The sequence below is a fragment of the Ursus americanus genome, chromosome 1 (genome assembly GCF_024610735.1).
Source record: "Ursus americanus isolate L20-20 chromosome 1, mUrsAme1.1.p, whole genome shotgun sequence".
Classification (NCBI taxonomy): Eukaryota; Metazoa; Chordata; class Mammalia; order Carnivora; family Ursidae; genus Ursus; species Ursus americanus.
In genome coordinates, this window is record NC_142127.1 from 40,903,357 (window position 1) to 41,191,714 (window position 288,358).

The 288,358-nt window shown below is 38.0% G+C and overlaps 3 protein-coding genes and 2 pseudogenes across 3 annotated transcripts; 3 read left to right on the top strand and 2 right to left on the bottom strand.

Moving 5' to 3' along the window:
* Positions 1-1,027: 1,027 nt before the first annotated feature.
* LOC148110745 (sodium-driven chloride bicarbonate exchanger-like) lies at positions 1,028-52,502 on the top strand (the record flags this gene model as incomplete). Its single annotated transcript, XM_087860741.1, has 5 exons — positions 1,028-1,115; positions 26,724-26,870; positions 41,300-41,438; positions 49,259-49,419; positions 52,432-52,502. Coding segments are annotated over 5 exons (606 nt in total), but the record flags the coding sequence as incomplete, so codon positions are not given.
* An 11,792-nt stretch (positions 52,503-64,294) lies between these two features.
* On the top strand, positions 64,295-183,155 carry SLC4A10 (solute carrier family 4 member 10). Its single transcript, XM_045780822.2, has 20 exons — positions 64,295-64,483; positions 74,168-74,259; positions 80,138-80,295; positions 83,571-83,658; positions 91,341-91,487; positions 101,292-101,392; positions 104,609-104,783; positions 105,372-105,505; positions 105,904-106,149; positions 139,253-139,358; positions 144,626-144,787; positions 146,403-146,516; positions 147,550-147,711; positions 155,843-156,094; positions 157,291-157,359; positions 162,745-162,918; positions 163,690-163,812; positions 172,829-172,896; positions 175,324-175,440; positions 181,045-183,155. The coding sequence occupies exons 1-20, from the start codon at positions 64,297-64,299 to the stop codon at positions 181,109-181,111; spliced, it is 2,742 nt and encodes a 913-aa protein (XP_045636778.1). The 5' UTR covers positions 64,295-64,296; the 3' UTR covers positions 181,112-183,155.
* Positions 92,643-93,679, top strand: LOC123781350 (UBX domain-containing protein 8-like; annotated as a pseudogene).
* Positions 125,560-126,346, bottom strand: LOC123783118 (ribulose-phosphate 3-epimerase-like; annotated as a pseudogene).
* Positions 183,156-188,607: 5,452 nt separating the features above from the next.
* DPP4 (dipeptidyl peptidase 4) lies at positions 188,608-266,418 on the bottom strand. Its single transcript, XM_045780805.2, has 26 exons — positions 266,161-266,418; positions 265,557-265,644; positions 244,214-244,309; positions 243,727-243,818; positions 242,299-242,379; positions 235,987-236,039; positions 235,798-235,870; positions 234,613-234,733; positions 230,481-230,641; positions 228,902-229,014; positions 220,770-220,905; positions 218,717-218,761; positions 216,395-216,502; positions 216,063-216,130; positions 215,081-215,134; positions 214,590-214,711; positions 212,720-212,767; positions 212,376-212,474; positions 209,894-209,963; positions 207,287-207,481; positions 204,698-204,752; positions 204,046-204,145; positions 200,939-201,003; positions 191,863-191,935; positions 191,527-191,600; positions 188,608-189,733 (listed from the first exon to the last, which is right to left on the bottom strand). Exons 1-26 carry the CDS (start codon positions 266,164-266,166, stop codon positions 189,632-189,634), a joined length of 2,298 nt encoding a protein of 765 aa, XP_045636761.2. The 5' UTR covers positions 266,167-266,418; the 3' UTR covers positions 188,608-189,631.
* Positions 266,419-288,358: the final 21,940 nt, after the last annotated feature.

Below are 288,358 nucleotides of genomic sequence, written 5' to 3' on the forward strand. Positions count from 1 at the left end.
GTCATCTTGTTAACAAGAATTCTTTATCCGAGATAAAAATGCATGTTACTAAATTGTCAGGATAACCGTATTTTGTTTTTCATCTCACTAACAAATGATGGCAACTGGAATATGTGACTATCTTTGATTTCATGGAAAATCAAATGACATTCCTTCTCTGAATATGTGGTCATTTTAATTTTAGTCTCTTTCTTTTTAAACTAACACTTGGTAATCAAATAAATTGTTGTGTCCAAGTAGGCTTAAATGATTGAATTAAACCCCTAAAAGATTAGATTATATTATAATTTATTCTCCAAAATTAGGGGAAAAAATATATATAGTGGTCCACTCTTATCTGTGGTTTTGCTCTCCATGGTTTCATTGACTTGAGGTTAATCATGCCCAGGAAGCAGATGATCTTCCTTCTGACGTACCATCAGAAGGTCCATAGTAGCCTAATGCTACATCACAGTGCCTATTTTATTCACCTCACTTCATCTCATCACACAGGCATTTTACATCTCATATCATTATAGAAAGGGTGAGTATAGGGTCCCCTGGGTTGCTCAGTCATTAAGCATCTGCCTTCGGCTCGTATCATGAACCCAGGGTCCTGGGTTGGAACCCCGTATCAGGCTCCCTGCTCAGTGAGGAGCCTGCTAACCCCTCTCCCTCTGCCCCTCGCCCTACTTGTGTGCTTTCTCTCTGTCTCTCTCTCTGTCAAATAAATAATCTTTTTTAAAAAAAAGGGTAAGTATAGTACATAAGATATTTTGAGAGAGAGAGAGAGAGAGACCATGTTCACATAACTTTTATTATAGCATATTGTTATAATTGTTCTATTTCATTATTATTATTGTTAACCTCTTACTGTGCCTAATTTAAAAATTATACTTTATCATAGGTATGTATGTATAGCAAAAAACAGTTTATATAGGGTTTGGTACTATCTGTGATTTCAGGCATCCCTGGGGGGGTCTTGGAAAGTATCCCCATGGATAAAGAGGAACTACTGTAAAATCATTTAATCTTCTTTCTTTCCATTCTACAGAGAAATGATGAAGAGGCAGTTGTGGATAGAGGTGGAACTCGTTCCATTCTCAAAACACACTTTGAGAAGGAAGATTTAGAAGGTAAGACCTTTTTTCCCCCTTGGGATAGTTTTTGTTATGCTTTCCTAAATTATTTCAAAGAGAAATATGAAGTTTGTCACAAACTGGAGAATTGGAAAAGTTGATATCAGAGTAATGGTGGTGGTGGTTTGTGAATATGATTGCTTTGATGCGGCCTGAAATGCCAACAGGAAGACCTACAAATAAGAAGTATCCGTTCATCCGAGGCATTATGTTGTGTGCCAGTCTTTCAGTAATTATTGCTTTAGGAATGACCATCAATTGGGGAAAGTTATGACAGACCAGCATACTAGGTGCTACGTGAGAGGGGAGAATAGGACAGGAAGGGCATCCAATCCAGCCTATGTTGTCAGACTAGGCTGTCACTGGAGGAGCTAAAGACAACTGGAATTTGAGTTTTACTCAGATATGTATGAGAGAGAGGTGGAGGCACCATCTGTGTGTGTTTTTTTCAATAGAAAGAAGGTCAGATAAGTCAACCGGGAGGTGGTATGATCCAGTAGTTACGTGTAAGGGATCTGAAACCAAACTGCACTGCTGGAAACTTGAGTCAGTTTATTTCTCTGCACCTCAGTTTTCTCAATTGTTAAGATAAAGATAACAATGGCCAAGATATGGAAGCAACCTAACCGTCCGTTGATACACGAATGGATAAGGAAAATATGACACACACACACGAATATTACACAGCCATGAAAAAAGAATGGGATCATTCCATTTGTGACATCATGGATGGACCTAGCGGGTATTATGCTAAGTGAAATGAGTCAGATTAAAAAAGATGTATTTTCACTCATCTGTGTAATCTAAAAAAACAAATGAATAAACAAGCAAACGAAAAGAATCAGAACAATTAAGTACAGAGAACAAACTGATGTTTGTGGAGGGAGAAAATGGGTAAAGGGGAGTGGTAGATATAGGTTTCCAATTATGGAATGAGTAAGTCACAGGAATAAAAGGCACAGAATGGGAAATATAGTCATTGATATCATAATAGCGTTGTATGGTGACAGATGGTAGCTATACTTGTGAGCATAGCATAATGCCTACATAAATTTGTCCAATCATTGTGTTATAATTACTGAAACTAATGTAATACTGTGTGTCAACTATATTCAAATAAAAATTTTTAAATTTAAAAAGTAAAATAAGGGTAACTGGAATATATTTCATAAAGCTTTTATGAGAATTAAAGGAAAAATACTTAGAATAGTACCTGGCATAAGACTTACTAAGTCTTAACAGTTATTACTGAACCACAATTTAACATATACATGTTATTACTTGATTTTAGTTTTTAACCAGAAATTATTATTAGTGCGATTCAAGGCATATGATATTTTTTATCTTTTGGTTAAAAAGTGAAACCCGGGTAATTTTAAGTAAAAATATTCAGAGATATCTCTTAATAATCCACCACAGCTGAAAAGTAAGGAGTATTCCCCTCAAGAATTGTCAGGTAACTAATTAAATTACAGTGAAATTCATAGTTCTTAGATTTATCTTTAGCTACAACAATTAAATAGCAGGAGAATTGATACAATATTTAGAGTAAACTTTCAACAACGATCCCTGCTCAGCACCTGACGTTTTGTTTGATGCACAGAAAATGAGCAGGTCCAGGAGGGTTGTACTTACTGGGTGGGTATAGTGATTGCTATGCTATCCATAATCATTACACAAATTGAAGGGAGCAGAAACTTGAAAAATCTAAACTGATACTGGAGACTAAAAAGATAATTTCTCCTTGGATTTGAAATGCCATTATATTACATTATTTCCCCAGCAGCATATTTACCTTTTTACTTAGGTCCTGTCATGGCTTAAGCTTGTATTCAGTAAGCACGTGTAAGAAAACCCAATAAAGCAAGAAGTGAGTCAAAAAACATAATTGCAGGAAAAAGCCATCTTGGGTTTAAAGATTGTGATGGATAATCTACACACAGATAATTGAAAGTTAACATTGATAATTTATAAATAATTACAATAAAATACTGAATTCCCTTTGGATGGAAAACACATAGTACAAAAATAGGATTTAATATGTTTATTTTAATTGTTATATCAATGTGTATTATGTACATTTTCTCTTACTGGGCATGGTATTCAGGTGAGGGTGTACGATGCTTATTAAAAGAGATTTCTGATTGGCAAACACAACTGGGTAAGTCAGATTTTGTTCTGTTCATTGATGTCTATAGTCGTTAATAGTGGCTAAGTGCTAAGTCACTGGTGATTAAAATTAACGTCATAGAATGCAAATGTAACATTACATTTTAGAATTTTGAACTAAAATAGGAAAAACTTACTTATTTTGACTTTCTCAGTATTTGTTCTGCTCCCAGACCATACTAAGTAGATAAACATCCCAGCATCTGCGGATGGTGTACAAGATTCTGCTGTGATGCACACGATCTGTTAGTGGTTCCTGGACTGATTACTCTGAATCAGAAAATAATGCAGGGACAATGTGTTGAATGTCATGATTCAGGAAAAATCAACTGGCAGCCTAATATAAAATGGGTAAAGGGGAGGGTGCCAGTTAGAATGATAGCGTTGCTGAGGGTAATGTGGGCAGTAGTTTCTCCTTTTTTTGTAATTAAGGAAAAAGACCAGAGCTCCACATTTTAAGAACTCTTTAGTAATGTAGATAAAACATACAGATAGATATTTATTTTAAATAAAATAGAGTTAGGAATTGCTGTTGAAGAAAGACATACACTTTATAAACTCTTCCTTCGATTAAGATTTTAAATTTGAAAATTAGTGTTTATAGGACTTATGGATATATAAGAATTATTCACAGCTAATAGAACTACTTGTATAATTTAACATCCTGTGCACAGCTTGTAGAAATGCTAGGTGGTTAAAAATATCTACAAAGTCTCAGGTAAAATATGTTTAATGGAAAATGATCACTTGACCAATATCAGCAGCGTGGTATAGTATATTAGCTAATGCATTCCCATATATCATCCATTTGGATGAATAGTTATGTCAAACGTATAATTTCTCCCTTCAAAGCTATTTATGTTTTTGTTTTACATGTAACTTTACCATTTCCTCTCTTTTTTTCCTATTACCTAAAATGGAGAACATACAATTTTGTTAGCTTCTGTTCACCTCCTGTATTTCTGTATCATACAGTTAGTAAAGTCTTTGAATTTATCTCAGGTGCGTCCCTTCTCATTTCTTCCCCTTCATTCCCACTGCCACTGCTCTAGTTCTTTCCCTGTGTACTGTGTGCTCTCTTTCCTACAGTCCGCCCTCCTTAAAACTGCTGGTGTTCTTTCTGAGCCTATTTCTGCTTCCTATGGTAAAATCTAGTGAGCAGCATTGAATCCCTATAATTAGACCAAATCAGGATTGTGAGTGGAGCAAACATTGTTGAGGTTAACCAATGTTTATTTTTGGTTTCTTACATCCATGCGGGATTAGTACTGTACAAAATACAAGATTACAAAAGGAGAAATGCACTAATACCCTCGAAATTCTTTCTTCAACTTGCCCTTTAATACATGTGTAGTGGACAGAGTGGCCAGATAAAATAGACAATGCTTAGTTATATTTGAATTTTAGGTAAGTAAGGAGTATCTTTTTAGTATAGGTATACCATGCAATATTTTATTTATTGCTTTTCACTTGCCAGATTTGGCAACCTTAGTAGTGGTTGTTACCAGGAACCATCCAAATCCCCTCTTAAGGATTGTGGTGCTTATTTCCCCTGTTGCCATGGGTGTTGCCTGCTGTTGCCCCACTGCTGAGCTCTTCCCCAGAAATTACCTTCTGCTGAAAGGAGCTGTCTCTTGCTATGGGAGCTGCCTGCCCTGTGGCACATTGAATTCAATGAAGGAGGAGAATAAGGGCCTGGCCCCTTTGCCTCAATTTGTTATAACTCTGAAGGGTGATCTCAGCTTCACAGCCCCCCCCCCCCCCCCGTGGAATCAGCAGAGGCTTTTACTGCAACCATACCATAATTAAATTTCTTCCTCTACCAAATGCTGCTGCACATATTTCTGCACAGGTGTTATTGCTGACAGCTTTCTTCAATGAACTCTTTGAACACAAATCTGTACTTCAGGGTTTGTTTGCTGAGGAACCTGACTCACTCATTCATCATTTTACTGCCCCCTGAACAGTACCGCTAGACATATACACTTGGTAACTGGCAGGACCTTCATGGTGGTGTCTTAGCCTGTGAGGCTAAGAACTATCGTAGTGGGAGAGAAGGCTCCCAAACTACTTGCCTTGGCCATGAGAGTATATGAAAATCAGTATTGCATGTGACAGAAAATGGCAGAGATTGGTATCATTTGTATTTATTTGTTAATTTATTTATTAGAGCAAGAAAGAGAGAGCATGAGTGGGGAGGGGGCAGAGGGAGAGAAAGAATCTCAAGCAGACTCCCTGCTGAGCAGGAAGCCTGATGCAGGGCTCAATCCCATGACTCTGAGGTCATGACCTGAGCTGAAATCAAGTCCAACCAACCATAGTTGGTTGGTCCAACCAACTGTGCCACTCAAGTGCGCCTAGTGTCATCTTTAAAGACCTAATGTATATACTAGTTTGGCCATTGCAGATATTGTCAAATTGTAGAGGATTGTAGCGGATGACTGCAAACTTGGCCGAGTGGAAGCATCAGATGCAACTGCTAGATCAGAAATGGAATCTTCTTAGAGCAGGTTAACATGGCCTCAGGTATGTGGTATGCAGCTCTTGATCTGGCAAATGCACCTTTTTCTATTACTATCAAGAAGGACTACCAGAAGTATAACGATATACATGTATGGTCTTGCTCCAGGGCTGTGTTAAATCTCCTACCTTTTGTCATAATAGAGTCCAAAAAGACTTGAACTGAGTGGATACTTTGCAGAACATTACATTGCTTCATTGTATTGACAAAATGAACAAGAAATGGCAAGTAAGTTGGAGGCCTTGATAAGATAGATGGGTTCCAGGGTCTGTTTCCCCTCGAACCTGTTGTAAGGACAATATGAGAGTGTCAACACTCTACTGAGTCTGAAACTCCACGATGGGTGCATGGATAGCCGGGGTCAGTTTCCACAGGCACAGTGAAAATAACCAAGTGCCCCTTCAGTTACTCTTTCTCATCTCAATCCTCTCTTCATGGTCCACCCTGGTCCCACTTTTTTTCACAATTGATGCCAGCAGTTTTTAAAGATTTAATAATTTTTTTTTCAGATAGGACCATTGCTATATCTTCTGCAAGTGTAAGAATAAATTAATGGCAAACCTCTAAAAGTAGTATGTCGTATTAATAACTAGATGATAATAAAGAGAAGAGTTTAGTAGCAAAAGATGACATGCTGTTATTTTAGTAATTTTGACTGACTGATCAAGTTTCAGTCAAGGTAATACTACAAACAACTGGATTGTTTTTTGCTAAAATTTTTTAAAATACTTTTTTCTTAGTTTTTGATGTAATGAAAAACTAAGGATATACTGTATGGTTACTAACATAACATAATAAAAAATATTTAAAAAACCAAAAAAGTACTTTTTTCTTGCTAAAAAAAATAACACAGTATTTACCATTTTAGCCATTTCTAAGTATACAGTATAGCAGTGTTAAGTATATTCATATTGTTATGTAACCAATCTTCAAAACTTTTTCATCTTGGAAAACGGAAGTTTATACACATTAAGCAACTCTCCCGTTTGCTCCCCACCCTATCCTGTAGTAAGCACCATTCTATCTTCTGTTCCTGTGAATATGACTACTCTAGAGACTGCATGTAAGTGAGGTCATGCAGTATTTGTCTTTTTGTGACTGGTTTATTTCATAGCATAATGTCTTCAAGGTTCACCCATGTTGTAGCATGTTGGACTTTCCTTCCTTTTTAAGGTTAAATAATACTCCATTATAGGTGTGTACTGCATTTTGTTTATCCATTCATCTGTTGATGGGCATGGTTGCTTTTATCTCTTGGCTATGGTGAATGGTGCTGTTATGAACATGGGTATGCAAATATTTCTTTGGAATCCTGGCCATAAGTGGATTGCTGGATCATGAAGTAATTCCATTTTTAATTTTTAGAAGAACTGCCGTACTGTTTTCCATAGCAATTCACAATTTTACATTTCCATCAAGAGTGCACAAGAGTTCCAGTTTCTCCACATGTTTGCTAAAACATGATTTTCTGTTTGCTTATTTATTTGCTTTTGATAGAGAGCCATCCTAATGGGTATGAAGTGATATTTCATTGTGATTTTGACTTGCATTTTCCTAATAACTAGTAATATTGAGCATCTTCTCATATGCTTGCTGGCCATTTATTCATCATTTTTGAGAAATGTCTGTTCAAGTCCTTTGCCTGTTGTTTAATTGGGTGTTTTGTTGTTGTGGTTGAGTTGTATGAATTCTTTATATATTCTAGATATTAACCCCATATCAGATATATGATTTAGAAATTTTTTCTCCCATTACATTGGTTGCCTTTTCACTCTGTTGATTTTGTCCTTTGATATACAGAAAATTTTATTTTTATGTAGTCCAGTTTGTCTAGTTTTACTTTTGTTACCTGTGCTTTTGGTGTCATACCCAGGAAATGCTCGTCAAATCTAATGTCATAAAGCTTTTCCTATGTTTATTTTTAATTTATAGTTTTGGGTCTTATGTTTAGGTCTGTGATCCATTTTGAGATAATTTTGTATATGGTGTAGAATGCTTGCTCCCCCCCACCCCCACGACTCATGTGCTTGCTCTCTCCCCCAAAATATATATATATACATAATAATAATATTAAAAAAGATGTAAACTCAGAAATAAATGTGTGAAGGAAGAAAATAATTATTCTGCTGGGAGGGATCAGTTAACACTAATGGATGGGAGGAGTGGGCATTCTATTTCTGTGTGGAAGGAAATCACTGGCAAATGGTGGAGATGGGAAGGCTCCAATTTGGGGCAATCTAAAAGGCCTTAAACAAACATAATATAATAAAAAATAAAAAAAAAGGCCTTAAACAGAAGAACAGAATGATATTCCTGAGATTTTACTGTGTCTTCTGTGTTCTCAGACTATAGAAAAATAGAAATACTTGCTAAAACTATGGAAAACAATAGTCTCTCACTAAATAGATTCTTTATGTGTCAATGATTTAGGGAAATATTTAACCTGTGAGGAGCAATGTGAACTATAATAGGTATAATGTTAGGCAACAAAGTAATATGAAAAGGGCAGAAGGAGAAGGAGAGGGAGAGAGAGAATCTTAAGCAGGCTCCATGCTTAGTGCTAGCCCAGGGCGGGACTCAATCTCATGACCCTGAGATCATGACCTGACCTGAAATCAAGAGTCAGCCGCTTAACCAACTGAGCCACTCAGGTGCTCCTATGTATATATTTCTTATCTTTTTTATTATAAGCTTGTTGAAGGACAAATTGTCATCCTACACATATTTGTGTTCTCCCATGTTATCTAGCACTTTTTTTTTTGAATTAGATAGGAACTAAAAATGTTCTTGCATTGAATCTCACTTATATGTCATTCAATAATATATCGCTAATCATGTAAGAAGTTAAATTTAGGTAATGAAATTAGGTGCATAATTAATGCTCATCAAATATTTAATTACCTTTGAATTTCATGTAAATACAGAAATTTCTAATTATGTTGCACTGCACTAAGGTAAATCAATCTAGTTATATTTCAATGATTTTCAGGAATTACTAAGCTTAAAACTTTAATAGAAAAGTTAAACTCATCTTTAAGTCTTGGCCTACAAATTAAATCAAGGAGACATTTTCTTTATCCTGTATTGCTTTTAGCAGACAGTAAAATACTTTTCAGTCAAGGATTTAATAAAGAAAATTATGCCCCTATCTTGATATTCTTTTCTTCATTCCATTTGAGGAAAAAAAAATGGTTTACTAGTTGATTTCCTTTGGGGACCACTTAATAGATGGTGGACCCAAAATGTAAGTAAGCACCTTACACAAAGCGATCATATAACATAGTTCTATCAATGGTAGTACCCTCCCACTTTCTTGCTTTCACCCCATTCCTGAGCTCTGATGATAACAGAGATGGTTTTCTGACTATAATCATTATAATGTCAAAAGTGGTTTCCCCTAAAAAACTAAAGATAATGAGTACCGGTCCTATATTTATGACACAGTATTTTGCCACCAAAGTAAAAAATTATTGAAAAAATGAAGACAAGAAAAAGCCAAAAATTAGGCCTATACCTTTTCTTTCTAAACTTTCGTCTCTAAAAATTGCCAAGAGAAGGAAAAATTGCATTCTGCTGGGAGAAATCCAAGTTGTCTTCACAGAGACAGAGGTGGGTTTTGAAGGATGAATGGGGTTTCTGAAGGCAAAGAAGGAAGGGTCTTTTATATTGTGGAATAGTTATTATGGTGTGGCTAATGTGCTGGGATTGTGTGCATGGGGGCAAAGAGTGACTGCAGATGATGTTTAAATATTTGCATGAGATATTGGAGAATGAATTAATGCTTAAAATTATCAAATGAGGTAAGTACTATAAAAATCTCCATTTTACAGTTAAAGAAACTAAAGCACAGAAGATTAACCTGCCCAGTCCTAAGGACTAGCAAGTGGTAGAGCAGGGATTTGAAACCACCAGGGTCTGGGCTTTTAACAACTATATTGTAGAATTAAGGATGATGCTCAGTTTTATGTTTTAGGGGATGGAATGGGGCAAAGTGATTATTAATTGAAAGACTTGGGCGTATTTCCTCACTTGATCAAGACTATATAAAAAAGTGAAGACTTTTATTTCCTATTATGAAGCAATACTAAATTCAAAAATTAGTACCCATGTCACAATGGTTTTCCAAATGATTTTGCAAAAATTTGAGAAGCTTTGTAGTTAGTAAATTCCCATTAGAGAAATTCATTCCCGCAAATAGAAGAGCCTTTCTCCCACTGGAAGCCTGTTTTATTATAGCCTCACGTTCTCCTGTTTTAAATTCTCATCTCTCTGCACCATGAAATGAGTAATCTTATTGTTTCCTTATTCCAAATGTCTTTTCTTTGAAAAAGATTCATTTTTTTTTCCTGTCATTATTGGTTGATCAGCTTCTGTGCAATTTTGTGTTGATACAAGCTCAATGTCAATTGATGGGGGCAATTCTAAGTGGTATTTGGTCCGTTGGTAATGAGTAGTGAAATTAGTTAATTACACAGAATCCATCTGAAATTGTACATTTTGCCTGCCAAATACTTTGGATATTTGAGGCTGGGAATTAGGCACATAGACTAATACTGAAGATTCCAGAAAAAAAATTGTCAATACTAAATTTCATTTCCTTATTGAGCAATCTTTGTCACCTGAGCACATTTCATAATGAGCTGTTGTATTTTTTCCCTGGGTATCCTAAGAATAAGAAACAAATAAGAAAATATTGTTTTAAATACTTTTATTTCTAAAATTAACTCTCAGGTGAGCTATACATCATGTTCCATATTTCTTCATTTTAGGCATTTCACATAATTTATGTATGTGACCCATATGAATATATTTTAATATATAATTTGTTTATGATATTTTGTTTATTTGGAGTGGTAACTTGATAGTTATTTATAATCTGTTTTTATAATATATTGTAATTCCAAGCAAATTCAAAAGATCTTAAAGTATTCTTAAAAATTTGGTTGTGGTTTATTAGACCATTTGTAAACAGTTATAGACATGTGTTTGCATGAGGGCAGTAACATATATTCCAGTGTGTATATGTGACTATGAAATCCTGTAAATTTATGGTTTCATAGTTTAGGGGTCCTGGTTATACATTTTGCATCCCTAGTTTAGGATGTCAGTTTTTAGGTAACTGATTTTAGAATAAAAGACCTTGTTGTTAATCTCCCTTCATTACTCCTTGTAAGTCAAGCTCTATTTAATACGATTTTCTACCTATCAAAGATATGGTATAGCATTTAGGGTATTTGCTTTCTTTTTATAGGGGGAAGGGGGAGTATTTGCTTTCTAATGTGACTTAAATATATCATCAATGAATGAGTAGAACTGTGTGTTTGTGTGTGTGTATGTAACATTTTCAATCAATTACTATTTCAGAGATACAATAGATGAAAAGAAATTCCTTTTCATTACATTAAATATAATCCTATAAATATTAAAAGAAGGAATTTTACAGCAAAGAAAGTATTCCTTTAATCCTTAAATATTTGAATCCTTAAATATTGAAAACTTTGAAGACAGACCACAAATGACCAAAGCTTCTTAATATATACTACATAGGTTTATATTAATATTATGCTTTCGCTCTGCATTTTCTTGACATCTGAGACTTAAGGGTGTTCATTATTTAGTTACACAGTGTAATAGTGTGGGAGTAGTACTGTGAAGGTGACATTGTGAAGTAGATGAACTTAGTCTACTTCCTGATTAAATTCTTAAATCTCTATTTCAGCTGCTAATCTTTCCCCCAGAATGATCTAGCTTTATTTATTTATTTTTTAAATATTTATTTATTTATTTTAGAGAGGGAGAGAGTGTGTGAACTGGGGGAGCGGCAAAGGGAGAGGGAGAGGAAGAGAAATCCTCAAGTGGACTTCCCGCTGAGTGTGGAGTCCCACCCCTGGCTCAGTCCCAGGACCCTGAGATCATGACCTGAGCCAAAATCAGGAGCCGCTTACCTGACTGAGCCACCCAGGTGCTCCATAGAGCGATCCTACTTTAAAGTTCCTCAGCTGCATATGATTGCAGCCTCCTCAAGTTGTCGCCTTTCTTTCTTCCTTTCTTCCTTCCTTTCTTCCTTCCTTCCTTCCTTCCTTCCTTCCTTCCTTCCTTCCTTCCTTCCTTCCTTCCTTCCTCCCTCCCTCCCTCCCTCCCTCCCTCTCTCTCTCTCTCTCTCTCTTTCTTTCTTTCTTCTTTCTAAAGATTTTATTTATTTAGTTGACAGAGAGGGAGACCGCAGGGAGGGAACACAAGCAGGGGGAGTGTGAGAGGGAGAAGCAGGCTTCCCGCTGAGCAGGGAGCCCGATGCGGGGCTCGATCCCAGAACGCTGGGAGACACTTAATGGCTGAGCCACCCAGGCGCCCCAAGGTTGTCGCCTTTCTACAGAATTGTCTCACAGTAGTACATGCAGGGATAGGCTACGGGTCAGTTAGGATCTTTCTAGGGAAGTTGTCATCATTCACCAATATTTAATTAAGTACTCAGGCATACAAACACTGAGCCATTTTCTGTTTTATGCTCTTCATTCTCTAAGGGAGGTTCAGATACTGGTGCCACCAATAGGGCACTTCAGTCCTATATTCCTTTGGAAAAAAATATCAGTGGCCACTTTGCACATTAATGTTTACATTAAAATATAAATTGATATAAATAGGGGTAATAATTATTAAATAATAATTGAAAGAGGTGATGTTCTTAATTTTCTGGATCATGCACACCTATAATTTAGCAGTACTGGTATCATTGGTACCCTAATAGAACTAATTCCATTTGGGTACCAGGATGCTGGTATTTTTTTGAATGCACTCTTACATTTTCTCCCAGTAGCCTTGTTTATTTCCGCATTTTGTCTTCCCACTTTTCTGGCTGCCTAGTCATTCCTATTGCCTTTAGTGTATCAGAACTGCTGAAAGCACAACGAAAGAAATCGGATTCTCTTTCCTTCCTTTCTCCATCATTTCTACCCTTTAATGAGCTTCAGGTGGGGTGATAATAAAGGAAACAAAATAATTGAAATTGTGATTAGAAGAAAGTAAAATTTTAATTTTCTACTGGTAAATTAAGCTTTTGTCTCTGTGGCAGGCAGATTATGAATATTCCTTTTGACTACTTTCAAAACTGCTTCTAAATTACCTTAGGAGCATTTGTAATAAAAGTATTGCAGTCCTATTAGCAAAAGGATTTCTAATTTATAGCTAAATTATTTAAAATTATGCGTATTTTTTCCTTTGCATAACTCCGTTTTTTTCTGGTGAAGACAATTGCCATGATTTAATTAGATGAGAATATAGCACAAAAGCATTTTATGACATCACAGTGATTAATACAAAATTATAGTGTCAGCAACACCAATACAGTTAATAACAGTGATCATGAAAACAAAAGTCTTGTTCAGTAAGCTGAGATACCGACTGTTTATGTGAATGGCTTATTTCTCTCATGCTAAGATTTATTAATATGTATCCTATCTAACTATTAAAAAGTGCTCTTAATTGCCAACTACAGGGGCTCTCTATCCTCATTACTTTTGAATTCTCTGTTGTTTTTAGAACTACGACTATGCCTTAGTTTTTAGACCTCTCTTCTCTCATTTCTCTTCCCTTGGCTGATGATTTTCTCAGATCATGCCTTCCTTGGTATTTTTTCTGTTTTACCCAGTGGCCTCTCTTCCTCTGCCTGACATTTCTATACTTTTTTTTTTTCAAAATTACATTAGTTTTATTGTTTTAAAAATTATTAAAATATGGGCACCTGGGTGGCTCAGTCAGTTAAGCATCTGTCTCTTGATTTTGGCTCAGGTCATGATCTCAGGGTCATGAGATTGAGTCCTGCATTGGACTCCATGCTGGGCATGGAACCTGCTTAGGATTCTCTCTCTCTCTCTTTCCCTGCTCCTCCCCTCCCCCAAATAAATTAAAAAATAAAAATTATTAAAATAATATGTATTCTATTAGAAAAATCCATATATAAAGAAATATAAAAAGCATAAAGAAGGCAAACAAACAAAACAACAACCCTGAAAACCCACTACCTAAAAGTAATACTATTAATTAGTCTGAGCAGAATAATAATGGAATTAATACTATGAACAGAAAATTAATTTAATTATGTGTCATAAACAGATACATGATTATAACTAAATTATATACAGATGGAATTATGGTACCTTTTTAACTTTTAAATTACTCTCATTTCATGAAAAAACATCAAGATCTTTCCATGTTATATAGATACTACTCATTTAAATTGCTACTTAGCATTTTATTGCATGGTTGTACCATGCTTTATTTAACTAATTCTTTATCAGTGGAAATTTTGATTATTTCTCATTTTTCTCCTTTAAACAAAGTGGCTATGAACATTATTGTATAGGTATTCTGTATGTTTGACCTTCCTGATGTAATTCACAGAAGCAGAATCACTACCTCAAAAGGTTATTAAATTAAGATTTTGATCCATGTTTTTATATTGGCTTCCAGCATGATTGTACTGAAATAAACTCCCATTAACAAAATGTGAGAGGTTCCTCTATTTCTTCAAACCTTTGACAATTACAATTCTCATCTATCTTCGAAATGTTGGTTTCCTTCAACATCTATTCTTGGTTATTTTTTCCTTCTTATTCTTCCTACTTTCCCTGGATAATTCACTTCCTGGAATATCATTTCCACCTATAGGTGCTGTAGGCGTCTATATGGGCAAAACCAAAATGCTCAAGATGTGTCCTGTGGACCTTCATACATTGACTACATCTAAGGTAGACCCACTGGAGAAGATGGATATGACTTCAGGAGAGGTCGTCTCATACAAATATTAGTTGAGAAAAATGCTAACTTACAAGGAACATGACTGCTAAATTAAAGTATTTGAAAGATTGTTATATGGAAGATGAAATATCATTTTGTATTATATGGAAATAGTAGAGTTTCATATAAGGAGAAATGTTTAAAGTTGTTAAAATTAGGACATGGTCACTTAATATAAAGTTCAGAAATGTTGAATTAATTTCTTCAGCTCCTATTTATTTCACATGTTAAAATGAAAGATTTTAATCAGATGATCTCTGAAGAATTTTCCAGCTCTAAAATCTGTGATCTTTAAAGTGAAATTTTAGAGTATGCTTTAAAATATAAATTTCTTGTTAACTTTGCTTAGTATTTAAATACCTTGAAGTTTTTAAGTTTTCTGACTGACAAGGAAAGTTTGTTAGTTTTAAATTTGAAAAGGAATCCTAATTCTGTATAAATGAAGTAGTTAGAAATGTCCTAAAAATTATTTAAAACCACAGAAACTTATTTTATACCTTTCTTGAGGAAATTTTAAGTAGAATAATATAACATTATATACCTGATTATACAATTAGTTGCTTGACTTGAACTTTTGAAAAGTTTTATAAGGAAGTATAAGGTGCTAAGAGAGTATACGCTGGCAGTTCTGTGTGATGAAACTAGGCAGGTTTGATAAATCTGATTACATGGTAGCATAGGAGTTCCCAGAAGCAACAGCAGGACAAGCCAGAGTAGGAGTACTCTGCAAGCCTTTGTATCACATTTGCGTATGTACCAGAGGTCAAAATAAGTCACACAGCAAAGCCGAGATTCAAGGGTTTGGAGGAATAGATTTCACCTCAGATGGGAGAAACTGCTAAAATATTTGTGGCCACTAAAAAAAAAAATCTACCGTATTGTCTCTTACTTGTAAATATCTACACAGAAATGCCAGGTTTTTTCATCTTTGCTTTCCGATGTTTTGTTTTATTCCTTCAGTTCTGCAGTTGAAACCCACCAACTTTCTTCATGGAAATCTCCTCTTTGTCTTCTCAACAGCTCTTTGTTTTCCCAAGCAAGCCTCTTTGTCGTTAATTACCATAATTCCCAGAATGAGCCACTTTCTACATGTCCACATGTCTTTTGGATTAACACAATACAAAACTAAATCTGGAATAATTTACAGTTTTCCATTTTTGCTCATTTCCTAAGCTGTTTCCCTAGAGCAAAGTGGCAGGGCTGTTCAGAAATCGTGAATTAATTAAAATGGGGAGTACCACCACCTTCTCTTTTGCATTCATTTTTTAAAGTATCTCAGAACATATGTTGATCTATTTTCTCTCTCTTCCTTGCAAAATAAAACAGCAAACATAAATATTTTAAGATAATAGTAAAATTGATGGGGCGTCTGGGTGGCTGAGTCAGTTGAGCGACCGACTCTTGATTTCGGCTCAGGCCATGATCTCAGGGTCATGAGATCGAGCCCCAAGTCAGGCTTGTGCTGAACACTGAGCACTGAGCATAGACCGAGCCTGCTTAAGATTTCATCTTCCCTCTCCCTTTGCTGCATCCTTCCCCCCTTCTTGTTCGCACGCACTCTCTCGAAAATAAATAAATAAATAAACGAAGTAATAGTCAAATTACAAGCTTTTGTGATCATAAAAGTATTCTGTCCTACCTTATTTTTTCCCCTGCCTTAGCGTGTACCTCACATTATCCCCCCAAATTGCTCCTCTGCTTTTTGCACACATTATCCCACTCCTCTGCTAATGTAAAACCTACTTATTGTTTTAGACTCAAGTCAAGCTCTACCTTCTCCATGAAACTTTCCTTGATTGTTCACATCAGGATTGATTTCACTGTAATAGAAATTCCTACAGCATTTAATGGCTGGCACCACATTGGTATTGTTTACTGCTTATTATTTGTATTCTAATTTGTATATTTGCTGCTGTTTTCTTTGTTGGCCTTGAGTCCTCAACAATTGGATAGTTAATCTTTTAAGTGCAGGGATCATGTCCTGTAAGCATTCCTTATTATCCCGTTTTTTGATTGATTTAAATTCTAGCCTCTCTGAGCACTGTAAACATCCAATATCAAGCTGTTTTACAACCTAACAGCACTGGGCATTCTCCTGGCTTTTTTTTTTTTCTTAGAAAATACATATTATTAGGATTCATTCATTTATTCGAGAAATGCTGAAGCTTACATGTTGAGGCTTTTCATGTTCCAAGATGAAAAATAACACTGCTATCTCAAGAGACAAAGTAATTTAGTTGCTATATTTTGCTCAAGACAGTGTTATAAATTTATAAAAAGAAGTTTTTTTGTTGTTTTTTTTAAATGTCACAGTAGTAAACTAGTGAATCTCAGAGTATGGCTTTTTTGATGAGTAGCATTAGCACTTGCAAGATTTCAATTTTTTTTGATAGAATAGTTACAATCATGTGACCCTTTGTTTTGTAATGATTACAAATATAGCGCTGAGGTGCCGTGACTGTGACCAGTGCTGGTTTGACACTCTTTTTTCTTTCAGTGAAGCAGTCCAAGAAACAACAGTGCAATAGCCTATACACACACACTCACACCTCTTGGTCTCTTTCTTTCTATTGCCCTCCCTCAGCAAAGAATTTCTGTTGGAATTAGAATTCTTTGATATATTATGATAAATGATGGCTTGTTGTGTTTCCTGACTCTAATGTTAGAGTCTCCATGGAATTAAAGATCACATGCTTATTCAGCTTAATATACTTGACCTTTTCCCATGATTGACATATCTAAATGGCTGTAGCAACTCAGTAATTATGCACCAGCTGTGTTATATTCATTTCACGGAAACAAAACAAAACAAACCCACAGTTCTCTTCAAGAGTAGGTAGCTTGGCCCCTTCCTTCCTAGGTAAATAAAGAATAGCTTAATAGTATTATTATTAATTATAGCAGGAGTCCTTTCCATCCCCAAATACACATATAATCTCACTGCATTTGGTAAACACTCAGAATGCTATCACCACAGCCACATTGAGTTGTTTCAGTACTTGTACCTCTTACATAATGAAAATACCTGCAATAATTCTGTATCTGCTTAGCAAGATTGTGTCCACACAATTTAAGTGTCAAAAATCCAGGATTTGTTAACAAAATTTTACTCAGAAAGCAATGTTACCTTTAATGAACCTTTGTTTTTCTAATGGGGAACTGTATTTTCTCTCAGGTGACATAAAAGTAAATTCTGAATAAATGCTAGTGTTCTGTGCTTATCTCAAAAAAATCTTTTAGTAGCATTGTCCCATTCTTACTAATATTTTTGAAATATACTTGTATCTAAATGATTTTGCATTTTTATTAATTTTGGGGTTTTGACATGATATGAAATTAATTATTGACTATTTTGATTAATTAAGAAATGTTCATTTGAGGAGATTCCCTCCTTTAACTAAATTTTTGGACTTTGTCTATCATAAAATAAAATTGTTCCCTATATAATCTTAAAAATAGTTTAGGTTTAATAATATTCAAGTGATTTTTGAACAATGACATTTATCATTAAGTTATTTGAATTCTTTGTCTTAAGTGATGTCTACTAGGATGGAAAATTTAATTTTGGATATAATGTTTTTGGAAAAATTTATGGAAATGTTAATCTAGAAATTTTATTTGTATACTGTTTTCCACAGGATCTAATGTGATTCTCTTGTTGCTTAAGCCAGGGTTATTATAGTTGGGATTAGGAAAGCTGGCAACATAGAAGGAAACAGGAAGATAATGAGATAGGACAAGAAAATTTTATTCTGTCTTCTTGTTCCTTTGAGCCACTGAGGGGTGAGCAGTATGAAGGGGAAAGGGAACTAGCAAGTATGAGTGTCTGCTATGTAATAGGTCTCATATTTAATATTTTATATCTATTCTATTCTCATATAATCTTTGTAGAGTGTCTTAAATTCATTGAGGTTTTTAATATCTACATTTATTAATTTTGTTCTAAAACCAAACATGAGGTGGTTTCTGGATTGGAGGCTGATTCTTTCTACTTATAGCAATAAGCACATTAGTTCTCCGTGCCCCCTTCCTCCCCTTTAAGGTGATGTGATGAGAACCAGATGTTTATATGCACAGGAGGGGAGCCCTAAAGTTATGAATCTGGGAGTTTATATAGGAATTTCTCTACAGCTGCCTTTCCCGCTCCTGAGAGAGAGAGAGAGAGAGAGAGAGAGAGAGAGAGAATCTTATCTACCTTATATAATCAAATCTCAAGGTAGAAGAGAAGACATTCCCTAATTTAAACCCTTTGGAATATAAACCAGTAGGTATGGGGATTTATTATTTTTTGCAATGTAAAGACATAAATCTGGAAGATAAATGTCTACATCTCTTTGAAAGTCTCTTTTAGTCAATCTTGAACTTCCAAAGCTTGTCCTTTAATCCAGAATCCAGTTTTCTTTGCTTTAGAAGTCTCTAACCATGCAGAAACAGGAAATATTTTCTCTGTGGTTTCATAGCCATAAATTGTGGCCTTTTCATTACTGTTGCTTTGAAATTTGTGGTCATACCCCTTTTTCCATTCTTAAGTTTTTTAGTGTGTTTTGTAGTCAATGCATTATTATGTCTGTTATCTATATATTTTACTTAAAAATATCATCTCTATTTATGCAAAAGATTTATATACTCAAAAATTTGTTGAGCATTAAGAAGTATCAAGCACTGTTCTAGGTACTTTTGGGATACATTAGTGTCAAAAAACTTTGGAGGGAAACTAGAAAGTAAACACTAAATATAATAAGTTAATTACATGGTATGTAAGTGCTATAGAAAAAATAAAAATAGAAGAGTCTGAGAAGTATAAAGGGTCAGAAAGGGTAGGGTGTAATAATAAGTAGGTGTTTAGTGTAGGCTTCATCGAGAAGGTGAAATATGAGCAAAGTCTTGAAAGAAGTGAGGAATTTATCCAAGTAGGAAGAATATTTCAGGCAGTGAAAAAGACAGAGGCAAGTTCCCAGGGTGGCAGTGAGAACAGCAAGGAGTCCAGTGTGGCTGAAGTGAAGTGGGGTGAGGAGGAGATAGCAGGAGATCAGAGACCTAATAGAAGTGGGGTGTGCAGATCACAGAAGTCCTTCGAAAGCCCTAGAAAAATCTTGTCCTTTTCTCTAAGTAAAATAGGGTAACATTAGAAGGATAAATGTATGACATGATCTAATCTGAATTTTAAGAGGAGTACACTGGCTATTGTGTTTGGTGCAGACCATGGGGCTAAAGGTAGACTCATGAAGGCCTGTCAGGAGACTGTTGCAGTCACCCAGGTTGGGTATGATGTGGCCCTGACCAGGGTGGTGAAGTAAAATGATAAGTGGACAAATTCTGGATATATTTTGCAGGTTGCTCCAATAGGTTTCCTATTGGATTGGTTGTAGGCTTAAGAAAAAAAGAGGAGTCTACAATGACTCCAAGATATTTGTTCTGAGCAAGTAGAAAATTGTTTTATCATCAACTGAGATGGACAAGATTGTGGGGGAGCACAATCTTATAAGACAGAGTTGGAATGGAGAAGACTAGGAGTTTAGTTGTTTTTTTTTAAATTTTATTTATTTATTTGACACAGAAGGAGACAGCCAGCAAGAGAGGGACCACAAGCAGAGGGAGTGGGAGAGGAAGAAGCAGGCTCCCAGCAGGGAGCCTGATGTGGGGCTCGATCCCAGGACCCTGGGATCATGCCCTGAGCTGAAGGCAGATGCTTAACGACTGAGCCACCCAGGCGCCCCAGGAGTTTAGTCTTGTACGTGTTGATCTTCAGCTGTATTTTAGACATGCAGTGGAGGTGTCAGGTGAGTGCTTGGATATGCCAGTTTGGAGTCTGGGAAAGAGGTTTGAGATGGAGACACAAAATTGGTGGCCTTAGGACAGATGTAAGTTTTGTGGGACCTGAAACTTATGCATTTTTGAGGGTTTTCTAGGGGAAAAAAATCAACATTTAAATATAAATTAGGTACAAAGGTGGATATTTATTTAGAATGAGAAAAATATCAACAAATATTTATTTGGAAAGTGATAAATAGCATAAAATTGTAACATTTGGAGAAATAGCATACTTTAAAAAATGAACTGACATAGCTCTGTAATAATTTTCCCTCTAAATTTTTGACCCCTAATGTCAAGGATTTTTAAATATCGTTTTCTGTTGAGGATATGGAAAACTAACTCTAACCTTATCATTATTCACTAATTTTTTTTTTTTTTACTAATGTAGTCTAGAAAGGTTTCTTTCAACCTCACAACTTATTTATAATTTCACAAAAATTTTTGGAGTTGTCTTAAAATTTAAGAAAACTTCTGTCAAGCTTCTTGTGTATATAACCTGTAAGATTTAGAGAAATTTCCTGAAGGTGAACTCCAGTTTTATACAATTGAAATTTTGCTTCTTTTCTACTACCCACATACTTCCAATGTGAGGCAGATTGTGATGCTCTGCATGTTGTGATACTTCAGCCCCGAACCTTGGTGTCACAATGTCAGGTGAATTTAGCACAGTGAGTATTCCTGGAAGCTATTCCAATTCCAGGATAGCTAACAGTAACTTACTCATATATGGACGTGCCTGCAAATCACGTAACTATAGTCCATTAAATCCAAGCTAAATGTATCTACACCTCTGTTTCCTCTTAGTTTCTCAACATGTCCACAGACACTCAAGTGCCTCCCATCATGAAAGTATTTTACATTAATAAATTTTTACAAAATATATAACCATAAGAACATGGTGTTTGTCCTCTCCCCCTGAAGTGTAATCTACTATGAGCTATGAGTCTTGATTTTTTTTTTAATTAAAAGACTTTATTTTTTAGAGCTGTTTTAGGTTTGCAGAGATAGCGCAGAAAGTACAGAAAGTTCCCATGTACCCCTCTCCTCCCTGCACACAGTTTCCCCTATTACTAACATTTTTATTAGTGAAATACGTTTGTTACAATTGATGAACCAGTATTAGAAGATAATTTTTAACTGCATTTCATAGTTTACATTAGGGTTCACTCTTTGGTTTTTTTTTTATATTTCTAGGGGTTTTGACAAATGTGTAATATTACATATCCACCATTGCAGTATCATACAAGATAGTGTCACTTCTCTAAAAATGCCCTGTGCTTTACTTAAACATCCTTACCACCTATCCCTGAACCCCTGGAAACATTTGGTAGTTTTACTGTCTCTATAGCTTCACCTTTTCCAGAATTTCATATAGTTGGAATCCTGCAGCACATAGGTTTTTCACTGACTTCTTCAATTAGCAATATGAATTTTAGGTTTCTCCATGTCTTTTCATAGTCAATAGCTCATTTCTTTTTTATTGTTTAATAATACGCCATTGTATGGTCATACCACACTTTGTTTATTCATTTACAGGACATCTTAGTTGTTTCCCATTTTTTGACAATTATTAATAAAGCTGCAATAAACATTCGTATGCAGGTTTTTATGTGGACATTAGCTTTCAACTCATTGGGACAAATACCTAATGAGTGAATTCAGTATTTAATTAAAATCTAAACACAGGTCTTACACCTTTCACAAAAATTAACTCAAAATGGATCATAGACCTAAATGTAAAACAGGAACTTGTGCAACTTACAGAAAATAACACAGGAGAAAATCTAGGTGACTTTGAGTCTGATGATGACTTTTAAGATACAACATCAAAAACACAATTGATGACAGAAAAATTGATAAATTGAACTTCTTTAAAATTAGAAAATATACTCTATGAAAGACTGTTACAAGAATGAAAAGACAAGCTAAAGAGAAAATTCTTGCTAAAGACATATCCGATAAAGGACTTATATCCAAAATATACAAAGAACCCTTAAAACTGAACAATAAGGAAGCAAAAATCCGATTACAAAACAGGAAAAAATCTGAACAGACACCCCACCAAAGAAGAAATACAGATAGTAAATAAGCATATAAAAAGATGCTCAATATTGTGTGTCATTAGGGAATTGCAAATTAAAAGTGAGATATCACTACACACCCATTAGAATAGCTAAAATCCAAAACACTAACAACATCAAATGTTGGCAAGATTATGGAGCAACAGGAACTTTCATTCATTGCTGGTTGGAATGCAAATGGTACAGCCACTTTGGAAGACAGTCTGGCAGTTTCTCATATAGGTAAACATAAGCTTACCATGTGATCCAGCAATTCAATCATAGTTATTTACCCAAGTGAGTTTTGATATTTTAACCAGCCTTACAAGATTCTGCCTCAGGAAACTTTCAGTTTGATCTTCCGTGCATTTAATGTCCTCAAGACATCAGTTAGCTGTGTGTCTTGGCATCCTTTTATCTGATTATGCTTGGATGTGGTTTCAGATGGTTTATTTTAGCCTTGACTTGGCAACTTTTTAGGATGTTACTTTTGGCACATGCCCATCAAATCTACATTTCATAAACAAAGACAATATTCACTATCCCAGCCAGGCCCTCTGGACTTGGACCTAAGGTGCCTGGTGCCCCTTATCTTTGTCCATCTGGAGAATGGTTATCTTAATCAGTGGTTATTAGAAACCTTTGCAATCTTAAGATTTAGTTCAAGTACCACCCTCTGTAAAGCCTTTATTTTCAAGTCTAAGAAATATTCATTGCCTAAACTTCCTCAGTTTTACTCATTTTCTCATTCACTAAAGTTGCTTTTCTGAAGGTAACAGATAAACACTAATTTACAACTGTAATGGCTAATTTTTAGTCTGAATCTTGTTTGACTCCTTTGTAGCATATGAATTGTAACTGTCCCCTTCTTGAAGCTCTCCCTCTTTGGTTTCTTTAATTTTTTAAAATTTGAAATGAAACATATGTACTAAAAGTTACAGAAAGCTTATGTATAAATTTTAAATATTATTGAAGCAAAAACTTGTATCAAGAAACAGAACATTTCTAACATGCCAGAAGCTCCTCATGTGCCTCTGCCCAGTCACAGCTCCTATTCACCTTTATGCCAGAAATAACACGTTTTCTGACTGTTGTATTGATCTTTTCCTGTGTATGCATCTCTGAACAATGTATTTTAGTTTTCCTATTTTTAAAGCCTTATAAAAGAAATTCTATTATATATATATTTTTTGCTGGATTTGTGTTTATGAGATTCATGTATGTTGTTATGCGTATCTATGATTTGTTCATTATTGTTGTATATATCCCATTGTGTGAGTATCTCCTACTTTATACATTCTGTTAATGGATTTTTGGGTTGTTTCCAGCCCTTTGTCTTTATAAGCAGTGCAGCTGTAGAGATTCTTAAACATGTCTCTTATATTTTTAAACATCTTCATGCAGTTCTCTAAGGTCAAAGGAAATTGCTGGGTTATAAAGTATGCATATTTTCAATTTCAATAAAGAATGTTATACTGTTTCAAAGTAGTTTTGTATAATACTACTGGTACTATATGAGAAACTGGTCTGCACCACACCAAGACATAGAATTGTCAACCATTTCAATTTTTGCCAAGATGGTGGGAGTATAGAGATATCTCTTTATGGTTTGAATTTCCATCCCTGAGAACTAGTGGAGTTGAGCACCTTTTCCCACATTTATTAGCAATTTGTATTTTCCTTTTTATTAAGTGCCTATTTAAGTTTTTTGTCTATGTTCCCATTGGGTTTTCATCTTTTTCTTAGGATTTGTAGGATTTCTTTTTATATCTTTCTTATTAGTCCTTTATCAGTTATATGTGTTAGAAATATACTTTTATGCCTTGTGGCCCTCCCAACTCTTATAATGAAGAGAAGTTCCTGACTTAAATGTAATGTAACTTATTAATCATTTCTTTTATGATTAGTGTTCTTTAAGGAATTGTTCCCTAACTTGGCATTAAGAAGACAGTGTGCAGACACAATAGAGGTAAAGAGCGGGTGTCTAATCTCCCACATTTAATTGAAAGTCTGTGACTTCCTTCTTCTTTTAACTTTTAAGCATTTAATTTTTTTCTGACTCTTAAATGCTAGTGTCACACAAGGATCCATCTGAGTTCTCTTTCTTGCTGCACACATTCCCTCTGATTAACAACCTTCAACATATTAGAAAGTAACAATGTAATGATTATCTAAGTAATTTGAAATTAGGAAAATTTAAGATACCAAATTTGTGAATTATTTTAAGTATACAACTTTGTGGTATATCTTGATATTTCATAAGGTAAATTCTCCCTCCTTAAACTTCATCAGGATGTTATTGGTTATTTCTCTTGTGGTTTTTCCTTATAAATTTTAGATTATTTGTTCTAGTTATGTTGAAACAATAATGTCAGAAATTTGTGATTGTATTGAATGCATAAATTAACGTATGTCTGTTTTGGGGTTCATGTCTTCTCTTCATTTATTCTGATATGTTTGTTCAGGGAAGGGATACCCAGGGCAATATATCACACTTGTGAGTTCCACTTTTTACATAAGTCGGGGGGAGGGGGCAAAGACCTGCTGATTTATAAAAATAAAATAATATCTTGTTTATGTTTGTATTCTTGATACCTAGCACAATACCACTCGATAAAATGTTTGTTATTTCGGTAAACATTTGTTAGGCATCTACTGTTTGCCAGGCAGTGTGTCAGATGCTAAAGATACAAATTGACTAACATTAAGTCCTTCTCAGAGAAGATTTATAAGAAGAAAACTACTTTTAGGTAAATAAATACAGTCAAGAGTTACTAAGTATTTAGAGGGTCCTTAAGGAAGAAAGTGGTCAACTGTATTTAGAGTGAGCGTGTATAGAAAATTTTATAGGTGGCATAATCCTTGAACTGAGAGTTGAAAGGTGAGTAGGTATTCATCAGATAGGAGAGACATAGACATTTCCTACAGTTGGAAGAAGAAGAATAGTATTCAGTACAAACAGAGACTTGAGAACATCTGGACAAGGGATGAAGGGGCTCACACTGGCTTATAGTATTTGAGGCAGAGTGTATTTAGAAGCCTGGCCAGAGATATAGGCAGATGTCGGATATTATTTGGCCTTAAAGAGCACTAAAAACTTTATTGTATAGGCAACAGAGAATAATCAATGAGTTTAAAGCAGGGAAGTAATGTAATCAGACTTGCATTTTTTTGGGAAAAAAAAAAAGCCGTCAGCAATTCAGGATGGATAAAAGGTGGGACAAGAGTGTAGCTAGGAAAGAAAAAAAAAAGCAGGAAAAAGAATGTTCTAATAGTCCTGGTAGAAAATGATCAGAGTCTAACTAAGATAGTAGCACTAGGGATACTGAAGAGGGAATGGATTCTAGAGATATAAAGGAGGACCTGGTGATAAATTAGATGGACTTTGAGATGATTGGATAGATGGCACACTTATTAAGATAGATGATAGATGGCTGATACTTGGGAGACAGAGAAAAGAATGAGTCCATGGACATGTTGAGTTTGACATATCTGTGGGAAGGATATGCAAGTAATATGTTTAATAGGTGGATGGATACATACGCCTGCAGTCCAGGAGAGCAATTTGGCATCAAATATTAGGTCCCAGAGCCTGTAATAAATATGTATCCGCTGATCAAAAGGTCAAAGATAGAGCCTGCGGATCTCCAACCTTGAGTGGGTAAATAGAAGAAGAACTGGCAAAGGAAACTAATATGAACAAAACAAAGGAGAAGAAGGAGGAGTACCAAAAGAAAGTGGCCATAGAGAAGGGAGTGGTCAAGTATCAAGTGCCACAGATAGAAATAATAGAACCAAAAAAATTCCATGGGATTTGGCATTACTGTGGACATTGGTGAAATCTGTTTTATGAGACAGTGATTGTTCCACATACTTAAATGTGAAGGGAAGGGAAATGGTGAGATAACACATTGAGGGAGGGAGAAAATAGAATAAATTTTCTTAATGAGAAGAGTATAATTATAAACTTTGAGGAGTAGACACAGAGAGATTAAGACAATAAATTAATGGTGATTATAAGATATATAACCAAACAATTAGTATTGTAAATGTTTGTGATAGATCTGTGGTATATTTCAATAGGTCTAAGTGCCAAAACACATGCCAAGTCGCAAGCTTTACATACCATAAACATTAAAAAATGGTTTGCTAGATTGAATTGAATTGAGTTCCATTGATAAGTAAATCATCATCTTCTGTGCTTTGGAATAATTCAGAGTTTAATTTATGCATTTGCTTCTGATGAAGGTCATCGGACACTATTTATTGGAGTTCATGTGCCCCTGGGAGGAAGAAAAAGCCATCGACGTCACAGGCATCGTGGTCATAAACACAGAAAGAGAGACAGAGAAAGAGATTCGGGATTAGAGGATGGGAGGGAGTCACCTTCCTTTGGTAAGAATCTTTCTTGTTGTTTTTTATTAAATTTACAATGGTAATAACATTATACTTGCTTAAATCCATAATTAGCAGTCATACCTCATACTAATAAAATTGTTCATACTTTACGAGAGACATCGGTTGGTCAGATGGGGAGAAGTGAGAGAGAAAAACCTTGATCTTTATTTTTCTTGGGTTGGGCTTTGTAAAGGTAAGAATTGGCTTAGATTTGTGATTGAGGAAATACACATAAGTTGTAAAACTTAGTTGTATAAACTCTCTCTCTCTCTTTTTTTTTTTTAAGATTCTATTTATTTATTTGACAGAGACAGTGAGAGAGGGAACACAAGCAAGGGGAGTGGGAAAGGGAGAAACAGACTTCTCGCCAAGCAGGGAGCCTGATGCAGGGCTGGATCCCAGGACCCTGGGATCATGACCTGAGTCGAAGGCAGATGCTTAACAGCTGAGCCACCCAGGAACCCCAGTTGTATAAACTCTTGATAATACATACAAATAATAGTCTTTGCTCTACGTAGTTAAAAACCCTGGGGAGGGGGCGCCTGGGTGGCTCAGTCATTAAGCGTCTTCCTTCGGCTCAGGACGTGATCCTGGAGTTCTGGGATCCAGCCCCACATTAGGCTTTTCCACTGGGAGCCTGCTTCTTCCTCTCCCACTCCCCCTGCTGTGTTCCCTCTTTCCCTGGCTGTCTCTCTCTCTCTGTCAAATAAATAAAATAAAATCTTAAAAAAAACCAAACAAACCCGGGGGGGGGGATGCCTATATTAAGTTCCCATATACTATTGCTGATACTGGCCAAATTTCCCTCTTAGGACATGGACATTCTACTATTTTAAATGTTCTTCATCTGGAAATAGATAAAGAACATCAAAATATAGTGATATGGTAGTTGTTAACAATTTCTAAGTGCTATGAGAGCCTGTGTACATGATATAACCAAGAACCTGGCTTTGCATTTCTTGACATTCCCATCTCCTATGACCTTCTCCTTCACTGCACCTAGCTCGCCCACTCATCTGGAATTACTCTGCCTCTGAGGTCATCAGTACATTCACTTTGCTTTCTGACCATGCATCTCTCCTGCTTGCCTGCCTGTGCAAATGCTTGACATCTCCACTTTTTTTTCTGTCCATGCTATCGTCTTTCTTTATTTTCTTATCCTATTCTGATTTCGTAGCCTATAATTTTAGTAATACTTTTGCTAATATTCTCAATAGCATAGGTTCCCTGTTTTAATTTTATTCATACCTTCACTCCCACTTAACCGTACTCATGTTGGGATCCCTCTGTGTTCCTGCTTTCTCAATGTGGCCCCAATGAGCACGCTGTGCTGGATGTAATCATTCAACAGGGCGGATTGTAACTATTTAAATTCATGATGTAATTGACCTTCGACAGCGCCTATTCAGTTCTATTGCATTTCTTTGATTTTTAAACTAACTTTTTTTCAAACCTTTTCATCATTCTCCACCATCTCTTTTTTCACTATCATTTAGCAGATGCTTTCTACTTTGGAGGGAAAGTATGTCATCAGAATGAACTCATTCAGCTTCTGTCCTATTAAACATACCTATGTGCCTACATCTGCAACTTTCTCTTGATGCAATAAGGGAGTTTTCTTTTCAATTATGTTTATTTCCTGTTCCTTCCCACCTGGAAATGCACACAATTTATAATCTAGTTGACCTTTTCCTCTCAACTGGATTATTCTCACTATCTCTTTTTTTTTTTTTTTTTAAAGATTTTATTTATTTATTTGACAGAGATAGAGACAGCCAGCGAGAGAGGGAACACAAGCAGGGGGAGCGGGAGAGGAAGAAGCAGGCTCATAGCGGAGGGGCCTGATGTGGGGCTCGATCCCGTAACGCTGGGATCACGCCCTGAGCCGAAGGCAGGCGCCTAACCGCTGTGCCACCCAGGCGCCCCTATTCTCACTATCTCTTAAACATGATTGAGTCTCTTGTCATTTTGAACAGTCCCTGACCTCTCGCAAACCCACAGTACCCCTTTAGTCATCCCCTTGTATTCAGATATGAAGTTAGTGGCATATCAAGTTTGAGGTATCAATTTTACTCTTAATATTCTATATATATTGTGTTATTCAATATCTGTTTTCAGTAAGTGTTACAGAGAAGTCTTTTGTGTTTTTTTTTCTTCGTTTTTTAAGGTTGTATCTTTTAAGCCTGAATGCTTATATAGACGTTTTTCTGGGTCCCTTTAATTAAGAGAATTGCTAAGACAGACCTACTGGTGGGTGTATTAAAAAGCCTTTCCAATGTGCATACACTGATATTTTTCCACTTACAACACATTTTTCTATTTTATGATTCTTTGTGAATATTAATTATCTGAATGTTGGGTTAGTGATATCTTTTCTTTGTCTTTTTCCTTTACAGTTTAAAGTTAGTTTCTCATATTATCCATTTGATTCTCCGCAATATCAGTTTTGCATTTTGCTATTTCTCTTTTTGGTTTTGATTTTTGTGGTTGCATTTTTAGTTTTCTGTAAGTTCTTTCTTATCTAATACTATTCCCATTATATTTCTTTTTTTTTTAATTTTGTTTATTTATTTGAGAGAGAGAGCGAGAGCGAGCGAGAGAGATTGAGAGAATGAGTGGGGGCGGGGGCAGAGGGAGAAGCCGACTCCCCGCTGAGCATGAGCACATTGTGGGACTTGATCCCAGGGCCCTGGGATCATGACCTGAGTTGAAGGCAGATGCTTAACTGACTGAGCCACCCAGGCGCCCCTTTCTTTATATTTCTTCCTGTCCTTTCCTAATTAGTTTTTCTTGTTCTGCTTGATAGAGTCTCTGTTTTAATAGTCTATTGATGATTTCCAGCTATTTCTGGACATTTTCTTTCATTCCTGAAGTAGATAATTATCAGAGGTGTGATCTTCCTTTGGGCTATTGAGATTATTTTGATTCTCCATTGATTTGTACTATTTGTACAATTTCCCAATTATTTTTCTCAGAGAGGCACTACCATCAATATCTCCTTGTTTCAATCACTGTGTATAGTTAGGGCATTAAAATCCTCCAAATGCCATGTACTTCAGCCAGAGGTAGAATGACTATTGTCGGGACTGTGTAAAGAAAATACTCTTGGGTATCCTCATGTGTGTGATATAGGATGGTTGTCTCTGCATCAGTGGACAGAGAGTGGAGGTGTAAAAGTGTCCTCGACATTTTAAGGTTGGTTTTTTTTTTTTTTTCCCCATGAGGTGGAGTCTAGGAATGTAATAAAGAGACAATTAGGTAGATTTTTCTCATTCGGTCCTTCATCTGCTTATAGTTGGTCCAGATTCCCTCTTAGATTCTGAGAATGGATTACATATGTTGGACTTTAATCGTTACTTTGAATTTTCGTTATCTTCTAGTATTTGAGAAAATATGTTCATATCAACCTACAAATGCTTAGTAAACAAACATAAATAAACTTGTTCCATTTGCTTCGGACATCCCCTCCCCCCCCCCCATTGCTGTATGCAGTGTGTCAGCTTTTCAGAACAGTGGTTCTCAACATTGACAACACCTAGGAGTTTTAAGACCATATTAATGACCAAGCTCCATACCAATCAGAATCTCTGGGGGTGAGGCTAAATGTAGGTATTTTTTTAAGTACCACTAGGTAATTCTAATATGCAGCCAAGCTTGAGATCCATTGTTCTAGAAACTTTGCTATTTAAAGTGTGGTCCGGGGTGCCTGGGTGGTTCAATCAGTTAAGCGTCTGACTCTTGATCTCAGCTCAGGTCTCGATCCCAGGATTGTGAGCCTGCATTGGGCTCCACACTGCACATGGAACCTACTTTAAATATTTTTAAAAATTAAAAAAAAAATAGTGTGGTCCATGAGCCAGCATTATTAGCATCACATTTCAGCTTGTTAGAAATGCAGGATCTCAGGCCCTACCCCAGACATTTCGAATCAGAATCTGTACTTCAATAATATACTTAGGTAATTTACATATACACTAAAACTTGATAAGTGAAGCTCTAGAACATTCCTTGTCAAACCCTGTTATACATTAGAATCATCTGAGGAGCTTTAAAAAATATTGATCCTTGGAGGCACCTGGGTGGCTCAGTCAGTTAAACGTATGGCTCTTAGTTTCAGCTTGGGTCATGATCTCGGGGTCACGAGATGGAGCTTCATATCGGGCACTGTGTTCAGCATTGAATCTGCTTGAGATTCTCTCCGTCTCCCTTCCCCTTCCCCTTTGCCCCTCCCTCCCACTTTCTCTCTCTCTCTCAGATAAATAAATAAATAAAATCTTTAAAAAATATTTATGCTGGACCCCACCCTCAAAGACTTTAATTAATATTGGGTATTTCCTTAGACAATGGTATTTTTTTTAAAGTATCCCAGGTGATTTAATATCCAGCTAGGATCAAGAACCATTGATCTTTTTTTTTTCTTTAAGATTTTATTTATTTATTTGACAGAGAGAGAGACAGCCAGAGAGAGAGGGAACACAGGCAGGGGGAGTGGGAGAGGAAGAAGCGGGCTCCCAGTGGAGAAGCCTGATACGGGGCTCGATCCCAGGACTCGGGGATCATGCCCTGAGCCGAAGGCAGACGCTTAATGACTGAGCCACCCGGGTGCCCCTATTAACTTTCTAAAAAAGAAATAACACCTGAAGCAAATATGCTATATAAATGTAATTTCTTTTTTCTCCTTCTTGAATATATATAGTCATGTATAAGATAAAGACTGCATATTAGTGTGAACAATAGCATTTAAAAACTGAGGCATCCTATTTTTTAAAAGACTTTATCTTTTAGAGCAGTTTTAGGTTTAGAACAAAGTTGAGAGGAACGTATAGAGATTTCTTATATACCTCCTGCCTCCACATATGCAGAGCTTCCCTCAGTATCGGCATCACCCACCAGAATGGTATATTTTTTTTTTACCAAGGATGGGCCTACATGAACACATCATAATCACCCAAAGTTCAGTGGTTTACTTTAGGGCTCACTCTTGGTGTTGTAAATTCTGTGGGTTTGGACAAATGTGTAATGGCATATATCATTGTTATAATATCATACAGAGTATTTTCAATGCCCTAAAAATCCTCTGTTCTCAGCCTATTCATTCCGCCTCACACCCCCTGCCAAACACTGAACATTTTACTCTTTCCCTGGTTTTCCTTTTTCCAGAATGTCATGTAGTTGGAATTATACACTCATGTAGTCTTTTCAGATTGGCTTATTTCACTTAAGAATATGCATTTGAGGTTCCTTCATGTCTTTTCCTATCTTGATAGATTATTTTTTCTTAGCTCTGAGTTGCATTTCATTGTTTGAATGTACCACAGTTTATTTATCCTCACCTACTGAGCAACTTGGTGGTTTCTTCCCAGTTTGGGCACTTATGAATAGAGCTGCTAAAAACATCTGTGCACAGGTTTTCTGCAGACATAGTTTCTAATTTCTTTGAGTAAATACTACGGAGTGTGATTGCTGGGTAATATGGTAAAAATGTTATTTAGTTTTGTAAGAAACCACTTCTAAGTGCCAGTACCATTTTGCATTGCCACCAACAATGTATGAGAGTTCCTCTTGTTCCACACCGTTGCCAGCATTTGGTGTGGTCAGTATTTTGGCCATTTTAATAGGTGCACAATGGTATCTTGTTTTACTTTGCACTTCCCTGATGACATACGATGTGGAGAGTTTCTTCATAGGATTATTTGCAATCTGTTTATCTTATTTAGTGAGGTGTCTATTAAGGTCTTTGGCTCATGTTTATTTGTTTATTCATTTGTTCATTTATTATATTCTTCTTTCTTTGTTTTTATTTTATTTCCAATACAGTTAATACACAGTGTGTTATATTAGTTTCAGGTGTACGATATAGTGATTGAACACTTCCATACATCAGCCGGTGCTCATCACAACAAGTGCACTCCTTCATCCCCATCACCTATTTCACCCATCCCACCACCCACCACCCCTCTGGTAACCATCAGTTTGTTCTCTATAGTTAAAAGTGTTTCTTGTTTTGTCCCTCTCTCGCTTTTTTCCTTTGCTCGTTTGTTTTGTTTCTTAAATTCCACATATGAATGAAATCATATGATATTTGTCTTTCTCTGACTTATGTAGCTTAACATTATACTCTCTACCTCCATCCATGTCATTGCAAATGGCAAGATTTCATTCTTTTTTATCAATGAATAACATTCCATTGCATATATATACCACTTCTTTATCCATTCACCTATCATTGGACACTTGGGTTTCTTCCATAATTTGGTATTATAAATAATGCTGCTATAAACATAGGGGTGCATGTACCCATTTGAATTAGTGTTCTTGTATTTTTTGAGTAAATACCCAGTAGTGCAATTGCTAGATCATAAGGTAGTTCTGTTATTAACTTTTGAGGAAACTCCGTACTGTTTTCCACAGTGGCTGCACCAGTTTGCATTCCCACCAACAGTGCAAGAAGATTCCTTTTTTCTCCACATCCTTGCCAGTACCTGTTTTTTCTTGTATTTTTTATTTTAGCCATTTTGACAGATGTGAGGTGATATCTCATTATAGTTTTGATTTGATTTGATCCTCCTGATGATGAGTGATGTTGAGCATCTTTCCATGTGTCCATTGGCCATCTGAATGTCTCTTCAGAGAAATGTCTGTTTGTGTCTTCTGTCTTTGGCCCATCTTTTAAATTGGGCTGTTTGTTTTCTTATTGTTGAGTTTTAAATGTTCTTTGTGTATTTTGGATCACAGCCCTTTATCAGATATGTCTTTTGCAAATACTTTCTCCTACTCTGTAGCTTGTATTCTTATTCTCTAGACATTATCTTTCACAGAGCAGAAATTTTTAATTTACTTTAATTTTTAAATAATTTTTAAGTAATTTTTAATTTTAATGAATTCCAGCTTATCAATTCTTTATTTCATAGATAGTGTCTTTGATGTTGTATCTAAAAAGGCACCACCATACTGAATATCATCTAGGTTTTCTCCTATGTTAAATTCTAGGAATTTTACAGATTTGTATTTTACATTTAGGAATATGATCCATTTTCAGTTATTTTTTATGAAGGGCATAAAGTCTGTGTATAGATTCATTTTTTTTTTTTTGCATGTGGATATCCAGTTGTTCTAGCACCATTTGTTAAAAAGACTATCTTTGCTCCATTGTATTGCTTTGCTTCTTTATCAAAGATTAGTTGACTATATTTATGGGGTTTATTTCTGGAGTCTCTGTTCTATTGATCTATTTGTCTATTCTTTTACCAATATCACATTGTCTGGATTACTGTCACTTTATAGTAAGCATTGAAGTCAGGTAGTACCAGTTCTCTAACTGTTCTTCTTTTTCAGTATTATGTTGGCTATTCTGGATCATTTTCCTCTCCATACAAACTCTAGAATCAGTTTGTTGATGTCCATAAAATAACTTTCTGGGATTTTAATTAGATTGCACAGAATCCCAATCACATTGGGAAGAACTGACATCTTCACAATATGAGTCACCCTATGCATGAACATACATGTACTGTTTTTTCAGCTCCTTCATTATTTGCACTGCATTTTAAGATTAATACCCCTGCCCTTTCAGCTAGGTTACTGTAAGACATACAAGAGAGAGTATATGAAAATAACTGACCTATAGAAGATATTAATAAATTAAAAATCTGTTTTGTCTTTTTTCTCTCTTTTTATAATCTCACCATAGTCAACTACTATTTCAATAAAACAGAGTTTAAAGGTTAATGACCCATTTCTGGGGGCGCCTGGGTGGCTCAGTCGTTAAGCGTCTGCCTTCGGCTCAGGGCGTGATCCCAGAGTCCTGGGATCGAGCCCCACATCAGGCTCCTCCCCTGGGAGCCTGCTTCTTCTTCTCCCACTCCCCCTGCTGTGTTCCCTCTCTTGCTGGCTGTCTCTCTCTCTGTCAAATAAATAAATAAAATCTTTTAAAAAATGACCCATTTCTGAATATAAAAGAATTATGATCATTTGTAAGATTCTTTAACTGTTACATTGAATGAATATTCCTTGTGGGACTTAATCATAAGTATCGTAACTATTTCTGTCTTACACCATCTCTTTGAATTTATTCAGTGGGTCTAATTGTTATCCTGCTCCCGAATGAGAACACTGGTAGGCTGCTCCCCAGCTTTTCTAGTCACTTTTAGGTAACTCAAAGTCCTCTAATCAGTAACTAAAATATTTAGTCTCGTGTAATAGTGAAAGTTTCAACTTGGCTTTAACCATAAGGCTTTTTCCTCTTTTCTTGCCCAGGCCTGCTGCAGTTGAGGAAAGAGGATGTAGTTGTCTTTTTTTTCCCTCCTACCTTCAACTTCTTTTTCCAGATGCTCCATCATTGTCCTAACTCTGGTTTCTGATCCCGTCAGATTTGGAGCATAGGAAATGAAAAGAGCTAAAGGGGGTAGGGCAGGAAAGTTTTGATTTAACTAGTACTATTGCAAGCTGATATCACACTCTCTAGGCTTAATAAGAATTTGAATTTACTCATTCTTCCCTAGAGGGTCTCTCACCAACACTCTCTTCTGCCTTATTATTTACTCCTCCTCATCCCCTCCTCCCCATAGGCATTCAGCTATAGTGACAGATTCTTTCTGCTGAGTCTTGTCTCTGCTGCTTGGCAGCCTCTTGGACAGGATCAAAGATAAGCCTACATTCCACATTCTTTTTCTCTCTGGGTCTCTGTCTGTCTCTCTCTCCTGTGGCCCATATATGATTCACAGAAAATACACATACTCTCCCTGCCTTCATAAATACTAGAAGAGTATGTTACCTAAGCAGCAATCTCAGCCATCAGCAGCTGGGCAGACTTTGTGTTTCTCAGGCAGAAATCATACCCCAGTCCATTTCAGGAAGCATATCAAGCCCTTCTGATGCCCTTGGAGCTCTGCTTGCTTGACTTGAGGGAGGGGCAGACACCCCTCTTCCCTGCCTTTGTAGGGGAGCAAGGAGACTTGGGACTCACATTATAGCTTTCTCTGAAAAAATCTTGTCCAAAATATGTTTGTGTTTTCAACTTATGACTCTTTTATAGCCTTAGTATGGATGAAGAATTAGATAACTAGGTTTTTAGGGACATGGTTTGTAAATTCTGTTTGTAGTCTTACGTCCTCTTTGTAGATAAATACCTATTGGTTCTTGGTGCTTCGGCTGAAATATTTATTTTATTAATCTTCCACCTTATAAAAGAATGAGCTAATTAGCATTAATAGCAGTAAATATATTATTTCAATTATGTAAATGAATGAAATGTAGGACTCTAAACGTAGGACTCTAAATGAACAGACTATATATAACTTCAAAAAATATGAGCAAAATTTTAAAGTTCAAATGAAGATGGAAGATATTATTGATCTGCAAAGACTGAAGACATGAATTTGAAACAGAACCATTAAAATAGTCACTATTTAACAATTTCATAAGATTATCTGAATATTGATTTACCTAAAGTACAGCAAAGATAAAGAGGAAGAAACAAGGATACAGTAATTCAGAAATGCATAATGGTAAACATGTCATTTTGTGAATTTACTCTCTTGAGCTAAATGTCATAGAGCATAGAGCAAAAATGTCTTCATGACAGTAAGATCACATATGTAAAATGTAAATTTCCTGATTCACTTCTGCCATTGTACTTGTTATGTTGTTATGAAAAATATATTTCTCAACTTATTTATTGACTATTCTCCAGAAAGTGCCTAAAAAATAGAGAACTTTGGAACAGGGCCGACAGAAAGAATATTTTCATTCATGGTTAGGAAAAATGTACTTAAGAACATGGTATTAATATGTAATTATAACAATATAAGTAACATATCTAATAATGAAAAGATGAACTTTAATAGGGAATTTGCTTATTTGCAATTATGATTCTATTAGGGATTTTCTTCCAGTATTGTAACTCTGTAAGTTTGATTTTCTTAACTAACCATTTATTGAAAATATAGTCTATATTCCAAATGGAAACAGCTTATTTATTTCTTTCTGATAGTAAAGTAATACATGTTCCCTGGGATTCTGGTACTATTGAACATTAGACGAGCCAAATCCTGTAGTCTTATTCAGTTCTTATCGATTCTATAACATCTGGCATTATTTACCTCTTGCTCTTTTGAAATCCTTTTCAAACATGGCCCCTGTTATATTACTTTCTCCATCAGCTCTACAATCTACAAGGGCAGAGATTTTTTTCTGTTTACATCAGTCTAATTCACTGCCTAGAATAGAACCTGACATATGGAATGTACTCATTAATTAATATTTAATGTATTGATCCTTTTACGTATCTGTCTATTCCTTTTCTGATTCTTTTGTTAACCCCTCTTCCTTCTCCCAAATCTGAAAGCTGATTATTTCCCCAATGTTGACTCTTTTTCTCTCCCTATTCTTTCATTTTCGAGTCCTCATTCATTATAATCATATGACTTCTCTAAATGCCACCCACGTCTCTATCACTGACCCTGTCCTCTTTTCCAGAATCAAATCTCCAGCTTCCCTGTGACTATCTTTATATGTTTGTCCCAAAGTCACCTCAAATAAAGCATATCTAAAAGTTGTTTTTTGAGCTCTCAGTCTGTAATAGTGCTTCTCATTCTGACAACCCTTCTTTTTCTCTAGTTTTTTTTTTTTTGAGAAATAATTGACACACATCCCATTTAAGGTGTACAGCATGATGGTTTGATTTACATATATTGTGAAATAATTACCAGAGTAGCTTAATCAACATCCACCCTCCATTATCTCATATAAACACAATAAAAAGAAGAGACGGAAAAAAATTTTCCTTGTGATAAGAACTCTTTTTTTTTTTTAAGATTTTATTTATATATTTGACAGAGAGAGACAGCGAGAGAGGGAACACAGGCAAGGTGAGTGGGAGAGGGAGAAGCAGGCTTCCTGCCAAGCAGGGAGCCCGATGCGGGACTCGATCCCAGGACCCTGGGATCACGACCTGAGCAGAAGGCAGACACTTAACGGCTGAGCCACCCAGGCGCCCCCCTTGTGATAAGAACTCTTAAGATCTACTCTCTTCACAACTTTCCTAAATATCATACAGCAGTGTCAACCATAGCCATCATGTTTACATTACATGCCTGGTATTTATTCATCTTATAACTGAAAGTTTATACCTTTCAACCACCTTCTTCCAATTCTCCCAGTAGCCCCCCTCACCTGCCTGTTGCCCCTGGTAACCACAAATCTCTTTTTCTATGAGTTTAGTAGGTGCTCTTTTGTGTGTGTGTGTGTGTGTGTGTGTGTGTGTGTGTGTGTTTCTGTGTGTGTGTGTGTGTGTTTGTTTCTTTTTTTGTTTGTTTTGATTTCACAGATAAGTGAGATCATACAGTATTTATCTTTCTCTGTCTGACTTAATTTCACTTAGCATAATGCTTTCAAGGTCCACCCATGTTACAACTCTCTTTTAATCAATGGCACTATTATTTTCTCATTCTCCCTACTTCAAGTTCTAAATCTATTTTGGCAGACCTATATTATTATTTTAACCATCACCAGTACCACTAGCATTAACATCAATCATCATCAGTAATATTTATATAATGCTTTATAATCTGAAAAGCATTTTTGCATGCATAATTTTCTCTCTCGGGACTTGTCCCTACCTTTTTCCAAGAGACTAATTTTGACTATTTAAAATATTTAATTTACTATTGTACAATCAATTTAAAATTACTATCAAGATAAATGTAACTAGGAGAAGTACAGAGTGCTGTGAATTGGGATAACAGATGCCTAACTTAATTGTTTGCATATGAATGTGCTTACATGTGTGTTTGTGTGTGTATTTTGTAAGGCTGTTTGGATAGGCTTGCTGAAGTATATTACATTGAAGTAGATGCTGAAAGATATACAGGAGAGCTAGAGAAAACAGTGTGTGCAATGGCCCTGACATGGACAGGAGCATGGTATTTTTAAGAATCCAGAAGAAAGCTAATGTACCCTGAATGGAATAACAAGGGAAAGAGTGCCAGAAGATAATGCTCATGAGATAGGCAGGGTCTAGGGCCTCACCACAAACATCTATTTATACAGAAAGTATTATGCTCTATTTTATTTTATATTATTTGTCTATTTTTCACTTTTGACTTCTTTTTTTTTTTTTTTAAAGATTTTATTTATTCATTTGACAGAGAGAGAGACAGACAGCGAGAGAGGGAACACAAGCAGGGGGAGTGGGAGAGGAAGAAGCAGGCTCATAGCGGAAGAGCCTGATGTGGGGCTCGATCCCACAACGCCAGGATCACGCCCTGAGCCGAAGGCAGACGATTAACGACTGCGCCACCCAGGCGCCCCTCACTTTTGACTTCTGAAATCCTCAGTTGTGATTATTATAACCTAATCTTGTAAATAACATTAATTGGTTTATTTTCACAAAAAAATTTAATATAAAATTCAATAATCACTATATGTTCGTTATTGATGTACTCATTCTTTTGTGTTTTTTAAAATTAATTAATTTTAAAATATTTTATTTATTTATTTGATAGGGAGAATGAGAAAGAGCACTATAAGCAGGGAGAGAGGCAGAGGGAGAGGGACAAGCAGACTTCCTGCTGAGCAGGGAGCCTGACAGGGCCCCGGGCATCATGATCTGACGCTTAACTGACTGAGCCATCCAGACACCCCTCTGTTGTATTTTTAAAAAATTCGAGAATACTAAATGTCTTGTTGGAATAACATTGAATTTATGAATTTTTCCACTATTGAACCTTTCCATATTTATACATTCATTCATTTATTTAGGTTTACTTTTATATCATTTAATAAAGTTTTATAATTTTCATCACAAATGTATTACATAATTTTAAAAATTTGTTCCTAGATAACCTTATATTTTTGCTTCTAAAATAAATGGAATTTTTTTTCCTACTAGATTTTTAAATAATTTTTACTACAGCATAGGGATAGAATGGCTTTTGTATTTTGTGTCCAGCAACCTAGTAAAGATATCTAGGTAAACAATCAGATAATCTTTTAAAAATACAAACCAAAGAGGAAATAATGAAGGCAAAATCCCCATGAATTCTTTTTTTTTTTTTAATCCTCAGAGAGTGAAAGAATGGACAAATAAAGTTGGGAATATTTAGAGTAGGGGATAATCGGAAAGGAGGTGAAGTTATAGCTACTGGAATGGAACACACTTGATGAGGAGAATGGAAGGGAATTTAATGATCTTTCAGAACTTCCCCTGGAGTATTCCTCATAAAGGAAAAATACCTTGATGTGCCTCTCAAGCTGTGACAAGTGCCTTAAATTTAATTGACCACTGTCTTGCCATTCTCTGCTAGGTGACTTCTACCACCAATGCTTTTAACCTTAAGAAGTTTATCAGAAACGCAGGATGTCTTCAGTGCCTTCATCTCCTACACACAAAAAAACCTATTAACACCTTTGGATGTCTTCCCTACCCTCTTTTCTGTAGCCATCACACAGTGGAATGAGTGAATGCCACCTCACGGGTAGCATGGGCAAATAGGTCAGAATGGACTAACTGTCCTCGAGTAGTCCCTGTAAAAACAGGAACCCAGTTAACTGAACTGAACTGGAAACTCTAAGGCCAACTAGCTGGACTGGAAGCCTTGTAGGAAACACTGTCAATCTATGTCCCCAAATTATATAGGTCTCCACTCCAGAGCCCCCCAAATTGTGAAAACATGTTCTTTCCAGGAACATCATGTGCACCCTTGAGATTGTGTGTGTTGTGTCCAAACCACACATTATTTTGCTCCCCTACCAAGAACATAGTGACTTGTGCCATAGTCATGGTCGTAAGAGATCTTTGAATGTTTAAGCAAACACCACCGGTAGATGATGTAGCATGCAGATGATTTTGGGTTTGGTTTCCATGTTTATAGCATTCTGGGAAAGGCAAAACTATAGGAGTGGTTGTCAGGCGTTGGGGAAGGGGCAAAGGTGTGACTATAAAAAAAGCATCACAAAGGAGTTCATGGTGAATTACATCCGGTGTAGTTTTAGTATAAGTGAGTTTTATCGTAGTCTGTTCTTCTGAATATTACTGTAAAGTATAGCATTTATGATGAGAGAAAATGTGTGTATGTGTGTGAGGGAGATACAGAAATAGTTTCTATGATAAGTATAAATAAGCCAAAAATAATCATAACATTTAATATTATTTTTGATAATATATATACTCTTATATTTGCATATTACATAATTATGCTCCCAAATTGTACTAGACTTCATGTAATGCTAAATTTAGTTTGTCTTTTTTCTAAATTTAGTTTTAATTTCCCAAGTCTGCTCTAGATGACTGTTGTAGTTGGGGGGGGTGGCAGGGAGTGATGTCGGGTGGCAGGGGGGGTGGCAGGGAGTGATGTCGAAGTTGGTGACCAGGAAATTTTAAGCTTGAAGTCATGGTAATGCATGTTCATGTCTCTCACTTTCTATAGACACCCCGTCACAGCGAGTACAGTTTATTCTTGGAACTGAGGATGATGATGAGGAACACATTCCTCATGACCTTTTCACAGAACTGGATGAGATTTGCTGGCGTGAAGGTGAGGATGCTGAATGGCGAGAAACAGCCAGGTGAGGATTTTTGTTGAAGGGTGAAGGTATACTAAACAATGTTCATGCTATCGGAAAAGAGATTTGTAAAGCCATGATTTTGCAAACATCCATGCGTGCTGTGGATTTCTGAAATTGCTCATCTGGCCTGGGCATATCCTATAATGGGATATGGGTCAGAATGAAATCTGAAGGCAGCAATTATAGTAAACAGTGACACAGAGCCAGCAACAGCTGCAGCCTGAAAGATAAACTGTAGCATAATTTGTGTGTCATCAGGAAAACAATAGGTATCTAAAAGTAATTTATTTCTATCTTTTCAACTGTTGGCCTGTGCCCAAACTAGTGATAGTATATGATAATTGGAGTGTGCGACTTTTTTAAAGAAAGGGAAAACATTATAAGAGGCTTTAGGTATAGTCCTGGATTTATTTATGTACTATTTGGTGAAGGTAAAAATATTTTGTAATGTGTTTGTAGGCTATGTATACATTTAAACACAGTGTTTTTTCAAAATAACTTCAAAAATTACTTTTCTGTCAACTGTAATTAATATTTCTATATTGCCATATAATTGATGAATTACTATAAAACAATCATAAGCTAAATTTTGCATTTACTTTTCATTCATTCATTCATTCTTAACTTTTTGCTCATTCATTTAACAAATATTTATGGAATATCTATTATGTGCCAGGTATAAGGGATAGAGAACAACAAAAATCTTAGACCCTGCCTTTAACAATCTCACAGTTTAATGAGGGATTTAGACAAGTAAAGTTGTAAATACTGTATAATGAATGCATGAATGAATGTCCACAAGGAATTGTGGGCACACCAAGGGTTGTCCTTTAACCACTGCTTCCCAAATTTTAATGTGAATACAAATCACCTGGGGTCTTGCTGAAATGTAGACTCAGTACTCCTCAGGCATGGAATCTCAGATCCTGCATTTCTAATAAGCTTCCCAGCTGATGTCGCACCAATGTTTTTGGTTTGAGGATCCCATTTTGAGTAGCAAGGATCTAAATCAAAGGGTGAAGGAGAGGGATCAAGATAGCTTACCTGGAGGGGCACCTGGGTGGCTCAGTCAGTTAAGTGTCTGCCTTCAGGCTCCCTGCTCAGCGGGGAGTCTGCTTCTCCCTCTGCCCCTCACCCCGCTCATGTGCCTTCTCTCGCACGCTCTCTCAAATAAATAAACAAAATCTTTAAAAAAAAAAAAAGCTTTCCTAGAGGAGGTGATCTCTGAGCTGGCTCTTGAAGAGTGAGTTGGACTTAGCTAGGAAGAAAAGCAAAAAGGGCGGTATAGGAAGAGGAGGCAGGATATGCTTGAACGCGTTTGACTTTTTTGTTAGGTTCTCCCTTCCATGGTCATACAGCTCTTGTTAGAAATCCTTTCTGTTGGCCATAGTTGTTAGTGGCCGGGGGATTGAATGGCCCTCTGAAAACCACGGTACACCCCTGGGTCATATGAAACTTGTAGTTGCATTTAATCGTTGCCTTAACTCTACCCAGAGTTAGTGTGAAATTAAATGTTCAGTCATGATAGTATAAATAATACTGGGTTAGTTAATTCTTGTTTGATATATTTTAAATGGTCTTTACAGGTCCCTTTTACTTAAAAAATACTAGAAATAAATAGAAGAAAATTAAAATGGCTATTACCTAGTTCACCTCTGTTAACATTTAAAAAAATAAAATGAACTGCTAGAATTTAAAATTCCAAAAGTATAGAAAGATAAAAAAGCAAAAGTATCCTCTACTCTTGTTCACATTACCTCTCTTCAAAGGTAATCACTATTCTTGTATCTCTTCTCATAAAAATTTTAATACCTAGATCTGCATGAAAATGTATGCCCTTTTAAAATTTATACTATAGGGATTATATACAATGTTCGTGCCTCACTTTTTCATTTAATGATATATTTGGAGCATTTTCCATATTATCAATACAGATTACTCAATCTTTTTAATGATTGCATTACCTTTTACAATATGAATGAACTTTATTTAGCCACTCTTGATAGGGATTTAGGTTGTTTTACACTTTTGCTACAAACTTTGCTGCAGTGATCATTCACATGTATGTTTTGGTGTTATTTTGTAGGCATTAGGTAAGGTGAGTTTCTAACAGTGGAACTTATGTACCAATGACAGCAGGCTTTTAAATTTTGATAGATATTGCAAAATCGCCTTTATAAAATGTTTTGGTAATTCATACTTCTCTGAACAGTGTATGAGAGTGCTTATTTTCCTCAAACCCCTGCAAGACTAAATCATCAAACTTTTACGTTTTTTTTTTTTTTGCTAATTTTATAGATGAAAAATAATCTCGTTGTAATTTACATTTTTAAAATTATTGGTGAGATTGAACATCTTTTCAAAAATATGCTTTAATTTTTTTCCCTGTAAACTAAGTTGTTCATTTCCTTTACCTATTTTATGTCAAATCATTTTCTTTATTTGCCTTTTTTAGTACTTTAGTGGTATGTTATTCTGTCTGGATTCCCCTTTTTAGAAAAAAAAATCATGTAAGTCAATCACTTTCTTTCTGAAGCTATTATAATATATTAAATATAGAACCAAAGTTGAAGTAGTTTTTATATGACTTGGTAGATTTTAAGATTAAGAACCATCTATCCTGTTTTTTTCTTCCAACTGCATCAAAAACTAAATGCTTTGGACTTCTTCATGTATATAATATGATGCTCATCCTTTTTATTTGATGACAGAAAAACAATATATGGTAATCTTCTCCACCAATTAGCATTATGACTTTTGCTCTCCCATGATTAGAGTTGTTGATAGGAATTTAAAGTGCAAACCTCCCTGTTTAAGGCTGGAAGCATCTGTCTTCAACTGGTTAGAGAAGTACTAGGTATTCCTGGATGGCAGGAAGAAGGGATATCTGTTAGGTATGATGAAGTACTGGTTAGTTTGAGTCTCTATATTGCTGAAAGGTATTTTTTGGAAGCATTTCTTTTATATTCCTTTCTTCACTGTCATCCTACATGATAGAGCTGAGAAGTAAGATTGGAATGTGTATTTTGTCAGGAGTAACTCCTTTATTCTTAAAATGGCTGGTGATTTTTCATCTTCCAGATCAAATAGTGATCTGTTCCTTTTATGCAGTAACTTCCTTGTGACTTGCTCACTCTCATGAAGCTCTGTTATGGCAGAACAAGACTAGACTCTAGCCCTTCCACTTCATCAAAGTTGAGCAGGTAGGATTTTATCATGCTCTCATGGATTCACCTGAAAAACATGTTTATCCTGAACCACCGAAATGTATTGCTGTTTATTTATAAAGAAAAGTTGATCCAGTTAATTATTAGTATTCTCTAATGTTATTAAATAGGACCTGTGTTCTTAGCCATGCTTCTGGAACCCTATGCATGGTACAGCTATTTGAGGTTCAAGGAGACATCTGATGAGCAATCAAAATAGTAACAGACATTGAAGAGGAGGGTAACTGAATTTTGGCTGAGACACAATACGTCAGGGAAGAACAGAGCGTATTTATTGAGGATTTAGAAATGTAGTGAGTTTTAAGGTGGCAGAAGTAATTTGTTCTGGTTACCCTAGTTCATCTAAAAAGACTAATTTTAGTTAATTTAGGACTCCATCTGATTTTCCAAATGCAATTTGATTCTAATAAATCATTAGCATAACTATTTGAAGCATTTCTTTCTTTTGATTAGTATTCCAGGGGAGATTAATAATTTTCTACCCTAATAGTAGAAATAAAAAGGATATTTTATCAGCACATTGCACCTGTCACATATCACATCTTGAATAATTCATGCCCACTGTTGTTGCCAAGTAAAACTTAAGCAAAGTTTTAGAATTTGAAGCTAAATTTTTGAATCATAATTATTTAATAAATGTTTGTGAAAACCAGCTGTTCACTTTTAAAAACCCTAAAAGAAGCCATATGACAAGGGCTAATGAAATCAACACAATTACAATGTCCTGCTTATAAATAACATATAATGTTATTAATAGAAAAGCATGCAAAGATACCACAGCTGTGCAGTTACGAAGACAACATGTTTGACTCGCTGTGGTTGCCCTTTAAAAGTGCTTCCCACAAATGAGCTCAGGAGAGGCAAAGCAGGGGGTAGCAGTTGGCCTCTGGTACATACATGGTAGTGTCAAAAAGGATTATTGCATCAAAACAATTTTATTGATGCTGTGAAGGCATTTGATATTCAAAATTAAGAAAGGTTAAGTCATCATCAAGATTTTTGCATGAGATGTGAGATGTGAAGATAATATGGATTAAGAACAGCCAGGGGCACCTGGGTGGCTCAGTGGGTTAAGCACCTGACTTTGGCTCAGGTCATGATCTCAGGATGGAGCCCTGTGTCAGGCTCCCCTCTCAGTGGGGAGTCTGCTTGTCCCTCTGCCCCTCCCCCTGCTCCTGTGCTCACTCTCTAGCTCATAAATAAATAAATAAATAAATAAATAAATAAATAAATAAAATCTTTTTAAAAAATCTCTTTAAGAACAGCTAATATTTCTAGGTTTGGATATATTTCACTTTCCCTTTCCCCTTAAAATAGGCATTTTATGATTACATATGTTATTGTCTAGCCTCCACCCTAACCATGTCCCTCCTCCACCATCTGTAGCCTCAACTCTACCCAAAAGAGATTGTTTTCTCTTAAGAATCCATAACTTCTCCCAAGGCTATAATTTTGGATGATATTTTACTTTCTATTTGGGTGGAACTAGAGAATAAAAATTCCTAGAAAAGTTAAAAGAAATTAGTAGTAATAGAATAAACAGAAGGAGTTAATTTCTAAGGAGAACATCTATTTCTAATTTACAGAAGAATTTTATTTTGTAGATTTTTAATATGAGTATTGTAGAAGAGATTATCATCTCTTAATCCTCAAAGAATTCATGAAACACCTATTTTATGTTGTTGCTGTTTAATAGAAAGAGATTCCAATGTGTTAATCATGGATGAAAACAGATCCAGACACACTGTAGGAAAATCAAATAATCTCAGAGTTTAAATCTGCCCATTCCCCCCCCGCCAGAAAATGTCATACAATTGGCCTATAGTTTTGATTTTTTTCATTGTTCATTACATCTCATTTATGCCTGTGAGACTCTTGTTTGCTATTCGAACAAATGTCAGCTGAGTTTATTTGAAAACTGGAATAAATTACAGTACTTTAGGTCATTAACTGCAATCAGGCATTTTGCAACTGTCTATTCAGTGACTACAAATCTTTAAACAGGATTTGGTGTGTTCCCAGACCTCTTTATTTCTGTCTTTGAAATATGAAATGTAATAAAGAAGCAGAAAAGAGAGATACTTATGTATTTGTGTGTGTGTGTGTGTGTGTGTGTGTGTGTGTGTGTGTGTAGAGAGAGAGAGAGAAAGAGAGAGAGAATACATGTATAGGATAGATATATAATTTTTAATATAGTCTTTTAAAAATAATTATTTAAACAGCTCTTAATGTTTTTGGCATCATTCTGGAGTTGGCCTAAAGCACTGAATCTTGAAATGTTTAGAAACTTGGTATTTGTAACTTGTGAGTTTCTTTTTGTGGAAAGTATCTTATGCTTCTTCCTATAATATTCATAAAATCTATGGCTAAATCAAACTAACATCCATATATTTGGTTATCTTAACTACCAAACCGGAATTCCCAGAGATTCCATTCTTTTCTGAAAGACCAAGCTTCCAATCTGAAGGAAATTATGCTAAAGGAAGGAAGATACATTTAGATTTGTTTCTAAAATTTCTTTTCAGAGACATATATAGATCAATGGAGTAGAACAGAGAACTGAGAAAGACCAACCCAAGTACAGCTACCTGATTTTTGACAAAGGGCAAAAGCTATTTAGTGGAAAAAGGATTGTCTTTTCATCAATGGTACTGGAATAATTAGAGATCTATAGGTAGAAAAAATATTAATACCTCATAGTGTATACAAAATTAATTCAAAATAAGTCATAAATCTAAATGTAAAACATAAAGTCATACAAATTTGAGAGAAAAATATAGGTGAAAATCCTAGGAGGACCCAGGACCTAGATGATGAATTTTTAGACATTATATCCAAAGCACAAACCATAAAAGAAAATATTCATAAATTGGACTTCACCAAAATTAAAACCTTTGTGCTGTGAAAGACCCTGTTAAGAGGATAAGGACAAGCTATAGACAAGGAGAAAATATTTGCAAACCATATATTTGACAAAAATATTATATATAAAAGATGCAAAGAACTCCCAAATTTCAACAGTATGAAAACAAATCAATTAGAAAAATGGACAGAAGCACAGTCTGGAAGTGACACATGTAATTTCTGCTCACAATTCATTGTCCAGAACTAGTCAATAGTCATATGGTCTCACCCAGTCAAAAGGGAGCCAGGCAGTGATATCCTATTCTCTACTAGATAGAGAGGGACAACTAGCTGATGAACAGTACTAACGACAATCACATGATTTATGAAGTATTATGGCCCTATCAAGGCCTGAAAATCATTAAAAGTCACTAATGTGAAATATTCCCAACTGTATACACAAAAATATTGTATAAAATTGCCACCATTGAAAAAATGCTGTCAGTGATTTGGGGCTTAAATATGTTTTTTCAACCTTCAAGTATCTTACAAACTTATGAGAGGTATAGGTATTCCCTGTCTGTCAACTGTTGGCAGGCATAGCTGTTCTTCCCTATTGGTTTCCTTTTCATTTCCTCACAACTTTTTGCTTCCTGAACAGTGAGGATGGATACATAGCTTTCTTTATCTTTCTTGGAACTTTGCACATTAATCATTCTGATTAACCCTTTTGGTTAGTTATTTTTGGCTGATCCACTGATTCCCTAACTAGTTTCTGTTGGAGTTAGATCATTTGATTACATACAACAATAATATAGTATTTTAGAGAGAATTTGAGTGATATTGCATGGAGAGAGGAAGTTAGAGCAAAAATGACTAAGGAGAGGAGAAATGAGGAAAATGGCAGAGGGAAAGGGAAGGGAAGCAATTTAGGCTTTATTTAAGATTCATTAAAAATGGAGGAATTAAACTGGTCATCTATTAGGATTAGAGAACAAGTCCCTAAAAGAATAAGAGATATAGTGCTTGTGCCAGACCAGTGGAATTGCTGGTTTCTCTTTATTCTTTCCATTTATCTTAGTTAAACAAACTCCGATATTATTATTCATTTCACTCTAAGAAGGCAGTGTCTGTCATTTGGCGTCTTGACATCAAGGCTCTTCTGTTCTCCATCCAGGCAAAAAGGCTCAGGGATTGGAGCCTAAGCTCCATTCTTATAGGTTTCTGTAGTCTCTAGGAAATGACTGCAATCACTAGATTTCATCCAAGCAGACCTAATAAGTATTTTTCTTATAGAATAGGCCCAAAATTATACTAGCCTTCCTAAAAATCGATATTCCATTTTAAGACTTCCCACTGAAGAAAAATGACTATTCTTTCATTTTCTTTTGCATCTTTTTGAATTGCCATTTTCCTTCTATGAAGTATATTCTGTTAATTCTACAGCAGATTTGTTGTGGCCACTGAATAAACATTTATATTAAGATATTTTCTCAGAGATCAACAAACTAATAAAAATAACATTTGAGTTTTTCTTTGTCTTTACACAACTTCCAATGACAAAAAGAATGCTTGTTAAATGGAATTAAAATGAAATAAACCAAATGACTTGAGCTAGTTTTTACTTCCAAACCCATAAAACCATGAAGCAATGTGAATATCTTTCTGTTACTACTTTTTATTCTTGGGACAAAGAATCATTCATCTACAATAGAATATTCAGTGTGCTGATAATATTTATTTGTGTAGGTGGTTGAAGTTTGAAGAAGATGTGGAAGATGGAGGAGAAAGGTGGAGCAAACCCTATGTGGCTACTCTTTCATTGCACAGCTTGTTTGAGCTGAGAAGTTGTATTCTGAATGGAACTGTGTTGCTGGACATGCATGCCAACACTTTAGAAGAAATTGCAGGTATATATTTTTTTCCCTTAGTCTATTTTACTTGTATGGGTATAGCTGATTTTTGTTATTCCTTTTTCCTTATAATTCTCTGTATGTGTACCTTTGGAAAATTAATTCTTATGATCAGCATATGAGAGCTTAAAATTAACTTTCTCCTACTCCCTCGTTTAAGATAAAAGAAGTTGAAACTCAGAGAAATGTGGTCCAACTTGTCACTGGCACATCTAGAACAAGAACCTAGGTATTCTGACTCCCATTTAATATATATTGTTTTTCACTATTGTGCTTAATTAAGCTGTCACCATAAAGAAATTGAAGGAAAAACCCATAAAGCTAGAGATGGAATTTTTTAATATTCAAATGCACGAAATAATCAAATAAAAAAAATCAGTTCATAGGGAAAATGTTAATTTAGAATAAAACAGAAAGGTATGGCCATTTATTTTAAACTGAATTAAAACTCATGAGTTCCAGAGGATGCCAAGTGATGCAGTTGAGATTATCTTGTAATTTAATATTATGACTAACCCCTGAGATGAAAGATTTGTATTAGAAGTCTGTTATGTCCGTATAACACAAGGAGCTATGCTTAGGAAGCATCTTACTGTTACTCTGAAAATAGAGGAAAGAACTCCAGTATCTTTTGATCTGGAAGACAAACACATTTTAGTAAAAGCAAAATAATAGAAAAAAGAGTTTTGAAAGAGTATAAATGAAATAGTTAATGGAGATTTTAAAAATAAAAATAAAGCAACGACACAGGCGGTTTTCAAAAATTTCTAGTTTGGAAAAAAGAAAAGCAGTTCCATGTAGAATTTATTTGTAAAGTAGAAAGACTTAAGGGAAACTTTAATGTCTAAATTATATTGTAGTAATGGAAAAAAAAACCCTCCAAAACTCTGTGAATGTTTTTTTGATTCCAGAAGTGAAAGAATATTATACAAAAAAATAGACATAATTTAATCTTCCAAATAGTCTCATGAATTAAGTGTCATTCCCATTTTTCAGTAAGAAAATAGAAATTCTCCAACTTTCGGGGCCCTTGTTCCATCTAAAGGCCTCTGACTATAAGCTATGTGCTCCTTATATTACACTACAACCACTGTCTGAAGAAAGAGAATGGCTTGAAGTGGATGTTGCCCACATTTTAATGATAGTTTAATTACTTTAAAAATTATTTATTTGGTCATTGGAGCTGATAGGCATGCATACATTGCAATATGCATGAAAAGAAAAGTAAATATGGAAAGATATCTTGGCCTACAATATTAAGCAAAAACAAAATCAAAACAGAAAAAATGGGTTAGACAGACCTTCTTTTCCTTCTTTCCCAGAATTTCATACTACCCCTGTAAAGAGCTTTCCCTTTAAAATACATAACTAGAAAAAATAAAATACATAAATACATAAATAGAGCCAAAAAGACTATATGAAGTTAAATACAGTATATTTTTCAGAAAAACACAGATACAGTGATGGATAACACTAAATCAAGACTTAGAGAAAATGGTTAACTTAGGAATTAGCAAACTTCTTGTGAATGCTGGCATAGTAACTATCCAACTTAATTTCCTAGCTTTACATTATGGGGTCCTGCTGATAGCCCATAAACTTTTTTATGTTTTAATTAGGAACCAAATGACATTTTCATGGTACTTTGCAGTTTAGGAAGCTCTTTTTAGTAATTCTCTGCTATCTTTTTGATATTCAAAACAAAATTGAGGGTTAGTATTATGATTGTTTATCCTTACTTCATAAATGAAGAAATGAGATTCAGAAGGTTAAAGGTCTTGCCCAAAATAAGAAGTTTATTTATGTCAGTGATGGCATTACCTTTGAAAATGGATTAATCCAAATAACTTTTGGACTGGCTGTATCTAATGAAACTGTCAGATTCCTCAACCTGGCAAAATTAACCTCAGAAAAACCCTTCATAGTTTTACCAGGTTTTAAATGTCTTAAAGTATGTAATTTCTAATGCTTTCTTTAGAAATTTACTTCTACCAGGAAATCCTCCCATGAATTTGACAGAAACTCTGTTCATCTTATCACCTTAGTTCAGTTTTATTGTCTAAATTTATGTTTCCTTTCCCTACTGCTGCCCCCTTCCCTAAGCTCAGTTCTGTAGAATATGGGAGGGTTGTTAGCTGTGTTAATTCTTGCTCTTGAAAGCAAATTACATTTTCTGAGTCTATCCTTACAAAGGAAAGTAGTTCAATGGAAGTTTTGATACCCCAAATAGCTTTTATTCTTTCTGCTCGTCTAATTAGTCTGTATCTTTATGTCTCCAAAGTAGCTCAACTTGAATGTCCCATTTTCAGTGTAGAGCAGTCTATAAAATGCCATTCAGAAGATGTCAGTAGTTTAGAGCTAGTACCACATTAAAAATATGATTAAAAATATTTGTTGATCATTATTACCTTAAATTTCTTTTCACTCATTAATGAGATTTCCTGTCTTTGAGTAATTGTAATTTGACTCATTTAATACAAAGGTATTTATTTCTGCCCTCAATAAAATCTTATTAAGACATTTTCTCCCTAGAGTTTGTAATTATTTTCTTATTGTTTACTTATTGCTATTTTTACTTTGTGACAATTGAGCTGTATTACTAAGTGTGTAATAAGTATACTTTACATTTTCAAGGCTTCTAACTTTGTATTTTCACATTCATTATATTTTATTAGCACAGTTAACCTTATGAGATAGGGAGGAGGATATACCCCCTGTTCTATAAACACGTAAACAGAAAGTGATATGTCATAGGTGATACTTGCAGCGATGGGAATAATTTCTTTTATTAATCTATAATCGTAAGTTTTGTTTTATTCTATTTCATGATAACTTGTGACCATAGTGATTAACAAGAGGATCTGGAACTCTTCTTCACCTCATATTTTTCATGTTTTTCTATATGTTAGGCAGTTACTAGCATATTAGTCACTAGTTTCAGTTTTCCAAAAGCTGAATATAGTATTTATCTTTAAGGGCTCTAAACTCTTAAACTTTGTGAATACACAGGCTCTGCAGCATTAATATTTTCTAGACATTTTCTAACAGAGAAATATGACCCAGATATTGTTTTAGAATAATCAAGGATTTTTATATCAGTGTTCTGATATGTTTTTAATAGAGTCTGAGATAATTCTTTAAAGAGATTTTTGTAGACTTAGCAGGAGAAAATCCCATTTGTATCTGGCAGGTCTGTCAAGAATGTCTGGTATAATTAAAGTAGGATTTTCTTTTGGACAAAGTTAATTTAAAAATGTCTATTTCTCAATGTTTCAGGGAACTCAGAATAAATTTAAACTTCCTCCTTCAAAATATTATTTAACCTTTTCAAAACCAAATTTCTTCAGATATATTTTGTTACTGTGATTTATTCTGATGGAGATTAATTGTATTTAAAATGCTTCTTAATTATATTTATATAAATTACAGGCGATTTTATGGTCTTTGTCAATCTCTTTGAAATTCAGCACTGTAAAGATTAGTAATGGAAATATTCTCTTTGAAGTTTTATGCTTTAACCTAATTCTGTCAATGGGAATAAGAAATGAAAACCAAACCAAAGTTAGGACCATGGACAGATTATCAATCATAGCTCTCCACTCATTAAAACAACTTTTGTTGTGTAAAATATTCTACTGAAAGAAAAGATTGAAGTTTGCTTCACTGAGTGTAATCTGCAGATTTGGGAGTATGGGAATAGTCACATATTGTTTAACATGTCCATACTATTACATCCTTGTTCTGGAAAGTAAGAATTCTTAGGGTAGTTCACAATTTTAGTATATACATTCCTGTTAATGCTGTCAAGCAAATTGCTGAATTTAGACCCTTCTTATTTCTCACTCCCCCCCCCCCAACCCCAGCATCTTTCAAAGTTAAGGCAATGGGTTTTTAAGACAAAGAATTTATATGATTATCTTTTAAGAGGCAGAGATTTCTAAAGAATCTGTAAATCTCATGTTCTCTGGAGGTTTTCATTCAGTGGTCAAGATTGATTGATCATGATAAATAATTGCCTGATTAGATGAAAAATAATTTTTCATTTTCTGAGGCCTTTTTACAGAAATGCTACTAGTGTTCCTAGAGCCTGCTTAGTGCTAGAAGAGTCTGACCTATTTATCCTTTTCGTTCTTGCTTCTCCTGATACCACCCAGATCCTGACATTATGCTTTGGCAGGCTAGACTGTGTTATTTAGACATCATAGCCGGCTGAGAGTGTAGGACTTGATTTTGAGCCCAAAACCATTATGGTTCATTATCCTTTCCTACTTTTCAAGGTTAATACTAGTATATATTATAGTGGTGAAGAGAACAATGAAAGTGATTAGTGAATCAGGCTCCCATTGGTACTTAAAATCTCACCTCAGTATAAGTTATATTCTTAAGCAAGATGATTAACTTTTCTAGTTCATTAAGATATATTTGATGCAGTTATACCTCAGAGGAGTTTACTGTGTATTTCTGTGTGGCTAATGAGCAGATGAGCATTTTTTTTTTCTATTTACTTTCTCTTATGTAACTGTTTCAAATAAAGACCTTATTTCTGAAAGACTGTGAAGCTAGTGGCTTATGGGTTTTTGTAGTGCTTAAGCCTGGAAAGACTGCACTTTGGTAAGAACTAAAAATCATAACCATGTACATGGGGTTTTATATGAGTCATTTGATTTTGATTAGAATATTGAACTGGGGATACACATTATGGCTTACAGATGAAGCTGTGGTACCGTGGTACCCTTCTGGTGTTTTAATAACCTACTTTACAACTCGCATTATGAAGTGTATGCAGCATATTTTGTGTACATTTTTCCCTCTTAGCAAAGTTTCAGTGTAAAGTCCCATATGTTGGCAATTTATCATTTCTTTTATTTCAAATTAATTCCAGGATATTATAACTACTCATCTCCAAAGAAGTGAGGTATAGATTTAAATATTCTATACTATCATAGTTTCAGAATTGAAAGGGATGTTAGAGGTAATTATAGTGAATATTATGGCTGATTTCTGAACATAAATTCTACCTCTTTTCATTGTAAACAGCAAAGTTACAGAGCAAAGGTTGGCAAATTATACTCAAACACTGTCTGATTTTGTCAGGCCAATGAGCTAAGAATGGTTATTACATTTTACACAATTAAAAAATAATAAAGAGAAATTTAATATTTTGCAAAATTAATATTTTGATTAAATTTTAAAATTTAATATTTAATGAAAATTATATGAAATTCTGCGAATACCTGTGGTTTAGAGAACCAGTTCGAGTGAAGGGTAGTTCTTGATCAGCCTCGTCCAGTCATAGGGGCACTGTTTCCTTAGCTAGGGATTGTCTCAGCATGGGCAGGGCTATGTCAGTTGGATTTAAGAGAATTTTTCCTGGGTAGAAGAAAAAGAACCTCCTTTTAAGAGAAAGTCACAAAAAATCAAAGAATATATGGATATCAACAAAGATATGTATTTCTTTGTTGCTATTGGCACTTACTTTATGACCATAAGGAAAATCAACCTTAGGTTAAACTCACACACGACAGAGTCAGAGGACTAGAATTAAATCCAGCCTAACTTTGATTTTCTGTTATGTGAGCCAATGAAATTCATTGTTTTATAGTTTGATTGGGGTTTATGGTTTTTTAAATTGAAGTATAATTGGCACACATATTATATTAGTTTCAGGTGTACAACATAGCAATTTGACATTTATATACATTTTGAAATGACCACCATGTAAGGCTAGTTAACATCTGTCTCTATATAAAGTTAATACAATATTATCTGTGTTCCTTGTGCTATATATTACATCTCCATGACTTATTTATTGTATAACTGGAAGTTTATATCTCTTGATCTTTTTCACCAATTCTGCCCTCCCCCAACTTGCCTTCTCCTAGGGAACTATCAGTCTCTTCTCTATATCTGTGAGTCTGGTTTGTTTTGTTTTTTATGTTCATCTGTTTCACTTTTTAAGTAACACATATAAATGAAATCTTACAGTATTTGTCTTTCTCTGTCTGACTTATTTCACTTAACATAATACCCTCCAAGTTCATCCACGTTGTCACAAATAGCAAGAGTTTATTCTTTTTTATGGCTGAATAATATTCCATTATTCTAGCTGCATAGGTAGATCGATAGATTGATAGATCGATAGATAGACAGACATGTAGGTTGCTTCTATATCTTGGCTGTTGTAAATTATGTTGCAGTAAACATAGGGCTGCATATACCTTTCTGAGTTGGTGTTTTCATTTTCTTTAGATACATACTCAGAAGAGGAATTGCTGGATCAAATGGTAGTTGTTTTTAAATTTTTTGAAAAATACTGTTTTCCATTGTGGCTGCACCAATTTGCATTCCTACCAACAGTGCACAAGGGTTCCCTTTTCTTCACATCCTTACCAACACTTGTTATTACTTGTCTTTTTGATATTAGTCATTCTAACAGATGTGAGGTGATATCTCAGTGTGGTTGTATTTCCTGATGATTAGTGATGAGCATCTTTTCATTTCCCTCTTAGCCATCCATATGTCTTTGGGAAAATGTCTATTCAGGTCTTTTTTCCATTTTTTAATTGATTTTTTTGCCTTTTGCTATTGAGTTGTAGGAGTTCCTTATATATTGTGGATATGAGCCCTTTATCAGATATTTGGTTTGCAAATATTTTCTCTTATTCAGTAGGTTGCCTTTTTGTTTTGTTGATAGTTTCCTTTGCTGTGCAAAAGCTTTTTAGTTTGATGTAGTCCCATTTGTTTATTTTTACTTTTGTTGCCCTTGCCTGAGGAGACATATCTAGAAGAATGTTGCTACATCTAATGTCAAAGAAATGACTGCCTAAGTTGCCTAAGCTTTCTTCTAGGAATTTTAAGGTTTTAGGTCTTACAGTCAAGTCCTTAATCCATTTTTAGTTAATTTTTTTTAAAGATTTTCTTTTATTTATTTGACAGAGATAGAGACAGCCAGCGAGAGAGGGAACACAAGCAGGGGGAGTGGGAAAGGAAGAAGCAGGCTCATAGCGGAGGAGCCTGATGTGGGGCTTGATCCCATAACGCCGGGATCACGCCCTGAGCCGAAGGCAGATGCCTAGTGACTGTGCCACCCAGGCGCCCCGCATTTTTAGTTAATTTTTATGTATGGTGTAAGATAGTTATCCAGCTTCATTCTTCTGCATGTAGTTTTCTCAACATAATTTATTGAAGAGATTATTTTTCCCTATTGTATGTTTTTGCCTCATTTGTTGTAGATTGACCATCTATGCATTGGTTTATTTCTGGGCTCTATTCTGTTTCACTGATCTATGTGTCTATTTTTGTGCCAGTGCCATGCTGTTTTGAATACTATGGCTTTGTAGTGTCATTTGAAATCAGGGATGATGACACCTTCAGCTTTATTCTTCTCAAGATTGCTTTTTGGCTTTTGGGGTCTTTTGTGGTTCCATACAAATTTTATTTTATTTATTTTTTTTTCCATACAAATTTTAAGACTATTTGTTTTAGTTCTGTGAGGCCATTTTATTTTGATAGAGATTACATTGAATCTGTAGATTGCTGTGAGTAGAATGGAAATTTTAACAATATTAATTCTTTCAATGTGTGAGCATGGTATAACTTCCCATTTGTTTGTGTCTTCTGTTTTTGTTTTTGTTTTTCATTAATGTTGTATAGTTTTCAGTGTATAGGTATGTACCTCCTTGGTTAAATTTATTCCTAGGCATTTTATTCTTTTGGATGTAATTGTGAATGGGATTTTTAAAAATTTCTTTTTCTGATAGTTTATTATTAGTTTATAGAAATGCAATAGACTTCTGTATCTTTCAACTTTATTGAATTAATTTATTAGTTATAATATTTTTTGGTGGCATCTTTAGGGTTTTCTACATATAGTATCATGTCATTCACAAATAGTGATAGTTTTACTTCTTTCTTACCAATTTGAATGCTTTTTATTTCTTTTTCTTGCTTAATTGTTATGGCTAGAACTTCCAATACTATGTTGACTAAGAGTGATGAGAATGAGCCTCCTTGTCCTGTTCCTGATCTTGGAGGAAAAGCTTTCAGCTTTTCACCATTGAGTATGTGGAATTGTCCTATATGGTCTTTATTATGTCAAAATACATTTGCCTATACCTACTTTGTTGAGGATTTTTATCATAAATGGTGTTGTATTTTGTCAAATACTTTTTCTGCATCTATTGAGATGATCATATGATTTTTATCTCTCATTTTGCTAATGTATATCATGTTGATTGATTTTCAGATGTTTAACCATTCTTTCATTCCTGGAATAAATACCAATTCATCTTTTAAAGTTATTGGTGTGCCTTCTTATCACATTCCTTGCCTGCCCTATTTTGTAATTATTCTCTGTTTCTTTTCTCTTCTCTTATTTTTTTCCCTTGTGATTTGATGGCTTGCTTTAGTCTTATGTTTATATTCCTTTCTCATTATTTTTTGTGTATCTAGTATAGGTTTTTGGTTTGTGGTCATGGTGAGATTCAATATAATAACATATATATGGCAATCTATTTTAAGTTGATAGTCACTTGAGTTTGGCCACCTTCTAAAGGTACTCTGTTTATGCTCTCCCCAATCTGTTTTATCATTTTTAGATCATATTTTATGTCTTTTTTGTGTGTATTTCTAACCTAACTATTGTAGATAATAGTTGATTTTACTACTTTTGGTTTTTAATCTTCATACTAGCTTTATAAGTACTTTATCTGCTGCCTTTAATATATATTTGTCTTTAGTAGTGAGATTTTATCTTATATATTATTTCTGGTTATGGCCTTTACTCTTTAGCTTAAAGAAGTCCCTTTAACAAATGCTTCTCAGTCCAGTTTAGTGGTGATGAACTTCCTTAGCTTTTGCTTGTATGAGAAACTCTTTTTTGTTTTCCTTTCAATTCTGAATTATAACCTTGACAGGCAGAGCATTCTTGGTTGAAAGTTTTCTCCTTTCTGCATTTTGAATATATCATGCCACTATCTTCTGGCCTGCAAAGTTTCTGCTGAAAATTCAGCAGGTAGTCTTATGGGGTTTCCCTTGAATGTAACTAGTTGTTTTTCTCTTGTTTTAGGATTCCCTTTTTATCTTTAGCTTTTGGCATTTTAATTACAATGCATCTTTGTGTGGATCTTTTTGGATTAATCTTATTTGGGACTTTTTGTGTTCCTGGACTTAGATGTTTGTTTCCTCTCCCAGGTTAGGGAACTCTTCAACCATTGTCTTTTCAAATAAGTTTTGTTTGATCCTTCTTTTCTCTCTTCTCTTCTGGGACCCCTGTAATATGACTGTTAGTATGCTTGCTGTTGTCTCACAGGTCCCTTAAGCTATCGTCATATTTTTAAATTTCCTTTTTTTTCTTTTTGCTGTTTTGTTTTAATGGTTTCCACTATCCTGTCTTCTAGGTCACAGTCTGTTTTTCTGTGTCATCTAGTCTGCTTTTGATTCCCTCTAGTATATTTTTCACTTCAGTTATTATATTCTTCAGCTCTGTGAGTTCTATTTCGTACTTTCTTATATTTCCTATCTCTTTGTTGAAGTTCTAGGTGTGTTCACTCATTCTTCTTCTGATTTTAGTGAATATCTTTATGGCCATTAATTTGAACTCTTTATTCAGTAAATTAATTATCTCTGTTTCATTAAGGTTTTTTCTGGGGTTTTATCTTATTACTTTATGAAACATGTGTTTCTCTGTTTTCTCATTTTGCTTGATTTTCTGTATTTGTTTCTGGTGTTATGTGGAACAGTTATCTAGAGCTGTCTTGAAGGAACGGCTCTGTGTAGGAGTTGAACCTTGTCATTTAACCTTACCCTAGTTCTCGGTTGACTCTCAGGCTGTCTCTTGGATTGTTTTAGAACTTTGTGGTTCAGAAATTCAGTCCCCCTGGGCACCTGAGCCTGCCACTCAGAGGGTATCCCTTGTGTAGGCTGGGTGTGCCCCTTGACTCTGGTGGTGCTGGATGAGCAGCCGGGGGATAGCGGGGGCCAGGGTTGCTTACCTCTGCTGTTAGGTCACTAGAGTGAGGGTACCAAAATGGCACCTACCAGTGTTGGTGTCAGTAAAGTAGAAGGAGCCAATAACAGTGGCATCTGCCGGCATGCCATCCCTGGAGAGAGTCCCAACAGACTTCTGCCTCTCTGGTAGCTTTAAGTTTAGCAAGTAAATCTCCTTCACTTATAATCTAGTCTCTTTTCAAAATGCTGCTTTTTATTCTGGGTCCCAAAGAGTGTTGTTCTGCACATAAGCCCTTTAAGAGCAGAATCTTCATTCCCTATGTCCTGTGTTTCCCCTGAACATAATCCCCATTGGTTTTCAAAGCTGGGCATTTTGGAGCTTCTTTCTCTGGTGCAGGACCTGAGGGTAGGGGTGTCTTGCATGGGGTTCAAACTTCTTTCCCTTAGTGAGAAGTGATCTATATCTATATCTATATCTAAATTTTTTAATGTCTATCATGTTTTATACATATGTGTGCATGTGTGTGTACACACACATGTTTTTTGAGCTCCCTCCGGATTGTGGGTTGCCCCTTTAGGGGTGTGGTTTTTGGTGAGAGCATGTCTCTGCCTCTCCTACCAGTCTTGATGTGGTCCTTTTATCCTTTGTTGTGGAGCAGGTGTTCAGCTAGTTCTCAGGTTCTTTTAGGGGCTATTTTTTTTCCATATGTAGTTGTATATTTGTTTTGTCCATGGGAAGAGGTGAATTCATATCTTCCTACATCACCATCTTGAACTACCTCCTCTGAGTTTTCTATTATTGATAAACCCTACTTTGCGTCTACTTGATATACTATTATAAAATAAATATGAATGCATTAAAACCACCACAAAATCCAAACCAGGGACCCATAACCTACTTAATGGAAATTGCAAAGAAAATCTTATACTGGGAAATATTTACTGAAGGTCTCAATATTCTAATCATTCCATTAGGTGCTTTATGTCCTTAGGCCTACAGCATAAGAGATAGATATTATCTCCATTTTATAAGTAAGAACCCTCAGGTTATCCAACTTTACAAGATCACACAGCTAGAATCTGATACAGTGACCCAAGTCTGTTTCCCTAGTTCTTCCCTTTTACACTGAAGTAAACATTGTATGGGAGAATTCTGCTAATATTCAATCTTTTGTTGCACTCAGTAGGACTGTGGAAGGCAATTCATTGTGATACGATTGCTTTATATAAGGAGTTAGTGCCTCAAAAAATTAAATAGAGTAATATTTGATCATCTAAGAGAAGTTTAATTATACTGAGGTTGTTTTTAAATTATGAATTTAGTTTTTAGAGAAGCTTCAGAGTCACCGAAAAGCTGAGGGGAAGATAGAGAGATTTCCTATAAACCCTTGACCCCACACATGCGTAGCTTCCCTCATTATCAACATTCTCTACCAGAAAATTATGTTGGTTACAACTGATGAACCTATGTTGACACATCACTATCACATAAAGTCCACGGTTAATATTAGAATTCACTCTGAGTGTTATACATTCTATATGGGTTTGGATGAAAGTATAATGACATATATCCATTAGGATATCATAAAGAGTATTTTCACTGCCATAAAAATCCTCTGTTTCATGTATTTCTCTCTTCCAAATCCCCTCATTTTGAAAAAGGAGATAATTTTGTGATTGGTTAGTGTTCTTTAGTATTTTTTATTACATAAAACTCCTCATGCAAAAAATTAAAATGTTATGAAACTGCTGACTTTCAATTATGGCAGTTTTATATGGTTTGATCTAATTCTAAGGCAAAACTTTAAAGTTTCCCTTTACTCCTACCCCTACCCATTCTTACACAATTTGGTGTGTATCATTATGGTGTCCTTTCTCTGTATGTGTGTATGTGCCATAAATGGAATCATACAGTATAAATTCTTTTGCAACTTGGATTATTTCTTTAAAAACAGAATTGACTATGTTTTTAAATTTAAAAAAATTTAAAAATTATTATAGAAGTATAAAAAATTTTTATTGACATATAATTGGCATACAATGTTATATTAGTTTCAGGTGTACAACTTATTGATTCAGCAATTCTGTACATTACTCAGTGCTCACCTCCATAAGTGTTGTCATTATCTGTTCCTGTACAATGTTATTACAATATAACCAACTACATTCCCTATGTAGTACCTTTCATCTCCATGACTTATTTACTTTATAAGTAGAAGTTTGTACCTCTTAATTTCCTTTATCTATTTCATTCATCCCTCTACCTACCTCCCTGGTGGCAACCAGCAGTTGGTCTCTATATTTAAGAGTCTATTTGTTTGTTTGTTCATTTCTTTTGTTTTTTAGATTTCACATGTATGTGAAATCATATGGTGTTTGTCTTTGTCTGACTTATTTCACTTAGCATAATATCCTTTACGTCCATCCATGTTATCACAAATGTCAAGCTCTCCTGCTTTTTTGTTGCTAATATTCCATTATATATCTATATCTATATCTATCTATATCTATATCTTTATCCATTCATCATCTTTATCCATCTTTATCCATTCATCTATCAATGGACACTTAGGTTGCTTCCATATCTTGCTTATTGTAAACTATGCTGCAATAATCATGGGGAAGCATTTATCTTTTTTTTTTAAAGATTTTATTTATTTATTTGTCAGAGAGAGAAAAAGAACATACAAGCAGGGGGAGTGGCAGGTAGAGGGAGAAGCAGGCTCCCTGCTGAGCAAGGAGCCCAATGCAGCACTTGATCCCAGGACCCTGGGATCATGACCTGAGCCAAAGGCAGACACTTAACCAACTGAGTCACCCAGGCATCCCAGCATTTATCTTTTAAAATTAATGTTTACATTTTCTTTGGATAAATACCCATTAGTGGACTTACTGGATATATGGTAATTATATTTTTAATTTTTAAAGGAACCTCCATACTGTTTTCCACAGTGGTTGCACCAACTTACAATCTCACCAACAGTGCAGAAGGGTTCCCTTTTCTCCACATTGTCTCTAACTCTTGTTATTTCTTATCTTTTTGGATACTAGTCATTCTGACATGTGTAAGGAATGGTTACACCTGTTTTGATTGTGGTTTTGATTTGCATCTCCTCATGATTAGTGATATTAAACATCTTTTCCTGTGCCTGTTGGCCACCTGTAGTCTTCTTTTTTCAAAATGTCTATTCAGGTCCTCTGTAATCAGGTTGTGTATTTTTTTATTTTTATTTTTTGATGTCGAGTTGTATGAGTTCTTTATGTATTTTGGATATTGGCCCCTTATCAAATATATGATTTGCAAATATCTTTTACCATTCGGGAGGTTGTCTTTTTATTTTGTTGATTTCTTTTGCTGTGCAGAAGATTTGTAGGTTGATAGAGTCCCATTTGTTTATTTTTGCTTTCGTTGTCATTGCTTCTGGAGTCAGATCCAGTGAGGAGCTGCTTTGGAGGGATGCTTGGAAAGGCAAGAAGGTTGAGTGAGGTGGAACCACATGAGAATGCTCAGTTGGGGCACACAGTGCTAGCAGGGTAGATGGAGCTTGGTAGAGTTGGCTCCCACAAATGTCCTGCTGTCTAGGCTGGAGGAGGGGAAAAGAAATGGCACCTGCCAGCACTTTTGCTCTCAGAGAAATATCCTGTAGATCCCTGCCTCTCTGGTATACTTTCTAAGATTAGTCAATAAGTTTCCTTCACCTATACCCCAGGCACTTTTCAAACCGCTGCTTCTGTGCTGTCTTCAGCTGAATTATTTAGTATGCTGTCTCTTTAGGAGTGGAGACTCAAGTTTCCTATTGCCCTCAGGCTCCCCTGGAGTTAAGCCCTGCTGGTTTTCGAAGGCAGATGTTAAGGGGATTAGTCCTCCCAGTGTAGGTCCTCAGTGCCAGGAGAGCCTGGTGTGGGGTCTGATCCTCTTGCCTTTCCATGTCTGTGATGTCCCTTCTATTTGGGATTAATACTGCCAGGAGTTTGGTTCCCAACCACATCTCTGCCTTCCTTACCCTTTTGTATGCAACCTTCTCTCTATGGCTAGCTGTGGAATGTCTCTTCTGCCACTCTTCAGGCATTTTTACAGTTAGCTGTGTAAATAAATGTAGCTATTGCTTCAATGTATCTGTGGGGCGGGGTAAGCTCAGGATCCTCCAACTTCACCATCTACCATCCTTCTTCCTACAATGAGGTTTATTGAAGTGATTTTGTAGTACCAAAAAACTTAAAATTTACTCATCTACTTATTTTATAGACATTTCTGACACTACATATGGTAAATATCAATCTGCTTAATTATAGCCCTCTGAAATCTCACCTTTATTCTTTGTTTTATGGTTATAGAAGACCTTTTTAATATAAATACATTTTCAAGGAAGCTTTGAGGGGGCTGACTTTATATCAGTGTAAGAATTGTTTACTCTCCAAATACAACCAACTAGATAGCTGCCTAAGCCTCCCTGCATCAGATTTTTGCAGATGGACTTTTGTTTACTTAAGGAGGAAACTTGGAAATCATTTTCTGCTAGAAAAAGAGAAAAGAACCATATTAAAATATAAGTATAAACCACTTTACAATTTTAAACATACTAATTATCTTGATATTATCCCTGCTACTGTTTCCTCCCATCAGTGTGAATAATTGAGAATATTAAGTGCTTGTTCTCAATGCAACTATGTCCATTTAAAAAATAATACTTCATGAAATTATTACATATTTAAAATTGAATGGTTTATAGTAAAATTTTCCCAAGTCTTTTTTTGGTGCAATGTTTTAACAAAAAGTTACAACTTTTTGAGGTTTTTTAAAGGAATTCATTCTATTTTAAGATGAATCATATTATCTGGGGTATGTATATTTGGACTTAGTGGTTTGCTGCTTGCATACTATGCTAATTTACTGTGCTAATCTTTTCTTGTCTTCCTCCTTCAGATATGGTCCTTGACCAACAAGTGAGCTCAGGTCAGCTCAATGAGGACGTACGCCACAGGGTTCATGAGGCACTGATGAAACAGCATCACCACCAGAATCAGAAAAAACTCACCAATAGAATTCCCATTGTTCGTTCCTTTGCTGATATTGGCAAGAAACAATCAGAACCAAATTCCATGGATAAAAATGGTAAATGTTTCTTTATTGTACTCTTTATGTTTATTATAGGTATCTGAAATTTTAAAGTGCTTCTAAATTCTTTAAAACATATTTTATTTGAAAATGATCTATTGAAATACAGATTGCTGTAGTAGAATTATTTCTTTTTTGTATGTATATAGTCTGATTATCAAGCATCAAATTATAGAAATTTTAACAAAGAATTTAAATTTCCTGAAATGTTCATGAAAGAATGAGAAGGAAACTTTTATCGAATAAGAAGTTACACACTCAAATGCAACAAACATAAACTGAGCATCAGTTGTAGCCCTGTCAAGGGCGTAGTCTTCGTCCCACAACTTGAGAATGTGATGTAATGCTTTGAGTTATGGTTTTTTAAAGTTAAAAATGAATAATGATCACCAATTATTGTTTGTGGAAAAGAGATATTGATTTCATGTTATTCGTAATCAACAAATTCCATGAGAGATTATGATTGAAAAGACCAACTAGTGCATTGCTTGTGGCTCTACGTATGTTAAGCCAGATTTCCAGTTCATAGGCTCATTGCTGTTTGCAGTGCTGCGTCTTCGATGTCCCTGGAGCCACGGTGCACTTACTATCTTCACATACCAGCACAGATGACACCAATCACTGTTGTTTTGTTTTGTTTTGTTTTGTTTTGTTTTGTTTTGTTTTTTAGCAGTCATGACTTACGCTTTATGGCTTGTGCTTCAGACTGTTTTATCCTTCTTTTGTATTTTGTTCTCTCCTTGCTTCTATTTGAACCTTCATCATTTACAATAAAGAAGCTGCTTAGGAATCTCTTGGTACATCCATCCTTTCCATTAGTATTACGAAGGAAAATAAAGTTATCGTGAGGATGATATGAATTTGTTAAACTTACATCAGCTATAAAAATTCCCAGTTCTAAAAGATAAAAATTAATGAAAAGTAACTTCAAACGCTGTACTAGAAAGACTATCACTTGCACAAATGCACTAAAGCGTGTATGTTTCCGCACGGACTATTTTATGACATTTCACTCCTACTTTCAAAAGCTGTAGGGATGCCTTAAATACAAATGCGTGAAAATGAATTTTCTCCACATTGTGCTTTAAATGGGATTTTTAAACCAATTTTCCTACTACTGAATCACATATATACATATAGAATAAATGCTTTAATAAATCAATGAAGATGATTAGATGTACTGTTGTTTCAGGGCACAAAACTAGTTCTCAATGGCAAAATGATTTTTTAAATACTTATTTGATTTTTTAAATCATTGTCCTTATATAGCAATCTGTAGTTGTGCATACACAAGTATCCCCTGCTCTGAAAATTCACGTTATGCCACCTCACTTTGGTTATTTTAAAGATTTATTTATTTGGGAAAGAGAGAGGATGCACGTGCATGTGGGGGGAGGGGCAGAGGGACAGAGTCTCCAGCAAACTCCCTTTTCAGAGCATGGAGCACAATGCGGGGCTGGATCTCATGCCCCTGAGATCATGACCTGAGCTGAATCGAGTTGGTCGCTTAACCCACTGAGCCACCCAAGTGCCCCACACAACTTCATTTTCATGAAAGATCTGCGTTAGTACCTATTTTCATTAACCAAAAGAAATCCAAAGAGGCTTTTGCTCCCAAAAAAAGCTGTTACTGTACTTTTGTAGGTCTTAAAAGTGAAGTGGCATAAGGCAAACTTTCGGAAAGTGAGGGATACTCTTCACTTCGTGCCATTTTGGCTTATGAAGGGTTTCACAGGAACACTTCTTTTGCGTAGCGAGGGAAACCTGTAGTAAGTTCAGTTAAGTACGTTATAACATATACCAACTTGTATTTGTAGATTCCACTGAGCATTTTGAGGATTTATGATTTGCTTTAAATCACATCATATATTCAAAATATATTCATATTCTAAATCACAATTTGCTTTAAAATATACACAAAAATGACAAAGTGAAGTTTTTATATTCTGAGACTTAATCTAAATCTAGTACTTTTATTATGCTTATAATACTAGAATTTATTTGGGTATGATGATATTAAAACAACAGATTCAGAAATATACTAATTTTGATGTTGGGCTTATGTGTACATGATTCTGAAGACCTTATTAAAATATCTCTATGAACTAACTCTCTATGAATGCAAGCACATTTAAAAAAGTTCTGCCTTCATGATTACTTTTAATAGAAATTATACAATAAAATCTATGTCCATAAGAAGGATATGTGTTTATTTAAAAATGCAAGGCTCATGAATTGAACTAGCCATAATTTATATTTCAAATTTCACTGGGAATAATGGTTACTATAAAATAACTTTATTGCACTTTATTCATGGAGGGAAGAATGTAATGAATTTACTGGATGACTAATTTATTGTAATATCATGTAGACCTAGAAACAGTATTTGATACTGCTTTAAACTTCTGGTAAACATAAGAAGAAATGATAGAATTATAGCCTTGAATCACAAGTCTACATTTAGATACATAGAGATACAAAGTTTTCTGAAAGCCTGCTTTTTGCCTTCCTGAGGCAAATGCTTAGTTTTTCTGAAAACTAGAATGTGAGTACTTCTGAAGTGATTCTGTCACCATTTGTATAATCAGCCTTTATCTAAACACGTAGAGATCTTTTTGAGGCACACATTGGAGTAATAAAAACTTGGAAATATTTCTAAGATTCATATACCCAATTAAGTATTGTTGTAGAGTATGCTGTCAGAAATGGTTTTCTAAGCCTAGGCTTATAACACCTCCTTGTGACTCTGTTTTGCTTCTTCGTACACTTTGCATAATTATGTGTGTTGAGAATTCTGAAAATATGTATAGACTTCACCAATTTAGAGATAAATCTCCTATCCAGAAGTGAAAAAAAGTGTGAAAGACCTTTATTACTAAGGTTCTCAATCTACTTAGGAACTCTAAAAACTGACAAATTCTAGATAAACAAACAAATCGAAATTCATAGCCATAAATACAGATTTGACATTGTTTCAGAATATGCAATGGAGACTTTTTTTTGTGTGTGTGCAGTAGTACAGAGAGATGCAAAAGGATTTTAAGAAATCCAAAAAGGTGAAAATAATACTCTTATTATTAAAAAAAATATATCTTCAGCAGAGTATTTCATGCAAAAAGATTGAATTTTTTCTTTTAACATTATAATGTAATGAGGATTTTCTGGAAACTTGAAAAGAGAAAATGTTTTCCTTCCCCCTCTTGTTTTTAATATACTGTCAATTTTGAGGTAAAACAATTGAAATTCCCTCAAAAATGAACTGATATTTATGTAGAGATGTCTAATAGAGTCAAATAGAATAAGGTTTCTACTTCCTTAATTGACTTTTCCTTGAGCATTATTACCTTGGTAGTAATCCCAAGGGTTAATTAAATTCAGATATTTCAGTGTGAGTCTCAAATGTGGTTCTTCCCCATTTTATAGATTTGATATGCAAGATAGTGATTTCCTTGCTCCCCTCCTCCCTGAGTCTGCACTATTTTGTTCATAACTTTTTTAGTGATTTGTGATAATTTGTCAGTCTCACCTCTAAATATGTTAGCTTTACTTTTTTGTATAATTTTTTTTCTTGGTGTTTTGCACATTCTCTTAAGGGCTAAGTTGCAGGATGCTATGGATTCACCGTGCATTTGAATGCCACCATGCTGTGTTTAACTTTCACTTTTCATTAAGCATCAAAACTGTGAGAATTAAATGTCTGATTCTGATGTTTCAATAAAAAGTGACAGTTACATTTGGCAAAACAACAGCAAGAAATAATAGAAAAATAATATCTTCTTTAACATTAAAACTCTGAAAAAGATATGTGTGGAAAGTACTCAGAATAAATATATCAAGAATACTCAATAATTCCTTGAAACTAGAAGGACTTTCTAAAAATAAAAATAAGACTTGTGTTTAATGATCTGAAAAGTAAATATATCAATATTTGTATTTATCATTTAGGTAATGAGACATTTGGATTACAAATCTCATATAAAATATTATTAACCTACTGATAACATTTATATGTTTTAAAAATAATTTAAGACTCAGGTGTTTGCTCAGGTGTAGGTTTTTCTCATTCCACCGTGTTCCACTAATAATTCTAACTCTATTTCTTTTCCTTCACATATCTTTTCTCCCTCCTCTTACAAATACTTTCCAGTTGCATCTTTTATTTAGGATCACAAAAGGAGTTACAGAGCAGAAGGTCTCTAACTTACTTTCAAAACCATAGGTTACAGGAGAACATTTAGATTTGTAAGGATGGGGATATGAGTTAATTCTGTAGGCCTGTGTAGATTCCAGCCCTTAAAATAATGTATACATGTGTATTGTGAATGATTTTCATTTATGGCTTTTGGAAATCAGTTTTATTGCTTTATAATCACTTCTTTTACAAATGCTGTACTTTTTATTTTCAGATGTATAATGTTTTTATGTGTTGAGCTATTTATATGCTTTCATGTTTTTTAAATACTGTGCTCTCATAAGTAAGATACCAAAGAGTTTAAAAATTATTCCACATAATGTTCTGCCTTTGAAGAAAAAAAAAATTATACTTACAATTCTTAGAATTACTTGAGAGAAAACATGTTAAAAGATTCATGTAGATATCAGAAGTAAACATTATTATTCAATAAAGGTGTCTTCCATTGTTCCAAAAAAAAAAAAACCAAAATAAAAACCAAGGTGACTTGTTAACAAAACTGACAGTTCTGTTCAGAGGCTGTATTGTTGTTACTGAGTTTTAGAATATTAAGACTAGATATTAACAGCAAAAATAGATCTAATATGATGTGTTTAAATTTATTCTTTCTTATATTACATTAATTATTTTCAGGCATACTAATTTATCTCCAAGTTTAATTATGTGCATACTTTTTATGTTTTTGAAATGTAGCTCACCTAATCAACATTTTCTAAATATTTAGCCTTTCTTTCTTCATGTTTTCTATTCCCATGAATAAATGTATTGTTACACATGTATGTAACTTTGTCATTCATCTTTATATTTCTTTATTTTGCTCTGTCTTGTGTCTGTCTCTAACAGGCTCATCTCATCTCTGTACCTCCCTCATCTCCTACCCTTTGGGTACTCTAAATGCGTTGAAGGTTTCTGAGGTAGTGTAAATCAGCTTGGTCTCAAGGTTAATAGTAATGTACCTTTATGTCTTCATCCCAGTTTCCTTCAATACACATGAGTTTCAGCAGTTAAGCAGTAGCAAATAATGCTATACTTAAGTGATATATTATTCTCCTATTGATTTGAATTTGGCCAAATAGAAGTTAAAAAGCTGCTGTTTTATGACATAATTTATTTAAAGAAGAAAAAACTGTAGGTAAGGGGTTAAATGAGCTAATATGATACTTTACAGATATTTTGAGAACATATTTTACAGTTGTGTTGCCATAATGAGATGCTTTAATGATATTGACATTACTTAAAATAAAAAAAAATTACCTTTGACGTAATTTCATGTTCCTTCCCCCCAACTTTATGAAGAGGGAAATGACTATACCAGTCTCACAATGGACTTAATGAAAAATTTATGAAGTAACAAGTAGAATGACAGAGCTTTCATTTTCTAATTAGCGGTTACTTAAATTACTCTCAGTTTTCTCCCATGCTTGCCCCATATCTTTTATAATTTGCCTTGGAAAAATATGTGGTCTATAATAACTTTTTTATCTGACTGATATATGCTCCCTCATGGAAGTCCAAAGGAAAAAATGAATTCATGACTCAAAGGAAAATTAATTCAAGCAGTGCTAATATGAATACGACATAATATGCATTTTGATTAATAAGATGTATGACAAATATTAGAGTTTTGGATTTAAGATGGTGAAGTAGTTGAGTTTAAAAGCCTGGAAAAATAGGGGCACCTGGCTGGTTCAGTTGGTAAAGGATGTGACTCTTGTCCTTGGGGTCATGAGTTCAAGCCCTATGTTGGGTATAGAACCTACTTAATAAACAAATAAATAAATAGATTTATAAAAGCCCGGAAAACTAAACATATGTAGGATGATGTTAGGTTTCTTAAATGCTTACATTTAAGTAGTCATGACCATCTCCCAGTTAATACTAATAGTGTCCATTTTTCATTTGTTTTTGAATAATATACTCTAAATGTAATTAGGCTCCTGAGTTAATAAATGTCTCTCTGTCTTTTTTTTTTTTTTTTTTGGATAGTCATCTTCGTGCCTCAAAATTATTTAGACATTATAATAACAGATGTGATTAAACATTGCAATGACATTTATTTATAGGATATATTAATATGAATAGTGATCAATGGGTAAAATGAAGGTAATATAAAGAAATAAATAAAAATATGTATGTTCAAAAGCATTGTAGCATCATGATTAAAAATAGTATCATGAAAATTAGCATTTCTAAAGCTTCCACACATATATGTGGGTGCTAAATCCTAACATTATACCATTTTGTCCTGGAGGGAAATATATCCTCACAAATTCTTTGTTATTCTGTTAGAAAACATACTCTCACTTTTGGTTGAAGGGAAATTCCTATACCTGAAAATTGGCATTCTGTGAATTACTATTGTTTTAAACATCGGACAGAAAATATGGGTTGCCCTTTCAAAGTCTATATTTACTGATTATTTTTATGTAATAGTATTTACATTAATAAAAGTTATTTTGAAATCCAAGCCCATCCCCTTCTTCTGAAAGGCAGTAATTTTTGGAAAAAACTAAAGAGATCAGTGTTTAGAAAGACAAAGACTATAGTCATAAAATTTATTTTAATTTGTGGAATTTTTGGTCATCCAACAGACTATGCTTCGTGATTTAGTTACATACATATATTAATATATTTAGATAGATCTAGATATATAAAAAATACAATTTTAAGCCCCTTAAAGACTTCTATTTTTCCAAAATAACCCAAACCAAAGTTGTCAGTTTGATTTTTAAATTACAATATCTGTGTATTTTTCTACATCCTGCCAAGTTTTCAGATACTACCTTGAAGATACAAACATTTAATGTCTATTGTTTTGTTTTAACAAATTAATGTACATATTAAGAAATAAAATTTGGAGTTCTCTTTAAACTTTGCAGGACTGTTGATGTGATTAAATATATTTATTACTTGTATTTACTACTATTATTTAACTATTACCTCTGAAATATAAAACATATCAAATTTGTAGCCTATATTTCTATAGCATAGGTTGGTAGTTTGAATGCCTTTTTCATATATGAGCATACATTCTATTCACATCTCTAGAATTTAGAACTTGCAAGAAATTTCCTATCACCTCCTATGTCTTCTGCTAGTTAAGTAGTCTCCACTAGGTCCTTATTCAGATCATGAATCATGGAACATTGCATCAAAAACTGGGGATGTACTGTATGGTGACTAATATAACAAAATAAAAATTATTAAAAAATATTCATAGAGACAGACTTCAGATCTCTTCCTGATTGTTACCTTTATGAGGTAATATTTTGTAAAATTTTCATCATCTTAGAACAAGAATAGAACAATAAATCTCAAAGTGTTAATATTTACAAGAGGAAATACAAGTGCCAATGTTTTAAAGATATCACATGAGCTGAAGGTAATTTATAAAATATTCTGCTTTTAAAGTATATATATATGAAAACACAGGCTATCCAATGTATTCAGAGTTTAAGTTATGACATATTTTCTATCCACTTAAATCTCTTCAAAGTGGGTGATTTTGCATTGGATTGACTCTTTTTGTATGTATTTGCTGATCGAATTAAATAATTTGTCCCTCCCTGTAGTTTTATATCACATGAAATAAATTATCATAAGAAAGCCAATATACGTTTATTTAATTTTTCCATGCCTTGAATTTCACCACTCAATTTTATGGAACATTCAGTAAATTTAGGTTTAAATATATCTAGTGTTCTAATTCATGAAAATATGGAGAAATGATGTGAAACTGGTGATTGAAGACATCTGTTAGTAGCACAAATGCATTATGTAAAAGGTTTTTTTAAAATTACAGTTATTATTTTGAGAATGATAAATGAAATGGCTGCTAATGAACAGTCACAGTCATAGCTGCACATGGCGGTTAGAAATGGGAGAATGAGAATAATTGATGCAGTTTATGTCTGTCATTTCTCTGAAGTTCACGTATCTCTTGGAATTTGATGTAATCAGAATTTGTGCACATGGTGGGAGGTAAATTTGCTTTAAAAATTCATTTTAAAAATCTTCACCAAATGTATTATTTTACTTTGTGTAGTGAAAGCAGAGAAATATTTAAGTTTTGGAAGAATCTTAAGTCCATTACTTTCTGGCAATATAACAATTTTAAGACATAACAAAATTGTACCTATTAATAAACGACCCCTGCCTGAGAGGCTTAATTGTTCCAAAAGCAAAAGTATAGTTAATATTTGAAAGCAAATTATTAGTATTTTAAGTCATGCTTGGTAATTTCTCGGTAACAAAGAAAAAAATGGGATTCCAGGAGAGAATTTGAAGAAAAGTTTCTATCTGTATATACACTAGTAGTTTAGAGAAGGTCAGATAAGTACAGATTCTAGTAAGTGGAGAAGATGAGACTAAAGGTGAACTTTGAATAAAATTGGGATTTAAGTAGGGTACAGAGAAGAGGCAGGCAGAGAGAGAGGAGAGAGCATTTCTGTCTAAGGCTGAGGCAAATAAGAGCAGTAATTTGGAGTCACTGAGTTATGGTCATAAATATGGTCAAGGCTTCAAAGCCGGGTTGCCATTACTCATTTCACAGCAAAAGTAATAAGTGAGGATGAGGGGAGGTTAGGGAAGAAGAAAGATGCAAGTAAGAGTAAACAGAACTTGTTAGTTTTTATCATTTAATTGCTGAATAGGGACAGATTTCAGATAAGCTGTGATTGAAAAAGATCTTTCTATTTCGCGAATAGTGGAATTTCATTACCCATTGTCACATCCTCACCTCTACTGTCCATTTAACTAATATTGTAATCTTCCCTATAATGGGAAGAAGACTATAAAGTAATTAAGTTGCTGGTTAGTGTTAATGGAAAATTAATACAATTCAAGTTTATTGGTCTTTTCTGATGCAGGGCAATATCAGTATACTTACATAATTGAATAGTAACAAGGATAAAATCGTATTCACAGGGTCTGTACTGTGCAAGGGAAAGGTATTTCTGACTGCCCCTGTCATATAGAAATCTCTAGAAGTTTTTGTCAAAGCATTTTTTCTCATTGTCTGTTTTCTTCAGATGCAATGGAAGCTATAAATATGTTGTGTATTCAGATACATCTGAATATTTAGATAAATATTTGCCTTTTTTTAAAAAATTACATTTTAAATTCTTCAGGTTGAGCTTAAATCATAGATGTCTATCTTGTTTTATATATATTTAGAAACCAATGATGTTTCAAAACCATGATTAGATTTAAATATTTTGCAGATGATCTTCTTCATAGAGAATAACTGTTTAGGCTATGGAGTTTTAGTCTGAGAATTGGCTTTCTTTTTCTTGACTGAATTCTCCCATTTCTATCTGTAACTGACAAATAAGAGTATTTGTATTGATATAGATCTATTTATATTGACCATGCTTACCTCATAAACTCATTAAGAAACCTATGTTAGCCTAGATTAATTCATTTTTCACTCAATCTGTCTAGAATTGTGTAAGTAATTGTTTGTATTCTGTAATAACAATTTCTTTTAGCAGGTCAGGTTGTTTCTCCTCAGTCTACTCCAGCCTGTGTTGAAAATAAAAATGATGTGAGCAGAGAAAACAGCACTGTTGACTTTAGCAAGGTAGGCTTTTCTCTCTCATTTAAGTAAGCCGCTGAATTATTACTAGAAATTACTACCCATTTTAAGAGGTGTTGACACAACTTTTTGCATGTAATTTTTTTTTGTTTCTTAGCCAGAGCTTGATACTGTTACAGATGATGTTAGTATTTAAGTTCACCTGTAATGTTTTGCTTATTCACAACACCAAATGTGTAAGTTTTATGTATAGTCTTCAGGTTTCAGCCACTTGGTATAATGTATCTCTTCCAGAAAAAAAGAATAGGTGGACTTCGCAGAGATTTAATAGAAGTTTATTGTTGAAACTATTGCTAGTTATTTTTTTCAAATTCATTTTTCTTCTATTTGTGGAAAAACAAACCATATGATATAAACTTCATTGTCATAATTCAGGAAGGCCTTAGTGTAAGGAAACACTAGAACCTAATAAGACTGAACAGAGTTTTGAATAAAAACATAATAACAACTGACTCTGTTGAGGGATCCATCTAAATAGAGACAATTCAAATGAAATCATTTACTTGAACATATTCTAAGAAAATAGAATACGTGTGGTTTTGGTTAGCAAATTCCTGAAAGTGTATATGTGCTATTGTAGGCTATGGCAAACTAACACTTGACCAGGAAAAAGGAGTTTCCATATTGATGAAAAATAAAGAGTGTCAACAATTCTCTTTATCTGAGTGGCTGAAACAGTAGTAACCCAGAGTGTTTTTTTTTTTTTCCCCTGAAAGCACTTAGCACTGGCAATGACTGTAACAGTGGGAGGAGGTGGGAATGGGAGGCAGAGTAGAAGAAGTTGCCTGCATCAAGCTTCTGAAGATTAATGGCGATCAGCTCCTTGTTGCTGTTTCAGAATGCCTCTGCCAGTGCCTAAATGGTCTAGGTCTAGTCATGTGCATGTTCTCCCTCTGGTGCCTGGTGGAGTCTCCATGGGAGCACGGTGTACCAGCTTAAGTCTGTTAATTATGCGTGCAGGGACTGGGAGGCCAACAAAAGGGGCATACTAGTCCCTGTGGGATGAAACAAAGGCATGAAAAAGGACCTCCACACCAGCAAGAGAGAGAGGTGAGGGCATACTCGGGCTATCTTTCTACAATGGTTCAAAGCTCATTTCATCATATGGAGGCATGTGATTCAAATATTAAGCCAGTTCAAATGTATTATTCCATTTGCCGCTCCAAAAAGCATATCTTTTTAAAGCATTACATCTTCATTCATCTACAAGTTGGAATAAAATTGTCACAAACTGCCATACATTTAATTTCTGTAATTCTCCATTTGAAACAATATCTTAAAAGCAATGACATAAAAAGTTGCTTACTTATTTATGCAGGCACTAACAGCATAACAAGGGCACATTTAACACTCTCAAAAACAATGATAATACATCACATCCTTTGAAATAAACTACCTTTTAACTTTTTTAAAGGATATAACCCCTTGACCCTGAATTTTATATCTCCATATCATTTTGCTTTTAGTTCTCTGACCTATCTTTGCAGCCTTCACAAATGCGTTATCACATCTGAAAGAAAATGAATACTGTCAATCGGGGAGAGTAGTCTTAGCTTCAGGTCCCCCAAAATAATTAGAACTACAGAAGAGAGAAAAATATATACTTTCCTTTAATCCTTATCTTCCTTATTGCATTTCCAATCACTGGTCCATTTCATCTTTTGACAGACAAGTGAAATTTCTACAGCCCTCTACTCAGTGCCAACCATCTCTATTCCCCAGTCTCTTGTCCATATCATGGCACATTGGAAAGAACATGGCCTTTGAGAAAGAACATCAGATCTTGAATCCTAACTCTAGTATTTATAAGCTATCTGATCTTGGAGAAGTTCTCTGCAATTCAGGTCCTTCATATGTAACATAAGAACAATATTACCTATTTCTAATTTTGTTGTAAAGATTAAATGAGGTAATATAGAGAGAGCCTGGCAGAGTGCTGAATATATAGCAGATATTCAATAAGAAGTGGCTATTATTATTGCGTTGTTGTTAATATTAACAGAAATAGTATCAAAAATAAATACTAGACCAGAATTTAATATGTTTTTGTCTCCCTTGGATGTCTAGTGTCTTGAATGGTGCTTGGGATGTATTTGTTGAATGAATCCTATGAGATTTAATGTAATTTAAGCCTTTAGTTCTGGAACTTTTTTCCAAGTAATACTTCTTACCTTATTACCTCGGAGGGCAGAGTAATAGGGTTTGGAAAGAACAAATGTGATCCATTGTTATGGAAACAAATTTTGGTGCCAGATTTTACAGGTACATGAGTTAAGGGTTTTTAGCCCTGATGATTTCAGTTTGGTAGTGAATTTGTGAAAGCTCAGCTAGTCTCTAGGTTACTGTGGCTATGTTAATATTTAAGCTTTAATATGTAGATTCCAAACCCCAGTAGGATTTTGTGATGTTAAGGGGGGAGGGGAGAGTATCCTAGGTACATTCAATCTACATATTTTTAACCCTTCCAATGGATAAGCTCATCAAATTTATTGATTTGAGGAATGCTTTTGAATATAATCTGAGTTGTCAGGTTTTTGCTTCCCATAATGCTTTTAAAAAGCGATGTGTCAAAACACTCTATATCTTTTTGTTTTTTAAACTGCCATGTAGAAGATGGCTAAATAGTATTTCCCAGATGTTAGTGGTGTTTCTTTTATTTCAAATGACCCAAAGAAGACTTCACATTATTTTCTATGTAGAAGGAACTTTCTTCTGCATCTATCTTTAGCATGTGAAACATACTACAATGAGTGGATTTTTAAATCTTTGAACTATGGGAAACCTTAGAAATCTTCTCATTTAGAAAGTGAGAAAGCTGAATCCCAGAGAGCGTAAGAGAGCTGCTCAAGATCAGTGGCTGGTTAGTGTCACCACACCATTTCTCCCCAGAGAATCCCTATTAATTTTCTTGTACTTTCTTTCTATAATGGGTTTAAGACAAACTTTCTCCCTAAGTCCCATCACTGTTTCCATCACATCTCAGCATGTGGCTCGTCCAGACACTTTCCACCATGATCTTCTGTCTCACCTTGTTCCCTAGAGATATATCTGTTTCTCACCTGCAACTTAAGTACCAAATGCCCAGAATAAAGCATCTTTCGCTTCTTAGCATAAAGGTCTAGAGAGCCGGGAGCATGAATGTGAATCCATATTCATAAGAGTACATACCTTGATTTCTTCAAGGTCCTATTCAGAGAACCAGAAAATTCTGGTTTATGTTCATTCCAACTGTTTGAGTCCACTTGAGGATTGTCTTAGGGATATAGTTCAGCCTCGTTCTTCAGAGCAGTTTTAGACATTTGTAATTTTATAAAAGGTTAAATTGTGGTTCTTAAATATGATCTTTTGTTATATTAAAAGGTAGTTAGATTGTCAGGGTTCTTCTGAATAATGTATTAGCACAAATACAAAAATATAGGGCTAATGCAAGAAAAATATAATTATATAATATAATTAGATAATGTATTATATAATCTATTCCTTCCAAGTCTATGACCACCCCAAGAATAATATAATGTAATGAGTATAATATGATGTCTATTCCAGATATATATTATTTAACTATAAATTATTACATTTTAAACCAAAAGACAAATTTGCTAAACCTGAAATTATGCATTTTTTTAAATAATAGATATAAATCAGTGATATATTCGGTATTATGTAATGCAAAAAAAATTTAAATGCTAGGATCCTATATTTCCTTTTGTAAAATTAGACTATTTTAGCACACTATGTGTTCCTTAATTTAATTAAATTGCATCTTAAGGTGTTTATTTGTATGATTGCCACCAGCCTGAGACACAGATTTTAATAGTTGAGGCTACAGCATTTGTCAAGCAATAAATGAGTTTATAGAAAGTTTTTTGGGTGGAATTTCAATTTCTCAGTAAAGTTATGACAGGTATTACCAATATAATTCAAATTTATCAATTATAAATTTTCTTAAAAAGCTGTTTCACTTTAAATTTTGTTTCAGTGTATTAACATTGTATAATTGTTATTTTCCATTGGGAGAAAAAAACTTAGTTTTTTACTCTCTTAGGCCCTAAAAGACTTATGAAGATATTTTATGCTTTTCTCACAGGGTTAATAGTGTATAGGTAATCTTTTATCCTCTCCTTGAAATTTTATGCATTATTGTAAAATTGTAAAGCATTACTAATTTAAAGCATTTTCAATGTGTGCATTTCTTCTAGCTACAAAAATAAAAATGAAAATATGATAATAATTCCCATGAAATTTAACCTTCTATTATTAAGGTAAATAAATACTTTGTATCTATAAATTAAAAAGTTAGATTCCATAAAAGGAAAATATTTACCATGTAATATCCCAATGTATATGTTTTATGAGTTTACAAATTTACATTTGGAAGTATATTTGTAGAATAAAAACTTTGGTATTTATAATATTTGTCATAATTTTTTATAGGCAGTTTTGCTTTGTTAAATCATAATTTTTTTCCTTAAAATAGAACATTGGTTCTATTTAATGTTTTTAGTGGAGTACTGCAGATTATTTTTATGTTTAATCTTTGTGATAAAATGTGTACTTCATCTAATAGGATTTATGTTTTATGACACCCTTATCTTACAGAAAAATTAAGTAGTTATAAACCTTCTGACTAGTTATGCTGAGGTACTGATTTCAGAAAGTAACCTATTTAGTGTAGTCATTACAGTCTGGCTATGGACTTTCTAAGGTACTCATCCTAAAAGTTTTCATTTTTTTCATTTTAAACTTCTTGGTAAAAATCTTCTCAAATCATTAAATTTGCAAAAGAAAAACATCTTCTTTGCCTTACTTATATTTGCCAGAGCTCTTTTCTCTCTCTCGGCTATCCTGACTTTGTCCTTGGGGCCCCATTTCATTAACAGGAGAGCATACAACCAATTACTACAGCAGATAAACTCTTATTCTCCCTACAAACAGATATCCATAAAAAGCAACTTAAATGAATTAGAAACAAGAAATAGGCCTTGTGAAATTGACTTTAAAGTCAGTGCTTGGTTTTCATTGAGGCCCTGTGCATAAAAATTGATATTTACCCTTAAGAATGTTTTACAATCATTTCCCAGAATTCATCTCTTAAACATTTCTTCTTATTAATGATCGCTTTTGTTTCGTATGCATTCATTTCAATCACAGACATCTCATATCAGAAATTCAACTATGGCTCTTCAGCAACTTCAAATGTTAATACCTTTATTGTTTTCTTTACTCTGCTATATCTAAATTCTAATTTCTGATGAGAAATTGAAAATGAAGAATGATCAGGCCAAGTATAGAATGTGAAGGATATAGAAAAACTAGAAGAAAAATGAAGACTAAAGTCATAATTTATACTGTAAGGAGAGACATGGTTACATTTCTTTTTAAATAGGCATATTTTGAGTATGAATTTAAATGTATTGTACACAAAATTAAGATGATGCAGTATAAAATATCTAAATCTATTGGCGAATACTAATTAAATTATAATTCAAGTATATTCATTTATTTGAGCACATACATTTTTCTCCCTGAAAATTTCAAGATTGCTGATGGCAAAGAAGCATCTTTTAAAAACATGAGATAGAGAAACTAGAGTATTCAGCTTATTTATGAGAACATAGAAAAATACACAAGTAAAGAAAAAAGTTATTATTTAAAGGGCAAATGAGATGTTTAACTATTTTAAAACTTTATTCACATTATATATATATATATATATATATATATATATATATATATAAGTTACATTTATTTCACCTACATTTATTGATGGATTACCGTGGATATTGATGGATTATGAAGCACTGCGCTAGGATATGATTTAGCAAATTTTGATTTATCTTATTTTACTTTGTGATGCTCTCAGGTTGATCTGCATTTTATGAAAAAGATTCCTCCAGGTGCTGAGGCTTCAAACATCTTAGTCGGGGAGTTGGAGTTCTTGGATCGAACTGTAGTTGCCTTTGTCAGGTTGTCTCCCGCTGTGTTGCTTCAAGGACTGGCTGAAGTCCCGATTCCAACCAGGTAAAAAGTATCAGGGCATCTTTTGCATTTTTCTTAAGCCATTTTTCTTGGTAAACTCCCCCCCCCCAACCAAACCAAACCAAACCAAAACAAAACAAAACAAAACAAAACAAAAAAACCCAAGGAATAAATATAATTTCCTCTGAAAGTTTTTTCTAGAAACTAATGTGTCATTCACAAAATCGTTTCTTCTTGTTTGTGGAAGAGGAGAAAAAGTATTTAAAAAAATTTTTCTGTCTTTTCCTCCCTCCTCTCAAACTCCAATGTTTTCTTTCAGGCTTGCTCCTTAACTCTGAATACCCTGGTCTATTTCACCATATAAATCCTTTCTTATAATGTTGGTAAAAAGGATACAGTGTTAGGCTTGCCTCAAAGATTGCATTAGACTATGGGCTAAAGAGAGGATCCAGCAGATGAGGGTGGTCAGACGCAAACAGCTAAAGGTTTCAAAGGCTTGGCTTATGCTTGAATGAGGAGGCCTTCCGAGTACATGTAAGTGCCATCCTTAGGAGATGTCTGTCTAATGTACTGTGTATTTCCATCTCAGGAACAGTATGCTTCCCATACACAGAGTGAAAACTCACTGGTCATTAGCATTGTGGGACTGTGCTTGAATTCAAATCAAAAGTACAAATTTAATTTGATTACCTAAGCTTATTTATCATTTAACCATCCATAAAATCTAACAACTTAGGGATATCACAAACTGAATTACATTGTTTATCACTTATCTCTAGTTCATAGATAAAATATATGTCCATGGGCAAAATTGTGAAGAAAAAGAAGACTATTGACCTCAGCATGTTAGGTTCCTAGCAGTTCATCCGGGGGACCTTGCTTTCCTCCTTTTTCTCTCTATCAAATGGGATTTCTATATAAAGATAGCCTTTTACTCCATTCGTATTCCCATAGCAAAACATATTTAGGGAGGGCTCCATTTCCCCCATGATTGGTGACCTTTGACTGATGCTGTAACTATTTCAGGTGCTGTTAGTATGCCTCCTCTTCCACACACTGAACGCCTCAGCCAATTTAAAGTGATGAAAAGTTCAGGTGCTATGGTACTGGGTTTGTAAAATATGTTTCCTCTATGGACTTTTGGCCTTAACTAAAACACAGCAGATTATATCACTCTGTGCTTTGATTATGCATAAGATATTCCAAAAATATGGAACAGTTTAGCCAGGAGAGGCCTCATTTCATGAGAACTCAGCTGACTAATATGGGATTTGGTGTTCAAGCACTTATCCCTGGGTGTGCATGGGGGGCTCAAGCGACCAAATTTTGATTTCTGTTCAGGTCATGATCTCAGGGCTATGAGACAGGCCTGCGCGTCAGGCTCCACACTGGGAGTGGAACCTGCTTAAGATTCTCTCCCACCCTCTGCTCCCCTTTCCCCCCAAAAAATTACCCATCCCTGAATCTGTGACAGGAACAGATTTGAAGCAGGAACCTGGTTACCACTCAGGTTATAGAAAGAAGTGTCTATTCATCCTGCTGAAGGGCTACTAGGAGTTCTGATACATGCCAAATTTTATTAAAAAGAGAGACGGTGACCTGAGCACATTAAAGTGACATCTGACTATGATTAGACTGCATTTTTCTGTATACAACTTGTAACCTCTTCAGAGTTTCTGGGAATTTGGACTTCAGATTTAAGATGTCAAGCTTACTAATTGTGGTGGTATTATTTTAGTAGTTTAAAATTCCTTTTCAGTCTTCCAAGCAGCGCATTCCCGTCCCACCATTTAGGGAGGTGTCTGATGAAATTCTACATCAATGATGGCTCTTTATGACAAGGATAGTTCCTGTTTTTCAAAGGAAAGAAAAAGAAAATTCCCAGGGGTAGAGAAAAGCCTTATTGGGGTTATATACCCTCACTTTGAAAACTGTCAAGGTTTAGGTGACCTCATTTCATACTGACATAGCAAAATATGTGCAGAGAACAATGGAGGAGAAATTAGGGGCACAGGAAAGTCACTGTATAAGGAGAGATTAAAAAGACTAGACTATTTAGTTTGGAAAGGTGAAAAATGGAAGAAGATTAGTTAGACAAATAGAATAAAGAAAGCTGCTCCAGGTTCCTAATTATTCTCTCTTAGGAGGACAAAAGGGCACACCATGAATATAACAGCAACACATAGTAAAAATGTCAGAAAATAAATTTTTAGGACTTTATAAATAGCCCATGGAGTAGAAACCTGAAAAATGGCAAGATGTACATAGGTTACAAAATTTTTTAGAAGTATTATAGTTGATAAAACACCTGCCACCACATTAAGCTATTCCTGTTTTAAATTTATAGTGGACATTTCTGTGTAGTAGAAATTGACTTGGATTCAGGTACAGCTAATACAGAAAATTAATGTCAGACTCTCTAAGACTGTGTAATATATGCTTTATGTAAAAACATGCACAATAGCTAAAGTTTGTAACTGAATGAAGAGTAGGGTTATAGGATCTGTTCCTTTATACCTTATAAAGCTATTAGTCTTCACATTTAAGAGCATAAACAATTTAACAAATTAATACCACTGTATTGTATTGCAGAATCTATGGCATTTTTAAATTTTCACAATTTCACTGTAGCATTGACCTTTTCAGAGACAAGACAATTACCAGTCCTCCAAAGTTAGAGCATGTACTGATTTCTTCAAAATCTCCAGTTGTGCCGCTGACTTTGCTAGGCTTTCAGTCTAATTTAGATGGAATACCACAATGCAGCCGGTATTTTTATTCCCCCTTAACTGAAAGTAGTAGATCATTGACTCCCTATTTTTTCTTCCTAACTGATCTTTGATTCCTGACAATAATTTATTCAATGTAAATTTTACATATACTTACTGTTTTTGATCATATGTTCTTTGTTTATATTATTATATTACCTTTTTCCTCTTTACCTCATTCTATAATTTGCATATTAGTGAGTTCTTCTTTATAATTCAGAAAGGTTTAATCATATTTTACTTTTCTTACCTTCCTCCTCTAAGGATTATAGAATCCTTAAAATTCTCACTACCATGTAGGCTCTACAGATAATTAAATGGGAAAGTACTGAGATCAAAATAACCATGGATTCCTATTTCTCAAGGATCTTAAGCATAAAAGCCAATCTTCATAAAATGTTTTAAAATAGGAATTAACTGTGAAAAAAATATGTATTTCACATTTAAGTCCTCATCTTAATAATTCCTTTGAACGAGTGATTCTTTGACTACTAAAGTTATTTTTCGTATTTCTATCATGAAACTTTTTTTTTTTCTTCTTAATTACAGATTTTTGTTCATTCTTCTGGGACCCCTGGGAAAGGGTCAACAGTACCATGAGATTGGCAGATCAATTGCAACCCTAATGACAGATGAGGTATTTATTCAAGTTCATTGGGAACATTTTCCCTACTAGGTACACTTAACTTTTGGAGTTCCTGTATTCATGACTATTCGTTGTGAATCAGATTTCTCTGTATTGAATCCCCCTTCTTCTATGCTTCCACTATAAAATTTCCTTTGGAAAAATTTGTTTGAAAGGGGTAATAAATTCACACACATGGATATAATGCTTTAAAACCTTATATTTTAAAGAAAATGATTCAGTGACATTTAGAATATATTTATTAATATTCCCCTATAGTATACGTGCCGCGAAAGTGAGCCCCATTGTTAATATCATTACAAATCTTGTTTGGGGCAAGATAATTTTAGGACTTCAAGAAAAAACAATGGCAGTTTATCTGATTAGTATATATGACACCAAAAGCTATGCAACATCTATCAACTCTCTTTACAGTTGCCTAAATGTTCTTAACCTGAGAGTCTTTGCACCGTTAGAGGTGCTACAGATGGATTTCAAGGGGCCTGTGATCTCTTTGATACAGATACAAACTTTTCTATGTAAAAAATTTGTATGTAATTATTTTTGGACTGGAAAAAGCTTTTGTCAGCTTCTCAAAGAGGTGTATGTCTCAAAAATGTACAATCATAAAAATGAGAACATAAGTATTAACATATAACTGGTTTCTTGTATTCCCCAACACCTTATGGAAATCTATTGTTCACTGTTTTTATTGTTAAAGGAGAACAGATACAAAAGATCACAGAAGGATCATACATTCAAAATTAAGTAGTAAATAACAAACAGGTTATGCATTTTTAGAATCTCATCTAAATAATTTAATGTGTTTATTGAAATACATGGCTTTGGATACTTGAAAATTTGTAAAAAGAGCAAATTAGTATTGTGTATAAGTTTTCCTAGGTTTATGAAATCTGAACATTTGGGATTTGGTTTGGAGTTTGATATAAATTCTATTATATCTGTCCAAATTATGTTTTATGGTTTTGTATGGATCCGTTATTGATATTTACACATAGGAAACCAAAAGCTAGAAGAAAAACACATTTTTCAATTTGAGAAAGAATCAACTTAATGAGTGTATTAGTTTCCTACAACTGCCATAAAAACTTACCACAAAGTGGGTGATTAAAACAAGAATAATTTATTTTTCTCACATTTTGAAGTCAAGGTGTCAGTAGGGGGGGGGCATATTTTTTCTGAAGGCTCTAGGGGAGACTGTTTCCTGTCTCTCCAGCTTCTGTTGTGTCCTGCCATTTCTTGACTTGTGGCAACAAAATTCCAATCTCTGCCTCCATCTTTACATGGCCTTCGTCCCCTGTGCCTCTGTGTGTCTTTTCCCTTTCTGTCTCTTATAAGGATACCTGTCATTGGATACAGGGCCCACCCTAATGTAGGATGATTTTATCTTGAGATCCTTACCTTCATTACATCTGCAAAGACCCTTATTCCAAACAAGGTCACATTCTGAGGTTCAGGTGGACATGTTTTGAGAGGACACTACTCAGTTCACCACAGTGAGTATCACTTTTTTGAGGAAATCTGGAAGAAGACAGGGGAGTTGGAAAAGGGCTTCACGAGGACCAAACCTGCTCTAGTAGAACTCTCTTGAGAAGACACAGTATCTTTGCTTTTAGTGTTTCCATATTGATTAATCTTTTACAATTGTACAGTATTGCAAAATATATGACACTGTGATATGCAGTCCACAATTTAAGTACTGTCACTTTTATGCACATACATTTCATGTTATATTATGTTTCTATATCTACCACATTAGGACATAAGATATTTCTGGGGCATGGGATATATTATATGGTGAGAGGAGGATGTTGTGTCATGGGAGGTTCATATATACTTAAGGTATCTCTCTTCCTAATTCTTCTCTTCCCCAATTAGGAGTCAAGATTTTCTCAACAGAAAGATGTCAGTTCCAAAGTTTTTTTGACTAATCAAGTTTCCATGGTACAACACAACAGGGAAGCATCTGTGTTTTTTAAATTATAGATTTAGAATGAGAGCAGAGAAAGGATTTCCATCTATTTCCCTAACTAATGAGAACTACTCAATTTGAGAGCAAGTATTAGTCATCTAAATGCAGGCTCGAACATAAATTCCTTCAACTTTGAAAGTTTAGAGCTTAGTTTTAGGGTGATTTGTAACTCTCTGTGAGCAGTGGAATAGAGAAGCAGAAACAGCCAGAAAGTTACTCCAGAAAATGAGAGCAATTGGTTATGATAATAAATCCATTGAGTATCAAAAAGATGTTTAAATGCTTTTAAAAGAGAAAGACTTTTTTGTTGTTCAAAACCCAGATAGAGAACTTGTTCTGCTTATCTAATTGCTTTGAAGGCAATGAATACTTATTAAGAATAAAATTTAGTATGTTGATTCGTAGAGTTTAGTTTAAAAAGTGGTGAATCATGGGGCGCCTGGGTGGCACAGCGGTTAAGCGTCTGCCTTAGGCTCAGGGCGTGATCCCGGCGATCTGGGATCGAGCCCCACATCAGGCTCTTCTGCTATGAGCCTGCTTCTTCCTCTCCCACTCCCCCTGCTTGTGTTCCCTCTCTCGCTGGCTGTCTCTATCTCTGTCGAATAAATAAATAAAATCTTTAAAAAAAAAAAAAGTGGTGAATCAGATTATGGTATCAAACTGTAAATTCCATGATGACAGTTACCACTTATCATTCATTTTTGTGACCTGATTTTGTCAGGTGCTCAAACAAATACTTGCTGACTGAGCTCTGTTGATTTTTCACCTCTCTGTACTGGAAATTTCTTGTAGGTAGTCAGTCTGTCTTTTCTTTTGCATCTTTAGATTTAGCATAGTGTCTGGTCTTCAGTCAGGGTTTAATCATTTTTTTTTTAATGAGTTAATGACTGAATGTGCTAGTCATCTTAGCAATCCCTGACATTTAATCAATTCAGTCAACTATTTTCTTCCTTTCTATTAAGCATTACTAATGATAAATCATGTGATTTTGCTTATTGGCACCACTACCAATGTATTAATCCCTTAACATTCTTAAACATTATTAAGCACGCCAAAGAGCTTTTGTTTATGTAAATAGTATGCTGATATTTATCAAAGTAGAACTTAAAACTGAGAATTTTTAAAAATCTGTATTTATGAAATTCATTTAAAAATAATAACAAAATCAGTATATATTAACATAAATGACAGTTTTATGAAAATGAAAGGAAAAACAAAAACAAAAAATTATGAAAAGTGGCAATTGTTTGTCTTGTTCTGGATTTTTGAGCCAAGAATTTTCTCTATTATCCAGATTTTAAGTCAACACTGACTCTTTCTGTTCAATCAGCAAACATGCCCAAATATAGTAGCTACTTAAGAAATACATATCAAATAAATGCCCAGGTTTTCCCCATCCTTAAAAGGAAATCCCTCGCTGCTTCACATAGTATCTACCATTGAAGAACTGTTGACTGAATCTGAATTTCAGAAGCTTTGAAGGAGTAGCATCTTCCTGGACGTGGTTATTTTAGCTTCATTCATCTCAATGTATTACAGTCTGATTTTTGTTACTACCACTCCACTAAAACTGCTTTCAATACGGTCACTATTTATAGAATATACTGTTCCGTGTTCAGTGCTGATGTCACTTGATCTTCTATTGGCATTTTACATTATTGAACATCTCTTCTTTATTTTTTTTTTCATGAAGAACTACTGAAATTAATTGTGTGCTTTGTTTTGAAGCTAAAACTTTGAAATGTGTACCTTGACCCCAGGGTCATAAATATATTCTTTTATTTTATGTTCAATGAGTTTTATACTTTATGTCTCATATATAAGTTTTCAATATACCTAGAATTGCTTTTTGTGTGGGCGGTGGGTAAAGATCCAGTTTCATTTTTATATAAATAGTCACTTGGCTTAGCACCATTTATTGGTTAGTCCATCATTTATTCAATGGTTAGCAGTGAGTGCTTTTCAAAAAAACAAAAAACAAAAACAAACATAAAAAACAAAACCACCCATCTCTGTGCCATCACTATTTTAATTATAGTGTCTTTAGTCTAATGAGTCTTGGTCTCTAGAACAACAAATTCCTCCTTCACTTTGTTCTTTATTAATTCATTCACTAAATATTTATTGAATGTGAACTATTTTTCAGACAGTCTTGCAGTTGCTGGGGGTATATCAGTGAACAAAATAGACAAAAGCTTTTTCTTTCACTGAGCTAATAGTCTAGTGGAAAGATGGACTAACACATAAATAAGTAAAATATATGATATGTGGTGATAAGTGCTGTGGAGGAAACCACCAAAGCAGGGAATGGAAATAGAGGTGGGATGGGGAGTACATGTTAAAATCAGAAAACTAAAAGAGGAGGGGAGAAAGCTGTTCAGATATCTGAGGGAAGAGCTTCCCAAGCAAATGATAAACAAGGGAAAATGCTTTGAGACAGGAGCATGCCAGGAATATCTGGGGAACAGCAAAGAGGACAACCTGGCTGAGCAGGAGGGAGAAAGGGAGTGGGCAGTAGGCAATGAGGTCAAAGAAGCAGTAGGCCAGTCTATGTATGGTATTTCTGGTCATATAAGGACTTTGAGTTGGGAAGCAAATGGAAGGTTTGAGTAGAGAATTGACATGATTTATCTCACATCTTAAAAGCGTCACTTGGCTTGTGGAGGAGCAAGGGAAAAAGCAGAAAGAGCACTTAAGAGGCATTGCAACAATTTAGGCAAGCAATGGTGATGAGAGAGACATCAATGCAATTCCACTTAAAATCCTGTTGGGATTTATTGAGGAGCTTGATAAGCTTATTCTAAGAAATATATGGAAGAACAAAGGTCCAAAAATAGTAAAAGCATGCTTGAAGGAAACAAACACATTTACTGAGGTTTCCTCCTAATTCATTGCTGCTTTTTTCTGTCTCCTTTTCTGAATCCTTCCTTCTTCCCACCCACTGCATTGATGGGAACTTTGCTTCTTCATTATCCACTCTGGTTCCTACATTATCAGTTTCTCCCTCCCTACTCTATCGTTTCTATCACTTTACAAAGATGATCTAGAATCTCCTATCTTTTAAAAAGAAAAGGAAGGAAGGAGGGAAGGAAGGAAGGAAGGAAGGCAGGCAGGCAGAAGGGAGGGAGGGAGGGAGGGAGCAAGGGAGGGAGGGAGGCACAGTTCCTAGTTGTGTGATAGAAATTAAAACCATGGGGGCACCTGGGTGGCTCAGTCAGTTAAGCGTCTGCCTTTAGCTCAGGTCAGATCCCAGGGTCCTGGAATCGAGCTTTGTTTTGGGTTCCTTGCTCAGTGAGGAGTCTGCTTCTCCCTCTCCCTCTGTCCCTCCCCCTGGCTTGTGTGCTTGTGCCTTGTTTTCTTGCTGAAACGTCTCATTGGGGCCTTCCTTAATCACCCTATTTAAAATCACAGCATCCCCCAGTCATACCCTTATTCCTCTTTCCTGCTTCATTTTTCTGCATAGAACCTAACACCCTCCCACAAAATATATACTGACTATATTGCTTATTTTCCAACTCTCTCCTCCCACTAGAACATAAGCTCCATGAAGGGATGGATTTTTGTTGGTTTTATTCACTGCTGTATCCTTAGCATATAAATAGTTTGATAAATTTTAAATGAATGTTCAGAGCTCTTGTTTTAGCCGGGAAAATAAGTATTAAGCAACTAATTATATAATTAACAATTAATGATAATAAATAATTATAATTACAGTGAAAACTATCAAGAAAAAGAAGAAGGTGTTAGGAGAGTATTAACAAGATGTCTAATCTTGTTTGAGAGGGAATCAAGGAAGCCTTCTCTAAAAAGTCAAATGTATGTTGGAATCAGAATGTTAGGTTAGCTACATAAAGAGAAGGGAGAGGAGCCGTTTAAAGTAATTAAATTATTGGGGAAATTGGTGATAGGAAATCAATAGTAAAGAATGTTTTTAATTTAACATCAAACATATTGTGGTATCTATATCTCTGAGGAGTTTTAAGGGAATAGGAAATCAGCTATGGTGGATGAATTTGGACATTCATTTATCTAAAGAAGGTATAGGATCATATGATCCCTTGAAGCAATTTTTTATTTAAGAGATCAACTCCAGAAAGATTTCGAGAGAGTTGCTACTGGCAGGGAAAGAGTAAAGTAGCTAAACTCTCGGGAATAAAAACATTTGCAATTCTTGAAAGTTCAGATTAGGTCTCATGGCGTCTTTTGAAGACGATAGGTATTCTGAGCTATAAACTCAGTGGTGCTTGTGGCAAGGAAACGAGTGCTGTCAATATTTTTAAAAAATATATATCTTTCCCAAAATACAACTAAACCATTAATATATCTTTGGTGTCTTCATTTTATCCTAATCAAAGACTTTTATCCTAATCAAATGTACACATTTATCATACCAATGATCTTTTATGAAAAGTTCTTGGCTGGAAAGTAAAGAAAAAGCCTTTGAAAATAATCATTATCTCTTCTTCAGTTTAGATTGAGTATCAAACTAGAAACTAAAACAAATGGTCTAATAGTAGAATAGAATATTTGAAAGCCCAATTTCCCTGGAAATTTTGGAATATGTGGTCACTGTAATATGTAGCTCAGCATAAAGAATAATTTACTAGCCCCAAGCTTGAAATATTTGTTCCATTTCGTATTATATGAAATACAAAAAGTGTCAGCAATATTTATATTATGTTTAGGATAGATTAATTTTTCCAATTTATCTTTATTTTTACTTTCCTCATTTGTGAAGTATATCGTTCCTCTGTGTGTTAGTCAGAAGATATTGGGTTATGTTGCAGGAATAACCACCTAAAATCTCAGTGGTTTAAAACAATGAGGATTTCCTTCTATCATGCTCTGTGTCTATCATGAGTTGGCAGATTTCTGCTCATTATAGTCACTCAGGCACCCAGACCCATAGAAGCTCCCTCTTGACTTGCTTTTTCTCAGTCACTATAGCAGACAAAAGGCAATATGTTATTGTACACACTGATTATCATAACTTTCATTTGAAAGTGATGTATGTACACCTGAATGGGACACACCTAACCCCAATATCAAAGAGTGAAATCTTACCCAGTGTGTAGGAGATCTGCAGTGTCTGTCATAGCTTAAATGACTACCACAGCGTGCATGTGTGTATGTGTGTAAATGTAACTCACCTTGAATGGAAATATACTGGCTACACTGTATAGATATGATATATATTCAGAGAAAACTGATTTATATCTTTATTATTATTTAAAAATTAAAACAAAATAAACCTTTTTAATTGGTTTATATGTTCTAGGGTATAAGTATTGCTAAAATTTTTAATATATTCTCTAAATTTGATCTGTATTTTTAAGCAAGGGCTTCGTTCTGAAGGTTTGATTTACCCACACAAAAATAACCTCTGTCAAACTTGAATTCTTAATTCAATTCAATTTAATGAGCTTTCCTTTCTTACTCCTTTCCCTTTCTGTTACTCTTGCCTCCAGAAATTTCAACATTCATTCTAGCATTCTAAGAAATATATATATCTGTATGCATTCATAGAATAAACTTAATTACAATAGCTTAAATGAAAAACATCTTTAGTTAGAGCTGCCTGTTTCTTTAAATTGTGATAATCACACGTGAGATAACTGGGAAATGAAAGCACTGAACACATTAAGATTTTATAATTGCTTTTTTATCTTTTATTTATTGTTTTTATCTTTTCCTCCTATAGGTATTTCATGATGTTGCTTACAAAGCGAAAGATCGCAATGACTTGGTATCAGGAATCGATGAATTTTTGGATCAGGTTACTGTTCTCCCTCCTGGAGAATGGGATCCAAGCATTCGTATAGAGCCTCCCAAAAACGTTCCATCCCAGGTATGTTTATTTGAAAATACTCTTTAAAATCCCATCATTTTGTTGTCTTTTAAATACCTGTACTGAAATAGTATAATTTATGCAAAAGATTCAAAATGATTTAAATTATAACCTCTGTGATGTTGTGGTTTATAATAACAAATATACATTTGGCATTCATTCCCCTTTTCGGCACAGAGTTCCTAAACCCCTTGAAATTTCCTAAGTGAGGAGAGGAACAATAGTGTCTTTTGTTATGTTAATGAGGTGACTTTTAGAACTCAGCACGGCATGGGGGCTGGTGGCCAATGGAACCAACCTTTTGATTAGGCTCACCTCCAGGGAGTGGTAGGGGCCTGAGGTTGAGTTCAATCACCAGTGGCCAATGGCTTAATCAATTATGCCTTTGTAATGAAACCTCCATGGAATCTCAAAAGGACAGGAAACAGAGAGCTTCCAGGGTGGTGACCACTTGGAGATGGGGGAGAGTAGCATGTCTGGAGAGGGATGCGCGTGCCCTTTCCCCATACCTTGCCCTGTACATCTCTCTACCTGTCTGTGTTCCTGAGTTATATTCTTTTATAATAAACCAGTAATCTGTAAATAAAATGGTGCTTTGATTTCTGTGAGCAGCTCTAGCAAATTAGTTGAACCCGAGGAGAGGGTCGTGGGAACCTCTGATTTATAGCCACTCAGTCAGAAGCTCAAGTAGCAGCCTGGGGAGTGGGATGGGGACAATCTTGCAGCACTGAACCCTCAACCCTGGAATCTGATGCTGTCTCTCATTAACTAGTATCAGAATTGAGTTGGATTGTAGCATTGCTTGTTGGTATTGGAAGCCCCCTGTTCTCCCCACACTGGAATTGGTACCAGAACCTATATAATATCTAAGAAGGCATGATGTTAGAGTCTTTTGATGCTATCCAACACACCTCACTGAGAAATTTGGTATATTGGTGATATGTCACTAAATCAAATGGTCCCATATGCCTGGAAAGATTTTAAACCCACTTTACAACATATTATAATGGAAGAAAATTAAAATTTTAATAAAAATGTAGAATATGGCTTGTGAAAAATCCCATTACTGTCTTTCCATATTTTGATATAGCTCTTTGAAATTGGCAGGTATTCAGAAAATTCAGCCTCCTACCCAGATATGGGGCTCCTGCCACTATGACTTCTCATTGGGTTATTGGCATTTTCCTCCTCTCTACTCTCCCCTTCATGTGTCTGGAGCTTGGCATAGGATCCCTGATCTAGGAATTAAAGATCTAATTTTGCTGTGTGTCTGGATTTTCTTACTGCTTGCTCTTCTTACTTTAATTATTTCTGTGACTACCTTGTGGCTTAATTCATTTAAATCTTCCCAAGTGTATCTAAAAGAAAAAGAAGAGAAGAATGAGAAAAGGCAAAAACTTGTCAGAAAAAAACAAGAAACACAGGATGAAAAGGCCAGTAAATACATAAAGAATGTTCTAAAACCCCAGCAGGAAATGAAATTCAGAAAACTGAATGAGTGCTTTTATCAGATGCTAGGTGAAACCTTGAAGTTAAGCAACGGTCATAAACTTGGGGGTGATGAAGATGTGGTGCTGGAAAACGAGTTGGACATCTTTTGAAACATCAAACAGAGAACAGCAGAGACTCAACTTGCCTAAGCCTTTATTTATTTATTTATTTTGAGAGAGAGAGAGAGCGCGTGTGTGCCTGCATGAGTAATGGGGAGGGGCAGAGGGAGAAGGAGAGAGAGAATCTTAAGCAGACTTCATGCTCAGCCCAGAGCCCATTGCAGGGCTGGATCGCATGACCCTGAGATCATGACCTGAGCAGAAATCAAGAGTCAGTTGCTTAACCGACTGAGCCACCCAGGCACCCCCGCCTGAGACTTTAACCAAAGTTTCACCATCTGTTGAAGAGCCCACACGGGAAGAGTTTCTTCATCTACCTGAAGAATCTCCTGAAACAGCTGAAAAAGTAATTCTTTCTCTCCAATGTCCAAGGGGGTCCTGAAAAGAAAGTTTGTTTAGTCTTACAATTCACAGGTCTTATTTGACTGGATGATGAAAATCAGGTACCACACAGCCTTACACAGCCTTTCTACTTCTTTTCCCAGAAGGCCCCTGGAAGGGGAGGAAGGCTGGTCCCTGCAGGATAAAGGAATAACTGTGGATGTTATACTCAGTGTGAAAGAGAAGGAACAGAGCAACTAATTAAGAAATGAGAACTACCTATTCTACATAAAATCAGTTATGCCATGACCTTAGAGAACACTAAAGGTTTCACATTAAAGTCATGGAATACCTTGAATGAGCTCAAGTCAATAAACTCTCTAATGTTGATATCCATGGAAACATATGGATATAAAAGTTTGGAAAAAGATTGTTTTCTGCATATAATATTTAGAATGTGCAATCTTATAATATACCAAATGAAAACTAGATAAAAATGTATACAGTAAGGCACTCAATAATTTATATTTTTCCTAGCTGACATCATTTTTCACTAAGTTGAAAAACAAAGTCATATGACCTTTCTACCTCTTCAGTCCACCTCGCCACACTGAACATTTCACTACTCAAACTCCTTAAATTCTATTAAGTAGAAATGTTTATTCTGCTGTATTTCTAGAAATTTAAAGACATTTCAAAGCTCTTTAATGCTTTGAAGTTCTTTTTGATATCACATAAAGGGTTAGTATCAAAAATATATAAAGAACTTATAAAACTCAATACCCCAAAACCAAATAATCCAATTAAAAATGGGCAGAAGACATGAACAGACATTTCTCCAAAGAAGACATCCAGATGGCCAACAAACACATGAAAAGATGCTCAACAAAACTCATCATCAGGGAAGTGCAAATCAAAACCACAATGAGGTATCACCATATACCTGTCAAAATGGCTAAAATCAAAAACAAGAAACAAAAGGTGTTGGCAAGGAGGTGGAGAAAAATGACCCTCTTGCACTGCTGGTGGGAATGCAACCTGGTGTACCCACTATGGAAACCAGTATGAAGGTTTCTCAAAAAGTTAAAAGTAGAACCATCTTTTGGTCCAGTAGTCACACTACTGGGTATTTATCCAAAGAATACCAGAACACTAATTCAAAGGGATATATGCACTCCTATGTTTATAGCAGCATTATTTAAATAGCCAAGATATGGAAGCAACCCAAGTGTCCATTGATTGATGAATGGATAAAGAAGATGTGGTATATATATCCAATGGAATATTGCTCAGTCATGAAGAAGAATGAAATCTTGCCATTTGCAACAACATGGATGGAGCTAGAGAGTATAATGCTAAACAAAATAAGTCAGTCAGAGAAAGACAAATACCATTCGATTTCACTCATATGTGGAATTTAAGAAACAACAAAAAAAAATGAGTAAAGGAAAAAAAAGGAGTGAGACAAACAAAGAAACAGACTCTTAACTATAGAGAACAAACTGATGGTTACCAGAGGGGAGGTGGGTGGAAGGATGGGTGAAATAGGCGATGGGGATCAAGGAATGTACTTGTCATGATAAGCATCAGGTGATTAAAATAAAAACTTAAAAAAAGTGAAAAAATAATAAAGTTCTTTTTGGTAGGTATATATTGTTTACCTAATTAATGTCAAGATTTATTTAATTTTGCCTTGCATTAAATTGGAACATTTACAAGTTCCAGGTGGATCAATATTTTTAATAATAGAACAATGAAAACATTAAAAAAAATAGAAAATTCAAAGGCATGGTTTAATCATATTATATAGGAAATTCCCCATTACTGCTAATCATATTTATGATCAGGAATAATTTTTAAATAATAATTCTTATGTATTACCTTTGTGTGGACATATGGTACAAAAATTATAAAAATTTTGCCTATAAAAGTCCAGTGTGCATTCAGTCATTATATAATCCAGAAAGGTAAAAATAAAGACTGTTGCTATTATTTGGGGTCATTTTTTAATTGCAGGGCTGACTTTGTTGAGATTGATGGCCAAATGTTTGTTAAGCCCACTCATATTGCCACCTCTGTTCCTACTGAATATGCCTCTTGAAACCCTCCCAGTTGTCATCTACTCAGCCTTGTCTTGGGCTCTTGTCCCTGTGGAGTACAACCCGTCAGACTCTACTGCTGTAGTTGACTCAGCCCTGGACATAGAAGTTTTCCTGGTTAGCCAGAGGTGGGCAAATGAACAAGTGTACCACTCATCCATGAGTATTTAAAAAGGTCAGCTCAATCTCACTATCAGTTTAAGAAATATGTACTGATGTCTTATTTCTATATTTTCATTCTGAAGTCATTTCATAATTATTAAAGATTATTTTATTTCTTTTTCTCAACAATGACAATTTTCTGATTCTATACCTACAGCCACACAATTTCAGTTGATCTCAAACTACTAAAATAATAGAAGTTGCTTAAAGAGTAATTTTTAGGTTTCAGATTGACTTATTTTTATACTTGTAAATATCTTTGCACTTACAGTATTAGAAAAGGCAATATAATGCTTCTTGAAGTAATAAGAAACTTTTTAAAAAAGATTTTATTTATTTATTTGAGAAAGAGAGAGAGAGAGGACAAGCAGGGTGAGGGGCAGGGGAGAAGTAAGCTCTCCACTGAGCAGAGCACCAAAGGGGGACTTGATCCTGGGAACTGATCATGACCTGAGCCGAAGACAGATGCTTAACCGACTGAGCCACCCATGCACCCCAAGAAGGAAAGTCTTTAATTGATGTTTGGAAAAATTCTGTGAAAATATTAATACATTGAGAGTGAGACTTTAAAAGTTACTTGTTAACATCATTTAGTTTTTTAAACATTAAAACTGAAGTCAAGCATTTTTGAAAACATCTTGCCTTTGAGGAATGATATTTTTAAAGCAAGTTGAGGCCTGGAAGCTCTTCATTTTTAATTATTTTTATCAGACTCTTTACAATCAGGATTAATTATTGGATTCTGAATATTAAGAGGCAGTAGTAGAAAGAACATTGAATTAGGAATCAAGGCATTTGGGTTCTGCTATGCTTCTTTACAACATTAGTAGTTTTATTTTTTTTTAAGATAGTATAATTTTTTCATTTTTATTCAAATATTAATGGTGATTTTTCAAGAGGAAAAACTTTTGCATCACAAAAGTTTTTTTTTTACTTTAAACTTATTATTTTTTTAAATGTTTTTTTATTATATTATGTTAGTCACCATACAGTACATCCCTGGTTTTTGATGTAAAGTTCGATGATTCATTAGTTGCGTATAACACCCAGTGCACCATGCAATACGTGCCCTCCTTACTACCCATCACCAGCCTATCCCATTCCCCCACCCCCCTCCCCTCTAAAGCCCTCAGTTTGTTTCCCAGAGTCCATAGTCTCTCATGCTTCATTCAACATTAGTAGTTTTAAAATGTGTGTTGCAATTTGGGGCGCCTGGGTGGTGCAGTCGTTAAGCGTCTGCCTTTGGTTCAGGGCATGATCCCAGCGTTCTAGGATCGAGCCCCGCATCAGGCTTCTCTGCCGGGAGCCTGCTTCTTCCTCTCCCACTCCCCCTGCTTGTGTTCCCTCTCTTGCTGGCTGTCTCTCTGTCAAATAAATAAATAAAATCTTTAAAAATAAATAAATAAAATGTGTGTTGTAATTGAATAACAGATACTATGAACTATGTTTTCTTTCATTAAGTGAAGCAAGATAAATTAAAAGATATTAAGCACTCTGACTTCATAGCCATTCAAATACTATTTTCCCCCACGGGATAATTTCCATGGTTTTCATGTTCTTTTGAAATGTGTAAATCACAGATTTTTTTAAAATTTATTTTTTTAATTAAAAAATAATTTTTTTTTGAGAGAGAGCACACATGTGAGCAGGGGCAGAGGGTGAGGGAGAAGCAGGGCTCGATCTCACAACCCTGAGATCATGACCTGAGACAAATCAAGAGTCAGATGCTTAATGGACTGAGCCTCCCAGGCACCCCATAAATCACAGATTTTAAACACTTATTCCTCTCAGTGAAGAGAAGAATAACTAGTCACCTCAAAGGATAACTTTGAAAATATTCATTAGAACTTCATGTCAGTCATTATAATCACTCCCTTGTGTATACCCTGAGCTTCTTTGCTTTTCTCTAATGCCATTTACTTGCTTGTTAAAACCACAGCCCTGTGTGCCGACTTTTTAATCTGTACCGGCATTGGTACAGCTGAGAATAGCTGAAGGAAAACAGAACTACACTGACTGATCTCATTAATTCATGACCACATACCTCAAGGGGGCCCTTAATGTTGCAAGTTCATCATACCATGCTCCCATACTCCAATAATTCTCTCTAGATGACTATTTTAGACCTGTTTTCTCTCCTCAAATCTTCAGCACATCCTTCCTGACCCTTACTTTCAAATTTTGACTTGCTTCCCACTTCCCTGAGAAATTTGAAATGATCAAAAGAGAACTTCCATAGATTCCCACTACCATGCCTATCTGCCTACCAGCATCTGTACCCACATACTCTACCTTCCCATATGTTACTATTGATGAATTATCCGAAGTTAGCATTCTACCTTTGTACTAGATCCCATCTCTTCAAACTTACTCAGAGACATTACGCCACCTATTCTCCTCTTTCTCTCCTATATCAGTTCTTTTCTTCTCTATTACATCATTTTTATTAGCGTAATCTTATTAATTTGCAAAACTTAAAAAAAAAGAGCTCTCAATACTGCTACCACTATCAGCTACTCACTCATTCCTTTTTTTTTTCCCTCTGCAACCAAATGGCAGAGGAGTTCTCTTGTACTACCTGCTCCAATTCCTCTCCTCCAAGTCTCTCTTAAACTTTTGCCAATAAGGCTTTTGTCCCCACCACTTCACTAAAATTATTACGTGAAGGTCACCAAGGATCTCCACAATGCTCAATCCCATAGTCAACTCTCAGTATGGATTTTATTTAGCCTGTCAGTGAACAGCTTTTGACAGAGTTGATGACTCCCCTTTCCCTGATATACTCTCTTTGCTTAGCTCCCAAGACACCACATTCTTGATTTTCCTCCTAGCTCACTGTTCACTCCTTCTCTGGTTTCTTCTTTCTTCTTCGATTTCTTTATTTTGAAATGATGCAGGCTCGGTCTATAGTCATCTTCTCTTTTCTGCCTACACTCATTCTCTTGATAATATCATCCAATCCTGTAGCTTTAAATGCTCTCCCAAATTCAGCGTTTACTTTCAGCTTGAGAGTCATTTATCCAAATGCCTGTTCCATGTCTTCCCTTGGATGTCTTATAGATACCCAAAACTTGACATGTCCAAAGTTTGAACGAATTGTAGCTTGTCTCATTTCTGTTCCTGTCTGCATCTTCGCATTTATGTTAGAAAAGGCAATATGATGCTTCCTGAAGTGTACAAGAAACTAATCTTTTCACAAAGTCTGTTCCATCTGCACATTCCTATATTGGTAGGTCCTAATTCCAATCTTACTGTTGATCAAGCCCAAATCACTGATTTTTAATTTATTCTTAGATTTCAATTCTGCCAGGAAATACTCTTGGTTTCGTCTTCAATATTTATCCAGAATTACACCATTTCTCGTTGATGCCACGGCCACCCTCCTAGTTCAAGCTACCATCATTTTCCTTCTGGATTATTGAAATAGTTTTTTGACTGGTCTCCTTGTTTCTGCCCCTGGTCCCTCTTTTCTCAACACAGCAGCCAGAGTGACTCCAAATGAGATCATGTTACTCCTTTCCTCAAAACCCTACAACACTTCCTCATCTCACTGAGAATAAAAGCCAAATACTTACAATGGTTTACTAAACCTACTCTAGCTTCCCTTTACCTCTTCAAAGTAAACTCCTACCACTTTCTGCCTTGCTCACTCCTCTCCAACCATTTGGCTTCTTTGATTCTTGTTCTTCAGACCCTGCTCCCACCTTGACACTGTCCCATTGGCAGTTCTTTCTGTCTAGATATCCCTCAGTTATTCTCATGGCTTATTCCCTCGACTCCCTCAGGTTTTTCTTAAATGACACTTTCTCACTGATCCTACCTGACCGTTCTGTTTATAATTGCCACTCCTTCCTCCTTACCCACCCAGCCCACACTTCAGACCATTGCTTACTCTACTCTAAATTTTTATTTTTACAGTTTTAATCTTTCTAACACACCATAGAATCAATTTACTTATGTGTTTATTTGTTTATTGTTGGCATTCCCCATTAAAATGTGAACTCCACAGACCTGATTTGTCCACTGGTGTATTAGTGGTGGGGCCAAGAACCTGACACAGATCGGCTTGCAATAAGTATTTGTTTTTGACCAAATATATTGTATAATTTGAGTAGCCACATATATAATCACTCATTGGTTTGTTTTAAAATATCAAAATACCTGTGTTTCTGAACAAAAAATATTTCCTGTATTTTCCTTGGAATATTCATCGGTACTGTTCATACATCTCTTTTCACACACCTTTCCCTCTTACTATAAGATAAACACTCCTTGATGAAACAGGTGCTTTAAAATGACTAATATCTTTCATGGTTTATCATTTACCTTATCAATGTATAGCTTTTTCCATTGTAAGACAATGAGTTAACATAGCCAGTAAGGGATAGTTACCCAGAAGACTAAATAATATCACTTGCTTTCTGAGATTTGTGGAAACTAAGAAGTGTTTCCTGGGTGACTGTTGGGTGTTGAAGGTACTCAGGCCACTCTTAAAGCCCCTTACAACGTAAGATAATTATTTATACGTAAAGGCAGTTCCACCATCTGTTGACAGACACCCTCTCTTTTATCTTTGAACTTTAGTTCAATGTACCTATTCATATACTTGGAAAATTGTAAAAACATTAAACAATGAACTTTTCTATATTTTGTGCATTTCAAAACCTATTTTTCTCATGTTTTAAACCTGTGGCATTTTACCTAAATGTCCCATTGTCCATAAGAACATTCGATAATGATTAAACTATTTTGGAATGGCAAAGTAAAAATTTTAATTGAACCACTTTAAAATTTTTTTATGATCCTTTTAAGTCCTTTCGAACACATTGGCATGCTCTAAGATAACTGATAGGTAGGATTTTCTGATTTTCTGACAAAAGTGGGTGGAATAGACTTGTGAATACGCAGCACTTACATAAGCCTCAGCTTATTTTTCAATGGCTCAACTAGAAGTCTCCTTTTGTAATAATCTTTTGAATCTCTGTGAGTCGGAAAAAAACCTTATTGTAAATCATGCAATGGGTAGGAAGATATCAGCCAGAATAAAGGAGGGAACTACCCTCAAAAATAGCTAACGGTAATAGTTTAAGTTTGTTGAACAGTTGAACTATGCCAGCCATATAACGCCACGATATAACACCTTACTCCAACCTACCCAGCCCTCGTCTCTCTTTGTCCCCTTCCTTCTTCCTTTCCGTCATTTGTCTTCATAGCTCTATCTCTACTTAACGTTAGAGGTTTGTTGTTTGTCTCCAGTAAGAATGCTTTTTCTTGCTCATCTTTGCCTCTCTAGCATCCATAACAATGCATGGCACACGAGGCACCCAACAAAGATTAGTTGAAAGGCACCCAACAAAGATTAGATGAACAAATGTCCATCACTTCATTTAATTTTCTTAATCACCCTGATAGATGTTATTACTACTCGTAAATGGAGGAGGGACCAGAAGCTGTAGGACGCTTAGATAACTTGCTAGAGGTCATGCAGCAAATAAGTAACAGAGCCTGGGTTCTTAGCCACTCTGCATATTGCCTCAAGGGAAAAAAATTTGTTTTTGTTATTTGCAACTAGCACCTGAAATTAAAAAACAAAAACAAAAAACTTCCTGCAGGAGAAGAGGAAGATTCCTGCTGTACCGAATGGAACAGCAGCTCATGGGGAAGCAGAGCCCCACGGAGGACATAGTGGACCCGAACTTCAGCGAACTGGAAGGTTAGTGAAAAATACTTGTATGGGACTTTGAAGACCAAATGAGATACTGTTCTTTGTGTCAGGAATTGCTGTTGTGAGATGTAATATTTTTTAGACTTTGAATACTTAATGAATATCTATTTATTTGAATACTTATTTATTTGTTTGAATACCTAGTACTTGAATACCTATTTAATGCCAATTAATTTGATTTCCGAGTATTTGCTAATGATTTTTGTTACTATTAAACCAGAACAGTGGATACATCATTCCATTTTATCTTACCTAGTCTTTCATTTTGCTGTGCATAAAATGCATTCACAGATTCTTAGAATGAATAAGAAAACTGTCAGTTGCCCCTTCTAAAAAAGCCTGTTGAAAGCTTCAAGTTCAAGATGGAAATAAAAATAAATACCAAGAACTCAGTCTTATAGACCCTATCTCATTACATGCAAGTAGGATGTATATAATAGTATTTTTTATTTTTATGGTTGTAATTTGAAAGAGCTATATGATTTATTTTTCTAATCACACATCTTTGAAGAGATGAAAGCTTCAATTTATTTCTTAAAATGGTTCTTTATCGTTTTTTTGACAGCTTGTCTCTCTCCAAGCAATGTGTGAGCAGAAAAGCAGAAAACCTTGGGAGGGTCTGTCTTCAGGGAATATGTGCACACAGGCTCCATTATAATTGAAGGCAATGGCAAAGGCTTTGCAGGATTGGTACTCCCTTCCTCTCAAGGCCATTTCTGGGACTGCTTTCACTGTGTCCTCTAAGCCGACTTTCCGGTTTCTGACAACTCTGTGCATTTTAATTCTCCTCTGTTCTTTCCCTTTATCTATGTTGTGTCTCTGAGGAAATGTCCTTGAACGTCTTCCTCAGGCTCCATACATAATTTGAGATGATTCAAATAATTTTTTCCTTTTCCCTTTACTGGAAGCGCGGTTACTCCTTCTGTTTACTTTTATATTTTCAAATGCTGTCTTTTTATTTTTGGTGGTTCTTTTTTTCTCTCTTTCTCTCTCTCTCAGGTGTAACATGCCACATAGCTTAGATTTTTTTCGAAGTTCACTTTTCCTTACTGCTTCCTAAATCCTCCCAGGTCACCAATATCCGGTATCTTCGCTTCTCCAGAGTTCTTCCACAGATTCTGTTGCTGACATGACTTGAAGTATCCATTACTCATCTGCTCTCCTGGAGTTGCTGGTGTACATCTGGGCTGCTCTTGCACTGTTCTCTGCAATGACCTCCCACTTCCGGATTTAGATTTTTGCTGCTAAAAGCACGTTTATTACACAGTAATATAATAGCTATGTAGACTAATGTATGCCCTACTAAGTAATTAATTAGAAAACAATGGTCTAATAGGAAGTACTATCAAACCTATAAATATTAACTACTAAGTAATAGCTCATAACCACCTCAAACTATTTTCGGGTTAGGTGGGATATAAATTATAAATGAATTAATAAATAGTAGATTAAATCTATTTTGAATTGTGACTTTGATAAGTTAACACATTCAGAACCGATCCTCCCCCAAATAAAATTATATATGTGTTTAACAAACACAGGTAGGGGAACCTAAGGTGATCTTTGTGTGTTTGAATTTCGCAGGTTCACTGTAAGCTTCTTTTGAGTTTAAAGGTCCTCTTTTTAATTGGATTTCATCCTACTCAGTTTCTCCTACTCTATATCTCTCTGATGGAAGCAATCACTAGGAAAACACAGTGATTCTATCACTTACATATTAGTAAGATAGTTACTATCATGTTACTATTGTGCCTATATCAGATCAGGGCAATTAAAAATGATAGTCAAAATTTTCAGTTATCCTGAAGATATGCATTTTTCAAGGCAAACCAGAATTTGTTTCTCAAGAGAACAATAATGTTTGAGGCGATTCTTAGATTGCTAGTGAACATTTCTATCTAGAAAATAAATAAAAAATTATATATTTTTGCATAACCCAAATATATTCAGCATACAGGCAGGATATTGGAACATAATAGGCTTTTTTTTTTAAGATTTTTTTTTTTTATTCGACAGAGATAGAGACAGCCAGCGAGAGAGGGAACACAAGCAGGGGGAGTGGGAGAGGAAGAAGCAGGCTCATAGCGGAGGAGCCTGATGTGGGGCTCTATCCCATAGCGCCGGGATCACACCCTGAGCCAAAGGCAGACGCTTAACTGCTGTGCCACCCAGGCGCCCCCATAATAGGCTTTTTTAACCTCCCCAGAGTCTTATTCATTTTAATTTGACATCTTTATTCCTTGGAGCACAAAGAGCTCTTAGTAGCCAACTGTTAAATCCACATATTATTATAAAATGTTCAAAGAATGAGAATGCCTGATCATTAATACTCTCATTCCTAGTAAATTGAAAGCATTTTAGTCCTCAAATTTTAGGGAGCATTTCATAATTTAATGCTATTTGCCTCCCTTCCCCATCCCCAAATCCTCTTTGAAGTGTTTCAATGTGGTTTTTGGATACATTTAGAATAAGTGAATTTATACCAATGAAGGGTATTATTGTCTTGTGAATGATAGATGTTGGGATATATTTAGACAAAAGTGGATCAAAATTGCATTTTTCTAGGTTGGTTATTATAAGGTCCCTTTCTTAATTTCCTAAAAATGAAAACAATTATGGAAGCAATCTGTCTTTACTAGGTATTACTGTCCTCCATAAGGCCATTTAGATGCCTGCTTGCAACAATACCTGGTGAGGACTATTTTGGCAGAGAAAGTAGGTAACTGGAGCTGTGGTTAAACACTACATCTTCTCTCCAGGGTAATGTTCACTATTGGAGAATACAAAAGCCAGTTTACCCTCCCAATCTTCACTTCCTGCTACCCTAAATGAAATGTAAACAATTGGAAAATGCTGCCAGTGACTGAGGGGAGCAGGCCTGAGTTTAGGAGGGGGAGATGGATATAGAAATGGCACAGAGATTAGAGTAATCCTGAAATCTCATTATCCGAATTTTGATCAAGAAACTGCTCTGAACCTTGTTTGAGAGAACCTGGGGTTTTTTGGTTGCTGGCACAATATTTGGTTAGGAATTGAAGTAACCTAGTGGTGCAAAGCCATCTCTGTAGATCATGATAATGGGTCTCATCTCTGCTGATGGAAAACGTATACTGTGACCTGGCAACAAAGTAAATGAGGGTTTTGATTTGTGTGGGTTTTTTTTATATTTGGATTTCACTCTTGTGTCTCTCCCCCCTGTCTTAGGATTTTTGGGGGACTTATTTTAGATATCAAAAGAAAAGCTCCATACTTCTGGAGTGACTTCAGAGATGCTTTCAGCCTGCAGTGCTTAGCATCTTTTCTGTTTCTCTACTGCGCGTGTATGTCTCCTGTCATCACGTTTGGAGGACTGCTGGGAGAAGCAACTGAAGGTCGTATAGTATGTATTATGCTTTTCCTGGATTTTTAAAGCTCGATCAGTGTTTAAGATTCATGGTTAGATAAGCGTTCATTTGCTTTTGAATTGCATCATGAGGACAGATTTGATGTGTGGTCTTACCGGTACACTTCATATGAGTTTTCTGGATGTCTAGTAGAACTGGTCATCTGGGAATGGAATATCTCAGAAGTTAATGCTTAGGTCTCACACAAGGTTCTGGTCTCATCCCTGACCCCCAATGTTTGGCTAGCTTTTTGCTCTGGTTCTCACTTCACCAGCAGTCCATTTCCTATTTATACAGGCCATGCTTCTATCCTGACCCTTACCACAAATACATGTAAGCCATTAGTAGACAAAAGAAAAGTAAGATAAGGAATGTGGAGAGGACATATCCCCACTGAGAACCACTCATATTCTGCTGACTGCTTATCCCTTTTCTTATCCTTCTACCCCACATCCTGCCCAAGGTCGCTAGGCTTTTCGTAGCAAAGGAGAAAGAATATACTCATGTATTTTAAACATTTTCTCCCTAGTTATAATGGTTGCCTGTACAGCTTAGATAATGGACTTATTTGTATCTCTACACAGAGTGCAATCGAATCTCTCTTTGGAGCATCTATGACTGGGATAGCCTATTCTCTCTTTGGTGGACAGCCTCTTACCATATTAGGCAGTACAGGACCAGTTTTGGTGTTTGAAAAGATTTTGTTTAAATTTTGCAAGTAAGTGTTAAATACTTTTGGCCCTTAGCCCCTTTCTATTTCTCCACTGTATTTATACTTCTCCCAACATCACATTCGGGGTCTGCTGGGAGAGGTAGAAGTGGCTGATTCAATTCAGTTTGCCATTTTTGTCACTCTGTGGAAATCAAGGAAAAATAAAAGATTTGCGTAATATGTTAAGTAAAATTGATAAAAAATCATATTCTGTATTAAACACTGAGAAACTCCTTTTAGTTTTGTCCCCTTAGATGCTCCCTTTAGACAGTCTTGAATTTAGATACTCATGGGATGGGAAGCTTATTTACTTTCACTTCCTAAATTAGACTTATTTCCATCTATTTAAAATGGTAGCAAGCTGTTAAGTGACCTTATTCCCACTGTTCTTTTCCTCCTTCTAGAGAATATGGGCTGTCATACCTGTCTTTAAGAGCAAGTATTGGACTCTGGACTGCAACTCTGTGTATCATACTCGTGGCCACCGATGCAAGCTCCCTTGTCTGCTATATCACCCGGTTTACTGAAGAAGCTTTTGCTTCTCTTATTTGCATCATTTTCATTTATGAGGCCCTGGAGAAGTTGTTTGAACTCAGTGAAGCATATCCAATCAACATGCATAATGATTTGGAACTGCTGACACAATACTCGTAAGTAACGTTTCCCCTGTTGGCTGTGGGGCTTTTTTCTTTACAAAATTGCTATTGTTTTAAGAAATATGAGAAACTTACCCTGCAGATAAAGTGACTTAAATTGATTCATGATTTAAATCCCTGACCAGACTCTCAGAGTTGAACAGGATTTTAAAAATCCTCTCATCAGCTACTCATCTGATACTTGAGTTTTCATTATAAAAACAAAACAAAGCTCACTGAATTTAAATGTAATTTTGCTTTCGGAACTTACCACATTTATGATGGAGGTACTCAGGCTTTGCCTGTTGAAGGTGATATTACTGTTTAGGATTAAAGATGGGACTGTACCTACTGCACTTTCTAGTTTTAGTACACCAGCAGTTTGAAAAATTTCTTTAATGCTGTGTTTGCAGAGTATATGTGGACATTACATTGAGCTTCTCTTTGATTTAATTTTAGGATTTTTTTATTGCATTTATATATACACATTTTTGTCCAGCAAATATTTGAAGCAATATGTTCTTCACAAGGCACTTAACCACCAATGTTCTTCTTATAAACTGCAGATGTTACTTCAAATCCTTTGAAAGTTTATTACCTTTATTTACTAGCGGAAGACACCGGAACTGTTGAAATTAGGCCCAAATTGTGTATTGTTAGAATTCTGTTAAGAATGATTTAAATATACAGTTTTGAAAATAGCATGATTTTTAGTACTTTAAATTTTTCCTGGTCATCAGAGATATCTTTAACAGTAAACCTCTGTTTCAGACAAGAAAAATCAGAGTGGAAATATAAAATAACTTTCCCCCAAAGCAACTAGTGAGGGTTTTGTGAACAGGACTCAGAAGTGGATGAAGGAAGTGTCAGGGACACTCAGGAAGCAGGCAAACCACAAGGGCAGTTTGATCAGAATGAGGGATAACCCTTTCATTTCTCTTTAGAGAGCAGTGTCACCTAATTTGGATATCCTTGCGGGATATATATTTATCTGCTTGGATTTTTCAAACTTATTACATGCCAAACACTATGCTAGAGGTGTAAAAATATTCTGCCCCCAGTGAGCTTCCAGTTTAATAGGGAATATACACAAACAGACAACACAGTGAAATAAGTGCTGTATTAGGAGATTGGTACAGAACGCAATGGTACCACACCAGAAGAACACCCTACCCAGATTTTGGGTTCATAGAGGACTTCCTGCAGGAAGTGACATAGAAGACCAGAATATCAGTAAGAGTTAGGAAGGTGCTGAGGAATAGGGTGGGAGAGAGGTCCAGATGGAAGGAATGGCACAGGTCTGGATGTAAGAAATGCATTAATGCTTTGAAATATTGGCAAAAGTTTTAGAGATAGTGGTAAAACAAGAAATTGGATTCAGGTTTTAGGATTTTGATGCAATTTTCAGCACACTTATGAGTACAAATAAGCTATCCAAAAGAAACAACACAGAACAAGTAAAATAGGTAAAAGCAGAACTATTCCGTTTGAAGTGGTGGGAAGCACCACCTGTCTACCCTTCCGGTTGCTCTTGAACCCTCAGTGGCCACTTCTAACGTACTTCAGACTGAGGAATACCATTTAATATCTCTCCGGGTTTGAAAAGGAAAAAGATCAGAGAAGCAAAGACTGTGCCCTGGATAATGGTCATAGCTTGAATGTAGAAGAAAAAATAAGACAGAAGGGTCAGAAAAAGAAAAAAAACCTTGGATAATGTCAGGTTGTCGAAGGCAAGGGATGAGGCTGTGCCAAGAGACCGTTAGAGAACGGAGGTGCAGAGATCAAACAGAATGAGAGAGAGAGATCATCATTTACTTTCGAAACAGTATTGTGTGGGGCGGGGAGGCAGAACTACAAGCCAGTTTGCAAAAGAGGAAGAAGGAAGTAGGCGGTAATGACATGGAGAAAGTATGCATAGGCCATTTTGGTGTCAAAGAAACTGAAAAACAGTGCCTGCTGGAGAGGGCAGTGAGATCCCGAGAATGGTAATTTGTGACAGAAAAGAGCTATGTGTGTTTGGAAATGAGGACGTAGAGGCAGAGGGAAGAGAGAGACCAGAGATGATAGTGAGAGAGTAGATAAATGTGGGATTGCCACCTCCCCAAAAGTGATGAGATCAAGACAAATTGTGGGGTTCAGTAAGACAAATGCTCAGAGGATAATTGGAGAGCAAAAATAGCTTTGTTTGTTCATGATTCCCGCTTTTCAGGGCAATCAGGAGGCGAGTTGCTTGGGTCCTGACTCTCTCAATGTTTCTGTCTTCTGTTTTCTAAAAACAGATCCCCACAAGTTTAATTTCAAGTTATGCTTTATCACAGTGTACGCATCCAAAACCTAATCATTTGAAGGCTGAGCAGGAATGTGTGCTAATCACTGCGCTCCATTGCCCAAGTGCTCTTCTCAACCACAATTAGGAAAGACTGGTTCATCCTGTGCTGAGATTTTAGTATTGTTTGGTGCTGAAATGGGTGTAGGAGAGTCAGGGAGGTTGACAGTCTCCCTGGGAAATGTGTGATCAGATATCTTTACCGGACCATCCCCACTTTGATTTTCACACTGGGATTCCCAGGTTCCCAATACCACTCATATATCGTGCTCATGAATCTGATCAGTAGTGCCGTTACCTGGTCTTTGGAGAAGCAAAGCCAATATTTTGCTATGCTTCTAACACATATATTTATCAATGTACTTTTAGTCATGTGCTTTTGAAAAAGTAAGTAAAAATATTGCTAACGATAACAACTAATGCATTGTATAATCTCATACGCATGCTTGAAAGTATTATCTGTTTCATGGATTCCATAGGATACTTTTGGTGGTTTTCTTGTTCTTGCCACCGTGACCTTTTCACACTAATCAGTTTGTAAGTGCCATTATACTCATGCTCACCTAAAATTTTCTACGATATTGCTGGCCTCATGCTTTCACAGTTTTTATGAGAAAAATTCTTAGAAAATGTCATAGCTAGGATGCAGTATATCTGAGATTGCAATCTTTGCAAAATTAATATGCTCATGCTTTCACATATCTAGTTTAGGTGTAAGATATTGAAAAAGGCATCGTATTTAGGATCTGGGTTCAGATATTCCTTATGCTTGAGCCTCCTATATTCAGATTTTCTTAAGTTCCTAGTTTTACCAACCAAATAACAAAATGTCTTTGATTTTTTTAAAAAGACTTTCCTAGTTTCTCTGGCATCCTAACCTTATAATGTGGTAATATGTAGACCTTATATTTGAAGCTATAAGCTTTCTTTTCATTGTGCCAAGAGCAAGTGTCAAGATAATCAATTTAGTTTCAAGAATATATACATTACACCAGATGATCAAGCTGAATATGTCAAGTTAGCAATAAGTAATGAGTTTGTGGGAATAACTTTTTCTAGGTTGCTTTGATTTTAAGAAATGGCAAAAATAGAATAAAACATTCTGCTTATGTAAGATGGAATGTTCCTTCAATATATAGTAATAATCTAAAACTCTCAAAGATGGCTAGCTAAGGAAAGATTGGGGTGGTGTTAATTCTTTGGATCAAAGCGAAGCACAGGGTCTATTACTCTAGTTTCCAATCTACTAGCAGACTAGAGTTAAATAATAGCCAACAATTACAAAACCATTAGGAGGAGTGATTTTACTACTGGCTTATAGAAAGATTTTTTGTTTGTTTGTTTGGTTTTGTTTTTCCCCCCTATTTCTTTGTTGTTTTTTCCAACTCCCAGCCCTCCACATAACCCAGGAGTATTATGGATAAATGTTATTTATTGACTGACATTATAGTCATAGAAGAATATTATTTTTCTTACTCTTCCACTAGATTTGAGCCTCCTTTAAGGTAGAAAACATGTAATAATTTTGTCCCTCCAGTCCCAGAATAATGCCATAACTATAGTAAGTCATACATATTGATTAATGGAACATGTTGTAATATAATTGACATCACTTGGCCAATCTTGTTTGGCAAGTAAAGACAATTGTGCACTTTTACAGTAACTTTAACATGACTCTTAAAGATTTCAACCAGAAGTTTTGAATAAACTTGAGATGCTATGAAAATCTTAATGTGGGATGAAGGTGTATAAACCCGGCTCCATAAAACTAGTCCTGACTGAAGATTTAGACAGGGTGCCAATATGGTGGATGAGTCATCTGGAAAAACGAGAGGCAGGATTACAACCTGTAGCAGAGACTGAAAAGTTTCTCAGAGATATAGGGAGAAAGAAGATGAAAAGGAAGTTCTCATAGCTCATGGACTTTATAATATTCACTAGTCAAAAAATAAAGAATAAAACTCAGCTTTAGAGAAACCCCTGTGTTTCAACTTTTTAAAATCAGATTTTTACTGCATATACACTCAACAAACTTATCCAGATTTCTTGCAACATTAGTTTATAATTATACTTTTGTGCACTTATTTGTGTAATGTATGCGTAACTCCACCAGGTTAATCTCTGTAATGCTAGGTCCGTGACTAGTAGGCACACATCTGAACCCGCTGTCCTAGCAAAGTGCTTTTGCATGTGGCATAAAATGAGCATGTTCATATTTTTACATTTCTGGAAATGCCCCTTAGCAGTGATACACACATTTAACATAGAGATTTTTCTCCTTTAAAAAGCTGATAGATTATCTGACATCTTGGAATCAAATAAATATAGTTATAGGCACTCAATAAATGACTATTCAATAAAGAAACTTCTGGCAACCCATCTCATTCTTGATTTTTAATCTAAACACTTGCTATCATTGTTTTCCCTTCTCACTTTGAGCTAAATTCTTATTTTAATGATAAAGTATTATCTTCAGTAGCAGTAGCATCCAATGTAAGTTTATCATTTGCCTGTTTTATCCTTATTGTTTCTAATGGATTATGAGCCTTTTGTGTACTAGATTAATGTTTCTTCATCTTTCTGCCTCTAGAGGCCAAGAGGGTTGGTGAGTAGGAGTAGGCCTTTCTTTTCTTTTCTTTTCTTTTTTTTTTTTAAGATTTTTATTTATTTATTTGACAGAGAGAGAGACAGCCAGTGAGAGAGGGAACTCAAGCAGAGGGAGTGGGAGAGGAAGAAGCAGGCTCCCAGTGGAGCAGGGAGCCCGATGCAGGGCTCGATCCCAGGACCCTGGGATCACGCCCGGAGCTGAAGGCAGACGCTTAACAACTGAGTCACCCAGGTGCCCCGGAGTAGGTCTTTCTTAACTGTCTGGCAACAATGTTACTTCTCAGATGCACCTTTAGCTACTATTTCCCTTCTCTATAACTGTAGATTTGCAGACGTTAAATAGAATTATCTTTCATGCTTTCTTGTCAAATAGCTGTGAAAGGACAGAAATTTACATGAGCATCCAATATTAGAGGGAGAGTGATAAGCAAAAACTGTTGGTTTCTTCTCTTAAGATACATCAAATGGCCTCCAGTCATGTGGCTGTGTATCAAAATACACAGCATTTCACTTAGTTGAGATGTGATGAACATTCTCAGAGAGTTTACAGCCTTTGAAGTACTGACCTCATTTCACTTCCTGAATTGACCTAGATTTAAGGCTACAATCTGAAATATTTAAAATGGAATATAATGATGTTTTAATTTATATTAAAATATCTCAGCACAGCCTCTAACCGGGCTACCAAAGTAAAAAAGAGATCGTACACAAATTGCTAATATCAGAAATGAGAGAGGAGACATCACTAAAGATCCCATGGGCACTAAAAAGAAAATAAAGTGATACTATGAGCTCACAAATTTGATAACCTAGATAAAACGGACTAATTCCTTGAAAGAGACAGTCTTCCAAAACTCACACAGGAAATAGATAATCTGAATAGGCCTATATCTATTAAAGAAATCAAATCAATAATTAATAATCTTCCAAAAAAAGAAAGCACCAGGCCCAGATGAATTCACTGTTGAATTCTGCCAAACACTTAAGGAAAAAATTATACCAATTCTCTACAATCTCTTTCAGAGGATAGAAGCAGAGAGGATACTCCCTAACTCATTTTATAAGGCTAGCGTTAGCCTAATACCAAAACCAAAGAAAGATATAAGAAAAGGAAACTACAGACCAATATCTGTCATAACCAAATATATAAAAATCCTCAATAAAACATTAGCAACTCAACTTCAACAATGTTAAAAAAAATTATACACCACAATCAAGTGGGACTTATTTCAAGTATGCAAGACTGGTTCAGCATTCAAAAATCAATTAATACAAGGCATTCATTCCATCAACAGACTAAAGTTGATAAATTCCATGATCATATCAATAAAAGCAGTAAAAGCATGTGACAAAATCCAACACCCACTCATGATAAAACTTTTGGTAAATTAGAAATAGAGGGGAACTATCTCAACATGATAAAGAATACAGAAAAACCTACAGCTAACATCACACTGAATGTTCAAAAACTAGAAGTTTGCCCACTGAGATCAGGAACAAGTCAAGGATATGCCCTCCCACCACTCCTTTTCAACATCATACTGGAAGTTCTAGCAAATGTCATAAGACAAGAAAAGCAAATAAAAGGTATACAGATTGAAAAAGAAAAATAAAACTGTCTTTGTTTATAAATGACATGATTGTTTTTGTAGAAAATCTGGAAGAATTGACAAAACATTTCTGGAACTAACAAGTAATTATACCAAGGCTTCAGGATACAAGGTTGATATACAAACATCAATCACTTTCCTATATACCAGGAATGAACAAGTGGAATTTGAAATTAAAGACACAATACCATTTACATTAGCACACCAAAAAAAATACTTAAGTATAAATCTAACACAATATACACAAGATCTATATGAGGAAAATGACAAAGCTCTAGTGAAACAAATTAAAAAACCTAAATAAATGGAGAGATAGTACATGATCATTGATAGGAGGACTCAATATTATCAAGATGTCAGTCCTTCCTAATTTGATTTATAGATGAAACACATCCCAAGTAAATCCTAGAAAGTTGTTTTATGGATATCAACAAACTGATTCTAGAGTTTGTATGGAGAGGCAAAAGACCCAGAATAGCCAACACAATAATGAAGGAGAACAAAGTTGGAGGACTGAAACTACCCGACTTCAACACTTACTGTGAAGCTACAGTAATCCAGTGAGGTATTGGCAAAAGAATGGACAAATAGATCAGTGGAACAGAATAGAGAGCCCAGAAATATATCCCCATAGATATAGTCAACTAATCTTTGACAAAGAAGCAAAAGCAATACAATGGAGCAAAGATAGTCTTTTCAACAAATGGTGCTGAAACAACTGGGCATCCACATGCAAAAACATGAATCTAGACACAGACTTTATGCCCTTCATAAAAATTACCTGAAAATGGATCATATTCTTAAATGTAAAATGCAAAACTATAAAAGCCCCAGAAAATAACATAAGAGAAACTCCAGACAACCTTGGGTTTAGTTTTAGTTTACTTTTTAGATACAACATCAAAGGTACGATTCATGAAAGAAAAAATTAAAGCTGAACCTCATTAAAATTAAAATTTTCTGTTCTGTGAAAGATAAGAGAAGGGAAAGACAAGCCACAGACTGGGAGAATACATTTGCAAAAGACATATCTAATAAAGAACTGTTACCTAAAACATCCAAAGAACATCTAAAACGCAACACTAATAAGCCAGGATTTTTAGGGCAGTAAGACTACTCTGTATGATACTATAATGGTGGATACATGTCATTATAAATATGTCCAGTCCCATAGAATGTCCAACACCAAGAGTGAATCCTAAGGTGAACTTTGACTGATAATGATGTGTTAATGTGGTTAATTGTTTACAACAAATGTTCCACTCTGGTGGAGAATGTTGATAGTGGGGGAAGTGATATATGCGTCCAGGCGGGGGGTATATGGGAAAATCTCTGTATCTCCTGCTTAATATCCTTGTGAGCCTAAAACTACTCTAAAAAATAAAGTCTATTTAAAAAATGAAAGGTAATTAAGATATATTATATTGGAATCTAGCAAGTGAATCATGAGCCTCATGTCCTAGAGATGGCACTTGGGGCTTGATTCCTAACTGATTCAGTGTCCAGCCATTTTTGGTACCTGATGACAGGCTAAAATAGGACCAGAATCCTGCTTATGGAATATTTCACCTGCTGGGCACATTGCCATGAATGCTTCGGGAGATGACTATAATGCCAGTGTTGGCACTTTGTATATGATTTGATAATTTTACTCGAGGTATCTGCCATTCCTATTGGGAAATTTTGAGGAAATTATTCTTGTTCGTGTAAAACGTTGCTACATTATTTATTCATTCATCTCCACTTTGCTGGATATTTGAAGTGTCACTACTACATACTTTATAGTATTAGTCACACTGAATAAATGCTTAGAGACATTGCTAATAACTTGTTTTGGAGGAAGAAACCCTTCCTTTTAACTATTGAAATTAATATGTTAATTGCTCTGAATACTATTCCTACTAGATATTTTATAAAACCAACCAAATTCAGTTAGCTCAGTATATTTTTTTATACGTGAAATTCTTGATAATATAAGGTGTTCTGCTTATATACTTTACATTTATTTTTTTTAACAAACAGGAAAATATCAACTCTGGAAAGGGAGACATTTACTTTGTAAAAACATTCTATGGTTATAGTTCTCAGTTTCTATATACCACCCAAAAAGCTATTTTTATAAACAATCTCTCTCCAAGACTGTTTAAATATTATGTGAAGGGTAATGAAATATGTCTTGTAAGTTAACTTTCATTGCTCGTCTCTGTGAACTTGTGTCCAGGCCAGTTGTGCTACTTCCACTCACTCCACCATGCTGCTCATCTCTTCAATACGTAGGTACCTGGTGTCTTCTTGGTCTATTAGAACTTGCTCTAAAGATAATTAGTAGGAGTCTGATTTTATTTCTTCCATTTTTAAAAAAAAATTGGTATCTGAAAGAATGAAGCATCCACAGTAGAATTTTTTAAATTATGAAATCAAATTTTTAGAGGATGAAAGAGATGGTTCTCCTCACTCTGAAATCACATCGCTGGGTGTTATGGGATGAATTGTGTTCCCCCAAAGTTTGTATGTAGAAGCCCTAACCCCCGGAGCTCCAAATGCGGCTACATTTGAAGACAGGGCTTTTAGAAAGGTGATTCAGGGTGGGTCCTAATGAAAACTGACTGATGTGCTTATAAGAAGAGAACATTTGGACACACAGAGACACTGGGAGGCACATACATGGTGAAAAGATCATCTGAAGACACAGCAAGAGGGCAACCATCTGCAAGTCAAAGAGAGAAACCTCAGAGGAAACTAATTGTGCTGGCACTTTGATTGTGGGCTTCCAGCCTCCAGAACTTTGAGAGAGTAACTTTCTGATACTCAAGCCACCCAGGCTGTGGTATTTTGGCAGCCCTAGCAGACTAATGTACGGGGAAGATGCTTGCAGGCTAGGCCTATTTGTGTTTGCAGTTTTAAGAGCAAATTCTGTCAGGTCTCTCCCCCTATTTGGCAATTCCATCCTTTTAGTTGTTTAGACTTAAAAAAAAAAACCACCTGGGTTTATTCTTGATTCTCTTTCTCACACACCTAGATTTCTCAGCAAATCAAATGGCTTTATACAGAATCTGAACCCTTTTTAACTACCACCTCTACCTCCATAATCCCTGTCTAAATTATTAGTTGGTCTTCCAACTGGTGTTCCTGATTTTACACCTCTTTCATAGACTCTTCTCTATGAAGCGGCTGGAACTGTTCTCTTAAAACTCAAGTCACATCATGTCACTCTGCTTCTCAAAGGCCACTGATAGCTTCCTATTATCTTCAAGATATCATATGGTCTGCTCTCCTCTCTTATCTCCTACTTCCTCACCCCTCTGTTCCAGCCACACTGATCTGCTTGCCCTTCCGTAAACACACTTGGCATGTTTCTGCCTTTAAGTTTTCACATTTGCTATTCTTTTTGCCTGAATGCCCTTCTCCAGATATCTATGTGGCTTGTTCCTTTACTTCCTTCAAAATTAGCTGCTTGAGGACTTTCTATCTAAAATTTCAACTCCCTTCTCTCTCCCCTTCCAAAATAGTATATAATTTACTTATATTTTTTAAAAGTAAGATTTACCAAGGCATCATTTTTACACACAATAAAATATACCCTTTTAAGCATATCCTTAAGTGAGTCTTGACAAATGAATAACAGCATAATTGAAATATTATGGAGCATTTCCCAAGATGTTTCCTTATGCCCCTTCGAAGTCAATCTCTCACCCCAACCCACAACCCCTGACAATTATTAATATAATTTTTGTCTCAGAAGTTTTGCCTTTTTTAGAATTTCACATAAATAGAATTATAGAGTATGGAAGCTTTTGTGTCTGCTTTTTTTCCACTTATTACTATGCTGTTGAGATTTACTCATATTGTTGCATGCATCAGTTTATTACTTTTTATTATTGGGTAATATTCCACTGTAGAAATCTATCACAAATTGTCTAATACCTAGAAACATGATTGCTGGGTTAAAAAGTGTATATTTTAACTTTATAAGAAACTGCCAATGTGGTTGTACCATTTTGCATCCTTACCACCAATGTATGAGAGTTTCCATTGATCTGCATCCTCCCCAGCATGTAGTTTTGTGCTTATGTGTAGTGGTACCTTTACTAATCAATTAAATTTGTTATCTGTTCCCCTTCTAGAGTGAACAGTTCATAAAGGGAGGGAATTTAGTCTGTTTTGGTCACTGCTTTTCCAGTGTCTGAATCAGTTCCTGGCACAAAATAGGTATTCAATGAATATTTGTTGCATAAATGAATTAAGTGTTGAATGAATATTACCTCTGTTTAGGGCTAAAAAAAACCTTGAAACATGCAAAACACAAAAAACCCCAGAGGCTCAGAGGGTTTATGACTTACCCAAGTGGGAGAACTAGGGCTAAAACCTAAGACATGTGGGGCCCCTGGGTGGCTCAGTCAGTTAAGCATTTGCCTTTGGCTCAGGTCGTGATCCCAGGGTCCTGGAATCGATCAGAACCTCACATTGGGCTCCCTGCTCAGTAGGGAGTCTGTTTCTCTCTCTCCCTCTTCCCTCCCACCCCACTTCCCCTCTCTGACTCTGGCTCTCTCTCTCTCTAGCTCTCTCTCAAATAAATAAATAAATAAATAAATAAATAAATAAATAAATAAAATCTTTATAAAATAAAAATAAAACCTAAGACATCTAACATCTAGTTGAACGCTTTTGACACTGTACTACATTATAAGCCACTGGTTTGCCAAAGTAATTTTTATGATTAATATTTAGAATGTAGAAGAGTTTGGATACATTTTTATTGTATTGTATTTATTGGTCTTTTATATTATCTTCAAGCAATTTTTAATTTCTAATAGGAAATAAAAAATATAAAAAGAGGGATAAAAACATAAATATTTGAGGGGCACCTGGGTGGCACAGCAGTTAAGCATCTGCCTTCGGCTCAGGGCGTGAACCCGGCATTCTGGGATCGAGCCCCACATCAGGCTCCTCTGCTATGAGCCTGCTTCTTCCTCTCCCACTCCCCCTGCTTGTGTTCCCTCTCTCGCTGGCTGTCTCTGTCTCTGTCAAATAAATAAATAAAATCTTTAAAAATAAATAAATAAATATTTGAATAATAGTAGAGGTAAAATGGATTCTTATTTTAGAACTTATTGAAACATAAAAGTACTTATCTTGATTACCCATAAATAGGCATTTTACAAGGAGGGAGAAAAATCTTGACTGGAGGTGAGTTTTGCTGCATCGCATTGAAACCCTTACGTCACCTTGTTATTTTTTTAAATTAATATACAGTATTTTATTAGTTTCAGGTGTAAAATATAGTGATTTGATAATTCCACACATCACCCAGTGCACTCACAAATTCTCTCCTTAATCCCCATCAACTATTTAACATATCCCCCTTCCCATACCATTTCCCAGAGTAGATGCAACAATTTGCATTCCCACCAACATTGCAAGAGGGTTCCTCTTTCTTCCCATATTTAACAACAACTGTTGTTTCTTCTGTTGTTAATTTTAGCCATTCTGACTGGTGTGACATGATATCCCATTGCAGTTTCAATTTTCGTTTTCCTGATGATAGGTGATGTTGAACATTTTTTCATGTGTGTTGGCCATCGGTATGTCTTCTTTGGAGAAATGTCTGTTCATCTCTTCTGCCCATTATTAATTGGATTATTTGTTTATCAGTAGTTGAATTTTATAAGTTCTTTATATTTTGGATGCTAATCTTTTTTTTAATTTATTTTTTATTTTTTATTTTTTTTTGCTTTTTAATAGTAATTTTTTATTATATTATGTTAGTCACCATACAGTACATCCCTAGTTTTTGATGTAAAGTTCCATGATTCACTACTTGCATATAACACCCAGTGCACCATGCAATACGTGCCCTCCTTAATGCCCATCACCAGCCTGTCCCATTCCTCCACCCCCCTCCCCTCTGAAGCCCTCAGTTTGTTACTTTTAAGAAGCTTGGTAATAACCTGGTTTAAAAGATTGGGGTAGGAATCTGCACCAATATCCTATTTTGTGGCCTTAGGAAAGCCCCTGAGAGCAGCCTCTGGAGACAATGTCTTAACTCAAAAATGCATAAGAAATATATTTGAAATACATAGGAAATAAGAGATCTGGAAGTATACCTGCCAAACCTATATTTTGGGGAGGGGGGCACAGAAGATAGGATTATGAGAAAAAAGGCCTTCTTTTCTTTGTGTATTTCAAAATGTTCAACTGGCGTTGTGTGCATGCATTATTTTATAATTTCTTTCTAAGAATAAGTCTTATGATGGGAAATTCATCCTATGGCAAGTCATAAGATGAGCTAATTAGGAACAGGTGTTGCTCATCAAATCAGTTCCCTGTAACCAAATTTACTTCCCATTTCAGGAAAATAGCAACCTACAAAATTCGAGGGTAGAATAGAGCAAAATGTTTAAGGTATAATAAGTAGATTTGCCATTTTGTTCATACATTTTCTTACTCACTCACTGACTCATTCCTTCGGTATCCGTTGTTCTCTGTATTGTTTGCATTGATAGTATGAAAATGAGTATGATATGGTTTCCACTCTCAAGGAGCTCAGTGATTATCAAGAAGAGCCTACAGATGCCCTTCGTATAATGTGTTGCACACTGAGTATTTGTTGAATCAATAAATGAGGAGGGAGCTAGAGGCAATGCCTACTCAAATAATTGCAGCATAGTATTTATACTAGATATATGCATAATGGCCTGGAGAAAAAAGTAAGAAACTACCTGGGGAGTTGGGAAATATTCATAGAAGAAGTAACCCTAAATTGTCATGCTATCTCTGCTGTACCTGTGACTTGAGTTTATTATATACAGCATATCTATGTTTTTCTCTCTCTTTATTGTATTCTGTATGTTCTACCTGAGCAGGTCATAGTTAGAGTCGAGGACACTGAGGTAGACAGAATGGACTCCTGGGACCAATTGGCAAGGATCCTTAAAAATTGTAGTAAGGTTTATCTGGTAAAAAATTGGGGATAATGACAAAGCTCTGAGAAGAATTATGTGGTAATAGATTAGAAGGTGATCATAGGAAGTAGAGCAAGGATCAATAGCCTAGGTGTGAAATGTTTAAGTCTTTACTATTGACTCAGACAATGATAAGGGGAAGAAAGTGAATAAACCAGGGGGGAAAAGGAAGAAAACCCAAAATTGACAAGGCATTATTCATTCATTTAACAAAAAGTTATGGAGTACTTTCTAATTTATATGAACTATAACAAAATTTTGCATATATGACTTTATTTAAACCTCACAATAACCTGTGGAACAAGTATTAACCTGCTTTACAGATGATCAATATGAGGCTCCAACAAGTTAACTAGTTTGTCCAATATCATATGGCCAACGAATGATAAATGAGAATGGAACTCAAATCCATCTGGTTTTAAAGCCCATGAGCTTTCTCCTACAACATATTAAAATAAAAATAATAGTAAAGGATTATTATTATTATTATTATTTCAACTCCTTAAAGGCAAGGACTGTCGTATATTTCTATGTATTTCCCCATAACAGTTAGCAAAGTATTCTGCACAAATAATTTTAAACCATTATATATCAATGAAAGAATAAATAACATTGCTTGCTGTGTGCTAGACATTTGGGTGTAAAAGTGACAGAATAGGTGGGGTCTCTGCTCTTACATAGCATATTATCTATTGAAAAAGTTAGACATTAAACATTACTCAAAGAAGTGCTTAGTTATAGTTGATGTAAGTGCTAACATATAAAGCTGCAGAATATGCCATCCTGCATGAGAGTGAGAAATGCTTCCAAAGTTATGTATCTAGAGGCCGAGGAGAGGATATGGCTGTTTGAATGGAAATGAAATTCAGATGAGAACAAATTTAAGAATTTAATGGAGTATTTATGTTTTCAGTATCAGCTAGCAGTGATAGTGTTTTATAGAGTTATTTTGCATATTTTTGAAAATTTCTTTTCTTCGTGATATAGCTATAAGTTTAGATAATTTCCTAGAGAGATAAGTATAAATACTTAGACAATCTCTTCTAAGAATAAATTCCAAAATATGGAAATAAATATATTCACAAAAGATTTACCACTGTGTTATTTAAATAGTCATCTATTACAAAATTAAATGTTTAATAATAAAGAATGAGTAAGTAAACCATGTCTCATGCATTAACAATTATAGTTATGAAGAATAATGTAGCCACATGGAAAATGCTTTCATTATGATACTATATAGAAAAGATTAAAGGAGCACCTGGGTGGTTCAGTTAAGCATCTGACTCTTGATTTCGGCTCAGGTCATGATCTCCGGGTGGTGAAATCAAGCCCTGTGTTAGGCTCTGTGCTGGGCATGGAGTCTGCTTGGAATTCTCTCTCTCCCTCTCCCTCTTCTCATCCCCCCACCTTAAGAAAGAAAAGATTAAAGACACTGTATGCTTATGTATATGTTGAAAATATACGTAAGAACTACTAACAGAAATATGCCAAAAATATTATAGTAACTGGTAGAAATACTATGAGATTTCTTTTTAATTTTTTATTCTGTAAATATTCTGTAGTATGATTTTATTATTTTGGTAACTCAAAATACTTTTGGAAAAAGAAAGAATAGGCATAAAAATGTGTTTGACTTCTACAGATAGATCATAGCTCTGATTTTATGCCTTATATCAAAACCTAACTTGCTATACAGCACTCTGGGGGCTAATTTAGTCAATAAAGAGACTTCAAAAAAATGAATCATAAACCATTATTGTTCAGTACACACAGAAAGGTACTAATAATAACTACAAAGACAAAAGGAGAGCATCTGCAACCCAGAAACTAAAATTAGTAATAATGCTGAAGGGAGTTCTACCAAGTTATGTTTTCCAGAAGACAGCCACAGGCTCTTCTCATGTAAGGAAGACTGATCACCCCCATTAGCCTTGAAACAAAAGCAAAGACTTCTGGATGAGGGCATTTAATTGTAATGTTTATCTAATCACTCTGTAGCCATTTATATAAATAAGATGGCATAGAGCACATGCTTTTCTTTGGGCAAAGTAAGTAGAGCATGTGTCTGGTGAAGTGTATTTCAAGCCAAACAAGCCAACACCACAAGTCAAAATTATTGGCATTTTTTACTGGTGTTTTTAAAACTGTAAACAAGTGCAGATACTGCCCATTTTTTTGCCTTTGGATTGTTGAACTTCCCAGTCTGCTGGGGGTAGCGATAATCGTGTAACAATAACAACAGTGATGATACCTAATATCTAATTAGTATTTACTTATGCCAGACCCTGTTATAGGTGCTTTTATCTATATTAACTCATTTTACCCTCATAATACCCTCATGTGGTTGATTGCTCTCATTATCCTCACTTTAAGAAAACTGAAATCTAAAGAGGTTAAGTAACTTGTCCAAGGTTGCTCAGCAAAGTGCTTGGATGTGAATGGTACAGGAATTCTGGCTGGAGAGTCTGAAGTCCAGTGTCCTAGGCACCAGGCTATCTTATGCACCTAAAGAATTTATTTTTCATTAATACTTCCATCTTATGACCAGAGTTACTAAAAATTATTTTGGACAAAATTAACAATGGAGCTTATTCCAAACTCATATTCCATCTCTTCACATTGCTGTCTCTAGTTTTCTTTTCTTTCTTCTTTCTTTCCTTTGGTAGTTTTGGACTAGAGTTATTTGGACTAAGTTCACCAGTACAGGTGAAGAACAAAAAAGTCGGGTTTTTCTCATTCTATCTTGATTGATTTATTTAGAATATCTGCTTTTGACAGTTAAGAACATAAAATCTAAATATCCAGAGCCTTCTCTGAGCTACCGAGGGTTGGTACAGATACTTTATTAAACTTCCTGCACAAGTATACAGCCTCTGAGAACTAACTGCTGAGATTTCAAACATCGGAGGCACAGACTCAGGAAAGAACAATGATTTGATAGGCGATAGGTGATATCTATGATGTGTAACATAAGTCTTTTAGGTTGATAAATATATTTTTCCTTTTTGGAATTGATCTGTGGATGAGCAATATTATTAACTAGAGATGGGCCTGACAAGGAGGCATACGTGGCTAAGGTCCACTCAGAGACCTGACTGCAAAAACAAGTCTCTCCTATGAGCTTGTTATTTTTATACCAAATTGCTTAGGACTTTCAGAACAAATTTTAGTACTTTCTAAGTATGTAGTTATTTCACTGTTTAAATTTAAATATCCTCCCAAGAATGGAGTAACACATTTTGCCATTGTCTTCACTAACACAATACAATCACTTTGGAAAACAGAGACCTTGACGCTGAGGGAATGGTGCACATAGCAAGCAAAGTGAATGGAGATGTGATATCAGTCCATGGCCACGTTTAGATGAGGCCATGAGAAATAGGACTCTGGACAGTTGGGCCAAAGGAGGTGGTGGTAGTAGAGCTATCAGGATATGAGGGCAGAGCTGCAGGGTGTTTGGGGGAAAGGGGATATCTTAAAGGAGGAGTGTCTGAAAAGGGGAAAAGGAGATGATTATACAGTGTAATGTAGATTATTTGATTTTTTCTGGAGTCTTCTCACTCTTCTGGCTGTGCTGATGGAAATGGCACAAAGTTATAACTGGAGGAAGCATTTTGTAGCTAAAAGAGCAGAGGTTTCAGGGTCAAGCAGACCTGGATTCAAAGCTAATCAGTATGGCGTTGAATAAGTTACCCCTCAGTTTCCTCCATCTATAGAGTGTAGAAATCAAACTGAAACTACGAAACAAAATGCCTCCTGTCATGCAGTGGTAGCTGTATGTATATCATAACTACATGCATAGTATACAGTAGCTAAAGAAAGTACACACGTGTATGTATATACACACACTTTTATACATAGATACATTCGTTCACCTGTTGTAGTGTTACCTTTCTCCCTTGTTACCTTACTTCAGCAAGAAACTTACCATGTATTCTTTAGTTTACATTTTAGTTTCCTTTTGCCATATACAAATTTACTTTCACCAAATTTTCAGAATATTCAGATCATTTCCTATCAAACTAGGGTGTGGGGCCCTTTTTGTTCTCCTGAGGTAAATTAGCAAAATGGCCAACTTAGAGAATTCTAATTGTTAGCTACCTAAAAAGTAGAATGTTAGCCACATGATATAACAGATTCAGACCATGTATTACTAATCTGCTCTAACAAGAAAGAGACTATTGCTCCCCATGAATGGTAATTGTTTTCTTTTTGACAGCACTACTATGCAATAGTCATTTATGTTATTCTTTGAAATTTGTGATAAGGCTCGGTAAGGATTTGAGGCAGTTCTTCTGTATGTTCGGATGAAACCTGAATCATAGCATACATATTACCTAGGCAAATATAATTAATCTCTGTAGCAGTTTAAATACTTCTTTATGATTCTAAGAAGGAGTCTTTAGGGAATATATGCCAGTCTAAAGCTAGGGATTTTACTTTTTTTTTTTTTTTCAAATTCTAATATTTTATACAGAGAAAAAGACCGCAGATACCTGTCCTTTTTACAAAATTTCTTACCATACTTACATAACAAGAATTTTTAGAAGAATAAAGTTGTTGGTCCATATTTGGTTTTCTAAGTATAACTTTGAGCATAGTTATAAGTATTTTAGTTTGTGGATTACTGCCGTACCTTGTCATTGCCTAACCTACCTGGTCTTTCTTGGAATAATAAAGTAGATATCCTTAGGGCCAGTAGCCATAGTTCCAGAATATTCTCAGCCATCTGGGTCTGCTACAGAATAAAGTTAGGCTGGAAATAAGACAATGGTAAGTAAAAGAAGCTTCCTTTGTCCACCCTACCTCCCCCAAGGGCTCCATTTGTAAAAGATACAAGTATAGACCGGAAATCTGTGACCTATTAGATCCCTTTCTTGGTACCAGCCTGCCGCTGAAGTATAGTTTCTCATTTCTAAAGAGGACAAAGATACCTGTCCTAGTAGTCCTAGGTGTGATTTGTAGGTTTAATATTACACCAAAGTACTTTATAACCCACCTAGCAAGCTTATATAATGATAGCTACTTTGTATTGAGTACTAAATTCTAGGACTAGTACTGGAAACTTGACATATATATATATTATGATACCTCTTCCAAGCCTCAACACAACCCTGCACAATTGTTATAATTACATTTGATGCATAATGAGTTAATAGAAACTCACAGAGGTTGTGTGATTTTCTGAAGTCAAATAGGTTGAAAGGGATGAGTCAAGATTCAGCTCAATATTTCCAAATGGAGGCTTTAATTTTCTTTCTATTCAGAACTCAGGCAACAACATTATTTAATGTCCTTAAGAATGGTAGGTGGCATTAAGAAAAAGGGAAGAAAAAATACTGAAAAATCTGTCCTTTCAACAAAGCTGACAAATCACCCTGATAAAACCAATGCTTATGATTTAGAATAGACCACCTGAAAACCCGTGGGCTTCATACATTTTATGTGTTAAGTATTGAGTAAAAAGGGAAAAATAGATGTTTTATATGCAAGAAGACTATGGTATACTATCCAGCCAGATTCAAGCTTAGTTTTTCATAAGTTCCATTCTACTCATATTGTCAATCCTATCCACAAATCACAAGTGACATGAAATAGGAAAAACATAAGGACTTCCTTCATTTTTGGAAAACAGGTGGTAAACAACAGAAAATTCTTTCAGAAATGCAGAAAACTATTTTTTCATAATAGCTAAGATGGCTTCTTTATGCAGTATGGAGAGATCCATTGCATTTCTGTTTATAATCTTAATATAGCTCTTTTTTATTCTTTTTAAAACTCAAATCTCCCAGTAAAAACTGTATTTTATCACACTAATCTTTAAAGTCCATCTTTTAAAAGGTAGGTATAAACACTATTTTCTCACCCCCTAGAGCATTTTGCACAATAGATCTTAGGCATTGGAATAAATAGTTGCTCAGGAAAGCAACACTGCCTCATGCAATATGATTTGGTGGTCACCATTCCTGTTTTCCAGTAAGAGGGAAATTTCGTGAGCAGAAACATTGGGCTCCTTGAGAATTTGCTGTTGAAGAGAATGTTTCTGAGCAACTTCTGAGCCAATATATCTTAGCAGGTCGATCACAGACCTGGGATGTTCACTCCTCATAATAACACTGCCAGACACTGTCATGTTAGCACCTGTGTCTGCATGGTCATGGATCATGTAGTACCCACTTCAACACTGATCTCTATGTCTAAAGATGGACACTGGGTCCTCCATTGATGAACCCTTGACATCGTATCTCCCATACATTTCTGCCTTCCAAAATTAGGTTCCACGGGCATAACAGAGATTGTATCTATCTGATTAGCCCATGGTGCTAAATATCCCACTGTAGTTCCCAGGTTGATGGTAAGTCTAACCTTCATCTCATTCTCCCAAGTCTCTTTAATCAAAGCCTCAGGGTTCTTAGTACCCTCAACATGAGAGGTAGGTTGATTGGCTCCTAGTGCAACCATTGGCTTCATGCCAATGTTCCAGTCTGGGCATTATCCTCTACATGCCGAGGAAAGGATCCTGGCCTAGCTCCTTTTAGAAACTCTACCACAGGGTGACCAAAGGCGATGTGAAGAAAATGCCCATCTTTTACATCTAGGTGCAGATAATTGGCCTGGAGGTCAATATCTGGAGGCTCTCAGTACCCAAATTTGGCCAGGTTGCTGTTAAGGATGGACAAGCCAGTCTTACAGCTGGACACCATGGTACTGGTTCCCAAGAACCAAGTTATTCCATGAGTCCCCTGGCAAGATGAAGGCATCATCACAACTTGCCCTTTTTTTTTTTTTTAACGTGTTGGTACTTTAATTGTTAAGCAGTGACTACTTTTTCTTTTGAAATAATGATTAATTTTCCCAGTGTAAATCAAAGTAAAGCCATGAGTTACAACTTTGAAGGATTTATTTTAGAATCAGTTATGTCTTAAGTTTACTTGTCTGTTACTCAAATGAGTCAGAACTAGTGATTTGTTTTTGTTACTTAGATGCGGTAAGATAACAGAAGAGCTGGCTTGTTTAGTGATTTCACTAAAATATGCCAATTAATAACCTCAAATCTCCATTGATGTGCCCTTTGTTAGTAATTTAAATGGGATCAAAGCGCTAGTAAATGTTTTTGTTCCCAACTTCCTTTTAAATAAAATTCTTCCTTTCAAATGAAATTCTGTGTATGTGTGTGTGCATACATACACATATATATTTTCCCTTTTAATGGATACATCTACCATAATGCTAATTCTCTCTTATTTTGTTACTCGTACAAGAAATTTGGCATATTTTTCCTATTTCGCATTATAGTTTTCCTTTTATCATCAATAAATTTACTTTTAACAAACGTTCAGAGTATGAAAATATTTTCCCATCAAACTCCTATGGTGTTGGGCTTTTTTTTTCTGATGCAGAGTAACAGAATGTTCAACTTGGGGCATTTCCCATCATGGGAACACCCTCCCCCTTACTACTAAACTGATTTATATGTGGAGTTTGGCAGGTTCATATATGTATGAGCAGAACAGTAGCAAGATATTTGAAGGCCTATAATCCTTGCTTTTTCACTATTGTTTTTTCATCTAATCCTGGCACAACTGTGAAATTGGAACCAGAGATTCTGAACAAGCCATTGTAGACACAATTGGATATTTTGGAGGCTCCCAAAGGTACAATCTCTAAACCTTCATTTGGAGGATCCAAGATCAATGTGAATACTTTAGGTTCGACTTTTTTTCTCTCCAGGCTTTTATTTAAATTCTAGTTAGTTAACATACAGTGTAATATTACTTTCAGGTATCGAATTTAGTGATTCGTCACTTCCCTACAACACCCAGCACTTGTCACACAAGCGCCCTCCTCAATGCCTGTCACCCATTTAACCCATCCCCCGCCCACCTCCCCTCCAGTACTTTAGGTTCTACTTTAAAAAAATAAGTAGTGATCTTATTTCAGACTATAGACATGCTACCGAAAGCTCTACTATTAATTTTTAGTCCCTAGACCGGTGTCTGAGTATCTTCATGAAGTATGGAAAGGTCATTCATGTTAAAATTCGTTCCTGGGAATAAGAAATGACGTCCTGTAGTAACATGCAGCTCTTGTATGCATGGTAACATAGATATCTGCGGTGGCTCCAGGACTTCAGGAATCACCTGATCTGCCCCCCACACGTCCCTTTGGTGGGTGCTAAATGCAGTGATTTTCCTATCACAGTTCTCTACTATGTCCATGGACTCTTCTTGCAAGACCTCTCAGTGATCTAAGTACTTTCATTTAATGCCATTTTGTGGGAGCTTGAGCTACAGTGATTCTAGATATGCCTAGATCTGATCTTTTCAACTAATGATATGGACTTTCTATGAGGACTGCATAACCAACGTTAATTACAAAAACCACAGCAATAATGGAATAAGAAATCTTTCAAAAACCTCCAAAAGCTTCCCAATGTTCTCATTTTAACATTCATAATACTTACAAGGGCCCTCAGTGCTCAGTCTACACCATCTGGGCCTTACTTATCTCTTAGCCCTGGTCCCATCTCTTTCCCCTCTCCCCTTATTCATCAGCCGCACCAAGCTTTCTATGCATGTCTGTCTGCTCCTTGACTCAGGTCTTCCCACCTGCTATTTGCTCTTTCTAGTCCACCACCCCCACCACCCTGCCCATACCATTTCTTATTTAATTTTGTTCATTTTTTAGTAGATCTCAGCTCAAACATCATTTCCTTAAAGTTTTCTTTAAACACCCAGATTCAAGGTATGATTCTCCTTTTATTTATCTTCTTAGCAGCCTAGAATTCTTTATAGTACATTTCACAAATGTATTTTTATTGATTGATTGATTGATTGATGTATAGTTGACATAGAATGTTATGTTGGATTCAGGTGTGCAACATAGTGATTCAGCATCTGTGTGTGTTATGCTCACCACTAGTTTAGCTACCCTCTGTCACCATACAATGCTACTATAAGACCATTGACTATATTCCCTGTACTGTGCCTTTTATTGCCAGGACCTATTCATTCCATAACTGGAAGCCTGAATCTCCCACTCCCCTTCACCTATTTAGCTCAACTCCCAACCTTTTCCCCTCTGGCAGCCATCAGTTTGTTCTCTATATTTACGGGTCTGCTCCTGCTTCTTATTTACTTGTTTGCTTATTCATTTGTTTTGTTTTTTCGATTCCACATATAACTGACATTATATGGTATTTGTTTTTCTCTAACTTATTTCACTTAGCATAATACCCTCTGTGTGCATCCATGTTGTTGCAAATGGCAAGATCTCATTCTTTTTTATGCCCGAGTAATATTTCATTGTGTATGTGTGTGTGTGTGTGTGTGTGTGTGTATCATATCTTCTTGGACACGTAAGTTGCTTCCATATCTTGGGTATTGTAAATAATGCCGCAAGAAACACTGAGGTGCATGTATCTTTTCAATTTAGTGTTTTCATTTTCTTTGGGTAAATACCCACTAGTGGAATTACTGGATTGAATGTATTTCCATTTTTACTTTTTAATTGAAGTATAATTAACATACAGTGTTATATTAGTTTCAGGTGTACAATATAATGATTCAACAATTCTACAGTTTTCAGTGTTCTTCATGATAAGTGTACTCTTAACCCTCATCATCTATTTCACCTATCCCCTACCCACCTCCCCTCTGGCAACCAAATTTGTTGTCTTTATTCAAGAGTCTGGGTTTTGTTTTTGTTTTTTTTTTTGTCTCTTTTTTCTGTTTGTTTGTTTCATTTCTTAAATTGTAACATATGATTGAAATCATGTGCTATTTGTCTTTCTCTTTCTGACTTAGCATTTGTCATGAGCACACCCTGAAGGTACACACACAAGTTGTCTTCTCACAGTGTCGGCTTTACCCAATCATAAAGCAAAGTTAAATCACAATTATAAAGAAGGTTCAGGATTCCAAACTCAAGGACAATTCACCGTGTGATTAAACTTGGCTTCTTACACAGCACACAGAGCAGGACAGAAGAGAAGCCACACAACAAGCCAGATAACAGAGGGGTGCAGGAAGCTAACGAACCAAACGCGAAGTCAGTCTGTGGGTGTGCAGTTGAGATAAGGCCTCGGTCTGATACGGGTCAGCTTTCAGCGGTTCAGGCAGGGAAGGATCTTGGTTCTGTCTGGAGATCAATCAGGCAGAGCCTTCAATGGCAGTTGCCTTTTTTAAGTGGTCAGACATAGAGGGGTCAGGTCTGAAGAGTCTTGACAGTTTTCTGCCAAAATCCTTCCCTTTTTAAAGGGATTTCATCAGTTTTGGGTCTCTGCAGAGCTCCTCTGGTTCTGCTTGTTATCAGTTCTGGGGTGTCAGCTGACATTGGTCCCAGCGAGATCTCCTAACTGCAGTACCTTCACTGCTTGCATCGTTGCTTGACACAGGCTTCTGCTTGTCAAGAGAGACTCCATTTTGTTCTCTACAGCATTATATCCTTAACTCCATCCATGTTGTTGCAAATGGCAAGATCTCATTCTTCTTCATGACTAATATTCCATTGTATATATGTACCACACCTTTATCCATTCATCTATCGATGGACATTTTGGTTGTTTCCATATATTGTTCATTCTAGAGCTAAGTAAAGTGCAATAATTACTTGGCTCTCGTATCATGACTCCTATGCCATTAAAAAAACAATGTTATGAATAGATACTTCCAGAATGGTGGCATAGGGAGCTCAACCACCCTCTCTGTGGTGAAACAATTACACTGGTGAAAACCATTTTAAAAAGCAATAATGGAGGGGCACCTGGGTGACCAACTATTGGTTTTGACTCAGGTCATGATGTCAGGGTCCTGGGATTGAGCCCCGCATGAGGCTTCACTCTCAGCAGGGAGTCTGCTTGGGATTCTTTCTCCCTCTCCCTCTGCCCCTTTCCCTGCCCATGCTTGTGCTCTCTCTCTCAAATAAATAAATAAATCTTTTTTAAAAAAGCAATAATGGGAAGTCTGTGGAAGTTGTCTTAAGAGCATACAGCAAATAAACACTGATTAAAGAAAATCTACCAAATCTTGGTAAGAGCAACAAGTCTGCAGCATTTGAGCCATAACCTGCTTCTTCCTTAAGCCCATCCCAGCTCAGTATGACAGAAGCTTCATTCTAGCCAAGTATAGCCAAGATCACGGGGCTCCTTCTCCTCCTATCCTCCAGGTGAGGACAATGATACCTTTTCAGGAAGAGTAGATTGCCAGCATTTATTATTCCACCCCCACCCCCTGCATGTGTGATGAAAGTTAAATACTGAGTCAGTGCATCCAAGAGTTTGGGACTCCCTTCATTCACCCAAACCTGCCCGTAGGGTGGAGGTCTATACCTTAGGCATAGACCCTACACTGCCCAACTCCTTGCTCCTCAAGCAAGGGAATAGCTCAGAAAAAAAGCATGCCATTTTCCCTACCCCTAGCTCTGGAGCCAAACCTTAGAGATTTTGCCCAGGGAGAACCCCAAAATTCTCTCCAAAGGGACTGGTTTTATTTGAAGTACAGTCTAAACATACTCTCAAAAATAATGGAAGTTTTGGTGGAAAGCAATTAAGAGGCGGTAGGTAGCTGTATGAGAGATACAAGCTAAACAATAGGCCACCTGGTGTACCAGAGAAAACCAGAGTCAACAAAATTTCAATGACCTCAACTGCAGAGGAGCTAGAATTTAATTGAATCAGATCTCCAGAACAATTTATGCCCCCAGGTTATTGTCAAAAACAATAGAGCAATCAGCCAGCAATTAGTAGAGCCCAATAGGTGGATGTATGTGGTAAGTCCTATGACAACCACAAATAAAATAACCCAGATATATAGTGAAGAATAAAAAATAGCAATGTTCTTAACATCATGGTCAAATGAATTCTCCTTTCACATTTCATGAGCTGCTCAAAATCATTCCATATTTTAGTTTCTTTCTCTTTGGAATATGCTTTTCTTGTAAAACCTTTATCTTTTCTGGAATTGCTGACTGCCTTCTTTTTCTCTTGCCTTCTGTGCTTGAATGTCTTCAAGCTTTCCAATAATTCAATAATTCTATCCTGTGGACTCCTTATTAAAATTTTAAGTATATAGTACAGCAGATGTTGCAGTAGATCTCTAGAAATTTTCCATATTGCATGATTAAAACTCTGTATCCATTGAACAACTCCCCATTTCCCCCTCCCTCCCCAAAACCCACAATTCTGCTTTCTGTTTCTATTTTTCACTACTTTAGATACTTCATAAGTGGAATAATGAGGTAGGTATTTGTTGTACTCTGACTGGCTTATTTCACTTAGCGTAATTTCCTCAATGTTTATCCATCCGGTAGCATATGATAGGATTTCCTTCTTTTTTCAATGGCTGAATAATATTTCATTGTATGTATATACCACATTTTCTTTATCCATCTGTAGATGGACATTTAGATTGTTTCCACTTCTTGGCTATTGTGAACAATGCCGCAATGAACATGGAAATGCAAATATGTCTTCATGATCCTGGCCTCAATTCTTTTGGATAAATACCCAGAAGTGGGGTTGCTGGATTAAATGGTAGTTTTATTTTTAATTTTTTGAGGAAACTGCATAGTATTTTCTATAGTGGCCATGCCATTTTACGTTCCTAACAACAACCTTGGCACAAGGGTTCCAATTTCTCCACATCCTCACCAACACTTGTTCTTTTCTAATGTTTTGTTTGTTTTGTTAATAATGGTCATCCTAACAGGTGTGAGGTGATACCTCATTGTAGTTTTGATTTGCATTTCCCTAATGATTAATGATGTTGAGTATTCTTTTTATAAAGCTGTTGACCATTTGTAGGGTCTTCTTTGGAAAAAGGTCTATTCAAGTCCTTTGCCTTTTTTTTTTTTTTTTTTTTTTTTTTTAAGTAGGCTCCAAATGGGGCTTGAGCTCACCACACTGAGATCAAGACCTGGGCTGAGATCAAGCGTCAGACACTTAACCAACCAAGCTGCCCAAGTGCCCCTGCCCATTTTTTAATCAAGTTATTTGTTTTATTGCTATTGAGTAGTAGGAACTCCTTATATATTTTGGAGATTAACACTGTATCAAATATAGTTTGCAGACATTTTCTCCCATTCCTTAGTTTGCCTGTTCATTCTGTTGATTGTTTCCTCTGATATGTAGGAGCTCTTCAGTTTGATACAGTTCTACTGCCTATTTTTGGTTTTGTTGCCTGTGATTTTGGTGTTATGTTCAAGAAATCGTTGCTAAACCCAAAGTCATAAAGCTGTTGCCCTGTTTTCTTCTAGGAATCTTATAGTTTCAGGTCTTATTTTTAAGTCTTTATACATTTTGAATTGGTTTTTGTATACAGTGTAAAATAAAGGTCCAATTTCATTCTTTTGTATTTGGATATCCAGTTTTCCCAGCACCATTTTTAAAGAGACTATCTTTTTCCCATTTTTAGTCTTGCCATCCTGCTGAAGATCTTTTGACTGCATTAGTGAGGGCTTATTTCTGGGCTCTCTATTCAGTTTTATTGGTCTATATACATCTTTACGCCTTACCATTCTGTTTGATTAGTCTAGCTTTGTAATATGTTTTGAAATCAGGAAATGTGAACCTTCCAACTTTATTCTTTTTTCTCAAGATTGTTTTGACTATTCAGAATTCTTTGTGGATCCATATCAATTTTAGGATTATATTTTCCTATTTCTGTAAAAAATGCCGTTGGGATTCTGATAAGGATTGCATTAAATTTGTAGGACGCTTCAGGTAATATGGACATTTGAACAGCATTGAGTCTTCCAATCCATGAGCACATGTGTAGCTTTTCATTCCTGTCCTTAACTTCTTTCAGCAATGTTTTGTAGTTTAAATGTGCAGTTCTTTCATGTCTTTAGTTACATTTATTCCTAGGTATTTTATCCTTTTGATGCTATTGTAAGTACAATTGTTTTCTTAATTTTCTTTTTGGATTATTCATTGCTAGTTTACAGAAACTCAACTGAGTTTTGTATGTTGATTTTTTATCCTACAATTTGCTTAATTCATTTATTACTTCTAACAGTTTTTTTATGTGTAGAATCTTTAGAGTTTTCTACATATAAGATTATGTCATCTGCAAACAGAGATAATTTTACTTCTTCTTTTCCAATTTGGATGATTTTTATTTCTTTTTCTTCTCTAATTGCTCTAGCTAGGACTTCCAATACTATGTTTAATTAAAATGGCAGGAGTGGGCATCCTTTTCTTTTTATTGACCTTCGAGGAAAAGCTTTTTTTTTTTTCCTTATTGATTAGGATGTTAGCTGTGAGCTTGTCATATATGACTTTTATTACATTGAGATGATTTCATTCTATTCCTTATTTGATGAGTGTCTTTATTACAAAAGGGTGTTGAGTTTGTCAGATGCTTTTTATGCATCTAATAAGATAATCATGTGATTTTTATATTTTGTTCTATTACTTTGGTATATGACACTGATTGATATCTGTATGTTGAACCACTCTTGCATTCCAGGGATAAAGTTCACTTGGTGTTGATGTATGAGTCCTTTAATGCACTGTTGAAATTGGTTTGCTAGTATTTTAGTGGGGATTTCTGCATAAATATACATCAGAGATATGAGCTTGCAGTTTTCTTTCCTTATATTTTTCTGGCATTGTTATGAGGGTAATGCTGGCCTCATAAAATGAATTTGGAAGTGCTCCTTCCTCATCAGCTTTGTGAAACAGTTTGAAAAGGATTGACATTAATTCTTCTCTAAATGTTTGGTAGAATTCACCAGTGAAGCCATCTAGTCATGGGGTTTTCCTTTTGGGGAGATTTTTTATTACTGATTCATTCTCTTTACTAGTTACAGGTCTTTTCAGAATTTCTATTTCTTTATGTTTCAGTTTTGGTAGATTGCCTGTTTCTAGGAATGTGCCCATTTCTTCTAGGTTATCCAATTTATCGGCATATAATTGCTCATAGTAATCTCTTAATAACTCTTAATTTCAGTGGCATGTGTTATAATGCCTCCTCCTTCATCTCCAATTTTGAGTCTTCTGTTTTTTTTCTTAGTCTAGCTAAAAGTTTGTCAATTTTATTGATCTTTTCAAAACACAAACTCCATTCCATTGATCTTTTCTATTGTTTTTCTCGTCCCTTTCATTTATTTCTGCTCTCATTTTTATTATTTCCTTTCTTCTGCCAACTTCAGGCCTAGTTTGTTCTTCCTTCTCTAGTTCCTTGTAGTTTAAAGTTAGGTTGTTGTTTTGCAACTTTTCCTCATTTTTAATGTAGGCACTTATTGCTATCGACTTCCCTCTTAGTATTGCTTTTCTGCACCACATAAATTTTATTATGTTATGTTTTCATTTTCATTTGTCTCAAGATATTTTCTAATTTTTCTTTTGGTATCTTCTTTGACTCACTGGTTGTTCCAGAGTGTGTTGTTTCATTTCCATGTATGTGAAATTTCCAGTTTTCCTTCTCTTACTGTTTTCTGGTTTCATTACACTGTGGTTGGAAAACCTATTTAATATTACTTCATTCTTTTTAAAATGTTAGGACTAGTTTTGTGACCTTACATGTGATCTATTCTGGAGAATGTCCTTTATGTGCTTGAGAACACTGTATTCTGCTACTGTTGGCTGAAATGTTCTGTATATGCTTTTAGGTTCATTTGGTCTATAGTGTTGTTCAAGTCTTCTGTTTCCTTATTTCTCTTCTGTCTGGATGTGATCCATTATTTAAAGTGAGATATTGAGAATTTAAGAAATAAAACAAATGAGCAAAGGGGGGAAAAAAGAGAGAGAGAGACAAACCAAGAAACAGGCTCTTAACTATAGAGAATACACTGATGGTTATCATAGGGGAGTTGGGTAGGGGGAAGGGTAAAACAGGTGATGGGGATTAAAGATTACACTTATCATGAGGAACACTGAATAATGTATAGAATTGTTGAACCACTATATTGTACACCTGAAACTAATATAACACTGTATGTTATCTATACTGGAATTAAAATTAAAATTTTAATTAAAAAATTTAAACATAATTATAAAATAAATAAAGTGAAGTATTGATATCTCCTAATATTATTTGTTACTGTTTATCTTTTCCTTTAATTCCATTGTATTTCCTTTCTATATATCGGTGCTCTGCTGTTAGGAGCATATATGCTTTTAATTATTATATCTTTTTGGTGAATTGACTCTTTTATCAATATATAATGTCCTTCTTTGTCTCTTTTTACAATATTTGACTTAAAGTCTATTTTATCTTTTATAGTTATGTCCCCCTCACTGCTTTCTTTAGGTTACCATTGCATTGAATATCTTTTTTTATTCTTTAACTTTCACCCTATGTGTATTCTTAAATGGAAAGTTTCTTCTAGACACATATAGTGGATCTTGTTTTTTATCCATTCATTCACTCTATGCCTTTTGACTGGGGAGTTGAATCCATTTGCATTCAAGTAGTTGGAAGGATTTACATTCCATTTTGTTATTTGCTTTCTGTCTTACAGTGTTTTTGTCCCTCTAATCCTCTTTTTTCTGTCTTTCTTTGTTTTTTTGGGGGGGGTTCTTTGTAGTGGCATTGATTCCTTCACAATTTCCTTTTGTGTTTGTTCTACAGGTATTTTCTTTGTGGTACCGTGGGGCTTACATAAAGCATCTTATAATTATAACAATATTAATAAACTGATAACAACTTAAATTCAGTTGCATATAAATACTTTTTGCTTTTACTTTCTCCCCTTTACACACTTTATATTATTGATGGCACAAATCACATTTTTATATCGTGTATCCATTAACATATCTTATAGTAATTTTTAAAATTATTTTATTCCAGAATTTTATACCAGAATTAAAAGTGATTTTTTTGTCTGTATGTTTACCTTTACTAGCAAGCTTTATACTTTCATGTGCTTTTGTGTTGCTGTTCAGGGTCTGTTTGTTTCAACTTCAAGAATTTCCTTTAGCATTTCTTGCAGAGCAGGTCTAGTGGTGATGAACTCCCTCAGCTGTTTTTTCTTTTTTCTTTTCTTTTCTTTTCTTTTCTTTTCTTTTCTTTTCTTTTCTTTTCTTTACTTTACTTTCTTTCCTTTTTTTCCCTCAGATCTGGAAAGGTTTTATTTCTCCTTTATTTTTGAATAACAGTTTTGCCAGACATAGCATTTTTGGTTAGTAGTTTTCTCTTTCAGCACTTTGAATATATTATCCTACTCCCTTCTGGCCTACAAAGTTCTTGCTGAAAAATCCACTGAAAGTCTTATGGAGGTTCTCTTACACATGGTGAATTGTTTTTCCCTTGCTGCTTTCCGAATTTTCTCTGTCTTTGACTTTTGACAGTTTGCTTATAATGTGTCTCAGTGTGGATTTCTTTGAATTCACTATGGTTAGAGTTCTATCAGCTTCTTAAATCTGGATGTCAGTTTCCTTCCCCTTTCTTTGAGTTTTTTGTTCCTTATTCTCTTTCTTTTTCTTTTGGGACTTCCATAATGTATATATTGGTCTGTTTAATGGTATTTAGCACATTTTGTAGGCTTTCTTCATTCTTTCTCATTCTTCTATCTTTCTGTTTTTCTGACTGGAAAATTTCAAATGACTTGTCTCTGAGTCCACTGATTCTTTCTTCTTCTTGAATGAGCCTAATGTTGAACTGCTCTAGAGAATTTTTCAGTCTAGTTATTATATTTTTTATATTATATTTTTCAGCTCCAAAATTTCTGTTTCTATTTTGTTCTTTTGTTTAGGGCATGTTTCCCTGTTTCTTCATGTGTCTCATTACTTTGAGGTGGAATTGGCACATTTGAAATAACGGCCACATTTCCTAGTCTTTATGAACTGGCTTTCTACAGCAGAAGACCTTGCTAATCAGCCTGACTAGAGATTCTGGGGGACTCTAACTTCCTTTCTGTTGGGGGAATTATAACTTTTCTGGAGAAGGGATGTATTACATGTAGTAGTAGAAGGAGGATTTCTGGAATCAAGTGTACATAGTCAGACTCTCAATTATCTTCCACATTTTCAGTTTCATCTCTTACTGTACTTCTTTGTTTAGTATGAGCCCTTGTCTTAGTCCAGACACTCTTTGGGATTCTACAGGGCAGTCCTTTACTGGAGTTGGAAACAAAGATTTAGAGTGCTTGAATGATCTTCCCATGGTTGTGCAACCAGTAAAGAACAGAGCTTTATGTACAGCCAATCTGGGACTTAGGAACCTATAGTTTTAAATAAATTGCATTAATGTATGTCTATTACTGCATCTCAGGTTCCTTTGATTCCCTTTTTCTGTAGCTTCTCTCTGCTACCATGGAGGTCACTATAGCTGCCCATAGTAGCTAATGCTTCCATATCCTATCTCTTAAAACCCTTGTCACCAGCTTTCTCACTGGAACCCTTTACCCTCTTAGAGGCCCAGTTCCAAGTGAGCCCAGCTACAGACTCTTCTGACCTTCCTTAGTAAGAGAAGGAAGCATGTTTGTTTGTATTCCCCAAGTCAAGTAGAGATTCTTGCAGTAATAGACATTCAGTATCCTTTGAAGCATGAATGAATGGTGCAAAAAAGAGCAGACCAAATTCCTGATGAGAGACTATTGCTTAGGCAGAGGGATTTACCCCGTAGAAACTGTATGATATTTTTCTATAGAAATAATGTTAGTAATGGTAGTTAGAGTCTACAGTTTGATTAATACCACTAAAACAGCAGTCCAACTAACTTTTAAGTTATGCAGTATATATGGGTTAATCTGGGAGGCTAACCACCATTTTTATAAAATGCTTCTATAAGAAAATGCTTTCTGAAGGACAAACAGTGGGTTTATGAATGAATTTTTGGAAACAAACCATTTGTAAATTGAAGTTAACATCTAAGAGCATTAATCTGTTGGAAATCCTTGCTTGTGTCATCTTCTGTTTTATTTATAAATAAGAACCATGAGGGCAAAAACTGCTTTCTGTTACATAATAATAGCACTATGCCCAACTCTTGCATTTTCTCTTTGCTCTTATGCCCATCCAGCTTACGTTACCTTCTATGTGGAGGTACTCAAAAAGCTTTTGTGTATTTATTTATTTATTTTTTAATAACACTGTCATTCATCACAAAGAATAGTATATCCTAAGATATATATCCTAGTATAGTATAGAATAGTATATCCTAAGATACCTAGGGTTCTTCAACCTAATTTGCAAAATTATAAATGACCTTAAAATACAGATTAAGTAACTACAATTTTAATTGATATGGTTGTATAATATTAATAAAAATAAGTAAATTATAATAGATTTGGATGTTTATAATTTTTTCCATTTAACTTATAATTTAGGGGCAAAGTGTTATGGTAAAGGCTAGAAGGCATCCTGGTTTCAAAGGCCCCAAAACCCTTGTGCTCTACCCACACTTTTAAGAATTTCCTCTCACTGGGACAAAAAGGGAAAGACCTCTTTCATTAGAGAAAATACTATAGAGTAGTCTAATGTCCTGAAAATATATCTACCCTGCTTTCTGGAAATACTATGTCTTGGAGTTTAGAATGACCTAACTCCTTTTCTCTCAGATAGAGAAAAGTTATGACTGGGGAAGAAGAACCCATCACACATTAGTTTTGAGTACAGTAACAAAAAAGATACTTAGTTCACAAAAGATGCTATTTTGCCTTTACAGGTGTAACTGTGTAGAACCACATAATCCCAGCAATGATACATTGAAGGAATGGAGGGAGTCCAATATTTCTGCCTCTGACATAATTTGGGAGAACCTAACTGTTTCGGTAAGTGAAACATACAGGCTTTTTTTCACATTTTGAATGAATTATTGCCACTAAGGCAATAATATTTTGAATGGTTAATTATTATAAAGTAATAGTTTTATCTTAATTTTAATTTCATTTTTAGGTTTTCATTAGTAAACAGGGATTTTCTTTAATTATTAAGTCTTACTAATAGTTAGTAGGCCTGAGTTACTCTAAAAGCAATCATAATATGACAAGATTAACTGAAGGCACATTAAATAAGAGTGGTGTTGACCTAAATGAAACCATATGGCAGAACTAAGTCGGCCTTCTGTGTAAAGAACCCAGAACGCTTTTACTTCACTCTGTAATACTGCTCCAGCTGTTGGGAATATGCTGAGGGAGAGGAGATGTTTGTTAATATTTCAGTGTAAATATTGAAGTCTTTAGGAAGAACAAAAGTCATTATTAACAAAATTCTGGCACTTTCCTCAGGAAGGGTTTTCTTACTTAGATTTTCTTCTTATCTCCCACTCAAGAAAAGAAATGACAAAGATTTTCACCTATCTGGGTTAAATCCTGTACGTTTTAAAAACTTTTGGCTTCCTCTATTTTGTGATTTCTTTTTTCTCCCTCCTCATAGCTGCATTTCTCAGTTCTTCCTAATCTCTTATAATGTTTGTGCACCTCTTTTTTCATCTATATTTGCATCCTTCTGTTCAATCTAATCTCATAATTGGAGAAATTGAGTGTTCTGATTTTGATGAGTATTAGAATCTGAATTATTCTAGTTACGAACATTACATCCCAAAGTTCCTTCCACTTTACTTACCTGTATAAGCTCGAATCCCATTATAACCATCAGCATAACACTAAATGAATTCTAGTTCATTTTATGAAACACATATTATTTTAGCAAGTGAGCCAGTTAGTGCAACATAGAAATTTTTTTCTGTTGTACAAGTATCACAAAACTCTAAGTATGATTCTTATAAGAGCATTTGACCTATTGCCTATTTTCTCAATTTTCCCCATTAAATGTTTTCTTTCAGAATCAAAATCAAATCACTTGCCCTTGGTTTAAAATTCTATCTTGACCTATATTTTATGAGCTTTTTTCTTATCCTAATCATTTTCTCTAGAATAAGCTTTCACTTACTCTTGTTTTCTTCTGTTATAATTAACATTTATTCTGTTCCATCTCTTTGTCCCTAGAAAAATAACAGTAACAGGCTGTTTCCTTTCAGAGAGCCATTTAAATGGACCAATAAAAGAAATGTTGAGCAAGAAAGAATGCTACGGTTATTCAGAATTTAGGCATGGGACCATGGTTAATCTATTCTGCAGTGTATCTTTCACTTATATTCCCTTTGTATAAACTGTAAAGATAATGTGTCTAAAGAGCCCCTTGCTTGTGGGCTCATCTCAATGTCCCCTTCAGTGCAGAAACCCAATAATCCCATTTTTAGATTATTTAACATGATAATTTATTCTATGTGTTATATATTCTCTTACCAATTTACTGTTAAATCATAGTATTCATTCTATGTGATGGCAAATCCTGAGTAATAAACTTCTGAGAGACTCACAGCACGATTGATCTGGCTAGTCATGAATTAATTTTAGATGTTAAAAGTTTTAGGGTCAAGCAGAGTACAGTAAAAAATATTTTGCAATCAAAGCAAATCTTGCACTGTGTGTGTGTGTGTGTGTTTAAGTTCTGCAGTAGGTGTTAACACTCTGGCAGAAATTTTCATATTATTTTTCATTAGTTAAAAGCAGTTTTTCAATGGATAATTGCTAATCTTGACCAGAAATAGCCTCTATCACCAAAGGGAATGCTTCATAATGAAAAAATCTTGTAATCTTGTAATTTTTAAGTCAATGAGGACCATTAAATTTTTGTCTTAATAGTTATGCTGGGTTTTTTCCCCAGCGTGATCATCAGCATTTTATTAATAAACCACTGTGCTAATGGCTATTATAACTGGTTTTATAAAAATGGTGATAGATCATTTACATATTATTCATTTGAAAAGTTTTTATTGCATTGTTACATATCTCATGAATTATAATTTATACCTTGCTAACTCAGCAAGGGCAAAGAATTTCAGTTTTCTTTGATTCTCCTACACTGCTATATGCATAGTAAGTATTCAGTAAACATTTAATGATTGTTTTGAAAAATAGTTTCATATCACAAATTTACTACTTAATGCAAGTGTTTTGTTTTGGTTCATTTTGTTTTCCAGCTCTATTGAGGTATGTTTGACAAATAAAACTTGTATGTATTTGAGATGTATAGCATGATGTTTTGATGTATGTATACATTGTGAAATGATTACCGCAATTAAGCTAGTTCACATACCCATCATCTCACATGGTTACCTTTTCCTTTTTTCCCCCTTTCTTCTTCTTCACTCTCTCTCTCTCTCTCTCTCTCTTTTTTTTTTTTTTTTGGTGAGAACTATTAAGATCTACTGTCCTATCAAATTTCAACCATATAACACAGTATTATTATTCATAGTCATCACGTTATATATTAATAGATGTCCAGAATTTATTCATTCCACATAACTGAAGCTTTGGGCCCTTTGATGAATATTTGCCTATTTTTCCCTTCTTCATCCCCACCAGCCCTTGGTAAACATCACTCTACTCTTTGCTTCTACAAGGTTGAATTTTTAGATTCCACATATAAGTAAAATCATGAAATATTTGCCTTTCCATGTCTGCCTTATCTCGCTTAGCATAATGTCCTTCAAGCTCATTCATGTTTTTTGCAAATGACAGGATTTCCTTCTTTTTTAAGGGTAACTGATATTCCACTGTATATTTATACCACATTTTCTTAATCCATTCATCCATCTACAGACATATAGGTTATTTTCATATTTTGGCTATTGTGAGTAATACTTAATTCAGGTCTTTTATGGCAAGCTAAAATATATAAGTTTCTTTTATATAAATATAGGTTTATGTAAATAAATAAACATATTTAACAGTATCTCAAAATCAGTCATTACAAGGAATTCTTAGGCACGGTTTAAAATATTCACATGCAGTTAACTAGCAATTGTCTCAAAATTACATATTTAGCTTGTACATATTTAAGGGGGGAAGATACTGATGCCAACTTTAATTTCTTAGTCTTACTAATGAAATAAATATATTTTATTTCTTATCAAACTAAATTTTTGTGAACTTATAAAATTGAAACTTAGAATATGTTTGAAGAATAATTAGTAGAAATGAGTTGGTCAACAATCATTTTTTAAATTTTTGTAAGTGAAACCATATGTTAGATTTAAAAAAAAAAAAGCCCGCAGGATTTAGATTTTGTTTTCAGTCCTAAATCTCAGGACTGGTTCGTGTGTGTGTGTGTGTGTGTGTGTGTGTGTGTGCGCGTGCACGTGTGTATGTGTTAGGAGTATAAACCAGAAAATAATTGTAGACTTTTGTAGGTCAAAATTTTTCTTTTTAAATAGCATACTGCCCCCCACAAAGGAAGAAAAAAAACAACACCCTTTTCCAATTTGTTTTGAATTAAAGTAACAAGGCAAGCTACTGGCAATTTATTATAGATTATATGTCTGTTAAATGATCCTTTAAGTGGCATCTATGTTCTTAAGAACTGAGAACGAGACCCAGCCAAGTCTAAGGAATATTGAGAAGACTTTTATACCTGCATGAAAGACTGAAGACGGCCACAAATCTACAGATAGTGTGTTTGCAGGGAAACTTCCAGCTCCTCTTTGTGTTTTGCCATTCTGCTTAACCATTACTTTGCTTAATGATTGCTCTACCAGTGTCTCTGGACAAGGGCAAGAGAAAAGACTAAAAATGCAAGGATTCACTTCTGACACTATTTTTTAAGAGTTTTGAGAGAAGGAAAATTAAAACCATATTTATGGCTGGGAAGGTGTGGTTTCTTTGGTCTTTTAATTAACCAAGTTATTGTGCTCTATCTTAGCTTAATATAAATAACTAGAACTCAACTTTAGCTAGCAAGGAAGGTATTTGGGGCTAGATTAGAAAAGGGGACAATTCTTTTAGATAATTGTGAGGTAAGCTAACAGTATTTTTCAAGAATCCTAGCCTTAGGGGTAGCTGCCCCAAAAAGATTTCACTGGGCGTTGGTTTGTTTTTAGATAAAAATGTGGGCTATCTGTGATCTACTCTAAAATCTTCTGAAGGTACGGAAGGATCCTCAATAAATTCAATTTCTGTTTAGGTCCAGAATATCTCAAGTACTACTAATGAGGTCACTGGATCACTTAAATCATGATTTTCTGTTTTGAAAAAAAAGTAATACTTCCGTAATCTAATCTTTAGTATAAAATAAAAGAAACCAAAATGAGTTTTAAAGAGAATTTTTTATTTCATTTCAAAATATTAATGTTTAAATGCTCAGTTTTTCTTGGAGAAAAGAAATTTTTTTGCCTTTGCTGCCACCTCATGGCTAAGGTAGTAATTAGAGTGATCCTTCAGGGGCTTATAAAAATATATACCAGGAAAAAACAAAAAACGAGAAGTCACAGTAAATATGAGCTTTGCCTTGCTCATGTACTAACTTTCTCTTTTTTGTTCTATAATCTAAATTTGAGCCACCTCTTTGACTCCCAATTTTACATTCTAGAAGAAATGTATCATGGTTTTCTCGTTGCCTTTCTCACCTTTCTTGGTAGCTTTTGGACTAGATAATTCTACAAAATCACTGTTCTTCTTTAATGTGCAATAATATTCCCACCATAGGCACTATGTTTGTACCAAAGCACAGCAGCTGCTCAGCAGCAGTGAGGCCATAGCAAATTACTTTACTTCCCCGTATCTGTTTCCTCGGACATGAAATAGAAATAATGATATCTCCCTATTTCATAGGGTTGATGTGGAAATTAATTAAGATGATATATTTAAATGGTTTGGTGTCGTGTTGACCCTAGTAACCACTCACTTTCACGTATATCATATTTTCCATAAATTTAGTGTTAGGAACTTGGCGGATATGAGGTTAAATAACATTGATTGGTAGATCAATTAGTTTTACAGATTTAAATTTAATTTGAAAAAAGCAAAAATTTTAAAAGTGGTTCATGTTCAATTTTAACATAATATAAATCTCCAATATTGCTTACTACCTATCTATATAAAATTCATAAAGCTCTCTGATGTCTGTTAAATCACTGAGAGCCATAAATGAAGAGCTTCAACATCTCAACTACAGTTGATCTTCAGATGTTAGTTTTCTGAAAGAAGTGTGTCCTTTTCTTTCTTAACTAGCTCCATTTGTTTTACTTCTCTGGCAGGAATGCAAATCATTGCATGGAGAGTATGTTGGACGAGCTTGTGGCCACGATCACCCATATGTACCAGATGTTCTGTTTTGGTCAGTGATCCTGTTCTTTTCCACAGTTACTCTGTCAGCCACCCTGAAGCAGTTCAAGACGAGCCGCTATTTTCCAACGAAGGTACTTCGACTAGAATTTTCCTGATCCAAACATAAACCAACATAAAGCATGTTACAGAGTCAGATGTGTTTTAAGATAAAAGAAATAGCAATTGCTGCCATACAAGGAGCCACGAAAAGGCTGTGTGTGTGTGTGTGTGTGTGTGTGTGTGTGTGTGTGTGAGAGGGAGGGAGCTGCCAGGTTAGGAGAGAGGTGCAGGGGGAGAGGTGAAGAGAAAAGCATTTGGTGATACAGGTGGTAGGACAGCACATGCCCTCTAGGCTTTTACGCTAACTTCAGATCCCAAAGATAAGCTCCCACTCTCCCACTTACGGCTTTTGGAAATCAAAAGCACACACTGCATTACTGATTGTCACTCTCTTGCCCAGGGAACAGTGGGAACTATTCCAGCCTGACAGGTACCTCATAGGAGCCACTGTTACAGTCTCTAATTGGGAAAGCCCCTGCAAGACTCATTGGAACACTATTCTCTTTTTCCTTTTTAAAGTGTCAGTCCCTCCCCCTAACCCACTACGTTTGCATCTGCATATTTGGAGAGGAAAGTAAACAGAGAAACAGCTTAGTTCAATATTTAACACTGCAAAGTAACACCTATAATGTCTGACTCAGCCAAAAAGAAAAAAAAAAGAAAAAAAAGAAAAGAAACAAGAAAACAAGCTTTTTTAGGGATGAGCTAAAGATTATGATCAAAATTCTGCTTTAAGAAAATGTTTTGAGATCTGTTTCATCCAGAGAAAACTTCTGTTTTTGTCACCTCTTCCTTCCCTAAGGTGGAAGATTAATTCCTTTCCCCCCAAAGCTCAATTTGATTGATACAGGTTTTTTTTAGTAAGTTGGAACAATAATCTCCTGCATTTTGTGTGGGTGTATGAGTCATAAAGTCATCCTAAATGAAGCCATACCTAGTCGATGATTGTAATAAGGATTTTTTTCTTGAAGATGGCTTTAAAAACGAAACATGGCTTTAAAAACTGGCATACCTTCTTGATGAGCGCTGAGTAATATACGGAATTGTTGAGTCACTATGTTGTACACCTGAAACTAATATAACACTATATGTTACCTAGACTGGAATTAAAATTTTTTAAAAAGGAAAAAATATCTCGCTTACCACAGAATAACTTTTAAATTTTCCCACTCTGTTGTACACATACTTAACATCCAGATAAACTAGCCAAAGTATTATGCTTCTTCAATATAAATAGATTATTTTATTGTGCTTTCGGTTTATCATATTAAAATGTTACCTGTGGGAGAAAAAATCCTAAAATTCAGCCAGATTCTGGCCATGCAGTCTTATTCTGTGTTGTAAATATTCACACACTTGAGCTCATAATAAATTTACGTTAAATACTGAAAACAGTGCAGTCGCCATTTTAGCTATTACATAATGCCTCATTCTAGAAAGGCTGAGTGCGTATCCATCTTAGCAACAGAATACATAAATATATATTCAGGTTCTGACAGAGCTAGTGGTAATATTATAGTAAGCATAAAATATAATACTATGATATTATGTCATTAAGTGATTATAAATTGTGATTCTGGATTATGTTCTTGAGTACTCCTTACTATTTATAGTTCTTCAAGTGACAAGCATTTTCATTATTTTTAGGTTCGATCCATAGTGAGTGACTTTGCTGTCTTTCTTACAATTCTCTGTATGGTTTTAATTGACTATGCCATTGGGATCCCATCTCCAAAACTACAAGTACCAAGTGTTTTCAAGGTGAAGTTATCATGGCATTTATAATCTATTTCTCCATCTCTAGGTCTAATCTTATTTAGAGGATGAGGTTTTCATGAAAATATAAGGAATATAGATTAATAGAGTATTCAATAAAATGCCCACAACATGGCTAAAATTTTGGTCTAATATTACAAAGAAAAAAACAGAAATGGAATCTAGAGGCCACTTGAAAAAATCTCCTGTCAATTATTCCAGCAAGAATATCCACATACAACACTCCTGAAAGATAAGAAAGTATTTTGAAACTAAAGGAAAATGCTTTATCTTGACGCAAAATTGCCCAGTGGATAAGGCTGTGGAAAAGAGATAAAATTAGGTCTGGGATAGAATTCTGACCATGTTACTAATGAAGTATGTGACCTTGGGCCAGTTACTTAACCTCTTTGAGCCTCAGTTTTCTCACTTGTCAAACAGGGCTGGGAGGTCTTCAAAGAATGTCAAAATGAATTCCTTTGGGACTCATCTCAGGTACCAGCAATGTTTAGAACCGTTCCCAGAGCTCCTGATATGACCAAGTGTCTTTTTGCCATTTGCAATAATGACCTGTGCACACATCTAAACTGAGTTATACACAGTTGTCAATGGGCTCTTTATAAACGTAAATAAATTTGCCAACTGTAAATGGTAAATATTAATATTATTGTATGTACTATAGGTATTGATTAAGAACAGAGATTTTTTGGCCAGTCTGTCAGAGTTTAAATTCTGTCTCCACCGCTTACTACTTTTGGGACCTCGGGCAATTTACTGGACCCTGCTCTGCCTCAGTTTTATTATCCGCACCTTGTTTAAAGTGTTGTAAAGAAAAAAATGAGTTAAAATATTTGAAGTACTTAGACTGGTGCCTTGTACCTTATAAATGCTTTGTAAATCTGACTATTATTATTAAGTATAGCTCACGTAGCATATCAATTTATAATTAGGGCTTTTGTGGTAGCATCTGTAAGACTTAATTTGATTAGGTATTCATTAATCCAGTTACTAACTATCTACATCACTTTATTTCTTGCAGCCTACCAGAGATGATCGTGGCTGGTTTGTTACACCTTTAGGTCCAAATCCATGGTGGACAGTAATAGCTGCTATTATTCCAGCTCTGCTTTGTACTATTCTTATTTTTATGGACCAACAGATTACAGCTGTCATCATCAACAGAAAGGAGCATAAACTAAAGGTACATTTCAACATCCATTTTAATGTAAATCATTGTGCCTTAACTGACATTGATATTTATTATACTTTACCTGTACTCTCTAGTCATCTGTAAGTGAAATATTAAGATAATGTCTTCAGGTTTGTAATTTTTATTGTCTATATTCATGACGCTTTGTCTCACAATGAGTTTAACATTAATTAATTTTTAATTTTTTAAAAATGAATTTATAGCACTTGGTTGAGCCTAAACTCTGAAACCTCACTTCCAGGACGTAAAATAATACACTTTGCCGAGGTTGTAACTTTCTTTACCATGTTTAACATACGTTAATGAAATAACAGTCTATTCTGGGGAAGGGCAGCTTTACCAATCTGTCTTGTGTGTGCGATTCCTCTACTTCTCTATTTGGCCCTAAGTATGCCTATTAGATCGCATTCATTACTGGAACAAATTACATCTGTAGGTAGTTCTCATTTGGTTTAGTTATTCATCTGTCCATGATGTCTATGACAACAAAACGCAGCCATAGATGTTATCATTTGTAAGTGATACCTTTGTTGAGTTTTATTGCCGATTTCAATGACTTTTTTAATAAACTAATATAATAAATATGGATATATCTTACTTAGTATATTCTGACCCTGCCATTTTGCAATTGTGAATAATCAAAGTTATTCACTGCTGTGCAGTATTTTTGAGATAGTCAATGTGAACACTATCACTTACAGGAATATGTTACATGAAACCCACGATATCAATGAGTGGCCAAAAATATTCCAAATCAGGGACGTCTGGGTGGCTCAGTAGGTTAAGTGGCTGCCTTCGACTCAGGTCATGATCCCAGGGTCCTGGAATTGAGCCCCACATTGGGCTCCCTGCTCAGTGGGGAGCCTGCTTCTCCCTCTGCCTGTTGCTCCCCCTGCTTCTGCTCTCTCCGACAAATACATAAATAAAGTCTTTTAAAAAAATAATCCAAATCAAAGCTTATAAAAGCAGAACATGCACGGTTAATCAAATTGTTTTGTTCTGGTATCATGAGATAATTCCCAGCTATCTTCATACACTCTTTAAACTCTAGGAAACGTTCCTTGTCAGAGCAACACAAATCATGCTTTATAGAATTTTATAAGTCATGTTTGTTAGAAGGATTAAACAATCTCTGATTGAACTATTTGATGGAAAATAGTAATGGCATTAACGTGAGAAAGCACAATTATTTCTAATAAATCTTACTAAAAAGGAATTTTATGTATATATTGGAGGAGAATGTGTGTCTATCTGAAAACAAAGAGCGTTCTTCATTCTCTTTATAGAAAATAACTCAAGTGCTCAAACCTTTTTCTAAAAGTTCGTTCAATTCACTTTTTGGTTTTGTCAAATAAGATTCTTAATTATGTGGAATTTAAGAAGCAAACAAATGAGCAAAGGGGAAAAAAGAGAGAGGGGGTCGCCTGGCTGGCTCAGTTAGTTAAGTGTCTGCCTTCAACTCCAGTAGGTCATGATCTCAGGGTCCTGGGATAGAGTCCACGTTGGACTCCCTGCTCAGTAGGGGGCCTGTTTCTCCCTCTGCCTGCCGCCCCTCCCAACTTATGCTCTCTCTCTCTTTCCCTGTCAAAAAAAAAAAAAAAAAAAGAAAAGAGAGAGAGAGAGACAAACCAAGAAGCATACCCTTAACCGTGGAGAACACACTGATGGTTACCAGCGGGGAGGTGGGGGGGAGGATGGGTGAAATAGGTGATGGGGATTGAGGAGGGCACTCGTGATGAGCACTGGGTGGTGTATGGAAGTGTTGAATCACTATATTGTACACCTGAAACTAATATTACACTGTATGTTAACTAACTGGAATTTAAATTAAAACTTTTAAAAAAGGTAATTTTACAAAAATATCTCAAAAAGTCTTAGGAACTAGACAAGTGGTGTGCTAGTAGATGGTTAACAACCAGTTCTCTGCATTTAAAAGAGAGAGACCCTGATTTATAATGTTTGCTAATTTTCATGGTATGAGTACCCCCACCATGGCCCATTTCAAGTTACCAATGTGATATCAATTGGCATCAAAAAAATTTTGAAAATTAAACAATTGTTTCTCATAGCCTATATGAGCTGGATCCAAGACTACTCCATTCAATGTTGGAAACTTTTGAGTGATGTGCATCCCTCAAAACAAGGAATTCAGATTTCCAAGTTTAATAGCCTACTTATTTAATAAAAATTATTTCAAAATATTATTTTCTTTTAAGATATCAGTCATCTGCAAAAGCAAATTCTACCACCGAGTGATTGTGAAAGTTACATAGTTGATTAAATAGATCTATTAAACACGTGCACGTACTTTAGGTTGAATATTGTTTGTCTGTTAACTCTCAGGAAGTAGGAAAACATCTTCCTGGACACCAACTTGTTTTTTAGAGCTGAAAGCATCTCTATATTTCTCATAAAGTACTATATGATTTTGCCTTAAAAATTAGACAGTATAAAAACTTAAAAGACAAAAGTGAAAAACACTATCATTTTATTTCCTAGAGATTACATTGTTAAAGTTTTGAAATATAGCCAAATATATGTTTTCATACTACATACGTTCCTTGTATTATTTTTCGTGTAAGAGCGTTATCATAGTAGTCATCCCACGCCAACCATGTAAATCTGATCATCGTTTTTAATGGCCGTATATATGTTTTTTATATGACATGTTTTAAAATGACCTCAAAGCCTCCTATTTTAGGAAGAAAGTAAGCCATATCATTATTGTTTCCCCTTCAATAAAGTCAGATTTTTTGTTTTTGTTTTTAGCCTTTGTAATTAGGCAGAAATCCCACTGATTTTGCTGAAAAATTATTCTTTGTAAAGACTATCAGCTAAACTAATACAGGCAGTATTTTTTTTTCCTACACGTTAATGGAATCATATTGAAACAAAATGAAGAAGTAAGTGAAGATTTGCTGAGAGCGATATAACCTTTTGGTTCATTCTCTGTCCTTGTTCTTTCCAGGTCTCTCAACCTTATAAATCACATAGCATCTGCTCCTTGTTCTTCATGAGCCTGTGGTAGGCCCTTGACATTGACAGCCTTTCCAAAGCTCTAAATCAACAAATACACTGTGTACATATCACGTAGAATAGCTAAAATACCATAAAATATCCTTTAAGTGCTCTTTTCAAGTACTTGCTTTTGTAGAATTAAATGTAGCATTAAAGCATTTAATATTTTTGTCACGGAAATAAACTTGAGGCTGTATTACTAAAATATATTACATGATTTGTAATTAATTTTTTACTATACAAATAAATGACTATGCAATCAAAAGATTTATATTTTATCCCTTAATAGGCTGGATTTAGTAAACAATAGAGCAAGTGATTTAATCATAAGTTATGCTATATTGCCATGAGTAGAATTAATCTTTTTTTAAAAGATTTATTTATTTATTTGAGAGAGTGAGCATGGCGGGGAGGGGCAGAGGGAGAGGGAGAGAAAGTCTTAAGCAGACTCCCCACTGAGCCTAACTGTGGCAGGAGGTGGGGGTGGGGGTCTCAATCTTACGACCCTGAGATCACGACCTGAGCCAAAACCAAGAGTTGGTCACTCAACTGACGGTGCCACCCAGGCGCCCCAAGAATTAATCTTTTCTTGGTCACTGTAAGTCTGAACACTCTATCCTCCTCCTTAGATGTAGATGTTTTCAAAGCAAATTCCTTCCAGTGAAGACATATTTTATCTACACTGAACACTTTTTTAATTTTAATTTTTTTTTTTTTTTTTTTTTTTTGCCTGTAACCATTGTCCTCTGTAAGCTTCAGTATAGTGTGGTCTGCTGCTGCTGATTTTCCTGCTAACAACAAAAGATCACCTTCTCAGAACAGTCTTGACTCAGAGTTAACGGTTGGGTCCAGAGCTGGTCTCCCCACCTGTTGCTTCACTGAAATGTTTGCACGGTCTCCTGGCTTTGACTTGAACCACATTGTCAGGAAAAGATACGTGTTTCTTGAGTATATCCCCAGACCACAAGTTAACCACATTTTCAGCTTTTACTAATTTTTTTTTATCACTTGAAAACCCGTTTTTGCCTTGGTTGGATCATGCCCTGAAATAGTTCAATGAGTTGTGTTTTCTAGTTTCTGTATCAAGCACCTGGTTTGACCCCACATCATATATCTTAGTTCATATCCTATATCGAAGTCACCTTGGAATTCATCATTTTGATGTCTCCCAAACTTACCTTTTCACCGTTTCACCTTTTCTTTACTTCCATTACCAAAGCAGTAGTTGTTTTCTTGTAGAGAAATTTTTTCATGCCATTAAAAATGTTTTTATCATTTTGAAAGTGTTACTACAGACACAGTAAAGCTGCGTTGAGCTGAAGAAGTTGGCCCAACTCACTAAGTGACTTTCTCCTCCCTCAGAATGAAGAAGCTCAAATTAGCAAAACTCCAATTCACTGCACCCCATGATCTTTTGGGTCATTCAAGAGTGATAGAAGCTGCAAATGTAAAAATTTGAGAAAGCAAAGTATCATCTATATTATATATAGGTATAGATTCATACTCTAGCATCTTTTGTTTTCTTACCTAGAAAAGTGGGATAGGCATAGGTTAGCTGACTCCCTTTGAAAAGCATTAGAAATAACTGCTTTTAAAAAAAGCACATTCTCTAAAAGTGGAAAGAAAGATATTATCTTACAGAAAAGAAAGTTTCTGTTAAGCTACAACTGTGGGCTTTTCTACATGTTTCTGTAGACAGTTCAGGCTTCTTTTGACATCATTTTTAATAAACAGCAATACAATCTCAGATCACTTGAGTAAATGAATGCATTTGCAACATTCATTTGGCACCACATTCTCTTGATGATTATGGCATTTGATATGTTCTTTTTTGCCCTCTTTGTCAGCCTGGTTCTTCATGTCAATCTATAGTCTTTTATGTGGTTAACTTGACAGATGCAGGAAATTGCTGCCAAGCTTTGAAATGAATTTTTTCAGCAGTGGCATCTGGGTATCAGATGGTCCTCTTGGCTGGCCTCTTGTCTTGCTGCATGTTGGTTTTAGTGGGGTCTGGTGTAGCATCACCTGTTGCTATGCTCCCTTTTCCTCCCATATGTCCATTTCCTGTGATTCGTGGATGAAAGTGAGAATAAAAGCTCTGATTCTGTCTTTATTTCAGAAAAAAATCTACAGAAATATGTTAGAAGGTACAGAGTTCTCTCTCTGACAAAAGGATACTTCCCTTTGGCTGTCATGCCTATCAGCTAATAATTTGGGTACAAAGACCAAGTTTTAAGATATTTAATGAAAGGCAAGAAGGATGATGATGATTAATTAGTGGAAGTGCCAGAACTGCTTTATTTCCTTTGATTCACATTAAATTAAGATGCTCCCATTGCTGTACACCATAATCAGGGGGAAATTGTATTTTTGTTTTTATTAGAGGCTTGTATTGTACAAAGCTAGCTTTCTAAATTTAAAAATGAAATTATTCACTTGGAAACCATTATTTTGTCTGCTTCCTGCAATCCAGAGGCCCACTGTTTATATTTGTATTGTCTTTTTAAAACACTAGGTAAGAGCTATAGGAAATCACTATCATGAAGAAGGCCTTCTTTCTATTATTAAGCCCCAGTGAGTGTGGACCCTGGGAAGGTCCAGGGTGTGCTAAAAGGACAAGCCAGACTCTCAGAGCCCCTGTCCTCTGCCCTTCCCTGGTGTTTATCTCATGGCTGTTAGCACCTCTTCCATTCTCTCTTAGCAGTACCATAACTTTGCAAAACAGCCCAGGGGGCACCATTCACATCTTGCGTGCTCCCTCACAGGCAGAGGCTTGAGGACTTAGGTCCTTTGCTATTCTATATCCTTCTCACTCCAGGGTCCCTAGGACAAAACACTCCTCTCAGCGGTAAAGACACGCTCCTTTAAAGGGACCAAAATTTGCGTTCTATTCTATGCTGCCACATCTTCCCAACTGTTCATTCAAAAGGACCAGAAGACCGTAGTGTGGCCCTGGTGAAGCTTCTTCCTATGCCGTTTTGGTTAAGCTGGTACCAGCGTGTTTCTCTTCCCGCTCTCCAGCTCTTAGTGATAAAAACCTTTGCCGAGTTACTTGCAAAAAAGAGTCTCTAGAGTCATATGGACGAGAGAATTTGCATTTAGGCATTCTGGTGAACTGGAACACCGCTACGGCTAAGCCACCCCAAGGAAGGGCACTGTGAATTGGTGACAGCGGAGGAGGAAAATGTCCTTTTGTGGGTATCTGCCATTTTCTCCTCACTGTTGTCTCCTGCACTTTTATAATTTCGCAGGGGTAAGCAGAAAGGAAAGGAAGTACAGCCGACTTTAAGAGTGTTTTTCTTAATCAAACAATTAACAAAACAAAATAGAAAAAAAAAAACAGTATCATGACAAATATGCAACAAATAGGATGCTTCACACTCTAGGCTATATGAGATTTCATAGTAACTAAGAACTGCTTGCAGTTTGGTAAAACTGCCTGTAAAAAAAAATCAAAATTATTCCTCTAGAAAAACTGGTAATTTCTGCTCATATTCATAATAACAAATGTAATGGCTATATTTATTTTAAATTATACTTATTAAATCTGATTCTGAAAGATGTTTTAATGATGCATATTTTCCTCTAAAAAAGTCCATCTGTACCTTATTGATTGCTTATTGTGTGCCAATGATTGCATTAAAATCTATAGGGAATACTGAGAAATTATATGATATGTTACCTGCCCTTAAGAAACACATCTTTTTATTGAGAAGCCTTGAAACAAATGAGTACAAATAAAAATGTATTGTTCAATTGCCAGAATATAATAGTTCCTAACATTTACTGGGTGCTTAGTATGTATCAGACATTGTTCTGAATAATTTTCAAAATTAAATAATGTAATTCTCACAGCAACCCAGTGAAGTGACTCCTGTTATCACCATCATCCTTTTTCAAATAGGGAAACAGAGGCAGAAGAGGTTAAATGATTTGCTCAAGGGCATTGGTTGAGCCAGTATTTGATCCCAGGCCACCTATCTCCAGAACCTAAGCCCTTAACCACTGTATTATATGACCTTTCATGAAGTTAGTCATTAACAGTTGGAATGTAAAATAGGCCAAGCCATTTGCTACCTCTGAGGCTTTCCACTGACAATTTCCTATGGGGGATGGGGTGGTGAAGAGAGAGGCAAGTGCTGTTGGCTGTTTGCCCTTTAGTTTCTTCCTCGGAGCCCTCAGCCACTCACCCGTGTCTCACTTCCCTGCATCTCCACTCCACATGCCCCCTGCACCTATTTTGTCTCAATTACGTTTCCTGCCTGGTCCTAGAAAGCACTGAAGTTTGCAACACCTGGAGGTCAGTGATAGTGGAGTAGAGAGAAAACACAAAAATTCATTTTAGGGAGAGGCAAATTTTTCTAGTGTTGAAACTGAAACAAATGAGAACAAGATAGAGAGCAAGAGCTGTATCAGGATAAAAATAGGTGTGTATAAGGAAGCTTTGATTCCATGGTATTATTTTTCCCAGTAAGACATTGAGACACCCACCCACTGAGACAAAAGAGGGCAAATGGAAACACAGTGTTTGAGCAGAGTTTTTCTTTAGGAGATCTGATATGAAGGGCTTCTTGAGTCTTGTCAGGAAGTGGTTTCTGTTCACACTCAGGCCATCTGAGCACTGGTGTGGATACGGTCCTTAACTCTGTTTTCTCTGTTTTCTACCTGATGCCTGGTACATGGTGTTCGGTAATTTTTTTGTGTGAATTAATAATGAATGAGTAGATGTATGAATTGTGAGTTAACTTGCCCATTTAAGGAAACTAAGAGAAGTGACTGTATTTAATAATGACTTGAATTATCCAACAGAAATAGAATGGAAACTAATGTAATATTAACCCAGACATACATTAAACCTATTAAAGTAGGTTGAAGTTACTATAATCATAATTGTAATAGGAACATCTGCAACTTTTCTTTAAGTGGATTATATATTTTCAGACTGTTACTTTTTTATCTTTAATTTATTTTGCATTTTAGAATCAGTTGTCTAAGACTCAAGATAGTATCTCTTTTCTATTCTTACTGTTCCATGGTGGTGGTGTCATTTGTCTCTATACTAAATTCAGTTCCTAAGAGAATCCTCTTTTCTTTCTTTTAACAGAAAGGTTGTGGGTACCATCTGGATCTATTGATGGTGGCTGTCATGCTTGGGGTGTGCTCCATCATGGGCCTGCCGTGGTTTGTGGCTGCCACTGTCCTGTCCATCACTCATGTCAACAGCTTAAAACTGGAATCAGAATGTTCAGCTCCAGGAGAACAGCCCAAGTTTCTTGGCATTCGGGAGCAAAGGGTTACTGGGCTTATGATTTTTATTCTTATGGGTTCATCAGTCTTTATGACCAGTATTCTGAAGGTAATGAAATCTGCCTTTATGAAGTTAAGAGAAGGCAGAATATATTTACTATTGCTTAAGATATTTCATTTAAATCTAAGCCATCAATTTGCAAATACTGAATGGCATGTGACAAAAGTGATGAATTTCTTTACCATGTTTATATAACTTCTTAATGGGGGAAGTTAAGTGCTGTGTTTTGGAAACCTTAAATACAGAAGAAAGTTAGCCTGGCAATGTGTAAATATTCCTGTAATTTTGAAATAGTTATCAAGTTATGGGGAAAAGTCACTCATTATTTCTAACTGATTTGTGATCCGAATTCACTGCAGGCCTACCTGAACTAAAGTCTCTATTTTCTTGTCAGATGCATGTGCAATTAACATTACCTAGTATAAGATAAAGCTGCAGAGATGAGCCACGTAATGGTCATGGCCACATATGCAGTTTCGTATATTAAATATTTCATGAAACTACTGCATGGGCCTCACCATTGTATATACTTATTTTCTTCACATTGAAAATAATTGAGTCTATTTTGAAGAGCTTTAAAGAGTAATTATTTTGTCATAGAATTTTGGCAGGTATTACCAAGGTATGTCAATTGTATTTTAAATTATAACTCATTTTAGTTGTCTATAATTTGAATGTTCTAATGGAATGATTTAATCACTTATATAAGTTTATTTATATTTAATCATTTATGTAAGCATATTTGCAAGAATTAATTTCTGTTATATAAGTAATTATAGAGCTACAATTATGCTGAGCTATTCCAATAAAAAGAAAAAAACTGAAGAGTCCACATGTTTGCAAATATCTGGTATAATGTCAGAACATCTGGATGTTAGTTCCATTCTTCATCTTTAATCCAAATATCTTACCGTTGTGAAACAAAATACAAATTTCTCTAAAGTAGAATCATAATAGTAGTTAATATTTTTATATGCCCTTTTATAGGTTTTGACCTATTAAATAATCATAACAACCCTATTATTACCATCCCTTTTTAGATACACACAGGAAAACTTAAGTAACTTACCTAAGGTTATGCAGCTAAAAAGTGCTAAAGCTAGGATTTGAACCCGGGGCTTCTGGCTCTGCCCTATATTGCTTCTAAAATATTATTTTTCTGTGTTTTTCTTTGGTAAGTGAAAAATAGCATGACCAGTTATTTGAAAATAACTTCTATATTTTCTCCAATTGTTCTTTTACAGTTTATTCCCATGCCAGTGCTGTATGGAGTGTTTCTTTATATGGGTGCTTCATCTCTAAAGGGAATTCAGGTAAATTGCTTACAGTAAACCACGCACATCTGTGATCACTTATCTTAAGTCTATTGATGCTAAATCATGTGATAACTAAGAAAATGACATCATCTGAGGAGCAGCTTTCAGACCACAATTAAATTTCTTCAAACTGGTTCCTAATCTTAAGGTACTTTTGTTTACCATAAGTTATATTAAAACTGTATAAGGTTTAGACTTTACAACCCTCTTAGAAAACTCATAACAGTACATTTCAAAATATAACCAAATGCTTGTAATCTTTGATACTGTAATCATGTATATGGAACAGAAAAGAAGAACTGTATGCACAAAGATGTTCATTGTAACACATACTATCAAAATATTGGAAATAACCCAATTATCCATCAGCAGTAAAATAATTAAGTGGTCTATGTTACAGTCATTTAAGATTGGTAATTATGATGGCCATAAAAGGAACATGGCAAAAATGCTTATGGCTTAATGCAGAGCAAAAAGGTAGGAACACAAGCTGTACCTACCATATAGGTTTATAAAGCTGTGAGTGTGAATGGATCAAAAAAGAAGGTAGAGATATAAAAACAATTTATTAAGGTAGTGAGATCCTGGGTGATTTTTTTCCCTTTTATGTTTGTTTTTTCTATTATTAGTACAATGATATTTATAGAATTCTTTTTTTAATTAAACTAAAAATAAAGGTATAGGGTAAGGCAATTTCAAGGTATAAAGGAAAACTTATTAGTTAAGTAAGTATTGGTTTAATATAGTTGTATTAATTTTCTATTAACAAATTACATAACAATTCATAACAAATTACAATGAACTTAGTGACTTTTAAACAATGAACATTTATTATCTCACAGTTTGTGTGGGTCATGCATTTGGGAACAGATTAGCCAGGTGGTTCTGGCTCAAGATGTCTCATGTAGTTGCCATCAGGATGTGGACGAGGGCCGCAGACATCCAAAAGCTTGACTAAGACTAGAGGACCTATGTCCAAGATGGCTTACCACACAGCTGTGGGAAAAGGCATCGGTTCCTCTGTGGCTGTTGGTAGGAGGCCTCAGTTTCTGGCCAGACAGGCTCTCCATAGGACACTTAAGTGCCCTCATGACCTGGAAGCTAACTTCCGTCAGAGTGAGCAATGTGAGAGAGAGTGAGGGTGAAGTCACTGTGCCTTTTGACTTAGTCTCCAAAGTTATACATGGTCACTTCCATTTTTTTCCATTTGTTAGAGGTGAGTCATTATGTCCAGCTTGCACACATGGAGGGAAATTAGACTCCATCTCTTGAAGAGGCAGTATTGAAGAATTCATGGACACATTTTAAAGTAACCACAATGGTATCCTATATCTTTGGAGAGGCGGTTGGCAAATTATTCATGCTCATGATACTATAGTGGCTTGAATAGTGTTCTCCCCAGTCATGTCCACCTGGAATCTCAGATGTGACATTATTTGGAAATAGAGTTTTTGAAGATGGATTCGTTATGGATCTCAAGATGAGCTCATCCAGCATTTAGGGTGAACCCTAAATGCAATGATGGGGGTCCTTATAAGAAGAGAGGATGCAGAGAGACCCAGGGAAGAAAGCCACATGATTTCTACTTAAATTTGCCTTTGAAAAATCTTGTCTTCTCACTTAACATCATTGATCTAAAACACTTAAATTTTCTTGAAAGGAGACTAATTTTGAGGGTTATTTATTGTAAAGTGTAGTTTATTTTTTGTTGGCCAAAGGAAAACATAAACTGCTGCTTTTTCTATGACACAGCTAGTTTCATTGCTGTTCAAAGACATGAAAGAAAAGTTACCTATTATGAATTTGTTAAATTCACACAAGTGAAGTGGAGCACAGGGTGCTGGATGACAAGCTGTGAGTCAAGGATAGACTAGAAGAGAAATTAAAGTAGATAATTTATTACTCACAGGTCCGGGAGGAAGTACCTTAAGGGTCTGTATGGGGAAGTCAAGGCAGAGTGCAGACGGAGAAAGAATCAAGACCTGGGGCACAAGCCTTTGTTAGGATTTGTGGGTGGAGTGCTTTGGGGTTTCTGGTCTAAGGCTGATTGATCAATTCAAATAAAAAGCAGAGTTTTGGTAAGCACCAGGTGGGTCTTATCTAAGGAGCACGTAAGGGGAAGGCCCTGGAAGTTAGAGGAGACTATTGACTGCAAGGACATCTGGGGGAGTCATCTCAGGAACTTACATTTACTTGTGACTCTGCTGGCTGTTATCTAGGGCATGTGCCTACATGAGGAACTAGTGTCGGTTCAGGTGACCACAGGCTGCTTAGCCAAACAAAATGGATGCCAAGGCAGCAAAACCATGGGGTAGCTTAGCTAAACTCTTGACACCAAGGGACGGGGAGCACAGAAACCCTCTTCCTGAATGAGCAACCAACCAGTTTCAGACTTTGGGAGAAGAAAAAGCACTTCAGCTTTAGAAAGGTACTAGATGTCAGAACCGAGGCAAAATTTCAATATGAAGTCATTGAAAGATCACTGGACACCGAAAATAGGTACTATGACTGTTCTTCCTTACGCTTGGGTAAAATTTACTTGGGAGAGGGAAATGGTTGAGAAGTGTGTTATGCATTTAAATTTTACTCTAATAAGATTTAATTTGCTAATTTATAATTTCGTGTATGAAAAGTGTATTTTGAAAGACTTGGTTTGGTAGGCAGATAGAGAAGAGTACTGAAGAGGTTTTGTTTATTTGTTTTACTGTTTTTTGCCTTTGGCAAAAGTTCCACGAGTACTAATTTCATCTGTAAGTGAAAAGTATTTATTATTAGGCCCCAGGCTCACATAAATACAGCAGCAGAAGTTTAAGAAACAAAGTAAAATCATTTTGATAGGTTTCAACAGATTTTCCCCCTTAATTCCACTCACATGATTTTATACCCATGAGGTTTAGAACTAAACAAGAATGTCAAGTTTTGGAATTATTTGGGGTGTGAATCTCTCAAATGAAGATTGAGGAAAACATTATTAAAGGCCCATGAGAAAAGTATAATGAGTTTTAAATAGCACAAATGAAGCAGTAAGCAGGGTCTCACGCTGAGAAACAAGGTTAGTGAAGATTTAAGTGAACCCCCAACTCAGAAAGTCGAAATTCCTATTTGGGATTTTGTGGCTAACTGCGTGGAGGAATGGAATATTATTGATATTAGGACAAGATAAAAGCTAAGTGCAAAACTCAGGATACATATATCATGATTATCGTTACTTGAGTAGTAATATGCATGTACTGAGTACCAATACTTCAAGGAGTATGTCAATTAGTTACCTTATATGTTGAAGGAACATATTATATGCTACCTGACTGTTTGGCAATATTATGAAACATATTATCTAGGCTTCTCACTGTGCAACATGGCAGAAAAAACAGATCACAGTGTTCTTACGAATGCTGTTTCTGTACTCAGATATATAACCACATCTATATTCATTCCAACACTTCAGGAATCCAAAGTAAAGCAAATGTGCCATTTAAACAATAACAATTGAAGCACCCACACACTGAAGTACACTTATGCAATAACAGCTTCCCAAATGGAGAAATGGTGGCTGGGAAAAATGAGTTCTATAGAAACTGAAACATTCAGTTATAAGCCAGAGGATTTTACTTTATTTCTTCCCTATTCCCACCTCCACCAATCACCAAATTTTCTTTGTTTAATGACTGTACCTTAAAGAGATATTTAGGAGATAGGAATAAGAAGACCTAATGAAATATTTGGAGACAATACGGAGAAGGATGAACCAAGAAAAAGAAATTCAGCACTTGGTACTTGCATGGAAGTACATTTCAATAAATGATTTTGGAAGGCATTAATGAATATAAATAAGTACATGAACAGTGGATGAAGTAAGCTACATATGATTCTGGTTTAGATGACTGAGGGAAGAAGGGTAGGTAGGCTGTGCCATAAGTCAAAGGACCCAGAAGAAAAGATGGATTTGAGTTTGAGGTTCCTATTATATTGTTAAATATATTAATATGTAATATTACATATTATAGTAACATCCTTTTGTATTATTTTATTTTATTATCTTTATATTTATATATTTTATATTTTTAATATAGTTTATATTTATATATTTTATATTTACATTTTATTTATTTTATTATTAATTATATATTATATTAACATCTTTTTTTAACCAAAACTTGCATAAAAAAAGGATGTTTGACCCTAACATTTAACCCCATGGATATTTGTCTCTTGGCATATTGGAGTAATTTTGGGGTATTTGATGAGAATTGGTTACAGTTTTTTCATAAATTAGCCAAGAAGTAAAATCAAATATCATTCTTTTGAAGTAATAGACATTACTATAGGAATGGCATGAAATATCACTGATGGTGCTTGAGACCATCATTTTCTAAATAACCACTTCTTGTTGGAAACATTAAAAACTGTAAAAATTTTCCTGAAAAAAATTAAACAAAATGGTCCACGTAAAATAAAACTAACATGCAGCACAATTTGTTAGTGAGTAAACTGTGATTGAAGTTTTAAGCTTCTTGTGAAAATTTAATCTATAAAATTTGAATTGAGAAATTTGCTTTGGTAGATAAAAATCAAAATTGAAAGTGGAACAATAATACCGTATAGTCCAAAAATAATTGTACTGTCTTCATGGTAAAATTTAAACAGAAATAACTGTTCCAGGTGAAAATAATTTTAATAAAATACAATTGAAAACATTGTAAATGGCTTGACAGTGCACTAGAAGAAACTGAACAAGAAATCAAATTAACAAAGTTTGCTCTGAAAGAGACTTGATTAACAGCAATTCATCTAGGTTAAATCTTTGTGGCTAAGCTGTTGTGTTTGTAAAGACAGCCTCAAAACCTCGTTGGGGGTCAATGTGGCCAGGCCAAAACAGCAGAGTCAACACATCCCACTCGGCAGCAGGATGTGGGTGGAGAGCTCTGGCAAGAGAGAGCTGAAGTAGAGACCTAGGTCTGGAAGTCTCTAACAAGCATGTGAAAGTTGAAACCATGGGTATGGATGAGCTCTTTCAGGAAAGAAGAGGACAGAGAATGGACCGTGATGCTTAGTGGGCAAATAAAAGGAAGAGCTTTGTGTTGTGATAATGGAAAAGAGGATGGTGATTGCGTTTTGTCTCTCAAGGCTACACTCTCCCAGGTAGCAACGGTTAGCATTGGCTTTAATATTTTTAAACTCTTCTAAACTCTTATAGCCTGTCTCCATATTCAATAAATGTGGATATTATGAAACGGAAATTATGCATTTTAGAGTGTATGCATATCAGTCCCATTGTCCTGATGCCCAGCTGTCAACTTAAGTGTGATATTTTGGACCATATTAAACATCTACTTGTCTTACTTTATTGTCTCTGAAAAGCAATTTAGTCTGTTTATCTTTTAGTTCTTTGATAGAATAAAGCTCTTCTGGATGCCCGCAAAACATCAGCCAGATTTTATATATCTAAGGCATGTACCACTTCGAAAAGTCCATCTCTTCACAGTGATTCAGATGAGTTGCCTTGGCCTTTTGTGGATAATAAAAGTTTCAAGAGCTGCTATTGTCTTTCCCATGATGGTATGAAATTTCTAAGTCAATTTTTTTTCTCCTCCTCTGATTTTCTGCTCTCTTTGGAAACACATAAAATTGAAATTGGAACAGTAGAGTCATTTTGAACAATTATGGGAAACCACGATGTAAACTTTAGCTGCTAAAGCTAGTGACTAAGATAGGATTTGAGATTATATGTGAATTTCCGTGATTCATTTTAGTTTTGTCTCTATCATTCTAAATATTCATAATGGTTTGAATTAATTGAGGTTGGGTAGAAAAACATAAACTTTCAAAATGTAACATTAAAGATATACTAGCAAATCTGAAAAACTCAGGGGTGGTTAAAATTAAATTTTATTAAATATTTTGGATAAATTTCAAATACTTCCAAAAATATAGTGAATTTGAATGACTATTAATTAAAATATTATCAACATAGATAAGAATGGTTTAATGTTCATTTAAAATAATGCAAACTATTAACTATATCTATTTGAGAAACAGTCAAATATATTTTGTAGGTTTTCTTTTTTTCTTTCTTTTTTTTTTTTTTTGAGATAGCTTCTTTAAGTGACTCCTTTGCTGGATAAAATCAGAGCTGTTATTCTGGGGATGTGGTAAGAAAAGGAAATGAAGGATGCAAAAGTACAATGTCTATTATACACACATGTCTTCAAGTGTCACTTTAATATCAGTCTTAATTGAAATTGACTTGTTTCCACCAAAAAAACAACAAAGTTACCTCTCCCATTTTTATTTTTTCCCTGTTTTAAATTATTTTATTATTTGCTTCAGGTGTTAGCTCTGGTATTTGTAAGAAAACTGATGGACTTTTTGTTTACGAAACGGGAACTCAGCTGGTTGGATGATTTAATGCCCGAGAGTAAGAAAAAGAAACTAGAAGATGCTGAAAAAGAAGTAAGTCAGAGTGAAATCGGTATCTTACAAAGAGAAGCAAATGGAACATTTGCACAGTAACAGCTCCTTGCAAAACCAAATCATTGTGTTTATCTTTAGATAGCGGTTACTAACAACCACAGGTGGACTATTAATGTTTGGAAAATTAATGCTTAAAATCATAAAGTTGAAACTTGAACACAGAGAGAACACAGATCTTACATGAGGAAACCAAACCCTTGTGAAATATGCAAACACTTTGTACTTCATTATCCAAATTGTGAGCTTTGCTTTTCTATTCCCTCCCTTGTGGATGGCAGAACCTTACTGATGCTTAACTGTTTCCAAGTTAGGGTCCCTCAATGGTTGCTTTTTGGTTGAATATGTGAGAAAGAATGAAAGAGACAGTATTCTTGTTGGTATTTTTCTAAGGAACAAAATTTTAATAGTAAGATTCTAATTCCAATCAGAAGATAAAAGAAGTTATTTTTGAAATAGATGAAATGCTTATGATCTGATCTGCTTTCAAAGTGATTTAAGATAGAGTAAGTGTAGTTTGAAAAAACTGGGGGATTTAATTACTTCCGTGGACTACTGATCTATCCTATTCTGTTTCATGCATTAAGATGATTTGTTTTACGTTTTATGGCATATTTAAAGTTCATGTGTAAGTCTGGGTCTCCTTTGAAGGCTAGTAACCATAATATTTTAAAAAACTGCTTTCTATAAAAACCAAAAAGGGTCTATATGGGGAAAAAAATGACCAGTATACCATTTACCAGCATGATTGAGTTCATAGATTGTAAAACATAAGAACAACATTTCCATGTGAATAGAAATGAAGATGAAAGAATATTTGGTGAGAATTCTTTCCACTTTCCTTCTTCTGCAAGGGGGTCTGTACATATGCTCAGTTTTCTGTCTACAACATAGTTTTGCAAACCATGGATATATTCCTCTCTCATTTGGGGAATTTGTTTGCAAACATTTCAGTGGTTCTAGGTTTTACTCAGTCAATTGGTGAAGTCAGATTACGCCACAAAGTCTAATGAAATTTCTCCTCAGATGTTTTTACAAGTATGGCTCTCTAATATGTGACTGGCTGGCATTCCTTTACTTTTCTGTAGTGTCCCATTGCTGGCAATGGATTCCCACTTTAGAAATTGATCATGATGATGTATCTTAATTTTGCACAATTATTTTAATTTTCCCAAGTAATGGAGAAGGAATACTTAGAAACATATGTCTACTAATATTAATACAACATCAGAAATTTCATAAAACATTATTTCTTTATTTTCTGTTTGACATATTCTTATTTGAGTATGAGAGATTTTTAAAAATAATGCCTTAGCTAGGATATTTCTTTTTAGGCTTTAGTAAAGATTTGGTCTCCTCCTCAGATACCATTCAAGAAGAATATGACAGAATTTGGTATAAATTAAATGTAAATAAGATGGACACTGGAATATAAAAATTCTGTAGGTTTAAATTATCTGTACTGGATGTAATTAAAATTATGCAGGTTGAAGATAATCCCCAAGAAAGTTTATATTCCAAAGAAGACAAGTCTGAATATAAAACTCATTGACCCTGAGACAATTATGAATATAAAACTCATTGACCATATCCCTTCAGTCTTTCTGATAATGAGAGTACTATTAAATATACTAAGGCAGTAACTTATAAATGTAATTTTGCTTTAATTTCCTGCTTTGATTTCCTGTTCAAATGTCTCTACTACCTCCATAGAAAGAGTTAACAAGAGCCCCAGCCATATAATCATCCCTTTCACAGCATTCTCCCTAGGCTATATCCATACTGTGGAACATTCTTGCCCTTCTAGAACTTTGTAAAATGAAAAATGATATGTATATATAACATATTATGTTTAATATTCTTCCCTTTTGTCATTTAAGGAAAATTTTAGATTCACCCTTTATGTGTCTATGAAATAGGGGAGAACAAATTTGATAGTAATCATAAATTTATTCTCATCTGTCATTTCCATTGCCCAGAACCACTCCTGAAGCTGCGTATGTATGGTATATGGACATGTGCCAGATGTCCATTTTGAAATTTATTAATCTCATATAGGCAGAGACCCTATTCGAATAAGCTTCTAACTTTTTTACATCATAAATCCACTGTACTCCAATGGGTGTTTACTGTTTTTTGATTATGAAAACATGTATTTTAGAAGTAATCAAATCTTACTAAATTTCCTAGAATTCATGTTTTCCAAAAGGAGGCAAAAATAGATTAAAGATTTATTGAGGCAAATTTACCGCTGTATCCTTCAGATCTGAGTATGAGAAAAAGTAGGGGGAAATGCCTTACAATACGTTAATCAGGCAGATTTACAGACCTTTAAAATCGGAAATAGATTAATGTGATGATGCTTGCGCGTGAATCCCACTGCATGGAAAGAACCAAGAGAATCAATAATACAATGAGGACACAATTCATTATTGAACATTTAAATATAGTTCTGACCAGTGCCAAGAAAGATAACTCTCCATCCGACAACTGGAGAGGAAGTTTAAAGATGTTCGCTTTCTAACTTGGAATTAGTTACTAAAAGTGTATGATGAGTATAGCAAACGGGATGATTTAAGAAGGATTGCACTAGAACTTAAATTCTGGTTAGTTTTCTATTTGGTCACCCAGATATCCATATTTCATTTTCTTGAGGCTATGGACTCCACTGATGGCTGTGATCTTCTTACAGTGGCATCTTATACCAAGGTGCAGTCTTCTAAGAAATTGTGCATTCAGGTGGTAAATGGACAAGTTCTCCAGAAATGCTGCATTTCTGTCATTGTTCAAATTAATTGAGTAACTTTGATTGTGATCTGGAAAGATGGTAAATAGCAGAAAATGTTCAGCTCCCTGAGACTCGAATTTAAAGTAGGCTCACCTCTTGTCCTTTTGATGATAGTTACAAGCTTGTACCTTTATCCTCCAGGGTTTTCTTATCAGTAGCCCGCTTCTGGTCTTATGGCATTGAGAAAACATTAGTTTGACCTTAAAATTCAATAATGAGTTAAGCAGAATAAATAGCTACACAGGCCAGTCCAAGGTCGCAGAGCTTCTGTTCCAAATTTTCATGTACTTCATGCATATGCATATGCATATGCTTCAGTTTTTAGAAAGAAAGGATTATAATCAGGATAGAAATGAATATTGGAACCCTGACATTTTGCACATTGCTCTGTGTAAAGGGAAGACTGCAGAATCAAATTCTGGATGTCCAAATGTGCTCAGAGTACCAACATGCTTTCCTTCCTACTTAAATATTCTCTAGGACATTGTACACATTTGACAAAAGGGCTGCTGTTAAAAGCAGAAAGCCCCAGCAGAATGTTCGCTCCTGGGTGGGGGGGTAGAAGGCAGTTAATGTTAGATAAATCCTGAAAATTCAGCTCTGGGCAGCGATCATGATATTGACACTTCTTGGTTTACGGGAGGTTCATTCTAACATATATGCTATGGGAAAAACAAAAAGAGGCAAGTGAGACTTGTGATCTGTATGAGGAAGGATCATGAGCGAGGCCAAGAAGATGCAAAAGCAAACTAAGAACAAGTGCAATTAACGCAATTAAACAAATTACAGGGCAGGTCTTACTGCTAAGAAAGATGAGAATTGGTTGTGGATTGGGGAAGCATGACCTAATTATTACACAAGCAAATGTTAGTTCTAATTAAACCTAAGAGTAAGCCGAACATATTCTGCATCAAGCAGTGATTTTCAAAGTGTCCTTCTAGGACCTCTGCTGCATCAGCCAACACCTGGCAACTTGTTAGAAATGCAGATTCTTAGACCACATTCCAGACCTATTGAATCAAAACTCTGCGGATAGGCCCAGAAATCTGGAGACCTCCAGGTCCTTCTGATGCATGCTAAAATGTGAAATAAGACCTTTTCTAAAACCACAATATCTATATCTCCAGAATATAATCTTCTAAATCCGAGGTTACTCTATCAAAAGTCCTGTATTTTATAATAATTTAGATAAGTCACTTAGTGATATTGAACCAAATATTCTGATGAAAACATGTCACATCCAATTATTTCTATGAATTCTATATAGATTACTCCTCCCCATTTTTCTTTTTTAGCTTTCATTGTTGAAGTGAGTAGTTGTATGTACTGACTGGTACATACAACATAAAATTCTATCTATTGGAAATTTTAATACATACCTCTTCGACACATCACATTTTATGACTTTCAAAGTAGTGTGTGTGTGTGTGTGTGTGTGTGTGTGTGTGTGTGTAAAACATTTGCAGCATTATCTGTTTTATTAGTAATCAAAGAAGGAAGTGGTCCGACGCTTATGTTCTATAGACTTTGTTTTCCTCTTGGATAAAATAAACGGGGGGTCAAACTTGATTGTTGAAGTCCCTTCCATTTTTTAAGATCTAAGAATTCTAAAATTGCTGAATATTTTCTCTAATACTCTAACCATCTTTGCGAACATTGGCTGTCCGCTCTTGTTCCCACTTTGAGCTATTTGAGGGTTCCTACAGTTACAGATTTTACCTGAGAAGTGGATATAGTAACAGATGCTGCCTATTTCACTAAAGGTAGAGCATTTGTCATGATAGATGAATCATTTTTTATGCTATCACAAAATATAATTCAGATCCGTACTTCCTACCAATCAAAAGACACCACAGTTTTTAGGGGGCGCCTGGGTAGCGCAGCGGTTAAGCGTCTGCCTTCGGCTCAGGGCGTGATCCCAGCGTTCTGGGATCGAGTCCCACATCGGGATCCTCCGCTGGGAGCCTGCTTCTTCCTCTCCCACTCCCCCTGCTTGTGTTCCCTCTCTCACTGGCTGTCTCTATCTCTGTCGAATAAATAAATAAATAAATAAAATCTTTAAAAAAAAAAAAGACACCACAGTTTTTAAAAAAGATCCCGTTTATTTATTTGAGAGAGAGAATGCACACATCCAAGAGAGAGCACAAGTTGGGGGAGGGTCCGAGAGGGAAGGAAAGGGAGAAGCAGACTTCCCCTGAGCAAGGAGCCCGATGCGGGACTCGATCCCAGGACCCCAGGATCATGACCTGAGCAGAAAGGCAGACGCTTCACTGACTGAGCCACCCAGGTGCCTCAAAACACTCTACAATTTAACTCCAGTTTTATTTTTTACTTAGCACAGGCCTTTGGCTCTAGCCAGACTTGTCCTTCATTGTCATATTTATTGCTACTTTTTATTCTTGGCCTACATTGTTTCTGGAGTTTCTTCCTTTCCTCCAGCAAACTGATCAAATAAGACTGGCTCAGCTACTACTTCCTCTCTTCCTGTATTTTGTACAGTGACCCTTCTCATCCTCTGAGAGAACAGCGCATGTCTTTTCATTGCTATCTCACCACTACCGAGCGGAACACTGCCATGTAGATTACCTTCAATACGTATTTCATAAATGGATTCATGAGTAGCTCCTGGAGTACTCACTGTGTGCCTAGCATAAGCATGCTGAGTAAGTGTTTTGAGCGCCATTGATCAGATTTGTTTTTTTTTAAGCCTCGATTTTCCTGCCTTTTACCAGATATTGCATTAACTATCCTTCACTTACGTAGTATCTGAAAAATGCTTTGACTATCTTAATTAAAAGATGGCATTCAAATCACAGCATGAGTAGTCCTCTAGTCAAATTGGTGAAACCCATCAAACGTTCTTGGGTAAACTTGGATCATCATCCTTTAACGTCTTCACGACGTTGTAGAACTCGGCATAGTTTTGATGGACCCCCATGTAAATGAACTCATTTTAAGGTACTTCTGACTTCGAAACTGATGGATACCCAGTTAGCTTTGTGCTCTCACTCTCTTTTCCTGTACGATTGAGATAAACTAGGTTGTCATTGTCGTGACGGCCAATGCCTGATTTGACTGTTCCTCCCCAGAAAGTCTCAAATTTTTGGCTTCCTCACAGTGCTGCCTGGGATGCAGCCGGCCCTCCATCCCTGAGCTCGGGGGCCCACCCAGCTTCCTTCTGGCACTGAAGGCAGCGGCTGCTCCGCCACCCTTCTCTTCAGATAAGCATGGCTTGGAAATGCTATCTTTAGAGGTGATGAGTTTTTGTTTGGATAGAATTATGACTAGTATAAAGCCCACACATGCTAACAAGCCACAGAGTGCAAAATAATTATTGAAAGCAATTTGAGAGAAAAGTGGAAAATCATCTGAGGAAAAAACAAAATTGTTCCCAAAGCTTTGGTCCAATTTTTTGCTGTTACATTGAATCCTGAGCTTTAGTTTTCTGCTGCCAGGTCACCTAAGCACTGATGGCACTGTTCTCCCTCTCTCTCTTTTTAAATTTCACTCTTTATTAAACCTTTCTACATACCTTCTTGACATTTTATTCCAAGTTAGTCAGGAAACATACTATATATCAAGCTTACCTTCCAGTAGACAACTGAGAAAAGAATTGCATTTTGCTTGTATCTTGGTTTTACTTAAATAGCATTTGGGATCACTGAGTGTTTTCTCTTATGTCCCTCCATGTGTATTAAGGTAATGTTTCTATAGAAAAAGTAAACTTCTTTACCTTAAAGAGTACACATGCTCAGTCCATGGCCTCAGTGTTGTGCGTGTAAGTTAATATGACATATGTATTATGTTCCATATATAGTGACTAACCCATTTGCAAGGCATGCCTTATTCCAGGCTGCAGATTAGCTCTGCTCAAATGCTAAAATGTGTAATTTCAAACCAATGGTATTGTCTACTCATTTTGAATTAGTTTTAATAGTACTGCCAATGACATGAGAAATAGGCATACTATACATGTAATAATATACAATAATATAGATATTATATATATAGTATATATATATACACACTATAAGATATACATATATAAGGTATATCAGACTATATATTACATGTATATTTTTTGATATTTTTATTTCTTAAAAGAAAAAATATTCTTGAAGAACAACAGAGAAAGAGAAAGGATTCGTTCCTGTAACGTTAAGGGGTAACAGACAGGTGCCATTAGTACTGCAGAGCATAAATGTAAGAAAGCGTTTATGGTTGGCCAGGGCAGGAACTTGTAAGCGAAGAAGAAGCAGAGCCATGCCGTCCCCTGGCTTCTCGTTATTACACAGCATCGGCCGGCAGAGGTATGGTTAAGGTCCCAGCAGAAGAGCCTGCCTTGGTCGGTAGGTTGGATGTGTACAGAGAGCACTCCAAGAGTGAAAATGAGAGCTGCGTGTAATGCCTACATTACATTTTATATTCATAGGTTAGCTGAACAGGCTCTAGAAAACACTGTTTCTTTAAGTAACAAGAAATACGGCAAGGTCTCTTCAGAGGCAGCATGTAAGTTGAGGCCAAGGTCTGGATGGTGGTAGGAATGGCCTTGCCTGCCAGAAATGACATCAACCAAAGGTCATGTCTTTCTGGAAGCTCAGTTAGATCAGCCAAGATACTGCTAAGTTACTAAAAGAGGGATGAGCCTCCAGGGTCATCCTATTTTCTCTAGGTCTTCATCTCTAACTTAAAATTGCATTTCCGATATTGTGCATCCATAAAAATGAATAAGGTCTTGCCATTAGCGAAAATACAGGTGCACCTAGAGGGTAGTGCGCTGAGGGAAATGTCGGACTAAGAAAGACCGTTGCCATATGATTTCACTCATACATGAAATCTAAAAATCAAGACAAATGAATAAAGAAACAAAAAGAATCAAAACTATAAATACAGAGAAAAAACTGATGGCTGCCAGAGGGAAGGGGTGCTGGGGGATGGGCAAAATACGTGAAAGGGAGTGGGAGATACAGGCTCTTGGTTATGGAATGCATAAGTCACGGAATAAAAGGCACCGCGTAGGGAATATAGTCGGTGGTATTGTAACAGTGTTGTATGGTGACAGGTGGTAGCTATGCTTGTGGGCATAGCATAATGCATAGAGATGTTGAATCACTATGTGTACACCTGAAACTTTTGTAGCCTGTGTGTCAGCTATACTCAAATAAAAATAAATAAAATAAAATAAAATAAAATTCCATTTCTGGAGTTAGAGCTAATGATTCTAACATTTTTAAATGACCCTCAATTGTTCTCTGAACTTGAGCACTGTTAATTGACCCATTTGAAAATAAATGCATTATATAGGAGTTATAATCTATAGATAACTAAATTTTTTTGGTATTTGGAAAAAGGCTGACAACATTATTGAAAACTAAACCATGAATTTTAATATGGTGGGTTAAGATTATCTGTATCCTAAAGACATGGTTTTAAAGTGTTATATATGAAGAAATGAATACATGAAGTATTTCTATCCTTTGGGGAAGGGTAGGGTATTGTCATTGTGAGAAGAAATCTGCGGCATAAAACAAAAGCCTACGATATGTCTAGTGGAAAGCACACCTGTGTTTCGGTCCATATAGGAAGTTATCTTTTGTCTTGGAAAAAGTCTCTAGAGCAGTTGTTCTCAAAGTGTAATCCTTAGACCAACATAATCAGCATCACCTGGGAACTTACTAGAAATGTAAATTCTTGGGCCCTACTCCAGACCTACTACTGAATCAGACTCTGGAGGTGGGGGCCTAGCAATCTGTATTTTTTTAAAGCCCTCTAGGAGATTCTGATGTAAAATAAAGTTTGAGAACCACTGCACTAAGTATATCCTTCATTCCCCTCTAACAGAGCATTCTGGGATTGTGATTTAAATTGTATAACAATGAAAACAATTACATCGCCCATACGTTTTTCCTTTTAAGATTTGGATTATTAAAAAAAAAATCTGCTTGGAAATTAACCACGTTTTACATTGAGTGACATGAAGGAGATTGTTGTTAGCATTTAAATTACTTTGTGGTATGAGACTCTCATTAATTACTTATGTTCTTGGTAGCTGGTGCTTTATTGAGAGGACCTGTGCTAGCATTAATAAGTGCAAACAAAGTGAAGGTCCTGAGGTTAATGAGATAGTGAAACATTAATCTGTGTTTCTTCTTTAATGTAAAATGGAGACTCATCAGGTTCACTTCATATATTTTACATTTGTCTTTCCAGGAAGAACAAAGTATGCTCGCTATGGAAGATGAGGGCACGGTGCAGCTCCCTTTGGAAGGACACTATAGGTAAGATATACATGTAAAAGCTCTGAGTCATGGCACGTGTTGTTATATACTTAAGAATTTCCTACTGTGTGGATTCCTACAAAGGTTTGTGGAAGCCGTGTTAGAGAGAAAGAACTGAAACTAGGAATTAGATTACCCTGTCCTAGTACTAAGTTCTGACACTAATAACTGTGTGAGTATGGCCAAGTAGCTTAAAATAAAGGGGTGGGGTGGCGGGCAACTGTTGTCTGTGGTCTTTCCTTCTCATATTTGTAATGTATATAAAAGCTGTCCTTCACAACCTCTAAAAGTAGCTATTGAAGACGGGTAGAGATTCAATGCCAGGATAAATGGCCTAGGTATTCACTAAATTGATCCCAGGTAAATGTTTGAACTCTTTTAGGTTACCCCTAAAATATGGCACTTCCAAAGAGATGATCTATTTCCTGAGTTGAAGGATTCAGTTATACCAGTCATTTTTGGAAATATTTATGTAACTCTCCAAAATATGCTAGTCGTCTTTAGGCACAAAGACATAGCAAAAGAATGCAAACTCCTATGTGTTATAATAAAGACTTACGAAAGAATTTGGCCAAAAATTATATGTATGCATATAAGCCATATACATGGTCTCAGAGTGCTTACGGATAATTTAAGGCCATGCCGGTAACAAAGGAGAGAAAACTTTTCTCTGAGGAGGAAATTTATCATAATGTTAACAAAAAAAGTGGAATCTTCTAGATCTTCAGGGTCTGCTGTAAAACCACATTCCCTAGGTAAAATTTTTAAAATATAGTTATCTACCATGTTATCATAGAAAGTCATTTTATCTTTTTTTAAGAAATATTTAAGTTTTAAAATCCTGTTGATTGTTTCATCGAATCGATATATTTCCAAGTGTATGTTGTAGAAACTTAGTCTCATACGGTGCCTCTCTTGAAAGGATTTTTTGGTTAGATGCATTTCCATACTGCATTCTAGTTTGGAGATTCACAATGCACTCTGGCATATTGAAGAACCCAAGTGGTACTGTAATTTTTTTAAAGTTTAATTTTATTTAATCCAGCATTTTCTAAACTCTTTTGCTTACAAGTCTCTTTGTCATATAATATCATGGAATACATGTATTCATATGACATTCTTTTGGAAGCTGGTTGATCTCATGCTTTGAGTCACTAAGGGCTGCTGGATTTGAGGAACTAAAGAACGTATGTCCAGACTGGGAAGGGAGGGAGTGTGTGAGACTGAAGGTTTTGCTCCAGACCTTTGGTGTTCCTCTTAAAAGTCTAATTTGTTGCCGTCTGTGAATAACCACCAATGAAGGTCATGTGAGGTCAGCCTAGGATTTCTCTAGAAATTTTTCTCTAGAAATTTTTTTCACAGCAGGCTATCTTTTCCACGTGTAGTAAGAAGAGTGCTGTTTTCTCACTAGAAACTTTCTTGAGCTTGGCCTGTGATTTATCTCTGCTGCTCTTTGGTTGTGTTTCTAGCCCTGGGAATATTTTAGAGAGTTCTGAATGTCACCTATAATTGGTGCCATTTTAAAATGCAAGAAAATCACCCAGCATTGTACGTGTCCTGATAGTACAGCTCTCCTAGGCATTTGGAAAGACTTCTGCCAAATACACAGACTGCCTTTATTTATTCAACAAATATTTGTTGAGTGGGTACCAAGTGTCAGGCCCTGTTTGAGTCTTGGGGGAACAGTCACAGACAATTGGTCAAGAAACCTTGTCCTCATAAAACTTACGTTCAATTAGAACAGATAGAGGTAGGGGAGGCAAAAAATAAACAAATGAACCAGTAATAGAGTATAGTACTTTAGATGGTGAAAAATGCAATGAGAACAAAAGGATGAGGGTATTCTGAGGGGATGGAAATAGGAATTTTAATAGAGTAGTCGGCAAAGGCCTCTGTGAGTAAGCGACATTTAAACGAAGGAGGGAAAGATTTGTGCCATGTAAAGGAGCATTATGGGCAGAAGGAAGAACAAGTACAAGGCCCTGAGGCAGTAGCAAGCCTGTAGTATTCCAGAACTGTCAGGAGACCATTGTATTGTGGCTAGAGAGGAAGGAGCAGGGGTGTAATAGCAGGGAATGGAGTCGGAGGATGAGGGGGGGTCAGAGCCTATGGTCCGTCTACCGGGCTCTTCCTATTGAGTCTGAGAGCTATGAATGTTGGGGCAAGAGGCTGAGCCACGAACATGCAGAACCCCATCTCTGTAATTTGAAATGAATTAGGAAACGGTAGCCAAAACCAGTTTCTATATAACTAGAATCTTTTGATTTTTCATAGATTTTTAAAAAGTAATTGTGAGACTACTCCTTATTTTTTAACTATCAAAAATACTGTACTAAGGCACGAGACTGTCCTATATTTAGTATCTGTCTCTAGACAACTGCAGTTACTTATTTAATTTTTTAATTTCATTTTGGGTAAACTATCTAGAGATGATCCATCTGTGATCAATATTTCTGATGAAATGTCAAAGACTGCCTTGTGGAGGAACCTTCTGATGACTGCCGATAACTCAAAAGATAAGGAGTCAAGCTTTCCTTCTAAAAGGTTTGAATTCCAGTATAATGTGAATTTGTGTGGATCCCAGTCATTTGATGACATGAATCCATTAGCAAAAGAATAGTATTGGTTTCCACTGGATTTAGGTGTAATATATTCCAGATAGTTCTTTTTAAAAGTAGGTGGAAATTGAAATTGGCAGTTTAATTGGTTTGTTTTTTCAACATCTCCCTTTCAAATTAAAAGCTCACTCCAAAACTGTGACAGTGGGGAGAAACAGTGCTATAAATGGGTCCCGATGCATGGCATTTTTGGACATTCATTTGGCCTACTGTTTTGCAGTAAGATTCCATTATATTCCTTCATCACTCGCTTTCTAGGACCCTCTTAGATATCTGACCACATTTTGCACTCCTCCTATTGTCCTTTCCGAAACTCCACATGCACGTGCCATGGTGATTTTGTATTTAGTATATTTCCAGGCCCCTATTCCAGCCACCTGAAAATCTTCCCTAACTTCCTTATCCTGAAACTTTCAGATCCAGAAAGTTCTATGCATTCTTATTTCTCTGTATGCAAACATTACAAACAACTCCTATAGTTGTAGATGCTAAGTTTTAAATGCATGCTGGGGGAAGAGTGTGTCCTTAAATATAAAGAGTCATCATAGGATTTCCATTGAATTTTCCAGAATTTATAAATAAAGAGTTCAAACCATCCACTCTTCTTAGATGCTGATCTGAAGAAAAATCTCTATGTTATGCTAATAGCTCTTCTTATTAAAGAGTGATTGAGGGATTTGGGGCAGTGTTTAATTATGAACTTCCTTTATTTTCATGACCTTAAATTAACTTTTTCTACTTAATTTTTATATTACATTTTTGTCATAAGCTCCCCTTCCTAATCACTCTAGAAGCTGATTCCCCAAAGGTAAGACCCTCTCCCTCAAACCTATTCCTTGGTTGTATTTCCTTATGTTCAATGGTGTCTTCTGGAAACCCGGTCAGCCTATGTTCTCTGTGTGAGTTTTGGGGAGGCAAAAGGCTTAGATCCAGTATCGGACTGAGTGTTTATGGTATTCCTATAACTACTCAGCTTTTTAAGAAGGTTTGAAGCTTGAGTGAACTTTTTTCCCACATGACTTTTACAAATGCATCATAGACAAATCAACGAATCTCACAGAACTGTATTAGTAATGACGTCAAATTTCTATATTGGAAAAAAGAAAATTTACCCTTTGAATTAAGAAATGGCAAAGCTGGGAGCTTCCGTATGCGCCACATGCTCCCAAAGCTGTAAGCTTTATGTGGCTTCATGAGAAATATTTGGAAACATGGACTCGGAAAAGACGTTACATTAGGCTTAGAGAATATCTCTTGTTGCTGGTTTTTGTCACCCCAAAATGGCATGCTGCTTCAGTGTCATCTCTATTCCAAAAAGACAGACAGTGGATGTGCAGAGTCTCCATCCCAGAAAGCTGGGGATTAGTCATCTCTCTCTCTGTCTCTTTCTCCCCCCACCCAACAACTACCTCTCACACACCAGAGGTTAATATCAGGTACACAGTAGGCTCCCTCAAAGACTTTTGGATGTTTTCTGTCTTTAACAGGGCTTTAAAATCTTCGTGTATTTCTTTGCTTGGCTCAAGGAGAAGTAATATCTTATTCTAAAACATGCGTTATCTTCCTTTCCCAGTGATCCCTGCTATAGTCTGATAGAGTCATCCTCACAGTAGCTCTGTTTTGGTAGAAGTTTGGGGGAAAATCAGAGTTATGAGAAGGGTAATTTCTCAAACCCATTGGAATATGTGCTTGTGGACTCTTTCACGTTAAAAATATGGCATTTCTCTGATTTTTTTAAAAAAAATGGGAACTCCAGGTTTATAAGCTCAAAATAAAATGCTGGCCATTGGAAATATGTGGAAAATTTGAGACAACTGAACTTACAGGTTACTTTTCTTCCTGCACTAAAATGGATCCAGAATACAGACGCTTTCTCTGTTTTCCTTTGGTTCAAGCAAAAAAAAAAAAATTTATGTCATGATATTTTAGGTACTCCTCAAAGTAAATAGTAAAGTCAAGTGATGCTTTTCATCAGAAAAACCTAGCTGTTTTAAAACAAGGCAACATGTCCAGTTTTAATTAGGACCATCCTTTATATTTTGATATAACCACTTGTTTCTTACTCTTTGAACATATGTTACCGCTAACATGAGATTCAAACTATTGTGAATGGAAGTTTACCCTTAAATGTGATAAGATCTGTAGCTTTCCATGTGGATGTATCTCTTGGTTCATGGTTAATGTCTTTCACTTTCATAACAGTGGAAACTGGCAGAAACAGTGTGGCTTCCAAAAATCCTAAAACCACCCACTAATGACAATACCCTCCCAAAGCCATTGCTTTTTCATGGTGTGTCTGTTGAAGGCATCGGAGTGTGATGACCCGGAACTCCAAAATTTTGTGCCTGCTAGAGTATCTGTTGGCAAACAAAACTAAAACCTAAAGACCAGGTCACCAGGGTCTACACCTCTGAGACCTAAGCTGGCTTCCTTGAAACTTTTGACCGCCACCCCCCTCACCCCCCGCCGCTCCTTGTTCTCCATCCTGTCCCTTGCTATTGGTCCTGCATGCCTATCAGGGTGTCAGAGAAGCCTAGATATTTTTCCTTAGTGGAGTTTGGAATAGCAGTTGTATTTTCTCCATCATTTCATTCACTTTTCGTTGGTAAAAATGTTTTATCCAGTCTGACTGAAAGCAGGATCTAAGAACTAATTGCAAATTTGACCACATCTGTAGGATATCTAATTTGATCCTTGTTCAACAGTGCAATGCATACATGTGACAAGCTCCTCAGTGGTTTATTGAATTGGAATGGCAGAAATAGGTCTCATTAAAAACCACATTGCATCAGAATAGGTGAGCAACTGCTATGTTTTATAAAACTGACACCCAAGATTGACATTTCTTGGGAAGAGAGCTAGCAACATTGGGAAAACAGCACTTGGCTTTGCCCTGGCGGCCGAGGCTAGGCTCTGGGGCCACCTTCTCTGCTGTCCTCTGGCTACCCACTCCCACCACCTTCTTATATCCTGGATTCTCCTTCTTTGCTCTGATTTTCTAGGCCTATGCCCTCTCATGACTGCTTGGTAAATGTGGTTCATAATGATTTTGCTGTGATCGAAACATAACAGTTTCATAGATCGCTGGGCAGCATGAGGGTAGCAGGTCATGTTCTGTTCTCTTCTGAAATATTATTTCCTTATATTTTAAATTGTAACTCCTTAAGGGGAGGGGCACTGTCTCATCTATCTTGTATCCCTTCATCTTTGCCGAGTACCTGGTATAGAATAGATATGTAATATATGTCTATTGTAATAGATATCATAGATATGATACATATTTAATAAAAAAAGTAATATGTTTATTACAATGAAAGTTTAGAATTGATTGGAATCCTGAAAAATGAAGGAATAAAGAGAGTAATAGCCATATGGTAAGAAGGTAGGTTCAAGTCAATAATATTTTTCATAGAGGTCTTGAGCTGGTTCTAAAATTTCTGCCTCGTAGTTGGTTGAAATCTAATCTGATACCCAAACCACTGGTTTTAAACAGGGGGAAAAACCCCAGATCAATTCATTGGTTATAGTTTTGTAACCAAACAACCAAGATGACCAACCCAGGACGTCGGGAGGAAGCACACCTGTAAATGAGGTCAACATTCTGAATCTTTTCTCACCGCTCGGTGACTATAGTGCCCTTGGGAATGTGCTGGTTTGTAAGAAGGTGACGAGCGGAGCATCATGCAGGAGCCGTGCGTGTGCGGAGAGCCCTGTGTGTCTCTGTCCCTGCAGTCTCCTACGGGGCGGTTTTTTTATTCTATCTTCATTGTGATTGAGAATACCAGCCTCAGAATTCTGGCGTTCGAGCTACAAGAGTATTTAGAAACCATGAAGTCCAAAACTAACTTACATATGAGGAAACCAAGTCCCAGAGAGATTAAATAATGAGTCCAAGGTCCCACAGTTCATCCTTAGCTTCCGGGGGACTGGACATAACCTTCCAGTTTCCAGTCCAGTCTTCCTCCCCTGCCCCCTGCTGCCCTTTTTCACTGGCTCTGTGTGGCGGAAGAGCCAGGGAGACAGGTAAAGCCCAGGGAAAAGTTAATTTGGAAAGTAGGGTAGCAGACACTTGTCATAGGAAAGGCACTTAAAGTAGAAGAAAGTGAGTCATGCCGATAGGGGAGTTAAAAATACAGAGTTAAGGCTCTCAACACATCATGTGCACACTGTCATCTCTCCTTGTGGAAGGAGAAAAGAAAAGGGAGGAAAGTTGCTTTGCTCTGACCTGTAAGTAGTGTGTGCTGAGAAGTGTGGCAGGCGTACACCCGGGTGCCGTAGACACCCGCTCACACCAGCTCTCAGCGCTGGCAGCGTGCCACGGATGGCAGAAGCTCCGGCACTTCTTACCTGATGGTGCCGGGTGGTGGTGACAACTGAGAAGGGCTGTTTCTAGCTTGAATTGGAGGAAAAACAATTTTAAAAACACACTGGGAGAATGTGTCTAAGTTATTGACCACTAAGAAAGCTGTGCAGGAGGCCGCATAGGAAAAAAAAAAGGTTTTAACTGTCACTTTATTACTTTGGGAAGAGTTATAAAACTGAGGGTTTCCCCACCACCAACTATTTCATACATTTATATTAAGGGACAAAGTTACCAGTAAAAATGGGTGGACTATTCCGGCTCAGGGCCCCAGGTGACAGGGAGGGACGCGGGAGGCCTCAGGTGTGGGGGCTCTGCCCCGTGCTGGGAGGCGTTAGGGAGTGAGGGCTTCTCCCCTCTGGAAGCATGTGCTCTTGCTGGGAGCTTCCCGCCTATGAACACATGATTTGAATTTTCCATGAAAACTGTCCACATGAGAGTAGGAAAAGTGTTCATTGGGAAAATATCGAAAAAAAGCACAGACAAAAACAGTAGAGTCTTATTACCAACTTGCCCATCCATCAAGTTAATTGGAGAACAGACAAAACAGAAGTTACTTGGGAAGGAGCTGATTCTGGAAGGAGTGAGGTGAGGGCCAGGATGAGAGTTAGTCTGCGCAGGTGTTTGGAGGGTGGTGTGTGGGAGTGAACATGTCCTCCAGACCAGCGGAGATGTGTCTGTCCTGCTGGCCACAACACAGTGCTCACCAAAGATCCTGATCTGGCGTGTGCACAGAGGACGAGCCCCTCGCAGCGAGCCCTGAGATACCTCCCGGGGCATCTCGCTGGTGTTCCCATGGCGTCGGTGCTTTCTGAAGACGGGCGGGGGTGGGGTGGTTGGGGGCATTTTCAGCAATCATAATTCCTTTGGCCAAACGAGGACGGTGGTATCGATCCTGCATGCTTTTGGAACTGTTTTAAAATGTCTGGTTTTTGCTTTCTAGTTCCTATTTTTTCAATTTCCCCCTTTCTGCAGTTCTCGGTTTCTACCTCCCTGAGTGCAGAGGATTTTAATTGTTGCTATCTAGCTATGCTTCGCAGCATGAAAGAGCAATGCTGAGGGCCCATGTGGTGCTTTGGGGTTGATGGGGTTTGTGTCTGAGCAAGCAGATCTCACAGTAGCCGCGCGGGATTGCAGTAATAAATTTCTCCTTTTTTTCTCCCCCTGTAGCATTGAAAGCCGAAAAGAGAAGAAAGCTGACTCAGGGAAAGGTGTTGACAGGGAGACTTGTCTATGACTTGATCTTCAATTTATTTTTTACATATATATGAGAAGAGTGCCACAATTATTAATAAAACTGCTTTGATCATGTATTGTAAATTCTGTCTCTCATCCCAAATCCACCTTCATACTGTAAGTAGCGCAATACTTGTTTCATTTCTGTGTTTAAACTTCTGAGCAGTGAGACACCCTTGTGAGCATACATGATAGCTAATGCAAGAATCTCTGTGTTCCTTGCTGTATGTTAGACATTTGTAAACACTGGATTCTCATGCTTAGTTTTATGAGAGCAATAGCTTTCTTAAAGAGACGTCAGATTTACCTAGTTTGTATTTTCCTACTTTCGTGACCTGAAGCTACCTGATAATTTCATTCAGAAGAATTTTGAAAGGTAGTCCTACTCCTTTTTATTTTTTATAGCTTAGCATTAGTGACTTATTTCAAAAGACCCAAATCAAAAGGTTAGTTTGGAAGCATTTTTTAATAATTGTATTTATGCATTTCCTTGATTTATTATGATACATTTAATACTTAAGAGTTTATATGTAACTAAAACTAAAGTCATTTGAAAAAAATATATAGAAACCTGCTCACAACTTGTTTAAAAGAATGAGAAACTAATGCAGAGTCAAATAGTGTTTGCTTAACAATTCAAGTTGTGATTACACCGTCAAACACTCAGCTTGTAGGAAATGCTTCAGGAAAACTTTGTAGGTTTTGTGAGATTTTCAATATAAACCTTTATCAGAAATATGCTGTTAAATTTCTCTCCCGTTAAAAACAAATGTTTTCCAAATAAACCTATTCTGTAACACCCGTGGAAGGCCCCACGGTGAGTCCTTGTACATGAACTCTCACTCCTGTATAGTTATTCTGCAGCTAAAGGTCACGTACTGCTTAATGCTGCTTCTGAATCATGTGCTAAGGTTAGGCTGACAGGTCTCCAACTATATTTTTCTCTTCTGAAAAGCTCTTTTCCACTTTTTAATTGAATGCATGTTGTAGAAAAATAGTCTTTTCAATGAATATTTCAGATTCTGTTCGAGAAGATTCTGTAGATATTTCAGTCCATAGGAAAGAATCCATTTTTACTAAGCTTGCACAAGAGGAAGGAAAGTTAAGAATTTTTGAGCATTACAAAAAACACGGTATTTCATTTCATTTTAGATAATGCGAAGTTAATCAAGACAGAATCTTGTAGTGCTCTGATTTCCTAAGAATGACCACTGATCATCAATCTTATGATCTGCAGCGTCCAATTTTATAAATCAGAGCCCCGCCGCTTTTCCAGACTAGTAATTACATATTTTGTGTATCAGTGCACATGAAAAGTGAAAAAAAAATCCTCTTGTGATCAAGCTTATGAGGGAAATAAAAAATCCCAACAAAGCCTCCATAAGACTCAACATTTTGATATTTCAGAAAACTCCCCTCACAATCTTTTAAGGAGCCATTTCTTTTATGGAATGTAAACCTAAAAACTATAAGAATAATTTGCAGTTAATACAGTCTGTGTTTATAAATGCCGAGGAAAAATACAGAAACTTTTCATTCCAAGTGTGTTGCCTTTGTGTGTTTTATAATACAGATTCCACATTGTAAACATTCCCATTGTTGTATGATTTAGACTAGCTGTATGTGCCAGTCAGTCCCCAAAGCAGCCTCCTACTGTTTTAATATATTAATAACTGTTCTGTTACAAATGATCATAGTGAATTAAAACCTTCACATGATCACTTATTTGAATAAGCAATCATACCCAATGAAATTCTGTATTTCTGAGTATTTTTATAGTCATTTTGTTCTTGTGTGAATTTTAATGCTATCTCTATGTTAATCCTAATATTTTGAAATCATATAAAATATAAGAAAAAAATGTAGTGTTATATATTTCCTCCTAATTTCAGATTCCTGGTCAAAATTACTGAATATCTTGAATGTAATTTATTGCAAAGTTCAAGTAATATGTAAATGTGACTAGGATATTGTGTTTTTCACAACTAAGAAATGTTATGTGGAAATAAATATTTATCCTAATTAATTTCCTTGCATATTTTAAATTGTGATGCAAAGTGTCTTGTTTTTTTTCTCCTTAATCAGCAAATCAATGTAGAACATTTTGACCGAACATAATATTTAAACTTAAACACCCCTGTTAAGAAAATTTGGTGATGCAGACGTTTCTAGAGTATTCTGACAATTTGAACTTTATGAAAAGAATATTATGTATGTAGTAGGATATATCTCTTCATTTTTCCAGAAAGCAGTGACTTGGGTGCAAATGGCATTGCTCCCAAGACTAGTGAAATCTTCCAAGGTCATTAGTAGGATTTCCCATAAGTAGAACTCCTTAGACTTCTGTTTTCAGCCCAACCCCCCAAACCCCACCATGGGAAAGGCATTTCCTAAAATCTCTCTCCTCCCTGTTTGTTACTATGGGTCACATGGGACCATTATTCTTTTGTAGCCATCTGGCAGTATGTTATGGAGATAATTACATTCAGAACTTTAATGTACTGGTTAGTATTTTTCTTTTGACTTGGGAGTTTACTTTATAATTGCTACCATTAAACATCCTTTGATATTGGGAAGTTTTTTCCTGAATTTAATCTGAATATCTCCTTGGTATAGTTTAAATCTACAGCTTAATTGAAACTCTTCACTGACGATTCACAAGCAACTTGTATTTTAACACTATCCCTAGATCTTTTAGGATTTTTCTTGGCTCTTAAAAGTGTGGCTTTCTTTCTTTCTTTCTTTCTTTCTTTCTTTCTTTCTTTCTTTCTTTCTTTCGTCTTTCTTTTTCTTTCTTTCTTTCTTTCTTTCTTTCTTTCTTTCTTTCTTTCTTTCTTTCTTTCTTTCTTTCTTTCTTTCTTCTTTCTCCTATCTGCACCTCCATTCCTGTTTAACTTTAGCTGTTAACTCGTGGTCACTTGACTATTTTATGATTCTTTCAAGATTGCTACCCAAATGTTCTAATAAGTATCTTGTCTATTCATTCATTGAAATGAAATAAGATTTACAAGCACTTGAAAATTTGATGAGAGTAATTTGGATATGGTGGTTCTCTAAATATCTATTTGGAAAGGCTACTTGCAATCAGTCCCCTTGAAGAAGCCCAGTATTCAAGGATTACCGGTAATATTTTATTTTCCAGATCTCTTTGGGTGTTCTTCTGAGAAAGCTGCAGCTCACTGATACAACTGTCATTACTGCTCAGTTCTGTCGGTGTATGGGCCACTACTTTTTTGAGCTGGAACATTGAAAATAGAACTGTGATCCTTGCTTCTAAGGGCACAGTAGACACAGAGCCATGACACAATGTGACATGTACCGAGTTGGCTGTATAATGAAAACAGCGAATAACCCAAACATGGATCTTTCAGGAGGGCAGAGTTCGAGGAAGATATTATATAAGAGGTAGCATATGAATTAGGATGGAAATGGGGAAGGAAACCTACTCCAAGAGCTGCAAAGATTCTCAAACACAGGCCAGTATTGAAATAAGAATGAAATTAAACAGTAAAGATATATGGTGTAACTGGAGCCTGACATATTTCATGTACGGCATGTTTGGAACGAAGCGAACAGCCCAGTGTGGTGGAGTGTTAGGAGAGCAGTGAAGACCTGTAAGAAAGGGTAGAAATACAAGCCGATTATATTATAAATGATGTTAAGTTCTGTATTAGGATATTTGAACTTTATACCTTAAATAAAGTTTTGAGTAATGGAGAGGCATGAATTTCTGGAAAGATTAGTCTAGCAGCACAGTGGAAAATATAGTGGTGAAAAAAGTGGAATCGGATTCCTTAGGGATCCTGTACCAGGATGATTCTGAAGCTCAAACCAAACTCTGTGAATGGTGTATAAACGTTATTGTGATTAAAACCAAGTAGGCTTAAGCATGCCCCTCAGGTACTTAAGTAACTCCAGACACATAGCTTTACTAGAAATCGTTTTATGTAGAACAAGGCATATAGATAGATAGATGATAGATAGATAGATAGATTTTGAGTTGTATTTGAAAAAAAATGTTCTGAAAAGCATGATATCAACAGTAATCCTGAGACTATTAAGGAAATCTAAATGTAGTACCAAACGCGGCCAATGGCAGCGCTTATGAACCCAGAAACCACCTTCCCCCACCCGCCTTTTCACCCTACTCATCTCACCATTCTTACCATAGACTTCGCTTTATGTCTAGGTACTCTTGCCTTCTGGTGTGTGTAGTATAGATTTCTGCCATGTGACATTTCTTCATTTGTTTATAAGCTTTTTAAAGATAGGAATAGTGCTTTATCCGTTCTTTGTAACTCTCCGGAGCTTAGGTCTGTGCTCGGCTCTTTATGCAGCTGGGAAAGGCTGGACAGAACCCTCAGTGAAGTCTATCGCACGATGCTGCTGCTCCATTTATTAAGAATGGTGAAAGATCCGAAAAGGATTCTCACCGTCATGTCAGTATGGAAACAGAAGCAAATACTTATTGATCACCTTCATGTGCCCAGCACCTGGAGGTAGACACAGACACCTAGGGTGAGGCCCCGTATAAACGATGGAGTCAGCAGTGGAGTCATCAAACCAGGATCAAAAGCTATGTAGTGTGACCGGGGCGGGAGGGGGGTGTAAGTGCCCGGCATGGATATGCCGGCAGAGTTATACACAAATCTTCACAGCAATGGCACAATTCTGTGAGGTAGGTGTTTTTGTACTTCTTTCAGATTAGGAAACTGAGGCTCAAAGAGGCTAAGTAATGCTCTTGAAAATGTTTCTCACTGTGAGTGGTGATGCGGTGATTGTAACCCACGTCCCCCTCATCTAGGCTGCAGTGCGCTGAGTCTCCAACAGGGGGCGAGGAGTGACTGGCTTCCTCCTTAACCGGCTCCTCATTCTGGGTCACGCAACCAGAATCAGGTTAAGATGAGTAATATTTCTTCCCAGGATGTTACATTTTCTTTGTGACTCATATTTCTGTGATCAACATTGGAAACCAGACTTAGCCAAGGAAATGCTTGGCTCACAAGTCACAAGTATCATGACTTTGGATAGAAGAAACTTAATGAAATAATCAGGGTCTCACCAAATATGTGTTTGAAATCATCTGACAAACTTGGGGTGAATTGTTCAGATGAAAGATTATGAAGAATAAAAAAACTTAATTGAGTTGGTTGAAATTTAAAGTCTGTAGCATCAGAAAAGAATCCCCTCTCACGTTAGCAGTTAGGAAAGGAACTTTCTTTTTATTAATTCAAATTCTCAAGTACAAATGTTAATATTGTCACAGAAAGGTGATATGCAGAAAGATGATAAATTTCCACTGGGCATGACATTAGTCTTATTAACAATACCATGCTCTGAGTTTTTCTGATGGGCAGTGACGTTATGCTTTATTACTCACGTTCGTCTCTCATTCTCAATCACCTGGATCCCTCAGACATCCTGACTACACACGCCAGATCACTCAGGATGTACGTAAAAAGGTTCTCAGACACCACTGAAAGAACTGTCACAAAATTGGCAGAACAAAATTCTCTTACTTTATGAAAAAAGCCATTCTGGTGTTTTGGTATGTTTTTCATTTAGAACTTACTGAATCTTAAATATTGTACAAATCTAGTAGTTTTATAAATTGGAATTCGCATGTCACCTTCGGGCAAAAGAAGCAAATGCCACGTAGTAGAACTGGTAGCTTCAGTGACCACCTGTGAATAAGAACGAAAATACCCAGAATGACACACAGCCTGATGTGATCATTGATCTTTATGGTGGTGCCTTTGAGTCCTTAAGGATGCACTGAATTATGTTCCATGCCTTCTATTTAAGAAAACATGGAGGTATGGAATCATTTTTAGCAAGATTTCCCAAAAAAAATGTTCAAAAATAATTTTTAAAGTGATTTTCTAAAAATCTTGAGCAAAACCTAAACTGCATCCATAGAAAGGATGTGAACACCGCTTCTTTGGCGTGGGCTCCCCCGGGCGCGGTGCGCTCCCACAGGTTGTGTCGGATGGGAATCTCAGCATCCCGGTGCCCGCCGAGGCTGCAGCTGTCAACGGCGGGCAAGTCTGCATGGCTTAGTGCTAGGATTAGTTCCTATGTGCTTCCAGCTTAGCCTCAGGCTAAGTTTCTCCTGAAGGTGTTCACGTCTTTACCTTCCTTTTCCAATCAGCCAATTTCAAACTCTTTTATTGGAGAGTAAAACGTGTCCTGTGAGGGTGGAATGAAATCCACTTCAACCTCAATCACATCATTACCACTTGTAACCCTCATTATGTGAAAAATATGTGCTAGGATTTTTTTACCTCTGGGCTCCAGAGAAAATAACATGTGTAGAAACTAAAGGAACGATGAATCTTACGGTTTTGATATTGTCCAGAAGTTGTACAATATCAGATATTATACAATGGTCTTGGTATCTCTGAGGTATCTGATATTGTGAAATATCTACTATTGTACAATGGTCTTATTGATATCTGTGAAATAGCTGATATTGTTAACAACTAATACTGCCAAATGGTTTCAATATCTGTACCCATCTGATATTGCACAATATCTGGTTCCAATTAAAATAAAAGAAGAATTTCTATTTAATTTGCTCTTATGACTATTAGTTCAGTCCAGGATGTGGACATATGATCTATGACTACTGTTTCTGGATATGGAACTCTGCAGAGATCGGTCCAGTTACTCACGATGATTGAGCTCTATTAAGAAATAGAATTATGACAAGAGCCCTACAGGTTTGCAGGTCGATTTATAGCTCTAGTGCATGAGTGGATTTGGGACGTCAGGTGAAGCTACCCAATGGCATGCTCCCAAGGTGCAATCGAAGCTGAATTTCACAACCTCTGCCCATTCTTATGCATGACTCACCAGTCTTATGTTGAATTGATAGATTTTTTCCATTTCTTCTATTTTTAGATTTTTGTGCTGGAGCTCACTCTGAGACAACTTTTTCCAGTAAATGGTCTGAAGTTAAGTTTGAGTTCATAAAATCAATTTTTTAAAACAATGAGGCCATTTTGCAAACAATTGAACAAAAAAATCATGTTTCCTCAGTTATCTGCTAGACTAAATGCAGCATCTGAAATCTATGCTTTCATTAATATAGATATATCAGCCCAAAATAGTCAAACACTTGAGTTACTGACTCCTTAACTTACACTGAGATGTTATTGTTGATGTTATTTGTTCTTATAACATGAGCCTCATCACAGTTTCCTGGAATAAAATTATATATTATGTATCACCTAAAAAATAAAAATTATTTGGGTTTTTCAAAAGCTATATATGTTTGTGATAACAAATTGTATATGTATTACATAAAAGCCCTACAAACTGCTTAATTTAACACATTTTTATGTATCTTTTTTTTTTTTTTAACAAAAACTGAACTCTCTCCATGTTTACAAGGCAGTCTGGGGTAACAAGCAAAATAAACAAGAGCCTTTTTGGATAAGCGTGTCCATATGCCAACGTGGTTTAGGTCTCATTCAAGACACAAAACGCATTACCTCTGAAAAAATGAAGGAACATTTATTAAATGACCAGGAGAAATTCCACCGTATGTAGAATGAGAATAACAATACATAACTTTGTAGTTTATTTTTGATTTTTAAAAACAAGGCCAAGGAAGTTAAAATATTCTCTTCATTAAGATGCTCAAAGAAATGAACTAAGAAAAATTGATGCAAGGACTCCTTCAAGTTCGAATTTGTGATACAAATATTTTCATCTTTTAACAGGGCAAGCTGATGTGTTCACATCTCGGTTCCAAGCTGCCTCTTTCACTAGGAAACATCAGTAGTTGTAAGGCACAGTGACAGTGCTTTCCCCTCCCCCTTGCTGTGTGTTTGTCGCACCTATAGCCGTAGCTGGCACCTGGGGGCCTTGCATTGTTGGCAGATTCCCTCTCGTTTCTTTGGAGTCTATTCAACTGCTGTGGTTTTACTCAGAAGTCAGTGTTTTGCATATATGATTTCCTGAGACTGTTTGAATAGTCTTTCTCAGAAAACCGTGCCAGTCTGGCTGCGAACAGCTCTTCTCCAAGAGTTGCTGACAGGAGCCTGGTCGGGTCATCGTGCTCGGACGTGGGTTCCCAGCCAGACCTACTGGCTCCTTCCCCTCACCCTTCCCTTCTTACCCCTGTCTCAGTGACGTCACTGCTCACATCATGCCATCCCTTTGAAGAAGAGAACGAGATTTGGACTGGTCCAGTTAGAAAAGAATAAAATGCTTCCCAGGGAACCTATGCAAAGCTCCCATAAAAACAATTCAGATTTGTTGTTTCAGCAACGGATGTGGAAATGATTTTAAATAATAAACAAAACCAGACGGAATAATTCAAACTTCAGTAAGGTAATAATCTGTTGCAAAGACAGAAGTCCCTATTTAGGGTTACAGACATGAGATTGGGGAACAAAGGTAACCTTGAATTTCTTGATTTGAGTGTACTTTTTCTTAAGATCATCATCTTAACAGTGCAGTTTTGAGATAGAACAAAAATGGCTGTTAATAAGGTCGGGCATGTTTGGAGGTGCTAAGGTAAAGAGAAGCACTGTTTTATGAAGTGGCTCATGTGGGTATATATGTGCTGGTGTGCCGTGCTGCTGGCAATCCCGTGGTCTTCGTCTGTGTACCACTGCAGAGAAAGAGAAAGGCCGGAATTAGGAAGTCAGTTGTCTTCTTCTTTTTTAGAAAATAATTCAAATAAGCTCTCATGAGCACACATAGAATTAAAACATTGTTTTAAGGGTATGTGTATATATATATATATGGTAATGAAACTATCCAAATCCACTTTCAGATTTGACTCAAAGGACACTTAGAACCACATCATTCACAGGAGAGAATGTTTATCCCATTAAGCACACTAGTTTTAGTTAAGTGTTATCAAGTGTCAGATTTCTCCTACACTGCAGGAAGAGAAACTGTATTAAAATAAATGAGTTTTTTATTTTTTTATTTTTATTTTTTTTTATTTTTTTAAAGATTTTATTTATTTATTTGACAGAGATAGAGACAGCCAGCGAGAGAGGGAACACAAGCAGGGGGAATGGGAGAGGAAGAAGCAGGCTCATAGCGGAAGAGCCTGATGTGGGGCTCGATGCCATAACGCTGGGATCATGCCCTGAGCCGAAGGCAGACGCCCAACCGCTGTGCCACCCAGGCGCCCCAAAAATAAATGAGTTTTTTAAAAGCACTTTTTCCTAATATATGTTACCAAGGAACTAGAAAAATCTATTTCAATATTTCATACATATGTTTGACATGAGGTCAAAAGTCAAATGTATTATTGGCAAACACTTTGATTTTTCACCAGAATTTTCTATCTGTATGTCTGACATTTATGAAAGAGTTGATGACTTGAGGCAAAAATTTATCAACGCATCCCACAATAAACAAGTAGGAAGTCACTACCAGGTAAACATATATTATGGAGACATTAATAAAACTTGAAAAAATTGCCTAATTAAAATATCATTTCTTTGAGTAGCAAAAAACCTCTTACAAGAATCTGACCCCAAAAAATATAAGCCAGGTTTGGGTTTTTTTTTTTTTTTTTTTTTTTTTGGTATCCAATAACTGGCCCACTCTAATTCAGTGGGCACCATTTGAACTGATCACAGAGCAAAGTGTGTGTGTGTGTGTGTGTGTGTGTGTGTGTGTGTGTGTGTGAAGAGAGTGAGGAAAAGAGGTTTTCTAGCTAATAGAGGCAAGAAAGCATTTTATACAAAAATATTTAGTGCAACACACATGCATATACATATATACAAACATACATTTAATGTATGTTATACACACACACAACATCTTTTCGTTTTTCTTCTTGATCTGAAAAGGTCTAGAGCAAAAAATGAATCTGACTTACTATCTAGAAACAGCCTACTGTACAGGCAACAACAGCACTAGCCATTTCCAACTCTATAAAACAAGCCTAATTGTTTATTGCCTGGGGTTGTTCAACAAAAGGTACCCCTGCCATTGCAAAAACTGAAGCATGCCGATTATTAATGCCCCACTGTTGTCAGAATGGCTAGTAATACTTACTAGACAGAAATGGATTTTCATATTGGAGCTGAGCTATTATGAGGCTGGTTTCACTTTAGACTTACTCTGCCGCACATTTACTGAGTAAGTGATTGCTTCTGAATCCAAACAGGGAGAGATGGAACAATCACATGGGTAGGAGAGCACTGTTCTGACACTCCCGAGATATGCAATACTGTGCTGCTCAACTCCCAAGTCTCTAATAGTTTTGAACATTACTCTCTCTATGGCTTAAGGATATCACTTCCAACTTCTCATTGGGCAAATAAAAACCCTTTTAATTCTGTCCCGGTCTCCTGGGACTGCTTGAGGGGAAGGAGCGGGAGAGGGGAAATCAAGACCCCACCAGCAAGTTCTCCCCTTTTGCAGCAAGCTTTGCTATACCATTGCTTGGAAATCCACTCCGGCATCCACCAAGGCCTTGGAGATCTGAGCCGACTGCTGAAAGTGAACGTTATCTGCAGGGAGAGAAAGGGAACACAAAGTATCTAATAGCCGCTCCTTTTCTGATGGGAAGGGTGGGAAAGGCACAAGAAGAAAGGGACTATTTGAAGTTCTAGGACTTCGCATCCCATTTAGCCCAAGACAAGTGAGTTGTGGAAAGCAACACTGTTTTATTGAAGTAAATGTAACAGTCTTGCCCCTCATGCTTTTGTTTTGTCAGTAGTGAAATTGCAAACCTGTCTGTGATACTAAAAAGTCTAATTAACTGAAACTCACCATCTGCTGTTCCATGAATAAGGAGGTACTCAACTTGTTTAAAATTTTCAGCTCTGCTCATGACTGTTGAATTCTGGAATTGGGAAAAAGAATGTCATTATTCAAAAAAAGATCTGCCATAAACTGATTTTTCACTTCAGTTTACAAAATAAAATGTTTTCAGCTGGGGCCCCCTTTGATACAAAATATAGCAAACCGATATTTAAGCAAATGCTGTCTCCATGCATGGCAGAATGCACAGCATGCCCTGTGCCTGGGAGACAAGACTGGAAAGGGAGGATGCCACATCTTCCTTGCACATGCAGGCAGAGGGCACCTGCCACCAGGGCTGCACGCAAAGCCCCTTGAGTCCCAGATCCCAGATTGGCTATGTCCTATGCATTAGCACAGGGCAGAGTCTCATATTAGCAATGTATGTTCCATGGGCTTATGCTGTAGTTCAGCCAAAAAGTGTATTGCCATGGCAACCGTGTGTCACATGGTGCCATACATGCTACATTTCAAAGAGCCTGTACATAGCATTTGCAACTAAACATACTCTGCAATATGTCATATGAACTTTGGTCCACATTGCTAGGCAATGAATGAGAAGCAAGTATTACCTCTTTTGGAACAGATGTTTAAAACCTAGGCAAATGTAACATATGGGAGGGGAATGGGGTGCAAAAGATCAAGCATGGCCTTAGAAAATCAGTGGGTTGTTGTTGTCTGCTTCGTTCTGTATCAGGGAAAATCCTGCTATTGGATCAGCCAGAGAAATTGGGCGAAAAATTGGGAGGTAAGCTTTTTGAAGACTGGCCTCAGTGAGGCAGGACTTCTAGAATGGGGGTGGGGCCTTCGATGAGAAAGTCTTTGAAAGCACAGAACTGGTCATCTGATCTTGATTTGGGGATGTTTACAAAGTTGGGATGAAGGCAAAGGTGTCACAGAGGCATCGTAGTGCCTCTGGAAGGAGGCGAGCTGGAGTCTGCTTCTCTTGACTCCTTACAGTTTGGGCACAGGGAGGGCCGGTAGTTTTCCTATAGGATTAAAAATCATCCAGCTATTCCTCCAGCATCTTGGTAAATCGAAGTCAACTTTATGAGTGCCAAGGTAGGTATTTTACAGATCTCTTTGTAGCTAACACCAGCTTCGTACTTTTTGATGGGAACCCTGATGGTCTCAGGAAGGGGACAGGGCTAAGGGAACTGGATTTGGATTCCAGCCCCGGCTTCAGCATCAGTGAGCTGTGCACCTGGAGACATGCTGCTCTCTGAGTCTCTTTTTCTGTAAAACGGAAGTATTTGCAAAAAGCACTGCTCTCTTCAATCCTGCCAACAGTCCTCTGAGATAGGTCCACAGCAATCCTGCTTTCTCCATGGCGACCCCACGACTCAAAAGTGACGAACTCGCACTAGGTTACATCTGTACGAAGTGTCGGAGCTGGACACAAGGTCTGAGAGCAGAACCTCTTTTACTTCCTATGCCGCTCCGAGGCCGCTCAAATTCCAAGCTGCTCACGATGTGGCCTTCCAGCAAAGGGACCCTGAGAGCCAAGGTGACTGTCCTGGAACTTGGGCGGCGCGAGCGCGCTGGCTATCCCTTCGGCCGCAGGGGTCCCATGCCTTCCTACGCGGAGCAGGTCCGAAGAGAGCTGCTCTGCACGGCCTGTGAGAGGTGGAAGCGTGTTTTCTGAACCTGCAGCTGCCGCAGAGCCCAAGGCGGCAGCAGAACCCCGAGCAATCTCCGCTCCTCAGAAAGCAAGGGGTCAAAACCAACCTCCCCAAAGGGCAGAGTAGGATTCAGGGCTTGAGCTGCCAGACGCTGGGGCTCCAGCACCGCCGGCGAACGCGCACCGGGCGAGCCGCAGGCCCCGACGCTCCCCGCGACGTGCCCCAGCCGTGGCCGCTCGCTCGGCCTCGGTCCTGCCCACGCCGAACCCAGCGCTCGGCCACCGCGGCACACGCGGCTGCCGCCCCGACACCTGACCCGCGCAGGCAGCTCTGCCACTTCGCCTCACCTCCAAAAACCCCACGGGCCTTCCTGGCTTGGCAGCTCGAACAGCAAAAGCTGCTCCTACAACCTCCACGAGCCATGAAACTGAGAAATGTCATTGAAACATAGAGTAATAGTTAGGAGACATATAAATACGCAGGACAGTTAGCAAGGAATGTGATAACTACTGGAGTTTGGACCAAAACAGTTTCTGGCTGCCTTTTTTTTTTCTTAAATGGAGTGAATACAGGCTGAAAGAAGACAATTTTTATAAACAAGTAAAACCCTGAGCCTAAGATAAATGTTGTGATGTACACACTGTAGCTGTGATGAACTAGACATGGTGAGAAATGCAACATACTGAGAAAAAGACGAAAACTGTGATAAAAGTGTCATGATGCAAATTGTTTTACATTAACAATATTACACTACAAAGAAAGAAAGACAAATACTTTAATGCAGCACGAGAAAAATAAAACAAAAGCCTCCCCGGCAACGGTGAGCTAGGTGTGCCCTTTCCATGCTCGCTTCCCCCTGCTCCCCGGGAGAAGCCTCCAGAGGGGCCTCCGGGCGCGAGGCGGACCGGTGGACGGGCAGCCTGGAGGCCCACGCCGGCTCTCAGGCTCTCAGGCGGCAGAGAGCATCCCCCCCACCCCCCGAGATGCGGCCGTGGCATCTTGCCTCTGGCACCACCCATCATTCCCTACTGGACCCAGAATCCTGGCTTCTCCCTCGAGACAGACCCTTGGCGGTCCACCGCGCGGAAGGCAACCCCGAAGCCAGAGAAAGAGGCGCGCATTAACTGAAGATGTGGTTAATAATCGGAAATAATATCGCCGTGCTATTTTAACCCACTAAAATAGGATCATCCCCATTTGCCTATCGATGGGAACAGAAATAGAAAAGGAAATGGATGACTAAGTTAGAAGCCGAATAGTCTATCACCAGCTACTAAAAAGGAAGCTCAGAGTGATAAATGGGCAAGGATGCAATGGTGGTGCAGTTGGCACTCTCCCGAGGCTAGAAACTTCCGGAGAGCCCCGCTGTCAGCAACAGTCTGGCAAAGCGAAGTGGGAAGGATTGGTCCAGTGGCAGTGCCGAATCCACAGCATCTCTGCGAGGAGCTTTTCCTTCAAGCCCTAAGAAGAACCATCTGTAACTGCTTGTCGGATCATGCCGGTTCCGCAGTCACCTTCCGGCAAATAAATCTTTGTATTTTTGAAATAAAGAGGGAGCTGATAAGAGCGGGGAAGTACTGTAAGAAACGGAAGTTCTAACAATTTTTAAGCTGCCCCTTGTGCCATCGAGGACCCATAAGGACAACCGGCTTCCTGAGGACGATGAGGGAGGCAGGTGCCATGTTTCGACAGCTTACCTCAGGCCAGGCACGGGGGTCCCATTTAATCCTTTCAATAACCCTGTGAGGTAGGCTTGATGATCCCCATTTTCCAGATGAGGAAACTGAGGTTCAGAGAGCTTACGCAACCTCTCCGAGCTCACACTGCTAGTAAATGGTGGAAACCAAATTTGAGTAGAGGTCGAACTCCGAAGTCCATTCCCCTTAGCATGATGTTCTAGTGTCCCTTCACATCCCAGCCAACAACTCCTCCCCGTTCCCAGGCTTTCTCGGAAAGGACAAACGGCCACCGGTCTCACAGACAGCCCAGCACGTCAGGGAGCTACTCCGGGTGCACCGACTTCCTCTACGCGTTCTCCAGCTTGCAACCGAAACCTCATCGATAGCATTAAGTAATCCTATTTTAGGAAGCACCATTAGTGCCACAGAAAACAGAGGCCAGAGAAAATTGTTGAGAAAAAATTATTTCGACCCACTCTACCGGATGTTTTCCTTGTTTACATCTATCAAACAACTGTATCCGTGAGACGCCAAGGAAAGAGAGCCCATCAACCCGACAGGGGGCCCTACCTCAGTCCTCACCAAGCAACACTGGCTTCTTTAAAGATCACACAGCAGTCAACATTTTATCAGCACTCAACAAACAAGTTAAGGTTTGGCTTAAATCTGAAGGTCTCTCTCCCTTTGGCATATTCTGGGATAATAGAACAAATGTCAAATCAGTACAAGATGGCATATTTACAAAATTGCACCCTGTTTTGCATAACCTAACGATGCAGCAGTTCTTAAGGACTGAACATTTCAAATCTGCTAGCAGAAGACTGCCAAATCTATGACTGTTTCATACACTTGCCAAAAGCCTATCAAATTTTGAGCAAAATGCAAAATAAATCTCCTCTACAAGTTAAATCAGTCCCTTCTGTGTGTTCCAGGCTGCCCTCTTCCCTTGGCAACAAGGCTCAGGACTTGGGCCCCATTTCTCTTGCCCTTGATCTTCTGCTTCTCTGCGGATTCATAAATCCATTCCCACCCCGGTCTGTGTCCTGCTTTACGGGCCGCCATTTGGCCTGCTCTTCCCACAGCCCTGCTTCCATGTTACCCGTCGGTTCAGCCAACCTGCTTCACAAATCCCCAGAAAACCAGCTGTACCTGGTACTCGTGCGGCTGTGCTGCTCGGCCTCGTCCCTCTCTGCCACCCCCGCAGAGCGCCTATGCTCTCCCTCTTTATTCCTGAGTCTTTCTTTATTGGCTTCACAGGAGCGCCCCTCCCTCTCTCACCCCTCAGCATCTACGTGTTATGTAACATTTTTGTGCCTCAGTTTCAGTGTCAATAAAATGAAGATAATTAAGCACTTCTCTCAGAGAATCTGAGGGAGAACTGAACCTAATAATCCTTGTGAAGAGCTTAGAATAGTGTCTGCCCGTGGAAGCAAGCACTTAATGAATAAATGAGAAAAATGAATGAAATAAATGAAACTGGATCCCACCCCCAACCAGTTGAGAGGAGCTGGGGGGGAAGGTGAAACCCTAACTTCTTGGCCACTTCCTTTCCCTGCCCAGCATGCTCCCAAGGTACAAAATTCCTGGGGCTCATCACAATTAGAGAACCACTTCTCTTTTCCATACATAGGGGGCACTCTGTCATATTTGAGTTCATGCTTTACTAGCTACTCTCCTTTATTTCTCTTTGATAATTTTGTGTGCACATCTTTCCTCACCAACAAGGTAATAAACTTATGAACAATGAAAATACCAAGGGCCTTGGATGGGTGAGTGAAAGTTGACCGTATGTTTATTTTTGAAAAAGGTTTGACTAAAAGACCTACGACTGACCCTATGAACGACTACCTGTCAATGTTCGTGAGCAACACACTCCTCAAGGTGTGGCGGTAGTTGCTATTGGCTTTTTGCTGTTGGGGGTGAGGGCTGTCTCATTGCCTATCAGATTCCTTTGCTCAAATCTGCCGCCATTTTGGTCTGCTGTGGACTGAGATTCACTGCAGAAAAGATGTTTCCACAGAGCTACACTGCCTTTAAAAGTGCTCCTGCCTTACCACTTGGCAGTAGGTGGGTGATTATCTACAAGGAGTCTCATGGGATCACTGCTCATGTCACTGCATTGGGTCTGAGCCTTAGTCCAGGGTCTGCTAATCTATTCGGCAGCTTTGTAAGAATAGGAAAAGGCATTCCTTCTGGTTGGATGCAACCCCAGAGGTTCATGTCTTAGTGAATGAAGCATTGACTAGTTTTCAGCAGTGCGCAGGCTGAACAACTGTACATGGCATCCCTACCTGTTCCATTTGTGTATACAAATGGTTTCTGCGATTTCCTTTCCTAAATCATAAGTAGGACCTTTATCTTCATAAAAGGTGCTTCTCTCGGTGATGTGAGTTTCTCTAAATTCTTCCAAATCTGGGTCATCAATGACCTAATAATGATCCCTTTTTCTCATTTATTTTTTTTAAATTAAAGATTGTCTTCTCTTATAAAGGCTATAATCCTGGCTACTCTATTGATGATTCATTAGCTGCAAATATAGACAAAAATCAGGGCCTTGCTTATTCCACACTTTGGTCCTTCCTGGCCCGGATGTCCTGCAGAGAGTCAGTGAGTCAGACGAAATGAGAATCATTTTCAAAATATTTCCTTCTGACCCACAGACAGGCACAGGGTACTGAAAGCCTCTAAGGAATTATCTTCTTTGTCTTTTCCAAAAGGGTGGGAGGAGGGGGGGGAGGGAGAGAAGGAGAGAGAGAAATAAAAACAACCTGGGAAAGAAAAGTAAAAGATGGGGTCCAGAGGGGCAGCTGGGGCCTCGGAGGAAAATAGAATCTTTGAATGTATTCTTGCCAGAGACAAAAGCACAGGCTTATTTAAAAAACAAAGGAGGGCAGCTTTATTCTAAAGCCTGCTGTGCACCAAATATAGGCACTTAGATTCAGCTCTCCACACTCTGAGGAAGCAACTTACCAGGGTGGAAACAATTCAGTGAACGATCGCCTCCCTTTCCCTACACACCTTAACTCTCACCCGCCCAAATCATTCCTCCGAGTAACACATTGGGAACCTTTCGCTCCCTGGTACTGGCAGTTTTAATGTGTCCATTGCCAGCACTGAATTTTGTGCCAAGAAAACTCGACTCCTGGCGTGGAAGGATTAAACAGTCCTCGGGAGCCATCTGTGCAGTGAAGTGAAAGAGTGACTTGGTGCACCCAGTGTGCGTGTGTTGCCATTGGCAGTGGGAAGTGACTTCTATTTACATGACTACCTCATGCGGCGAACACCTAAGGGGAGAGACGAACATGGCCACCTCAGGGCGGGTAGAGATGGGGAAGAGGGGGATCGATGCGGGAATGACGGGCCTCTGGGAAAATCTGGAAAAAGATGCAGGATGAAAGGAGATTAGAACGAATTATCCTGAAGGGAGGAGGGCCGGCTGAAGAGGAAAGACCCTGTTGGCTGTCGGCTGATGTTCATGGAGGGAAGGAGGGCAGGTGCTGTGGACTTCCCTAGATGTCGGGGTTTGGGCTTGACCCTGTGCCTCTAGGTTCAAGGACTTTTCAGAATGGGATTTTAAAAATGAACTTTTGACTTGACATCCACCAGGTTCTAGAGTCAGGGGTGGGGTTCCGGACAGTAAGTACAGCTCTGTTTTGGGAGTTTTAGTACTTGGGATATATGAGAAAGCCCTTCAAGCAACTCAGCAAATATGGCATACCGCAGGAGGGATGGCTTTCAAAGGTCAGCATCCTGGTCAGGTTAGGGACAAGAAAATTCCAGATGTAAAATGAGAGAAGTGATGGAGACAGGCAATTTTTATAACAATGTTTCCCTTCAAAAATTCTTAAATCAGGAAAGGTTTTAAGGTTTATACGTCATCCTGGGTCACCTAAAGAACACAGTGTTGAGTAAAGATGTGAACAGTTAATAATACTGCAGAAGGGAAATGGGGGTACAAAATAACCACGAGTTCAAGATAGAGAAACTGAAGATTAAGAGATAGACAAGAAAATGTCATGAGAGTCAAGAGGGATGCTAGTCCGCCAGAAGAGCAGTACTAAATGGAGATACGGAGGAAATGACATTGCAGACAGAAGGAACAGAAGACAAGGGTATAAAAGCGAAAGGCCCAGAAACATTCAGAGAGCAGTGACTATTACAAGCGAACCGGGCCATCGTAAGAAGGATGTTGAACACCTGGTTAAAGAATGAAGGTTGGACTCAGTTGAGTCACATGAAAGATCCGTGAAAGTGTTGTATGTGGGGCTGTGGGGATTAATCTCATGTCCCATTGTGGTAAAGACGGAAGCAGACAAAGATAAGCTAAGGGGACACCAATTGTGTTATTATTAGAAAAAAGCAGATAGTCACGTGACAGCAGCAACATGGTGACTGATGAAGAAGGGAAAGGATGTTTAAGGCAGCTTATTGGATGTGGAGGAGAAAGATTAGGAAGAATTGAGTCCAAAGTATTATGGGGGACAACTGGCAGAAATGGGGACAACCTGATTACGGGACTGCTTGGTAGTGGAAGGTGATCGGTTCATCTCCCTTTACTGGTTGTCGCTTTTCTCTCTTGACTGGAAAACACACACGCAGGTAGACTTAGCCACATACTCCTCCCTGCACCCCCTCCACCCTAAGCCTTCCTAAATAAAGTTGAAAGAGCTAAGACGAAACCGTGTATACTTACGTCACAAAACTAGACATTTTATATGAGTTTTCCTGTGATTTGATCACATGGCTTCAGAATCTATAGGAATGGTGGCATCTAATAAGAATGTACACGTACTGCTCGGAGCGATGCGTTCATATGAAACCCATGTATTGAGAGTTGCGGCCCAGATGAGAAATTGTGTGAACTTATTCTTGTTTTTGTTTTTCATGCTTTTTAATTCCTTACCCTGCAGAGCATTTTGAATTTCCTTTGGAGAATTTGACCATGAAATGATTGACCTTGTCATCTGCAAGTTTTGGGGTTTTCAACACACACGACAGATCGACTCAGGAAAGTTCTGGAAGGGCCAAAGAGCTACAGAGGTCTCTCGGAGTTAGGCTAGCACTCCCGGCTACATCAGTGCGACACCAGAGAGGGTGCTCTGGCTCGGCCGTGGCATCCACACTCGCACACGTGGCTGCCAACGATGGCGGCTTCCAGGCCATCTTTCCAATGCTGTAGCCTGTCTGCAGAGCAGCCTGCCTCTTGTGCCCCTGTCAGCCAACCCTGCTGGAGGCTATGCAGGAACTGTGGCTTCCAGGGCTCTTCAGGGCACTGCCCAATTGTACTCTTCACCTGCGTTACTCCAATATTGTTTGAGCAAACTGTATATAGTTGGCCATGAATAGGAAAATTATAGGTTTGTACATACATCTTAATTATAATACCGTAGACATTTTAATATATAGCTAAAGGTTTAGGGAGTCTTCTGGGTTTTAAAGGAATATGTCGAATTTGACATGTTTTCTAAATGAAATTTTTATAATTAAAGTAATTATCTGGTGTTGCTTTGTATTTCCAAATGAATGCATATTGTGACCTATATAGCATACGATAAAGACTGTAATTAATGCAGAATATAGTAGGGGAAGCTAGTGGAGTATCTCTAAACCACCTGTGTTATTTCTTTTTAACAAGAATTTTGTTGGAAATAAAAAATATATATTTTCTAGAATAGATACACTTAAAAATGTTCTTTAACAACTTATAAATAGGTTATGAAATGGATCTAGTTTCTCATCTCTTACCTTGTAATAGTCAAGGTTGTCTTCTGGAGTTGGGAGACCCATGTAACGTTCTGTATACACTGAGTCTGTAAGGAAAAACATTTAAAAATAGTTAATTCATACGACAAACTTTTCTTCTTTTTACTGGGTTACTTTACATGCTTTCATATACTGCAACTTGTGCGTGGGTCTGTAGCGTCCCCCTCAGGAGTGTCTCCTCAAGATCATTTTTATTTGGCTTGTTAATGCAGTCAGACAGCCGCTCAGACTCGTGCCTTTCCGTCCTCAGCTGGAACCAATGAGGGTAGGAGGAGATCAAACTAGGTGATCTAAACCCAGTCAAAAATCCATCTACAGAGGGCATCCGGGTGGCTCAGTTGGTTAAGCATCTACCTTTGGCTCAGGTCATGATCCTGGGGTCCTGGGATCAAGCCCCACACTGAGCTCAGCAGGGAGACTGCTTCTCCCTCCCCCTTAGCCCCCCCCCCTTGCTCGGGCACTCTCACTCACACACCCTCTCTCAAATAAATAAATAAATCTTTTTAAAAAAAATCCATCTGCAGAAAAATCAAATGTTAAGTGCTGAAAAGTAAGGGCTCTTAACATCATCATCTGATCCTTTCAAAGAATCTTAATTAGGAAGTCACTTAATGTCTCAACTGTCTTGAATTTTTGGTCCTGACACAAGCATATGCCCTAATTTTCTTTTGGAAATCGCTTATAATGTTCAATTACTAGCTGCTTACTTAAATCATATTTTTTTGGCAATTTACAATCCACTATAATGAAAACAAAGAATTAAGTTATCATTTATTTGCTGTATATCCCCGTATGAGCTCCGTTACTCCATCACAATGCAAGTTAAACATTTGTTTTTGCTCATTTTGTGGCAAGCCCTCAATTTTGGCATTACAACAGTTGTGTATTGTGAAATCGATCACATTAATATCTGCTAAAATGATGTAAGTTCTTTTATCTATAAATATGGCTGAAAACAGGATACATAATTGGTTTGGTTATTTTGGATAACTAAACATATTTTTTTTGCCCTATTTTTAAAAATTTTATAGATATATCCTAAAATATATGTGAGAAAACTTACAATTTACTGTGGCTAAATTCCAAAATAACTTTAAAAATCTGAAGTAATTGCTTTGAAAGATGCCCCCTCCAGTGACCAGATTACAGTAAATAGGAAGTACAGAGTAACACGCTGTCATTGTGCTAGTTAGGTTAGTGGCTTGAATTTCACGGCAATTGTACAGGTAGTTCCACACTGATCTCATTAATTCTTTAAATGAAGATATCATCTAAACAACAACCTTAAACAAACATTCTGACCCTTTTTGAATGTCTGGCATCATTAACAACTACATTGATGATGAGTGTTAGTTTTGTCACATGTATTCTTTATGCCTGTTCTATGGAAATCAAAATACTGTCTTTCAAAATGAGTAATGGCAACATTGTATCCTTTTGATTAAAAGGAATGCAGACTATATGTAATTTTATGTATCTAGAGGACACTAATATAGACAATATAATATTTTGAAGGACATTTTTAAAAATACAAGATCTTCATAAAATGTTCAGATCTTTTAACATTTAAATATGAATAATTTAGGTTGTACATGTGAGAGGAGGTTTGAAAATAGCCTTTAAAGGCAAAATGAATTTTTCCTGAAACAGCAGCAGACTACAATTCTTCTTGTTCTAGAATGTAATACCCCTTACTTCTTATGTTAATCAGGTTTACATGCGTGAGAAGATCTGAAATTTGTTTTTTCCTTTTTTAGAGAAAGAGAGAGAGTGTGTGTGCGAGTGTGTGTGCACGATCAAGGGGAGGGGAGGAGGGGCCGGCAGAGGGAGAAGGAAAGAGAGAATCTCAAGCAGGCTCCATGCCCAGCACAGGGCTAGATCTCACAACCCTAAACCAAAATGCTTAATGGCTGAGCCACCCAGGCACCCCTGAAATTTTAATAATAGTATTTTAAAAATGCATAATACAGGTGTTGTAAACTTCTACAAATGCACCTTTGAAATACCATTTATGTATTCCTTCTATCTGATCTTTGAGTAAAATTGTTCGAATTAATACATATGTAAGAACTTTAGAAAGTGCCTATGTCTAGAAAGTTGAGTTGGTCCAAATATATTTAATGAAGTTCTCTTCACTTCTAAACTCACAAAGATTGCTTCTATTATTTTATTGACCACCAGAGGTCTCCAAAAACAAGCTATCCAAAAGAACAATTAGTATGAAGCAGAGAAGTATTATATGAAAACAAATCCATTGTGTGTAGACTAAGTCAGAAGTATGCTTTCAATTTTTTTAAACAGAAAGATAACAGTATGTATGTATGTATTTATTTTTTTTTTACATTGGCTTCTCTTGACTTAGCCTTTGAAAAAGGGTTTCCTACAAGATTGGTGCTACCGCCATACATTAGGGCAAAAAATATGTAATGAGCATATTTGTTTCAATGAGTATATCACATAAAGGACTTGATACGGGGTCTGAAAATCTGCAGGAAAATAATTCATCTTCTCACCACCTTTGACTCTTTCCCCCTACCTAGTATTCCAATGCTCACTCTCTCCACCTGGGGAATTCTAGTCTTCCATATGTATGATGCCTTATAGAATTATTTCTCAGTGATGAAGAAGAGATCCTAGAGTGGCTTTCACTAACTTAGAGACAGAGGGGGAAAAAAACAAACAACCCAGGAATTCCTCCCATCCCTACCAAAGCCCTACTTATATTTGACCTTTACTGGAAGGAAAAGAAATACATGCTTCTTTTATTCTGCTAATATGTGAAGCCCAAAAACTCAAGCTAAAATAAAGATAAAGAAGGGTTTATGTGCAGAATGTAGCATTAAGGAGGTTTGAAATTTAGGAAACAGAATTTGTTGATAACTAAACATATAGATAACAAATACTACCCCCGAGCCTTTCACAATAGCAGAATAAGTGAGACTATTCGATTATAGGTATCTGTAAAGCGCATCTACAATGAATCAGCTTATTTCCTGTAGAAACATGGAAACTCAAAAAGGAATGGTTTTGTCATTGAAATTTTAAGGTGAACACTCTGTATCTTTTTGTACCTGACAGTAATTACATACCATAGTACTCCCACCGTGAGACGGGCGCCACGGCTATTCCACACTTGAACACGCCACTGCCGGATCCCAGCACCATTGAGGTTACGTACCCTCCATATGACTAAGGAATGGAAATGGTTATTTTTATGGAGGTAAAGGAATTCAGGACATATGGTAAGCAAGTCGCAGTTTCCATATTTCTCACATCTTTATATACTGTGCCTCTTTAGAGATAGAAAGCATGGTAGAGAAGGGCTTAAATTGGCCTTAATTGGACAATATCTAAAGACTACACTTTCAGAGCCCTGGTCCCTTTGCTTGATAGGTCTAAGTGGGAAAAGCATCAAACTTTGCTGGGTGGTACTTGAAGAAAAAAAGATCGATAAGCACTAGATCTTTACTGACTTTGACTCATGAGAAAAATCACCCTCCTTCCCTCTCTCCTCTCCCACCTCTCTCCCTCCTTCTCGCCTTCCTTACCCCCCTCACCTCCCTCCTTAATCATAAGGGATTCACCGCCTAGAGATCTAAGGCATTTTACTGGGGTCTTCTTAGATTAAAAATACGGGACTTTCATCTCCAAATAGTTACATGCCAAAGATAAAATTGTCGTGCTCCAAATTATATTCACTAACTATATGGACACAGATTCATTAGCCAAACAACTACTCACCCAGCCCCAAATTGCAATCCGCTTGTCGTCCACAAATCCCATTTTTGAAAATTGTCTAAAATACATGGAAGAAGTCCATGAATTTGTATTGCATTGTGTATGGAAAACTAGATAAGTACATAAGTACGCAAATGTGAAATCCTGCCATTTGCTCTCTATTTCCTCCTGTTGGAATCTAAGATTAATTACAGCCAGCAATCAAATAAGCACCTGAGATGGATGTCAATCATTTTTTTTTTAACTTAAGAGCCAGATGAACAAGATTTACTTTTGTTGGAGTCCATAAAAATTTTGTCTGTGTGTTTGTGTGTGTGTGTGTGTGTGTGTGTGTGTGTGTGTGTGTATGATTCACAGAAAACAAATCCTGGCAGTTTTTTTCACAGCTTTATATAAAAATTTGCAGCCCAGATGCACTTTTCTTTACATAATTGAATTTAAATCTCTCCAGATGTTTTTCAGTTGAAGAGAGGCTGCCCCCGCAATGGAGAAGTAGAGGGGCCTAGAGAACATCTGGGTAGGGCTTCGGAAGGTCTCTGGGCCCCCTACCTGAGAACTTAAACACCATTCTCTAAATAAATCCCTTCTTCTGCTGGGTGTTGATTAGTTAGCTCAGCACATGAAATAGGAAGCAATTTTTCCTTGATGGATTAAGAAGTATTTTTGCCACTAAATTGTGTTCAGGATTCATATCCAGCTAAAGAAATGAGAAAAAAATGTTTACACCCACTTTTTAATCTTAACCTAACATCAAAAGGTAATTTGCTGGCTTTAAGAAGCAACCTAGTAAATGAGGCTCTTTAACTTTATAGTGTTGGTGGGGGGTGGGGACCCTTGCATTGACCTATATGTGACTTCGGAAATTTGTATGTTTTCGATTATAGATATATGCCTTAGGTGGCCCCGAGTTAAGCGATGTTAGAAGAACTTGAAAGTAAGTAGTTTTCAAATCATTATCTTCTCCCTGTAAACTTTTGAAACTGAGAAGACATATACATATAGACATGCGCACCAAAGCGTGATGTACAAGCTGATAAACTTTACAGAATGAGCATATCCTTGAACGGAGATATAGTGCATTACTACATCCCGGAAGCCTCTGGGTCATTTCCCCTTTGCAAAAGGAAAAAATGAAATGTTTTCCATTTATAAGATTCCAATTTGTGCCTGGTTTTGAATTTTATATAAAACGGGCCATGCAAGATATACACGTTTGCGCCTGGCTTCTCTCATTCAACAGCCTGTGAGATTCATCTACGCGGCTGTATGTAGTTCCTTTAATTGCTGAATTACTATTCTATTGTATAAACACACTACATCTCATTAACTTTTTAAACTAGAGATGTATGTTGTGCTTACCCAATTCTCTAATTTTGGATTTGAGAAGCCCTGGACACTCTGCCCTCTCTCACAGAGGATGTCTGGATAAATAAAATTTTAGTTTGAAAATATCACAGCCTCACTCCTGAACCAGTTTATTCTCGCTCTCTGATCTAAACCTCTCTTCCTCTCTATTTTACTTTAAAGGAAAATAGCTAGTCATTAACTTTGATATAAGAGACTTAGGGATACGTAATAAATTGTCCTCATCTCTTCTCTTTGGTTGTTTCTTGTTTTTAAAGGCATTTTCCTCCATCTATTTCATCATTCACAATTTTTCTGCATTTCCTAGTTTATGATTTCATAGCATTATTTTAAATCAACCCCTTGTCATGCTTCCCTAGACACCCAGGCAGTTGGCTATAGAAACTCCAAGACTGCATTTCGCATTTACCAGTTGAAGGTAGCTGAATTGGAGAATGCATTTGAGACTCCAATTGAGTTGGAGACCTCGATTCAAATTCTGACTTCCCCTGGCAAATTACCCCACGTAAGAGCCTGCCTTTTTTCCCTGAAGCACCTCACAGGGGTGCTGCGCGGTTCCCATGACATTGCGGGTAAAACACTGCCCATTTACCCGTGCGTTACGTGGTAACCACTATTCATCAGTAACGTCTCTCTTAAGCCAGACCCCATCTATCTGTGGGCTCATGGCTGGAAAGCACAAGAATGAGATGTGATTCATACATAATGAAGACCTTATAATTGTGAGTGAAGACGGCTGTGCTCCACAATTCTCCCCAAATGGCAGAGTAACCCTCAGCCCGCTTGTGGGGGCCACTCCCAGCACTTGAAAGCCACCACACGTAACGTAGCCTCCTGTGCCATAAAGAACACTGAGCGCCTTCGCTTAACCTTGACTGCAGGGGTACTGCTTGTTTAGTTAGATGTTTACTCGGGGTGCACTTATCCCTCAGTTTGTCCATTTGATGAATTCCGGTGTCTGTTCCTGAAAGGTTGTAGCACATATACCAAGTCCCTTTCTAGAGTCACAGACAGAGAGGAATTTAAGAAATACGTCTTTTTTTCACCTTTAGATAAGTCTATAAGGACATACATTTTTATCCAAGTGTGATATTTCACTAAAAATGTACCCCAAAGATAAAAGATTCATCCTAGGACACTTTACATTCTTTCCACTTTACAACTTTAAAATATAAATTGAGAGGGAAAAATCAGATGACCTTCGTAATTCATCTCCTAGTCACTCACCTGGCTGCTTCAATTTGATCTTCAACTTCAAATGTTCCCAGTCTTCTGTTGACTGCGTGCATGATCTTATCTCCTTGGTAACCACTTCCTCTGCCATCAAAGCTAGCTACGATAATGTTTTCTGTGCTTGCAAGGTAAGTAGCCCAGTTGAGTCTGAAGATAGCGTCTGCTTTTTGACTACACGGGCCTGCATATCTGTGAAAAATCCCAAATTGTTAGCCTTTGTGGTTTTTCTGAATCAAATGAAGAGCGCCTGTATTTCTACTCCCTGTGGACAAGAAGTATGCGTCTTCCCCGACCATGAGCCTGAAATCGTGCCAGTCACCAGGGTGTCCACAATGGTTCCTCTAAAACTTGGCAACATGACTATAATGGCTGTGCGTTTCCTTCAAAGATGCCCATCGGTTTTATCTTTGAAGATTGGTATCAAGCACAGACTTCATAGGCCAACATTTTCTAGGTGGTATATTTCTTGGAAATCGAAGAAATAAATACTTAATGGTTGGGATAGGGATGTTGTGTTATGAAAAATTAATGAGGATGACAATAAATGCAGCTTTGAATATAACCTTCCCCCCTGGCTTGCAAGCACTCCTACACTACATGTGTATTTCCTAGACTTGGACGTCCTGAAGGCCGGTTTGAGTACTGTGTGATATGCACTGCATTCCACCCCCACTCCCAGTCCCAGGACAGGTTGCACACTAAGGCTCCACAAGTCACCGTGGGATGAGCCAAGGTATGAATGACCACTACTCCTTAAAACGTCAAAGGAGAAAGAAGAAAAACATAGATGTTGTTATTCCGCTTTCTATTTATTAGTGAGCTTAACTCCCTGCTATCTGCAATCTTTACAGGCTAGAACCCACTCCCACACAGCTGGATGCACAATCTCCATCAAGCCCTCTCATTTCCATCTGTTCATCAAGAGAAGTTCCTATAGCTCCTTGCATCTCATTTAAATATGTCATCTTTGCAGGATCTACGGGACTCCTGGCCCCAGACCTTGTCCAGTACCTCTCCCTCCCAGCCCATCTCTCCTACTGGTCTGCTCACTGTTCCTTCCACTTGCATGCCTTTGCTCTTCCCAGGGAGAGAAGTCAAAAGAACTTTGGCTTTACACAAACATTGTATTACTTTCATTGTAAACTAAATATTGTTACATTCTAACTTTAAAAAGAAGAATGCATTCATGTATTTCTTGTGTGAGGAAACATTTTTTAACAACATGTGAAATGCCTTGGTCCTTTCAATGATTTTAGATTCAGTGGAGGAAGAGCCTTCCCTTAATATTAGTTATGTATCAAGTTACCCTACCCCCTAAGATTAAACAACATTATTTTTAAAAATAGAAAACAAAGATTTAGACATCTAAGGATGGGAAGAGGAAAACAACTTAAAAAAAAAAAACAGGCAGTAAATTTACCATGTTTTTTTAAACTTTCCTAATGAAGGGGGGGGTCTAACCATTCCTCACTGGGGAGCTGAGGAGGATAAAAGTCTCACTCTTTTCTAAAATATCTGTTTCCAGTATTGGCGCTAAAGCCTAAAGCAAATTAATGTCATTGCAGTCAAAGTTAGGCTTACTGAAAATCAAATAGCACATCTGGAAGTTTAAAATACCTTTTCCTCTTTCTTTGAGCTTTTGTGTTTTGCTTACATGGAACTGTAAATACGGTGCAGCAAGTTTGTGTTGGTTGCTAACACCCCTCTTTTGCTGGTGGTGGTGGTTACGATAGAAAAGTGATGTTCTTGAGTCTCAGTTTCCTTTTCTATAAAATGGGCCCAATAGAACTCCTCCTATTGGCTTGTAAATTATCTGATGGGCAACAGGCACCTGGCACGTTTGTTGGCTTGTTTTTGTCTTGTTTCTAATCAAGGAAATGAGACAGGCTGGGACAGGAGGAGTGGCATTGTGGTATTACATGGGAGTTCAGGGCAATTTTAGAAGGATTAAGTAAAAGGTATTCCCAGTCATTATCAAAAATATTTTACAAAGATGCCACATTTAGAATTTGCATGAATTTACATTTACTGTTTGAAGATGTGTGATTTTAGAACTTTCTCTGAGACGGGAAGAAGTCTGGATTATAATGAATGATTTCCTATATCACATCTTCTCTTCACCAAAGAGGGGAATGAAAAAAATACCAGACAGTGGTATTTCAAGAACTAAAGGAAGAGAAACTTGGTGTCCTGCTGCATCAAAGGCCACTAACGGAGATGTTTGGGCAACTTTGGGGGTAAGCAAGTTGTGAAGACTATTAATATCCATCTCTTGCATGTTAAAATGTCCATGAGGTAAGGATAAAACCGGTGACCTGAAAATTCCTTTGAAATTCCCCTGTAGTTCAGAGAAACAAGTCAAAACTAAAGGACCATATGTCATCACGACAAAAGGGTGTCTACTTTCTGCAGTGGAAAGGTGGTAGAAAACAAAGGTTTGGGTTTGTGACTGCAAAATGGAAGAAAGAAATAGTCAAATTGCTTCCCAATGATTCAGGAAGAGACAAAAGATGCATTCAGCCCTAATTTTCTGTAAGCTGCAGCAGGTAAAAAATATCCAGTGGTTAACTTCTAATGTGTTCCCTCCTCTTGAATACTTACACTTCTATGAGTAGAGGATATTTCTTGGATGTATCAAAATGAGGAGGCAAGATCATCTGATACCAGAATTCTAAACAAACATAAAGATTAATTAGTAAATTAAGAGTAATTATTAGCACATGATCTAGGTTTCTTTGCAGTGATAAATCATAACTAGTATTCAACAATTTGTTAAATTACAATAGAAAAAGAAAATGAACTGCTTGGATTCAGTATGTTTTTAAGACATAAAAACATTCTCTTGCAGGCTAGAATACTAGTTAAGATTAAAGCAATGAAGTTGTTTCTATTATATCTATTAAATATATTGGTGCCTTGTAAAATAAAAGTGCATCTTAGAATTGCTAATGTTTTGTTTTTATGATTCTGTTCTTTGGCACTGGATCTACTTATCTAGTTTGTTTATGGCTTATGTTCTAAGTTTTCCTCCAAAATGTTTTCCTCTTCTTGAATTTCCTTGAAGATGTTTAGGATTTTTAGTTGGCCCTACATCTATTTTAGAATTCTGATTTAATAACATTTTTGTAATTCTTACTGCCATCCCAGACCGCAAAGCTGAGTTCCCATTTTCAGCTCTGTGTTCCACAGAATGAAATCAGGTTTACATGGAGCACACTGTTGTGTACGTTCTGGGTGATCTGCGGGTCTGTTTAATCCTCTGTGCTGGAATTATCACCAGTTTAATAAAATTTGTCCTTAAATAACGACTTGGTTTCCTTTACTCCCAAATTCAAGATGATGAGTTAGATGAATAAATCTTTAAGACAGAGAGATTGAGAGATGTTTTATATTTTAATCAGATAATTTCCAGCTTCAGTAGATTTAACCTGTAGGGGAAAAAAAAATCCATATCTCGAGAGCTGATGCTTCTTTATGTCTATCTTCCTTTTCTTTCTTTCTTTCTTTCTTTCTTTCTTTCTTTCTTTCTTTCTTTCTTTCTTTCTTGTTAAAATTATTTTAGTTGAGGAAAAAAGAAAGATTTAAGAGTAAAATCTTTATATAGCTGGATTTCTCTTCAATTTGTATTTTGTATTTTAGATATATGCCTTCTGACTAAATGTGCTTATAAGAATAAAAATTTAAGTATTTATTATTTTTCAGTAGAATGTCAAACTATGTGTTGATCATGATGTTTTTAATAAATATGCCAAACCCACCATTTGATCTCTCCTTTGTTTGAATTTGTACTAGTTGATTACAAGTGTTTTTGCTCCATCTTTCTGAAGATGCAGTTTTTCCTTTGGGTGGGGGGGGGTTCTTTGTAATCCCCAGTCCCACCTCCTTCGGCCCCTCCTCCTCAACTCCCCCCCCCCCCTCCCGCGCCCCTTCCTGGAGTTTGAATGTACAACCTCCTCCCTCCGGGACTGTCCAGCTCTAGCAGATCCAGCCTGGCAGATCCAGTCTCGCTCTCCTCCCTATCACGTTGCCCATCCAGTCCTGTGGTTTCCCTGAGCCAAAAACTTTCGGTGTCCCCCACTGTTTGTCACATCTCAGTATGCGGCGCCTTCTGCACCAGCAGCCTAGGGAGCTCTCCGGAACTCTAAGTCCTTGCCTATCGTGCCTGATTCAAGGGCCAGCAACACCAGCATCACCTAGGAGCGAATTACCAACTGGGAAACCTGGGCTCACCCTGCCTTGCCGAATCACAAACCGACCCGACCCGACCCGACCCGTTAACAAGGTCCCCGGCCATTCATATGCACATTGAGTTTGCGTAGGCCTGCCCTAAGCTCTTCTTCACAAGCACCCTTGACTCCCCAGCGCTTTTCCTGCCATTTAAAATCGTATGGAACTTTTCTACTGGATCTATTCGAATCTTTTTTATTATTATCCTATATTTAAAAAAAAAAAAAAACAATCCTGGCGGATTCCCCTATCCCCCATGAGTAATCAGCTCTTAATGGGAAAAACAGCAAACAAATAAAAATGAACGAACTACAAAATTTCCTCAAAGACTCCTGCCCCATTCTCAGTGGTTCCTGCATAATCATCCCTGCTCAGGCTCCCAGCACAGGGACCAGGTTAACTGTGGCAGGGAGAAGGTTAGGAAAAATTCAATATTTCTCTCCCGAGATTAAAGTTTAAACATTTTACAGCCAACCCTAATTTTTTATACAATCACCTCAGATATTTTTATCTTTTTGGGTTAAAGATAAAATATATCAGGATATCATTAAGTTAAACACTCAATATTTTATAGAACAGAGTTACTAACAGAATGAAACTGAAGTAGCAATAGTGTGTTTTTTTCCAAATGCTTTCCTTTTAACAGAATAACTTTTACATAGAGTGGTATTGTATTTTAAAACAAAAAAATGTAAAACTAGCAGTTCTCATGACAGAATATTTCATAGAAAAAATAACCTTAAATGAGATGTACATATAATATCAAATGTGCATTTTCGGATCAAGTTATCATGTTTAGTTATATTTTTATTAGTGTTTCCAGGAGCAGTTCAGTTCCTAAGGAAATTTAACTTACTTGTTTCATTCAAAATAATGAAATCCAGTTTTTTTGAGGGCATCTGGACTTCCTGCAGCATTTTATCCAAAGCTGAATTGTCTTCCAGGACTCTCAGTTCTAAACAAATATTCCAGACGGCAGTAATTCGTTACAATGTGAAGAATTCGGACTGTGCAAAGCACTAACGAACAAGTGGCAATTCACTGATGGGACTATACATACTTTAGATTATGAACCTGGAGTTTCAATCAGTGTTTAAACACTCTAAAGCTGAAAAAAATCGCACTGTGCTAAGTACATATTGATCCTATTCACACACATTTCTCTAAAAAGCAAAGGAAAGGTGAAATGCTAGAAAATACCTTTATCGTCACTGCTACTATGCAGAGTGTAGAGGGGCAGACCAGGGCCTGTTAACAGGAAAAATGTTTTAGGTGAGGCTTTTTAAGAAACGCAGATAGCATGATAACAATATTTTTCAAAAATGGCCATTTGCTACCATTTAACTTGATATGATTTTAATATCATTAACTCCAATAGAATAAATATCATAGTAGATAAGGGGCTTAATAAGTGTTAGCTGTTTTTCCTTTTCCTTGAAATAGTGCAATTTGAGATTAAGAAGTATTACTGGAAAGGCACAGGGCTCAGTAGAATGAAGCAGAAAATGAACCTCTGGCCCCATTGAGTGCTTTGGGCATGCTGCCTCCAACTTCCTCAACTGTGAGCTAAGCCAGAAGACCCCCGACACTGCTATCTTTCCTTCCCAGCCCTAAATCCACAATCCGGCAATGACCACGCCCACTCTCAGGTCCCACCCCCTCAGGGCGGAGCTCCGGAGCCAGCCTGGGGGGAGGGGCGGATTTCCCTCCCGCTACACCCACCCCACCGAGTCCTGAGCCAGGGGGCACATCTGCACAGTGCCTGACTTGGATAAGCGATTCCTTTCTGGCATGCAAAAGTGTTTTTCTCGCATGAACATATCTTCACTATTTATCCCAACTGTGGTAGTTGCAGGCTAGAAGGTAATGTATAGAAAAGCTATTTGGTGAGCTATTTAATTTTGAAGCATTTAGATAATATTAATATTTTAGTCTTGATCAGAACCACAGCGAAGGCATTATAAAGACCTGGGTTTGAATCCTGACTTACCTGCTGTGTGACTTAGGACAACATATCTATGCTTTGATCCCTTTACATATAAAAGGAGGATAATATCTACTTTATAGAGTTTTCTTAAGAATCAAACAAGACTACAAATATAAAACTTTTAGCACAGTTCCTAGTATGAAATGTGTGCCCAAGAAATGGTGTCTAAAAACAGTCACAGAAAAAAAAAAGAAAGAAAGAAAGATGTAATGATAAAGAAAATGTGCTAGTAAATAAAGACTCAGAGAGCTGGTTTGGAGATCTCTTTCCGGCGAGGGACAGTTCTTTTTCAGAATATCCAGATTCTCTCATTTTGAGAAGTAATCTAGCATAGCGCTTGTTGGAGGGCTCAGAGGGCTCAGGCGGTGGAGACCTGTGCTTGAATCCCGTTGTGCCTCTTATTAGCTGTGTGATCTGTGGAAGTCACGTTGCCTGTCTTGCCAAGTTTCTTCATTTATAATAAAGAAAACAATAAGAAAATAGCAACAGAACATAGAGCAGTGAGCAGGTTGGGTGACAGACACTACCCACCTACAGTTTTTCATCTAAAGGGGCAAGTGCATAAGATAATAATTAAAAATCTACAATAAAAAAACGACAATAAAAAAATCTGTGTGTGTGTGTGTTTGATGAAGGCCTCTGCTGTACATAGTCTCCAGTGTGTGTGTGTGTGTGTGTGTGTGTGTGTGTGTGTGTGTGTGTATTTGTTGTGCGTTCAGTCAAAAGCAAGCCAGGCAACTCTCTTGGTTAGAAGGGGAGGAAAGGTGGTTAACTCACCACTTAGATGAGCTTGAAGAGAAGGGGCCTTCGGTGATTTCAAGAGCGCCTCAGATTCAAGAGGAGAAAACTAAGCAGGGCAGAAAGGTGTCCCAGACTGGACACAGAAAGGGACAGATGGGCACAATGAGCCAGGAGGGTGACAAGAATGTTGTCTGAAGAGAGGAGGGGACGAAGTCAGCTGCTGAGTGGAAGGCAGGAAGAGCACGCAGGCTGAGGGAATGGAAGGAGCCACTTCAGATAGACAGACAGACGGACATGGTGGTCCCTGGGCTGCTCTCCCTCCCCATGGCAGTTCACACTTACCTGAACACCTCAGCTGATAGTACTTTGCCTCTTCACTAAATGATACAGAATAGTACTGACACCTTTCTGGATTCAGCTCACAACTCAGGCACGTCACCTTTGTGTGGTCGCTCAGCTGGATTCTGCAAACCAATGGTAGAAACTAAGTGTTTGATGAAAGAATAAATGAAAAGACAGAACTGAATAATGCCATATTCTAGTTTCAAAGGTATCAGAATGCCAAAGCAAAGCTCAAAAGCTTGTTTTTTAATGTGCAACGAATACATGAATTAATTCATAATAACCTCAAACCTCCCATTGTTTGGGAACAACACAAAACATCTATTGAAGTCATTCTTTTTGTTGACACCTGGGGTTTGATTTATAAGGGAATGAAAGTGCTCAATTACAATTCCAGTTAGTTAAGACATGAAAAAAAAAAAAAAAAAAGAACCCCAGAAATTGTTCTTCAGCTAAAAAGACTCGAGTCAATAATTTGATTTAGCTCTTACTTATAAAGATTTCTTCCTCCTGGCATTCCTTTATATTCATTACTAATGTAGTATCTGGGAAGAAAACAAATGAAATATATATTAATTATGTTTTTAAAGAAAGTCAAGTACACTGTATTTGACTCAACACCAAACATTCACGCTGGCCCTTCTCGTACCATCCTTCCCTGCCCCCTCTCCCCCAGAAGCCATATTGCCCGTCATCTCTAAAAAGGAGATTCTATTTTTTAAAGCAGACTAAAATATCTGAATGCAGGGATTGCTCCCTTCATTAAAGTGACAATCAAAAACTCAAAAAAAGTCTTTTTAAAGAAAAGTCCGACTGGACAACCAGCCTGAAGTTGAGAGCCCACGTACCTATATTGTTTTCCATTTTTTCTGTTTTATAACACAAACTACTGGCTGGCAGGAGCCCCATCTGTCTGGGAGCAGCAGAGCCACTTCTAAAGAGGCCCTTCAGAAACTGCTTTGGGCAGCGGCAAAAATCCTCCGTGTTGAGACCCGATAAGGAATCATAGAAGTGCCTCAGATTCTAATAAAAATAACGCTCCCTTTCCACCCACTCATGCAGGGTAGTTGACAGCCTCTGCAAAGCTTTCCATTTTCCAGAGTAAGGCCGAGATATGGACAGATAAAATAAAATAGCCTCTCCAAGGCTTCCAAAAATTCGGTGCCAGTTAAAATTGAACCAAATGCCCCTGACGCTGGTTCGGTGTTCCAAGATGTTTAAGAAAAAGAGGCTACAGCTCTTGTAACGTAAAGCAGGTAAGAGCAAGAGGTAGAGCTGCTGGGTGGCATGGTATCAAATCCGCTAAGCATATGTGAAAATCATTAAGGCTTCCGTATGTTGAAAGGAAAAAAGTACTGAACACATTCCAAATAGACTATTCTTTATTTGTACGAGATTTTCCCCTATTTCTGGGCAAAGAGGGTGTGATTACAACGAGTACGTTTGTATCCTATCAATTATTAGAATACTCACAGGTAATCACTGGTAAGAGCTTCTATCCCGATGACTTCCCAAGCTCCTTTTGTAATAAATGTGCAACCCTAATGGGATTTTTTAAAAAGACGTTTATTAAACTCTCTAATCGAAGTGGAAGGTTGAATCTTTTGTAGCAGCAATTTAGGTAATTTTAGGTCTTCTTCTTGAGTTTCCCCTCCCGGTCCCATCATCCTCCAGATACCGCTTTGGAATTTGAATTAGCTGGATTAATTAGCACACATTGATTGACTTTACCCAATGATTTCCACTTCGAGTTAGTCTCATTAAAAAAGAGATCAACCTAAAATAATTCATGAAAGAATACTTACTTGCTTATCTATTTGGAATAGGCAAATGTGTTTGTAGCCATCTTGGTCACTGATGATCTTGTAGAAGCTCTTCCCGTCGGAGGTAAAATGAGGTTCTGAAGGCCTAAACTGCAAATAATAGAAAACAAAGAACAGATTAGAGCACATCAGTCTCATCTCAGCACCAACTTTAATTTTTGAAAGTCCTCTCGACATCTCTGCCCAAAACCCATGCTTCATTTACTTGCCAAGTGTCTCAAAAGAAAATTCTCCTTCTAGAAAATGCAGATAAAAAGATCTCTCTCAGGGAATTTTTTTGCATGGAGCAAATGACAGAAAGCATGTAAAGAGGCTGACGCGGGACTCTCTGCACATAGCAGTGGTTATCTCTGGACATCTCTCTGTGGAGGGTAACTCCGTGACTTCTGGCTATAAATGTGCAAAAATTAGCCTTCGTCTTCCAGTTTTAACAAGTACATTTCCTCAGTGTCACAGATGTGCTTTCTTGAAACAGACTATTATTATTATTCTAACTGGGAGTTTGTACATCTTAATCTCCTTTGCCTGTTTTGCCCATCCCCCACCCCTCCCTCCAGGCATCCCTGAGTGATTGCTTTCTGTTTGGTTGGCTTGTTTGCTTGAAACAGGCTATTGTTTTTACGGTTTCAGACAAGAGGTGGTTTTTAATTTGAGGGATTTGTTCCCTCCTTTTAAAGTACATATTTCTTTTTGAAAGCCAGAAAGTCTTTAACCATTTCTGGACTGGATACTATAAAGGACGTCTGTCGTATATTTCACACGGAAACATTCTCCTAGTTACCATTTTTATGGTAAGTCTTTTCATTTTGCTAAATAGGATCAACAATTTACCAAAAAAGTAGTTGTATGGAAATATAGCATAAAATTTCCATTTTTCACAGTTCAATAAAAGAGAGTTCTCAGAACATAATGTAGTTTAAGCAGAAGAATATCTATCCCAGCCTGAAAGGAACGTGTCGCTTTACGACTTCGATTTCCTTACTACATTTGAGAGCAGGTAGGAGATGGTCTTTTAAAATTGTTGGTTCACTTTACCCTCGATGTTTCCTCTCTTATCAGCTCCCATTTTGGGAAGGAAGAAAAATGCTTCCCTCTTCTATTTAGTGATTCAAAGCGGATTCATTTATGGAGCGAGCTGAGGCGTGCGGTACACTTGGTGTTCTCATTACAGAGCTCTGAAACACATTCCCCTCTCTAGACCTGTGTTCACAGCCTTATCTTTTTAATACATTTCCCTGTTTCCCCTGGATGGAGTTGTGCCTGGTAGAAATGTGTGAAAAGTGGCATCTGTCTGGTTAAATACAGAGAGGAAAAAACATATTTTTTTCAAAGAGTCGTGAGGAAGTGTAGCGTGTCTCTTGCCATGGAGGAAACCACTTTTCATGTTGGCAAACCTCTCCCCTCTGCCCAATCAATGCCTGAAGAAAAGGGACGTGTGAATGCTATCGGAGCTCTGCGCCCAGCTGGAAGGGGTCCTGTTTCTGGACCAGGGGCCTCCCCTCAACGGCCCCAGAGATGTGAATGAAATCTTTACATGGTTTTTTTTTTTTTTTTTTTTTTTTTGGTCCCTTTGTTTCTCTCTTAAGGGAGGCTTAACAGAAGCGGTCAGAAAAATTAGGTGAGATGTGTTCATCATCTTTCTATGAGGTGCCACGATGGCTGGAGAGCCTCCTTTAACTTGAGTCATCCCATGGTCCCGTAGCCACACGGTTGGTGATTTTGTGCAAGGCCTCGTGCGGTGGGAGTGAGAAGCGTGACAAGTGTCTGCGGGTCACTGCGTTTTCTTGGATAAAACTCGGCATCTGGGGCCCTAGTAAAGCGTGAAGCTGCACGAGCAGGATTCCTCCAAGGGGAGGTGCACAGCAGTGCTGCTGGATGGATACAGTCGCAGACGAGGTGCTGCTGGATGTAGTCGCGTCTCCTTACACATTTGGGTAGGCTGTGGATGGAAGCCGTGTTTTCTGCCTCCAAAGCACAGGACTTCAAAGAGGCGGTCAACGAGCGCATTCGCCATCTCCGGTTGCTTTTTAACTTTTCAGGAGCTACAGTTTGCTAGAGTATGTCTTTTGTTTTGTCTGCTCTCAAGTTTTTGTTTGTCCTGTTCCTTTTTCCAATTGAGCATGTTCTGTATTTCCCCATGAAAAGCTGTCTCTGCGGGGAGCATTTCAATATTTTGAGAAAGAGGTCAAGTAATAGCTCTATTAATAGCAAATGACATCGGGCCCTCCTTTGGTATATCTACATATCAAATAGCTCTGAGGATCTGATCCATACTGGAAAACCCCACAACTCTGAAGCACTTACTCTTCCAACCCAGCCGGTGGTACTCATTTCGGTGTGCTCTTGTGCCTAGGGAGGGAAAAATACAAGGGCGGAGTTTCAGAGAGAAGTAAGCTATTCATTCTACTCTTCATCTGCAACCTGTGGTCCTAGAAGCAAAATTGTACTTAAAATAATTGAAAAGGATCTCCATTTATGTATTTGCATTTATGCTCAGATTGTTTATATAACTGCATTCAAACATTTACCTCTCTTGCCTAGAGCTCTGTCTTCCATATGTGGCCCTGGAAGCTCCCCCAGCATTTTCCATTCAACACGTACAGAAGGTGATGTCCTTTATCTTGCCTCCATTCCCAACGGCTTGCTCTTACGCCTTCATTCTGCTTAGTGTCCCCACTCTCCTAAGCCGGAGTCTTGGCAGTCACTCTAGATGCCCCCTCTCCCCGCAGCCCCCTCCCCAGCCCCTGACTCCTGCTTCTTTGACTCCTCTCGTCCTTCTCCACCGTTACTGCCTTAGCTTCTGTTCTCCCTGGTCCATTGCCCTGACCTCCGGTTGGAGACCCTGCAGCTCTTCTCCTCTTCCACCCTGCTCAACACCCGCTGACCTCATTTGGCAACAGATAGTTCTATCTCATTATGGTCCTCTCCTATTTACACCTAGGAACAGTTCCCAGTGTCTTACAAGTAAGTCCAAACTCCTCAGAACGGCACCTGAGCCCCAGCCTACCGCCACCCTTGGTTATCACCATGGTGCCTCTCCCCAGCCCTTCGTCCTCTGGAGCCCCATACCCTCACCCTCCAAGCCATTCACTGGATGCCCTTGCACAGCCTCTGTTCACAGGGTCCTTGTGCCCTTGTCTGTCCTCGGTGCTCTAGGCCTCCCTTGTCATTTCCCATCGCCTTTCCCCAGTTGAGAGGATCGTCTTCTTTGGTCCTACATTCCCTCTGTACTTTGCTTATACCCTTTTAGGGCACACTATCCTGATAGCAGGATGACAGAATTCGCAGCAAGCAAAGAGCTTAGGTTTTCTAGTTTGGAGTCTGGCTATCACGTGACCTAAGAACGTCCTTCTCCACAGCGTCCGGCTACTTTGAGTGTTCAAGAAACGGTAACTATTATTATTGGTCACCCTAATGGTATTCCCTACTAAAACATACGCACTTGGGGGGCCGGCATGTTGTCAAATTTGTTTCTTTTAAAAATCCAGAGCTGTGCACGGACTTGGGACATAGTAGGTATTCATTGTTTGCTGTATAAATAAATGAACAGGCAAGTCAAGATACAGGGTGCCCAAGCTTTGTGAGGCAAGAATCTGACTGTGCCCGAACAGGAGGGGGTGTGTACAGGGGGAGGCCCATAGACACAGAGCCCATTACCGGGAAAGGGCTTGGAGAGGTCTCCTTCACAGATGCCAGTAAATCTTCCCTGGACGTTGCCCGTCCTGAGGCTGCTGGTACCCAAGGGGCTTTAATTCTGATTCACCTTGGCTGAACCTTGGTGGTTTTTTGTGGGGAACGCCCTGCCCCCCAGCACCTCAAGGTTGAATTAGCACTCGCCTTTGTCTTAATGTTGCCACCCTCTCTGCCTGGTAGTTATCTATTTATGATCTAAAGCTGTTGACTGCTGAAAGATAGTCAGAGGGTGGTAAGAGATTTGTGGCCTTTTGATACTTGTTTTGTTTCACATATTCTCAGCCGGTCATTCTCTGCTTCCCATACTTCCTCTACCGAAACACACTTCGTTGACTTTGCAGCCCCTGGCCCTCTTGGGCTTTCTGAATTTCGACATCAAATTCTATATTCTGGGTTCCCAATCATCACCCCCTCCCCAAGTGATAATATCCATAACTAAAACACAGTATGACTAGTGGGTAGAGATGAAATGGAAGTAACACCAGATACCAGATTCTCTAAAAGTTAGTCAGGACTTACCCACTGCTTCAGGGTCTGACATAGAGTCAGAAAGAAAAGAAACTCAAACTTTATTTCCTGATTCCCAACTTTCACTCTCCCTGTTTTTGTATAGTTCTTGGATCACATGTAGCTTTAGAAGCAGAACATCCCCATTAAATCTTACCACTGTTTTTCTCCAACTGTTGGTGAAATTATCATAGTCACAAATATCCATGACTGAATAGTTCTGAATCCTTCGGAGCCACTGCAAAGAAATCCTTTCTTCATTTACCCATGTCACATCACACAAGTAGTAATCCCTGGAAGGAAGGAAGGAAGGAAGGAAGGAAGGAAGGAAGGAAGGAAGGAAAGAGAGAGAGAAAATAACTATTTTCAGACCTTGGTACAGATAGACATTTTACTCAATGAAATCAATCTTAATAGGCATTTAATTTTAAATGGTTGTCGAAACCATTTAATACCACAATATTTTATCTTTTCTGAAAGCTTAAAGTGTAATTTAGTTTTGAATGGAAATTAAAATACATCTGACAGGAAAAATAGCAGCTAACATCGTACAGTGGCTTAGCAAACGTGATTCACACCACGGCTCAGGATTTTTCAAGTCCTCAACTTGGCCTTGGGTGGTGCCAGGAAGTCAAGGGTGACATTTTCCCATCTCTTTTCTGCTGCCTTGAGAGAACATTACAGTGAGGCCAGAGACACTGGCTGAGATTCGAATATTTTCTGGTAATTTGACGTGCTTCTCCAGAAAATTATTACTTTTAGGGTGAAATTATAACTGACCCCTTTCTCAACTTCATTTTCAAAGGGGAAAAAATTGACTCACATCTCTACAGACTTTGAAAATCAAATAATTATATTGTAAAAATCTTTTCTCAAAAGTCAAAACATGAACCGTGTGAAAAAGTCAAGGAACCTTAACATAAAATTTATACAAATGGAGGTCTCTCTAGCATGCATTTTCCTCCAACACATACTGTTAAATATTTTTGGAACTACCTTTTGATTTATAGTGAGATGCATGGAATTCTCAACTTACTTTTCTGCTAGCCTCCCTAAATATTTGCTCTGGATTGTTTATTTTATTTTATTCGCTCCTCCTAGCCCCCAGTGTGATTTTGAATGGCTGTTCTTAAATCATTTGTTTCCACTGTCTGATCAAAGCCTTGTTCCCTTTTGTCAGAAAAATTCCAAGAGAATCTTTTCTTCCCCTTTCTTCCTGACCGGCCCCATGGCCATATCCTCCTCATCACCCCATACGCTCTAAAATGCCCCTTTGCTCTTCCCTTCACAGGCTGTGGTCACGCCCTCCTTCTGTCTCTTTGCTCTCCTTGCTCCACCACAAGCTCTCTGAGGCACGGCCACAGCTTTCTTGTTCACAGGGTGTCCCCAGGCCCCAGCGGAATGAATACCTGGCACAAAGTAGACACTCAGTGAAATTCTATGGAATGCAGCACTGACAAAGGGGAAAATCCTATCATGTTCTTTGTGGCCTAAATAGCTCTGTCCTTCCTCAGAATTCACAGATCATGTCCTGTCTGCACTCCCTTCACAGACACGAAAGCAAACAGCCACTATTCATTGAGCAGTTAGGATGGATCGCCACTTCACTATCCCCCTTCTATAGCTGGGGACATCGCCTGTGTTAATGTTGCCAGGGGCACCTCCTGGCTGTCCCCTCTGCAGGTGGCATGTACTGAAAGATCAAACCCCTTCCCCCAGCAGCGAAGCACCACCTTCCCACCAACAGGGACTCCTCTCCATTTCAGCCCTTTCTCTTGCTCATAAGAACTTATACACCAGGGCGCCTGGGTGGCTCAGGTCATGATCCCAGGGTCCTGGGATCGAGCCCCCGCACCCTGCTTCCTGCTCAGCAGGGAGCCCGTTTCTCCCACTCCCTCTGCTCCTCCCCCACCTGTGCTCTCTCTCTCTCTCTCAAATAAATAAACAAAATATTTTTTAAAAAGAGAGAGAAGAATCTATACAGCATCCAGTCCAGATGGCTGGTATTCCATGAACACTTCCTGAGATTTCCCAGCTGCCCCTGCTTTGTTCAACCTGCCCTCAGTCTGAAACCACTGCCAGGCTCTGACTTCCTTTGGTCTTCCTCAAATACCCATTACGCCTTCTTGGAAGGCCCCTCCTTCCACACTGATATCAGCAGACTTACAGGACTCATCATTAATGATGGCCAGGCTGCAAGGTCTGAGAGGGTGAGCCCCTCTTTGCACGCACAGGAGCAAGGGCACCTCACGGAGTCCAGCTCTTCTGCCCTGTGTCCAACCCCCAGGCGTTAAATGAGAAAATGGAAAGGCAAATAAATCTTGCTGGTGATAGGGAATAAATCATCGCCAAGGGGATGGAACGTGCAAGGGAGAAAATAAAACTTTTTGAGATTAACTTTCTAGACTTAGGGTCTGAAGACTTTCTCAGTAAAAAGCCAGATAGTAAATGTTTTAAGTTTTGCGGGTCACATGTGCTCTGTCACAATTACTTATCACTGCCCTTGCAGCGCAAGAGCAGCCAGAGACAATATATCAACGAACACACGCAGAGGAGTTTCAGCGAAACCCTGAGATTTGAAGTTCATATGATTTTCAAGTCATGAAATATTATTCTTCTTGCAATTTTCCTTCCCAGACACTCAAAATTGTAAAAACCTTTCTTACTTGCAGACCATACAAAAATGGGGCAGGGGGCTGGCTTTGCCAGTGGGCCCTGGCGTGCTGATCCCTGCTCTACGCCCGTGGTTCCTATTCACAGACCCAATCCCTTTGTAAATCAGATGAAAATCATGTTCCTCTCTCTAGAGGGGAGAAAACTCTCTTCACATACATGCACACGTTGTCCCAGGGCTCCATGGGCATCGATTAGGATCAGGGGCTCAAGAAACAGCCTTCCGTTTTCTAAAGCAGCCCGGTTGGAGGAAAGGGCAGGTGAGGGGGGAAGAAAACTCTTCAACATAATTAGTGGGTCACCTCTAGTAAGTGCTTTGTCTCCTAAAAACCATCGATCATACTCCAGGTTCAGAAACCAGCAGTAGAAAAGCAACTTTTCCCCACTGGAAAAGGCGGAGTAATGGAATTTGGGAAATCTGCCAGGAAACTCACATGCATCTGGCACCTTCCCTGCCCATTTCTAGATCAAAGGTTCATGGACCTGTATCTTCCACTCTGTCACCCGCGGTAGCCTCAGGTGCACTCTGCACCCTCTGACGCCTCTGTAAGGGCCGTCGGCCAGCGGATGAGACATTTTGAATCCTCATGTAAACATACTTCTGTTTAACCACAGCTTCTCTTTAGGATTTGGAATTAAGGCAAGACAGAACGACGCTGCATACCCTGCCCTGAGCCAAGCTCGTGCCAGTCTCAGATGTCAGTGAGTCATAAAAGATATATAAGGGAACCAATGGCCCAACTGTCCTTTTTATTGAAAGGTTTAAGTCCCACTTAGGATCAGAAAAGTCCAACAAGCAGGATTATCAACTATACTTTGCACTACATGCTGATTTTTTTTTAAAAGATTTTTTTATTTTAGACAGAGAGTGGGCAAGCGGGCGCAAGTGGGGGAGGGGCAGAGGGAGAGGGAGATAGCGAATCTCAAGCAGAGTCCCTGCCCAGCCTGGAGCCGGGGCTGGATCTCATGACCCTGAGATCATGACCTGAGCGGAAACCATGAGTCGGATGCTCAACCAACAGCCACTCAGGCGTCCCTACGTGCTGGTTTTATTCCGTAAAAACAGAGAGGCATCTACTAGGTAGACTGGTTATGTAATGGTGGGAAGGGGCAGAAGAGGGACCATCAGGCAGCCTGGCCTTCCCTTGAGCCAGAGACTCCGGTTATCCCAGGTTAGGCATAGTGATTCAACAAGGTCTTCTAACTTCTGGAACAGTGTTATTCCAAGGAGAGTATGATTGACTTTAATACTAAAGCAATGGAGTAATTTCTGGACATGATAATAGGAGTTCACACCCATGGGCAGTTTACTATGTGCCGGGAACCGTTCCAAGTGCTCGACGTAAAGTTTGTAGCACCCTCTGGGGTAGGAAGGCGAGGTTCATGTTTTGCAGACAAGGAGGGGGAGGTGCGGAGAGGGTAAGTAACTTGCTCAAGGTCACACTCTGGCAAGTGTTGGAGCCCCGATTCAAACCAAGCGGTTGGCTTCAGATTTTCTGTTCCCATTAGCTCCCTCTATAGAACCCCCACCCATCCCTCTGGTAAATACTGTTGGCTAGCTTTACCCTCTCGCTTTTTTTTCAGGATAAAATTCCTCACTCTATGAGGTCTATTTATTCCCACAGAGTTGTGTAAACCAAATAGCTGAATTTTATAAAGCAAATTATATTTGAATGTACTGGGACAGACCTGCTTTTGGAGGTCATACTACAGAGAATCCCTTTGTAAAGTGACCGTTGCCTTACAAATAGTAGGCATTTAATAAATGTTGAGTTGCGTTCATTCTCCTAATTTGTGTAAATGTTTCTTTTGGTATATTAAGGATACTTAACATCAGGTAGGCATTACTAACTGGAAAGAATATTGGAGAGAAATTGCTCCTAAGAGCAATTGCAGACGGTGGAGTGATTAATTCGGTGAATCACCCAAGGAAGCCGGCGTTCTGCCAGTGCTGGCCCCGGGCTCCATGCCTCCCTCTGCTCTGATGGGGATGCCAGCCCTCCTGGGGCTGCTGACAGATCGCTGAGGAGAAGGATAGGTGGGGTGAGGGCAGCACCCACAGCATGTGAGCTCCCGATCGGCTGCCTGTCTTGAAGTGTCGCTAGCTTCCAGGCCATTTCAGGCCAGGTCATTTATCTCCTGTGTGACAACCCCAGACCCTGATACCGCTACAATATGGATCAAGGATTATCAACTGCTCAGAGGAGGCATTTATCTATTGCATCATTCAGGAGCAGAAAAAACAGGGTGGGGCAGGTCTTGAGCTGGGTGTGATGGGTCCGCGGAGCCATTCAGCAGATGTCGGGTGGGGTCACCTCAGGAGAGCAGGCCCTTCCCAATCCTCTAGCTCAGGCCACAGAATCTGCAGATGGCTGGGAGGAGGCAGAAAAGGGGGACTGCTACACAGGGTCAGTCGGAGGCTTATCTTCTGTACTGGCTGTGTAAACCATTTCAAACACATTAAGTCACACATATAACATACCTCATTTATCCATGCAGAAGCTTATTCATTTAGCCTATAAATATTCACCAGGCACTTGCTGTGTTTCAGGTGCCTCCTGAGAGGCACTGGAGATACTATGAGAAGATGGGCCTCTACCTATAGAACTTTCTTACTTCAATCCAGCCATGTGAAGCCAGGCTCTAATTAAAGCAGGTAGGGGGGATTATGATTTTACAGTCTATGTTGTTTTCGCTCAAAGAGTTTGAGCTCGCAAATTCCCATTATGAGTCATCCATACAAATGAGCAGCCTAACGAGTCTACTCCACTTGACCTCTAATGCAATGAGGGCAGCAGGGAGGCTGCCTGCCTCGGTAGGATTTCCCCTGTCGAGACTCTGTGGTGCAAGGACAGGGCCTCGAGGGAAAATGAGTGACGGGTGCAGGCCGGGCGGAGGACGGAAGAAACACGCCCAGCGTCCGAGGGCTATGCTCCGGGCCATCCTACACCCCAGGAGCTAGAGGATGGCTAGGAAACACGGCAGAAGGTGCTAGGCAGTTTCTGAAGAGGCACAACTTGCTGGCCCTGCTGGGTTTGCATGAGGCCAGAAAGTGGGGCACCACCGCCTGCTAGAATGTTTTCCCCAGAGAGGACCTCGAGCCTGGTTTTACATAAGCTGCGGCCTCACTGGTGTTAATAGAAACCAGGGCTGGATTTATAATTCCCTATATAACACATTCCTGAGGCATTTCCAGAAACGATCTCTCAGTAAAATACATCTCACACAAAATATCCCCAGTGAGCGAGGCAGTCCTCACCAGGAGTGCAGCACAAAGATCTGCACACAGTGACTTCAGGGTTCCTTTGCACGGGGCAAAAACTAAGTGCTTGGACTCGCACACGTTTCCGGAGCTCAGCTCCTGGAATGAGGTTTCTAAGGGCGAAAGACCCCACAGATGAAGACCTGTAAAACGGCCATGACAGTGACACGGTACGCAGTGGTCAAGTAAGATGTGAGTGGGACATCAAGCACAGTCCCCGCCCACAGGAAACACTCAAAGCATTGAAACTCCATTATTCCACTGAGTCTAGTCTGGCAGGTGCGGACCTTGTCCTCTTCCCAGATCCCATGCTAACTTGCTGTGTGACCTTGAGCAAAAGAGTTTCCCTCTCTAAGCCTCAGTTTGTGTCCCACAGCGTTGTTCTCAGTGTGTTCTGGAAGCCCACAGGTTCTAATATCCTGACTCCTGGGAGAAGTGGAGGGGACAAGGCCTTTGCCTGCAACCTGAGCAGTAATCATCTGATTGGTTTCTGGACCTGTACTCCTGTGTTCTATCACACTTGAAAAAAAGGCTTCGGGTCCTTAAAACATTTTGTAAACGACGAGTGAGGTCTAAAGCCTCTTCCGGATCTAATGTTTTTCAGAGCGGGGCTTTCGGCTTATCTCCCCTGCAGACAGATGTTGGTCGTAGACCAGGAGGTCACACCAGGCGCTGCTGCCCTTTCCCTGGACAGCCCGGTACTTCCACACACGTGGGTTACCTTCCCCTTCAATGCCATCCCCCCAGCTGTGCCCTGTGGAACCCTTTCTGCTCAATCCATGCATTCCCTAGGATGCTTTCTTTGATCCCTGAGTTCATGGAAAACCCATCTCCCCTCCTCGGAATGTCTCTGGCCTTCTGTTTACGCCTCTGGAGTATGTGCTTTTGGAGTCATTTATGGGAATATATTCTGTCCTCTGCTTGGTCATAAGTGCTAGAAGGACAGTAGCTCAGCCCTATGGACATTTGTTATGTAAACAGTGGGTGCTCAATCAATGCTGAAAGAAGAGATGACTGGACTGGGCCACACAGCAGATCTTAGAACCTCCAGATAAATTTTTATACCTTTATACCTTGGACAAACTCAGAAGAAATAATTTTTTAAATTTACTGATAATTGATTTTCTTCCTCCAAACGAATGGGTTCATATAGATATTTCTAATCAAGTCAATGAATTAATAACTACACAGCAAAGCCTACAGCATGCCTGATGTGGTAAATTCAACCCCGAGAAGATGCTTCCATGTTGCTCTGACGATAACTTCAGGCAGCTGAGGGCAGCGGCTGAATTCACACAGAGGGAGGCACCTAGCACAGCACTTGTAAGCTCTTTCTTCTAAGTCAGAAACACAGGCTTGAATACAGACTCCTACTTGGTCATTTGTTTAACTTCCAGGCCTCATTTCCTTATATGTAAAAGAGGCATATAATTACAGTTGTTGGAAAAGAGTTACTTTAAATATTAATAGAATAAAGCCTGTGATAATGCCCTGTGTCTGGCACATATGAGTGCTCAGTATATACTAGTTATTATTTAAAAGCAACAAGAAAACCAACATAATGAATGGAAATGAATAGAAAGCAACTTGCAGCCACAAATTGCATGCAATGCCGTGGTTATCTTTGCAGGAAAAGCACAGGGGGCTGAGGGTGAGCGGCAGCAGAATTTCCAACCACCAATTATTTAAGCAAGTGACATCTTGAGGCATATCGGTGTCATGAGGATCCTTAAATGTAACCGTTTCCCTGAATTTCTCCAGTTCTCATGAGGACCTGCACAGCCCTCATGATCGGACCTCACTCCTATCACTCACTTCTCTACTCCCACTGCTCTGGTCACTTGGCCTCCTCACAGGTCCTCTCATGCACCAGGCCCATCCTCTCTGCAGGGCCTTTGCACCTGCTCTTCCTCTGCCTGGATACCGAACCCCCAGCTATTCAGGTGGCTAGCTGGCCCTTTGTCTCACATCACTGCTCATGGGTCATCTCATGAGAGAGAGCTTCCCCGACCTCCCCCCACCATCACCATCACCTTGCCCTGCTTTGATTGTCTTCACAACAATATTCTGTCTACCTGGCTGTTGTCCACCTCCCCAACCTCGAGTGTAGGCTCCATGATACCTGGGACTCTGGCTGCTCTATTCACTGTGCAACCCCATCACTGGAACCATGTTCAGCATGAACACATGAAATGGGGGCTCAACAAAGAATGGCTGATGAAGGAGGCAACGACTTCTGACCCTGGGGGGATACCATGGGATGCTACCCCTGTTTCTGCCATTCATTTTTAAAATGTTCTCTCCAAGATCTGTGAAACTGTGTACAACCCACACTTTCTGATCAAGACTCTTACCCTATTGAAATAGCATCAGGAGGAGAGATTTCTACTGAAGTTGAGTTGGCGTTTGGGTTGAGATTGTCGGTTTTTACAACAAAGAACTTCACAGTTGGATTTACAGCTCCTGCCTAGGAAAAAACAATAACAGAATTGATATGGACAAAAAATATCACATCATTGCACAGGTTTAAAACTGCACGAAAGCATCCACATTACAGTGATGAAATTATAATCATGAGACATGTTTAAAAATTTTATATAGATAAATCTAATACAGATAGAATGAACATAAAAGAGAGTCATGAAATGCAACTTTTTCATGTTCAGGCAGAAACATATATACTGACAGCCCCAAAGACTCCTGTTTAAATCATGAATGTTCATAACTTCATGTGTTTTGTGCAAACAAGGATAAACTTTTAAAAAATCAATTCTATTATTTTGCAAATATGCTGACTCCAAAAGTCAAGAAGTCTAATGGCTGACAACTAGGAAGAATACCTTGGGTTCAGCCAAAGACACAACCCACCAGGAAAATGAGTTTACCTGAGCCGAGAGCCAATAATGCTAATTAGGAAGCCATCATTTGCACTTCAAATTCAAGTTCACCATGTTCAAGGTTTACAATCAATATGATGACAGAAATCTACAAAACTTTTTTATATATACACATAGATCTTCAATTGACAAATTAGTTGGAAATAATATATTTTTAGTGAGAGCATTTTATGGGTTTTTTTTTTTTTTTTTGCCAGTTTCACTCACCAAAAAATAACATTCCACTGAAAATACATCTCTATATTTAGTCTTGGATCTTTTTTTTTCTTTTAACTTCCTCTGTCTTCCTAAAATGGCAGCTCTTCATGAAGCAAATTGAGTGAGTTGGTAAAAATAAAAATCCCTTTTCCCAAGTTGCTTACAGCGAAAACATTCACTATTAGATTTTCCTATAGGTGATTCTGTGGCCGTTAATGTTATGATACTAGTGAAGAATCCTGGTTCCCTTCTAAATCCCCCTCTTCCTCAGCTTACACTGCTTAACAAAGCTGTTCAATTTTCATAAATATGCATACCGGACGGAGAGAACAGCCTTGCAAACGAAGATGTGAGACCATTATTCCAAACGCAGGACGTGTGAAATTCACATTAGTGCCAAATTTATACCAGAACCACTGAAACTAGTCACGTAGTGGTTAATTAGCAATATAACCTGATATATAACTGAGCTTTTCAACTTCATCCAGGGCAACTTCCAACTTCTACAAATAAGATGAGCTTGTGATTCAATGACAGCCTCTCTTTGCCTCCATTGAAACATTTTCATTCCCCCTACCTCTTTCAAAAGCATTTTCCCCATCTTTTTCGGCTTGTCATTCCTCAAAGTTTTTGGAGAAATTACAAAACCTTAAATCACACTCTTTCCTGGGATAATAAAAATACTTTAAAATTGCCAGATGCTGTTGACTTCAGCAAGAGTAATCACAGCAAGCTGTTGAAGAGAGACTGACAATATTTTCATTAGCAGGAAAGGATTAAATGAAACCATTCTCTTCCCATCAAATCACGGAACCACTACGTGAATAGGAGCACAGACCTTTGGGTATGGAATCCGCACAGTCTTCGGGTACTGCAGTGACTCGTCAGAGTAGAAGGAGTATTCAATAAGTGGGACTTCTGTGTCGTTAAATTGGGCATATGCTAAAAAAGTGCCTTTTGGAGACCACCACAGAGCAGAGTAGGCACTGAAGATTTCCTCTGAAAAAAGACATAAATTGTTCTGTTACAAGAAGTAGCTGATAAATTGGCTTTGGCATTCAAAATATTGTTCTCATTAGCTTTAGTAATTACAGTAGAGTTCAACTAATGAACCATTTTGCATTTGCTGGGCTTCCAAATTCAGAGTAATACAAATGAATAAAAATAAAATCTTCTAGGATAGATCTGGATTGTAAAAATAAGTAACCCGTTGGACCATTTTAGAATATTTTAGCACACAATATTTAATATAAGCTCTACATTTTTTTCTTTATCTTATAATCCTCTAAATTTATGCCGCAAAACATACTAAAAGTAAATTTCACACAAGGGGCTGATTCTCCTTTCTAATTTTCAAACAGTCAACATGCCAGCATACTCTCCCCAACTGGGCTCAGTCTGTACTGTGCCCACAGGGTACTGGTGGGTGGTGTGTGGCTCCAGACTATCAAACTAATATGGTGCCCACAGTTTACTACTCTTGGCACAAACAGGGTGTGGGAAGGACGAATTTAGAATGACAAGGAGCTCCATGAGACCCCTATTGGGAAACACCTCCTTCGCTTAGCCTAGAAACTAAAGACTCTGCCAGATTAACACACTCTGTTGGAGCACAGGGTTGGGTAAGGGAAGAGGGTCAAAGAGAGAGGCAAATGGAAGCAAAGGTCTTGCTCTCCAGAATGTTGTTGGACTCATTCTCATTATCTGGCAAATGTAGTTCTTCTCTATGTTTATTATGGAGTCTATTCCTGGGACTTCCAATCTCTGGCTCTTAAAATGCCAAAACCTCTTTGATGGGAGGTTCCGGTAGACTAGATGGAGACTCTGTCCTTTATGCCGATTTAATCTACAGATCTCATGTTCCGCTGTGGGTGTAAAAGTAAAAGCAAAAACACAGAAACTTGAGTCTTAGAATTAGGAAATCATCTGTCCCCATCACTTTTCTGATTCCTGAGGCCTCTTTACGGGTGTCTTCCAAACGCTTGTTTTTAATAATAATAATAAAATAATAATGGTAATAGTAGTGGTAGTAACAAGATCAACAATAACAATAATAACAAAATATAATAATAATTATCATGATGAGCAGCTATCATTTAAAGAGTAAACCATGCACTAGGCTTCATCTGCAACCAACATCTGTGATCTCCTGTAGTCCTCACAGTAGCTCATTGTGCAGATGAGAAAGGGGTGGGCAGGCTTAAAAAGAAGTCACTGCCCAGGGTCACATGGCCAATAATTGATTGACTCAAGAATGAATCCAGACTTGTCTGGTTTGAATCCATGCTTCTCACCTCCATGTTCTATGCCCTCCATGCCTATTTCAGCTCCTGTAGTAACAGAAAACCCGCTCGGTAAGGCAGCCTGCTCCCCGCTTATCTGTTTTCTACCTATGTCATTACATTCCATTTATGTAGCAACTTAGAGTTTACAAAACACTTATCTAATTTAGTCTTCGCAAAGGTCCCTAGATGAGTCTAGTCATATCCCATTTTACAGAGGAGGCAACTGAGTGGCTTAGAGAGAGAGAATGAATTGCCAGAGACAAGACAAGCACACAGGCCTTGTGACTCCGAGTCAAGGGGTGTCTACCGAGAACTTCTTCAGATACCGAGTTGATGTCTCCTTCCTGTGGCTTCTACCCATTGGTTCTAGTCTAAGATCAAGATGCAATCACATAAAATGAATACAATTACAGCAAGGTTATGGTTTTTAAAATTGCTTTTAAGTACAGGTAGCAGGTGGTATTTATGTTTTGAATTGGTGGGTATTTGTAATACAGAATTTATTGTTCCGTACTGTGACGTAGTAAAACCATCATTATAAAACTACTTCTGGTCAAACTCAAAGTCCTGAGAATGAATAGTAGGGAGAAGGGAGAATAACAACGGAGGAAGACATTTCAAGTCCTTCCTGATACAAAGCTGGATGTGAGCACAAGCGTCTATGGCACCCCCTCCCCCACACTCTGAACCTCCCTCGCCATCCCGTGACACCTCCAGTCCAGCCACTCTGACCTTCCCCAGGGCTTAGTGCCCTCCCTTGCAGAGGTCACTCCATTCACTCTATGACAACTATCCATTGGCATCTTTGTCTCCTTCTCTGGGTTGAGTTCTCTGAGAGCAGCAGTTGGATAGCATCTGTCCCCGAGTCTCTACAACCTCACACAGCACCTCATGGTAGTTGGCAGTCAGTGTGAATTGCCCCGAATTACCCACACCCCCACTGTTAGCACGATTACTATAGGGTAAGGAGTGCCCCATCTTCCAAACATTTCTTTCTCTATCCCTTTTCATCCTCGCTCTCAAAATTCCCATTCTCACCTCTGGGTTAGGTAAACTACACTCATACTTAAGGGTGAATGTCATGTGATTAACTTCGTACTAGGAGATAAAGTATTATTATTTTTACAAAAGAAGGCACCTGTTATCATGAAAGAAGACAAAGTGAAAACATCGAGACATTGAGAGAGAAGTTCATTTGGGAACCTGGGGTGGGGCAGGAGACATACGTCCCAGAGGGTAGGCTGCCCTGTGAGTGTCCCTCCATGATGTGGCACATGGCCCTGTCTGGACTTTGCAGCTTTGTTTCTCCTTTTACTTATGAACCTACAGATTCTTAAAATGTACTCTTTCAGTCTCACACTCGACAAGTCTTCCTGGCTACAGTGGAGATGCGCCACGGGAGGGTGGATCTCATATGTGGAGAAGCAAGTATGGATCATTCCTAAGTATATAAAACCAATTATAGGAACTTCCCCATAGGAACCAAAGTCCTGTTTTTTGGAGACAGGCCCACACTGGAACTGGGAAGCCATTCTTCTGTTTGTCATCAACATGCAAAATGAGATCTTTCCAGCTATTATCTACCTGAGAAAGGACTAAGAGTGTTAGGTGTGTTCTTATCTTAGAGACGCTCAGATGTTTCGAGGACGGGTGGAGTTGCAGCTTTGGGGAGAAATTTATCCAGGTCACTTTGGGGGTCCTGCAGGTTGTGCTGTGCTGTCCAACAAGTGTTAAAGATGTTTCTCAATTGCTAAGTGACGATGCTAGTAAATTTCATTATAAATGATTTCTGGGCCATGGGGGATTTATCTTTCTTTTAAAGCGATTTTTGTTGCTGTTGTTGTTAAAACATTAGCCATTTAATTGAACTTGACTTGAACTGGGTAAGAACCAAAATTAAGTCATGAAGAAAAACTTTTTTTTTTTAACTATGAGGAAGAAATAAGAGGATGAAATAAAGATGAATACTTAATAAGCATTAGGCAACCTTGCAAACAGTCTGGAACAGCCTCAAACTGCCTTTTACCTTGGCAACTACAGATGTGAAAAATGTTTTTCTAATATTTTCTAATACTTTATCCTAAAAGACAGAATAATTCTTTTTAATATTTTTTTGTTCTGGGTGTTTTTTTTTTTTAAACTGGTTTTTCCCCCAGAAACATTTCTAATTATTTTTTCCTTCTTTAAAAACAGGAAATTATGAATTGTCCAAGTTCAAATGAACACAGATCCTCTGTAAAACAGATGCTTTCTTCCCCCTCTATTCCCCAACCTCCAGACAATATTTTGTCAGCTCTTGGAATGCTGTGGGAGTATTTAGCTTTCCTTAGTAACTCTGGGTTAGGTAGGCCCAGTTAGAGAAACATCTGATGTTAATCTGGAAGCTTTTATGCCCCAGTAAAGCAGAAAAGCTACCTACACAGAAAGGCCCTTTGTAGGAGGAGACGGAAGACAATAGGGGCATTGAGAGACAATGAGGACACGGACACGGGAAACTAGCTACTGCTAAGAAATCCTTGTTCTGGGAGACACCTGGTATGGTAAGAGCTAAAGAGATTTGATGACATTTTTTAAAATGCCACTTATTTTGAATGGTATCAAATTTCTCCATTTTAAGAAAAATGCTTTACTATTAAAAAAAAAACTTCCAGATTTTCTAATTTGAAAAAGCTTTAAAGTCTCTACCTTCATAAACCCAGTCAGTTATTCCATTGGATATTACATTTTCTTTCCCGGTCCATGTGATCCTCTGACTTGATGAATTTGGTTCATTTTTAACATAAACATCATTGTTCCAAACGTATGCCTGGAAATATTGAAAAACAGATTGATAAGTAACAACCTGTTATAACATATCTTATCCTGGAGTTAAAAAATCTATCGACTCTTTTATCCTCAAATAATATTGGTATGCAAATGTAATGATTACTTTGGGTTATTCAATTTGACTAAGAGAAAGTCGTTTGCTACCCCCCTCGTATTTTATTTATTTATTTATTTATTTATTTATTTATTTATTTATTTATAAGATTTTTATTTATTTATTTGAGAAAGAGAGAGAGCGAGAGCACAAGCGGGGTAGGAGTAGAAGGAGAGGGAGAAGCAGGCTCCCCACCGAACAGGGAGTCCAATGAGGGGGCGGTGGTCACCTGCTCGACCTCAGGACCTTGGGATCAGGACCTAAGCCAAAGGCAGATGCTTAAAAGAATGAGCCACCCAGGCACCCCACCCCTCACATTTAAAAAATTGTAAGTATACAAGCTATAACCCCCAAATAATTCTAAAGACACTCAATATATTAAAAAGAAGCAGCTCACAAACACCACTATTCGGATGCCAGAGTGCCTGCAAAGACCCAGGAGCCTGACCACTTCTACAGAATAATGTGTGCCTCCCATTGCTTTCTGGGGGCGGTGAGTTGAGGGGGTGCATTCGATGTCGGGAGGGAGTATTCTGTCTACCAATGAACATCCCGTCTTCCTGTTCAGATTCTCTTGGGCTTCTGGCATTCTCCTAGCACTAAGAACATGGAGGTGTATCTAGAGTGACACAGAGAGGGTCACAGAACTAGCAGGAAGTAGGTACGCCCCCCAAAACAAGCAAACAACAACAAACTGAATACCACAGAAATGAGAATTTAAATGGACAGTTTGTTCCAGGAAATAAAGAATTCCCCCGCAGTAGTTCAGAAACTTTCAGGAATCCTATTGACTTCGTTAGACAAGTAAAATGCTATTTTAGGCAGTAACATTATCTTGGCTAGTGAAGTATTTGCTTCCCGAGTGTCTGGTCTGTATCAGGGTATGTGGCTTCTGCATGTGATAGCTTTGAGCCATTATTTTTTTCTGACCACAGAAGAGACTCACTAACCAATTTATGACCCTCTGGTGACCATGTGATCCACTGTGTGTTGTTTGGAATTTTCTCTTCAGTAATCAGCCTCCTGAAAAAAAGATAAAAGGAAACATTACCAAATGAATAAATCACAGTGGGACTTTATTTTTTTTAAATGTTATTATACTAAAGAAGCTTAATAAATTTTATAAGGAAGTTACTGACCTGTTAGCTAAGTCATAGATGGCATATGAAGCCGTGTAAGAATGCCTCCATTGCTATAAAAGAAAACAGACATCTCAGTCTTCTGTGATTCTTGATAATTCGGCCACTTGCTATAGGAGTGCAAGATGAGATGTAAAGTAATATGACATTATATAATTCCCACATTTTTATCATGTCTTATAATTTCTATCTCAATCCCTAGAATTTTGGAATTAGGAAGAGATTCTTAGAGACCATCCAGTACAAATTCCTCTGGACCTCATCTGTAACCTAGCTCTAACATCACACCCTCCAAGGAAACTTCTCAGAATCATAGTGGGCTGATGTGTTGCTTCCTGGCAAACATCACTCCTAGCATTTACCATAGCATGGGAAGTCTACCTGTCTAAGAAAATACAGATTTTTTTCTTTTCAATCATCTTACTGACAAAATATTTAAAAGATCTATAATTCTATTGATGTGATGTGGAGAAATACTTACTTTCCTACTTTGAATCTGAAAATATAAAGTGCTACAGATTTTTTGAAAGCCACCTGGCAAAAAAAAAAAAAAAAAAAAAAAAAAAGCCACCTGGCAATATATATTAACATTGAAATATATATACCATTGATATTTTAAACAGCCATCTCAAGAATCTAAAAAATGAAAAGCAAACCGAATCTAAATAAATGAGAAGAAAAGAAATAACAAAAGCAAAAGCAGTAATTAAATAGAAAATGCACAATAAAGAAAAATTAACAAAGCCCCAAACTTGTTCTTTGAAAAGATGAATAAAATTGCTAATACAGTAAGAGTGAGGAGAAAAAAAGTATGAATGACCAATATCAGAAATGAAAAATGGGATTAAAAGTTTTTAAGACCCTATGACAAACATTGTTTGGCCAATAAATTTAAAAGTTTAAAAAGGGACAAATTCTTTGGAAAACAAGTTATCAAAACTGAGACAAGAAAAAATGGAAAATCTGTATAGTCTTATATCTAAAAAACACATTGAATCAATAAATAAAAACATTTGCACAAACAAAACTCCAAACCCAAATAACTTTAGCAGCAAACTCCTTGTTATTTAACCAAATGAACTAAAAACTTACACATACGAAAACGCTCTATACAAATTTTTAGTTTTATTCTTAACTGCCAAAACTTAGAAGAACCAAGATAACCTTCAATAAGTGATGGCTAAATGAACTGTGGTCCATCCAGACATTGGAATATTATTTAGCCATAAAAAGAAATGAGCTATTACATCAGAAAAAGACATGGAGGAACCTCACATGCATATTTCTACGTGAGAGAAGCCCGTCTGAAAAGGCTACAGACTATATGATTCCAACCATATGACATTTTGGAAAAGGCAGAATTATGGAGACAGTCAAAAGATCAGTTGTTGCAGAGGATTTTTACGAAGTGAAAATAATCTCTATGATACCAGAATGGTGGATATATGTCATTATACATGATAGATTTGCCCAAATGCACAGAATGTACAACATAAAGAATGAACCCTAGTGAAAACTATGGACTTGAGTTAGTAATAATGTATCAGTAATGGCTCATCAATTGTAACAAATGTACCATACTAATGCAGAATGTTAATGATAGGGGAAACTGAGACAGAAGTGGGAGGGGTGACGAGGGAGTATATGGGAACTCTGTATTTTCCACTCATATCCTGTAAATCTAAAGCTGTTCTAAAAAGAATTAAGTCTATTAATTTAAAAATACATGAATTCTTGCTATACCAGATAACTTGGAAGAAGTTCCACACGGAATCATTGAGAAATGCAAGTTACAGAAAAGTATGGAAAATAGGATTTTATTTTTTATAGAATAAGCAATGACTAAAAGAATATCTATCTTCATAGAATTATTTGAATAAGGGGGAAAATATAAAATATGGAGATATGTATACTAGGTTTTTAACATGTGATACCTGGGTAAATGGTAGAGGGGAGGTGAGGAGTAGGGAGCCAGGCATAAGAGGAAAAAAAGATAAGGCTGAAGATTATGTATTATATATATAATTATATATTATATATTATGTATATATTATATATACGTATGTATGTATACACACAGATTTGCATTTATGAAAAATTTTGTTTATATGTGGATGCATTTATACATTAAAGATACTTTAAAAGAAATTACATGTCTTTATGTCTGTCTTCTCTACCATAACCTTAGATGTAAGAAATTGTGTCTTATTCATCTTTACATCTCTGGAGTCTTGTCTAGTGCAAGCCTCATAGTGTCTGTTCAAGAAATAAAACAAACTAACGCAAAAATCCAATTTTACCCATGGCAATGAAGTAGATGAAATGGGTAGCCCAAGCAGACCCAGTTTGTATAAGATAGAGCTGAGACAGAAGCCAGAGGTTCTAACCTTGAAGACTATTTCCCACTTATCATTTATCATCCTCCTATCCTCTCATGTCAACAATTATGTATTAAGTCCTTACTTTTTGCAAGTCATACATTTTTTTAAAATCCTGGATTGTTTTGACACAATCCACGCTTGTTTCTGGGAAACCTCTGAATGCTCTACTTGTAAGAGCCGAAAGGTGTGTTACAGGCTAAAAATATTAAGAGGTTTAAGAAGGTTTGAGATCACTCAGGATGACAGATCCATCATGAGCTGCAAAAGGAAACCCCAAATGCTTGGTATGTTCACTTCATCTTTTGAAACAGACTCATCCATCTATTTAGGTTAGAAACTTTGGCAACTATCCTCTGTCAGGCATTACTGATAAGACAGGCTCACTCTCCTTGAGGAGCTCATAGTTGAATGGAGATAAGGGCAAGTAAATACAAGAAAAGAATCTCAAGTCATATAACAGAGGTAGGTGGGGAGAGGCAGGAGTCATAAATTAGGCCTTGGAGAGGGAGAAAGGTCTATGGAAAAGTTGAGTGTTAGATTCAGTCTCAAAGCAGAGAACTGCCACATGGGGAAGGGGTTAAAAAAGCATCATAGCAGAGAGACGTTGAAGCACAAGTTGGGAAAGATTATGTTTAAGCTTTGGAGTCTTCTAACCTGGATTCAAGCCTGGCTAATCACTGAATGTTGCCCGCCCTCCACCATTCATACGTTGAAATCCTCACCCCCAATGTGATGATACTGGAGGTGGAGACTTTGGGAGGTAACTAGCTCATGAGGGTGGGGCTCTCATGATTGGGATTAGTTCCTTTATAAAAGAGACTCCAAAAATACTCCATGCCCCCTCCTCCATTTGAGGACATGGAGAACACGGTCAACTATGTTCCATGAAGCGGGATGTCACCAGACCCTGAATGTGCTAGCACCTTTGCCTTGGACTTCTTTCTCAGCTCCCAGAACTATGAGAAGTAAATGTGTTATTAACCCACCCAGTCTATGGTACTCTGTTATAACAGCTTAAATGGACCAAGACAAGTCTCCACTGCGTAATACAAGTTTCTTTCTAAGCTTCAATTTTCTCTCTGGGAAAATGGGGCTGATGTCAGCAACGATCTCATGTGAGGTTCATGAGAATACATGTGAAGTGCTGAGCAGGGCCCTAGAACATTGTCAACACGTCATAGTTGATGCAACTATTATCTCTGGAGCACTTAGCAGTGAATGGAGATGCTGGGGGGACATCCATACCAGGCGAATGTATGCTGGTTGTTCATGTTTTCACTCACTCGCTCTCTTGTTCGTAGCCACAACATAGAAGTAATATCGCTCTTTCTGAACGCACGAATTCTGTCATGGAAAAGCCATGGAGTAGAATCTAAAGAACTTTGCACAGCAGACCTCCAAGAAAATAGAATAAAACTACTTTCCTTTGTTTTGGATACGTTTATTGAGCACTGATTAGTCAACTGGCATATTGTCAGCGTGTGATAGATGATGTGACTATGATTAATTCTGGAGCATTAGGCAATGAGTAGAAATTATTGGAAGTTGCACAGGTATGCTGTACAGAAAATTCTATTGGATTCTTTAAGAAGTGAAACAGGAGATAGAGTGCTCTACTTTGAATAATCTTACAATTTAGCACTCTGCAATAGAAGGTATGAAGAGAGTAAAATAAGCCAACGTGACAGAGTGAATGGTGGAGTGCGGGAGAACAGAGCAGCAGGGGCAAAGTTAGGTAAAGCAATCCTAGAAAGCCTGGACCTGAATTACTGAAAAAGGAATGCTGTATGATAATCAGGGGAAGGAGGTTCCAGAAGGAAACAATAAGAAAATACTTTGGCCCTTAGATGGGAATGAATGATGCTTGAGAGAACTAAAGAGTGGTGCCCCTAAAGGTTTTTGGATCACTGAATCACCTGGAAGCCCTTAAATCTATCCATGCCTGCCCCCCACCCCCCCCATCACTGTGATGAACTAGTTGGTGTGGGGTAGGCTGCAGGCATCTGCATTTTTAAAAACCTCCATAGGTGATTGGAAGGTTCAGGCAGGGGTGAGAAGCACTGGACAAGCACGGTGAGTCCAGAGAGGGTAACAGATGATGGGTTAGCAGGGGCAGACTGAGGTCCAATCACATAGGCTTCTGAGGGTGCTGTGGTTAGAGTTTGTGTTTTATTCTGAAAGTGATGGGAAACCCCTGATCATGAGGGGTTAGGCATAATCATGACATAATTTAACTTAGGTTTTAAAAAGAGCACTGTAGGTACAGCCTGAAAAGCACGGATGGCAGTGGGATGATGGAATAGCATGAAAATAGCAAAAGCAGTTAAATGCACATGGAAACTCCAGGGACACCACAGATACAAATTACCGATGATGGCTGTCCAACTAAGGTCTACCGGTGAAATACATCCATTTGTATACATCAGATGGTACTTACTGAACTTGGCCAAATAACAAAGTGAGCTGGTATTTACCTTTCTGTTTCTACCTTAACCTCATCATTTGTATATGTTTGTCTTGAACATGGGCAATTGTAATTCAGTGGTTCTCAACCCTGCTTGCTCATTCAAATAATCTACCCGTTTAAAAAATGATGTCAGCTTCACTCCAGAGGCTATAATTTATTAATCTGGGGATTGGACCTGGCCACTGGGAATTTTTAAAAGCTAATCAAGTGATTTTAATCTCGAGACAGCAGTAAAAACCACTGAATTAAATAAACAATCCATTAATTGGGAACAGATGTGTTAAACTTGGCCTAGGATGCTGATTGGCTCCTAGCTGATAGGTTTAGAGTCAGAGAGTCTTCATGTCCGGAAATGGAGCTAGACACAGTGAGTCCAGGGTAAATATTATGATTGAAAGTCACCACATTGAAATGGGAAATGGAGTAGGAGATGGTTGGCTTGGCCTGAGTATAGAAGTGTTGGGGTGTGAGATAAGGCCCCCCTCAGTATTTATTATTTATTCTAGAATAAAAAGGCAGAGGTGGGGATCTCCAGTCTTATATTTTGTTTTCAAAGCAGAATATCCCTACAGGGTTTTAATGTTTCTACAAGTCTCAAAACTTCCTGTACTTGACAACTGTTGTCAAATGCAGGAATAACTAAAAAGCTACTGTGAAAGCTACTGGCGTATTGCAGCCAGCCTAACCATGAAGAGGATATGTGATTAAGCTTTCCTGAGGTGTGAGAATCTGGTGTTGGGCTGAGGCTCCCCCTTGAGAATGGTTTGTATATGGTGGGACCCAAAGGCTGTGAGGTGGTCTGAGTCACCTTGCCGAGTCTCTTCTGCAGGATAGGAAGTGTAACTCTTTTTAAGGCAAAGACTTCTTGAGAGTTTTACTGTATGTAAAGCTGAGACAAAGGAAATAAGGGGTTCTGTTACAGGCTGTGCAAGTCAGATATATAAGCTTGTTTTTAAATTATAAGTTGTCTTTCATTACCTTACATTTTTAGCATCTATAATATATTACTTATACTTTTTAGCATTTGAAAACACTAAAAATGAATTTCTTTTAAAACAGTTGTTGGACTTACCTTTTATGAATGAGAATGGCTATTTCTCCTTTTGATGCTGAATTAATGAGTTTTTAGTGCCTACTATATTACTTAGGTGTCAATCTTTTTTCTTTTTTAATTTAAATTTTGTTAGTTAGCATACAGTGCAATACTGGTTCCTGGAGTAGAATTCAGTGGTTCATCACCTCATGCAGCACCCAGTGCCCATCACAATTGCCTCCCTAATGCCCATCCCCGATCTAGTCCATCCCCTACCCACCTCCCTCCATCAACCCTCAGCTTGTTCTCTGTTGTTAACAGTCACTTGTACTTGGGTGTCAATCTCAAATATTCATGGACTTGAAATCAGTTATAAAATAACATACTCATAGGATTCTTTAAATGTCACAGTAAGACCGCATTTCTTTTACCTTCACATAGTTGTACTCAAAGAGAATAAACTGTCCATCAGGAGATACCGAATAATCATTTATAGAATGTTCAAACTCCTCCTGTCAAGCAAGTGGAAAAAAAGAACAATTGAACAATTTCATGTAACGATCATTACTGAGCACTAACTATGTAGCAGGTGTGGTTCTAGACAGACATGTGGCTCATGCCTTGGGAGCTCCCAGAAACGGCACATTCCCCCGCACAAATGACTGTGATGCAAGGTGTATGATGGTCAGGGTTAGAGACCCAGTGGGGGAAGAATTAAATCTAACCAAGGGAAGACAGCCATGAGGGTAGGCATCAAGAAGAGAGAGAGAAATTTCCCAGGAGGAGGAAGAGCAGGAGCAAAACACCAGATGTAGGGAAGGGCATGCATATTAAGACCACCCAGAGGTTAGGCGTAACCTGAGTACAGTACAGGGTACATCAGACAACGTGTAAGGTGAGAGGACATAAAATTAGAAAAATAGCTGGGACTGAAAATGTAAGAAGTAGAACTGTGAACCACTTTTTGTACATGGATGTAATAGAATCTTTTCTGTCTTTACAAAGACGCTCTTGGACATGGTGGCCGGCATGAGATGAGAGGGGTTGCATCAGCCCTGGACTTGGGCAATGCAGTGGTCTCATCTACAGAATGGAGATAGGGACACAAGTACTAGAGTACTAAAGTACTAACACAGATTAAAAAGGTCTTGAACCAGGACTCTACCGTGGACATAGAAATCCAAGGGACACTTGACACTGCCGAGGGAGAAGTGAGAGGGTTTGCTGAATAGCTAAATATGAGCATAGCAGAGGCATCAAAGAGGATTCTCAGGATTCAAGTAGAAGTTCACCTTTTAGTCTAAGTGACTTGGAGGGGAGCATAATTTACCAAGACTGGGAACTCAGGAAGAGGAATAGGGTGCTTTCAGTGTGCTAGGAGAGGGAAGGGGAAATCACTAGTTGAGCTTGGGATACTGAGTTTAAAATACCTGCAGGCCACAGGTGGGCAGGAGCAAGCAAGCGATTAGAAATAGAGATTTCGATCTTGGCAGGAGGTTAGTGTTGAAAGTGTGCGTTTGAGAATCAGGGCCAGACAGGAGAGCTCTGTCGCTGTGGAGGTGCATGAAATTCACTGAAGGAGGGCAGGCAAACTGCAGAGAGAGGCCAGCAAGGCAAGACAGAGCCCTGACGGGCACTTACGCTTAGGAGTATGGGCAGAGGAGGAGGAATCGTCAAGGGAGACTAAAAGGTAGCCAAGGCAGGGAGCATTCCAAGAAGGAGAGAAAGATCCACTGTGCCATATGCTGCAGAGAGAGTTCAACAGGATGAGAAATGATAGTACTCATGATTTGAAAGGTTATGAAAAAAAATCCTCAGAATTTCCTTAAAGTATAAATGAATTATGCAATCAAACATACAAATGTACTGTTTTCCAAGAAAATGGAGCTGTTTCCGTATTCAGCATTGAATAGCAAGATATTATTTTCTTGTTTGTAGAGGTATTCCTGATCTAAAGAAAGAAAATGGCTGGATCAGTATTTCAAGTTGCAGTTAAAAAATCTTCTTAAGCTAAAAATGATACAGAAAAAAAACTTAGGGTTTAAGCTCACACAAGTACTAAATAAGCATTTCTAAGTTGGAAAAACATTAAGTGATGAATATTACACTAGTATGCATTCATCTTCCCATCATTGTCAGAGTTTCAATTCACTTTTAACTTTTTATAGTCCGTAACAAAGAAATACCAAGGTTTATTTCCCTTTGTACCTGTAAGTAGAGAAAAACACTCTCCCGTATGGTTTAACAAAGCAAGAATATCTTCTCAGGGCCACGAAAGCGTCCCACAACCTAATTAGAAGGCGGACAAGCATAAAAAATCTGTCCCCTCCCCAAAGAAGTCCTTACCTGAAATCCAACGCAAGGAGTAGAATTTCAGCCTAAAAGTGTTTTTTAAATAATCAGTCAGAGTGTAAGTTCTACGAGTGTCAGCTGCAGCATCATCTGTTGATTAAAAAAAAAAAAGAGCCAAATGTTCAGTAAGATGGAATAACCTAAGTTTGGGATAAAATAAACAAATGCATCACTGCAATATACACTGGCCACAAAATACAGGAATTGCACTCACAAAATGCACAGCATATTCTGAAAGATTTCAGGCTGGCTGGCTGGAGTGGAAATGCACGTAACCGTGAGAGCGTATGTGATGCTGTGTCTCCCTGAGCTATGTCAGTGCCTGTATTAGCGCGCTTCCTTACGAGGGTCTAGAGCTGCAAAATCCAATGGACATAGTAATGGGAGTCCATCTTCTAGTAGCCATATTTAAAGATTTGTAAGGTGAAAATAATTTTAGGAGCATATTTTATTTAGCCCAATATATTCAAAATATTCTCATTTCAACATGGAATCAATATTTAAATTTTATTAATGAGATCTTTCACATTCGTTGAAATCCAGTATGTTGTCTATGATTACAGCATGTCCCAATTTGACTAGGCACGCTCCTGGTCAGAAGCCGTAGTAGATGGCACAAGGCTAGGCTGTCCTTCTCTGAGGCCTGAAGTTTCATTTCCAAGCTCTCTTGCTTTGCACGGACCTTTAAGACACGGTGATCGCATAATTCATTGATCTTTGTTTCTATGGTGACCTTTCCCTGAACTAGGGGGAGGTTTTTATGAAACCCTCCTGTGGATTCAGTGACACCTCACTTCTCCTAACCTCTGACCATTCATTTTCCTTCTCCTCCTTTGACTTTATTTTTCTCTATCGACCTTCAAGGCAGAAATGCCCTGATATATAATCTTCAGCTTTTTGCTCTTTTCTCTCTCCATTTTTCCTTCTAGAGGATTCTAGAGAATGTGACTTCCTGGGCTTCAGACATATTTTCTATTTAAATACATGACAAAACCTATACTCATTATCTTAGCCTTCCACACCCCAAACTCACATTTCTAGGGCTGTGTTGGGCCTTCTCAGTTGACTTGTCCCACACTAACCCTAGACTTACCTTGCCTAAAATAATTTTCCCTAGGGAATTTGTGTGGTTTTAGCTTCTGTTACTGGAAACCCATATTCAAAGTCCGAAAATCATTTTTGATGTCTCCCTCTCTTACTACCACCTGCATCTAATTAACCCTGTTGAGTCTTCCTGTGAAATCCTAGTATCTCCCCAGTCCAATCCTTCCTCTGCACCACCCCTGGAATGATTTTTCCAAAACGCCACTTTCATCCCGGTGACCTTTTCCTCAAAATCCTCCCCTGATTCACCGTTGTGTATGGAAAGATTCCAACTCCTTAGCGTGACGCTGGTGGCCTCCACAGTCTGGCATGAGACTCTCCAGGCTCATTTCCACTCACTCCGTGCATGAACCCCCTACCCTACTCACATGATTGCCTACGGACCCAGTAAGCCTTCTTTGGCTTTTCTGCCTTTGCTCCTTGTCCTAAGCCTCTTCCCAGCGGCATCTCCAACTGCTTCCCGGGCTGTCACAGTCCTCCACCCCCAACTCCCTCCTCTTTCATCAAGACTTCTGTGCTGCCTCCTCTGACTTTTGCCCCCACACTACTCATTTGGCTTTTGTAACTAATAACTTCTGTTGACAACTATTTCTCCATGCCCACCAGTGTGCTGGACTGAGCGAGACCGCATATTCATTGAAGAAAGGGCCTTGGGTTATGTGTTTATTTCTTTTTCAAGAACTTAGTACCTAGTAGAGTTCTATGCCACAGTAGGCACACACGGCTTTCCTTGATAATGTAGGATATCATTCTACAAGCCTAATGAAGCCAATGTGATTCCCCAGTCACAGAGCCTTCACTGACAACAAACAGCCCAGACAGTTTTTCCATATACTCGATTCTTTCCACATACTCGCAAACATGCACTCACCAAATCAGGCACTATCGTGACTTTTCTATAACGGTTCTTACTCTTCTGGGGATTGAAAAGCCAGTAGCAGCTTCTCTTGTTAATTTTTTACGGTCTGTGGAAAGGTAATTCTCTCACAGGAAATGCTCTTTCAAAAGATGTTCTCAAGATTTTATTTCTTTGGATCTTATCTGATAACATAGCCTTGGTTCTGCCTACAAAACTTTCAGTTTCAATAGATAAAAGTGTCATACTTTATTTATTGATTTTGTTTAAGCCTAGTTTGCTAAATAAGTTAAAGATTTTTTTTAAAAAAAACTGGTTTTTTTTTGTTTTTTTTTTTTTGTTTTTTTTTAATGTGGGCCTGCATTTCACCCTGGAAAATTAGCAAGGTATTTGTATTTGTTAGCAGAGATAGAACAAATGGGAAAACCAGCCCTTGAACTTGCCAACTTTCAAACAAGAAGTAAAGCCTTGTGCTATACAAAATATTTGAAGCCCTACAGATCTGTAGATTTATTCACTAAATACCCTCAATTGTTTGTATTCATCCAATTGTTCTTTGATACATCAAATAGCTATAAAGTAAGGACTATTTGAAAAATACTGTTGAGGATATATACCTTGCTATCAAGAGCTATTAGTCTAAAATGGACACAAAAGACATTCCAAAATTAGTACAAGTCAAGGTATAAATGGTTATAGACATTCACAGGCCTATATTACCTGCTGATATAGATGTCTAGATAGACCTATTGATGGAGAACAATTTATACATTTACACGCACGCACATTTACATTGCAATGAACTAAATGTTTGTGTCTGCCAAAATTAAATGTTGAAATTCTAACCCATAATGCGATGGTATTAGGAGATGAGGCTTTGGGAGGTGATTAGGTCATGGGTGTAGGGCACTCATGAATGAAACTAGTACCCTTATAAACTAGTGCCCAGTAGGTTCTCTTGTCCCTTCCATGCAAGGACACAGGACACGGGCCCTCACTACAGCAGACACATAATCTGCCAGTGCCTGAGACTTCCCGGCCTCCAAAACCGTGAGAAATAAACATTGTTTAAGCCACCCAGTCTGTGGTGTTTCTGTGAACAACTTAAAACGTGTATATCTAATAAAACAGACATATCAACTTAGAACATCTTTCACTGCCTCTTGATTTTGTAAGGAGAAAATTAACCAAGTACTTAGATGACGTGCAGTGTTATCTCATTTAAATGCTATCACATATAAGGATGTTTGCCTGGGTTTTTTAGGATAAGACACTTAAATCTGGAATATTAAAATCATTGAGGCAAAATTCCCTGAGACGTCACCTGCTGCCCAGGGCGCCACCCTTCACATTCATGACGCATGACTCACTGAGCACTTAACCTCTGCCCTGTCTCAGACAATGCTGAACTCATTCTCTCCTCAGGCCGCAGCATTCCTAGACCCATCATGTCTACCATGTTTAGCCTCCTACCATGTTTGCTCATCATGGGCCCAGGAAGATTTTAAGCCATCTGCTGATTTCCCAGATATCGATACTGTTGCTACACTCTGCTATGGCCCAGGACATCTGTGAGGGCTCGGGGCCACCTCTGGTTTGTGTCAGGCTCTCTTAGCCACTGAAAGATGACAATGTGAGCTCCTTTCCACATCCTGGCTACCCAGTCCCAGAACGGTGCTGCTGGATTGGAGCAAATCAAGCAACAAATGTTCCTTGTTTTTTGCCTTGCCATTCGATAAGCAGCGCACATTGGAAGATCTGTTTGAAACATCTAGATAAGCGAGTTCTGTAAAACGTGAGTGCCAAGTCCAGGTTTTGACCTTTAGCAAGTTCCCAGTTTGTTGCCAAGTTACAACCTATTCTGTCAAACACTTACAGGACACGCTCGTGTTTCTTTTCCCTGTCTCCTTGCTCCCTGACAGGGCACTGCTGCAGCAACAGATGAAGGTCTTTGGCTGCTTGTGTGGTTTTCCTGGTGGGCCTGGGACATGTCGTTCATTTGACTTATCGGTTCAAAGCATTGTGCTAGCCAAGTAAAGCGGTTAATCATATGCTACCCATCAGCTTTTATAGAAACTCTTAGATTCACGTTTTCTTGAATTTCAAAATAAAAAAAAAAAGGTTAACAATTTTAGATTTCACTTTTTTGGTGAGAACAGCTATTGGGTTGGACCATACGAAAATGTCATTTTTATCAGCCAAAAATGGGAGAATAGCAGTATTTAAAATGATTCAACCGAATCATAAATTCTCATCGAAGTGTATGGTATCTCAGTGCATTCTTGTGGTAGGACCAAATTCACTTCTGAATAAAAGTACTTCCAAAATGACAAGATCCAAGTAACGACGTAGTATAGTTCCACAGAATCACCTTGCCTTGACCACTTGTTACTTTACGATGACAGAATATTTTGAATTATTTTGTATACATTAATAAGAAACTTTTTTGTACGTATTGGGTTATGATATATAATATTTCTACTTCACAAAGATAAATTGTTTTGGTAAATAAGTGGCTAATGAAATGCAACTAAAAAGAAATGTGCTCTTTACGGCTCATAAACTTATTAAGTTGTTAAACACTGGGAAAAGCTATCTGGTTATAGAGTTCTTGCGTTCCATATGGTAATCAGTTAACATTTTGTATTGATGCTAAAGAAATGAAATGAGTATTGCTTCAGAATTTGCCACAGCAAAATAGCAGCCTTGACATAGGGACAGAGGAAGCAAAGTCAAGAAGGCAGAAGAAGAAATTGACCAGAAGGCGGTTCATACCCTGTATTACCCAGTAGCATACGCAGGCAGGCTACCACCCATCTGAACTGATCCAACAAATACCAATGAAGTGTTGGGTCCCCGGTGACTTTGAAATCAGAGAGCCTGGATTTCAGCCTAGGTCTAATTCTTGCGCTGAGGCCTTGGGAAAATTACTTATTCTTTCAAAACCTCAACTTTTTAATCTATAAAACCAGAATATAGCATTTTGTAGCCCATGGGGAATTGCTATGGTTAAGTGGGATAATGGATGTAAAATACCTAGCTTAGGACGTAGAATTTAGGAAGCTCTCCAGATATGTTACACTATTTATTATTGTTTTACACCAAACATGTGCTAGGCAATCAGGATACAAACATGAATAAAGGAGTCTCTCCCCTCAAGCACTGAGCAGTGATGCTGAGATTAAGCCTTTACCCGCAACAAAATAATGGTTAAAATAATAAGTTTCATTATGTTCATATCCCAAACAACCCTAATAAGACAGCATAAGAGCAACACATTGAGAAAACACCTAGGATAACCACAACCTAATCATTTGCTAAGTACTAAGGAACAGCACTTTCTCCCTTGTACAGGTCTCATGCCCTCCCTCCCACCCATAGTGGGAGTCAGCAGTTCGTAGCATGGAGGGAAAACACTGAACTTGGTGGACTTAGAGGATTTGTGAAGAGTGACGTTTTTCTGATTACTAACACAGGAGGCATTAGACTATAATCACAATCGCCAGATTCAGCTCGAGAAGAGAAACATCCCAGGTACATCAATTGACATCTGATAAATGTGTCACCGTGGAGCTGGAGCCTAGGGAACTTGGGACTGCATCCTCCGTGCATTTCCTTGTCAGAGCAGAGTGTCCGATGACCAAACTTTTGTTAGAGATGGAATCACTGTATTTTCAAAAATCTACTCTGAAAGGCCAACCAAATGGTACAATGCACAAATCCTGGAATAGCAGCAGTTCGGGATAAAGGGAACAACTTAGTGGGAGGCTGTCTGTCATGACTCCAGCCTCAACTCCTCCTCCCCTCTTATCACTCCTCTCTATCCGCAATGGCCTCCTGGCTGTTCACTAGACACACTCCACCCATTGCAGTCTCAGGGACTTTGAATTTGCTGTACTCTCCTCCTGGAATGTTCTTGACCTCGAATATGCCCAAGGCTTGCTTTTCCTTACCTCCTCCAGGTCTTTAATTAAGTACCGATTCCCCTCATGGCATTCTCTATTGCTCTTTTTGCTTTATTTTTTTCCCCCTTAATAGTGATACCATCTATCATACCATATATCTTACTTTTTTATCTTTACTGTTTGCCTCCTTTGATTGAATGTAAACTCCATAGAGGCACTGATTTTGTTGTGTTTGGTTTCTTTTACTATAAATTATATCACCACAGCCTAGAACAGTGCTCAACACATAAAGATAGTCCCTAAGTATTTGTTGAATGAAAAAATAAAAGCCAGATAACACTAACACAGGAACACAAAGAGGAACATGGTTCCAAATACCAGCATTGTGAACTCTGGGTGGCAGTGGTAGTAGGAAGAGCTGTGCACTGGTCAGATGGGTCTGGTTAAAGGATTGGCCAGTTGGAGAGGAGGAAGAACTTTCTTTCTCCTGTCGATCCCATCAGTGTGTGCCCAGAAGTAGCACCTGGCCCAGCCTCTACCTCCTTTGGAATGCCCAAGCCTGCCTCCTTATGCCTCCCAGTGGTGGCAGAAGTAGCTGGGTGCCTCAGACCCCTCAGAGTTTTGAGCCCAGATCTTCTGTGTCCTCCTTCTTCCTCTTTGTTCCCAACCCCTAAAGGTAAGCCATTCCTGCAGCTTCTGTCTCTGGGTTACTTCGGAATTTGTCTTTTGCTCTTTAATCTGTGCAACCAATTTTTAGAGTAAATCCCTCTTCTGAAACACCGAGTGTGATTTCTGTATTTGTTACGCCACTATACTTTAACAATACAAAGACTTACATGTTTTGCCTATAAAATAAGGTCTTTTTAGGCTCGAAAGCATCCAATATCCAGATGGGTTTGACAACCTCTTCTTAAGGGGACAGACTCTAAACGTTTCAGGTTTTGTTGGTCATGCATCTTTGCTGCAACTACTCCAGTCTGCTGTAGCTTGAAAGCAGCCACAGACAACATGTAATTGAAGGGACGTGGCCGTGTTCCAATAAAACTTTATTTTGAAAAACAAGTGGCCAGACCTAGCTTTTCTTTGACGACACTGTGTAGACATTCCTCAGTTGTAAGCAACAGCAACAGTAACAACAAACAAAGCACAACAAAAACACAACCGTTCCCAAGATTGGTTTTGAAAGATTGAGGTTGAAACTCTAATTGCCTTGAAACAATAAGAATATCAGCATAAGACTCCAATATATATGCAGAAAAGTGAAAGGGCAGAATATTCATGCCTCAAGATTCAGGTCAAGATGAAGATAACTACAGCGGCTGGCAAAGAAGTGCAAGGCCAGAGGGACTTCCTGATCCAAACCCAGTTTAGATTGCCCTACTCACTCTGCCCTGACCTCAGGAATGAGTCGGAAGTGTAGCCCGCACAGGAAGCCTGCACCAAAAAGGGCATCAGGGCTGCTTTATTCCTCTTTGAAATGAAAAGTGATTCATTCATTCATTCATTCATTCTCATTATAGTCACTTCCTCTCCCCTTGTTAGGACTCTCCTGGGAATAAATAAGACTGGTACGATAATGGCCGACATTCATATTTATAAGGCTTTTATGCCCCATGACACTGACTGACATTAAACCTGTGTAATCCCAGATGACGAGAAACAGCTGAAAGGTAGAAACATGAACTATGTGAATAAATAACCCACAGGCCCATGAAACATTCAGCCATTTTAGCAAAAGGCTGTTTCCTCTTGAAAAATACTCAAAAGTAGTTATAGTGAGACATCAAGCAAAGGTGTTACCATGCAAGCTAAGAATGATTAGTTTGCGTTAGAAAGAAAACTGATTAGAGGACATCAGCATTTGGTGATGCTGAAAGCCCTAGTACTGAATCACTGAAGAACTTTCCAGAAAGATTTATAAGCATAATTAACAAGGCTACTCTCTGCTAAGTGTTTGACTTCCAGGATACAAGGAAAGATGATCAACGGGAAACAAAACTGCCACAAAAATTGCCCTTCCCAGAATTCTCCAAGCAAAGCTTTCAAGAGTGTGAGACAAGTGTTTTTATAGTACCTGCCTCTGGGACTGTTAAAAGAATAAAAAAGTTAAAAATACATAAAGAATCATAACTACAAATATAGAGTTATTGCAGTGTGCTGGGCTGTTCCAGGCATTGTACACTTAATAAGTTATTCTCATCGCAATTTTATAGGTAAAGAAACTGAGGTGCAGACAGGCATAGAGAGTGAGTGGACTCAGGTCCCGGGACTGCCAAGTGCTGAAGCTACACTTGCAGTAAGCAACCTGGCTCCGAAACCTGTGCTTATAACCACTCTTTTAAACAACCTGAGTATTTGCGGGGGGGGGGGGGGTACACATCGTAGATGCTATGCTGGCAGCTTTTGTGAGTTGCTATGGCTACATCAGACATCATGGAAGTGTTCAAATTCAATGTCTGCCATGAATCCAGACCGATAGGTTGGTAATATCATTTGGACTTGCAGAGCTCGTAGGCTGCATCAGACCATAATTTGTCCTAGTGCTGCAAAACCAAAGGGGTACCAGTTTTTTAGAAAACCCCAGAATTTTCTCTCCAGACTGGTATTAAAAATGCCAACATTGTGGGGCGCCCTGGGGAGCTCAGTTGGCTAAGCATCTGACTCCTGATTTAGCCTCGGGGGATGATCTCAGGGTCCTGGGATAGAGCCTGCATTGGGTTCCACACTCGGCAGGAAGTCTGCTTGAGGATTCTCTGCCCCTCTCCCTTTATCCTCCCCCAGCCCTCTAAAATTAATAAATAAATCTAAAAAAAATAAATAAATAAAAGGCAACTTTGTGACTTCCCAGAAAGGCGGTTTTACCATCCTCATTCTCTCTTCCATGGTGCTTCCAGAAACTCATCATCTTTTCCCTGAACTCCTAAGAAGGAGTCATGAAAGTAGGAACTTAACAAGTTTCTTTTCTTCCTTTCTTTTCATGCTTCCTAGATTTAAAACATAACACAATCCTGAATAACTCAGGCCCTGCAGTACCCATTTTCACAAGAGTATGAAGTCATCCAAAAACGATAGGATGATTCTTCCTTTATAGCGAAAGCCACCCTAAGGGGCTTCTCCCCCACCATGCTTCCCACCATTTCCTCCACCCTTTCCTCAGCACTTGGAGGAAGAAGCAGGCCCAACCTGTGCCTCCACCCTTTGTCTTCTTTATCCTAGGGGCATGTTTTCATTTCTCCTCCCTCAGCTTCCAGTGTCTTCTCACTGCCCACTTCTGCCCTGTCCTTAAGCACACCCAGGGAGTAGCTATCAGAAAAAAATATTTACCCGACTGTGCTGCCATCACCTCATTTCTCTGCCTGTGTTTATCAGCCAATGTCTCAAATCACCAGTCCACACCTGTGGTCTTCCCCTTCTCACTGTCCCTCCTTCATGTCTCTGGGTCTACCCCTCACTACTTACACCACACCCATTTCTCCTTCTTCAGGGTTTATTTTCTGTACTGTATATTTGGCCTATTAATCAAGTAATTTTAGATCATTTGAATACTTAATCTGAACAATCTTAACTAAGCTAATTGTAAGTTAGCTGGAAGGCTGAGTTATTTTGTCCTCATCAGGCCGCTGCCAGCACCGTGCTCTAGACACAGGAGGTCCTCTACAAAGGGAAGTACTTTACACATGGCTGACTTGACTCCATATTTATGAATATAAGTGTTTTAATCAGAATTAGAGCAAAATTAAGATGTTAATCAAAAAATATTCTTGGGCCCTAGAGACATAAAACAGGAAAAAAACAGGAAAAACTTTACCCCCAGGAAGCTTACATTCAAATGGGGGGAGACAGAGGAACGAACGGCAAGTACGTAATGCCATATGTTAGGTAGCCATAGGGGCCATGGAGAAAATAAAGTCGGGAAGGGGAAAAGGAGTGTCAGGTTTGGGGAGAGTGCTGTGTTCGGTAATTTGGTGAGGGGAGACCCCAAGGATAAGGAGGTATTTTAGCAGACACCTGAAGGAGGTAAGGGGATAAGCAACAGACAGTCCCAGGGAAGAGGAAGCTTGGCAAAAAGATGTGCAGGTATAAAACCTCTGAGGCAGGACAGGTGAGTGATGAAGAGGAGGGAGCAGGGGAGGAGCTCAGAGGGGCAGTGAGGCTCAGGTCACACCGGTCTTGTGGGCCATTGTGAGGATTGTGGTGTTCAGTCTGAAAGATGGGGAGTCATCGAATGCTTCTGAGCAGAGAAGAATGTGATCAGACCTCTGTTTCAAAATGGTCACTGTATAAGTTTTCTGTTACTACCTAACAAATGACACAAGCACCGTGGTTTAATACAACCCCTCACATTAGCTCAGGGTTCTGTGGGTGGGAATTCCAGCCCTGCAAGGCTGGATTCCCTGCCCAGGGTCTCACAAGGCAGACATCCAGGCATTGGCTAGGCTGAGCCCTCACCCTCATTCCGAGGCTCTGGGGGTGGGGGTGGGGGTGGGGAGGGTGTGGTAGGGGTGGAAGTTGCTTCCCAGCTCATGCTGGTTGTTGGCAGAGTTCAGTTTTGCACCGTTGTAGGAGTGATGTCACTGCTTCCTTGCTGGCTACCAGCCAAGGACGGCTCTCACTTCCGAGGGCCTCTCACATCCCTTGTCATGTGGGCCCCTCCAAATCAGCAACGGTGTGAAAAAATCTTTTTTGTGCCTCAAATCTCTGACTACCCCTTCTGTGAGCAGCCATAAAAACCCTGCTTTTTTGTTGTTGTTGTTTTGAAGGGCTCATGTGATCAGATCAAGCCCACCTGAAAGGTAATCTCCCTTTCTCGAAGTGGACTGTGCCGCAGAATGCAACCTAACCATCAGAATGAAATCCAGCATATTCACAATCTCAGAGATTGTACGCCGGGGAAGGGAGGAAATTTGGGGAATCATTTTATTTTGTTTTGTCTTATTTTATTTTAAAGATTTTCTTTATTTATTTGAGAGAGAGAGAGAGCGAGAGAGCACGAGCATGAGCAGGGGAGGGGCAGAGGGAGAGGGACAAGCAGACTCCCTGTGAAGTCCAGTGTGGGGCTTGATCCCAGGACCCTGAGATCATGACCTGAGCTGAAGTGAGATGCTTAACCACTTAATCAACTGAACCACCCAGGCGTCCCTGGGGAGTCATTTTAGAATTCTTATTCCCTTGGTCACCTTGCCTGTTGTGATGAGAATGCACTGTAGAAAAGTTAAAGAAATAGGAAGGGGCACCTGGGTGGCTCAGTTGTTAAGTGTCTGCCTTCGGCTCAGGGCCTGATCCCAGGTTCCTGGGGTAAAGCCCCGCACTGGGCTCCTGCGTTCCCTGCTCCACCGAGAGCCTGCTTCTTCCTCTCCCACTCCCCCTGCTTGTGTTCCCTCTCTCGCTGGCTGTCTCTCTCTCTCTGTCAAATAAATAAATAAAAAATCTTAAAAAAAAAAAGAAATAGGAAGATTTTTTTCAAGAATTCAGGTGAAAGGTGATGGGCATCTGGGACTGGGGGGTAGCAGTGGAAGTGGTGAGATATGGTCAAATTTTGAAAGAACGTGAAAGTAGAAGTGATGGGACTTTGCTGACCACCTGGATGTTGAGTATAAATGAGTCTGTGGAGTTGAGAAGAGCTGCATGGATCTTGGGCTCAGAGACTAGAGAAATGGAATTGCTCTGGGCTGAGACAAGGTGCACTAAGGGAGGAATAGGTTTGGCAGGACTTTGGCGAGATGTTGCTCTGAGATGCCAGTAACATCAAAATGGAGATGTTTGCTCATACATGCATGTAGAGTTTCGGAAGGAGGTCTGGTCGGACGGTTGGGACATTGTCAGGTTATAGATAGTGTTTAAGGCCATGGGAGTGCATGAGATCGCCCAGTGGAAGGAAGGAAGAAGCTCCAGGATGGAGCCCTGGTGGGTTCAAGGTTAGAAGTCAGACATGAAGAGAAACTTCTAAGGAGAATGGAGAGGACATGCGGTGAGGTAGAAGGAACACCAGGAAAAGACAGAAACCCAGAGGGAGGGGGAAAAGAAGAAAGATCAACTAGCAGGACAGTGAGACAGAGATGGAGAACTGGGCTTCGGATTTCGCAACACAGAGGTTAGGGACCTTGAGGTGAACTGAGCTGTTTCAGTGGCGGGGTGGGGGTAAGCCTTATTCCAGTGGGTTTAAGAGAGGATGGGAGGGGAACTGTAGACAGAGATAAGACAAAGCTCTTTGAGGAGTTTGTGGTAAAGAGAGCAGGGAAAGGAACTGGGAGGTTGGTAGGGATGTGGGATCCACAAGATCCCCTCCCCTCCCCTCTCCCCTCCTTTCCTCTCGTCTCCTTTCCTTTTCTTTCCTGAGAGGTTACAGCACAATTAGATAGAGAAGAGAAAATAATGATGCAGAGGGCAGGAGAAATAGCTGGAGCCCTATTTCTATGCAAAGCAAAAGGTGTGGAATTAGTGTCCAAAGGAGGATCTGGCCTCCAGCAGGTGCCAAAAAAGTTCACCTAGAGCCCTGGGAGGGGCCGATGCAGGTGAGTGCTCAGAGGGGCTGGTAGGAACGGAGGATAGTCTCTTCTGAGGGCCTCTGTTTTCTCATTAAAATAGGAGGCCAGGTTGTCAGCTGAAAATGAGACTGGAGAGGGGATGCTGGGACCTTGGGGAAGGGAGACACATGACAGAGTCCTCCAGCAGCGTGAGTAAGGGAGCAGGTGGGGAGCGTGGGACTGCCAGGCCTTACAAGAAGCCACTGACACTGCGTTCTAGATTTTCTTTTCAGTACAGTCAAACCACTTTCATCTTCAGAAAATCATTACCATGTAGATTAATTTTTCCTCCCGGAGATTTAGCAACAAAGATTTGAGTCAAATCTGGTATCAAATCCAGATACCATGAAGTTTTTTTGTTTGCTTTTATTTACTGATTATCTTCTGTTTTTATGGTCATTAGTTATTTCAAATCCTACCTTCCAGGGTCAACTTTTGCAGGTCTAATGTTTATCATTATTTGAAAATTTTGCTCTTTTTGTTTTCTATTGACTGTTTCTCCTACATTTTTGCACTGTTGATTGGATAAAATATGACAATTTATATGGGTTTTTAATTTAAAAATTGAGAGTAATTCCCCTCAGATGTGTCTGACCCGCTCTACTGTCTCAGATTTGTATCTTAAACATTTCAAATTCAATTCCTCCCCATTCTCAATCATGTTAGATGCCAAGCCAAAACAGGTACTGGGCCCAAAATGCCTTTCAGATAAAAAACACAGCATCGAACACCCTGCTCTGCAAAACCTCAGGTGGTTAGGAAAGCAAGGGAGAAGGGGGGAAGGAGCGTTACATGACCAGGTTCTTCAGAGATCAGAGCCGGTTTGCCATCTATTTTCTTTTGTTAGCAAATTAAATCATTAAAATACATGGTATGCCTACATAGACTGCCCCCCCCCCATTTCTTTCTTTTGGAATTCCCAATTCAACTTAGGTAATTCCCCTTCCCCTTCCATGTGTTAAGGAAGGAGTTTCCTCCTTGTCCCAGAAAGGTGAGTCTTGATTAATCTAATTCAAAGGAAAATCCAGAACCCAACATTCATTACCCTTGCGAGTGATCAGATTAGAATGGACGAGTGACACAAATCTGGCCAATGAGATGTGAGGGAAAGTCTGCCTTGGGCCAAGAGCCTTCTGGAAAAGCTTTCCCTCCCTGAGAGAACAGACTACGAATGAGGAACAGCACCATCTTCTGCCTTGCGAAGGAGCTGTGTGAGCAAATGATGTGCTTCTGTGGCAATCATGCTCGACCTGAGAGGACAGGCTTGAGACACAGGCCGACAGTCAGAGGAGGGAAGCAGCTGAAAAGACAGAAAGGTGCCAGGCTCTTGAGGTTGTTGTTGGACCACTGCGTCAGCAAACTCTAGAACTGCCTCACTTCTACACGTCCAGTTATGTAAGATGCTAATAATAGGACAATAGTAACACTCTCTGGTTTACATTTTTTAAAAAATATTTTATTTATTTAAGAGAGAGCCAGAATGGGTGGGGGTGGGGGACAAGGGGAGAAGATGGAGTGGGAGAAGCAGACTCCTCACTGAGCAGGGAGCCAGCTGGACCCTGGACTCATGACCTGAGCTGAAGGCAGATGCTTAACTGACGGAGCCACGCAGGCGTCCCTGTAACACTTCATAGTTTAAACAACTTTTGGTCAGGTACTCTGTTACTTGCAGCCAGAAACATTCTGTTTGACACAGTCCTCCTACAGAACCAGGGGCCGTAATTGTTGAGGACGATACGTGGAGGTGAACTGTATGCCTGGGAGGCAGTCTGGTGACTCCAGGACTGGAAGGATTGTATTCGGGCTCATTAATTATTAACCCTTTATGCCTGGTTGGTTTCTGTACAGACTTCCCTGGACAGCATTTATCGCTGCCCGTTAGTGCTTCCATAGTACTTTGATCATTTACCAGAAGGATACTTAGCCCTTTTTACTACAGTTAATGTTTATGTTTCCTTTAATATTGGGAACTGTTTGAGGATAAGGGCAGTATCTATTATTTTTATATTTCTCGTGGGTAACAAAGTGCCTGGCATGTAGAAAATATTCCATAAATATTTGCTGAAGTGAGATGACCATCTGTCGACAGTTATGAGCTAGGTGCACAATGGAGAACGCCTCCCTGAGTCCTGCCTCCTGCTCCCTGAAGCAGACTCAGCAGGACAAAGGAATTAGTTCAGAGGAACCACTGTCGATTAGCTCTCGTGGGACAGACAGAGCCCTGAGAACATGAGAAAGTTCTCCACTTGGACTATGCAGACAGCTGTTCAAGGAGTCATCCTCATCTGTGCTCCTTCCCTCACTCTTCATTTCTTCGCTCTCCACCTCACACTGTTTGCGTCCAAAGTACATCCCGTTTTCTCTCTCTTTCTCTCTTTTTTTTTTTCGTTTTACATCTCCAATACTACCACCCTGTCCAACCTGCCATCATCTCTCACAAATGCCCCCCACCCTCCTTCCTCTATTATGTATGAAGGAGTCAGGGACATTTTTAAAAAAATGGAATTAAAATCATTACATTCATGTTTGGAATAAAAAGAAACTCCTTTCCATCTCCCTCTGCCTTCTCTATCACACTTAATTTTTGTCCTAACGCTCTTCTTGTCTGAAATGACTCGTGTGCTTGCCTCCCCCCTGCCTGCCTCACGGACGGCCAAGGGCTACGGGAGCAGGTGCCTCCTCTCTGCTGTTTAGGGCCAGCTCCCCTAGACCCACAATAACCCCTGACATGCAGTGAGTGTTCCATACATGTTGGTGAGTTAGCAAATCCTGACTCTGGCCAGCATGGGATCTCAGCTCTGAAGAGCTGTTAAGTCTTATAGTACAAGTTTCCTGCCAAAATAAAAGAAAAAAGGAAAATAACAGGGGAATAGAGACACCATGAAACTCGTGGACCTGAGCTTGAGCAGGTCAGGCTTTAAAAAAAAAACTGAGGAAAATAAGAGGAAAAGGTCTCAGCCCCACAGAGATGGCGTTAAGGCCACTGGAACCACCCAACCAGTTCTGGAGGACCCAGTGTGAAGTCGGGGAAGAGGTAAGTGGTAGTCCCCATTTGATACCCCTCCTGCTCCCTCTTCCTGCATTATACAGCCTGAGCCACTGTAGACCTTAGGGTGCCAGGAACAAAGTCCCTACTGGCTTGGGCTCTGAATGGAATTACCAAGCTTCTTGGGCCTGAGATGCTGAAATATGTGTTCCAAGCTCATGAGTTTATTTGTTTCCCCAGTGACCCAAATAATGAAGAAATGTGCACATAAATGTATACGGGTAACTAAAGCCAATGGTTTATCATTAAGTTTAAAAAACTTCCTAGGAAGTTATGATTTTGAAGTAAAATACAAAGCTGAAAATACAGTACTTGGCAAAAATAAAACAGCTAACTCAGAAGTTTTGATTTTGTAGTTTTAGTTTACTCTCAGATTGAGAGACACACCCTCCTTTGGAGGTCATAATGGAGCTATGAAGACTAAAGGTAAAAATATTTACAAGATAATTGATTTACAACAATGAAAGGGTTAGCGTCAAACCATAAAGCCCTGATTAATCATTCACTTACAAAAATTTCCCCACCGAAGCATTTCTTTAAAACAGCTATGGATGGAAATCAGCAGACTCCAGAAAGGCTCAAAGTCAAAAGGCTTGGATTTCCCAGTTCTAGGACTTACTCTCAAAGCCCTAAACTTGATGCCTCAGTTTCTTCAGTATAACAAGTCAAGATATTAATATCTTAATGGATTGTTCCGTGAAGATCAAATAAAATAATATAACATGCATCAGAAACCAAGTAGGTGTAATTGAGTGCAAGGTGCAAATCTGGATTTACTACCTATGAAAAACAGGTCATAAGACCAATCCAAAGAGCGGGATGTCAGCCCTGAGCTGGAGGTCACTGCCTGTCTTATATAGGAATGGAGACAAAAGCAGCAGGTACTTTTCTTTTCTTTTTTTTCTTTAAGCAGGCTCTGTGCCAAGCACCGAGCCCAATGCGGGACTCGATCCCAGGACCCTGGGATCATGACCTGAGCCAAAGGCCCACGCTTAACTGACTGAGCCACCCAGGCGTCCCCAGCGGGTACTTTTCTTCAGAACACTTGGCATCCAGGGATTAGCAGCCATGAAATTATAATATAGGGAAATTGTAACTTTATGCTAATAAGGCTACATGAATTTATACTTGATCAAACCCAGCAGAATGATTTGGAGTTTAAGAGCACCAGCTCTAGAGTCACACTGTCTGAGTGTGAATCGCAACTCTGTGGAGCTTGGAGCAAGTTCCTTAGCTTCTTCAGTAACTAGCTTCTATGATGACCCCCGGTGATCTCCACTGCTAATGCTCACGCCCTTGTGTCATGCCCTCTCACATTGTGTCAGGGCTGGCTTGGGTGAGCAACAGAATACAGCAGAAGTGGCAGCGTATCGCTTCTGAAGCTAGGTCACAACAGAGGCTCTGTGGCTTCCTGTTTGGTTGCTCTCTTGGATCCTTCATTGCACCCCATAGAAAGGCCCACATGGTGGGGAACCGAGATGTCTAGCTAACAGCCATGTGACGGAGCTTGGAAGTGGATCCACCAGCCCCAGTCAAGCTTTCAGATGACATCTTGATTAAAACCTGATGAGAGACCTGGAGCTAGAACCTCCCAGCTAAGCCACCACCAAATTCCTGACCCACAGAGAATGTGAGATAACAAGTGTTTGTCATTTTAAGTGTTCGTGTAATTCATTATGCAGTAATAAATAATTAAAGTACCCTCTCAAAGTAAAATTTACATTTCTGTAAAAATGGAGATGATAATGGAACCTCTCTCAAAGGGTTGTCTTAAGGATCAAATGAGAAGTACGTTGAAAGCCCTCAGCCTCATACCTGGCACAGAGTGAACGCATGTTAACTATTATCACATGTCCGCATGCCTTCTCTTCCGTAAGCGAGGTGGTCCTGCATGTGTTTACAGCCACATTTCCTATGGGATCAGCACTTTGTTAAGTACACTGATCCAGCTCCAGTCAGTCATTTTACATTGTCTTTCTCTATCCATCAACTGGGCAAACAGTCTTCCCTCTTCCTCTCTGATCCCTTTTGGGGTGAGAGGCAAAATCTCTAAGAGAGAAATTTAAGGTACATACTGTGGCTAAGGAACCGCAAGAGCTGACCTGAAAAAGACCAACCCACTGACCTCATGAGCACTTGACAAAGGTTGACCATAGTTGGCTGAACTGGCTGAGGTCAACTCGAGCTTTTACGGGGCTCGCTGTTTAGAAATTGTCCTCTGAAATATACAAAGCTTTCATTCAGTCTCATTTAAGGGCTTTTAAACCTGGAATAGATCCTGGACTTCCTCGGGCAAACTTCATAGATGTTATCTTTTCTTTCTCTGATTATTCCTGTCCCCTTCACATTTGGGTTTCCTTTTATTACTGATGGATGGGTGAGCAGTCAAACTTCCTATGCACTCAAAGAAGATATTGAGGAAATTGACTGCTAAAGCAGTGAAAAGAACAAAAGAAGAACAGATATGTTTCTATCCCATAATAAAACTCCATAATAAAACGATTTGACAAATAACCACTCAATAATAAAACTATTTGACAAATACTTCATAATATAATGTGAAAGGGGAAGTAACGGGATCACAAATATTGAGTCAGAGGTTTTATTACCACTAAGCCATGAAGATTTCTATACTTTCATTAAGAGTAATGACTCTGGGAAACTGCATGTTTAAATGTAAAATCCTTCTATAATAGGATATCTGAAGTGTTTAAAACAAAAATACAATCTTTTATAATACACACAGAAGAAGATGAACTTTTAATTTTGCTGGACGAAATGCATAATTCCTGACCTCAGGGAGTTTTTATTCCAAAAAAAAAAAAAATACAGTAGTATTAAGCTCATTCCTCTCTGCCTCTGTCTCTCTGTCTCTCTGTCTCTCTCTCTCTCTCTCTTCTGGGTGTGTTTAGTTCTGCTAAAGCCAGTATTTCATATGGAAACACTTAACCTTCTCTTAAACCAACCTCTTGGGAGATGTACTTGGGTTTGCTCATTTCTTCCTCCTTCCTTTTGGCTGTTTATTTCTTAGCTTTCCACGTGATCTAGGACTTTGTTTTTCTATCAAAATCTTCGTCCCTCCCCTTCCCTTCTTTTCTTCCTTCCTTTTCTTTCCATTCATCTTTCCTCTCTCCTACCTCCTATCCTCTTTTCCCTTCTAGTACTTTATTTTATTTATTTATTTATTTATTTATTTATTTATTTATTTATTTATTTTTATCTTTTACTCTAAACCTAGGTTGACACTATGGAGAACATTTCTGGGTGGTGACTCTGGATTCTTTGTGAGAATGCTATCCTTCATTGTGGCACAGCCCAGGAATGAGATTGTTGATTTAGTAAAAATGCCACATTCCTGAGCTTTCATCTACCATAAAGCAGCAGTTGAAGCTAGATGATTTCTCTTTTCTCCTGAAATATATATATACACACATACCAATTAAGAAATATGAGAAGAGAAATAACTTGGGTGTTATTTCTTAAGTGTAAGTAAGGCACACAATGAAACCACGTACCCACCCTCCCCTTCCTTTTATGTTTAATCAATTACTGAAGTCTAATTGTTCACATTTCTGAGTAGCTTGATAGCCTCCAAATTCTGCTCTGCCCCATCAGTCGTCTGGGACACCTCCCTGTTGCCCCTCTAGCCTTGCCCCACTCAACCCACATTCCCACTGTCATGCCCAACAGTCTGGGCATGTGCAAAATTCTCCAGTAGTTCTCATCATCTGCAGGTTAAAATCAACTCCATTTGCTGCTGCCCGCCCTGCTCTTCCACTGGGAGTCCTTTTATAATCAAATTAGAGGACGCGATCTTGTGTCTCTGTGACTCATAAGGAGTTTACATTTTCTGGAAAACCTTATCTCCAGACACTGATAACAACTATTCGAGCATCCCCACAGAAGAAACTTCTCGTGAGAAGACTTCCCTGACATTTCCAGAAGTAATCCTCCTAATTCACACGGAAGTTTGCTCAAGCCTCTCTAAAGTATTTTATCAAATCATAATGCTTAGATGGAGACACATGAATCTCTGGAGAAGTCCCTATCCAAAGAATGTTCTTGGAATATTTGTCCAAATTTCATTTGGGGAAGAGACTTTGTGTGGTTTAAAGGAAACGGCAAGACTGCTCCTCCCCAGTGTGTGTGGCCGACCTGGCGAAGCAAAATTCCCCGTAGTTAACTTGACCAGACCCCCTAGAAGGCAGTCGCATGACCCAAGCCCCAAGGTCATTTCACAGCCTATTTCCAGTGGCTTACCAAGGTTCAGTGTTCCTTCCAACTTTCCTTAAGGAAAGTCCTGATAATTACAGTTTTATACCCATCCTTCCAGTGACGCTGTGGTGGCTAGTGATGTTCTGGAGACAAATGGGCTATCTGGTTACTTTGATTTTTTGCATATTTGTCTCCCAGTAGATATAAACTTCTTGAGGTCAGAGATCTTTACAAATTTTAATCTTTGTATTTGCAGCGAGTAGCACAGTGCCTGGGACATAATGTCAGCCATGTGACTATTTATTGATTGTATGGATGACCCAGTCTTACAACAAATTTTATTTATTTATTTGAGAGAGAGAGTGAGACAGAGAGAGCACGAGCAGGGGCGGGAGGTAGAGGGAGAAGCACACTCCCCACTAGGCAAGGAGCCCAATGCAGGACCCTGAGATCCCGACCTGAGTGGAAGGCAGACACTTAACCAACTGAGCCACCAAGGCGTCCTGGATGACCCATTCTTTCAACTAAGCTTTGTGTGTGTGGTTGTTTAAATATACAAAGTATCGCTTTACGACAACCATTGTATTTTAACACAAAGTCAAATGTAAGGGAACTGATGTCTGCCACTGAATTGTCTCAAATGGTGGTAACCATTGCTTTCTTAACTAAAAGTCATTATCAATAGGTCAGCACACTCAGGTACTTAACCTTCGGCACCTTTGCCCTGGCCCTGAAATTGCCAGGCGAACAGTTCTTGACAGCTTCACAAACTAATTCTGAACTGTCACCTTGAAATCTGGAGAAGACCCCTCAGTATGTGAGCACTGTCTGCACATTTCCTGCTTGACTAGACCATCCAGAGAGAATGCTTCACTAGAACGTGTAATACTGAAACGAAAGTAAATATTTACTAAAAGGAAAGTAAGGCCAGAAGAAACCCAAACTAGATGTTCTCACTTGTTTGCATCCAATAATGTGTATCCCATTACAGGAATGTTTTATAGTAAGAGCTAGAGTTGAACTGCGTCAGGCAAGCTAAAAAAATGAAGGCGGCTTTAAATGAAAGAATCCACCAAACATCACTGGTCCCACCCACCCCCGATTATTACCATGTACACCAGCTTTACAATTTACTATGACATATTTCTATAAATGGTCAACTAGTTATTTCTCTGCATCTTAACTCTCTGATTAATGCATTTTCATCACCCCAGAAGGAAAAGAACCTGGGTTCCCCATGTAGTCTTTTCTCAAAACTGTATTTTGGGGCTTTTCCTTCTCTTATTTTTTTCCCATCTTTTTCGCCATCCTTGCTACAGTTTGAAACCTTTAAACACCACATCTTTTCCTTTGAAGATCACAACTACAAAAGTTTTTCTTTTTAATTTAAACCATATTAAATTTAAACATTTAAACTTGAATTTAATAAAAAGAAATCCTAAGACTTCTCCTTGATTTTGGGAAGCATGTATTTATGATGCAAGGCTCTTGCAGCCTGAACACTGGAGACCCCACCAAGGCCATCCAGCCATTCCCTAGAAGCAGCAACAACATCAGGGGAGCCTCAGCTACAACCTAGTTCACTGGTCCAAGCCCCCAGCAAGATCCTTAGTTCTCCTCAGTGTGGTAAGATGGAACCTGACCTGGTCTCCAGCTGTCTTATCTTTTGCAAATGTTTCAAACTTACTGCCTTTGTTCAGCAGAACCACGGGCACGGTGATGACGGTGACGAGCGCAGCAAGCCCCAGCAGTCCCAGGAGCACCTTCCATGGCGTCTACAAACCGGGCAGATCGTGTCCAGTTAGAGTGAGCCCTTTGGCCCCAGTCTGGTAAAGGGAGAGGGTCGGGGCCCGCGCTGCACCCTAGGCAGCCGGATTTGCCCATGGGCGAACATCGGAAGAGGGGCACAGTGAGCTGAGAGGAGTGCGGAGGTAGCAAGAGCGGTTGCCCTTGAACTTGTGGCATCTGAGCACATTAGCGTTTGCTTCTCTACGGTGTCCTGCACGTCAGAAGCCAAGTGAGGGTTCGAGCGTGCTTTTTATGGGGGGGGGGGGGGCTCTCTGCGTCCTCCCAGGCTTGGCGCCGGGTTCTAGCAGAAACCCCGGGGGGCCGAGCACCAGGCGGGGGCTCTGGGAACTCCCTTCACCTGTCAGAGGGTGGCCCTGGAGCTTCCGCCGAACGGGAGCTCCTGGTCCCGTTCCTTGATCTTCGGGGTCAATTTGGGGGGAGAGTCTGGTGAAGAAGCACCTACGACTCGACCCTGGGGTTCGGGAAAGGCGCTCCTCACTCACCTTCATCGTCGGCGTGTGCCCGGAACTGAGTGTTCGGAGCAGGAGCGCAGGCAGAAGTCAGGCGAGCCGCAGAGACGCGCGTCCAGCTCCGCCGCTCGGGGCCTCAGAGTTACTCGGCGCTCCCAAGTTTCTGCCCCGAGTTAAACATTAGTGAGCGCCCAGCCCGCTCCGTATAAAGGCCGCGCGGGCAGGCTGCGGGCGAAGGCGCGCCGGGCGCCGGGCACTGGCATCCCGGCCGGAGGGCGCCCGAGAGGCGCCTCCCCCGTGTGCCGGGCGCGGGGCGGCAGCCGGGGCGCGCAGGGCGCAGGGCCCCCGGGACGCGCGGGCGGGGTTGCGAGAGCCGAGCGGGGTGAGCCTGCGCCTGGCACCCGGCGCGCACGCGGTGGTCCGCCCTCGCGGAAAGGGACCTTGGCTCTCGGCTCCCATGGGGTCTGCAAACTAACTCACGGCTCACTGCCGGCAGCCCAACTAAAACCCAGGCCTCTGTCTTTTGCTAGTGAAAGTCTGTTGGGAAGTAGTGTTGTGTTTAAAGCTTCTGGAAGGCAAAGGGAAAGAAAAGGTGATTGTTCCTTTGAGAATGGTGCTTAAAGGCTAAGTATCTGAATTCACCCTCCGCAGGGCATTTCCAGCTTGTTTCGCAGGTTTACCTTCTCATCAAGATGCCAAAAATAACAATAATACTTATGTGGAACTTACTTTTTCTCGGGAGCTGCTCTAAGCATTTATTGTGTTTATTTTACAGGGAGAAAGCCTAGGCACAGAAAGGTTAAGTCACTTGTCCAAGTCGCTCAGCTAGGAGCTTGAATTCAGAGTCCATGTTCTTAACCATCACGTCACATAGCTTCTCATCTTTCAGTCTTGCAAAGAGAGTTTAAAGAGTAGAAAAAGATTAAATGTGGCTTCTCCCTTCCGCAGCTCCCCACTGTGCCCTGTGGGTTCCTTCCTTCCTCCCTCCCTTCCTACCCAGTAGCTTCCTTCCTTCCTTCCTTCCTTCCTTCCTTCCTTCCTTCCTTCCTTCCTTCTATCCAGTTTGGCATTTATTCCCATTTATTCTGCCCACTCCCCAAATATTTGAGTGACTGCAAGGTGCCAGACCCTCTTCTAGTCGCTGGAGAGAGAGAAGTGGGACAAGACAGATGAGGTCTGTGCATTTGGCACTTTCAGTATAAAATACTCTGGTAAACATTTGCCTTTAAGTTCTCTCTATGCTTGCTTCCTTTCTTGAGGATAAGTACTTCCAGCCCCCTAAAGGCCTCTTCAACTTGGGTTCACTACAGCTGAAAAGCAGTCTCTGTGTCCATAGTTAGAGATAAAAGATTAAACATGCAAAGTCCTGTGGTACATTAACACATGGTTATGAATAAATTCAAGTTTTCATCCTTTATCTCAAGTGCTGACTTTGCTTCTAAACTCAGGGATCGTTTCCCCTCTCGACCACTGGTTGCTCATGATACCTACATATTACCCACACCCACCTCCAGAGGCTCAAACTGAACTCTTCACCTCCTTTGTCAGTTTCTCCCTGCCCTTCTCTGATCATGTGTCTTCATTCAAAGTGTTCCCGCTCACCATTCACAAAAACTGAAAACTTCAGTCATCTCAGGTTTTCTTCTCCATTCTCCTACTATAGTCATTGGCCATCAATTTCTCCCAAATCTGCCTTTACAAGTATATCTTGAATCCATCCACTCCTCCTTTTCCCAGCTGCTCAGAAGGTGAGTCAGTAGGGCTACTGGAGCCTGTGAGCTGGGGCTGTGAAAAGAGCCATCGAAGGACTACAGGGAATGGGGCCAGGTTGGGGGCTCAGTGTTTGCCTCTGCTCTCACCGGTTTGTACACAAAGCAATGGGGGAGGGAAGCCGCAAGTCACATTAGCCTCCAGTAGGGAAGGCAATGCAGCTGAGCCCATGCTTAACTTCCGTGTCTGTACCAGGGCACTGGACATTCAGCAAGGGGAATCTGGAGGGAGGTTGGCTGACATCCATGGGACAGATAATCTTGGTCTCTGGAGGGTATTCTATGAGACACAAATACCTTCCCAAGTGGAAACACTTCAAGATATTCTTTCCCAAATCTCCCCTACCCCAACTTCTTTATCACCAGTCTTTCAGTCTTGTTTTTTCCAAGTCCCTAAGGAACCAGCTGGCCAACACATTAGCCACCACCGATGAGTCAGTGTGATCTTGTATCAGGCCATCTCTCTTTCCAGACAAAATGGAAAAACAGCTGTAATAAAAGTTCTGTCCCTTAGGAAGATTTCTCTTCCTACCATATTTCAGGGCATTCCTGAGCGGGGCTGTGATGCAGCAGCCATCCACTTAGGATGGGTGCCAGCTCATTTTTGCACAAGGCTGGCTCTTCCTTCCTGTTGCCTGGCTAGCTAGAACTCCCTATGAAGCTACAGGTGTGTACTGCAGGAGAGACAGGGAAGCATTGAGGAAGCCGTCCTGTAGCCTAAGCTCTCTGCTCACGTGCGTTTCTTGTGCCTGCTGGACCAGTTAGGCTCTTCTGCCTTATATTATAAATACTATTTTCACTTAATAATGGGATGCTGCTCTTCCAGAAAAGACATGGTGGAGTCCTAATACCCAGTATTTCAGAAAGTAACCTTATTTGTAAATAGGGTCTTTACAAAGGAATTGGATTAAAAAGAAATACTTAGGGTGGGGTCCAATCTAACATGACTGGTTATAAGAAGGGGAAATTTGGACACAGAGACAGACATGCACAGAAAGAAGATGAAGTAGGAAGACACAAGTTGATGACCATCCCCAAGCCAAGGAGAGAAACTTGGAACAGGTCCTTCTCTCATAGACTTAGAAGGGGCCAACCCTGCTGATCCCTCGGTCCGAGACTTCCAGCCTCCAGAACTGTGAGACAATACGTTTCTGTTGTGTAAGCAGCCAGTTTAGGGTACCTTGGTACAGATAGCAGCCCAAGCCAACTAATAAGCTTGGCGTTCCATGATCGTGCTTTCTTTCTCTACTAGGGCCCTCTAGAAAGAGAGAAATTGATTTTTATATGGTGAATAATTGTTGACTACCATAGCCAAAGTCTAAGATGGGCCCCAAAGTTTTGGGAGTATTTTTTTAACACATGAATAGATAACTAATAAATTGGCAAAGAGGGCATGACTTTGTTCTAAAAATCCCAGGCATATACTCTGTGATTCTCTTCTTGGGGCTTGTCAGAGGCTTTGTACAGTATCTCCGGCCGCCACAGACGTGTCTAATAACTATTGCGTCTGTGAGGTCATTAAGATCCAACCATCAGGGCAGCCTCAACTTGGGAGCCCTCTCTTGCTCCAGGCTCCATTCAAAACAGACAGGCTTAGAGGCTACTGAGCAAAGGGGTAAGAGAAGCCCACCCAGTTGTGGTATATTGTTTCTCCAAAATCTGAAGAGTTCTGGCAAACATTGTTCTTCTTCGTGGTGGGCAGACAAGGGACAGTGACTTATCTTTCACTCTAGAAGGGGTAGGCTGACACACTCTAGACTACTGAACTCCTTGAAACTGCACAATTTTCATGGAATTTACCCTCGACCCTGTGGCCATATTTGTCTTACTATAGGACATAAGGAAATTGCTACTTATTGTACTTGAGGTCCAATTAGCATAACGTTACCCATATGGTGGACCAGTGTGATGTTCCATGGAATTTCAGGATGATCAAGATCCCAGGAGGCCATACTATGACAGAGAGCAAGAGAGTTGACATAGCTCTGAAGTAAGACGGTAAAACTACACTGCTGACCCTTCTAAGTGAAGACAAACTCTTTTGGACGGTCCTATCAATTAGATCCAGAAAAAAAGTATTCGTTAGGTTAATAGCACCCAGATCCTAGGACTGTATTGTTGGGCCCAGTAAACTTACCACCCTGGAAAGGGCAGCTGGGACTGTTCATTATTTTCCACAATTCATCTTTCTTTTGCACTGGCTGAACAGGGAAATTCATTGAGTATAGGATAGAGAACGAGCATTCTTGCATTTTTTGGGTTCTTAGGTAGTGACACTAATCTCTGTACTCGCCCAGGAATGTGGTATTACTTTTGATTTTACCATGTGAATGTGGAGGAGGGACAGTTCCAGGACAGTTCCACTTGGCCTTCCTTACTCTAATGTCTCTTCATGAACCAAGGAATGCAGACTCTAGGGGCGCCTGGGTAGCCCAGTTGTTAAACGTCTGCCTTTGGCTCAGGGCGTGATCCCCGCGTTCTGGGATCGAGTCCCACATCGGGCTCCTCTGCTGAGAGCCCGCTTCTTCCTCTCCCACTCCCCTGCTTGTGTTCCCTCTCTCACTGGCTGTCTCTCTGTCAAAATAAATAAAAGTAAAATCTTAAAAACAAACAAACAAAAAAGGAATGCAGACTCTAGAAGCTGAAAAAAGCCAGGGAAGGAATTCTCCCCTGGAGCCTCTAGTAGGAATGCCCCTCTGATTGGCACCTCGACGTTAGCCCAGTAGGACCTTTTTCAGACTCCTGACCTCCGGAACTGTAAGATGACACATTTGTGTTGGCTCAGCCCCCAGGTTTGTAGCAATTTATTATAGCAGCAAGAGGAAACTGAGACACCACTGGACCAGAGTGGTGTTTTAGTTCCATAGAAATGAGTATAAACCTAGGGCCAGTGTTTAATAACTCCTGGGAGGTCTGAGCATGTCCCTTCATTTGCAAAGTTAACTACATCACGTGTCCTCCAAAGGAAGACTTGGAAGAAGACTTGAGATATTCAGTGTGGTGAAACTGCAGGCTCCTTCCTCCAAAAGATCTGGCCTTCATTTTAAACATGGTGTTCTGGTTTGAGAATGCACTGGTTTGAGTCTCAAACGTGATAAGAGGCCATGAATTTCTATTGTGGAACTTAAGGGAGATTTCTGCCCCACACCTAGATTTTTTCTGACTGCTTAAATCCAGCCCTAGTTTAGAATGCTGCCCATCTCCTTCAATCTTAAGTACCTCATGATGAGTGAACCACCATCATTGCAGGTAAAACACCCTGGTTACCATGTTTTCCCTGCAGGGGATACGGGACTAACCCTTTTTTTTTTTTTAAGATTTTATTTATTTATTAGCCCCTGGGACTAACCCTTTTTAAGAACCTTGAGTGGGGGGGGGTGTCACCTAGAGAGAGCTATTGGCTTGCAAAGATGGAGCCAATGTCAGACTGCAGCACAGACTAGATAAAAGCAGAAGGAATAAATACTTTGGTCCCTTTCTCCTACTTCTCTTCAATAGCTTGCTGATATTGGCTGAACCCTACTAACGGCAGAGGGCGAAGGAGCCTGGATAATGGGGCGTGCTCTCTGTGGGGTCAGCCACATAAGGTACTGGGCAGGGCAGATAAGATTGAGGAATGAATGGGAGGGTCCAAATGAAAAATAACCAAATAAACAGCCCAACACCATTAAGTGTGTATTATTTGCTAAATCATCTCCACATAAAGACTGGAAATGTGCCATTTATTCCTTTATTGTTTTCTTCCATCCTTCATTCTTCCCGGGCCTAGGGAAATGCTCAGAACACAGCAGTAGACAATGTGTTAAAAAAATTAAAACATGAAATGATAAGCGAAGAAGAAATATCTCCAATCTCTGTCTGTGTTCTTGGTGGTTGGAACCAGAGTCATGGAAGAACTGAGATCTCAGCATGTAGAAAGGAGGGAGAGAGGGAGCTTGGTGAGGGCAGACGGCGTGGTGAGGGAACTGAACAGATTTTCTTCCTTGGCCTCGGCTCTGGAGGATAAGTTAAGTAAGTACAAAGGTTTTTATTTGTTCTTTTGCTCAGTGGACACCTACCCTCCACTTAATCTGCCCCACTTATCTGGGAATGAGCTCCTGCTGTCCAAGCCAAAGCTCACATCTCACCTCCTTTAAAATTCAGATTAAAACTCACTTTACAGATACCTTCAACATTGACCCCATCTGTTTCTGTTCAATTTTCTGCTTTCCCTACCAGCTGTAGTTTGGAAGATTATTCTGCTCGTGTTCTAGATGGAAGCTATTTACAACAAAATTGAGTTCTACCAAGAGATATATAAAAGATAGATGGCTAGCTGAATAATTCTATGGACTTAGATATATGAAAAGAAGAAATTTGGGGCCAAAAGAATAACTGCACACCAGGGCTGAATGAGAAAGTTGGAGGATCTTCAGGAAATATCTACCTGGTTTCGTTTTACCGGGATGTAGGGTGTTTGAGAGTGTTGGGAAATAAAGGTCAGTTGTGGAATATTCTTCAGGCTGAAATTCAATATTCAGTACATCCTAGGAAGCCACTACAAGTTTTCGCCAGGGAAAGGAACCAGGTCATCCTTGAACTTCAGCTGTGAGAAGCAGGCAGTAGTATACGCTGGATGGGTGAGAGAAGAACATCTAGAGCGGGGACGAAGGTCAATAAGCTCCATGTTGTAAAATTAATTGTGAAGCTTGTCATAAAAGAATTTCATCATGTTGATTTGCACTTCACTGTAACTCTCTAAAAACTGTTTCTCAGCTGTGGTTTGGGGTGTTTTCCTTACCCCAGTTATCAGTCATACTAAAGAAGGGGTTCTGGTCACACTTGGTGGTCAGGAGAGGCCTTTCACTACCTGTTAGATCAGACACCAGCCAAAGCAGGAGAAGACTTCTGTGCTCTTCTGTTGTTGGTGTCCTTTGGCTAGTCTGTGTTTTGTGTTTTTGTTGTTTTAATTTGGAGAATGTGCTTATTTTAGTCCCTGACGTAAGAAATAATTCTAGGACTTCATGAGCAAATGTGTTTAAGATCCTTAGACCCACGTTCTCACAAAGTGGCTGTGGCTAGGATGACCTCTCCTCCTCAGTATTTCCAAACTTTAACCACGTGGTGGGTGTGCTGCTGGTGATGCACGTTTGTGAGGCTGGAGTCAGTGGTAGAGTGGAGGGGCCAGGGGAGGCCATGGTTGCTACAATGGAAGGGAAGAGGGAGCAAGGATCAGTAGATCATGGCTAAGGGCTCCGAACTAAACTAAAAGGAGAGATGTCATTGGCCATGGGCAGGACCACCTATTCTCTTCTGAGTGGTAAATCACATAACCAGAAAATCCTATGTTAGAGGGCTTCCCGATTTTGTTGTGTACTGTTTTCTGGATCACAATAATAAAGGGGGAGAAATGAGTTCATGCTTGTATTGGACTAGCATGAAAAATAAGTCCATCATTTCTTTTTTTTTTTAAATTGTGGTAAAAGATATATAACACAAAATTTATCATCTTAACCATTTTTAAGTGGACAGTCATTTCTTTTTATTCAGAGTAGTTCAAAGTTTATTATGCAATTTTATTTATTTATTTATTTATTTATTTATTTATTTATTTTAAAGATTTTATTTATTTATTGAGAGAGAGTACCTGTGCATGAGTGAGCGGGGAACGGGGCAGAGGGAGAAGCAGCCTCCCCGCTGAGAGGGAGCCCAGCATGGTGTTGGATCCCAGGACCCTGAGATCATGACCCCATCTGAAATCAAGAGTTGGAGACTTAACCAATTGAGCCACCCAGGCGCCCCAATTTATCATGTAATTTTAGCGGCTTAAGCATACAGTTTAAAATTCTTCATTTATGACTCTCCTTTTTCTTGCCAAGATGGTGGAGTTCAATTTCATTCCTCTCATCATAGGCTTTCTGGACTGGCATCTGGTTTCTGCTGCTTGAGCTGCTCTTCATAAAGGAGATATGGCATGGAAAAGAATACTCCGTGGAAAATTGGATCTTCTTAATGATACCACACGGGAGTCTTTGCTATGGGTGTATGCAGAGAGCTTTATTCTGGTGATATTCCCCATGCTTTGAGAAAAGAAAGGACAATAGTTGTAATATTTCAAACAGAAACTAAACCAACCGGGAAAAAATTTGAAGAGCCAGAAACTTCAAGGTAAATGTAGTCTAAGAAGAATGGTCGGATGCTCTTTGGCTCTGTGGGCGGGAAAGAATAGTTTTAGGTAGAAGTATTTACAAAGGCTCTAAAACTTGTTTTTCGATTTTTTTTTTTTTTTAATTCTCTACCCTTCCCCACTCCAGACTGGTTTTACTATTTTAGGTATTTTTTTTCTAACCAACTCCCTATGACACTTAAAGACCACAAATACACAAATACACTGTATGTTTCTTTATGTACTATATGTTCTCTATATATCTGTGCTTTATATATAAGAAGAGCAAAATATTTTTTTTTGCCCCCAAGAACCACTCCTTCGTGTTGATATTGCCTCATTGAGAGTGCTTGCTGTATAGTTAATGCACGGTTCCGACTCGAATGTGGCAATTACCAGGGATCCGCAGGCTGTCATTCCTCCTTTGGAGCGCTGGTTCCAGCAGGTGATAGCTACACTGAGCTCCTTCTGGGAAAGCTAATCTCTGAAATCTGAATGCTGAGAAGCTGCATATGCACACAGGTAATGGCCAGACCACATATGACAATTGGATTCTGAGTCACAGCCTCCACAGCAACCTGCCCAGAGTGGTCAGGTTTCTAACTTGGAACTAACCAAAAAAAGAAAAAAAAAAAAAAAAAAAGATTACTATGCTCCCAATCCAATCTTGCAAGATATTCCACTTCTAGCCTGCCTCCTCTTTTCCCATGCCAATAATTTCCAATCAGAGCATACCTGAAGTCCCCCTGAATTTTTTTTTTAAACCCATAAAGCACTCCCACTCCCCTGCCTGCCTTTGAATCCAAATGCCAAGTGATGGTGGATGACTCCGTCACTATATTAGGTTCTGAAAAAATAACCTTTGATTGTTTTTATTTGGGTGGTCTTTGTTTATTTCCATAATATGGAATGAAGGTGTAGCCATCGAAGACCTTACATGTTTAAAAAGACACCAGAAATAATAATTCTTTCATTTTCTGTTCCAGTATTTCAGCAGCGAGCATACCTTATTCCTTGGTCTTTGTTTTCTTTGAGTACCCCAAAGGCTGTTATCACATCATTTGTCTAGTCCTTTATCAGCCACGGTATCTTAATAATTTGAATGACATGTCCACATTCTGTGGCCATTTGACTGTAGCAGCTATAATATTCAAAGAGGTTTGGAAGTAGAGGCAAGTGCTAGAAAACTTAGCTAAGTCACTCAATAGGAGTCTTCCATAGAAAAATACATGACTACAGAGTTTGTTAAATACTTAAATATTAACTTTGACTCTGATGGTGCCTAGGAAAAGGTTCAGTGCTCAAGTGACTGTTTCTTGAAGATTTCATTACAAATGTTTCTCTCTTAAAACAAAAACAAAAAACCCAAATGTTTATCTCTTTCTAGTTAAGACTTTTCATCACATCCAGCAGTGTGTTACCATTAATATGTTGGCAGGCAAACTATAAACTATTTCACAAGAAACAATGGATTATGAATTTGATTAGAAGTGTTAAAAACAAAATTCAACTGAGTAAAGTGGAAGATCTAATTGGCTTTATTAAACAATGCATCAATCCTGCAGCATCCCATCTAGCAGGTAGAAGGAAGCTCCTAGAAGTTGTACATAATGGAATGTCTTTAGAGGAAGGAGGGTGGAACAAGGAAGTTATTAACAAAAGAAAAAGAGAGGATTGTTCCAAGTGAGGTAACCACCTCTTAGGGGGAAGGACAGGGGATCTTTTGAAGTGGATCACCTCACTTCCCTTTCGGGGATGGTGAGCCCATGTGACAGTTTACCTGATTGGTGCTGATCAGAAAATTCCCAACTGTCCCATGAAGAGTGCATTTCTGGAGGACGTTGGAACTGCAATTAGATTAGATATTAAGTCTTGGTTTGGTAACTTGGTTTATGTGGTTCCATTTTGGGTCTGTGGCATTCTTTTTAAAGGAAGATTGATTCTAAATCAGGTCATGTGGTTATGAGTAACATTGCAAAGACCACCCAAAGTCTTTTGGATAGAAACTAGATGATGGCCATGAATATTACCATCAGAGGTTCCTCAATGGGCAGCTCAGGGCTCTGGCTTCTACTAGCAAGACAAAAAACCTCAACATGGTAAATCTGTTATATAGATTTACAATATATATTTTAGAAAAAATTTTTGATAATCTGACTATAACTATTTATTTACATTTAGCTTTAACTCAATCAAGGTTCGTAATATTGAAATGCTACTTTGCCAGGCAGTGTACTGGGAATCTCACAGTGAACAAGTCAGGCCCCAAACGGAGATCAGAGTGTTTACAAATGAGTTTACAATTGCTAATCCATCCAAGCTTGCTAGCAAAATCCAAGACCAAATTCCAGAGATGACTGGGCTTTACTGACCCCCCAAAAGAATTTTTTTGCAGGGAGCCTGGGGAAGAATATTGGAATTCCCAGAGGCCATGTGAATGTTGAGCTACGGAACTGATGTTTCAAGTGTGACAGTGCCCTAGGAGCCCTTCTTTCTATTTCCCTCCCAGTGCCTACTGTCTTCTCTTTTCATTGTCCCTTCTATGCCAAGTATCCCCTTGCGTAATCTCTCCTCCAAACAAGTTCCCTCAGGCAGAGGCCCCACCTCTCCACCCGTTTCTCCAGTCTCAAACTCCATTTATTCTGATGAGGAGATATGATTGGACCTACACTTTTATGGAGACTTTTGAGGCCAAACCCCTTCCTGACTCTCAAAAGTGGTGGCAAATATACCCTCTGCCTCTACCCTATGATATCAAAAGGACGGTTGTCTTTCTGTCTCTCTTACCCTGCTTTGGCGGTGGCAGACATGTTTTGTTATTATTTGTATTTCCAGAAACTCCAGCAGGGTTCATCTGGAGTGAACTCAGCAACGTACCAAAACCATGAACACAGAAACAACTGCTTCTTCCAGCCACTCGACTTACCACCCAGAAGGCAGCGTGGAGAAGAGGAAAGACTGAAGATTTGAAAGTCAGACAAGCCTGGGTCTGTCATCCAATTATTATATGCCCGTGGGTCTTTTTCTTAACCTACTTCACAGAGTTGTGGAGATTTAATGAGATAATAAATGAGTAATTTCAGCTACTCCCAGAAGCTTTCCATGTTGATGATTTCTGCGCCTATCTCTTTAGTTGGGTTTTCTCTGCTGGATGCTGAGCTCCCGGGTATCCCAGCCTGGCTCACTCCGAAGCCTATCAGGGGCAATGTAGCCAACAGTAAGTGAATCATTCATTACTGCTGGCACCGCGCATGCTCACTCCCCAACGGCCCCCCAAACACCAAGTTTGACCCTTCTCCATCCGGCCCCACCTCAGGGAGAGGTAACACCTGCCACATCGCCCAAGCCAGAAACCCAGGTGTCTACTAATGCCTGACCTGACACATCGGGCTCTTTAATATCTCTGTTACTTGTCCACTTGAGCTCTAAGCTCAAGACCATCCGGTTAGTTCAGGGCTTCCTCTCTTCCCATCCTAGTATTGCAGCAGCCTCCCTCCTCTGACTGGCTTCTCCTTGTGTGCTTTCACTCCAGTGCAGCCTCTGTCACTTTCCTGTTTACAGTTAATGGCTTCTCCTGCTGAAGGATAAAGCCGGAGTTCCTTTACATGATCTGATCTCTTCACCTTCCTTCTTACCTCTTCTGCCAACCTCCCCCACCTACGCTAAGTTAGGTGCACTTCCAAGCTTTGCTGCTCTCTCCTTCGCTTCCAAATCTTCAAACACAATGCTTTCATTTTTTATCGGGCTAAATCCTAGTCAACCTTCTGGACTGGGGTGTCGAGCTCCTCTGAGAAGCTCTGTTCACCATCCCTCCGAGGGAGGTGCTTTGCCTCTGTGCTCTCAGGGAGCCTCATGCCTCCCTTCTTTTAACAAAATGCTCTCACTCTGTAATGTAAGTATCGTTCATCTTAAACACACACACACACACACACACACACACACACACACACACACACACACACAACCCAAACCCTGTCGGTTACTTTACAAGCAAGAATGGGTTTATTTGGGCTTAGTAGAGAATTGCCATTGGAGACCGCTAGCTATGGCAAAACCATAGGCAAGTCTTCAGAACAAAGGAGAGGAACAATTTTATAGAGGAAAGGGGGCTCTTGCGAGGGGCTTAATAAACAGAAAAATCTGTTGGAGTAAACTGGGAGTTCGAACTACAGTGGCCCTTCCTTGGCTGAGTTGCACAGTCTCTCGATGGTTGGACTGTTGAGGGGGTGATGGGAGCCCTTCTTCCTCCGGCTGGCCTGGTAAAGTAGTATCCACGGAAGTGCAAGGTACGTCTCTTCCTCTTCGTCTGCCAGTGATGAGGAGCGGTAGGTCGTGCAAGCTCCCCCACCAGCCTTCCAGCTCCGATCTAAACAAGACTTCCTTTAATTAATTTTCCCATCATCTCATGTAATAACAGCTAAGACTACGGACCCCATGTTACGTACTAGAGATACTTCTAGGTTCTTTACTTGTATCAGCTCATGTAATCTCCCCACAACCCTCTGCCGTAGGTACTGTTAACACCCCTACTTTACAGATGACACACGGAGAGGCAAACGTTCCTCCCGGTATTGCACAGCCAGCATGTGGACCCAACAGGTCCGACTCCAGTCCATCTAATTATCTACTATGCATTTTTGTATCCAGTGTTCTCCAAGGATTTTGTCTATGTTGTTCACTGATGTACTCTCAGGGCCTAGAATAAATTCTGGCATGTAATAGCAGCTCATAATGTGTTTACAGACTCACTGAATGAATAAATGCTAATTCATTTGTGTCCCTCCCTTCGGAAGGGCCAAGGATTGGGTTTTATTCTGTTTGTTTCCAGCAGCTGGCCTGGTACCTGGCACATAATAAAATTGTCAAGCTTGTCTTTCTGCGTAGGTTCACTGCCTCTCTGAGTTCTAAGATGCTATTTTGCCTCTGTGCTTTTTTGAGACCCTGCATCCACCCTACACTCCCCAGCACACTTTGCTTCATGTCAGTTTTCAGTGTGTATAAAAAAATCTGGTCAGCTGCTGCTAGACAGCTGGAAAAACAGAGCTGAACTGGAGCCAAACGATTTTGTGCCTCAGATAAGCAGGGAGGAGAGCCTCCTGCCTCATGCGGGTATGTGGGCAGAGGGCTGAATCATCGAGTTCTTTGAGTTCCTTGGAAAAAGATAACTCAAAGGAATATTACACAACATGGAGAAATGAGGAGAATAAGCAGAGACATGAAAATGACTAAAATGTTGAAAAATCTCCAAAGCTAAAAATAGTTGTGAGAGGAAAAAGCTGTGGGTCACTATTACAGAGCCCCGAAGGTCCATGCACGAACAGGTTTCAGTCTGAAGGATGTTGAACAGATGTTCGCAGGAAGAAAGGAATGTACAGGCAATAATCTCAAACCGACCTTTGAGGAGCTGAGGCAGAGAGGAGAGGACAACTTTTCTAGACAGTCTGGGCTTCAGCAAACCCTTATAAAAGAATATCCTCAAGTGGCACATGACCCAGGAAGAGGGGGAAAGGGTCCAAGGGTAGTGATGGAGTTTCAAGGGCAGTCGGTATATTTGGCAGTTTTCTTTTTCCGTAGATTTAAAGTCCCAAAAGATTTTTACTAAATGCATTGCAGAATTTCTCTAGAAACTTTGAAAACTTTGAGTAGGGTGGGGGCGGGGGCAGTTCAGAATTTTGTGGTCATGCAAACAAGCATTTTCTGTTCCAGCCTCTGGGTTATGCGGCAGCTAACACTGGACGGACACACGTTGGTGCAGTAGAGAGAGCGGGTTGCCCACCCAGGCTCTGCCTGATGGTCTTTTTGGAGCAGCACTTGAGAAGTAGGATTTAAAGATTAAAGAGGGAGGGGAAATAAGTAAAACATTTCCAAAGAGCACGTGGTAGTCTCCACAAATGGGAGTGGACTTGTCATTAGAATTATTTTTCACAGGATGCCTGAGTGGCTCTTTGGTTAAGTGTTTGCCTTCAGCTCCGGTCATGATCCCAGGGTCTTGGGATCAAGTCCCACATCCTGCTCCTTGCTCAGCAGGGAGCCTGCTTCTCCCTCTACCTGCCTGTTGCTCCCTCTGCTTGTGCTCTCTCTCTCTGACAAATAAACAAATGAATCTTAAAAAAAGAAGAAGAAGAATCATTTTTCACTAGCATTGTTTTAATTTTCCCACTACGGTTTCTGAAGTATCGTCCCACCACGACAAAGGTTAAGGTAGGTCCCGAAGACAGAGGAGCTTATGATTAGGAAGAAGGGACTGGATTGGCTTCCCAGCTGGAGTCACTGGCTAAGAGGGTCTGGGAGGAGGATCCTCTTCAGCAGTTTGTCCTGCAGGCAGCGCTTGGGCCCTCGGAAGGCAGGTGCCACGTAAGTGTGTTGTAGTGACCAATGCCTTGCGGCAGGAGGATGATGGTGAACAGAGATGTAATCTCTAACTCTTTCTTATAGGTTCATCTTTTCTGCCCAAGAATGCACACACTTTGTGGGCAGGGACCAGATCTTCTCATTCCTATTTATAACCTTTCTTTTTCTTTCTCAGGGTTTTCAGGAACTAAGAATGCACATATGGACAAAACACATGCAAAAATTCAAGATACTTGTATTGCTAAACACATGCAGAATTTTAGATAAATACAATTCATAAAAGGTATAAGTGGCAAGAGTTTCTTTCTACCCAATGATTTTGTGCAACTCCTGATATGCTAGCTCTGGTGGCAAACTGCGACAGCCCTCGGCCCTCCAGAGACCGCCACCTGACAGCTGTAAGCTCCTTCCTGGATCTCAGAGGCTCAAGAACGCATCGCGTCTGTATCTCTGCCTCTTATGTCCTGCTGTCCTCTCTAGGCCAGACAGCTGCTTTGAAAGAGGAGTGACCAAGGCATTCTCACTTTTGAGGGGAGTGAAATCAAACCGCCCAGACAAACCAGGTTTTCCAATTAAAGTCCACGGATCTTCCTGTTTTCCCAAGAAGAGCCTCTGTTTTTTCCTATACTCTATTGAAAGCTTTGCTGGTAGACAATTTTCAGTAACTGTCCTCCCTATTGTTTTGAAGAGCGATGCTTAGTAAGTAGGTCATTTATGTTTAGCAATTTCCCTTTGAAGTTTTATTCAAGCACAAAATTTACTAAAAAGCAAATGACTCTTTTATTATTTTAGTGGAAATCATGAACCAAACTCAAACGTACGGAGGATCAGTTTTCTGGACCTCTTTTCTACCCAGTCCTCCCTGTAGGAAGTTAATGCTTACGTATGGGTGAAGTACTTTTAATTAGTGGTTAATGGAGTATATGCCATATAGATGTTCTTTCTCTTAAGCATTCACATAATGATTGGGTGACCACTGCTAACCCTTCCTGATAATGCAAAGGGATAAGAAAACAGGTATGTAAAGGTCAGACTTGAACCATGTGGTATTGCTGATCCTTGACTATTTGTGATCGACAGTATGACAATTTAATATAGTTCAACCCACTATGTCTAAGGTTTACCCATAAAACAGTACATCCTATACTGTGTCAAATATAAAATCGATATTAGAATAGTAACATAGTGTTATTAAGAAAAACTTAAGTTCAAATATTGTTTTAAATACAGCAGCAAAATAGAAACATAATACCATGTTCCATGCTATAATAAACCAGTACTTGATGAGAGAAGACACTATTTTATTTTGTTCCCTGTCATTAAATAGAGTCTTATAATTTATAAAAAATATATTAATTTACTATCAACACTAATGTCAATACCATTTTATGAAATGACTCTTTATTGTGTTCTTTGAGTCAGAGGTGAACTGTGTTGAAGGGGTGTAGGAAATCTTCCTTTATCTCACTGAAGGCTATGTATTTCAGTAAGAACTGCTTTACATTTTTTAACTATTCTGTATGAATAAATAGTGCTAAGACAAAATGAATAAAAATGATCAGTAAAAATTTTAATTCACTGTTAAAATAAGAATTCCAAGAAATATATGAAATATTTTGGTGTTGAAAAAATTCTGACTTACGTCCAAACGTAACGCCCTCCTTCATATTTTTGTCCCAGTATACAGAATACAGTAATAATTCACAACCCTAGATTATGCAAAAGAACTAATGTTCTTTTTCAGTTTGTGTTCATCTAATAGACAGTCTTAGTAAAGAACTAATGAGTATCTGATAGCGTGGTGCAGCGTAAACATAAGGAGGAAATGAACAGGCTCACTAATCATGGAGCAAATTTTCTTCTGCGGTTAGCAAGGAAATGCAAAATCATAGAATGACTGCATCTTGACTAGAGGGAAAGAATTCCTTCTCGCCTATCAATTCCAGGAAGTTAGATGAAGACCTCTAATCCCCTTAGAGATAAATACCTTCAAATGCTTAAGTACTTTATTACCAGAGATTTTCCCCTCTGGATGCTACAATTTAAGGTTTTTAAAGGAATAGTTATACTTTAGAGCTCATAAGAAGTCTCTACTTATTTTAATTTATTTTTTTATTTGAGTATAATTATACACAGTGTTATATCAATTTCAGGTGTACAATATATTGATTCAACAATTCTATACATTTCTCGGCGCTTATCAGGGTAAGTGTACTCTAACCTTAATCTATTTTCCCCTATCCACCTCCCCTCTGGCAACCACTGGTTTGTTCTCTATGTTTAAGAGTGTGGTTTTTTGGGGCGCCTGGGTGGCTCAGTCGTTAAGCGTCTGCCTTTGGCTCAGGGCTTGATCCCAGGGTCCTGGGATCAAGCCTCGTCGCATCGGGCTATTCCCCTGGGAGCCTGCTTCTTCCTTTCCCACTCCCCCTGCTTGTGTTCCCTCTCTCGCTGTCTCTCTCTCTCTCTCTCTGTGAAATAAATAAATAAAATCTTTAAAAATAAAAAAAAAGAGTCTGGTTTTTTTGTCTCTCTTTTTTTTTTCCTTTGTTCATTTGTCTTGTTTCTTAAATTCCATCTATGGTTGAAATCATATGGTATTTGTTCTTCTCTGGTTGACTTATTTCACCTAGTGTTATATCCTCTAGGTCCATCCATGTGTGGCAAACAGCAAGATCTCATTATTTTTTATGACTACATAATATTTCATAGAAGTCTCTATTTTCATTAAGGGGGAGCATTCAAATTATAGCAGTTTCCCATGGAGTTCCGTGTGAGGGGATTTGACCTGCATTAATTGTTTTAGTGCTCTCTCTCTCTCAGTATTCTTCAGAAACTTAACAAACCTTTGTGGACAGTCCACAGTGTGCTCTTCCTCTCTCACAACAGTTTCCAGGCTCAGCCTTCCCACTTCCCAGTCCCCAGAACCACTTGGGAGTGCAGGCCCCCACCACGTCCAGCAGTCTTCCAAGTTCTAGTGCCGTCTGTGCTCCTTGCCCTCCATTGGGTCTCGATACTCTGCTCGGAGAGATTGTCTTCAAATGCACATGTAGTCCTATTGTTTCCAATCCTTTGAACATTGCCTATAAATTCCTTTGTAACATCTCCTCCCTCCCCGCCATTCCTGCGCCTTCTCAGTGTGTCCCTGTTCTTCATTCCAGGCCTTTGCTCATTCAGTACTCTCTTCAGGACCTCTCTCCAGCAGCATCCCTGGTTTCCTGCGCCCAAACAAACCCTGCTTGTTTGTGAAGTCTCTGCTTGGAGGCTGCTTCCTCCAAGTCACCTTCCCAGATCCCAAAAATCTGAATTCCCTGAGCATCTCCACCTTCCTCTCCCCGTAACTCTGATCACACTAGATGACCGAAGTCTCCGCTTTTCTGAAACCCTCTATAGTTTGTAAGCTCCTCGAGGACAGGGCCTCTTGTTTGTCTTGTTCACCATTGTATTCTTGGGGCCTAGCACTGAGCCTGGCTCATAGCAAACCCTGAACATATGCTTGTTGAATGAATGCGTACAGATAGACAGGCAGACATATGCACAATGGCGCTTTGGGCAGAGCTCCGATCTTTGAAGAGCTTGTAGTCTGCTTTACTTTCTGCACATTGGAAGACTATATGGGATAATAAAAAGAATAGACCTTTTAATTAGATCTGGATTTATATCCCAGCTTTCGATTTCCCAACCCTGTGAATTACGGTGATTTATCCAACCTGAGATTTAGCGTGTGAATCAGTACAGGGATAAAAGATGTCTACCTTGTGGGATTCTCATAAGTTCCAAAATAAGATCCATTAAATGTGCTCTAACAGGCATGTGGTAACATTGGCCTCCTTCCTCTACTGACATGCAACTCTGTTTCCACTTAACACAAATCTCTGCTCACCTTTCCGGTGGACTCCAGGTGCTCTCCCCTCACATATGTGATCACGAGCTCACACCATTTAAAAAAATCATACTGGGAAAACATTAAGAGAGTTTATTAATTTATTAAAAACAATATTCACAAATGTGGTACATTAAAAACAGATGTGTGTATCAAGAATTTATAAATGTTTAAAGCATTGTATATCAAATACCCCATCTTATCGTATAAGATAAGTAGATTTTTTTTTAGAGATTTAATTTATTTATTGTCAGAGAGAGAGAGAGAGAGAACTCACAAGCAGGGGAGCGGCAGGCAGAGGGAGAAGGAGAAGCAGGCTCCTAACGGAGCAGGGAGCCCGATGAAGGGCTCAATCCCAGGACCATAGGATCGTGATCATGATCTGAGCTGAAGGCAGACACAACCATCTGGGCCACCCAGGTGCCCCCAGCATAAGTAAATTTAAAATGAGATTTCAATGAGCAGAACTCTGTTTTATGGCGTGAGGTTCAAATTTTAGGCCACTGTTAAATTTCATTGTGCACTACTGTAAGTATTAATTGTAACAGAGTAAACTTATGATTTTAAATTTTGAATGTAAATTTTAAAACATGGGAACGATATGTTTACACTTGGTGCTAATGATATAAATTCGAGATGAAAATTTTTCTCTACAGAATAATGGCAATTGTTTATTTTACTTGACTCTGTAATGAGTTAAAAGATAAGCAGAAAAGAGATCCAAGAACTCCTTCATGACTATTATTTTTTCAGCAAAAGCATAGATCCTAGACTAGGACACAACGAAGTGAGCTGACATAGTCTTCCTTCCACAAAATTCGCAACGCAAGGGCTAGTTTTACATGTGTTCTTCGCCGGCTGGATGGTGGCTGATCACGGCCAAGTGTTTTGATGCTGTTGCTTTGGCTCTTAAATGAAACTGGATCCTGACAACAAAGTTCAAGAATTATTGTCGGCTTCTCTGCATAACTTAGAAGCATCTCCAAAGGCATATGTACTATTGCCCTGGCAAACATGTATACACGAGTACGGTGTAACACCTCCAGCCTTCATGCTTGGCAAGTTTATGTGAATGTTCATTTTTATAGCCGCTAACTTATTAGCTGTGGATTACGTTGTCACTTTGTGTGTTACATTTCCAAGCATAAGAAGTGTGAGTGAGTTCTAAGACATGTGAAATGAAGGATCAGCTCGCAAAAGCTGGTCTTGAAGGCATCAGAGAGTAGGGATAAAGACTTCATCATGCGGTTCATACAGCCTGCCAATTCTCTGATTGACAGCTCTCTGTATGGCAAGTCTTGAGGGATTGGGTATTTAAATCTTAATTACAAAAAAGTGTTACAGAATACTAAAAATCATTCAAGGAAACTGGAAGGCTTCTAATGTAGCATTCCTCTATTAATCTCTTATACAGAATAAAATTTGATTGACAGGATCCATACAAATAGTGTAAAGAAATTTAGGAAATCAGTACAAAACTGAAGGGAAAATTTTAAACCATGTGCCATAAATGTGTCCTCTTTTATAAATTAAATTGCTCTACAATCGTATACACACAAATAAAACAGATTAAAATGAGCTTTATTATAAGATATAATCCTAACTGGCTTGAAGAGCTAAAATCACAGTAACAAGATTCAAATAAACGAAAATACAATACAAATAGCTGCTTTGCTTAGGGAAAAAAAAAAACCCACAAGAACTCTATTACAGAAAAAAAGGGGGAGGGTGTATTCCAAAAGACAGAAATAAAACAACTGCAGAGACAGAATTTAAAAATAAAAATTGAAAAACATTCAAGAGCACCAGTTATGCTCTTGCTGTTCTCATCTATGTCATTCCCTTACCAATTCATTAATTCAAAAACCACTTACTAAGAGACTCCTCTGTCCACACCCTTTTCCAAGGGCAGAGACTGTGGAGGTAATGGTGGCAGGGTCAGAGTCCAGGGGGAAGGCACTCATGAAAACAGGTGGTTGCGATAGAATGTCTGTCATTCACGTATAAATAAAGAGCTTGGATATGGTTTGTTCCCCTCTCACCCCACAGCCTCCCTCCATCCTTCTCCACCTTGCTTTTCCCTGGGAAGGCTGATCTGTATGGACGACTGTGTCAGGGGGTTTCTTTGCCCTTTGGCTTCTGGTTGGGTTCAGCCAACAGGACCCTGGCAGCACATCAGAGGAAGGGATAAACACGAGGTCAGGTATAAAATCTGCTGCTCCTTCCACAATGGGCTGCCTGCAAGTGTGACCAAAAGTCACAGCTGCTTTCAGGTAATGTTTTCAAATGTACCACTTGTTTTCCGCCAGGCCTGGACGGAAACATGGTGAGAGCACAGCGGACGGAATCCTATGAATCCGTAAAGACTTCACGGAGGAAGTGGCAGTTGAACTGAGTCTTTAAGGAAGGGTAGGAGTTTCTGAGGAGATGGGGGAGAAGTTCAGGGTGGCTGGAACACAGGGCAAATGGATGAAGGGAAGGAAGATCCGAGGGGGATTGTGAAGGGCCTTGAGTTTTTTTACAGAGGTGTTTGGACTTAATCCAAAGGCAACAGGCAGTAGAATATTTTGGTGGGTTTTTAAGCAGAAGGTAGCTGATAACACTACAAAGCAGTGTTTCTCAAATCTGATTATTACATGCACCCTTTTAATGGAAATGATTTTTAAGGACTTTTTCAGGGTTGACCTAAATTACTCTTATTATAATATGAATCCTATATATATCAGCTTCAACTAGTTATATATCACCTTCTTTTGCTTATAGTTTTTTAAACAACAGGACAACCAAAATTAATTTACATAATACATAAAAACAAAACCATATGAATTCTAAAATTCAAATTCACATTAATTGAATGTGAAGGATCATGTTTTGCTGAAATGAATTCACGAAAAGAATGGATTTCATGAATCATGAGAGCGTTCCGGAGGCCCGTAATGCCTTGTGCGTTACGATGAGTCCACTCCTCCCCTTCTTTCTGCTGCTCACACGGCGGTCCGTCTCTCATCTATACAACATGCTGTGCAGTTACTCGACCTTCATTTAATAGGTTAAGCCTCCCTCACAACTGAGCTGCTTAAACAGCCGCTTTATGATGCTCTCCGATTTTGTGAGTCAGGCATTCAGACTGAGCGCAGTGGGGAATGGCTTGTCTTATCCGCGTGATCGTTGGCGCTCAGCGAAGACTCAGGGGCTGGAGGTAACTCAGCGTCTTCGCTCTGGTAGTTGACGCCGCGTGGTCAACTGGAGCTTCAACGGATGCCTTTGCAGGCAGTGTCAGCTTTCGCGCAGCTTGGGACTCTCAGGGTAGGCTGGCTGCTGACATGGCAGCTCCCAGCTCCCGAGTGTCCCAGCTCGCAAAGTGGAGCTTGCCTCACGTTCTCGGAACTTGCTTCAGAAGGCACACAAGGTCATTTCCAGCGTATTCTATTGGTTACAGTGAGCCACAAGTCCACTCCTATGCAGGGGGAGGGAGCACGGACCCCATGTCTTGAGGTCTTGATGAGAAGAATGTCAAAGAGGTTTTTTTAGCTACTTTTTAAAAAACTGCCACGGGCTATGGTAATTGACCTTAGTAAACACAAACGCAGACAACGAACACGAAAAGGGCTCCCTTGTTTGTTTGCGTGTTTGTTTATATGGTGGTCATCTGGGTGACCTAGAATATGCTTACTAATAGAATAATGATTGAGATTTTCCCTTGGGCTCTAAAATTGGTAATTAGGTTCCAAACCTGAGAACAAATGGGATGGTAAGGATCTCCCATTTTAGAGGGCTTCTGGTTAGGCATTGGGATAGGTACACCAGTTGGGACTTAGGGAATGGCAAAAAGACTTCGCTTTCTCCTTTCCCGTGGAAGGCAGAGTTTCATAAGGTCCCCAGGAAGAAACATAGCATGTGTTACTCTGCCACCATATTGCGTGTTAAGAATGGCCAAGGTGGCTCTTTGCCATCTGGGCGTGTACTTACCTACTTCCCTGGCCAGTTGCAGACTTCTATCCCAGACAAAGAGCAAATACGGAACACTACTAGGGGAGTACTCCAAATCCTCTCCATCCACTTCTTCACTGTCTGTTGTGGTGACCA

Coding starts and splice junctions, on each gene's coding strand:
- SLC4A10 (XM_045780822.2), top strand. CDS start 64,297: ATGGTCCTTGACCAACAAGTGAGCTCAGGTCAGCTCAATGAGGACGTA. Junction 106,150..139,252: donor GAACTGCTGACACAATACTC/GTAAGTAACGTT, acceptor TTGCCTTTACAG/GTGTAACTGTGTAGAACCAC. Junction 163,813..172,828: donor TAGAAGATGCTGAAAAAGAA/GTAAGTCAGAGT, acceptor TTGTCTTTCCAG/GAAGAACAAAGTATGCTCGC.
- DPP4 (XM_045780805.2), bottom strand. Junction 216,131..216,394: donor TATTCCAAATAGATAAGCAA/GTAAGTATTCTT, acceptor AAATCCCATTAG/GGTTGCACATTTATTACAAA. Junction 189,734..191,526: donor GAGTGGATTTCCAAGCAATG/GTATAGCAAAGC, acceptor CTTTCTCTGCAG/TGGTACACAGACGAAGACCA.